The sequence below is a fragment of the Mytilus californianus genome, unplaced genomic scaffold, assembly GCF_021869535.1.
Source record: "Mytilus californianus isolate M0D057914Y unplaced genomic scaffold, xbMytCali1.0.p SCAF_3, whole genome shotgun sequence".
NCBI lineage: Eukaryota > Metazoa > Mollusca > Bivalvia > Mytilida > Mytilidae > Mytilus > Mytilus californianus.
In genome coordinates, this window is record NW_026262679.1 from 17,551,941 (window position 1) to 17,815,289 (window position 263,349).

A 263,349-nucleotide genomic window follows, 5' to 3' on the forward strand; every position below is an offset into this window, starting at 1 on the left:
GTCTAAAGTAAAGCAAACTTTATCAAAGCAAGCCTGAAAGAGTTTCAAACAATACGGACAGAATCAAATAACGATTTATCTTTAGAACAACGAAAAAAGCAGGACTTGTTGTGTTCGTAATAATTATTTCATAAAAGTCAATACGTATATTTTACAAAGAAGTTCACACGTATCGACGAATAAAAGTAATGTTAAATATATCATTGTATGATTATCCGTTTTACACAATTACTCGGTATAAATTAATACGTTATTGTTGTTTTTGGAATACAACTCGGATGACATCTTATCGGGAATTTATTAAACTAATATATGTTTTATATTATGATGTGGATAAGTTGATTAACGATAATTTATAAATAAATGTAGCCTTTAATCTTAATTTTGAATTGAGTAATGACGAGCTCCATAGAAAACAGTCATAAAAATTGTCCCAAGTGCGGATTAATATTGCATCGTGTCTAGTCACACGTCCTTTTTCACTCGAGTCTAGTCACACGTCCTTTTTCACTCGAGTCTAGTCACACGTACTTTTTCACTCGCGTCTAGTCACACGTCCTTTTTCACTCGAGTCTAGTCACACGTCCTTTTTCACTCGAGTCTAGTCACACGTCCTTTTTCAATCTGTTTTCCACCATTATGCTAATTATTCTTGATATTTCAAAACTACAAAAATGTTTTTAAAGGTTTTGGATACGACAGCAACCTATACAGCGAGCACGACCAAACATAATTTGTTTACACATCACACGCGCATTTAGATCTGATCTGTTACTTAAAAACCTATCAAAACCGGCTACAGAATGCAAAACTCTACCTATATCTAGAGGGTGGTGTGAATCAGATGTACATTCTGAAAAAAATCTCTTAGGAGTACAAAAATTGTATGTTTCTCTCCTCATGCAATCGATATAAAACATTCACTTCTCAGTCATGGTATTTTTCTCTCTAAACTTAAAGATAAATTTAAAAGAATAATTGAAACTTTGATATATGAAAATGAATAACCAACGTAGATACCGATATCTTGTTTAAGGTGGGGGCTTTTTTCTATTTTTATCAAAATTAAAACATACTTATGTGTGATATTTAAATCGTTCACCAAGCTGTGATATCAGTTTTGTGAAAATGCACGAAAATATCACGTTCACTTTACCAACAGGGTAACTGACATCACAACTTGAGGAGAAATTAAATAAATTACATCACACATACAAGGATGTAATATGGAAGTTACATTCTACTTTCAAGATGTTCATTAAAAATAGCATTTCACGCTCATGTTTTATTGCAATGTGATTCTAATAATCAAACAACGATTAAAACTGTCCTTCTATGCCACATCTATATGATTTCCCTGCTTCTTTTATGAAAGTTCTGAAATCATAAAAAAAACTTCCGCAATTTGTTTGTCCGAATCCCGTTCAAATTTGTTTCGAACAAAATAAAATTGAGAATGGAAATGGGGAATATGTCAAAGAGACAACAACCCGACCAAAGAGCAGACAACAGCCGAAGGCCACCAATGGGTCTTCAACGCAGCGAGAAAATCCCGCACCAAGAGTTGGTCCTCAGCTGGCCCCTAAATAAAATTGTGTACTAGTTCAGTGAAAATGGACGTCACACTAAACATCAAAACATATAAATGAACTAAAATTAAAAAAACATACAAGACTAACAAAGGACAGAGGCTCCTGACTTGGGACAGGCGCAAAAATGTGGCGGGGTTAAACATGTTTTGTGAGATCTCAACCCTCCCCCTATACCTCTAGCCAATGTAGAACAAAGAAACACATAGCAATACGCACAGTAAAACTCAGTTTAAAAGAAATCCGAGTTCGATGTCAGAATAGGTAACAAAAGAAACTAAGCAAAATGACAATGATACATAAATGAACAAAGGACTACTATCAGTTTCTGACATGCCAGCTCCAGACCTCAATTAAACTGATTGAAAGATTATGTCTTCATCATATGCAAATCAAGTACAATCCCTCCCGTTAGGTGTTTAGTATCATACCATCATAAAATATATGAGAAGAACATAACCCGTATCATGCCAACAACTGGTTTTAGAATACATTTGTTTATTTCCGATGCAAAGACCCTATGAGTGAATCAATATTAATACCAAAATATGCAATCCTTAATGACTTGACAACACTATCGTAAGTATATCCTTTCCGAATAAGTCTGTTTAAAGGTTTGGTTAGCTTTTGAGGTGAATGCCGACATTTTTGTGCTTTGTAAAGAATATTACCATAAAATATTGGATGTGAAATACCTAAACGTTTAAGATGTCTGCATGTTGATTTATATTTACGAATGATGTCCTTGTACCGATGATAAAATTTAGTAAATGTTTTGACTAGTTTGTGAAAACTGGTTTTTTTATATGTGAAACGGTTACGTAGTATTTCCTTGGCCATAGGAATAATTCATTTTCACCTGTATGTAAAATTATTTCATATATTTTTCTACACCTGATCATTAAAATTTTGCTTATTCATCCACCAGTTTTGGAAAATATGTTCAATAGATGCAGTATTTTTTTTAACAATCACAGTCTACAGATACATTGACCTGAGTAGAGTACACAAAAGAGCAATCTAGTACCCTGAAGTAAATACTACCGTTCCACCTTAACATAGACACTTTCATATTGCATAATACAGTTTAATAGCTCAAACCCACATGTGATTAATCTTAATGTAAATTGAATGTCAAAATGGAACGTCAACAATTTGTTTTAACAGTTCATTGCCGTGTGCATGACGTTGAGGGCAGTTATTGACAGAAAGCGATCCGATGTACTTCCAGTTATACCATTCGTTGACCTTTTCTATAAATAAAAAAACACATACATTTTTGCCTACAACTGTCGTCATAACCGATCCCTGTTTTAATTGTTCAACAAGCATGCATGTATTTTTCTTGGATAAATTATATGTACTTTTGCATAATCGCATCTGACAAGTCATTATAGTATTTGACTATGATGAAACCTCATATCCTTTTGTTTGTCTTTTGTCTGATGGAATTCAAAGAGTGTAGTGATAGCTTTTAATAGGCATGCTAGCCATAAAAGTGATAAAAGATTTTAAAAATATTTTTCTGCTTTAAGGAGTAAGAGGAGAGAGTGGTTCGCTCAAAGTTAGTCCTATAACATGTGAATTCGGGGCGATATTTCATGTTTTTATCGATAGGATAAAAATTTAATAGTTTTCAAATTCTATTAGAATTTTGAATTTGCATATCAAAGTGTTTATATCGTTTACTTAGATCACTTTTCGACATATTTCAATAACATATCGTAAATTAATGTTATTCAACGCTACATCTTGCTCTTTAAGGCATTGTGATGCAAAATTGCAAATGCTACTGGTTTTTTTTGTAAAATTTTAATATTTAATAATAACTTCTAATATTAAACAATTAAATTATCTAGAAAAATATATAATATTTATCCAAAAGACATATAGCTTTACTTCCAACATAAATTTAGCTTTGTTAGAATGCCCTTCCCATACAAAGTTTTGATAAATACTATAATGTTGCTCAATTTAGATGCTTCTGTGACTTTAAAAAAAAAATGAAACAATCATGGTATAATAATTTCCATAATGATTGATTTAAAGCCTTAAATTAGCGACTTTTTTCCATTTCAGATATGTAATGTGTGAAAATACTTATTTTTAGCTAATAACAGGATAACATGTCAGTAGGAAACAATGTCACACCCGCTTGACATTAACATTGCAATTTGGCCGTGGGAAGACGAAATGATTTACGATTAGAGTAATTGGAAGGCCTGCTACGAATTATTCCGACAATAGAAATAGGCGTGTTATACACCATTTTGTAGATAATCTAATGTAGATTTACGACAAGTGTCAGTGGGATGGACAACCGCAGAATAGAAATATAACGGAAGTTCATGACTGGGTTACAATACTCAAATATACGTGTTACTAGTACACATTTGTGTTTAGGGGCCAGCTGAAGCCCGCCTCCGGGTGCGGGATTTTCTTGCTTTATTGAAGACCCATTGGTGGCCTTGGGCTGTTTTCTGCTCTTTGGTCGGGTTGTTGTCTCTTTGACACATTCTCCAATTCCAGTCTCAATTTTATGTGTTAGGTACCTTGTGTTATATGAAAGTATATAGGTAAAACAAATTTAGAGACAAGTGCCTGTGATATGTGTAATAAGTTTCAAGTTGATGTGACCAACACTTCATGTTAAACTACCTCTTACTTAAACTTCAATCTGACGGCCGAACACATGCCCAGACCTGAAAACACAATGATCCTTACTATCGTAGTCGGGACATAAATAAAACAGGACACATCATTGGTAACTTTCATTATGTTTACGTTGACTTGGTATCGACAAGGAAATGATCCGGACAGTTGAATATCCTTCAATTTTTGCTTACATTGGCGTGATTTCGCAAAGGAACGGACGTGGATAATCGCTGGTATCATGCCAGCCTTCGTTTTCTGTAGGACGAAGAAAAATATACTCTTCCCCATTTAGATTTGGCTGTGGTCCGTTAGTACTCCAGTAGTTAAAGTTCATTCTTGTTTCATCATCAAAATACCAGTCTCCATTGTTGTAAAAACCTTGAATAGTCACATCTAGTGTCACCAACCATGTTTTTACTACTGCAAGTGAACATACATTGTCAATCATTTATCAACATGCATTTATTTATTGGAACATGCAGACAAATAGTTATGTACATGTAACAATTAAAGCCCCATTTTGTTTTTATTTATTTATTTACTTACTTATCGGGAAAAGTTTACTTTTATTTTCAGGTCCCTTCTGCCATATAACTCTTCACGTGACTCTGAACTTAAACATACTTGGCTTTACATTTTTTTTTAATTGAGCGTTGCAGATGAAGTTAAATCCAGAAAAGCGCTTCTGACGTATAAAATTAATTAAGTGTTATTTGCATTATCATATTTTATATATATGAATAAACCTAGCTATTTGAATCAAAAGGCAGTACCAAAAACCTAAGATGGAAACCACACATCTTCCTATAGTCACGTTCAAGGGAATGTTGTTATCTACATTTAAGCACACAAACGAGCCAGAAGTTTGACAACCATTTTATTCATAGCATAATCTGCCATGCTTTATTCAAGTTATATGCAACATATATGACGGGAAACTCGAATGTTGAGCCATGGAGTCAAGATTTGAGTAAAGAAACCTGGATATTTTTATAAACTAAAAGGAGACATTTGCTTATATATATATATATATATGTATGATCATTGAAAACATACAAAACACTAAAAGTAACAAATGATGGTCCTGGTCACATGTGCCCTCAGCTACTTCGAAATAATATAAACTGTAAATACAAATAAACGGTGAAACTTACGAAGCTGTGTAGCAAATATTTGTTTACTTAAGTTGTTAATTCTTGCCAGCTCACCACCATCCTGGTTACAGACGTTTGAAGCATTTGCGTAGGCTAAAAAGATGGGATAGTATTTCATACAGAGGCAAATCTCTACATTAAACACATACTCTTCTGATACACGACAGTTTGGCACAAGACATCCTATGATAAAAAAATATGGAGACATTAACTTAAGATTTCAACACAAATTCAAATTGAATATAATTGAAGAAAGAATTATAAAATTTCATCTATGGAACTGTTAATCAGTTTGTCCATATTTTTTGTATTTTACTATTTTTTGTGATTCGTGGATGTTTAATTCATTCATCTGCAATGCGAAATCAAGCATTCCGGTATATATATATGTGTTTATATCTTGATGCACCAGATGCGCTTTTCGACAAATAATGTATCTGAAATGTCTCCAAGCCAGTATAATACATATGGTTAAATACTTGAATCTTTCGAAACACCAACAAAAATAAATTTCTCTTCAAAAATGTTTTTAATAGCTTTGTTGTTTATCAAAAGTACTAGGATACCTTTCGTGTTGTTCAATCTTAAATTGTGAACTATAGTTACTGTGTTCGTCTTTTATCATGTGACCATCTAGATTGTTAATGTCTGTCTTTCTTTGATTTGAGGTTTTTTTATTGCCCCTCCCCCCTTTTGAAAATTCTCCCCATTTGTTTAAATTTACTCTAACATTCTAAAATGTAAGAATTCGTGTACGAACAAAAATTGAAATTTCTGTTCATCTTGTTGGAATAACCGTCTTTTAAAAGACAAACGGTACATTGTAATAAATTAAACAAATTAAACAATTATAAAAACAGGTGTAGACGATTACTTAATATATCGTGAACATTACAGAAAAAAACAACAAAGTAAAGATTCTAAATACCTTTTTGGACTGGGTAGTATGCAATATCTTGACTTACAACGGGATCGTTCGCCAAGGCTGCTTGTTCGCCTTGAAACAAAACCTGGGTAATTGACAGGAGTTGACAATTTCCCTTCGTTCCTCTTGTTCTGTTGAACATAAATCCGAGACATGTGTCTTCAAATATGCACATATTTGTACAGTCATAGATGGAAGTTGATTTTTCTTTCAAAATTTTCCAGCTGGTTATGTCAAAAAGTTTTAAAGTGTCATATCTTTGACCGAGACAGGTTCGCAAGGGTTGTACTGTATGTTTCCAGTTAGCAATAATCATAACATAAAACCAAAACATCTTCATGATAAATTGTATCTTAGAGGTAGAATCTTTCGTTGTTATATACGAATTAAATCATCTTATCTAGCATGTGAACTGATGTGATTCTGTAGTAATGGTTATAATGTTATAATGTTTATAATGAAAACTATCAAAAGCAAGCTTTTGTCCGATTGATTGCAATGAAATTCGATCATTTGATCACTTTCACATAATGTAATCTTTATTATATGATAGCCTTACGTTTTGACATAAATCGAAATCCAGAATCTCATTTTAACGAAAAATGTCCCATTGTTTTTGTTTAAAGTTTAAATATGCATATGTTTGATGACAATGACTTTCGTCTGGAAATAAACAAAAAGTATTTATGTAAATTTACATAATATTTCTCATAGAAACATACTACATTAGTTTTCTGTGATAAAATCTATATTTGTTGAACGATAATCAACAATCGGATGGAGTTTGATGTTCCTTCAATAGAAATGTTATCATTCAGTTTGATTGAACGCTATTAACATCTAAATCATGTACCACATTGAAGTAAGAATAAAGTTGCTGGTAAAGTTACCAAACACATCAAATCCATATCTCAATGTTTATATATATGATTAAATGATAATACTGAATTTGTATTGGCTCGTCGAACACCAATTTTATTTATAACTATTTTTGGTATGTTGAAAATTTTCATTTATTATCGTAATAATCACTTTCTGAAATATAACGAAAATGCATTTTTTTTCAAATAAGTTCAAAAATCACAGATCTTATCATTTGACAATTATCAAACAAGCATCTTACACGTCAACATGTATCGTTGCAAATTTGTACCACATCTAAAATTTCATATGGTATCCTCTTGTGATGAAAAATGAAAATTTGTTATCTTTGCGAACAAATATTCAAACAAATTCGTTTAAATTACGTAGAAATAGCCTTTTAAATGTAACAAATACTAGTTTTGTACAATTTTGTAAAATATTTGTTGCATTGTTATCCTTTTTTTGTAACTGTGCCAATGTTTACAGTCTTTATATCGTTTCCCTTTTGAAAACTTTGTTCTGAGAATAAAGGGTTATAATAATTCTGGATGCTAATAATACAGCGGGTTGAGCCGTTAAAATACAACTGAAATGCTGGAAACTGTTGTTGCTGGGTTCTGGCATCCCATTGTTAATTTTATTATTCTAGATTGATGCATCCAAGCCTGTCTTTATGAGGCTGGAGAACTGTCTGTATGCCAACAATCCAAATCTGAATTCTTTCATCTCTTGCGTCTCACTTTCTTTAAATTTTTAAAATTTCAGGTCTATGTTGGTGATGCCTCTAGATCTAATGGACGCTATAATGGAGCTATACATATTAATACGTTTACTACCAAACAGGAAGTAGAAAAAGCATTTTTTTTTATTGCTTTACATTTATTTATTTTAGTTTTATTGTTATTCTTTCTTTTAAAAAAAAATTTCCTATTGCTTCAGTTACTTATTGAGCTTGTATAATGTTGCCAAAATTATGCACAGATCAGCTTATATGCTACACATACTATGTTGCCTTGTTATTGGAGAAAATTCGCCGTTTTGCTTTTCTTAAGGATGTTCTCGCCTCTGTTTCAGAATAATAAGCTTTTAAAAAGACTGATATAAATTGATAGTATATAAATAAAGAAACTTGAAAAGCAGAATAAAAAGGTCCGTGTCATGATCAATTGAAAATTTGGCGGAAATGATTCTCTCTAGACTTTTCATACATTTAACATTTACACCCTTTTTCTTTCAAAAACTATAAAATAAAATAACAAGAACTTTATAAGATTTTCAAAAATGATTTTTAAAACTATATGTAATAAAATTATGAAAAGAAAAGTAGGGGTTAGCGGGCAAAAGTTTTATTGGCAGATGTTATTTAACGAGAGTAGTGAACATCCTTAAAACATATACTGCATTAATTTTTTTTTTATTTATCAGCTGAAAATTGCCTATTATAGTTTTTTGTTCACAAAAGTTGTATTAACAAAAGTAGCTGCGACATCAAAGTCATATCGTTTACATTCATCCTATTTTAAAGTTATTGATATGGGCATATTTTAAAAACAGAAACCATAGGTTTTTAGAAGTATGATTTCTTATCATTTGAATAACCAATTCTTTAATTCTTAGCCGATTTATACTTTCCCCGAATTGTTGATAATGTATAGCTCACCTGGGTCAAAGGGCCAAAGTGACCTTTTGCCATCACTTGACATCCGTCGACTGTCGTCTTCGTCCGTTAACTTTTACACAAATCTTCTCTTCTGAAACTACAAAGTTAACCAAACTTGGCAACAATCACCATTGGGATATCTTGTTTAAAGAATGTGTCGGATGATCCAGCCTGCCAACCAATGTAACCGACATGGATAAAAATAGAACAATGGGGTAACATGCAGAATACTGAGATCTACCTAATGTCTATTTACATCAAAACTGTCATTTACTTGTTATAGGAGTTATTGCCATTAAATGACACAATTTTACCATTGTTTTCATTTTGCCTATTATCTTGAAAATTATAATAGATAGATATTTGAAACAGCAAAAATGATCAGCAAACCCAGATCTTCAAATAAGTGATCACGACCGAAATCGTCATTGGACTGCGTATTGGAGTTATTGCCCTTTGATGTTAAATTTTACCAATTTTTTTCCGTTTTTGCCTATTATCTTAATAGATATAGATAGCAACTTTAAAAGACAAAAATATTCAACAAGACAAGATCTACAAATAAATCAATAATGCCGAAATCGTTATTCGACTCCTTGTAGGTCCTTGTAGGAGTCGATGCCCTTAAATGACGATATTTTTACCATGTTTTGGGTGTTATTGACTATTATTTTGAAACTATACTATATAGAGAGAAACATTGATTAGCAAAAATTATCCATCAAGCAAGATCTATAAATAAATCGATATTGCTGAAATCGTTGGTCAAATTATAGGAGTTAGTGCCCTTAACTGACATTTTTTACCATTTATTTGCGTTTTTGTCTATTGCCTTGAAAACTCTAATAGATAGATAGAAACTTTAAAAGCAAAAATGATCAGCAAGACCAGATCTGCAAATTAGTCAGCATAGATGAAATTGTCAGTTATCTTTAGAACTTACTGCCCTTAAATGACAATTTTTAGGTTTTTTTTTTTGGTTCGGAAAAACTATAGAAGATAGAGAGAAACCGTAAACAGAAATAAATAATCAGCAATACAAGTTCAACAAAACAGAGATTTTAATTATGAAATTTATTATACTCAACAATGTTGGAGAGAGTCTTTAGTGTCGGGGATAGCTACGTGAATAAGTTGTACACACATTTGGATAACTCTAGGGTAGAACAGTTTTTAACAGTTCTAACCTATAACAGTTTTCGAACAGTTCTACTCTACAACAGTTTATGGACATTTTTAAATTCAAACAGTTTTTGGACAGTTCTACCTTAAAACAGATTCTGATAGCTCTATCCTAGAACAGTTTTTTGACAATTCTTCCTTAAAACAGATTCTGACAGCTCTTACCCTACAACAGTTTAAGGCAGTCTATCCTAGAACACTTTTAGACATTCGTAACATTAAACAGATTCTGACAGTTCTATCCTAGAACAATTTTGGACAGTTCTACCCTAGAACAGTTTCGAACACTTCTACCCTTAAACAGATTTTGACAGTTCTAAAGTAGAACAGATTCTGACAGTACTACCCTAGAACTGTTTTTGATAGTTCTTCCCTAAAACTATTTTGGACAGTTCTACCCTTAAACTGATTCTGACAGTTTTATCGTAGAACAGTTTTGGATAGTTCTATCCTAAAAGACATTCTGACAGTTCTACCCTTGGTGAGTTTCAGACCATCCTGTCTGTAGAACAGTTTTGGAAAACTATGTTTATTTATCAATTTATTTCTTTATATTTATTCATTTATGTTTTTATTTTATTTACTTGTTCATTTATTCATTTATTCGAATTATATCTTTATTATTTCAAACAGAATATTCTAAGATATAGTTGTTATTACTTTTTAATTTTTATGATAATTTAGTTTTTACTTTGTTCATTTTTAAAAATTATTATTATTTTAACATGCAATTAGATAATACTAGTTAAACCTCAAACGTATCAAACCCTAAGATTTAACTGGGGTATAAAAATATAGTCATCCCTTGGTCTTCTTTCGACCGGCAGTAAAACTCTTGCCAAAGTGGAAAGTCCGTTCGGCTGTGCGGAATGTATAAATTCGTAGCCATGTCCGGTCAGAATGGGGACGTTAAATCCGATTCCCCGTGTAGAGAGAGGGCCAAGCTCTCTGCACATTAAAAACCTTTGCAATAACTATTTGAGGAGGTCCGTAGGTGACCTATTGCAAGGCTAAATTTATGTCCATTTCGGTTTACTCTCATTTTCCAAAGGCAGTCCAAATTGCCCATTCTTCATCCCGATCTATCCCATCTTGCATTGATAGTTAATTTGTTTCGTCCTGAACATGCACGAAATACTTGCAACTGGACGTAAAGCAAACAACAATTAATCAATCAACCGTATCATTACATAAGGTTGTACAGGTTTTAAATAATAAAACAACTCACATGGAGAATGTCATTGTGTAATCTAAATATATCTAACCTGTGCCATGGTATGGTCCCTTGTGGAGAGTTGTCTCATTGGCAATCATACCACATCTTCTTATTTTTATAAATAAAAACATATTAATTAATTAACAGTTTTCAACGGAGAAATAACAGAAGAAACATTCATCAAACAAAGTGAAGTCATCAATGATAACAACAACACTAACAAGATACAAGTCAAGTAGTACACATATATACTATTATTTCTCAATTTTTTTTAGAGTTCATGTTATACGGAAATCATATCATCCTGTCCTTAGATAGTTTCGATTGGCAGTTTGATTAGCTCGATCATATGAGACGGAAAGATTACAGCTAAGATAATATTGTACAGACATTTTTTATTCATGTACGCGTTTATCATTCAGTTTTATGATTTTCACGAAGATCAAACACTATTTGGAGTATCATTTCATATTTAGCAGATATCACGTCAAGAAAAAAAATGTATTTAATCCTTATAATTCTTAACCTAAGCATTTGCAATTTTTAATAAACACTTTTTTTTTCATTGCTCAGTACTATTTACGTTCAAATCTACAAATTAGAAGTGAGCCGCGATATTGACTTGTTGAAATCATTAAATGTTTGATTAATACAATAGAAATAAAAATGACACATCATCTAGCTCAAAAACTCCATTTAAATTAAATTTATCCGAATTTGAAGCGTTCAAGTAAAAATCGCGGAATTTTATTTTATTTTAATATTATACATTTTTCTCAGCTCTAGTGCATTATTTCTATTTGGTTTTGCTTTAGAGTAGAATAACTATTATGTGTAGTAGTTTTTTTTCAATTTGAATTTGCTCGGAACCCCTGGAATCTGCAAATGTATAGCGCATGAATATATCAAAGCGTTTACATAGGTTACACAAGTAGATACGGCATTGTCTATCGAATTGTAAACCAAATGAAAACATTATAACGATATTCAAGAATTTGTAGGTATGCTGCATATAATTAAAGAATTATATTGTAATTATTTTCTCAAGCTTGATGTGATGTCAAACATCCTTTAAGAAACGTTTTTTTATGGATTCACACTATCATATATCAATATTCAGTGACTATGAAAGATAAGATGCATAAGATCTCCTTGAGCATGGCATCAACTCTTTTTTAGGTTCACTCGAGGTCATTCCCTGTGTTTGGTGGGGTTCGTGTTGCTCAATTGCAATGTTTACCTTTCTGTGTTTTGTTGTGTAGACTGTTCTTTGTTTTTTCTTCGTTTTACTTTGGCCACGGTGATGTCTGAAAGGTCAATTGTTATCAAATTTTTTTTGGTTATTAATGTAATAACTATAGTAGATATAGAAAAATTATAATTAAACAAAAAATTATCAGAACAACAAGATCTATCTCCTATGTAATTTGAAGATAAATCTAAAAGGTTAATTGTTAGCAAATTTCATACTATAGTAGATAGACCAAAAATTGAAATATATGAAAAAATGACCAGAACAACAAGATCTTTAAATAATCGAATATGGCAGAAAACGTCAATTTACCCCTATAGATGTTGTTTTGTTCACCTTTTTTTTGCATTTTTTGCAAAATGTGTATCCTTATCAACAAACATGGACGCAGGTGCTAAAAAGTGAACGTTTATATCTCAATAATAAAAGCAGTTAGAGCAAAACTGACGTAGAAAAAAAATATCAACAGAAAAACTTCTAGCTCCAATCAAATTTTCAGAAAATGCTACAACCTATTTTAGAGTTATTGTCCCTGAAATACCATTTTTAAAGTTTTTGGCTAATATCTTAAAACTAAAACAGTAAGAGTCATACTGACGGGATAAAAATGTTCAGTAGTGCAAGATGTATCTCCTATGAAATTTTCCGATTAATCGGACAATCCATCTTGGAGTTATTGCCCTTGAAATGTTTAGCAAATTTCGAAGTTTTTGGTTATTGTAGCAATATTAGATAGAGATAATTTTTAATAAGTGAAAATGTTCAACAAAATAAAGTCTCCAAATAATTCAACATAGACGAATATTGGGGTAATACCCATTGACAGATGACAATTGTTGTCCCTGAATAACTATTTGCTGAAGTTAATCCCCCTCCCCAAACAATAATAAATAGCGAGAAACTGTAATAGCAAAATTGTCCAGAAAATTAGATTTAAAACCAAATGGTCGAGATCGTCATTGACGCCTTATAAGAGTTATGGTCCTTGAAAGATGGTTTTTGATCATTTTTGCAGACTATAATAGACAGAGAGAAACAGCGAATAGCAAAAATTTTCATCAAGATAAGGTCTACAATTTAGCCAACATTGCCGAATTCATCAATTGTCCCCGTATAGGAGGTATATCCTTTAAAATAAAGTTTTTATCTATTTTAAATTGTTTTTGCAGAAACCATTATTTATAGAAAAAAAATGTAGATCTAATATGTTAAACACAACAAGATTTACAAATAAGACAGTATTGCCAAAATTGTCAACGGATTCCTTATAGATGATTTTTGCCCTGAATAACTAGTTTACTCAATTTTTGTAGAAACGATAATAGATAGAAAACGAGGGTCAAAAGATACCAAAAGGGATATTCAAATTCATAAGTCGAAAACAAATTGATAATGCTCTGGCAAAATAAGTAAAACGACGAAAAGACTAAAAACAGTTCACAAAACACAACGTCTAAAACTAAAGACTGAGCAACATGGACCCACCAAAAACCGGAGGTGATATGCAGGCACCTTCGAATGTTGCTACATGTACTTAAAAATAGAAAGTTCAATTGGGAAGCTGTCGTAACATTTTGTTCTAAACATACCCTTATTGTCAATTTCTTGATGTAAGTTAGGATTTGAGGCAGACTTAACTGTATCTGTTGTGTCCTTTATTTCAACTTCGTGGTATAGAGGCAATCAACATAGTAACCAAACTTTTAATCATTCAGTGAAAGGACATAATCTATGCAGCGGAAAGTCGACAAGAGAAGCATAATTGGTTCCCATAGGAATGCCGATTGTTTGTTGAAAAAACATGTCCACCAAACGTAACAAATATATTATCAATCAACAAATCAAGTGTTTTGATAATGTCACGTCAGTTTTAGACAATTTTTTGCTCGAATCAGATTGATTGTTTACAAACTACGATTTATTACTCCCTTAGACAAGATATTTGTATCTACGTTGGTCATTCTTTTTTATGAACCCAGAAACTGTAAATAGCAAACAATTTAGAGCAAAATAAATTCACGAATCAGTCAATTGACCACTAGTAGGAGTTATTGCCTTTGAAAGATGGTTTTTAACCATTTATGCAATTTTTAAGGAACCGTGATAGAGAGAAATTGTAAATATCAAAGATGTTAAGCATAATCTACAAACCAATCAACATGGCCGAAATTGTCAACTGACTCCATATAGGAATAATTGCCCCTGAATAACCATTTTATGATTTTTTTTATTTTCGTAGACCTAGATCCTAGATAGAGTGTAACAATGTCCGGCGAAAATGTTCATCAAAATAAAATATGTAAATAAGTCAAAATGGTCGGAATTGTCAAATGACTCTTCAGAAGAATGATTGCATTAAAAAGATCATTTTTACCTATTTTTGTATTTTTTTAAATTTTTTTTTTGAAACTGAAATAGATAGACAAAGTAAATAGCAAAAATGTTTAGCACAATAACATCTACAAATAAGTCAACATGGCCGAAATTGTCAAGCGACTCTTTATTGGAGTTATTTCCCCTGAATGATAATTTTTAGCAAATTTTTTTTCATTTTTGTAATAAAAAACTATAAATATAAATCAACGTGCAGACATCTTATACATGTACGTTCAGGTATTTCACATCCCATCTTTCATGGTAATATTCTATACAAAAACACAAAAATGTCGTCATCAACCTCAAAAGCTAACCAAACCTTTAAACAGACTTATTCAGAAGGGATATAGTTACGATACTTTTGTCAGGTCTTTAAAGATGGCATTTTTTGGAATTAATATTGATTCATTCATAGGGTCTTTGCATCGGAAATAAACTCATTTATTCTAAAACCAGTTGTTGGCATGATACGGATTATGTTCTTCTCGTATATTTTATGATGGTATGATACTAAACCCCTAACGGGAGGGATTGTACTTGATATTCATGCGATGAAGACATAATCTTTCAATCAGTTTAATTGAGGTCTGAATCTGGAATGTCAGTAACTGCTAGTAGTCCTTTGTTAATTTATGTTGATTATTTTCATTTTCCTTAGTTTCTTCTGTTACATATTCTAACATCGGACTCGGACTTCTTTTGAACTGAGTTTCACTGTGCGTATTGCTTTGTGTTTGTTTATTCTACATTGGCTAGAGGTATAGGGGAGGGTTGAGATCTCACAAAACATGTTTTAACCCTCCGCAATTTTGCGCCTGTCCAAAGTCAGGAACCTCATACCTTTGTTAGTCTTGTATGTTTTTTTTTTATATTTTGGTACATTTATATGTCTCGGAGTTTAGTGTGACGTCCATTTCTCTGAACCAGTAAACATTTGTGTTTAGAGGCCAGCTAATGCCCGCCTCCGGGTGCGGGATTTTCTCGCTGTTTTAAAGACCCGTTGGTGGCCTTGGTCTGGTTATTTTTTTTGCTATTTGGTCGAGTTGTTGTCTCTTTGACAGATTCCCCGTTTCTATTCTCAATTTCATAGTATCTCAAAATCTTAAATAAATAGAAATCAACTGTAAACATTAAAATTTATCATCAAAACAAGATTTACAACAATATCCCTAAAGCAGATTTATAAAAAAGCAAACATAACTGATTGCAATAAAAATAAATATCAAAATGGCAAATTTTTACTAGGTGAACCATGTTCTGAAATCAATACATAACGCAGGTGCGTTACCATGTTGACCCTTTCAATCTTTTTATGGTTATTTTATGTTTTCATAGGAAAAGTATTATATATGTCGGCAGGAAATTGGTTGTGAATAAAGTCATTAAATAGAATTTCTATTTCAGCTTTTTAGTCTTCGTTTGGACAATGGAAATTCATATTTTTACATCAGTAATACTTTTTCAAACTAACATTTACATCAGCGATGGTATGACAGCTCCACGGAAAATAAACGTCGACCCATACAACCATAGTTGTAGTGAAAGAAGGATGACGACAAATTTATATGTGGACTGTTCAAAAAGAAATTTGACATCTATTCCGCCATTACCAAAATGGGCTACATCTGTAGATTTGTCAAACAATGAAATAAGTATCATTTTATTTAGAACTCAGTTTTAGGGAATGTCCGATTTACGGGAAATTTATCTATCTGATAATCCATTGGAATATGTTACTGTCAATTTATTTAAAGAATTGTTGAACTTCTCAAAACTGATAATAAAAAATTCCCTTTTATACAAGCAAAAAACGCTTGTATTAGATTCGTTACTAGCAGGGTTATATAATTTGAAAGAATTCGCCTTAACTTTTAAATTACCAAAGTATAAAAAATTCAGTCCTGTCCCGTGCTCTTTCAGGTACAAAAGTCAACCGTTTGAAAAAGTTGATGCTCTCCGATTTGCTGAAAGTTTAGAGATAGACGCAGCATTGTTAAAATGGCAAACGCATGAAACATAAAAAATGATTATATATCAAACTGAATCACTATACCTTTTAAACGGATTTGTGTGCTTTTACGGTACATTAACAAATCGGCAATTTTATTATATGCCTTTTCTTGAAATGATGATACTAGACAATATGTTTCTAACAAGTAAACTTACGGATGATTGTATTACCACACAGAAACATTTGCAACATCTTGCGATATATGGACAGAACATACCATATGGATACGCCATTGATCTAATATATAATGTAACGATTTCAATTTCTGATTTGTACAAATTAAATACACTTCTTTTAAACGGGATCTCAAATGGTATAAGACTGGAATTCCATTGAAGTATAGGATTAGATAATCTTACTGCACTGAATTCTCTGAAAACTGTATCAATGATTGGAAACAGTTTATCGTTCAATTCCACAGAAGAATGTGACAAATTTCCAAAATCTTCACAACATCTCAACTTACAGAATAACTGTTTCTCGAGTTACGATATAAATTTCAGTGTCCGTTTTTTCAATAAGCAAATCAAGACCCTAAATGCAAGCAACCAAAACAGATGCTCGTTTAAGTCTCATCATATGGAATGGAATATAGAACTGTTTCTTACACAACCTGCCATTAAAACAGCAAATGTGTATGCGTTAGAATGGTTTGTTTTGACAAATTCCAAAGAGTCATTGCATTTTGGAGATTCCAAGGATTTCTCACCGAACCTTACATACATGGATTTATCATCTAACAACAAAGTTAATAGCAAAATTCCTTCATTCTTTTCTTCATGCCGTCCTAGTATGAAATTTCTGAATATGTCAAACTGTGAAATCTCAGAAACTGAAGAGCATTCCTTTTCTAACCTCAGTAATTAGAAATACTTGATCTGTCATCCAATATGCTCGGTAGTATGGGTTGTGTCCTCAGTGATAGACTAAACAATCTGGTATCTTTAAGAGTACTAAATATTGCAGATAATCAAATAAATTGTTCCAACAATTACACAGTGAGGTCCATGAGAGATTTGCAAAGAATAAATATGTCCAATAATGAATTGCAAAGATTCGACACATCCCTTGAGTATAATTTAAATCTAGAACACATTGATCTCTGAAAAAATAGAATATCAGACCTTTCTGAAGACAATATGGGGGATTTAGATGCAATTGCTGTACAACAAAACGTAGAAGTAATCTTATCAGGAAACGTTTTGCAATGCACGTGTGAAACACTACATTTTCTGCAGTGGATGATGAAGACAAAAGTTAAATTAGTGAAGCGTTACGAGTATCAATGTTCTTACAGTAATGGAAGTATTACCACCCTGAAAGACATATCACACATTTAAAATAGCCTAAACAATGAATGTACGCATAAATCAACCTTGATTATTTTTATTAGTGTCATAATTGCTTGTTTTCTTGTAATGGTAAGTGGAATACTTTTATACAAATTCCGGTGGCAAAAACGGTATTTTTACTACAAAACTAAAATAAAGATTCCATACAAACCAACGTCCCGTGAATATTTGAATACGATGTGTTAATTTCATATGCATCTGAAGATTATGAAATAGCAAGAGCAGGGACTTTGAACGAACTAGAATCTAAACGTGGCTTACGTGCTTGCCTTCACGAAAGAGATTTTCAACCGGGAGAATCGATAGCTCTGAATATTTTGAAAGGAATCCGTAGTAGTAGGCGAACTATTTTATTTATATCTGGTAAATTTCTCAACAGTGAATGGTGTATGTATGAGTTAAATATAGCCCGGGTGGAATCACTGCATTCAAAACGTAAGCTTATATTATCTGTGATGATTGAGAAAATTTCGTATGCATCTATTCCAGTTGATGTATTAGATATCATAAACACTTACACGTACTTACAATATCCGGCAAACAAAAATGACAAGGATGTGAATGTGTTTTGGAACAAATGTGCTGAATTTGTACCTGAAAACTGAATAAGGAAATACATAATGTACATCTTAAACCATAAAAATGGAGAAAAGCCTTGCTTGAAGTTTTTAAGGTCAGGTCGGAGTAATTTATTTGCCATTTTTTATCAGTCATTCATCGTAATATGTGAGATGTGTAGGATGTTGAGATAACCATGAAAGGTACAATATCAATGCAAACTTTTTCAATATTTATACCGTGATCATTTAGGGGGGGGGGAATTGTTCCTTAAATTATTTTGTTTAATTGTTCTCTGAAGGCGTATAAACATTTTTTATAACATGTGTCAGTTTTCCATATAGGTTTGCACGCATTAATATAAATCTTTAATTTCAAAATTCAGAACGTTACAAAACAAACAATCAACCATTCATTTCGGTCTTTACTCATAAGCTAAACGTTGTTATGCAGCAACGTAGCAAGAATCTCAATAAGATTATAGTGGCATAGTTTTTCTTTCTGTTTAGCATTATTCATACTTTTGAAAAAGGTGTTCTTTCTTTGCGATTCTGCTTGTTCATTGTCCAGGAATATTTCGAATACTGAAATATTCAAACAATCTTCTCTTTAACGGTGCAAATGATTACTACATTTACATGGCGTGTTTCGTACGAACTGATCTCTTATTTGTTGTTTATGTTTGTACTGTAATGTTGTCATTTTAGCGGTATGTTTAACATTGCTATATAAGCGGGAGGTTTGGCTAGCCATTAAACCAGATTCAATCCACCATTTTTTCTTCTTAAAATGTCCTGTACCAAGTCAGGAATATGGCAGTTGTTATCAGACAGTCCTTTTCTATGTATGTTGGCGTTTGTTTTTGTTGTAGTTCAGTGTTTTTCTTGTTCCGTTGTTTTCCTCTTATAGTTGATGTGTTTCCCTCTGTTTTAGTTTGTTACCCGGATTTCTTTTTGCTTAATCGAATTATGACTATTGATCAGCGGTATACTTTTGTTGCCTTTACTTATGCACCCTTACATGGTTAATCACAGTGGAGTTTGCTTTGCAAATTGGATGTGATGCTCAATTTTGTAATTTTCAGGGATCAACTGTTTATTTAAACGTTTTCTCTTGATGGTTGCTTCTAGTGGGGTAAGATCTTCCAGATCATTGGATATCACGAAGGCTCATTTTGCTCATTCTTTAGGTTTATGTATAGTGTTTTGTTATCCTGTTTTCTTAGACTTGTAGTTTTTTTGTTGTCACTTTAGTATCGTCTTCCTCTCTTTGTTCAATCAAAAACTTTTACAAGATCGATGGTTGTCTCCTTTTTTTCCAAAACCTTAACATCAACTTTTTCAGTGACCAATAATAAATTAGTTAACTTAACTAAATTGTGTAACAGATCGTATGGAAGGAATGTTTTGCCATGGTGTTGTCAGTGTGTCTCTTTGACTTATGAGTTTTGAAAGTCCCCTTGGTATCTTCCGCCTCTTTTTTCGGATCAAGATGTGATGTCTGGTATAACTATATGAGACATCAACAAAACTACACAGTGTTTCAAAGGATTAAACAACTATAGTTGCTGTTTGTTCGCTTAATAGTTGTTTTCCATTCGTTAGATGTGTTTGAGCTTTTGATATTGTCATTTTATAAAGGACTTTCCGTTTTGAATTTCCCTTGGAGTTCGGTATTTTAATTATTTTACTTTTTAATACTTGTTAATGGAAAAGGATTGTCGTCATCATTCTATGCATGCATATTTAATTTCCTAATTATATTTTCCTCTGTGACATTCTTTTTTTTTCAGTTTAACTCACATTTTGCTTCGTATCGGATTCTTATTTCTCGGACATGGTAAGGTACCAGTTACGTGGTTAAACCTATCTTGTGAATCAAAACATTTTTTTTACTGTGAAATCAAGAAAAACTTGAAAACAATGTTTTCGATATGAAAAAAGTTTTGGATATTGTGGAAATTTATGAACAAGGTTTGGTAAATTACACAATGTTGTCATTAAGGTAAACCTGTTTCAGAATCCCATATCTGAATTTTATGTAAAATTGTACTACTTCATTGTTATAATTTTCATTAATAAATACTGTTTAAACTAAGGTAAGAGTAGCGGCTTATATTGATAAAAATATTTGATGAGTTTTTTCAAAAATACTTTCATAATGCTTTAGGCAATGTTGACCTTGGGTGGTTTGATTGTTCTTCAGGACCCCTTTTGATCATATAGTTTTTCAATTGTTTATGGAGATATACGTTTTTGTCTTTTAATTCTTGGGGTTCCTGATAAAGGTCAATCCAGAAAAGCGCTTCGGACGCAACTGATTTATAAAGTGTATTTTTCGCAACAGCATAAAAATAAGAAGATGTGGTTAGCCAGGTATGATTGACAATGATACAACTATCAACCAGACACTAAACCAAAGGACGTAGATTGTAAGCAACTATATGTCACTGTACGGCCTTCAACAATGACAAAAAACCATACCGTTTAATAAGCTATTAAATGTAAAGTAATTCAAGCGAGAAACCCAATAGTCAGATTTATGCACAGAACAATAAACGAAAAGTGAATATCATAGACAGCGAGCAACGACAATCACTGAATTTCTGAGACTTTCTGAGAAAAACATGACTTTGTGAAATATAAGTATCAACAAGATGTAGGACCACAGTTTACTGATGTTCAAAACTCATAAATCCATTTTGAATACACAGACTGAAATCAATTTAAGAAAAGCGATTCTACTGAACTATAAACGGAACGAGATCGATTGTGTTGACATAGTAAGTATCTTCTGCTATACATATATCACCCGCCATTTGAAACAGGGAATTGGTCGCGATATGGAATAGGATACAATCGATTACTTTGCAAATTCGGTATTCGTACCGGTCAACAATTGTGTGATGTTGACCGTAGAACGCCTGAAGTGTCAATTTTGACGACAGAGCAAAGTATGTTCAACTGAGACTTTGGAAGATGAAAATGTGAACACTGATGTCGTCACGTTTGTCATAGATCCTAGCTGAATTCGTCCATCTTTGTCAACTTTAAGAAGTAGATTTAGGTATGAAGCAGAACTTCTATTTTCGTTCGTATTCTCAATCCATTAAGCTCGACCAGTAAGCAGAATATCAAGAGTCAAGCATGTTCATGATATTGGCTTTGGTGTATTTGTAGGTTAAAATAATTTAGTTATTCACAAAGAAAGTATTTTCCTGACCTAGAACTAGAAATTTGCATTTATGATTCCCATGCTTGTAGAAAAACACAGTGATCATGGGGAATAGTAGTAAAGAGCGTGGAAGTCGAAAGTTCCTTGCGACAATCGTATTAGAGTTCTAGCTTTATATTTTTCAAAAAAGATTAAATTTCCTTTTCTAATAGCATAATTTCTTTGGAGAAAATTCGTACTTGACATGGGTTTGTGTTGCTCTTTCTTTACTTTTCAGTGCTGTACTTTGTGCCTGTAAATTTTCCAATGTCTGTGTTTTTCTACCAATAACAGTCTTGTCTATCCTTTGATTTGGAAAAACGCGTTTCAATTTCAAAATTTCACATTCGATCAAGTTTTAGGGTAAGAAAATTTACATCACCGATCGATGGTTTACGAATTTGGTGATGTCTTAGGGTTATATAAGAGTCAATTACCACCCGCTATTTCATTTGAATAAACATATAAACGTCTTTTATAGAAGTAAAACGGGTGTCCCATGTGGATCAGGATCTGCAAACCCTTCAGGAGCATCTGAGATCACTCATATTGCTTTGTGGACTTGTTTGTCTTATCGCCGTTTTTCGTTGTTGACATGGCGTTGTCAGTTTTTATAGTGGTTTCATTATTTTTCGTGGGATACACATTTTTGTGGATTTCGTTGGTAAAGGCAAACCGAATTTATACGTTCAACGTATTAAGTCTTAAGACTTGTAAGCAAACTTTGCGAAAACCACAAAATCAAATATACACGAACATACCATTTTTCTTCAATCAACGAAAATTGGTATCTACGAAAATAAAGTAATTCAAAATATTCGACTTATGAGTTTTGAATGACTCCTTGGTATCTATCACCTCTTTTTATGTCCTTTAAAAAGTTGGGCGTATATGTAAGTTAATAGCATGCAGTTTCTGGATCCTTTAGCCATGCATAAAGTAAGATTCTTTGTTCAATGGAGTTTGAAATAAAAGGATTCAAGTCTGATCTGGTCCATTGGCAATTGTGACATATAACCATATCTACATTTTCATTTATGATCCGGCAACTTTTTAAAAGATCTAATAGACGGGTCAAAGTCGAGAGCTGTTATTTGACACTCAATATTTCACCATCTTGCATTATGATAGGACACCAAATATTGCTATTTCCATTCTCCATTGTGCTTTTCTGACGTAAACATAATATTGTTGAACTTTTTGGTAATGTTTTATATTAACGTTAAAATCATGTATTATTGACGTGTTGTTTAATTGTCGTCCATTTTATCCTTTTGACACATTGTTTTCTGTGAAAAAAAGGAGATAGGGGTGTACGCCATGAGTTCTGTAAATAAAAGGAGATGTCAGGAATACGCGTTTTTAAAGTAAATGTGTGATATGCACCACGTCATAGATTGCTTAGTTGCATTCATAAACTATTTATTTCACAAACTGATTACTGATATAAAAAAAACGTTCTTTCAAAGTAATTCCCAGTGAAGACTAGTAAAGCCTTTTATTCTAAAATTTTCCAATAAATTTGCATCATTTTTTTCTTCTTCAATATTTAGTCTTTCAAAAATACTGAAAGGATAACAGATATGACGTTATGTGATCAACCTTTTAAAAAGCAACTTTTACGTGTTATTTTTATATAGAATTGCGTATTGCCATTGTAATCTATAGATTTTCGTCCCTAAATACTGTCAATTCCTTCTTCGGATCAAAATCAGTTTTTCTGTATTCCAAATTCTTGTTAGGTGTTTACTGGTCAAATATTTAAGTCGACATGTCAGATAATATTCTGACAAGAATGAGGAAGAAATATATCTTCATAATATGACGTTTCCTAACTGAATTCTTTTATCCGTTTAACTTTTGGAAAACATTATTTATTACCATTTTTTGTAATTAACTGTAACTTGTTGTAGGCCGGTATGTTGCTGCTCAAGAAAACCAAAACAAAATTTGTCGATTTATTTTTTATAATGCGGTAAATCATTCAAGGAGAACCCCTTAATAGATAGCTGTCCTTTATGGATACAAAACTAATGATTTTTACTTTCACGTGAATCAAGTGTGTGTTTGGTTAAATGCTTTATATTTCATAATCAAGGCTGCAAACTCATTTTGAATTAAAAAACAAGTATAACCTTTGAAACTATTGTTGTAGTCTTTGTTTGATTGTTTGTATCTTTGATTGTTTGAACATATTGTTGTATTGATTGAATTTGAAGTCCATTATATTCTTCATATTTTTATGATAAATTCGAAATGTTGAGGAATGAAAAAACTTTAAAGCTACAAAAAACCGGATCAGTTTGGGTTAAATCTGATATTTACTTTATGACAAGTCAATTTCTCGTTTTAAGAAGGTCCAAGAAGAGAACGATATCTTATAACAATAACAATGTGCATCTCCCCTTATAATGTATGTGTTCACCATCCCTTATAACGTGTATACACCTTTCATTATAACGTATATACACTATCCAATATAACGTATGTAAACCATATCTTTTAACGTATTGACACCATCCCTTATAACGTATGTACACCATCCCTTATAACGTTAATAAACCATCCGTTAAAACATATGTTCACCATCCTTTTTAACGTATGTACAGCATCATTTAAAACATATGTATACCATCACTTATAACGTATGTTTACCATCATTTATAACGTATGTATACCATCCCTTATAACGTATGTTTATCATCCTTTATAATGTATGTGCACCTCACTTATAACGTATGTATACTATTTCTTATAACATATGTTTACCATCCCATATAACGATTGTATACAATCACTTACAACGTATTTACCCCATCACTTATAACGTATGTACACCATCACTTATAACGTATGTACACCATCACTTATAACGTATGTATACCATCACTTATAATGTATGTACACCATCACTTATAACGTATGTATACCATCACTTATAATGTATGTACACTATCACTTATAACGTATGTATACCATCACTTATAATGTATGTACACTATCAGTTATAACGTATGTACAGCTTGTGAAGGACCTTTTTGTCAAGACAATCTCTTTATTCTTCTTACATTTTGATAGTCGTTCACTGCAATTAAACAAATAAGATATTGCAAATTAAAGTCATATTTTCTTATTATTTAAAGTTTGGTAACTTCTCCAAACATTTCATGAACGGTATAACAAACACATAGAATCTTTATACTGTTAGTACTGTTTGTTCATGTAGCGATTTCTTTCAATAAAAATTTGAGTTTTGAAAAAGAAAATCCAGAATAATGCTTCTTACCTTTAACATCCTGGATACGTTGTCGTTGGGTTTGTTCTGGACTAGATACTAAATGACTTCCATCTAAACGTGCAATGCGTCCTAGAATATTGTCTTCTGTAACGTTTTCTTGGTTATTAATCGGTAGTCTAGCGGTTGCGGAAACATGTGCTGGTACAAAAGGCCTTTCATCTAAAACAAAGTTGTGATAGTTGAAATTCAAACGAGACTGTAAGCCTTTCAAGCGCTAGTGCTAAGGATATTTTTTATATATTTCTATGAACACGAGTAATATCACATCATTTATTAAAACGGGACGGTAGAGATTGTTTAAAGAGGACGCCATACGCCTAAAGTTTTAGAACATTTACAGTTGTGCAGCATTGAAACTTAATTCTGCTCAATTTTTGCTTTTTCTGAAAAGTCTAAAATGAAAGAGAATGTTATTGTATGATTTAACATATTTATTGAGTTTGGTGGATAGATAATTTAACAGACAGTCGGTATTCCAATAGATTCTATTCAGTACCATTACTGACCGACTTGTTTTTGTACTCATATGAAGCAGAATTCATCCAGATCCTTCTCAAAGGCAAAAAAGCATCGTGCAAAGTTCTTTCATTTCACTTTCCGATATATTGATGATGTTCTATTACTCAATAACCCATATTTCAACGATTGCTTACATCTCATATGTTACTGTGAACATTAAGAATACTACCGAAAGTAGAAGGTCTGGATCATATATTGATCTTTAATTCGATATACCCACTGTTTAATCGTATGGCATTTACATGTCTTAGTTAATACGATACACTCTTCGTTGTTTACACTATATGGATATAATTAACAGGGACGTGCTTCTTACACAAAAACTACTTCAACAAAGTTATGAGGAAGAACGACTGAAATGGATACTACATAAATTTTATTGTCATCATCACACATTTATTGATTGATACGATGTGTCGGTGCCTCGACTCACTAGTGAAATGCTTTCGGTCTAAGATATTTAGATAAAGTATATTCGTCTGATCTGTAGTTTTCCTAATCCCTATTGTGAAATTTGAATGTATGGTGAGTGATGCATACAAAGCAGTAGACGCTTACCCTGTCGACGCACTTGTTTTTGCTCTTTTCAGAGTTTATCCGATTCACTCAGATTTTGTTTGTTAACTTGATTTGTCTCTTCCTAATCGATTTACGAGATTTAAACATTGATAAACTAATGTTGCCTTGATGTAAGACATGACTCAAGTACATGAATCTTCTCAGCAACGGGTCAAGGTTTTTTAAAGGATGAGGGACAACGGAGACTTAAGAATTTTTGTGGAGGAAAATGCCTTGCAATAATAATATGATATGAGTACCACAGAAACATTGTTCCACCTACAAAGAATCAGATCCCATGGATCCTGTTAATACACGCGTCTATGCGTAATATATTTCATAGAATAATCTGCCGTCAACATATTTGTAAATTTTGTTGCTAAAGAACTCCCAGTATCTATACGAGAATTCTAAAAGACATCAAAATCATCTGTATTGCTTTGTTTAAAGTAAATAGAGGTTAACTCTCCCTTTTCTTTATTCTTGGTCAAAAGTTATGAATTGATTTGTTGACTTGCATCACTAATATGTCTTAGGAATTGATGACAACATTTTTGGTTTTATCTGAAGTTTTTCGAAACTATTATGATAATGGAAAAGAAATTCCAGCTCTCAATAGAAATGTTTCTTTTAATTCGATTTGTTTCTCCTTCATAAGTGAATATTCACGGGGTTCGTGTTGCTCAGTCTTTTCCATGTTGTGTTTTGTATACTATTGTTTGTCTGTTTGTCTTTTTTTTTAAGCCATGGCGCTGTCAGTTTATTTTCGACATATGAGTTTGAACGTCCCTTTGGTATCTTTCGCCTCTCTATCACTACCTCGATGAAAATGTAGTGGATTAAAGAAGCTTATTAAATAATATAATATAATGAGATAATGTCCCGAATCTGCACATTGTTTTCATCATTTATAGAAAAAGAAAAAAAAGAAGAGATCATCCCGAGATAAAATTCAGGAAAACAAGAGCTTGAGCTTGCATAAAAAGTGCGATTAAAAAAAGTTTCATATTTTTTCCCAAAATGCAAAAAGAAATTCGTTATTTCAACCATATAACTGTTATTATAAGTAGTAAAATTAGTAGTAATATCCGTTGATTTTAAATAAATATCCTTTCCTTTTTTATTATTTCAGGTTGGTTTTTTTTTCTGTTTGTATCCTAAATTGAAGATGGAATAAATGTTTGCTAACGTTTGGTGAACACGATTTTCTTAAAGAGAGCAGCACAAACAAAAACTATTAGAAAATCACAAAACTATTTCAATATTCTGAATTTCTTTTAAATTACCTTTAGCAATACAGATGGTATCATGTAATTGTTAGGCCTTTAAAATGTAACGATTAAATTACAATGTTAGAAATAACACATTACATTACAGAATGCGACATTTTTTTAACTTATAGCGCTAGGAAACTTCTGTTGTCGCTGTATTTACCATATCATATTCTGCAACATTAAAGTGGAACAATTTTGCTATCAATGATATTATGTTTCCCATAAGTGACATACCAATGTGTAATTTAGTAAATTCAGGTATTTTATGCACAGTCAAAAGGCTGCTGTGGAAAAAAAAACCAGATCAAAAAATAAAAGAACTGTAAATAAATGTTTTTAGTGTTATAGTTCTTGCACATACATAACACTGATACGTCCTTTGTGCGTCTTTATTCCGTCTAAATACGATCAAAATCAAAATAACAAATTCGTAACACGTTTTGACACAGTTTTAAAATTTCTCAGCAGGTTCTTGATACGGTCTACTCGTTTTAGGTGCGTTCTTATGCAATTATTAACATGTATACCCATCTGCTGTACAATCAGACAAGGTTTGGTATAAAAAGAGGCCGTTTCCTCACTGGTTCACCATTTGGTTCTTATAGGCCCAGATATATGAATAACTTTGCAGCTGTGAATGGTATTGGGGGTACCTTCAGTTAACGTGATCACTGTTCTAGTTTGTATAGAGGGGAGACATTATTACATTCAATATTAACATATTCATTTGCATGATGTACTTCATCTTATAACATTGAAGACGAATATCACCATATCATCATAGGTATCAAACGGAATATCAGACAATCATACAGCATGTCACAATATGAAATATCATCATTAAAAAAAACATAAGTTATAGAATAACCGGCACAAATAAAAATTATATAAAAAGCAGCGGACAAGAGAGGACTGGCAGAAATGTGTTGGGTTTGTATAGCCATCAGGTCAGGACGTGATGATAATTACGTTCTGAACGAACTAGGGACGAGATGATGACGTAGTCAGAACACTCTTCAACAGTTAAACTGTCTGTGAACGAGGTGATCGAATAAGAACTAGTTAAATGGATTTCGACGAAGTAGAACTAATCACAAACCGGTTTAAACGGATTACAGAGAGGCTTGGACTGTTTGGAAACCGTGTCCCCATGAGGTAAACGGGCAATTTACCCGATCTTAACTGGATATAAACGGACTGCAAACGGAATAAAGACGAAATTAACGTATCGAGAAATGTTTAAGAACTAATTAGGGTCGTATGGTAGATATTGGCCGGCCAAAGATATACGTTATAGCCATACTACAACCCGTTTTACGAATTATAAGGGACGGATTCTGACGTTTTGAGAACTAGTTTGATGTGACTGAAGCTTCAGAGTCTATGATAATGATAATGAGGATGTTGAAATAAAACTACTTACAGTGTACGTCTTCTGTTGATAGCCCATTGTTAATAGAGAAATCATCAAATGTAGTTCTGTTCTGATCTGTGTGGTTCATATAACAATGATTGCTTAAATTTGTTTCCTGTAATTCCATGTACCTTGGAACACTTAATTCTACGGAGGCGTATGTGTGATTTGAAAGGTCATCTGTAGATATATTTGTTTCTGATTCTAGCTGATTCTGCCTTAAATAAAATTGTCAAAGAGTTTTTTGTAGTTCTTTAAACAAGTTTTAAAGGTAAACTTCCAAAATAAGATTCCGTCAGTATTGTTAAATCACTTTTGGATTATTCATGGAGCAAATCGACAGGCATTTAAACATTGTGTGTACAGTGGGAAATCAAGAGTCAAAATATTAACCCTGAACTTGATCTTTTCAATGCTTGTCCTGTTTTAGCAAGGACGCTACCAATTATATATACACGAGAAAACGTTTTGGTAAGTAAAAATAAAAATAAAATGTAATAAAAACACATTTCTATTTAATGCTATCATTTCCCTCCTTAAATAGCAAGCGAGAAGCATAACAGGCTATATGAGCGTGGTATAAAATTGGTTTTAAATGTTGCTTTGCGAATAAAATCCTGGAGTACCAACTTCGATTTATTTTTCCACTTGCTGCATACTTCTCTGGAACATGCTGATTATCCGTATATGTATGCAGCAAGATCAGAGAAGTTCAGGGAAAATATTTCTAAAGGAATCGATTGATATGCAGCAAAGATTAACACTTTTGAAATTATACTATTAAGCAAATTCAAACGGGCCTTATCCCGATGACAACGTTGAGTGTGAATTGATCGAGAAGACCGCAAACACATGTACAAAAATCGACACGACCTTTTCTTAAAATGTGAAAAGAAATAGTAAGGTCTTTTAACGAAAAACCTTCTTTATAAAAGATATTTATCTTTAATTTTTGAACCTGCACAGACAGACTTTTAAATTTTTATATGCACAAACAGACAATATTTTTATATTGAATGTTCACGTGATAAAAGCAGACCGATGTACTAGAAAAATCAAATTTATTTTTATCAATTTTTACATTTCAGTTTCCAAGCTTCTAATGCAATTATCTCGATAAATACTGACCATAAAACATCGTGTATTTGCATGTATATATCTAATAACACAGTTTATCAAATTAGCTCTTTAGAATGTACGATTGTTGTTTAGGAATAACTTTTGATCAGTATCGTCACCGGCATTGTTTTATTATTAATTTTCTCGACTTTTTATAATAAGAGTGATTTTTGTTTTATCTCAGTCAATAGATTTCCCACTGTGTACATGTACAATATTCCCATCACAATGAAGCATAGAGGAAGGATCTATTTCCCTATATTTGTTTCACCAACAATGTCGTCTAAACATTGATATTTCATAATTTGATTTTCAACATTCAACTTCTTTTACTTGTAACATAATGTATGCTCTATTTCTGAAAAATTCAATAAATGATATATGCCTTAAGATAGTTTAATAGATTATGAAAAATTTTACGCATTTATCTCAACAATGAAACGAATATTCAAACGCAAAATAATGTATCAAGCATAATTCTACAAACACGTGTTAATGATTATTGTTAAAAGGCGTGCAAAATATAAGTATTGACAGGAAATAGGACCACAAGTGTTCAAAATCGAATTGCACATAATACAATTTGAATGTTCATTGATTGATTGATTAATTCATTGATAGACGTCGAGTGGCAATTAGTTCTTTTATAATTATTCAGAATGATGCATCTTAAAACAATTGTCATTGCTATAAGGTACTTAATGGTATATCATACCTCACCGCTCTGTTTCTTTTTCTTCTTTCTTGAAAAAAAGACAAACAACTTCGAATTCAAAAAGGCAATTAAATAGTTTCTAAAAAAAAAACTGTCTTTAAAAACCAAATACGCGTTATTACAAAAAGCATCTACTTTTATTAATGCTTAAAGAAAGAACTATATGCGGAATCATTTGGCCAATTAACCCAAAGCATTTCAAATGAGTAAAAATGTATTCAGATTTGTACAGAATATGTGTATAACATTGCCGACCAATCTTTGCTTTTTCCCCGAAATGCCGCGTGCTTAGCGGAGAAGCTGCAAATACCAATTTTCTTTGGTTTGACCTGGTAGGGTTCAAAACCCGAGGCGAGCATGCTACCACGAGACCAACGAGGCGGTATATATAACATTGTAGATTATTTCTGCTTAAGCGTTAAAGATTTGTTTTTAAATTAAAGTTACAAAAGTATGCATGTCTAAAAATGAAATCAATACCACTTTGTTTCCGATTTGAAGACACGATTAACATAAGAGCCATTGTTTAAACAAAAAATACATTTACAACCAGCAAATGTTTAATGCAAAAAAGCATGTATACAAAATCTTTTCTGTAAGAATCTTGCTTTCCAGTTACATTTGTCGCCCAACTGCGAAACCAACCGTGGTTTAATAAACAAAGCAATTTTCATTTTCAGTGACAGCTTAAGTTTTTCAAATTAAAACAGGAAAACAATATGATGAGTTTTTCAGTTTAAAGAAAACCAACAAAGTGTAAGTCAAAGAGAGTAGGGCCAATTTCCCCTGTATTTGATTAACTATGGAATCAAAGTATAAAAGTTGTCAAATCCTACTGGAAATTGAATATTACAAAGTCTATATCATAGTGTTTTGCAATTTTACATATTGTCATTGAATCAAAAGTTATTCGGTGCTATATGTTGCTGTTTAATGCATATTTTACAAGATGGGAAAATTCACATGTTTTGTTAAATTTTGCATCCAAAGACATCGCTTAGCAAAGGTTAATTAATGTGTTGCCGAAAGACAACACCTAGCTGTATTATCAACATAATTTTGGTTTTGGTATGCGATGTCCTTCTTGTACATTTTAAAGACAATACCAAAAATGCCAAAATATCTAATCGTTGTGGTTTTCGTCATTCTTCAGGCTTCAAAACTGTCATAATTTGTTAAGAAATAACATTAAAGTACACATATTTGGCTGTGATACTTTAATTCATGTAAAAATTGAAAGACTGTATGATAATGCCCCTGGTGTGAAATATATTAAAGGGAAATTTGCCTTTCTTTTCATCACAGAAAAGACCTACGATGTGATCTGAATTTGTTTTTTTTTAATTTTAATTATAGAAATAACAAGTTTCATCCAGAACTTATTCGCATAACGGGGGAGGCACATATAATAGGAGACGACTTCCCTTTCGAATATGTTGGCTGTGTTCCGTTTAGAGTTCAAGCGATTTCCTCAGGTTGTTTTATTTTCTTGGAAAATATATTCCTATTGGATTCACGAGTTTACGACATTTAAAAACTACTGTCTCCTTTTTTTTCTTATTGAAAGGGCAAACAGCAACATGAAAATTATCATTAAGTAGTTGTCTTTTTTTGTTGGACGTCTTAAAGTCTTTTCTAAAATAGGTCAGTTTTTTTAATGTATTATTTATAAATTGAATACTTTATAAATGTTAACAGTCTTATAACTATGATTTGTTTTCAAACTGGAAGACGTTACCTCTTTTCTTGCAATGTACAATCACTGTGGTAAATGTAATAATAAGAACAAAAGTAGCGACACCAACAGTTATAAAGATATACAGGTTTTTCCCGATGTCTTTTCCTGCAAGTATATTTGAAATATTCACATGTGATAAACAAGTTAAAAGAATATTTCGCAATGAAATTTTATTTTGTAATGTGTGAACATAATATATAATAAGAATTAGGGCACAAAACTTTTCTGAAACATGTCTTTGTTGTTCTTCTATCTTAATGGTATGCTAAGTACAAAGCTATTCAATTTATAAGTCTTTATCAGACTTATGAGTGGGTATAAATACAAGAACCGGGATAGTCAGAGGTATCTAACAGATTAATATGAACTACATTGTCAAAGAGGGATTTTTTTTATTTAAACAAGCATGCGAATTTATTTAAATACACTTTCAATATGTAGAAAAGGATTTTAAATAAATCATATTGATTATATGATGTTCTGTCTTTCAATAACTAACATTTCAATTAGTGCTTACTTTTCATATATCCTAGTGAACTTGAGATTTATGATACTACCGAAAGTAGAAGGTCTGCTTCATATTTAGATTTTTTCCTCAATATTGACACAGATGGACGACTTAGATATATCTATCACAAACGTGATGATTTCAACTTCCAAATTATCAACTTTCCTTTTTTTCAGCTGTAACATACCCTCTGTAACATGGTATGCCGTTTACATATCTCATTTATTACAATAAATAAGCTTTGTATACGTACTTTCTTTTACGGGAATTGTTATGTCGTTATTCTTCTTTTTCTGGCAGAGTTGTTGTCCTGAAAACAGTTTTAATCCATTATGAATTCATAATTTCTTACATTATGGAAATCAAAACTTACATATATCTGTTTTAAGAGAACATTGTTAAATAACGGTCATTAGCACCAAATCCAAAGGCCTCAAACAAAACTTCCACACAATCTTAAGTCAACTTGGTCTCAGATGGTTGCAAATTTAAGTAAAATAATTCATAAACTGACAATTTGCAATCATACTGATTCGTGCCAATACTGAGATTAGCGACTCTGCAGACCATCCTCTCACAGACTTTAAGTCCATCAGAAGCGGAGCCAATGCCAGTGGTCGCAATATAAAACGTATATACCTGGTCCTAATAAATAAGTTTAGTTCAACATAAATTAAGGTGACAATAGTCAATTCACAAATCGATAAACGTATGTAAAGGAAAACCTAAAGTACTGATATTACTGAGGAAAGGGCTTTATTGAATTATTCAAAGTTGTGTCTTGATTGTCTCAACCTTTATCTTCTTTATATTGATATTGTCTGTTTACCTGGCGAACGTCTATGCTTGATTTGTATATTTTTTTTTATTAAACTACGACTACGCCTACCAGTTTCACTTTAGCACAAGTATATCAACTTTTACAAAACAGATGACAAAAGTCGATTGATCCTTAGTTATATAGCCATATATGTAATATTGAGGGTTTTAATTTTTGCTATTTTTTTATAAGGGGTTTACCCTTTAACACATGTAACAAGACGGATTTAAATTGTGGTATTGGAACAGTTAGCCCTTCTGGAACCCTTATGTTCACCCTCCTTTGTTTTGTTTTCATTATTTTAGGTTGGGTTTGTCTTATACGTATTGTTTTGTGAACTGGTTGTTGTCCTTTTATATAAATTAAAAAATTTTCCTAAAAATTCAAAGATCGAAAGATATTTAAAAAAGTTCCCTTATGTGAAATATATTCAGTGTAAATTGGTCCTACCGATGTGATTTAGTGTGACTTAAACATTAAAAAATGATCAAGTATTACTGACTTACGAATTCTGCAGCCTTCACACACAGTTGTTGAGCATTGGGTTACTTCTCCTGCTCTTCCCGTAACTTTTGCAGTATAGTTCCCGTAATCACTTGGCAGAAATGATACCGGGAAAACTAATACTGTATTAACATGTTGTATACATTCTGACGTTACCGGAACAACGAAATTGGCAGGAGTAGTCGTAAAGCCCTCATTTGGGTGAATCAAATCACCTTCATGGAACCATAGAATATTTAAGTTGTAAACAATCTGTGATGAACAAAATGTAAAAGTCAAATTGCAGCTGATGTCTTGTAAAAAGCTACACCTTTCTGATTGTTTTAACTGGCAACAGTTCGAAACTGAAATATATAATTATACTTATTGATAAAAGGTCAATTTAATATGGATCAATATAAATAGTCTTAACAAAAGAATTTCTATACGTTAGAAATTTTAAATGTTTTATTTACGTTCAGGTCAAAATAACCGTGCTAAAGTAAAAACGTCTCTTTGATTATTTTTTTAAAAATCACACATTTATAAATTTGTTGCGTCTGTTTTTCTGGATTTACCTTCGTCATGAACGTTTTTGGTTTTTTGTTTTTAAATAAAACAAAACTGTACGTCATCAACAATAAATACTTGAGGCTCTCTATTATAAAAACTACTTTATTGTAATTTCAAAAGATCAAATTGTACTGATAGTTTATGTTACAAAATAATGTGAAGATTGTAAGTCAATATCACAAATTTTGTCAAATTTGCAAAAAAAATCTTATTATTTTCTCGAATTCAAGTCACCCTTAATCAATATTCTAAATTCTAATTAATTTGCATTTTATTTTTACTACTGGTCACTGTACGACCTTCAATAGTGAGCAAACTTGTTCCTTAATGTAAGTTATATGAGGCCACAAAAAACTTAATGTGCAACAATATACAGAGAAAACAAATGAACTGATATAATCTAATTAACAATTAACGAAAGACAATCATGTTATGACAGTCGGAAAGCAACAACATCATCTATGATACAAGAAATAAAATATATAAAATTATCATAGTTTTTAAGGAGCGAAAAGTTTAAAAGCTGCAGTATGCATGACATATAGAGCAATCACTAATCGAAAGTTTGAAGGGGCATTGGCTACGAGATATAAAAAAATAAAATATGATTTGTTATTGTTCAATCATTAATGAAAGTGAAATAATTCGCTTTTAGTGGCCAGTTTGGTTCTATTTTGTCAAAATAAGCTAAGAAACATCGCTGATGAGTTATTCGCCTTCAAATAAATAATTCGACCTCATTGAATCCGTATTCATGGAAACCCTTTAGCTAGAGATGGGTTGGCATGAGCTAGGCGGGTTCAGCTATTAAAAGAAAAAGTTTCAACATTGAACAAGGGTAAACCATTTGGTTGACTGATTTGATCCGCAAAAACTCATTCTTATACAGGTAAAAAAGATGATTAACATATTTGTTTAACCCATCATATGAAATCAAACAGATCAAATTGCACGTGTTCGGTACCCATTTATATCTATATTTATGTTTATATAGGGTTATATGACCGTTGACAGTCTTCGGAGGTCACCTCGGTGGCTGATTAGATGTCGTCTAGACTAAAATAAACACGAAATGCGAATACATATTATTGATTTCATGTAGTGTTAATTGTTCATTTCAGACTTTTTGTAAGATGGTAGGTTATAAATCAAATATGAGAATTTCAGTCAAATCGGTGAACATGAATTTGACAGCTAATGCACCATTAAACTATTGATTTTCAATTTCTTCAGCAAAGCAAAATGAAAACATTCCTAGTGGCTATGAAGACATTACTAAAATAATTAAAACCAATGCAAAATGAAAACATATATACTAATGGTTTTGAAGACATTACTAAAATAATTAAAACCTAGGCAAAAATTATTTTGCAAAAAAACACAGAAAAACAATACCACATAACAAGAAGCATATCATTTTGAAGAATATGGAATTATGAATGGACTTATCCCGAAGGTAGATTAATAAATAAAAAAAATAATATTGACTACTTTAAGAAACAAGATTTCAAGATTTATATTAATTTGAGCGGGATTAATTAGCCAACTCGTTAAAAAAACTACTCGAGCCTATGACTTTTGGTAAAGCCGCTTAACTTAAAACTAGTTATTGGCTTGAGTATAATATAGTTCGTGTCTTGCAACCGGATTTGGGTATTGAACTATCATTGTTATGTTACAATTATTTCATCAAATAATCATTGTGAACAGATACACAGGAAAGACATCTACTTATCTTTCACCACAGAAAACAAGGCATCTTTTAATTTTAATTTTATAAACAAGGAAGTGAAGGCAAGTCATATACTTAAAAGGACTTCAGAATTTCAATTGGTTACGTTATTTCTATCACAATTTATACACACTTTTCTTATTCCATCTTTCATTGAATTAGTTGCTTCCATTTGAATTGTGTTCTCTTTAAGTATACGCCGATGTATGCTTGGAGTTTCTTCTACGTTTTTCTCAAAACAATATAAGACGATAATAAGAGGCAATGAAAAACTACTTGTTAAAGGGAGCTTGACACACCATGACAAGAGTAAAATAGACAAAAAAACAAACAACATTAAAAATACAATAGAAAGACTGAACACAAAACCCTACGAAAATGCGGAGACGAACTCTGGATCTCCAAAAAAGTAACATCAGTATGTGTTTACATTGATTCACAAAAATGTCTTGTATAGCTACTACTTATGATATATATCATAAAATATGTATGCAGTGCAATTTCTTTTTACCAGTTTTTTTATACATATTTTAACAGATTGAGGTACAAATTATCAAATTAAGATAGTTGTAAATGTTCAGATAATTGTAAGATTTTACAATATTTGAGAATAATATTGTTTTGCATTATGAGTATCTTCTCCTGGGTTACGAATATTCTCATAATAAGAGTATAAAAGATGCTACTGATACAGCAACAAAAAAATAAATATTTCAATTCCATTTACCAGTATCATAATGTTTATACAAATTACATATATTTACTTACACGACATGTCTGGATACTCCAATGCAAATATAATGGACATTATTAAAAATTTCTTCATTATGAGAGCTAAAATGTATAATATTCCAATAAATTGTATTGTTACGCAGAATAATAAGATATCAAGGCTAATTTGATGCCCCAAATGCGAATTGATTTTTTAATCTTGAATAAATTTGTTTTTGTCTAATTTCGTAAAATGGAAAAGAGAGGATATGCTGTATAAATACACGACTTCCAATAGAACATGATCTACACAGAATTATGATCTTAATGGTAACTATTTTAGCTCAAATAGTGGCACCCATCATATCGCTCGTGTTAAAATAAGATCCCAGAGCAAGCCATATGCGGCCATATAACAGGCCATGAACAAGGAGGCTTTGTTCAAATTTAATGTTTCATAACTATAGTTTTCTTTGATACAGATATTGATAGAGATATTAAGAGTAACGACCAAGCAACAGATCAATAATTATGTATGCATGTTAATAAGAGGTAACATTTGTTTTCAAATTTGGGCTTTGTTATATATACATCTGTGTTGAAAATGCATATTAGAGTGGGAAATACCAACACAAGAAACACATACATTTTAAACCCTGGAAGTCAAACTTGCCATGCAAGTTATATCTTTACAGAATTAAATTGTTATAATAATTGCCTCAAATTACACAATTGTTTATGCCGTTCAATCGCTTCCTAAAATCAGAAAATTTAACGTTCACCGAATTTTTATTGATACAATTGATCTTGGAAGTACAATTGAAACCACCAAGTCAAACAAGTCAATCTTTTAAAGGGGGCATTAGCTGTCAAATTCGTATTCACCGATTTTACTCAAATTCTCATATTTGATTTATTACATACTAAAACGTATATCCAAATTTTACAAAGTCTAAAATAAACAATTAACAATGCATGGACTCAATGATATTAACCATCGAGAGGACCTCCGAAGACTACCAACGGTCATAGAACCCGATATAAACATAGATATAAATATGAATAGATAGCGACCACGTGCAATTGGATTTTTCTAAGTCTTTCATTTCATATTGTAGGTTAAAAAGTATGTTTATCATCGTTTTAATCTGTATAAGAATGATTTTTTGTGGATCGAATCAGTCAACCAAATGGTTCATCCTTGTTTCATTTTCAATGTTTACATTCTTTTCCTTTTAATAGCTGAATACATGCGTAACCCATCTCAAGCTAAGGGATCAAATTGAAGGTCACATGAATACGAATTTAATGAGGTCGAATTATTCACTTGCCAGTGAATATTTCATAAGCGATATTTCTTAGCTTACTTTGACAAAATTTAACCAAACTGTTAATGATTGAACAAAAAACAAATCATATTTTATTTTTTTTTTTATATTTCGTAGCTAATGCCCCTTTACGGAACTTAAACGTGATCAATGTGCAATTGAATTGATTTGACTCCTCTGAAATCCCTAATTAAATAATGTAGCTGTATTTTGTTTTATTTAGAAAGCAATTGAGCCAATCGTACTTGAAAAAGATTAACATCCCTAGTCTAAGAAAGTAAATTTTATCAGTTTTCCATAGATCCTGTCAATCATAATAGTTGGTCTTCTGTTATGAATTGTTCACAATTTTGTCTTGACGGGGCCATTTGTAGCTTACTATACGGTATGAGTTGTAATCAGTTTTTTTTTTTACATCCTCGGCCTTTTGTTTCTAGTAAAAAGTCTCATCAGCAATCATACCACATCTCCTTATTTTATATAGGTTGAAATACCTTTATATTAACCCAAAACTTACTGCTTTCTTGTTTAATTAAATGTTGTACTTATTTATATTTTTTTAGGAAAGAAAGGATAATATAGTTACTGGCCTTCTTTGGCTCTAAAACGTCTACAACGATAATAAATTGTACTATCCAAATATCTAAACTCAATAGATTTCTGGTTGAGATAGTAAATTCTTGTTCGTTTGTATTTCCTTGTTCCATTGGTTTAATTGAAAGAATTGATTCGTACAATACAATTTATACAATTGACTCAAATGAACACTGCATGCGAAACTGGTTCACGTTTACTCCATCCGTTTATTCATAATGAAAAGAATTTTATTAATAGTGCTAGTTTTTGTCGGATTACAAATAGAAATTCTATCAAATATTAACTGAAATTCATTGCTTTAAGATAGTTTTTACATAATCTTCCAAAATTAACTTCAATATATCTAATCATGTTTTGTTTGTCGGATATTAAAGTTGAAAATTACACTTTATAAATTTCGTGCATCCGAATCGCTTTTCTGGATTAACATTTATCAAAAACACTCAGACCCTATTATTTGAGCATTTGAAAGCCAGGAATTTATGATTACTTAGAATAGTTTAGGTTCATATGACCTAAAGGACATCAAAAGAATAGCCAAATTAATGTAATTGTTTTTTATGATAGATTGATTTAAAAATGTGCTTAAAATGAAATTTATTAGTGTTGATGGAAAAAATATCAAATGTGAAAAATTGATAATACAATCTTACCCTGTTCAGCAGTTTTATATCGGAGAACTTGATTTGTTTTTACTATAGTGATACATGATACCTCCGGAAAGCCTATCAATAATAAAAACCTTTCTTCCGACTGTCTCTATATATGAAGCGTTATCAAACACGCTTATACATGACAAATCCAAAGAGCACACTTCACATATTTTAAAAATAAATATTATAGACACTTAAAGAAATAGGTTACTTGTATTTTACGTCAAAGATTATGGTTTCAAAACTATTTATGTTATAAAAATAATTTTTTTTTAGTCTATTAATAGTATGCAATTTTATATGATGCTGAATATAATACTATCATCGTTTTGGTTAATATACACATTGTTGAAAAAAATAATTCACTGTTTCTTTTTTGAATTAAGGAAGTTATAAATATTTGTAATTAAGGGGATAAAGTAGAATTTAGTTAAGACGGCTTATTGGGATCTACAAACATTAATAATGGTTAATTTTACTATTAATACCATTAAAATCGGCCACAATTTCAAATATTTGAATTTAGTACAATTGATTTCTTATATCATTTTTGCAAGCAGGAGGATTTTCTCTCTATTATCTTCATCATTTGTGAGCCCAATCGTCAGGAAATTGCATAACTCTAACTCTTCAATTCTAAATGTACTTACTGTCATTTCGTGCCATTATTACTTCCATAAAAGAAATATTTTATGCAAAATGTCAAGATAAAAATTTAGAAATATCTATATAACAATATATCCTTCAAACTGGTAGTTTATATTTTCTAAATTTGAAAATATCAAAGATAAAATGAATCACAAAAAATACTGGATAGTACAACAGACCAACATTTCAACTACCAATGCGTGTGTGATAACAATAGTAACCCAAATTCCTGTTTTCAGTTTGTCCCAGAAAAGAATAGTGCTAATGAGTTACACTTCCCTAAATTTTTGAAGTATATTTACTTCCAGTTAATCTTATCTATTGAACTTTTTCAAAGCTTGCTGTATGGTTTGAACAGTTATTTATCATTGAATATTTCAGAAGATAGCGATAAAGCGACCGATATCAAAAGTCGAAAAGGACAGACAACACCAATACCAAAAGATAAAATACGTAAAGACAAAATAGTAGTTGCACTTAAAACAATGAGCAAAAGTATCCCATTAAAACCCTGGAATGGAAAGCAGTTCTTGTTCATCGAGTGACACCTGCTGTGATAATCTTGCATATTGATGCATGCATATCAAAAGGCATCCTTTTGGAGTTTTTACAATTCCCTCAGTATTTGTTTGTTACCCTGATTTGTATCTTCTCAATTGACTTATGAGATTAAGGTAATGTTGCCTAATGTATTCGTGTCAAAATCTTAAAAATCAATATATATATATTGGTGAAAGATATTATACAGTGGCAACTGGTAAATGCATTTTGGCTCATCCGAAGACATTTACTTATATAAACAATAGATATATGTAAATTCTTTAACTGGTACACATTTTTATATGATATTTTGAGTTCAATCGTAGGTATTTAATTAGTTCATGTTATCTTGTCATAGTACTTGGTGTTGTATTTGTGACATTTTAGTTGTATGCCTGTAATGTTACTTTTGCAGTGGTCTTGTTGGTGTCATTAAAACAAGGAATGAGTTTTTGTGATTTAGATGTTTTGGAAATCTTACCCCTCTCTCCAGGCATTCGAGCATTGTTCTTGACAAGTAAAAAGTAAAATAACAAAAATATCGAACTCCAAGGGAAATTCAAAACGGAAAGTCCTTTATAAAATGGCAAAGTCAAAAGCTCAAACACATCTAACGAATGGAAAACAACTGTCATATTCCTGACTTGGTACAGGCATTTCCTTATGTAGTAAAAGATTATGACAAGTATCATTTCGTGTTATGTCATTGACGAGGACAAAATGAGTCATTTGTGGTATACCACAAATTTACTTATCCACGTCATATTGTTGACCTCTTAACGTAACTGTTTGATGATCGATTGCCTTCTGATTACCACACTTAATATCTCTTTTTATATTAATCATTATATGCCGCAACATATAAAGACTACATTTTGTATAATTTAATTGATATCTCTACTGTTGGACTTTAATTATTTCTGGTGTCATAAACTCAGTGCTTCCACACAAAAAGGAAAGACATTGGCTGAGCCATCACTTTGTTAGTAATTAAATGACTAAAACAGATAAGATACACAATACATAACACGGCTTCACTATATACATAAACTTACTCAAAGTCTTAAGGTTGCATTTATCAATGAAATAATATAAGTGCTCGGTTTATAGAGATAACTATAACATTGAAGTCCAAGAAAGGCCAAGAAACATCCGTGCTATTTTGAAATATAACTTTGGGGTATTATAATCATGTACCGATTTAACTGGTAGATGGTTACGTAACTCTATATCAAAAAAGGCAATAATGATAATAATATTCAAATGCAGTTGAGATGTTATAATAAACAAGAGGGCTAACATATAGATTGTAGTCTTCGTAGTGAATTGAATGATTTCCCAATATTGGTTATGATAAATTTTTAAATACTCTTACACATTAATATGGTAGGTCTTTGCTTGATTTATTTGATTAACCAATCTTTTTGTTTTTTTGTTTTGGTTCAAAAAGTTAGCTTGTCGTTAACAATATCCTATTTTTTTAAAGTTCTGTCTGATTTTTCGAAGATTACTTAAGTAGAACCTTCAAGTAAACTGATTATTTAATTCCTTAGTGTTGTTCACTCTGGCCCTCATTTTTTCTCCGAAAGTACCTACTCAAGCTCATTTCGTTTATAATGCATTAAAATAGACATGACAGTGGTGTATTTGAAGAGCATTGTTTATGAAGAGTTAACATACTCAATTAAGTATTTGAAGATCAAACTGTTATTCAGTATTGTTATCATTTACAATAATCTTCATTGAGCGCTAGAAACACTTTGTGCTGTATACATGTATATACATTGTGTTCTTGTTTCAGATTCGGACGAAAATACTCTTTGAAGATCCACACTGAAGTCAACAATAAATACATTGAAGTTGATATCATTAAAATGATGAAGATTTTCCATGCCGATTGATAATGTAAATGGATTCTAGACAAATCAAAAGTCTAAAGTTTTATTTGTTTAGAAAAAAGTGAAAAGAACACGTCCGAAGCATTTTTCTGAATTTACCTTCATTAGGAACGCTCAAAGCCGAATATTTTGCTTTTGATCTTAAATAAAATTAATGTTTAGTTTTCGATATGAATGCAAGGTGATGTGGAGTGTATGCCAATGAGACACCAACCAAGCGACAAAAGTATACAAAAGAACTTAAAAGGACAATATAACATCTTCAACGATAGACATATCTTTATACAATGTGTCACATTCTAAAACATCAAAATTTTATGAAAGCTGTAAATAAATCAAACAGAAATATTTTAAGACCTGTTATCAATAGTTGATTACCTCATTGGCCTGCAGTCTATAGCTGTTGATATTTTGATAGACCAACGGTCTAAAGCCGTTGATACTAATAATCTACATCAGTTGATACCCTCATGGGTAAACGACAAATGAGAGTTAATCCCATAATCGACCTGTAGTCCTCATAAGTTGATCCCCTCATCGACCTGAAGAATACATCAGTTGATCCCTCATCGACCTGTAGACTACATCAGTTGATCCCCTCATCGGCCTGTAGACTACATCAGTTGATCCCCTCATCGACCTGTAGACTACATCAGTTGATCCCCTTATCGACCTGTAGACTACATCAGTTAATCCCATCATCAACCTGTAGATGTTGATACCATCATTGATCAACGGCCCAAAGCAATTCATACCATTATAAAGAAATATTTTATTGCAGTTGATACCCTCACGGACCTGTAATCTTCAGCAAATGATACCAACATTGTCGAATAATTTACAAATGTTAATACCATAATTAACCAACAGTCCTCAACTGTTTATACCAACATTGATCGACGGATCAAAGCAATTGATACCATTATAAAGAAATATTCTACATCCAATAGCAGTTGATATCCTCATCAACCTGCAGTTTACAGTAATTGATACCTTTATGGACAAACAGCTCACATCAGTTGATATCCTCATCGACCTGCAGCTTACAGTAATTGATACCTTAATGGACAAACAGCTCACAACAGTTCATATCCTCATCGACCTGCACCTTACAGAAGATGATACCATTATACAGAAACTGTTCACATGAGTTTATAACCTGGGAACAGATGTTGGTACCCTCATTGACCTATAGTCCACAGCAGTAAATATCATAATGGAAAGACGATCATCAAAAGTTAATACCATTGTAGAGAGATAGTCCAATGCAGTTTATACTCTCTAGGACTGACGGTCCATTGAAGTTGAGATCGTTATTTAGAAACAGTCCACAACAGTGAATACCCTCATATACAAACCGACTACAGCTGTTGATAGCTTCATGAACCTATAGTTTACAGCAGTTGTTACCATACTAATTGTTTGTTCAGGAAGATATCAATTGGAGTGGACTGTTCCCACATAATGATATCAACTCCAGTGTGCCGACGATGCATGAAGATATCAACTGCTGTGAACTGTTTGTCCATAATGGAATCAACTGGTGTGGGCCGTGCGTCCATGAGGTTACTTACTCATGTGTTATTTTTGTCCATGAGGGTACTAACATATGTGTTATTTTTGTCCATGAGGGTACTATATCTCATGTGCTATTTTTGTCCATGAGAGTACTAACTCATGTGTCATTTTTGTCCATGAGGGTACTAAGTCATGTGTTATGTTTGTCCATGAGGGTAATAACTGTTGTTGACAATAGATTCGTGAGGGATAAACAGCTGTTTTAAGTTTCAGGTCTGCAGGTCTTCAGGTCTGTCGGTTTGAAGATGTATATAGAATAAGGCCGTGTTGTATTCGTTGTTAACTTTATTTGTACGTTTTTGTTTGGCGGAATCGGAAGGTGTTGGTTGGTATAGTCAACGTACTGTCCAATATTTTTGATAATTACTGTTATCCTTTACTTGTATTATACTCTTTCTCATAGTTTTGTCCTTGATGTGCGTTTCTCTTCGTGAGGAATTCTGATTCATATTTTTACTTTTGTTTTCACTTTTTATTAGAAACGTTCTATTTGTGAGTCAAAAATTAAAAACAAAAACAAAGCATTTGAAAACAAAAGGTTTATCTGAAACAGTGTAGTCTTGACAACAGTTTCATTATAATACTAATATTATTTGTCAGATTATTTTTTTCTAATTTCATTAATACTACAGGAAGGTTCCTTTAGAGTAAGCAATAAAATAGTACGAATAAGAAATAAATCTGTAAACTACGATTGATCAACATCAGTAACAATAAAATACTGACGAAATAAAAATTCAATTGACTTATAAGTCTACAACAAACAGTCAAATATGAACTAAAAAAGATAAATAACAACATTTACGAAAACATTAAATTAAATATATTAATGATTTACTTTGTCAAAACATATTGCGCTTCATATGTTTGTATAATAATGATAGTATTTTATATCATTGAATATTATATGGTCCATTAATCCGTTCTCTGTGCTCTTAAATATGACGCTTCTCTGACCTTCCTTCTTTAACTAACAAATCTCAGAAAATGTTTCAGGGCACAAAATGGAAGTGTGTTTTTACTTTTCTAGACGGTGTGACAGAATTTATGACGTCACAGTATCATGTAAGTCTCCTTGTTCTCTTGATATTCTGGTAATCATGTACTGAAACCAAAACATAAATGTTCTTGTCAATATCTTAAAAGGAAGACAGTAAAACACAGATAAAGATAGCACAAAAATGAAAAATACATTTTCAGATATTAGAATTCTTTATCGTCCTGAATAGAAAAAAACTTCTAATAAACCGGTTTTGGTGGGGTTCTTGTGGATTAATTCTTAGTTTTCTTTGTATGCTTTTGGGGACTTGTTTTCTTTGGATCATTGTATTCTGATTTGTTTTTTACCTTGTTGGTTTTCTTGACCCTTATTATTTTTTCCTCCTTTTACGTTGTACAAGCTAAAAATAAATCTGACTTTAAGAGTTCAATCTACTTTTTTGAATCAATATTGATATCCGTTTAAAGATAGTTTGCGTTTTTAGTTCGTTCAATCAAATAGTAAAATAACAAAAATACCGAACTCCAAGGAAAATTCAAAACGGAAAGTCCCTTATCAAATGGAAAAATCAAAAGCTCAAACACATCATACGAATGGTGCAGAATTCCGTGGATTTATAGGCACCTGTTAGTGTTTATTTTAGGTATTTTTGTCATATAGCTCTTATTTTCGGTTCCGATACTTGTACATCCTTGGATTTCAAATGTTTGGCTTTGAGCGTTCCTGATGAAGGTAAATCCAGAATAGCGCTTCGGACGCATGAAATTATTAAACGTGTTGTTTTCAATTTTTTACATCACTGGGTCGATCCCTCTGCTGCTGGACTATCAGTCCCCGAGTGTATCATCAGCTAAGTAGTCAGTACTTCGGTACTGACATGATTTAACAAACTTTTCTAAAATTGTCCGTTTTTAAATTTTGAAATTATTAAGAAACTAAGGTTTCAACTCCCTCAGGCAAAGTTGACTTTAGATGAATTTGGCTATTTATTTTAGGTATTTTTGCCATATAGCTCTTCAACGGTTTCGATACGTATACATCCTCGGATTTCAAATGTTTGGCTTTGAGCGTTCCTGATGAAGGTAAATCCAGAATAGCGCTTCGGACGCATGAAATTATTAAACGTGTTGTTTTCAATTTTTTACATCACTGGGTCGATCCCTCTGCTGGTGGACTATCAGTCCCCGAGGGTATCATTAGCTAAGTAGTCAGTACTTCGGTACTGACATGATTTAACAAACTTTTCTAAAATTGTCCGTTTTTTAAATTTTGAAATTATTAAGAAACTAAGGTTTCAACTCCCTCAGGCAAAGTTGACTTTAGATGAATTTGGCTATTTATTTTAGGTATTTTTGTCATATAGCTCTTCAACGGTTTCGATACTTATACATCCTCGGATTTCAAATGTTTGGCTTTGAGCGTTCCTGATGAAGGTAAATCCAGAAAAGCGCTTCGGACGCATGAAATTATTAAACGTGTTGTTTTCAATTTTTTAGTGTTGTTGAAGAGATTGATTATATTATTATGTAAAATGAATATCAAATCATACTTTATACACATAAGTCATTATTTTTGGTATGAAATGGTTGATAAAAATATGGTTCATATAAAATCATACCTATACCCCCCCCTTTTTTTGGTCGCCTTTTACAAGCTCCTATAAATGAATAATCGTTTCATTTTGCTTTTAAAAAACCAGTATGTATGAATATGTGAATAGTGAATTACATCTTTTATGTTATCGGTCATCAGGTTGATAATAGTTATTGCGACTGGCATATTATTGTAAATGTATGTCTCACACACTACACTTATCTAACAGTATTGGAACGATTGGTATGAATCATTTTTAATGTAATGTTACATATTTAGAAAAACCTTACCAACTAAATTAGGCAGACTCTGGTTAGTTTGAATTTCTTCTAATCTTGATACTAGTATATTGATTGGTAGGCGCGTCAGTTGTGGTTCCTCTGTTCTTTCTGTTTGTTGGTCTTCATTCTGGTCAGAACTTAATATAGTAAGTGTCGAAGCGAAAGCTGAATCTCCTGCACTCTCATCTACAATATTAAAATTTTCTGGTTATTCACAAGCTTAATGTAATCTGTAAAACTGTCAATAGAAACTTGAATAGTATCTCTACATAGGTGTTAAAAGCAAAAGGTAAATTGGACATCAAAAGGATGTAACAAAAAAAAATTATCAAAGGTACGAGTAAGACAATCAAATACTACCAAAAACAATGCACGATACAATATATCGCAAAAACAACAGATAACTCTGAGAATTAAAGTTTGAGATTTACCAACTCTCATTAAAGGGACGTAAAGTACGTGCTCAGGACAGTGGGTATTTTCTGTTCTGCAACTGGGACTAGTCTTAATGACTGTCGAGGGTCGAAATAAAGTCATCACAACCAACATAATGCATCATTATAACGACGTTGGGTAATAAGTCATCATCATGATCGTTATGTTCAAAGACAATGCTTCCATCTCCCACTTTACTTTTTCAGCTTTCAAGATCGAGAGTAATCACAAATTTAAAAGTCTCATCAACTTTTCCTTTCCTATTGTACATTTTTCTTCCTTGTCGGCGATGTTTCGTTGGACCCTTCTGGTGAACAAAAAAAAAACCAAAGACAGCAAGTGTAACCTTAAACTCAAAAGGACGGAAACACAATTGTAAATTGGAAAAACAAGAAAATACAAGAGAATACAATAGTCCAGAAATATATTACACAGAAACCTAAAGTTTCAGCAACATGGGACCAATCGTTAACATGGAAGATCTCGGAAGATCATTAACCATATGCAGTTCTCTGTCCTCTGGTTCAATATGCATGTATTTAAAGGGACAACACAATTGACCATTGATTTATTTTAGACATGAATACTTTACCAACACGGATATCATAAATTGGCCCAACAACTGAAATTCTTCAACAGCAGGATAAATATATCATAAAGTGGTTTTAATTTTTACCAAATGTAATCACAAAAGTATAATTATATTATTTCAGAATGAATTATTATATTTGCTTGAATTAATAAACAATCAGTTGTATTTCGCATCAGCTGTTTATAGTTATATTTATTAGTAAACAAACAAGTATAATTAGACTGTCCTTCACCAGCGAATAAGGATGTAAGGTTAGTGTGGCGAAACCCTTACAATTTCGAATTAAACGAAAACGTATTCGGACGAGTTTTATACTATCAAAATGATATTTTTTTCAGAGTTTAGGAGGGAGCATATCAATGCGCCTTTGTATGAATCCATGCCTACTTCACATTATGTGCGATAACATCATGATTATCTTTTGGCAATTTTTCTACATCTTACTCTTCCTGAATAAAATACCATTATTGTGATAAGTCACATTTTCTTAATCGTTAAAATCACCTTGAATATCTTGAAATGTTGGATTATTATAATGGTGTCGACTGACGTTTCTTGATAGCAACCCCTGGTATCTGCTGGGACCACTTAATTGGACAGAAGCATATGTATGATTTGATACGGCTGTTGATGCTTCATCAGATGATACATGGTCATCAGATATTGTGCTTGTAGGTCTGAAAAATGAATAAAAACAATTAGAAAGACGTAGTGGTAGTTTCCTTATATAAGATGATGATACTCGATCTTCTGATACTGGCTTGTCTAAAATACATATATTATTTTTTCTGAATTTGAATCCGACCGACAATTATCTTTTTGATATTTATTAATTACGCAGAGACCGACTTGTATGAAAATAAGTCAATGATAATCACCCATAGTTTTATATATATTTCAAAACAAAAGCATACCATACCTCGTAGGAGTTTGAATAGGTCTTCTCCTAGCTGTAAAAGAATAAAGGTTGAATATATGTATGTTAGTAAAAAATTGCAAAAATTATATCATTGAAATACACAAGTATTGAAATATTTGCTTAACATTAAATTTATCTTTGCATATTCAAAAGTTTTTCACGTGAAGTGAATCGCGAATCTCTTAAATGTGCAATCTACTATTACGTGCAGATATCATGTCAGAATATTTCAATATATGGACTCTTTCATTCAATCTTCGATACTGTTTTTTTTTATATTAGTTTACATGTAATTCCTCCTGTGTGTTTGTCGTCTATAATACTTAAATATACGAAACGAGCGTCTGGTGTACAAAATTTTTGTCCTGGTATCTATGATGAGTTCATAAATAACATAATCTTTTGAAGACCACATGTTGCCCTCAGTCTTTTGTTGTTTTACTGTGTTTTTCGGTTGGTGTCTCGTTGATGTTTAACCCCTTTTTCCATCTCTTTTAATTCGTATTTATCAAAGAACGACAACGTTTGCAAGTTTGCTATAGGTAGGCGATCAAATACAAGTTTTTTTTTTAATAACTCTCATCTGGTATGGTCGAAAACATTTATAGTCGTATATGTAAATAAAAAACGCATCAAAACCAGAGAGACCTTTACTGGGACTTGACTGTAAGTGTTGATCTCCACCTATTGCAACAGTGGCGAGCAACACTTACAGTCAGGTTACAATAACAAAAAATCCAAATTGAAGGAAAACTCAAACTATGTTAAACAATTACGTTTTACAACAAAGGTTGTAACTTTAAGACACTTAATTAACACTTAATCTTTATATAATAATTTTATATTTTACCTTTCTTCCTTACAAGTAACACAATCGCACAACTTATTATAACTGTCATCAAAATTGCAACAATACCAGTGACGATATAAATGTAGACATTTCTAGTTATATCTGTTAAAAAAGGAAAGAACGCTTAAGATAAATACTTTTTGCCTTGCTTAAGCTTTCCCTGTTGAATTTTGTTTTGTTTTAGTCTTTGATTTCAACGATATTTCAATATTTATTGGTCACGATTATACTTCTAGTTTTGATCTCAAACTTTCCCATTTTGGTAATGAAAAGTTTTAGATGGAATTATTAAAACAAAGGTAAATGTCAAAACAAATATATTAACTTCATCATAGAAGTTTCAATCAATTTTTGTCTACTTAATCAAACCTTTCAGTTCAAACGATAAGATGACGAAACATACTGTCATAGTGTCAGACAATAGTTAATTTGGTACATTCTACCATCATTTCTATGTGAATTGTTTCTCATAACGTATAGTTAGGTATATGACAAAATGTGATACAATTCTAACAAGAAAACCAACGGCCCGATTTATGACAAAACAATAAATAAACTAAATACGAATATTGCAGACAGCAAACAACGACAATCACTGACTTTGGACAGATAAAGAATTTTGCGAGGATAAACATGTTTGTGAGCGCTGAACCATCCCCTAACTTGGGACAGTGGTGTAACAGCATAACATAAGAACAAGCATTCATAATCAGTTGGAAATTAATTAACTCATTAGATAGGCACCAAGCACAAAACAACTAACATAAAAACAAAAGACACATGATACCGATCTAAGAATAATATCATTAGTTACATAGTGTGTTAGTGACCTAATACGATATATACCGGGTCAGTAAATTCCATATGGGGTGAGAGCGAAGGTTACTAGCACACTATGTAACGAATTTATCTTACCGACTATCTTTATTTGTTGAATTTAGACTAGAGTTGTCTCATTTGCAATCATACCACATCTTCTTATTTTTATATTAAAGTGTTCAAGTGTTCAATTTTAAGAACTTCTTCCATTGGTCTGCACAAAAAAAAATAATGTCAACAATAACAATTTAATATGAACAACCTTGGTATAACAATATTAAACAGAACTTTCAATACATTTAAATAATCAAATAGTGCAAAACTCCACTACTAACCGTGTATTGAAATAAGCCCCGCCTCCCTACTAACCTAATATGGAATATACACGGTCTACACGCGGACGCTTTTAACCAATCATATTCCTAGAAACGTATAGGAGGATATTGTAAAGTAGCATACTTGTAGTACAAAGCATTTATGTAAAATGTTACCACTGTGACATTATTTACAATTATAGTGTATGTGTTTAACATTATTTACAATTATAGTGTATGTGTTTAGTTTTTACTCTATGTTTCTAGAATAGGGCCATGTGATTTGCAGTACTACAGTTTAACCACTACATGTTAGTTACCAACCGTATATTTCACATATAATATATAATGTATGTACCCGTAGATACTGTCTGTTCTTCTTCCTCTTGCTGGTCATCTGAATAATAAATAATAGAAGGGAATAATGATATGCTGTATAGAATTTCAGAGTTTAATTCTTCAGTTTTTCAGAAGATGAGAGACCGAATTAAAGTATGATCGTCTAGCCGTCTTTGAACAAATTCAGAGTGATATCAAGATGTCGTTTGATTGATTGCCTTGTATTGTGTATTGTTTAACACATTTTAACGTTGACTTTTTGTGCACTTTTATACTAACTGCATTTTTATAATGAGAATACCATCTTCTGAATGTAAATATTATATCAGGAATAATATATCATTAGTTCATTTTATAATCCTAACTAATTAATGTTGTGTTTTGCAATCTTTTTCAGACACCCGAAATTCCTAAATTCCCATTAATTTTAAATCACGTGTTTAATGTAGAAAATGTAAAAGATAAATATGGATCTGAGAGGAGGTTCCAGAGACAGAATTCAGTATGAAGTTGTATCACAATTTTAAGTTAAATGTGCTACATGATTTGCTTATTAAAGATAGTACAAAAAACACAGTGTTATTTGTAGTACTGGGTGATTTCCGGAACGTCATGTGTCAATTTACTAGATTTTTACGTTGGTCCATAACTGGCTTGTAGAAAAGAGATACATGTAAGGATATGTCTGGTTTCGTGAAAATAAACTTAAGGTAAAATATTGAAAGAGACAATCGATTGTAGATTTTTTTTATTTTTGTCATTTTAATTGAGGTACATGTATAAATGATTTTTCAAACTTGCGAATTGAAAGCGTACAGTTTCAGTTCCAAATTCATTTATTTATTTTGTATATCTATATATAATTAAGCATATCGAAAGCATTGCAAGTCTAAATCACATACCCATTCTATTTATATAGCACGATTTCTAGGCAAGATCAAATGAATTGCAAAATAAGTAAAGGTTGAGTCAAGTTCATACGGTTCTTACGGAATTCTTCTCAAGTTCCCAAAATCACGTGAATCCACGCTTGCATGAAGCTTGCGTGACCTGTTGGTAGAATTTGTTGCTAACAATTTTTTTTTAGAACTCAAACATGGATAACAACGTTGAAAAATCGAGACGATCAAGCGTACATATTTTTTACGGTCATTGTGAGGTATGAATGATCTTTCAAGTTTGTGTAATAAAAGCATCTTTGCAAATTTTCAAAATCTTTTATTTATATATGATTTATCTATTTGCACATGTGGTTTAAGGAGAACTAAAGACAGAAGAAGAGCTGAAGCCTTTAATCTTTCAACAGCTTCTATTCTAATCCTGTCGAATCAAAAGCGATATTTAAAATTGTAAGGGCAAAAACACATAACCATCGGATTGCTATTCAGTGGATAAAAATATAGTAAAATTGTTGCACAAAAGGCGTTTTTATATAGTGAGATAGAAAGACTGACCTATGATACAATTTTTACACACATGTGTAGAACACAGCACTTGTTCCCTATCGTTGTACAGTTTTACTGTATACATTCCATAGGCTTCGGTAGTACGGGGTAATTTTAATGTAGCTTTCACTTCCTGTGCACAAACTGATCGAGGCATACAAGGGCCTTTGTACTCCACTTCTGTAAAATTACTATTTGTTTTGGTACCATTTATTCTCCAGTAAATAAGGTACTCTCCTTTAATAAGAGGTTGTGACAAATGGAAAGTAACATGTAAGGAACATTGGGTTAATGTATTACATCCAATCGATGGCCTCACTTTACAGGAATGTGGAACTACAAAAAGAATTGGAGATAATGTAAATGCATAAATAATTGAAAGCAAGCGTTAATATAAATGAAGGCAACAGAGATGCCTGTACAAAGTTAGGAATATGACAATTGTTTTCCATTCGTTTGATGTGTTTGAGCTTTTAATTTTGCCATTTGATAAGGGACTTTCCGATTTGAATTTTCCTTGGAGTTCGGTATTTTTGTTATTTTACTTTTTACCAATGTTCAAATCTCGATAATAAATAAAGAAGACAAAGAAAAGTAACCAAAAAAAACTAAAAAAAACTAAAGGAATCGCACAAACTCCAAAAAGAATCGATACCAGGTGCGTCGACTAAGTAAGCGTATCATGCTATGCATGCATCACCGGCCATGCAAATCCACATTCAGTTAAAATGTCACAATCGGTAATAAAATTCAATCGGTAATATTACAGATTAAACGACTATCGGTATTCTTGGATATAAAGCTCTCTTATACTGCAAAAACATGTTGCGAGTGAGTTTAGATACAGACATATCTGTCAACCGATTCGTGATGGTGACGGTAAACAATGTGTGGTGTCGATATCAGCCCTTGTATCGCATAACTCTGTTGGAGAAGATTAATATCCGATACCCTGTTACCGTCTTTATGCTACACAAAGGTTAAACTTTGAAGACGGTTTAATCTTGGAAAAGACGAATTGTCATTAAGTCCCTAAATAACCCACATAATTATTCGAAAAGTATTAATGTACAGATTTCATTGATTTATCTTATAATATAAATAAGCGGGATAAATGTTCTTGCATATATTACAATAGTTTACATTTTACAACATGCAGTCAATTAAAATGATTTTAGTCTACTTTACCTGTGCTGGGTTTGAGTATGCAAAAGTAGTAAATAACCTGCAAGGTGATAGGGCAGATTTGAATTGACTCTAATCGAAAATATAAGTACTTCTGTATGCATATACTGCAAGAAAGACACCTGATAGACATGCTAAATCTACACAGACATCGCGGTTTGATGTTTAAGGATTTCAGATCAAATTCATATTAAAATGGCTATTTCAGAAGTACTTTTTGCATTTAGAAATGACTCGATCTCTGAATTAATAGCATACCAACCATCGATGTCTCTAGTTAATGTATGTGGAGCTACATGTACATTTAAAAACAAATTGGCGGGACGGGACATGGTTAAAACATGTGTGGTTATCGTCAAACTGTATATAAATATATAAAAATTCATGATGCTGTTGAATCGTCTGCTTTTTTGAGGTATATTTTTTTTTTGTCTCTTTGTTTTTTGTTTGTTGTATTTTGAAGATGCTGTTAACAACTGTTAAGATGATGAACAGCACTAAGCGATGTACTTAATTTTCATTCTCTTCAGACTTTATTATCTCAGGAGTGTTATATACACCAGTCGTCTTTTTCGATTCAATTGAGCAATCGAATTTTATTTTTTTTTATTAGTTCTTTATTTCAAGTTGCATACATTTTTCTTGAAGCAAACTGTCACTCAGGTAGAAATTATACATTCAGGATATGAATTCACAATACATTTATAAACTGTATCTTGAACGTCAAGTGGCATATATTCACAATAGTCTATTTATATCAACAAGACACACACTCCGGAATGTGTGAGTAACATCATGTAATCTTCTACTTGAATAATTTTGTTTGTGATTTGACAATACATGTTGGTTATATGGGACTATTGTAAATAAAACTCCTGATAACGTCGATCAATATATTCATAAATAGGGTTTTCCTGAACATACATGACATATTTGCCACTGGACGTTAAGCAACCAACAATCAATCATTTATGAATAGGATCTGCTGTTTGGTTAAAAGGACAAAGTATGATAGTTTGACAACTGAGGGTTGGTTACAGTTATATATAAATGATGTTTGCCTTTATGGAATTTGGTGTTGAGTTCATATCTTTAATAGTCTGATTAACTTATTTCGATGGACTCGGTGTGATTAGAGCATGACATATTGTATAATCACGTGTATATTCTTGAAATCGTATGTTGACGTCTAGAGGTATTCTGTGTTCTTTTGTGATAATGGGCAGCTGTCAATAAATATATTCTCGGAAATGTATACACAAATCTCAGTAAAAAAAACTGCGCCATGATCACATATTGACATTCACATCTGGCATCAAATATATTTAGTTTTGGTCATGCGCCGTGATCACATATTGACATTCACATCTGGCATCAAATATATTTAGTTTTGGTCATGCGCCGTGACCACATATTGACATTCACATCTGGCATCAAATATATTTAGTTTTGGTCATGCGCCGTGATCACATATTGACATTCACATCTGGCATCAAATATATTTAGTTTTGGTCATGAACAGCTGATGTGTGGTATAATATTACTTTAAACGGATTTTTTTAAATTTTTTTCTGTAAATTTTATTCTTAATCTGATAGTCTGCTTATATCAAAAAGCTTGATATACGTCCAGAAATTATGCATTTCTCCCATCGTGCATTTGAGAGAAAAACTTGAATAAAAATAACTTACGAATTCTCGTTGTAACAATACATTCTAAAGCAAAGATGGTAAGCAACTGTAACAGTATCTTCATTATGCAATCTGAAAAACATTAGAAACAGTAAATTGTTACTAGTGTATAACAAATATTCACCTAGATATGAATATGGAATACGCCTTATTCTGTTAATTTCCCATTCCATAAAGTAGACTTTTTTTCATTCTTGAAACTTTAAGCCTTGAATAATTCTACTTAAGATTAGATCAGTTAAAGCGCTTAGAAATACCGCAACAAGTTTATTATAGTCCACTCTGACTCGTATACATGTGTCGATATCACTGCACGTGAAGTGCCAGTCACCAAGTGTATCATTGGAATTGAAGTCAGTCTAACAGAACTGTTTTTTAAACAAACAGCTTGATAAGTTGATACCTTTGGTAATTCTGCGTGTTATGTATGATTCCAGATCGAATACGGTCAAACTTTGTTTTGGTGTCTTATCTCTTGGCTGTATCCTCCTTTTGAATAAAAACTGTTCCAAAATTTATTTTACATCTCCGGCTTTCCAAAGTAGCAAACCGAAAAACTCTTCGATATTTTTTTATTCAATATGATAGTATTTTTACTGTTAAATCACCTTAATAATGAATTGTCTTACTGTTAGTTAACAGTATATTGTTTCCTTATTTGGATATAGTATATGGATAATTTAGGTCAATCACAATGATAATCAATGACATTTGAGTGAAATAAAATTATCACATACCAAATCTACTTAAATACTTGAAGAACTTACTGAGAAAAAGAACAATCGTATCTCAAAGATAATTTCCAACAATATGTAAATTAAATAGAAATGAATAGAAAAGATTTGAACACTTACCTTAAGTTTTATTAAGAAAATAATATTAGTAATTCAAAGTGTGAAGGTTAACTGATTTAACCGGAAAACCCATCGATATAGATGGGGTTATTTCTTCCGACTATCAACGAGTACATAAAGCTGTCGTAAGGATAGTTAACACTTAAAAAACAAAACATTGTTCTTTGTAGTTATAAGTTGTCCTTAAACTGTACCGATCTGTGATTCAGAATTTCCTGTTATAAATAAAATATTCATTTTTATATTAAAAGAAGTCTCTGTATTTTTCATTTAGATCTGACGTTTTTGTCGTCTTTAACTCCTTTGAACAAATAACAGAACATGCTTACTTTTCCAGATTTCGTGAAAAAAATATGGGACTATTTATATGCTCACTTCACAAAGTCATATTTTCCCAGTTTTATCGTGGAAACATGAATAAGGTCGTTCTCGTTTTCACCTTCGTTGGGGTTTGAAACCTTTTAGTACTTCTGTTTGAGGGTATATTTCCACAAAAGCAAATGTGTCTCCTATGTATAAAGAAATGAACAAGATTCCAAAGTGGCAAGAAAAAACTTCAAGCCCTTTTTCCTTCGTCGGACGTTTTATAAATTGAGAATGAGAGAGGTTTATTACGGTGTCATCCTGGTTTGCCCACTTTTAATTACATGCATATGTAAACATAGGGGTGATTGTTGTTTTAACAATTATAGTTTATTTCTGAATTATAGTCATATTTTTCACCTATATTTTACCTGTAAAATTTTAAAAATGATACAATATTCTGCTATTAAATCAAGGAAAATTTGCAAAAATATTTTATATTTGATATAGATTTTGGCAGGAATATGTATTGAATTTGACAAACCTGTAATTTTTTTTATGAAGATACTACATTCTGCTATTAAATCAATGAAATATGTGCAAAGATATTTTTTATTTGATATAATTTATGTAGGAAAATGTATTGAATTTGACAAATAGAAAAAAAAAAGACAAAAATGTGTACAAAAACATTTATTATTTTTACAACTTATCAACGAATAGTTTTAATTGTTGTTACATTCTGAAAAAAGTTAAATAACGATACATCGCTCAACAACTTCAGTAACAACTTCACCCAGAAACAGTATTTGCTGATTACGAGACCGCAACCAACAACGCAGCACAGACAGTGTTCCCAGGGGTAAGCGTGAAAGGCTGCTTCTTCCACTTTACCCAATGTATTTGGCGGAAGGCACAGAAATGTGGACAACAGTCTTTTTATAAAGAAAATGAAGACATCACTCGATTAAAAAGACGAGCAACAGTGTTACCTCTTGGTCCATCCCTACTTGTAGAGGAGTGCTTAAAACTTTATAAGACATTAATGAATGTTATATCATCCAGTATGCAACAGGATGAGCCTGTCCACCAAAAAGACGAAGATACATAGTCCCCAGACTCCAACTATTGAAAGACAGATCCTGACATGGGCTCATCAGCGTGACAGACTACTCTGACATAGCACCCCATTGTCTCCATTTCAATTGAACATTTTAGTGAAATACTGCAATTTGTGACTTTGAAAATAAAATGTTTTGTGACTTTTGAAATATATATATATAATTATATAATGTTCTATTTCTTATACAGTGCCCCATATTACTTATTTTACCGTAGTGCTTTATTTATTTCCTTGTGCAATGAATTAATAAACTTAATTTATATAAGATTATTATATAAATTATGTTTGCAATAAAAGAGAACTTGTATTGGAGTATTTATTTCATGAAAATCATTCAGAAACTAATGAATTGTTAAAAGACACTTGAATAACTGAATGTCATTGTTTCGTCTGTAGTCGTACATGTATGTTAAAGGAATAGATTGAATTGATATCAAATTATTGAGAGAAAAAATATTTGATTTATTTATTATTTTTTAGGAAAAAAATACCTGAATATAGAAAGAAACACTGATAAACTATATACCTAAGTTGGAACAGACTATACAATTGTATGCTTATTAAACCTTTTGTCTTTTTTGCTTTCTTTACTAATAGATAATTGATATAATTAAAAGTGGGCAAACCAGGAGTAAACCGTTTATTAACGTAACTACCTTTAACTGCCATTTTTTTTGTTAAGTGCTTTACAGTGAACTCACAATTTGCATTTCTGCAACTCACTGACCGGGCTTTATTTCTTCTTAGTTTCATTTGAAACCAGGTTATTATCAGCACAACTTTTGAAATAACATACACTCTCAAGCTGTGGGTTACTTAGTTGTTGAGTTGAATCAAATATTAAAACGTGTGACACTAATAAATATAACGGCAGGTCATGAAATTTAAAATATTATAAGTACTAATGCAGGAAAGATAACTCAAATACAATACAGTAAATTTGCACTATGAATGATATTTCATATATTAAATGACATTGTATAATTTACGCATGCCAATTGTTACTTTTATTCGCCTTTTTCTAGCTAATACATTCACATCAGATTACTAGTATCATTAAATGGAATGATCTATTCGGCTTAAATATAGACAGTTTGAACACCAGTAAATTTCTTTTCTCTATATAAGACACCAGTGCTTTCTTCTTTTTCTCAAAGCTTATTTTAGTTTATTAGTACTTCTTTGCATGAAGGAACTTTTATGAATGCTATCCTGGTGCATATCTCAAGGATTTTCAATCGTGTTATGATGGCTTTGGTCCTGTCATTTGACAGAGTAGTTATGTATTTGATAAGTATCACGTACCTCCCAAGCTCTTCACTCTAAGCGGGCTGTGTTGAAGACCCTCTGGATGATGTGTCTCACCAAATCGTCTTATCTAACTATTTTCTTTTGTTTTTCTTGTTTGCTACATACTGTTATTTCGATCCAAAAATTGGTGGATCCCAACATTATGTTTCAGCTAATTCTATTATTTGTTTCAGACCAAAGTGTTTGTCTTTGTGTCGCTCATTGTTGAAATGCTACTAGGATCTTTATAAACATACGTTGCATGTATATACTGTAATGTCCTCATCTATTCGAATCTATTGTTCGAATGAGCAATCTGAGAATCTATCTATCTTTATATTTCCGCACTCAGTCACAGCTTACTTTGACAATTACGCGCCGTTGCATGCGTGGCTTATTAGGCTTATGAACATTTAAAAAAGAAATGCATTTTCAGTAATATTACGTTACATTGGGGAACAGAAAAATACAATATATTACAGTGATTATTTTTTTTTAGTGGATTGTCATTCCAAATGACGTAGAAATTAGCAACTATATATATATATAGGTAAACGTACGGCCTTCTACAATGAGCAAAACCATGATTGTTTTTGAATTATTTGAATGTCTACCAGAACTCTTTAATTTCGTCGGTACCACTCCTCGGTAAATAAATGATCGGTTTTGATGCCGTTGCAGATGCATGTTTTCGATTTACCGCTCTCCAAAAGTGTCACATGTTTGATTTTTGTCTGCTGTGCACATCGAGTGTTCGTCAACAACTTATTTTCTTCTACACAACTAGCATTCAGGTTGGAAGATGATGCATTGTCAGTTCAATGGTTGTCGTGCAAGTTGAACCTAGCTGAATATGACATTTACAAACAAAAATACGTTAACATCTACACCTTAAATGATTTAATCTGATTTGTATGAGACTTATTACCTCTATCACGTCGGTGCTCGACAGGTAAAAAAAGGTAAATTGACACCTAATAGTGCTTGCTTTATCATTAGTGTACCAATACATATGTATATCTATAAACAACCAATATGAATATAAATCCATAAAAAGCAACATCAACTCCATCTGGGTGTGATAAAGAAAAAATTATTTATATACTAAAAATGTAAACAATGATATTAAAACAAAATATATAACATATGATATGTATGACTGGGACACACCTCCTACACAAAACCACATGTAAACTAAAACCCGGATATTTGTTTCAATGGGGAACAACTTCAATAGATGACGTTATCAATTACATGCAATGAGAGGTAACCTATTAATACAGTTTCGAGAAAGATACTTTATTGATAATGTAATAACATAGCAATATCAAACTCAGCAATAGTAAATAACAACAACGGACATATCAAAGGGTTTTAACCGACAAAAAACAAACATCTCAGACTCTCTAAAAAGTTTATACATAAAAGATAAAGGCAGGAGTTTACCATTGTCTATGTAGCAAAAACGGGGCATCCTTATACCAACCGGTATTAGAAAAAAGATGAATGAAAAGCTCTAATAGGACGCAACACAGGCTCTACTTAGCGACATAGAGAAATTTTATGTGTGTATCATGTTTATCATTAACAACAGTTGTTCCCCTTGAACAACTGTTCGCAGTTATTGGAAGTCGCAGTGCTACCAGAGAGTGTGACTGAAAATATGTATTTTTAGAATGTCTATGTTAATGGGTCTAGTGAAAACAGAATCTCCTAAAATGGTATCCCTACAACACGTAAGGCCCTGAATTTTTGGATACCAAGGGGGCAACCAAAAACGATAAATCGAATAATAATAGACAACACCATGAAGATATGACATAAGACAACCACTGATATGATGTTCCTGGTACATTTACGAGACGGTCACGTGAACATGAGACGGGGATACTGGTTGTTCTTTTTAAGTATCAAACTTTCAATTTTAATCTCGACCTGTGGACTAACAAAAAAAATACATATATAATTTTCCAATATAAATCAGTGAAGGACAACGTTTACCTCTATAATAACGGCATAAAAGATAACAAATACCCAAGTACAAACAAAACAATAATAAGTCATACTAAGCTCAATGTGACTAAAAGCAAGCTAAAAGTACTCAACATGCTTAAGGAATGACTGCAATATTTTTTTTTCTGTCTATGAAGAAATAACATAATTCCAAAAATGTGTACGCGGGTTTTTCAAAAGTGTGCACCACATTTTTGGGGTCATTTCGAATAGACAGAAAAAATATTACAGTCATTCCTTATAATTTAATTCTCAATTCCATTTTTAAGGAGTAAAATCTTGAAATAAAGGTTGATGACGTCACGGTCACATGACAAAATTATGTCTATGAGCTGATAGACTAACAACTGCCAGCCAAATAGAAGACGTGTTACATCCAAAACTAAATTATTGATCAATATTAAATTAATGGTCATCTTACACTACCTCTGATATATCACGGTGGTTTTACTCTCTGAGGTTTTACTTCATATATTTCATAGAACAACGTCATAAGCAGTACAGGAAGACTTGCTATTGTATTATGCCCATAAAAAAAAAGTAGTACATAATTTCAAGCAGAAAAACAAACGAAACAGTTAAGTCAAACTGTTTGCTTCGAACAATAAACTACTGAATTGAGGTTTGTTATATTCTAGCATGGGGCATATCTAGGTCTGTATTCATTCAAGACATATTTCAAACTCGTGCTAGAATATAACATGGTGTCAGATTAAAATACGAATGGATTAACTACCAAAATGGATCAACTGAAACCACCCATAGCCTTATTCTAGAGGGAAATGTATCCGAGAATTGGAGAAAATGGAAACAAAAATTCCAGTTTTACCTAGACGCTACTGAGTTCAACGAAAAAGCAGAAAAGTTGCAATGTTCGCTGTTACTTCGTTGTATTGGAGAAGATGCCGTAGAACTTGAGTTTTCAACACGTTTAATTTCGTAGAAGATGAAAAGGACAAAATTGCACCATTGCTAATGAAATTTGAACAATTTTGCAATCCAATAAGTGAAGGAGAAAACATAGACCACTATGCCACAGAACTAAAAAAACAGAGCCAAAACATGTGAATTTGGACAGTTATGCGACAGTTTTGTAAGAGACAGAATATAACAAGGTTCATCATTAAAAATACCAGATGCAATGACTGAACTGCAATTGTATAATTAAAACTTAAGTTTTATCGATAAGTCTTTTGAATTAAACACAAAAAGCAATATTTAAATGATAATTGCTTTATCAATACTACCGTATATAAGGCACCAAAAAGGTTGCTGTAAAATGCCACTTTTAATTAAATTCATACAGGTGGAAATATATTTCCACAATAAATTTCTACATTTTGGATAAACATATATTAAGAAAATGTCTTGACCGTTTTGTCACTATATCCCTGCTATAAAAGTTTTTTTTTTGTACTACTGAAATTATCATACCGTAAAAGGGAAAACCAACAATAGGGAAAAAAAAAAGGTTGTCCCAATTATCATAAATTTTAGTGATAAATTCTAACATCAAGGTACATAATTTAATAGTATAAAGTGTCATAGTAAGTAGTAAAGTTTTACTACTAGTTTGTATGTCAGATCAGAAAAATCTTGATTGTTTACAGAGAATAAATCTTCTTTGTCAGAGACACTGTCAATACATCTGCAGGAATTCTTAAACACATACATATCTATCAAGTGATGTGTTTTCGTTTTACTGAAAAACTTTAGTTTTCGATTATGAAGATATTTTGTCTGATATTTTTAATCGCACCTTTTAGTCAATATAATTGTTTTTCACCGTCATATAGAAATTTTGCACTAAGGCGGTTTAAGTGAAACACCAATGAATGAATGAATCAATCAATCAATGAATCAATCAATCAATTAAGGGGTTTTCGTTTTTAGTCAGTTTATGAAGTTTAGCAATACTCAGTGATTCGCATCTATTAAGTAATACATCAGTAATTGTTTATAAATTATTCGGTTAACAATTTATTTACTTCGGTTTAGTTTAAACATATTTTATTTGTTCAAGTACAAATTGGATAAGACACAAGTCAAACAGACTTATGAAGTCTTCTCCATTTAACATTTATAGCAATATACTAAAAAATATATGTATGAGCATGCATGTATAGAATGGTATATCTATTTAATATATATATATATATATATATATATATATATATATATATATATATGGATTTATGTCAAAAGACAGAAAAGTGAAGACAGAAGGAAAACAATAATACAGAAAAAATAAATATATAAATAAAAATAAATAAATGAATATTTAGAAAACAAAAACAAAAAATAAAATACAAATTAAACAAACAAACAAAAATATCAAAATAAAAAAGGAAGACTATTACTTAGATGATGATGTGTGAGCGATCATGGTTTGCTATCTAGACAATTAGATATCTTTCCGAACTTTTAATAAACTCGAAGACATTTTTGAAAAAGAAGAAGATAACTACCCGAGGTTAGTAGTTCTATGGTAATTTTACAATCATTTGGAAGCCAGCGCAGACTTTCAAACATTTTATTTCGTATGTCTGAATATAATATACAGTCATTTAAAAAAGAAATGATAGGAATCTTCACGATTAACACCACAGCGGCAAGAAGGGTCAGAAGTAATATTGACCCTATATAGATCATAGTTTAAGGATGATGCAAAACATCGAAGTTGGGTTAGAATAATATTCAGTTTTCGAATTCCAAACTCATATTGCTTCGGTACAAATATGTTACTCTGAGGGTAAATTTTTTTTTTTTTTTTTTTTTTTTTTGTCGTTTTAAATTTATTTATTGATTCCGCATCACGAGTTGGATCATCAAGATTATTCCAAAGACGTATGGTTGGTGGAATAAATGAATCATTGGTCAATGCTAGTCTGCAGAATGGAATAATGGTGTCATTTCCATTGCGTAGAGGATAGACCGTCATACTTTGGATTTTTGGGGGAATTAAATTTGTCAAATATTCTGGAACATTATTTTTTTGAATATTATAAAACATTTGAATTTTTTTTCTCTCTCTTCTTTCAGCTAATGTTTCCCATCCAAGTTCTTCATAAATAACCCTTGAGCTTATGAATATAGGTATTAAACCCCGTAACTATTCTAGCAGCTTGGAGCTGTAATTGCTCCAGTTTATTGATATAACCTACCCCAATATTATCCCAAACTTCACTGGCATACTCAAATAAAGGTCTTATAAAAACTAAATAGAGTTTTACTAATTTTTTTCTGCTCAGTTTATATTTCAACTTCCTTAGCATATTTATATGTTTAGATGTGCTTAAGATAATGTTATCAACGTGGACATTCCATTTAGCATCATTGCTAAATATAACCCCTAAATGTTTATGAATATTTGTAATAGGTATATTTTTATCATTGAATATAAAGTTCATTTCTGGGATTTCAACATTAGAAAATAACATAATTTCTGTTTTATCTGAATTAAAAGACACTAACCATTTTTTGGATCATTCGTTCAGCTTATCCAGATCATGGTTTATCACAGTTTCTATTTGCAAAAAGTAAAATCACAAAAATACTTAACTCCGAGGAAAATTCAAAAAGGAAAGTCCCCAATCAAATGGCAAAATCAAAGTTCAAACACATCAAACGAATGGATAACAACTGTCATATTCCTGACTTGGTACAGGCATTTTCTTATGTAGAAAATGGTGGATTGAACCTGGTTTTAAAGCTAGCTAAACTTCTCACTTGTATGACAGTCGCATCAAATATTCCATTATATATTGACAACGATGTGTGAACAAAACAAACAAAAACAACAGGTAAAAATGTCACAAATAGGGGTAAATAGCCTAATTCGGTAGGTCAATGCAATGCATCACGATCCGCACAGCTGAACGACGTGTCATCTGCAAAGAGTCTGCACAGAGAAATAAGTCTTTCTGCAATATCAGAAAGAATTATTTCTCTGTGCAGACTCTTTTACTTCGGTTCCTTATATCTTCTTCTTCTTCTGGAAGTCCACCCTATTTGCAGGGTCACCGCATTAAAAATATTATTATTTATATTTTTAAAAAATGCGTTACTTTAAAAAATTAATAGATTAAGATACTTTAACTATGTTAGGGTAAAATACAGTAAAATAATAAGGATAAAGAGGATAAAAGGTAAAACTTGTATATACACTGTACATAGCAGACTGACATAAGATTAAAACATTATATTTTAAAATGGATAAAAGTTTAATTGGTGTGTTAAACAGTGTCCAATAATTTAAAAGTAATTAATGTGATAAGGATTATTTTTGTCAATACTGATAAAAAGTTCAACAATCACATGGGGTTCCATACATTAAATATATTGTTAAAATTTAAAATCTTATCAAGGACCCAATTTATCGGTATCAATTAGTAAATGTTGTTGTTTATGTAAAATAGAATGCAGGGGTATTCATATATCATCATTGGAGTTCGCCAAAGGTTCAACACTTGGACCTTTATTGTTCCTTGTTTATATCAATGACTTACCATTAACTTTAGAATATACAGAATCTGATCTATATGCTGATGATACAAATTTGCATTTGTCATCTAAATCTATTGTAAATATAAATATATGTTTGAATAAAGACTTAGAAAATGTTATTAAATGGTGTAAAGAAAATGATATGACGATAAATAGCAAGAAATCAAAATGTATGCTTGTTGGATCAGACAGAAAACTGCAAAGCTGCAATGAATGTTTATGTGTTTTATCACAAGATAATATCGCTTTAGATAATGTTGAAGTTGAAAAACTTCTTGGAATTCATATTGATAAAAATCTATCATGATCAAATCAAATTGATAAAATATGTGAAACTATTTCAACCAGAATATACCTGTTAAAAAGTTTGAAACGTTATTTACCATTAAAGGGTCTTATTCTTTTTTACAATAGCTATATATTACCCATTATGACTACTGTTGTACATGTACAGTATGGGGTCTTACCACAAACTGTAATCTGGAAAGGATACATAATCTCCAAAAACGTGCTGTAAGATTAGTTTTATCTGTTTCTTTTGATTTTCCATCAACTTTAAAGTTTAAAAAGCTTGAATGGATGACTATATTTACGAGGATACAATATTTTCAAGCTGTGTTAATGTTTAAATGTATGAATGGTCTAGCACCTGATTATCTATCTATTAAATTTACTGCTTGTACTGATCTTTATAATTATTGTCTCAGGTCGACAACATCAGGACTTCTTCTTGTACCAAGACCTAATTCTAATTTTTTAAAAGAACATTTAAATATTCTGGTCTTATTACCTGGAATAATTTGCCAAATAATATATTACAGAATGAAAATAAATGAATCTAATGTATTTTTTTTTCTTTTATTGAATGCATATGTACTTATTCAACTTGTTAAGCTGCTTTATATATATATATATATATATTTATTCAAGATAAAAAGGCATGAATTTGACAGATACAAAATATTACAAAGACACAGATATAGCACTAGACATAGTTTATAGACACTAAAATGATATACATGTTTGATAAAAATTTTAATTTAAAAAATAAAATTATGAAAATGTTCATGATATTTTGATAATATGAATAGACTAGATTTAATAATGAGTGAAATTTAAATTGACTAGATTTTTCACTGTAGCCTAATATCTTAGGATGACCCACAAAAGTTATTAAAACTTATTTCCAGTGGGGTCCTTTTATAACGAGACTTCCAGTTTACACCAAGGGTTGACATATAGAAAATACAAGCACAAATCATTTAGAATTTATCACAGATATATGGTCAAAGCCCCAGTATAATTAATAGAAAACAAATTCACTATTAAAGATGGATTTAAATTTATCCATCAAAAACTTTTTCACTTGTACTTTAAAATTATATTTTTTAGAGCAACTTTTAATCATGTCTGGTAACGAATTCCAGTCTTTTATTCCATTATAAAAGAAAGTGGTGGATTCACACCCTTTAATTCCTGGTATATAAAAGTTTTTTACTACTAGATCTTGTATTGAAAGATGTTTCATTTTAACAAAATTAGTATGTAAATAATTTGGGCATATATTGTTAAAAATGTTGAAAACATGATTGAGTCTTAGTTGTTTGACTCTATTACTAATATCTAAAAAGCCCAATTTCTTAAATTCAATATATGTCACACTCTTTCTGGGATGTAATTGCAGAATAAATCTCACAATCTTATTTTGTGCCACTTGAAGTTTATTCTTCATTTGTTTTGATATACCTTCATACCAGCATGCACATGCATAGTCAAAATGACATTGAATCAGTGAAGAGCACAAAGTTTTCCTAGATTGAAAATTTAGACATTCTTTGTTTCTATATAAAAATTTAAGCCTTTTATTGACTTTTTTCACTATAGAGTTGGCAATAAAATCACCAGTTAAAAACTGATCAATTATTATTACCAAATATTTTACAAAAGTTTTGGATTCAATATTAATACCATTACAGGAGATAGCAAAATCACCCGGTATTAAAGACCGAAGTTTTCGACCAGGACCAAAAACTATACTCTCCGTCTTTCGCAAATGTAGGGACAATTTATTGTCAGTTAACCGCAATCATGGCATGATTCCAGCATTCTGGATAATTTATGCGAGATGACCCCAGGGTCTATATGGGAAAATAAAATTGCAGTATCATCTGCATATACCAAAACTTTACAGTCTGAGTCGATGCTAGTTTGAACATCATTGACATAGATCAAAAACAAAAGTGGACCCAGTAAGCTACCTTGAGGGACACCACATGTAATATTACACACTTCTGAAATCACCCCATTTACACTTAGAGTGGGTGGCTCATATTCGCCTTGGACACATTTTCGCCGTTTTGCTATTTTTTCTGTAAAATTTGTGTGCCTTTACCCAATACTTGCCTAAATAGATGGTAAAGGCTGTTTGTAATGTTACGACTGTTGATATTCCTCTTTACCCCTGAATTCCAAGGTTATTCGCACATACTGAGAAATACGCAGGTGTTTTTATATGATTTTGGCAATCATGTAAGATTTCATGATATGGCAATCATGCGCAGTCTTAAAGTAGATATTTGTGAGAAAAATCGTATAGGAATGATCTCTCAAGCTAATTCATGTAATTGCAAACATTCGTTTTTATAATATACCAGGATAATGAGGATGGTCATATCATACATTGCGGCGAAAATGTGTCCCCCATGATACACGAACAACTTGATTAACTCTTGAGTCTGTGTTCGTTTTTAGAACAAATAACCAATGTTTTAAAGATAATTTCTTTACAAAACATTTTTTTCATGTAGTTAAATTTCTGAAACCTTCATAAAAAGTTCCAAATATTCGAATGTAGGTCGGATGAAAGTAGAAATGAACGAATTATGCGGCGAATATGGGTCTCTCACTCTACAACCTGTTTTCTGTTTGTCAAATATGACTATTATTTATATAACGTATTATGTATTTTATTTTGTTTGTATTTTTTTTCCCTTTCTATTCAGTGTATTAATAGTTTTTGAAGGCCTCAGGGAAGATTAACATGTCATTGTTAAATGAGTTACCTTCGTTAAATAAAGAATTTTATTATTATTATTATATTTTAGAACTTGGAAAGAAACTGTTTGATTGTGCTGCAATCTTTGGTCGTCAGATTAGCTCCCCTGTTAAAATTGACCCATTATGGCGACGACTGAGGAGGAGTTTCGATGATTACATATTTACATGCTAAACATGTGATGTTAACTGAAAAGAAGTAGAAAAACATGAACCGACATCAGGTCCTAACGGGTGCATGTAATCCTGGTGATCAGTGCTACGCTGTAGGAAGCGTTGAAGGCATACATTTCACGGTAAATGTTTGTAAACATGACTTGTATCAGGAAGCGATCCTGATCACGATCAGACAGTGTCACCTGATTATAACATTTGACATTTTGTCGTTGTGTAAAATAAGTTTCTGTAAGCATTTCACAAGCTTATTAACCAAGAAAACAACAATAAAACGCTGTTCATTTGATTTAAATAGGCAATATTTCCTAACACCTGTTACATACAACATGTGTAATAAAAGACTGGATAAATAAATTAATATTTGGCCATCTAAATTTGGACCCCAATAATATCAAATTTTATATCAATATTAAGCAATTTAGGGCTATTGATCAGGCTCAACAACAACTAAATTGTTCAATCCTAAAACGTTAATAAGCTAAATTTATTTTGTAATTATTAAGTTGGAAACAGACCCCCAAACATCATGTACTTTGTAATCTAAAAGTGAAAGTAGGCAGCACATTTTTGTATCTTGAAACAGGGAAGTAATTCTTTGTTTTGTTTCATTCTGATTTCTCCATTCACGCTATTTCTGTCTGAATGCAACTTCTTACTAGTGCAATATTACTAAAGTCATTTGATATTTTTACTTAAATAGATATACAGTGGAACCCCTGTGTCTGCACGACTGGTGATATCGTGCATCACCTGATTTCATCATATCCACAATGTTACACAAGAAGAATTGTCCTTGTAATTGTTTTAGTCTTCTGAAGGGACAAAAAAGATTAAAATTGATAAGTCTGAGCATAGATTTATATTTGCAATCACATGATTAACCATATTTCGCCATTTTCCATTAAAAAAAAAATTCATCATCAAATAAAATTGGTTTCATTTTAAGTAAAATTTTTATCAAAATTAAAAAAATTTTGCTCCGCATCCTTGGCAGTCTGTTTTGTTCACACTGAACTAAATTTTGTAGTATAAAACCTTTCCTGTATTAAAAATTAGCTATTTTTAGAAGGCATGCTTGAAATCACCAGACATTTTAAGAACTGTCAAAACAGGGGATTCCTAATTGTGGACACACAGTACAAAAAATCTTAAGGGTGAAACCATGTACATAAAGAAAATTTCATGAAATTAAAGTATGTCATGATTATAGCAATCATTTTCAATAAAAATTGTTTGAATTTAAGACATGTTTTAAATGAGAAAGCTAAGCTTCACAGAGCTCCAGATAAGAATTTACAAATTGGGGTTTTTACCCACCATTTTTTATGTAATTGAGTGAAATAGTTTTTTCAATTGCATTATTAATTCTAATTCACCCCTCAAGCAAATATCAAATTGAGTTTTTCACCACCAAGCTCCTTAATGTATTGGGTTTTTTCATCAACAAGATTTAGGTATGTTATAATGAAATTACATCAAACGGAGATGTTCATCCATCTTAAATATGTTTCTTTCATTATATATATGTGATAGCTGTTTTATTTAGTTTATACCCTTACAAGCAATTGTTCGTTTAATTTGTGTCTAGTTTAAACCGTTTGGATTTTCTCTCAACTTGCATAAACTGGTGTCACTAGTGGGACAGTAACTAATTACTTTTCTAGAGCACATACTATCACCTGTCAGTTTATTTGGAGTAGGTGTGGCTAAGTTTTTAGACTTTTATGTAGTATTTGTGAACATTGTGTCCTGTAAGACAGTCTACCAGTCCTATCAACTGTTTGCCAGACCTACTTTTTCTTTAAATTATAAGTAGTTCCCATAATTGATTTAAGATACACCATAAAACCTTGACTAGAACTACCAGGTAAAGGATATGACCTGCGGGGGGGGGGGGGGGGGGGTAATGACTGAGACTACATTCAATTTAAATAATCCTGCAACATCAAATTAATAAATGACAATGTTGTACTGCATGCGCACTTGCCAATAAGACTACTATCTATAGCATAAGAACAATTAGACCAAAAACAAAGAAAGTGGCAAGCTACATTTACGTCAAAACGAATATGTGTGTTCACTCATCAACTAAAATGAAGAAGAAAAAAAAATACTCTTTTAAAACTAAAATAATACCCGGTACTTGAATGTTTTTGTTTAATTTTATTTACATAAATCTGGTCTTTAGTTGTCCCTTATTAGAACTTTTGGTTTCCATTGATTTTCAACTATATTAATTGATTTGGCCTTTAACTGTTCCGACTGATTTAGTTCTTGCACCACTGATTAGTCATATGGAGACCAAACCCGTGTTGTACTAACAGTAACAATTAATGTTCTCGTTCAGGCACGCATACTAGCCCTGGACGCGACATTGCACGAACCTGTGCGTCCGAGGGACGCTTCCTGATAACACTAGCTGAGTTTTGTTATCATCATAATTTTCCCTCAGCTATCAAAAAGAAGCTGAAATCATGCTCCTATTCAATATATTTACCGAAAATTTACTTTCGTTTTAATTCATTGCTATGTGCATTGATGTGTAACGATAAATCCCGATCAATACGCAAATAATTATGATCACATGACTTATGCTAATTGGATAAATGCAGAGAAGATCGAAATATGTGTTTATTTTTAGAATGAAAGGACATTTCCAATCATAAATATTACAAAAATAGATTTACGCGACGACAATGTAATAGATAAGGGTAAATAACGCACACGATAGCGACTAGAAGGGTTAAGAACGCATGGTTTTGACATATAATTGGGTTTTCCTTTGCATGAATTGGGTTTTTGAACGCTGCAATCGTCAATTGAATTGGGTTTTCAATTTTTTTTATTGCTTGCTCACGCAAATACGCAGCTAATCTGGAGCTCTGGCTTCACATCCTTGGCACTATGTGTGGTTCAAACTGATATTATTTCGTAGTATAACATGTATAAAATCTTTCCTTTATTTAATGATAACTTTTTCTGGAATGTATGCACAAATCATCACATATGTTATGTGAATTCGAAGACTCGAAGTACTAACAAACCAGGGATTTTCTTAATTTTGAACACAAATCTTAATTATGAAATCATACTTAACCAGTTTTATGTACACATACCACCTCAAACTCTCCCCCGCCCCCACCCCCTTTTTTATACGACCGCAAAAAATTTTTTGGGATCGTATAATGATATGATGTTGTCGTCGTCGTCGTCTGCATTGTCGTCCGAAGACACATTGGTTTCCGGACAATAACTTTAGTTTAAGTGAATGGATCTCTATGAAATTTTTTAAGAAGGTTCAATACCACAAAAGGAAGGTTGGGATTGATTTTGGGGATGATGGTGCCAATCATTTAGGAATTTAACTTGTGTATAAGTATTTCTTTTGCTCTGAAATTGTATGACAATGTTTAATACCACAAGTAGAAGGTTGGGCCATAAAAAAGAATAGGTTGGGTTGCCCTAACCCGACCGACCCATAAAAAAGCACCCAAGTCAAAATCTTTTTTTATTCAAAATTCGTGATGTTTTCGTATCAGTATCCGTCTTGAGTTTGTTGCATAGAATAACCTGATCCGATCTGACTGCGCTTTATCACAGGACAATTGGGGTTATGTATTAAAGCCTCCAATTGATATGGATGAAAAACAACATGTTACCGTCTAGTACAAATAAAGGTTGGATTAAAATCAAAACCCATAGTTTCCAACAAATTCTATCGTTTTGAAAACACAAAAACATGGAAAGAGGTGTTTGATAAAGTGTGTGATGACGATTTCATGCTACAGAAAACTGTTGAAATTTGTGTGACTGTTTCTGACCGATTGGGACACTCATTGAGCCCGACTTTGAGGAAGTTGTTCAGGAATTTGATTTGGCATTAAAATTTGATTAAAATGTTATTATTCTGACAGAAGTTCTGTCAACAGTGTTTTGTTCAAGTGCTTTGTATTTGAATTTTGTATTCAAATAAACTTCTTCTTCTTAGTATGAGCCTCCTTTAATTAGAACCTCCAAATATATATGGAGTTTTTCCTTAACTTTAAAATTTTAAAGAATAAAACAAAAAAGTTTCTTCCAACATATGTACAGCACATATAAATATAAAACAATAAAAGTATCATGCATGGCATATTTACAGGGACCTTTTTATTAATTCTTTAATTTCATTTTCATAGCTTTTAATATTTGTCCAGAGCTTCTTTACATTTCTTGCAATTGTTATATGACAGACTCTGTGTCGGTATATATATGTCACTTATGATAATCATGATAATCACTATTTTCATTTGTTTGTCATTTCCTCCATTTTGAGATATATATATATATATACGTATATGAAATATATCATATGTCTTGCTATTTGTTATCCATAATTTTCAATCTTTCTATATGCATTTGGAATAACATATTTCTGGTTTTGTTTTCAATATTTTCCTGGAATTTTTCACAGTTATCAAACAGCTCCTTATATTTTGAACAGTCTATAAGCAATTGTACTATTGCAGTTTTGTTCGTGAAGGTGCAGTTCCATCTTGTTGGTGTGATTTTATTAGTGATCTCTTTTCTTATTTCAGTGAAATATTTTTCTCTCGTAGTACTGAGTATAAACTCATTTAAAATGTTTGTCTGTATTTACAATGTAAACATTCAGAAAAAAGTGTGAACATTGAGGTGGAATGCTGAAAAAAAACTGTTTATAGAAAAGATCTTTATAGTACATATAGATCCTGGCATATATGTGTCTGACAATTTATACAAAACTCTATAATAGTCTTTCATTTTAAAAGTTGTTTACAAGGTAAAATAATTTTTCCCCTATTTTTCTCTAAAAGTATAAAAAAAAAAAATTTCCCTACCTACCTACCCACACCTGAGACTGGTGGGTAGGGTTTGGGCAAACAGAAATATTTTTAAGTCTGGCCTTGGTATTTATTTTAGGGGTTATGGGGCCAACAGTTTAGGAATTAAGGGCTAAAAAGGGGCCAATAACGAGCATTTTTCTAGTTTCCAGACAATAACTTGTGTGTAAGTGTATGAATCTCTCTGACATTGTACCACAAGGTTCCATATCACAAAGGGAAGGCTAGGATTGAGTTTGGGGTTAATTGCCCAAATATGTAGGAATTAGGGGCCAAAAAAAGGGCCAAAAACAAGCATTTTTCTAGTTTCCAGACAATAACTTGTGTTTAAGTGTATGGATCTCTCTGAAATTGTGCTACAAGGTTCCATACTACAAAGGAAAGGCTGGGATCGAGTTTTGGGGTTAATACTCCAAGGGGGGTTTCAAAAAGTTGGGGGGGGGATTTTTTTTCCAAAAATTTTCAAATTTTGAATTTTTGAAAAGTTTCAAGAAGAAATCTTATATTGCATGGTATTGGGCAATAGATTTGTAAGATCTTTGACCACATTTATTTTGTGTCAGAAATCTATATTATGTCAAAAATTTGATCACAATCCAAATTCAGACAGTATTGAGTATCAAGCTTGAATATTGTGTCCAAATTTGTACCAACTGTTCAGGGTTCGACCTCTGCGGTCGTATCAGGCTGCGCTCAGCGAAGCATTTTATTGTGTATATATCTAGACCATACATTTTGTATACCATAAAAAACTAAAGTGGCTACCAACAGGATGACCGCTAAATTAAACAAGGAAATATCAAATGGAACAAACTTAGACCTAGCTAAAGACTACCTGTATTGAGCTTCCAAATACTGTACTATGCAACCGTTTTTCAATCCACCCAACAGATTTCCCTTAATTTTTACTGTATTAAGGACTACCAGCTTAATGCCACCACATAGATTTGTTTAAATCGACCAGCTGCACTATTTTAAATGACAGTGCACATATATTATTTTGAAGGATCAACGATTATTGAAAACGCAAATTGTACCACTACTTTGATCACTGTTGATATTCTTCAAACTGAAAGTCAGCTATTTTTTCAATGAAGCTTTTGCAATTGTCTGGTTGATGTGCTCTCGCCACAACAGATCCTTGCTGATGTAAACGCCAAGTTACTTCCAACCTGGGACACTTTCAAGGGTATGACCATGAAGATGGTAGTCAAACTTGATCAGGTTGTGTTTCTTGCAGATATGTATGGCAGTACATTTCTGTGGATTGATTGCCATCTGCTAATCTTTTTCCCATTTCTCTAGTTGAGTTAAATCCTCTTGCAGCTTAATCTAATTATAGGCAGATAAATCAGGCAATCATCAGCAAACAATTTACACTGGATTTGACAGATTCTGGGAGGTCATTTATAAAGACGAGAAAAAGTATGGGTCCTATGGCTGTGCCCTGTGGCACTTCTGAAACTACCATGTTTCCAGAAAATTGATAAAAAGCAACGTGCATGACGTGCAACTGTTTTTTTCGTTCGTAAAATCACCATTTATTTTCCTGTTTTGCCGTGGACATACCCCACTTTTTACAAATTTATATGACAATGACATGCATTGTAAAAACATGAATTCTTGCTTCAATGACTTTGAGGTTTTCTACAGGTATATGTAATTTGAAATTTATGTTATTTAGCTCACTGGGCCCTATACCTGGGCAGCCCATAGGGCCAAGTGAGCTTTTCTCATCACTTGTCATCCTTTGTCATCATCATCCATTAACTTTTAACTTTTTCTTCTCTTCTGAAACTTCAGGGCCAAATTTAACCAGACTTGACCACAATCAATATTAGGGTATCTAGTTTAAACTATGTGTTCGATGACCCAACCTGCCAACCAAGATGGCAGACATGCCTGAAAATAGAACATAGTGGTAAAATGTGAGTTTTGTCTATTATTTTGAAAACCACTTTAAACAGAGAAAATGTGATGGAGACAGAAATGTTCAGAATGTTGTGCTCTGCCTATTATCCATGAACGTCAGAACTGTCAGACATATAGGAGTTATTGCCTTATAATGACGGAATTTTACCATTTTAAAAAATTTGCCTACTTGTCTACTAAGTTTAAATGCCGAAGTCATCAGACGACTTTTTATACGAGTTATTGCCCTTTAATGACGATTTAAACCATTTTTTTGCTGTTTTGCCTTATATCTTTAAAACTACAATAGATAGATAGAAACTTTTGACAGCAAAAATGATCAGCAAGACAAGATCTACAATTACCGGGTAAGTCTCCTCAGTCCTGGGGGAATTTGCAGTCGACTTGTTATTGAATATATATGATTTCTACCATTTTTTTTGTGTTTTTGCCTAATATCTTAAAAACAATAATACATAGATAGAAACTTGAAATAGCAAAAATGATCAGCAAGACAAGATCTTGATTCTTCAAACAAGTATGATTTTGCTGATATAGTTTGGAGATTCTTTATAGGAGTGATTGCCCTTTAATGACTTTTACCCTCATGTGTTTTGGGCAAAAACTAAAGCAGATAGAGAGAAACCAAACAGAAAAATGATCAGCAGTACAAGATCAACACAAAAAGAGATTTTTGTCCTGAATTCTATTCTAGTCCACAATGTTAGAGAGTGTCCATTGTTGAAGATGCACATAGACCTAGGTGAGCAAAACAGTCTCTTTAGAGCCTCTATTTTTTATATAAAGTATGTTTATAAAGAAGTACTTCTACTAGACCTTTGATATTTCTGAATATTAAAGAGATGTGGGGTAGATTAATTAGAAAGCAACCCTTACACAAAAGAAAGGGATATTTGGTATCCTCTTACATACATGTACACGAATATGAAATAAGGAGATGTGGTATGACTGCCAATGAGTCAACTGTCCACCAGTTTATATAAAAGTTTCATTCATAATTTAGATTCTTCTGCTTTAGTAAGGATAGTTTTCTTAGTTGTGAGTTATTTGATACAGTGGTGTGACAATGCATGATTTATGACAAAAGAAACCTTATACAGAAAAGAGTTAATGACCACACTGGAAAAGTGGTCTTTGAATCATTCTTTTTTTTCTAGAATTTTTAATTATCTCCAGACTGCACGAAATAATCTATGGCTATGATCATGATGATATTTTGTTTGCTGTAGTATAATCATAGTATTTTGTCATAGTTTTATAGGTTAGGATATAAATGTTTATTGACTCCATTAGTTAAGGAAGCTATAGAAATACTACATGGACCAATTAACTGATTAATAAAAGGCTCTGTTATATATATGTAGACATTGATTTATGATTAGACGCCTACAATCAGAATTCTCGTACAAAGACAAACATTACAGCCAACTGTTTTTTGGATAATGCCACTTGATTTAATGGAACTACATTCGAAAAACTTCTTTTTTTACCTTTGACATATTTTTTACAACCCTGTGTTATCTGGTTATGTTACATGTATATATGTATTTGAATTTGATTTCCGTATTATTTTAGAATTTCCTCATAATTTCACTTTATAATTAAGAGTTTTAAATCCCTTGTTTCTGTTCCAACCCCTCTGACATGTCTGATGTCTGAGAGAAATGTGAATTATAAAGAAACGTATACCAAATTGTCAGCTGACATGTTGATTTCTAGAATTAGTTAGAAATATGAGATGAATTTGACGGACATCTGATAGAAAGAAAAGAATTAATAATACAAGACAGGCAAAAGTAAATATCTTTATTGAATTTAACCAATAAATTATTTAAGAAAATGTCTTGTATTGTCAGACTGTTTTAAAGCCAGTCTTTTACTCTGTATGTTGATTGATTTCACCTGATCACAGTATAGGGATTTTTCTTCTTCTATAGAATTGATTATTGAATATTGAATATAGTCAGTTTAATATGTAAATATTTTATGAAAGTGTATAATTTTACAAAATTACAAAAATTAAGTGATACATCCTCATCAAGGTAAAGTTAAACCTTTATTAAACTTAAAGTTGAGTTAATTTGCTAGATTTTTCTATAGTCAGATTCTTAGTGCGGTACCACATGTATCTCAAATATTTGTTTGAGAATCTGTTCATATTCTTTGGCTTAAAGTTTTGAGTATATGTTCTGTCAAGTATTATTGTCTGTGTCAAGCTGTTCAGTCATGTTGTATTAATGCCAGTCTTTATTCCATGAAATCATTCAGTCTTTCTCCTGCAAATAATATTAAATTAGATTCTTTGGAAATGATGAGGTTATTCTAGAAATCCAGATGAGTCATGTTTTGAATCATGCAGTATTTCTAAGGCATTTGTTGCAATGTTTCTGACATACTTTGTTTCATCTGTTTATCATGTTTATGTTGTGTTTCTAAGTCATGATTTGTGTCATGTGTTTCTTTCTATGATTTCTGTCATGTTGTGTTTCTTTCCTTGATTTGTGTCATGTTGTGTTTCTTTTCCATGATTTGTGACATGTTGTGTTTCTTTTCCATGGTTTGTGTCATGTTGTGTTCCTTTCCTTGTTTTGTGTCATGTTTTGTTTATACTCCATGATTTGTGTCATGTTGTGTTTCTTTTCCATGATTTGTGTCATGTTGTGTTTCTTTTCCATGATTTGTGTCATGTTATGTTTCTTTTCCACGATTTGTGTCATATTTTGTTTCTTTTCCATGGTTTGTGTCATGTTGTGTTTCTTTTCCATGGTTTGTGTCATGTTGTGTTCCTTTCCTTGTTTTGTGTAATGTTGTGTTTCTTTTCCATGATTTGTGTCATGTTATGTTTCTTTTCCATGATTTGTGTCATGTTGTGTTTCTTTTCCATGATTTGTGTCATGTTATGTTTCTTTTCCATGATTTGTGTCATGTTGTGTTTCTTTTCAATGATTTGTGTCATATTTTGTTTCTTTTCCATGGTTTGCATGGTTTGTGTCATGTTGTGTTCATTTCCTTGTTTTTGTTCTATATATCTTTTTTGATTTGTAATAAAAGTGGGAAAAATGATATAATACATTATAGGACACAAAATTGATTTTGATTTTTAATATCGTTAATTTGTTCTCCTGAACATGCATGAAATATTTGCAATTGGGTGTTAAGCAACCAACAACCAATTGATTCTTAATCAAGTAACATTAGTGGTAGGATTAAACATTTGGTCTTTTTTTCTTAATTATGTACCAGTTATTAATTTGAGATTTGTGGTTATGAGAGACTTTTATGATAAAAGTGTATTTTACATTGACCTATGGTGAAATATTGATCATCAGTAATGGCTTAGATCAAATTCCTATTTTGTCATGTTTGTTCTTCGGTAAAGGAGACATTTGTTTTTGTTTTTGATGCAAAGCATTTAGAATGTTTAGGACTATTTATTTGTCAGTAATTGATTTCAATAATTTCTCTATTATCTGCTAATAAATTGTTTAGAAAGTAACATTTATAAAGATCAATCTTGTGATACATGTGATATATTGTCTATTGTTGATTGAAACCAATACAGTTGTATCAAATATTTTTCATTGATAGCAATTAAATTGCTAAGGTTCTAACTCTCATGCTACAAAAAAACTATTCCAGCCCTAGATATTTTGTATATATAAACAGTGAAATCTGTTTGGATTGTCTAATATGAACACCAATGTTTAATGGGGATTCCTATTGACAGGTTTCACTTTTCATTTTATACTCATAATTTTACTGCTTTGTAGACAAAAAGCACAAAACTGCATGTGAGAGAGCTTTATGTTGCCTCTAATTACAAATGATTTAAAGAGGCAAGGATTAAGCCTGATGACATAGAGTTGATAAGAAAAAAACAGGTCTTTATAATTTTGTTTCCCTTACCAATTTGGAACTTTCTCATTTAATTTAAGGTCATGAAGGTAGAATGGTTCTCTTGCCTTTCTGCTGTAAATTAAAAATATAATAGGTGCTTATTACGTTTATTTCTAGCGAATCTTGAACACCATCAACATAACAAGGTCAAATAATATAAAACATTTATAAATTAGTGGCATTTAGCAATGTGATTTATACACATGTTGTGATACACTATAACCATGATAACTGCCTCAAATAAAAAACTGAAGTTTTAATTTATTGCATTCCTTATCCTGATGCATTCTTTTGCAATTAATGAAATCTTTGTTGAAATTTCTAAATTGACAGTACTGGAAGCTCATTTCAAAGCACAAATCATATAGAATTCTCATGGCTACTAATTAAGTGCTTATTTTCTACAGCTGACCAGAAGTCATTTGTTAATCAATACTTTACTTCATTGTCACTTGTGTGTCATACAAAAAAATAGCCGTAGACTTAGTCAATACATTAATCCATTGATATACACATGAAAAAATATTATTTCAATGTCAGATACCTGGGAGGGGAGTATCGGTGGATATACACCCATTGGAAAAGTAGAACTGTTTAGCTCATAGACATCTTCTTGGGGTAATGACATAATTGAAAGATCTTGGGGAGGAGTGAACATATACATGATAACATTGAGAATGTAAATGGGGAATGTGTCAAAGAGACAACAACCTGACCAAAGAGAAGAAAACAGACGAAGGCCACCAATGTGTATTCAACACAGCGAGAAAATCCCGCACCCGGAGGCGGGCTTCAGCTGGCTCCTAAACAAAATGTGTACTTGTTCAATGAAAATGGATATACTCATTCAATCAGTAGACTATACTTAAGGCTACGGCTGACACTTTATTGGCATTTTTGTTTCACACTGGTTAAGCTTTTAAAACTTTTAAGAATAAGGAAATGTGGTATGATTTCCAATGAGACAACTATTCATCAAAGACAAAAGTGCAAGAATGTAAACAACTACTTGTCATCATATGACCTTCAACAATGAGCTAAAAAAACAATGAGCTGAACATGAAATAATAGTGCTACATTTGTACATTGAAATCTGTTTCTCTTAAAAAGTTAGCTATGCCAATATTTTCAATGTGCTGGTAACAAATCACTGTTCTATATGTCTTGATAAAAACAAGGGAATTCATTGGAAAAATCTTGACTTTATGACTGATTATCAAAACACTTATCAATAAATTTCAAACAAATATTTCTCATGAGTATACTTCATGATCAGTGCATGCATTTTATACTTCCCATTTTTATACGAGCGCAAAAAAATTTTGCGGTCGTATATTGGTATGATGTTGGTGTCGTCGTCCGGCGTCGTCGTTGTCCGAAGACACATTGGTTTTCGCACTCTAACTTTAGTTTAAGTGAATGGATCTCTATGAAATTTTGCCATAAGGTTCAATACCACAAAAGGAAGGTTGGGATTGATTTTGGGGGTTATGGTACTAACAGTTAAGGAATTAGGGGCCAAAAATAAGCATTTTTATAACTTCCAGACATAACTTGTGTGTTAGTGTATGGATCTCTCTGACATTGTACCACAAGGTTTCATATCACAAAGGGAATGCTGGATTTGATTTTGGGGGTAATTGCCTCAAAATTTTAGGAATTAGGGGCCAAAAAGGGGCAAAAAACAAGCATTTTTCTAGTTTCAGGACAATAACTTGTGTGTTAGTGAATGGATCTTTATGAAATTGTACTACAAGGTTCCACATCACAAAGGGAAAGCTGGGTTTGAATTTAGGGGTAATTGCCCTAAATGTTTAGGAATTTGGGGCAAAAAAACAAGCATTTTTCTAGTTTCCAGACAAAAAATTGTGTTCAAGTGTATGGATCTCTCTGAAATTGTACTGCAAGGTACCATACCACAAAGGGAAGGCTGGGATTGAGTTTGGGGGTGATGAATCATAAGGGGGTTCGAAAAATGGGGGGGGGGGGGGGGGTTCTTTTTTTTCCTTTTTTTTTCTTTAAAATTTTCCATTTTAAACTGGTTATTTCAGATTTATATATAAAAGCAAATAATAATGATATGGTTTGAATAGGTAAATTAAAAATTTTTAAGTTCTTAGACCACATTCATTCTGTGTCAGAAACCTATGTTGTGTCAAATATTTAATCACAATCCAAATTCAGTGCTGTATCAAGCTTGAATGTTGTGTCCATACTTGCCCCAACTGTTCAGGGTTCGACCTCTGCGGTCGTATCAAGCTGCGCCCAGCGGAGCATTTTATTTTCAGTGTTATAATAAGTTGCACAAAAAGACTATAGAACTGATGTATAAATGTTTTCTAAAGTTACAAGTTTATTTGTTCTGTAAAATTTTATCTCATATAAAACATGAAAAATCCTGACTTGGTGATATATCTGTTTTCTCTTTCTATTGCCTTTCACTGAACGAAAATTCCCATGGAACATTTATCTCAATTGTCAGAATAAGAAATGTTTAAATCATTGGAAGTTTTGAGTTTATTTTAATCTTTAGAGGTTTTGAGTTGACGTGTAATTTCCTGAATATTCATAAATGGATTTTGCAGCCTGAAACCGCACTTTTAAGTATAGTTATTGGGTATGTCTTGATTAAAATTGAGATCAATATGTTATTCAAAATTAAACAGCAATGAAGCTGAGAACAATTACAACATCCTTACACATCAATCATCTTCTTTACAGTATATTAGCGTTAAGTAATTAAACTAAAAACTGATAACCTTGGAGGTTTATACTGGATTAGGGCAATAATCTATTTATTTGATATTGGATAAGGGTTAAGGACTAATGATAGTAATGTTGGTTATGATACAAAACTGTTACTTTTATAACTCCAGAATGTAATTATAATGGAAAGAAAAGAGACCCATTGTGTCCACTAATTGTACAAAAAATGTATCTATTGCTTCACAAGCTTTTGATCAGAAACAGTCATGTGTACAGAAATATTAGTATCAAACATGTATTTAACTTTCAATATATGTATATGACACTGCTAAGGATACATAATTGTCATTTCACTTGGATCAAAATTATAATTGCGACTTAAGGTTTTATTTATAGTGTTCCGATGGTAACAAGAGTACTATACATGTAGATGAATTATTATTTATAAACTTTCAGGCCTATGCTGCTGGATGTGATATAGTTATACTCGCCAGTGATTTCCAGAGAGTACAGATAATTCCTGGTGTAACCCATGGCAACATAAAGGTCAACTGTATAGATTGTTCTACAGATTCAGGGAAGGTAAATATTTGCCACCAACATATATAGTAATTGTAGGGTTACCCATGGCAACTATATACAAATGGATTGTTATAAACATGGAGTGAAATAAATACATGTATGTATTAACAACCATAAACCAATTAGATCATAATAGGGTAATCATGATTTTATAAAAGGTCTTTATGCCATGCTTCTCAGTTTGAAAGCAGATTGTTTTTCACTTGTGCAACAAAAAATTTAATGAAATAAAACATTACATACATTTGTTGTTATCCATCATCATTATTTTTTTTAAATATAGTCACCTTTTTTTCACATCATTTTCGACCAAAGTTAGCCTGAATATTCATTGTTGTTAAGACAATAACAAAACAAAAAATATCTTGAGTAAAAAGAGAAGTCTACCGGTACTACTGTAAATATAAAAAAACATTAAAATAGATTTGTTTGGGAAGGACACCAGACAAAAGTACATATTAACCAGGCAATATTGTTGTTTATTTTGTAGATTGCAGCATCATATAAAAGTAAAGTGTACATTTTTGAACCAACACCATTATTACACCATGAAAGTACACATGTAAGTGTTCGATATTATATTATTTATATTGCTTGTACACATAAAACTTACATACATTTTATTTTTTGTCTGTTTGCATTATTTTCTTTTAATACCTTTGAGCTTTATCTTTATGTTAAATCATTTGTAGAATTTGATTTAGTTTCCTATATTCAAACCTGACTGCTCTAACATTCATTTAGATAATTTGTTGTATACATGTAAGAGGTAGATGGAAAATGATTGTTTTTGGTTTCTTGATTTTGTAGACTTTCGTCATATGTTCGTTGAAGCAAACTTTTAAATAAAAACAAGAAATTCTGTCTGGGAAACTAAACCAATTTTAATCTGTCAGAAAGTTCTTTGATGGTGTAAAGAAAGGGGCATCGAAAATTATTCTTGCTGCTCTTTGTTGGAGTTTTATTTATCTCTGGTGGTATTCTTCATTACAATTACCCATCAAACTATTTAAACCTGTGTGATTGATTTTCCAAAATAGTTTTAATTTGGGATTAACATATAAGAATACAGCTGAGGGCTTTTAATTATTTTCAAACTGGCTAAAAAAACAAATAAACATAAATAATATTTTGTTAAACTTTGTCAAAACAAAAAGTGTTCTCACATTTACATTTCAATTGTAGCCAGGAATCAAACTCATATTTTGAAAACAGCACCTCAAAAGGAACACTCAATGGTTGCCTCCTTTTTTGCATGTTGTAATGTTAGATTTAGGAAATAATGTTTTTAGAAAGAATTATGCCCCCATTTACATGATTTAATAGTTACTATCCATGTCAGTTTTTTGCGTCCTGTATATATATAAAAATAGGGTAAAATCATGCATCTTTATACATGTATGTATATCAATTATCTGTAAAACGAAACAGACAATCAAGTTCACGATTGCATTTCTTTTTTTTTAAGCAACTTTTTTCTGCTTTTAGTCATTTCTTATATTAATTTAGATGAAATGAATCCCACTCAATAATTTATTTGAGACCAAAGTCAAATTATTGTGTAAATACATGTATACTGAAGAATTTATTCACATCCATAAATCAAACATGTAACGTTAGTTGATTATTGGAAATCATTGTCAGACTTAGTCTAGCAGTAATTCTCTATTACATAATTCTTTATGAGAATTCGTCAGCTGATCCCTTTATTAGAAGTTCATGTAAATAAATTTACTTATCGTACATCATGTTCATAAACATTAATCAGTATTCATTCACAGATCCTTTTATGGATATTTTATGTAAATAAATTTGCATATACATGTAGATCATAAATATTCTGAGTTCATCTAATAATTAAATATTTTGAGTTGGATTCAGTATCAAACTGTCTTGTCTCTTTATATGTTCTTCTATCTTAGTACTAGCTTTACTGTTCAGTTGAAATGTACTTATATTTTAGGAAGAGGATGAGTGCACTATTCATCCACATGTAATTATGACTTCCTGATATTTTGATCACGTCCTAATATTTTACTAACAGAGTATTTGGCATGTCCACCCCGTATATATAATTAGATATGGTGTCGCTGTATACAGCCTCTTAATCTTAATGATATTGGTAATAGGTATAGTCAATAGTCCATGGTGGTATGAAGGTTTATGGCTTTAACATATATTCAGGTATCGGAGGTAAAATTAAGTCATTCCTGATTTGAAAGTTTTATAGAACTTTTATGTTTTGAGCATCTTTATTCAGGAATTGAAATAAGATAATTATCAATTTATGGTTTTTATACGACCGCAAAAAAATTTTTGTGGTCGTATATTGGTATGACGTTGGCGTCGTCGGCGTCGTTCGGCGTCGTCGTCCGAATACACATTAGTTTTCGCACTCTAACTTTAGTTTAAGTGAATGGATCTCATTGAAATTTTACCATAAGGTTCAATACCACAAAAGGAAGGTGGGGATTGATTTTGGGGGTTATGGTACTAACAGTTAAGGAATTAGGGGCCAAAAGGGGCCAAAAATAAGCATTTTTGTAACTTCCAGACATAACTTGTGTGTAAGTGTATGGATCTCTCTGACATTGTACCACAAGGTTCCATATCACAAAGGGAATGCTGGGATTGATTTTGGGGGTAATTGTCTCCAAATTTTAGGAATTAGGGGCCAAAAAGGGGCAAAAAACAAGCATTTTTCTAGTTTCATGACAATAACTTGTTTGTAAGTGTATGGATCTTTATGAAATTGTACTACAAGGTTCCATATCACAAAGGGAATACTGGGATTGATTTTTGGGGTAATTTCCTCCAAATATTAGGAATTAGGGGCCAAAAAGGGGCAAAAAACAAGCATTTTTCTAGTTTCATGACAATAACTTGTTTGTAAGTGTATGGATCTTTATGAAATTGTACTACAAGGTTCCATATCACAAAGGGAAGGCTGGGATTGATTTTGGGGGTTTTCCCTCAAAATTTTAGTAATTAGGGGCCATAAAAGGGCAAAAAAAAACATGCATTTTTCTAGTTTCAGGACAATAACTTGTGTGTAAGTGTATGGATCTTTATGAAATTGTACTGCAAGGTTCCATATCACAAAGGGAAAGCTGGAATTGAGTTTGGGGGTAATTGCCCTAAACGTTTAGGAATTTGGGGCCAAAAAGGGGCCAAAAAACAAGCATTTTTCTAGTTTCCAGACAATAACTTGTGTTCAAGTGTATGAATCTCTCTGAAATTGTACTGCAAGGTACCATACCACAAAGGGAAAGCTGGGATTGAGTTTGGGGGCGATAAATCATAAGGGGGTTCAAAAAATTGGGGGGGGGGATTTTTTTTTTCCTTTTTTTTCTTTAACATTTTCCATTTTAAATTGGTTATTTCTGATTTATATATAAAAGCAAATAATAATGATATGGTTTGAATAGGCATACATGTGAACCTCCCGACGGGAGTACAATAATCCCGTTTTCAGGGGTCTCCTCCCCCCCTCCGTTGAAAAAATCCTGTGTATGAAATTTTTCATGAATGGAAATTTTTCATGAATGAAAAATTTCTGCCCAACATAACATCTCAGGCATCTGGTGTAACTGACATTACCTGAAGTTATATTTTACCTGTAAATCAATTAACATGCATAATTATATGGCTTCACTTGTCAGCTTGGGTGTCAAACATACTGGTAAGCAACGATTTTTACCTCAGGCTAACTGCCGTTGTGTAACAAAAACTGTGTATTTATTGGGTTACTTCCCTTGATTTATCCTGTTTTAAGTTACTTTCCTTTTAATAATGAAAATTTATAAAAGAATATAAATAAAATATAAATTGAACAAATAATCATAAAAGGATGGTTATTAAATGATTTTAAATGTCTTAGGACAAATAAAAAAATAATAATTTGAAAATTATTTGAGGATTCTATACTTCCTTTTAAGGCTTAAATTGAAATTTTTATAATAACTATGACCCTAACTTTACAGATAGAATGAATTTCTGAGTTTGCAAATAAAAACTATTTGCAAGAGAAAAAAAAAAAAAATAAAAACTATTTGCAGACAGCTAAACAAATGTTCTGGTTGCAATGATTGTTTTATAGAATATGAAGTAAAAAATTTAAAGAACATACTGGAAAAAAACAATGTTAGATTGAACATGTAGAATATAAAGATGGAGAAACTTTATAAGTACAAGGGTACTATAAACATAATAAATTGGTTGGAAAGTTGAAGAAAACACACTTTAAAAGACCATTTTTACAGCACACGGTTACATTTACAACAAAATTAATGTCGATTAAAAACCTCCTGATCTGAGTCCTAATCTCCTGACCAAAATTTCCCAATCTCCTGATCTGAGTTTCACAGTCCATCACATGTATGAATAGGTAAATTGAAAATTTTTAAGTTCTTAGACCACTTTCATTCTGTGTCAGAAACCTATGCTGTGTCAAATATTTAATTACAATCCAAATTCAGTGCTGTATCAAGCTTGAATGTTGTGTCCATACTTGCCCCAACTGTTCAGGGTTCGACCTCTGCGGTCGTATCAAGCTGCGCCCCAGCGGATCATTTTATTACATTTCTGGAAGAAAAAAAATGCAAAAAAAAAAAGAATTTGAGGGATGAAGGTTTGATATCGATGCAATACACACAAGTCTGATTAAAGATCCTTACTTGTTCAAAGTGATAAATAGAAGCAAGGCTAAAAGAAATAAAAATTGTTCAGAAAACCTCTTTTTCTTAAGTCTAGCTGTCCCTATAACAAGTTGAATTTGGCTGATTTATGAAGGAATTTGTGCACTTAGACCTCCAACATGGTGACAAAAGGGTAGTAACTCTTGCTCAAATTGTGTCAATCAAAACATATCTATTGATTGAACGCTTTAACAATAATTGTTTAATTTAAGAATTAATTCCTGCCACTTTTGGCCAAATAAATGAGAACAGAGATTTTACAACTGAAAAAAAAACATTGTTTTATATTTCTGTAAATTTACTGGTTTTAAAATGTTGAATTATTCAAAACACTATTAATGTGTTTTTACCCCCGGTATAGATTGCCCTGGCCTTATTTAGCACAACTTTTTGGAATTTCTGTTTTTAATGCTTTCCATCCTTGTATTTGATTAGATTGTAACTAATGAGTCTTATCAAAGGTGTGTCTTGTATACAAAAGTATATGCCTTGTATCTTTGATTAGTCATTTTATATGAAGTATATCCACTATGTTATCAACTGAAAGTTGGAATGTAAATGCATTATTTTGATCAATTGAATAAACTTCAGGAAGGCCTGATTCATCTAGGTGCATGGTTGCATGAGCTTATGTTTTTATGCATATACATGTATATATCAATATAAAAAGTCAGTTTTGCATGATAATACTTTCAAAAGCAGTACAAGTGTATCATTTAGTCATTTACCCAGTTTAGTAGTGAATTTACATAAGTTTATTTTATATTATAAAATCATCAAAGGAAGCTCCTTTTATATAAAGATGTGATTATATTTATACAGAATCATCGTTTTGGAAAGGTTTGTAAATCACTGGCTAGACCATGCTTTGATTTTAGCTATGATGTCATAGCTATAAATTAGCTAGATTATGCTTTGATACTTAGCTATATTGGGCAAGAGTCAGTTTTGTCTTCTTTATTAATTCTTTGACTGAATACTGAATGCTTTACTTTAATAAATTTGCCTTACCATAAATCTGTATAAGACTAAGCTTTACATTCTTTGTTCGTCCCAACCATGCATGAAATAATTGCCACTGGACATAAAGCAAACAACAATCATTCATCTTTGTTATGAGTCATATTTGTCACGACCCTCTTCAGTTAGTTTCTGGATAAATTTAACCATGAATTTCTCTTACAGAAAAACTTCATCATACAAGAAAATTCTTACAGTGCTAGCATGCAGACAATGATTATTTTATACAAATCTCAGTTTTCCAAAATTAATTTGAATTTATTTCTGATTGAAATTTTTTTAATTGTCACTACTAAATTGAAAAATACTTGCAGAATTCATGTATTCAAATTTTGACATATTTTTGAATGGTTAGTATTGGATTTTAATTTTATTCTACTAATCTGCTTCCTCAACAAAAAGGAACCAAGGGCCAAAATAAAACATAATGGTACAAGACTGGTAATTGTTTAGTTTCTTGAAAACTATAATAGCTATAGAAAATCTGACCAGCAAAAATCTTCAGGTGACAAGCTCTACCAACTTACCATTTGTACCAAAATTATCAGACATTTGCTTATGGGAGTTATCACACTTAAATGACAATTTTAAAAACAAATCAACTTAAGTTTAATTGCATTTCTTCCAAGATTTTCAGATACGAATAGAAGTACTTCTAATATTTAGAAAAACTGGCAAAATATTCCTTACTATTTTCAATTTTTTTTAGTTATTCAAAACAAACGTTCACCAAGGGTTCTACAGTGATGCAAAGTCCTTAAGCTTTCATTTGATATAAAAATTACCCAAATATTATACATATTTTAAAATTACAGTTATTTGTAAGAAATATGTATCACTCTCTGGTGCATTGTTTGTCACTGGCTTCTTAACCGAATTACCCTATTAACTTAAAAATCTATTAAAGTTAGAAAAAACTTCCATTGTTAAAATTTTCAGAAATACCAGATCTTCAAAAATGCAAGTACCAATATGCCTGAAACTGTAAAAATTGACCCCTGATAGTAATGATTTGTTAGACTATTTTTTGTTTTTTTTTATGTATGCTATATATGCTACTCTCATAACAGTGAAATGTCTGCATAAGATTTCTTATGAATAAAAGGAGATACATAGTATACATTAGTGAATCAGCAACCCAATGACAAAAATAATCAAAAGACATCTAGAGGACAACATACAGTTTTAAACAATAAACAGGTGTCTTCACAATATACCAAGCTGTGTAATGATTTCTGTAAAGGATTGAAGAATTCTAAAATTATTTGTCTTTATTAACACCATATACTCTTCTTTAATTTTCATATGATTGAATGTCTTTGATATATAAATGCTAACCTGTTATTTCATAAATGAATCCAAAACTAGAAATAAATAATATATTATATGTATCTTATGTTTATCACTATGATTTCAAACAAGTTACATTAAAAAAACACCACAAAGTTGAGCCTTACATTATAAAGGTACAAGAATGATTGTTTAAGGATGTTTGCTCCTCTTGTTTTTGAATTTTTGTCAGATATTCGGAATCCTCTGATTTTATCCATGTATTGCCATTACAAAATTTGACCACTAAGCCCTACTTTTCTTTTCATAGTTTTATAACATATAGTTTAAAAAGCCATATTTTTAAAACTTGTAAAATCCTTGTTATTTTTTCATACTTTTTGAAAGAAAAAAGGTGCCAATGTTAATAGTATGGAAAATCTAGAGAGAATCATTTCCCTCCAAATTTTCAATGGCTTATATCTCAAAAACAAGCACACAGACCCTTCATTTTTTTCTGTTTTTTTTCAGTTCCATTATTTATATACTATCAGTCTAAATTTTAAAGAGTCTTTTAAAAAGCTTGTTATTTTGAAACAGAGTAGCGAACATCCTTAAAGATCTTAATCTCTGACATTGAATTATGTTCTCATAGCAATGCTTTGTTTATTAATTTAAAATGATAACATACAAAGTCAGATTTAAATATTGTTCAAATTATTAACCATGTATTGTACAAAATTTGATAATGAATACAACACTCGAGCAGCTCTATGGTACCTACAAGCCATATTAAATCATTCCATCCTTTTATGTATAACATTATTAGATTCAATTATGTTTTCAAATGGATGTTTTTATGCCCTCACCGTTGGGGAGTGGGCATTAAGTTTTACCCTTGTCAGTCCGTCCGTATGTACGTACGTACGTCCATACGTCCCAAAATTGGTTTCCGTTCTCTAACTTTAGTTTGCCTCAACCAAATGTTATTATACACAATGCTTATTACCACAAAACACAGATCAAGTTTGAATTTTGGTGGCGTCACTTTTACCGTTCTAGAGTTATATCCCTTTATAATGTTATATGCAAGTGGGGGCATCATCTGTGTCCCATGGACACATTCCCCATTTATTTTTATGGTGACCCTATTTATCTAGGATGCTGGCTTGTAATTTCATTCATCACAAAAGTACAATATGTTCACAAAACCTATGAGCATAATTACCAGACTAGACATTGTAGACTGTACATGTATTTTAAAGAAGTAGACTCTAACTTTTTTGGCACATTAAAAGTAAGATTTTTTTTAGATTAAGCATTTTTTCTTATAAACAGATGAATTTGTAAGTTTTTTTATATTGTAGTTTGTAACAGTTTGAAGTATGTTTTAAATTGTTTGTTTGTAGAAATTGGACTATCAGTGGTATCAGACAGCATTGTTTGAAGCAGAAAGTTTGATTAACTGTCTAAGCTGGAATCTTGAAGGTAAAGTGTTGAGATGTGAAGTGATGCAGTTAAAAATATTGTACCTGGTCCTCTTTTCAGTGCCTTTATTCAACAGTTTCATATGTAACCAAAAAGGTAAAGTCTGGTATGAAATTATATCTTTGAGATACAATGTAAATATTGCAGATGTACCTTCATATAAGAATGTATTTACAGTATGGTTCCATAATAAAAAAAAAGAAAAACTCAAAAGAGGGAAAATGTAAAATATAATATCCAAATCTGATAATGTTGGGTTTTTTTTTTGTGTGCAGGATCACGTCTTCTGACAGGAGGGGATGTTATCCAGATATGGCACCTGGATCATGAGCAACATGATGAAGAAAACAAGAGCGTAAAGTTTTCTGTAGGAGACCATGAGGAGGAGGGGAAGGTACACCATCCTTATGATGAGGATTCACTTCCAGTGTGGGACTGCATCTGGAGTATCAAGTAAGATTTTATCATCTTCATGTACTGATTTGGAGATTTCTTTGAATGATGCAGTAATGGGATAATTTTAAAGTAAGATTTTTTTATCTTGGTGAAATGATCTGGAGGTTTCCTAGAGTGTGTTAAGAGTATTTGGAAAATTATGTAAGATTTTGCCATCTTGGTGCACTGATTTGCAGGTTTCTTGGAATGTATTTGGAGAAATGAGTAAGATTTATTTTATTGATAATTTGCACATTTTCCCTTTGATCCTACTGCATAATATTTTTTTTAGATCATGGACAGGACTTGATACTCCAATGTTTAAGACAATGAAGTAATGTAACAGTGCAGCAAAATCAATTTCATGTCCATCTGTGTCAATTTATAAATGAAATGCATCGACTTCATTCATACAACTGAACAACCATCGCAAAGTTTTATACCCTTTAAAATAGTTTTGATAACTTTTATTATTTCATATATATTAAAAAAAAACCAAAAACATATTATTAAAACAAGTTGCTGATAAAAATAATAATGGCATTTTATTTTTTTATACTAACTATATCAGCTTAAATATCAGTTTGCCCTTCCCGGCTTTTAATATTCTTGCTGAAAAAGTCAGTTTCAAAAACAAAAATGTCATTATTCTATATATCTAGGTGTACTGATTTAGAGATTTCTAGGAATTTATGTGGAGAATTAAGTCAGATTCACTCATCTTGTTACTAACTTCTTTGAAATATTTTTGGAGTGGATCTTGATTAAGTAAGATTTTATCATCTGTTATACTGATTTGAAGGTTTCTTGAAGTGTATCTTGAGAAAGGAGATTTTGTATTCAGCTCATTCCTTTGAGGCACATTGAAAATGATTAGATAGTTATTAGGAACAGGATACCAACAAGGTATTCTCGCAATTAATGAACAGAGAAAAAACAATCACAGTATGTTTGGAGAATATTTACCCAGACACTAATTAAATGCAAATCTGGATCATCCTTTAAAATTGAGCCATCAAATCATCAAAATGTGAATTAGGATTACAGATTAAGGGGATTTCTATAATTACCCACTAGTCTCAATCTCATTAAAATCAGCTGTTAGTTTTCGCTACGATACTTTCCACCCGCAGCGTATCAATACATCAGATTTTAATCAGATTGCCACTAGTCTACAATGCATATGCTTAAATGATATAAATGTTTTCCACTATAAATTATGTTCAGTTAATCTAAAAAATTGACGTCTAAATTTGTTGTTGTATATTATTTTGACAGACCAGCTTCTCCTGTTTATTTCCTGAAGTACTCCCATGATGGACTGTTGTTTGCCTCTGCTGGACAGGTCAGTAGTACATTAAGTGGACAGTTCTTTACATACTATTTGAGAAAACAGTAAATTGGTGTGTCTATCTACTGGGCTGCACTTCAGCACAACTGTTTTCTTGATTAAGATGATTAAATATTTGCCAAGTTGGAGAAATTACATTGTATGGATAAAAACCAAGTCAGGGAGATAATGACTATTAGAACATCTTTTTTTCACAAATGTGCAGATGCATAGTATAGTGTTGTCATTATCTCATTACCCTGATTTGTTTTTTGCATCCATAAAATTACATGGCAGTAAAAACATAAACACAGTCCTGTAATATCTTCCATAAAAATCACCTGATTGTCGACAGATGGACAAGCTTCTGCTGCAAGTCCTAGCTTACCAGATATTAAAATGGTCCTTGTATTGTAAACTAAGAACTATGAAAGCTGTTCAGTATCTTGTCTTTTAAACCCTTACTTGAAGTCATCACTTAAAAATCTGATCTAGCTGCAGTTCACATGTCATTTAGCTTTCTAGGTCTTTTAATGTATTTACATCAAAGTTAATGCTTACAGAAGCATTTTAGAATTCATTAGGTAGCACACAATTGGTCACCTCTTTTGTGTCCTCAAAATGCGGGAAAATAAAGGATAAAACTATCTAGTAATAGAAGTAGTTTCTGTGAAGCATCTCGGATAGCAGTGGGTTATATTGATAAAAATAATTACTTTTTCAGAATGATCGTCTAGTGAAGATTTGGTATGAGGACAGAAAAAGTGAGTATTTTGTAGAGAGAAGAATATTTTTGTGCAGTTGACAATATGGCCTATCAGCAACATTGTGCACCTTACATCCTGTCATAAAACATAATGGAAATTATGGCCTGTCAGCAGGCATAGTGGACACTATGACCTGTCAGCAAAATTTTGGAAATATGGCCTGTCATTTATATGACCAAAATGCCAAAGATTTAACATCCCTAATACATGTATTCATACTTCTTGCACTGTTTTGATAATAAGTCTTAAGTGCCTTTTCAGCAAATGTGCATCAGTATTTGGCTGTTTCTTCCCTAAGCACACACAATTTTAGGAGTAAGAGCAAAGACTGGTCGGTTCAGAGTCAGAATATGTGTCTGTGATGGGTGACTTGTCTTGCATGCTGATTGTTACCTAGTTGGCTAGCATGCTAAATCTGGTTTATTGTATTGACCAGTCTAATACAAACAGGGTTCATATTGATATCAGATTAACATTTTCTTGTCCTGATATTATGTAATATTTGCCACTGGACACCAATCCATCATCCATCATCATTCATTTCAGCAAAGTTAAAAGAGAAGAGAAACAAATATTTTAGATAAACATTGATGATCAGTATTTAGCATAAATATTGAACATTACAAAAACTTATTCAATAACCTTAAAGATGCCTATTGTCTATTGATTTTATTACAGAAATTTTTTTAAAAAAGAAGTTATTTTTACATGTTAAAATACCGGACATGATTTATTGAATATATGCTTTTTTTACAGTATCTTTTCCATCAGCCTTATCAAGAGGGGACAGTTTAATAAGTCCTAAGAAAGAAGAGCTACATTATTCCTTTGTATATGTGGCACACCCTAGGACCGTTACAGGATTTTCTTGGAGAAAAACTAGCAAATTTATGCCGAGGTTTGTACATGCATTACTTGGTTCTGTTTATGATAATTACTGGTAGTGTGACAATTTTCCATGTATAAAATCAGTTTTTGATTGCCATTTAGCTTTTGTATCCTTTTTAAAAATAATCAGGATTGGCTTAGTGCTGGTCATTAGTTGGCATCTTTGTTTTGTTGATATGTTCCTACTTATTTAGCTCATCTAGCGGAAAGGCCAATTGAGCTTTTCTCATCACTTTGCGTCCGTCTTCCCTCATCGTCCATCGTCATCTGTTAACTTTTACAAAAATCTTCCTCCTTTGAAACTACTGGGCCAAATTTAACCAAACTTGGCCACAATCATCATTGGAGTATCTAGTTATAAAATGTGTCAGAAGACCCCTACAGCTAACCAAGATGGCCAACATTGCTAAAAATAGAACAAAGGGGTAAAATGCAAGTTTTACCTATTATTTTGAATAGAGAAATTCTGTCTGGAACAAAAATGTTCATTAAAACTGTCAGACTACTTCTAATAGGAGTTATTGCCCTTAAATGACGAATTTTACTTTTTAAAAATGTTTATGCCTCTGCCATCACTGGAGGGGGCATTAAGTGCTACCCTTGTCCGCCCGTACATCAACCGTACGTATGTCCCAAATACTTTAGTTTGCCTCAACCAAATGTCATGAAACTTATACAAAATGCTTATTACTACTAAATACAGATCAGGTTCGAATTTGGGTGGCGTCACTTTTATCGTTCTTGAGTTATGCTCCTTTATAACATTATATGCAAGCGGGGGCATCATCCGTTTTTCCTATTATTTCGAAAATTATAATTGGTAGACAGAAACTTTGACAAGCAAAAAAGATCAGCAAGACAAGATCTTCTAATAAGTCAACATGACTAAAAATGTCAGTTGACTCCTTATTAGAGTTATTGCCCTTTTTTGCCTAATATCTTAAAAACTATTATGGGTGGATAGATAGAAACAATACTAAGCAAAAATGATGAACAAGACAAGATCTACAAATGATGAATAAGTCACCATGAACAAAATCGTTAGTTGACTTCTTATTGAAGTTTAAAATTAGCCCTTTAATGACGATTTTTCCCATTATTGCCTATTATCTTAAAAACTGTAATAGATAGATAGAAACTTTATTAAAAAAGCACAAATGATCAGCAAGACAAGATCTACAAAAGAGCCATAATGGCAGAAATCTTCAGTCAACATGTTTTGGAGTTATTGCCCTTTGGTGTTAATTTTTTTACAGTTTTTTGCATTTTATGCCTATTATCTCGAAAACTACAATAGATAAATAGAAACTTTAAAAAGGAAAAAAATATCAGGTGGATAAGATCTGCAAATATGTCAACATTACTGAAATTGTCAGTAAACTCATGATAGAGTTGTTCCCCTTTAATGCTGATTTGTACTAAAAAGTGGCCATTGTTGAAGATGCAGGTGAGCAACACAGGCTCTTTAACAAAGTTGTCTGACCATATAGTTTTACCCTTATCCGTCATTCCGTCATTCCACAACGAACAGTTGGGTCAGTATGTGTAATTGATTTCCCAAAGGCGGTATGGATAATATTTTCTTCTGTAGCTCAGTCCATATCGTAAACTTGGATATGTATGATGGCTCGTTTCGAAGCTAAGACATTTTCCCATATGTGGTTAAATTTTTCGGGGTACAAAGTGGGATTCATTTTTCCGTAAATTAGCACCCCCGGAAAATCCTTTCGTGATGCGGCTCCTTGTATTAAAAAATCCCTTTTTTCTCACAATAAGTTTTTGGAAAATTTAATACTTTGCATACATTTTATAATAAATCCATAGTTTTTACACATTTATTCTATGGTCCTCTACTTTCCAAATCAACACAAATGGTTAAGCTCATTCACTTGTTAAAAATAGAAACATGTCCAATATCACTACACAGAGATTTTCTGTTTACGCACAACTTTTGTGTTCCTCAATTTGAGGCGCATTTGGGATATTGACCCAGTTATACAGACTCTTTTAAATACCTTCACATATTGAGCTGATTTTTAGTATGTGAGTCCACTATTATGAGTTACAGATTAAGTTTACATTTGGTTCTGCTCCGCTGATTTTTGCCGAAATTTCAGGCTTGGGACTTTGAAAACTTTTTTCATTGTAAAACATTGTGAAATGAATAAAAAAAGAAAAAAATGTCAATAAGATATTTTTGATAGAGATAATATAAGATGAACAAGTATGGAATATAGCAGAAAAGCCAAGTTTTATTTTTGTTCATACAACAATATTACATTTCAGGGGATCTGTAGCTAACATGCTAGTATCGTCTTGTGCTGACAACGTCTGTCGACTATGGATAGAGACAGTGCTCCCAGATGATGGATTAGTGGATTTAGAACAGTTTGATCCTAGTGCATCATTTGATCCTAAATATCATACACACAGACATAAGAAACGTTTCATGCAAAGATTGAAAACCATCAGGTGTGTATGTCCAAAAATTCATTTCATCTGTGAAATAAAACTCAGTGTAAGAAATGGACATTTAAAATGATTGAAGTGTATATTTTCATACAGATTGCATTATATGCGCTAACATGGTTTTAAGGATATTGAGTGTGCTGTTAATTTGCTTTATAATGCATTTAGCCAGGTAGTACAAAATTGGTTTATTAGGATATGTTGTTAATTTTAGCTGGGAAAGTTTTGCTTTGTAGCTCTAACAGTTTATTATATAGCTAATAACCTATAAAAACCATTGAGTTTGTGGTTTACTAACAAACTATTATATTATACATTCAGCTTTAGCACAGTTTACTAATATCCAGATATAAGACACTTGTTCCATTGTGTTGGATATTTGTGAGAGGCACATTTCTAAGTTTTAGTGTTAAATCAGTGACCTTCATTTGCATGTTTAAGTTTAGGATTGTTGTTATTTGTAGATTTGTTGTACTTTGTACCAGATCAAGGGCCTGAAAACAGTCATATTTGACAGTCATGTCCTAAACTGAAAGCTATTTGTCCTAAACGGCAGATTGGGATTTAGGACAAATTAATTTTTTTTACAGAACTAATTTCTGTCATTTCATTGAGATCAGGTTTCTTTATCGCCATTTTGCACTTGTTTTTGTTATGTAATCCCTTTCCTGTAATAAAACTGCCACTCCAGTATAGTATGATAATCCCGAGGGCCGTCCTAATAACCATATTAATTCCTACGGGAAATATTGGCTAATGATCACAAATCACTTTTTACCTGTGTTTTTAATTCACACCTGACATTGATCACAAGCTCAGAACTAATATTACAAAGAAATTAAAATTCAATGACAACTTTCTTCTTTATTCAATTTCTTTACAGCAAAGACAATCTACAATTCTGATTTAAAATTAAAACTTGATTTAATTTACACAGGAAAAGTAATTTTTCACGAGTCAAACGTGTGCTTTATTAACTATGTAATACGCATGTGTGAAATTGTCTTCACCTGATTAGACACTTAATTTGTAAAATGCTAAATTAAAGGAATGCAACTATTATATGTTATAATCAAACACATTTAAAGGTAATAAAATTTAAAATCCTGTGATTTCCTGTCAATATTTGATTTAATATAAATAGAATGAATTCCTGAAATGAATCTCGAATTACTCGTACTTTAGTATTGTCGTAAAACTTCGGGTTTTAATTTCGTCTTCAAAATTGAAAGAAATGTTAGCGATGTCTGAGAAATTTACCGTTTTTTAGTCATTAAAATCATTTCAATTTAAACTGTTGCATTCCATTAACTGTTCTTGAACGTTTTTAGAAAAGCGGTAAGAAAATTCATGAAGTAAATGCGATGAAACAGTCAACACAAGTTCGTCGATGCTATGAATCTAGTGTGAATAATTTCGACAGTTTGAAAATGAGGCCCAACTTTTATGTCCTCTCAAAATTACCGAAATTGTGTGAAAAAATTCCAGATCCTTGTACCAGATACAATATTTTTCAGAGATAATGGAAAAAAAAATGAATACATTTGTTTGGATTCATGTCAATTCTGTAAAATATCCTAATTTTTTGCATTATCCCTTGTACATGTTGTATGTTTTAAGGCATCTGACACTTATATTTGAAATCTTATTGACTTATTGCTATGCTTTGAAAAATGAAACTGAATATTTTAAAAGTTTTACTAATTGTTCATGAATGAATGTACTCAAGTATTTCATAACTGTGAACAGTCATTACAAGGTTCAAAATAAAGTCCAGAATATTTAGTAAAAAAATTAAAGACATGCAATTCATTTTATTTTAAAAACTTCTCCATATTGAATGATTATGTTTATTTAAATTGAATTTTATGATTTATTTTATCCACTAGTTTAGTTATTTAGCATGTTTTAATATGAAGGTAGGTTATTTTCTTTGTATGTCTGTTTATTACAGAAGCAGTTCAAAGTTAAAACTAAATAAAATTAAAGAGATAACAAAAAGTATCAAACCAGAAAAGAAAGCAGACATATCAACATTTGCTGAAATAATTTCCGACAGTGATAGTTATATCTGTATCTCTGAGCCTGATTCTTTAGACAGTGCAGATAATCAGTCTGTGTTAAGTGACACATCCACCACACCATTATCACCAATCAGTAAATCATCAATGGATTCACCGACTTCTCCTACTAAGATTACGTCAATAAACTCAGACTATGTTGTTCAACAAAATAAAGCTGACATTTCTGATTCCACAAAACTGTTTAGAATTAGACCTAAACAGAGGAGTTCCTCTGCTGACTCTAAAAATAGTTTATCAATTGACTCAAAGAGGAAGTCAGCTGACTTTTCTGATACCTTCACTCAAAAGACTAGGTCTCTAGGCAACAGGGCTAGGTTGTCGTTAGGAAATTTTGAACAAGGTGGCTCAATTACGACACAGTACTCAATGTCAGCCAGGAGCTTGTTCCTCAGTAAAACTGAAGCCACAATGTCAAGGTTTTAATTCTATTAATTGCTAGTTATTGCAACCTTCTTTTATTTTAGAATACTCTGACCAAATGCACTGCCCATATCCTGTATCACAACCTACAATTACCTATTGCCATGATATACCTATTTTGTGCTAATATAAGGTTTTTGAAGCTAGAGATTTTTTTTTACTTTAAGTAGCAAACCCTAAACTGAAAGGATTTATAATTTTAGATCTTAAAGACATTTACTATGATACTATGATCTTCTTATTTTTGTTAGAAGAGGAAAACAAATGCCATTTATAAAACTAGCCAAAATTAATCCAAAGTGCATTTGATTAGTAGAATGTCATTTTCTTTTGTTGTTGAGTATAGATCTAAAATTTAATCCATTAGCCTGTCATACATTTTGTGATCAGCTATTCCTCTTAAAAAAAGGTTATTCATAGGCCTCAGACACTATTTTCTTACCAATGACCACTGCCTTTCCAATCTGAAAAAATCATTACTCTACATTCTACAATCATGACAATACTTTGTCTTTTAATATAAGAGAAGGCCAGTCAGACTTTGTTGTATTATTGCTCTATCAGCTACAAAGTAAAATGAATACTATGCGATTAAGCAGAATGTTAAATTTAAATTCTGACATTTATGAAAAGACTCCTGTCATGTGAAAAACAATGCAATGATACAACAGACTTTGTCTGTAGTACGGGTGTGGGTGCACTGCTTTTACCCATTCTATTACCAGAGAATCTACCTATACCAGGATATTACCAGTTAAAAGTCAGCAATCATTTCAGCTAGAAATACAATTCTTCTGGATAGTGGCCAGATATACATGCTAGCAATAAAGCTATTTCTTACCTCACCACCTCAGTTTGGGTTATGACATAATTGTAAATCACTATGTTACTTTCACTTTCAGCAAAATATGTTTAAAAGTATTTATAGATTTTTTGTTGATGTTAAATTTAATGTAACAACCTTGTTGTTCTCTTTCAGCTAGAAATAATGTATAGTTATCATAATCAGAAAACATTAAAAAATTGTTCATCAAGTCAATTAAATACTCATTTGATATATGTTGAAATGGTGAATTTTCCTTTTTACAGGATCTTTTTTTGATGTGAAATTGTATTGGTATACAAATTTAAAGTATTTTGAATAAACTTTGATGTATAAATCAAACAATCTATTATCTTAGAAATAAACTGGTGTTAATCAGACAAGGGAGACAATCTGTTAAATACTGTTATTTTATGCATTTCCATTTAAAAGTAAATGTAAGATTAGCTTCTTACATCTTTTGATTTATATCACCTTAGTGTTAAAATCCTATCGTAGGAGTTTATAAAATAAAGTAGCTTTCTTTATAAAGTCGCTCTGGACAGGCTTAAAATGAATTAAACTAATGATGAAAAATTATATTATTTCAGACATGCGATTCACAAGAGAAGAAAGCACCATAAGTTTGGACCAGAAACAGTAATGAGTGTACCACATTTAGACAGTATGGGTACTTCTCTAAGTGTCCATGACTTTCATAAGTTTGCCATTCATCAGAATGGAGTATGTCCTACTCTTCATTTCCATTTGGCAGGCAGTATTAACCCAGAAACAGGTAAGCCTCACACACTCATCTAGTTAGTATTAATAGTTCTTTAAATTTCGTTGATACAAATTTCATGGATTGAGGGAAATTTGTAGTTTCGTGGATAATTGATTTCCTGGTTTTGCAGAAGTTTGTGTAAAAGCTTATAAAAAATTTATACTTTGTTGAACATTTAAATTCATGGTTTAAGTTTTCCCATGAAATTTACAATAATTATTGTCCATTATTAACAATGAGCAAAACCCATACCTTTTAGCAAGCTATAAAAGGCCCCAAAATGACATTTAAAAACAATTTATTACTATTGTACATTTAGATATACATGTACCACTTTTACCAGTTGTCATGGAAACTAATTATATTACTATTTCACCTTAAAATTCTCCACTTTTGCCAGTTGTCATGGAAACTAATTATATTACTATTTCACCTTAAAATTCTCCACTTTTGCCAGTTGTCATGGAAACTAATTATATGATTATTGTATTCTTAGATATACCACTTTTACCAGTAGTCAATACAGATGGTGATGTCCAACACAACTTTCAGCTTCACTGGTTGAACAACAAAGAATTGCAGTTTACTATGGAGGCTGAAACCATACTCCAGGAAATGCATAAAGGCACGATGTATGAGGGACAGATGGATAATCCTGACTTTAATATTGGATCAGATAGTGATCCTTATTCAGGTCATGACCTAGATGACCAGGTCGATATGGATGGTAAGTGTAAAGGTTTGACATTCTGATTATAATATAAGTCCTGATATGGTGACGATTTTGATAGAAACTTCAAAGCTAATCAATTCAGATGTAAGACCATTTTGACAAGCTTCTTTTGAAAACCTTAAATTCAAAGCAAAGTCAGGGAAAATAATTTTCCTTTGTTTTTAAACAGAATTAAAGCTGACTTTATAGTTGTTTTTTTTATCAAATTGATTTTGATAGTTTGGATATTGAAACCTAAAAGAATTTGTAATTTCTTCATCTTATAATCTTTAAAGGAGTAATGCTTTTCCTATCAAGGACATCTCCTATGCTTACTAACAGAAAATCAAGTTGGAGGCTTCAATTGAATAATATATTAGTGATATGAGAATTACAAGATTTTTAAAGTAGATTAAACAGAAAATCAATTTTCCTTAAAATTTTGAAAGATTTTACCAAAGGAAGACAAAATACAAAGGTATAAAGAAGCCATTACAAATACAACTATAGATATATCTCTACACATACAATTATATAATTACAAATTAAAGTTGTGTGAATGCATTTATTAATCTTTTTTTTTTTTGATATAGTTCATGCAAAGAAGAAAAAGAAAAAACATTCTAAAAAGAAACATAAACTGAGGAAGGAAGAATTAAAACTAGGAAATGATTGTGAGAGCCAAAGCAGTATACAGTCTAATGATGGCTCGGACGGAACAGGAAGTACTCCTACGTCACCTGAGGTATCAGTAAGTTTTATACTAAGCATGCAGGTAAGAGGTACTAACAACATGTTACTAAATATAGAAACAGGCAGTACTCCTACGTCATCTGAGGTATCAGTAAGTTTTATACTAAGCATGTAGGTAAGAGGTACTAACAACATGTTACTAAATATAGAAACAGGTAGTACTCCTACGTCATCTGAGGTATCAGTAAGTTTTATACTTAGCATGTAGGTAAGAGGTACTAACAACATGTTACTAAATATAGAAACAGGCAGTACTCCTACGTCATCTGAGGTATCAGTAAGTTTTATACTAAGCATGTAGGTAAGAGGTACTAACAACATGTTACTAAATATAGAAACAGGCAGTACTCCTACGTCATCTGAGGTATCAGTAAGTTTTATACTTAGGATGCAGGCAAGAGGTACTAACAACATGTTACTAAATATAGAAACAGAAAGTACCCCAACATCACCTGAGGTATCAGTAAGTCGTATTATAAGCATGCAGGTAAGAAGTACTAACGACATGTTACTAAATTTAGAAACATGAAGTATCCCTGCTTCACCTGAGGTATTAGTAAGTTTTATACTAAGCATGCTGGTAAGAGGTACTAAGAACATGTTACTAAATGTTGAAATTGGTTTGGAAGTATTCCTAAATCACCTGAGGTATACAACATGTTGCTACATCAACCAAGGTATCAATAAGGTTTTATACTTAGCACGGAGGTGTAAAAGGTACTAAAATAAAGTTACTTTATATAGAAATTGCAATACATCTTTTAAGGTAACTTAGCATGGAGTTTAGAGGTACATGTACTAACACTGATTGATCAAATATTTAGTATTTCTAACAAGTACAAAGTATTAACATTATATTTTTTAAATGAATGGGGCAGAGAAAGTTATGTTTGATTTTTAAAAAAGATAAACATTATAAATGTATGATGTTAAATAAGTTTAAATATTTTTGTTCATTGTTTAGAACTTTATAATTTATAGAATAAACTATTGTTATATATAAATGATGTAAATTACAGGGTTCAGTGATAGATGCTTTAGATAGGAAAATAGAAGGACTACTGAGAGACTGGCACCAAAGTCCTGATATGCTGTTTAGTATACATCCTATTGATGGTAGTTTTCTTGTTTGGTTAGTATATAAACTTATTGGGTTTTACCATTGTTGAAAGCTGTACAGTGACCTATAGTTGTTAATTTCAGTGTCTTTTGGTCTTTTCTGGAGAGTTGTCTCATAAGCAATCATACCAAATCTTCTTATTTTTATAATTAATGGTTCAATCTAGGGATTGCTGTAAGAATAGGGTATGGGGAAGTTTATCCAGTTATAAAGACATGCTCCAATGTTATGAGGTAGTTCATTTGATTCCCTAAAACTTTTTCTCTTGATTATTCAAAATGACTTTATGAATTTTTAACATTCAGTGAACTACTGTTATATACTTCAGATGTCTTATGACTTTTGTCATTGTTTATTTTGAGGGTAAGGATAAAAAAATTATACTTTGTGGCCTGGGATCCCTAACATAAAGGACTGAAATAACCAGTGAAACGTTTGTACAGACGTATGCAGGATTAATGAATGCATATACAAGAAATACTGTCCAGATGATTTTCATTTTTAATTTGCAAGATATTATGTTAATGTAAAACAATTATAATAGTTCAAATGTTTACACAGTGTGCCAAATGATATCAATTCCAAATATTCGATATTTTATCTGTAGTTATGAATGATTTTAGTTTGTTTCATTTCTTTTGTACATTATACCTTTATAATTACATTAGATGTATGTTTCATTATTATACGTTATTTTGATTGGCTAACAGCAATCTCGCGTCATTCTTCATTTCAAAATGAATTGCATGAATTGAAACATACATGATGACACACGTTTCCACAATAAAATGCACAGGTAAATAAAAGAAAAACTTGATAGTAATCGTGTTAATTCATGATCATTGCAAAAAAATGTAATTATAAGTATTGAATGCTTCTTTTGGTAATTTCATAGGGTTGTAAAAGCTTTGACCGTGCGTACATTTTTAGAATGAAGCGCTTCTGCGCTTCATACAAAATTTACTTTGGTCAACGCTTTTACACCCCAATGAATTTACAAAAAGAAGCATTCAATTTTTAAATGACATTACATGTGGAGCAGGTATAATGACATAAGGTATACTGTTATCAATCCATTTGTCAATCATAAACATGTCATAAACGTACTCAAGTGTGCATTGAGCAGTGGAGAGTTGTCTCATTTTTAATTTTACCACATCTTCTTAGCTGACTATGCGGTATGGGTTTTGCTTATTGTTGAAGGCTGTACAATGACCTATAGTGTGGTTAACTTCAATGTCATTTGGTCTCTGATGGAGAGTTGTCTCATTGACAATCATACCACATCTTCTTATTTTTATATTGAGCAATTTACTTCAAACTTTACCAAATTATTAATAATGGTTGTAAGAGATACTGGTCCGAGTACACAGTTATTTCGTAGTGCATTTCTTTTAGACAATAAATGAAAATAAAAAAAATCCCACCTGCGCTTTCTCAATAATATTTTTACAGTGTGTTGTACTACTTTTGGGACAAATTATATCAAAATTATAGAAAACTTCATCGGCTCTAACTCAAAATATGGACAATTCTATGTTAAGGGGGTCTTGAAATCTTTTGACAGCTTCCGAAGTGCTAATTTTTAACCTTTTTCAGCTGGACCAAATCACTACTTTACTTTACAATTCATGACCCAAATTTCTTTACAGTGTAATTTCATCCCCCTACTTGCTATTTGAGGCATAAAACATGAAGGAATACATTTGGAAGGGGTACTTAAAAAATTGGCAAGCAACACACTGTCCACACTAGGGACTTTATTTGTGGACAACGAAAATCAAAGGACGATAACTGTGTACTCGGACCTAATAGGATAGAAAAATTTGACCAATCTTAATAAAACTTGGTATGACAAAAGCTTAATAAATTATTAGACTGCTGACAAAGTTTCATGGCAATAGGATATATATTATAGACAATATGATAAATTCTATATTCAACTTCGCGTGTTAAATTTTGACGTTTAAATTGAAAAATTTCAACTATCAACATTTGGGGCTTTAAAAATTAAAATATTGCAAAAAATTACATTTTAAAGGCCTTAATATATGACATATTATGTATTTAAAGCAAAAGAATACTCATTTGATTTATCAGACTTATCACAATTATTTAAAAGTCAATTTTATATGAGCCTGTGCCAAAAAATGGAGGTTTTCCAATGAAGGGGGCCTTACATGAAGATGTATTATTTTCCAGCAATTTTAAATTTGTGGAGTTTTTTGGTTATAAATAATCCTTACATATGTATTAAATGTACTTTAAATGGAAAGAAAAATTACAAATAGCATACCATATTAGTATAAAAGGGTCTTAAGCCAAGTAAGACTGAAAATAATTTAGGGTCAATTTAGGCCGTAGCACATATTTACATTTAAAAATGCATACTGAAGCTATAGGAAATAAAAATTTGTGTCTTTTTTATAATTTCTATACTCAGGTTACATGATACAATAAATCTGAGCATAAAAGGACTCTTGCATTCAACTTTTTTTGCAGACAGTATGGTCTGATACAAAGATTTTTCACTTTTTAGTGAAAAACTTGCATGCAATTTTAGCCTCAGCAGGCTTATATTTGAACCACTTGCTATTTAACATAAGAAAAGAAAGATACTATGTGAAATGAAACAGGTACAAAAGACATTGTGAAGTGCTTTTAATACAAATTTAGTGAAATCTTTATTATGGACTTCAACTTTTATGTACCTAGGTCCTCACATTTAACTTGATCCAAACAGGCCGTTACACGAGGGTCATTTATACAACACATTTTTCACATATTGTCTGAGATAATCTTATTTTCTGTAGATTCAGAGTTCACAAATGAGTAATACAACTGGGTTAAAGCATAGAAACACAAATATTGACACAGGAAAACCTGTCACATAGAAAGTCAGAATGCCACTTATGCATCAAAATTGAAAAAGCTTTGAAATGCTTATTTTGACCATATAATGCCAAAATGGGTAATTTTTGCAGAATTTCTATCAAATAAAAGTTTAAATCCTTTAGTTTCATGCTATCTGACAAATTGACACCATTAAATCATTCAGGGAAGTTGCCAAAGTACAGATTCTATATTTACTGATTTCGCCTCTTAGGTCCGAGTACACAGTTATTTCGTAGTGCATTTCTTTTAGACAATAAATGAAAATAAAAAAATCCCACCTGCGCTTTCTCAATAATATTTTTACAGTGTGTTGTACTACTTTTGGGACAAATTATATCAAAATTATAGAAAACTTCATCGGCTCTAACTCAAAATATGGACAATTCTATGTTAAGGGGGTCTTGAAATCTTTTGACAGCTTCCTAAGTGCTAATTTTTAACCTTTTTCAGCTGGACCAAATCACTACTTTACAATTCATGACCCAAATTTTTTTACAGTGTAATTTCATCCCCCTACTTGCTATTTGAGGCATAAAACATGAAGGAATACATTTGGAAGGGGTACTAAAAAAATTGGCAAGCAACACACTGTCCACACTAGGGACTTTATTTGTGGACAACGAAAATCAAAGGACGATAACTGTGTACTCGGACCTACTGTTAAGTACACAGACTTGTGCCAAAAGTGAAAATGATTCCAAGATAGCTGCCACTCACAGTTGTCAAGTACCTGTCACTTTCAACCTTTGTGATTATATTAATAAAATCATCTATACTCACCTAACATTTAATGATGTTTCCTTTTGCCATAATCACTTGCCTCGAACATATCGGAACCGAGTCATAAAGTTTTCATATGAATTCTAAGGGTATATTTGTCCATATGTTACAAATTGTTGTCTCTATTTGAGCCTTTGTGGTGAAACTAAGTGCCTGTTTTTGCAGTTTAAGTTTACTTTTACCCCACATATTCTCAATTATATTAAGGTCTGGACTTTTGAACTGGGGCATTGTCATCTTGGTATATGAAATTGTCATCAGGAAAATGAAGAGCAATAACAGGCCAAACAAAATTGTGAACAATCTCATTATACTTTAAAGCATTAATATTACCAGTTCTAACAGTAATAGTACCAACACCGTCATAGGTAATGCAGCCCCAAAACATCAAACTCAAGCATGTCCCACAGATTGGATTTAAGCAGGAAGGTGTCCATTCTTCATCTCCAGACTAAAACATGATTATCCATTCCGATTTCCACCTTACATTCATCACCATAGATGACTCTTCTCCAAAAACCTTCCACATTTTTGTGCCTGTTCAATTTACACCATGCCAGCCTTTTTTGACATTTGTAGCACAGCTGCACGAATTCTAATGGATTTTTTTTACAACACACTTTTTATAACCCTCTTCATACAATTTCCTCTGAACAGTATGCTTAGACATGAGTTCTTCCTTCAATTCATTAAAAACAGCAGTTATTTCATGAAGTGGACGTTTTCTCTTTGATTTGACAGTGGTGCAAAGTTTGCGAGTATCCTGTGGTGTTATCAGATTTGGTCTACCCATGCTCTCCTTGTTTTCCAAACTCCCTCGATTGTTAAAACCATGTAGAACTCCATAAATGGTTGGAAGTGGATGTCCTGTTTGCCGTGCAATATCAGGTCCTTTCATACCAGCGTTATGCAATGCTGCACTGGCAATTTTCTCCAACAATGACAATTCCTTTTGTTTTAGGGCTATTTTAAAAACTATATGAAATGTTAACAAAGCACATGATTCCAAACTTGACTGACCTCATAACTTTCATTTTGTGCAATAAGAGAGATAACTCCCAACTTATTTACAGAGAAAACTGCTTTTGAAGTTGTCACTTCCAACCCACAATTGACATGACGTTGTTAAATTATCTTCACTTTTGGCACGATAGTGTACTTTACAATTTTCACTTTTGTTATTAATTTACCAAATTATCACTAGGCATTTGTTTAAAAATATCCATAAAATTGCAGATTGCCTGACTTAAATTATGATCCTTGGCTTTATATTACAGGTTAGTGGATTGGTTGGATGAATATAGTCCATATTGCTTTCGGCAGGCACAAGTCAGCTTTTCTTCTCGTTTACCACATGCTTTCCCTGTAGCTGATGCTCGAACAATGGCAACTAACTTGATGTTATATTGTAATTATAGTAAAATGGATATCAAATCAGCAATGAGGCTGACAGAGAGTAGGTTAAGTTCAGAGAAAATCCCTTCTCAACCTGCACCAGCCTCAGGAAAAAGCTCTCCTGGACAGAATGATAATATGCTGATTCCAAACGTTTTAATGATCTCAAAACATTCAAATGGAAGTCTTAACCAATGGCAAATTAGTTTTTCTGATACTTCTAAATTTTCTACTGTGGTTAGTGTGGCACATGCCTCTAGAGCATGTGGCCATAGATTTAGGACTAATAACGCTGCATGCCACCCTGTATTACCATTACTGTTGACAACATCCCATCACAATGTTCCAATCAAAGACAGTAGTGAGGATTTAGATACAACTGAGGAGGAGGATAAGAAAGGGGGCATTGAGTTTTGTAGTGAGTTAATATTGTGGAGAGTTGATCCTGTTGGGCCATTGTCAAAATCAGGTGGCATTGTTGAACTAGCCAGGATTAATGCCCCAGATATTTCTGCTTTTATAGATGTGGCCTGGGTGCCCACACTGCTTCCAAGCTCTACATTAGGTACATATAGTAATTCACCCAGTGCTTTGTTTGTGGCTTCAGATGGAGCTTCATTAAAGATGTACCAAGCTGTGATAGATGCCAGAACCCTACTGTTAGATTCACAATCTACAAAACGGGAGGTTAGTTTAATGTTGATATGATAATATCAGATAGATCCTCATAAAAAATGTTTAAAGTAAGAACCTGGAACTGCTCAAATCACCTTGGAATGTACCGAAGTCCTAATTATATAGTGCAAAACACGAAAGAAGTGATTAAAATACAATAATTTGGGTTAAATGTTGTTCTAACTGATCACAATACACATTACACCAGCCAGGGATGAGTTTTTAAAGGCAGTGCTTTAATGCCTTTCTAGTTGCCGTGTTAATCTTTCTTTCCGCGATATCCAACTTATCTACGTGGGGGGTCATTAGGCTCCAAGTAGATCCGGAAAATGTTGATTCTCTCCTCTTCTTATTGTGATATAAAATGTTTTTTGTTTCATTTCATTTACATTGGGAAATAGAGAAACGATCATTGTGTTTTGTTAGTTTTAAAAACTTTTGATATATTTGTATTTTACATTATAAGCAGTCAACCGATTGACAAACTAGAATTATTTGAATTCCGTGTGCAAAGAGGTCGGGTTAATTTCGAGTGTTATCTGCCATCTAGATGTTTATAAATAATTTCAGTCGTTCATATAATAATTAAAGGTCGACTGAACATGAATTATATTATACAATTTAAAGCGCATTTCTGTTTATGCACGCGAACCCGTCTAACGTAATTGTTATTTCGCGGTTATATAAAGTAGCAAATTATCGTTCCTGAATAGGTGGCGCCGTGGTAGCCGATCCTGTTATTCAACTTCCGGTTTCTGCACTGTGCAACTATTACAGGTGCATTTTTAATTAACGATGCCAAGTACATGTTGTTGTGTACCTGGATGACATTTAAGAGGAGGACATGCATTTCCAAATGACTTAAAAAGAAGGAAAAGTTGGATCAACGCCATGGCCCATACGCAGATTGGACGAGAACACGATGAAATCGTGGAGTCCATCTCAATCAGCTGTTGTTTGCAAGGCACATTTTACTGAAAAAGACTACGTGCAGGAAACTATTCATGGTAAAACTCTATTTTCTTTTTAAAATATATAGTTATATATGTAATCGCCATGCGAATAAACCAAAGTTTGTTTACAACCGCAGTTATCGTTTTAGAATAAAAGGGGGTGGTTAATTCAAGACGTCATAATTTTTTGGATTACGATTCAATGTGATCTGTTTGAGATTTTTTGGTGCTTGCTACAATTATAATGATTTCTTACAAGAGGTATATCATACTGAGAATTATTTTAGCAGTAATTATGCTTATGTAGTAATGACAGGAATGCATAAGCTATGCCTCATAGACTTTCTTGAAAAATATCAATGACAATGTTAAGAATCCGGGTCCGTTCGCGCCCAATCACGTTCGCCCCCATGCACGTTCGCCCCCCTTTCACTTTCGCACCCTACACGTTCGCACCCTACACGTTCGCGCCCAATTTTTATTGGTTTTGTGTTTAATAATTTGTAAACGAGTTTTGGTAAGTGTATTGCTATAAATATATATTTTTTCATTGTTTCTAAATAAAGTGAGATTCTGACAAGGTTTTTTTTGTGTCATGGTAAATGGTAAATGTATTGCTATTAACATTTTTTTATACGACCGCAAAAATTAAAAATTTTTTGGTCGTATATTGGTATGACGTTGGCGTCGTCGTCGTCGTCGTCGTCGTCGTCGTCCGAAGACACATTGGTTTTCGCACTCTAACTTTAGTTTAAGTGAATGGATCTCCATGAAATTTCACCATAAGGTTCAATACCACGAAAGGAAGGTTGGGATTGATTTTGGGGGTTATGGTACCAACAGTTAAGGAATTAGGGGCCAAAAATAAGCATTTTTGTAACTTTCAGACAATAACTTGTGTGTAAGCGTTTGGATATTTCTGAAATTGTACTACAAGGTTCCATATCACAAAGGGAAAGCTGGAATTGAGTTTGGGGGTAATTGCCCAAAACGTTTAGGAATTGGGGGCCAAAAAGGGGCCAAAAATAAGCATTTTTCTAGTTTCCAGACAATAACTTGTGTTCAAGTGTATGGATCTCTCTGAAATTGTACTGCAAGGTACCATACCACAAAGGGAAGGCTGGGATTGAGTTTGGGGGTGATGAATCATAAGGGGGTTCAAAAAATTGGGGGGGGGGGATTTTTTTTTTTTTTTTTTTCTTCTTTTTATTCCTTTTTTTTTTCTTTTAAAATTTTCCATTTTAAGTTGGTTATTTCTGATTTATATTTAAAAGCAAATAATAATGATATGGTAGGAGATACACACCAAACAGGATGTGTAAATTATTATATAAAAAGTATTGTGCAATAGCAAGAAATTTTCAATTGCACAGTATTGCACAATAGCAAGAAATCTTCAATTGCACAGGATTGCGCAATAGCAAGAAATCTTCAATTTAACAGTATTGCGCAATAGCAAGAAATATCCAATAGCACAATATTGCGCAATAGCAAGAAATTGTCAATTGTACAGTATTGCGCAATAGCAAGAAATATTCAATTGCACAGTATTGTGCAAAAGAAGATACTTCGTATAAATTGCTTATTTCTTGATCAATTTCAATGGGGTTTTATTCTTGAATTCTTGGGGTTCTTTAATATGCTGAATCTAACCGTGTATTAAGTTTTTGGATTTTGGGCCCCGTTTTTAAATTGGTCCACATTGAGGTCCAAAGGGTCCAAAATTTAACTTTGTTTGATTTCTTCAAAAATTGAATTATTGGGGTTCTTTGATATGCCGAATCTAACCGTGTATTTAGATTTTTAATTTTGGGTCCCGTTTTTTAAATTGGTCTACATTAAGGTCCAAAGGGTCCAAAATTAAACTTAGTTTGATTTTAACAAAAATTGAATTCTTAGGGTTCTTTGATATGCTGAATCTAAACATGTGTTTAGATTTTTGATTATGGGCCCAGTTTTCAAGTTGGTCCAAGTTGGGGTCCAAAATGAAACTTTGTTTGATTTCAACAAAAATTGAATATATGGGGTTCTTTGATATGCTGAATCTAAACATGTTTTTAGATTTTAGATTTTTGGCCCAGTTTTCAAGTTGGTCCAATTTGGGGTCCAAAATTAAACTTTGTTTGATTTCAACAAAAAATGAATATATAGGGTTCTTTGATATGCTGAATCTTACCATGTATTTAGATTTTTTATTTGTGGGCCCGCTATCAAATTGGTTCATATTGAGGTCAAAAGGGTCCACAATTAAACTTTGTTTGATTTCATCAAAAATTGAATTATTGGGGTTCTTTGATATGCCAAATCTAACCGTGTATTTAGATTTTTAATTTTGGGTCCTGTTTTTTAAATTGGTCTACATTAAGGTCCAAAGGGTCCAAAATTAAACTTAGTTTGATTTTAACAAAAATTGAATTTTTGGGGTTCTTTGATATGCTGAATCTAAACATGTGTTTAGATTTTTGATTATGGGACCAGTTTTCAAGTTGGTCCAAGTTGGGGTCCAAAATTAAACTTTGTTTGATTTCAACAAAAATTGAATATATGGGGTTCTTTGATATGCTGAATCTAAACATGTATTTAGATTTTAGATTTTTGGCCCAGTTTTCAAGTTGGTCCAAATTGGGGTCCAAAATTAAACTTTGTTTGATTTCAACAAAAATTGAATATATGGGGTTCTTTGATATGCTGAATCTTACCATGTATTTAGAATTTTTATTTGTGGGCCAGCTATCAAATTGGTTCATATTGAGGTCAAAAGGGTCCAAAATTAAACTTTGTTTGATTTCATCAAAAATTGAATTATTGGGGTTCTTTGATATGCCAAATCTAACCGTGTTTTTAGATTTTTAATTTTGGGTCCCGTTTTTTAAATTTGTCTACATTAAGGTCCAAAGGGTCCAAAATTAAACTTAGTTTGATTTTAACAAAAATTGAATTCTTCGGGTACTTTGATATGCTGAATCTAAACATGTGTTTAGATTTTTGATTATGGGACCAGTTTTCAAGTTTGTCCAAGTTGGGGTCCAAAATTAAACTTTGTTTGATTTCAACAAAAATTGAATATATGGGGTTCTTTGATATGCTGAATCTAACCATGTATTTTGATTTTGGACATTGGACCATAATAGGTAAATTAAAAAAATTGAAGTTCTTAGACCACATTCTTTCTGTGTCAGAAACCTATGCTGTGTCAAATATTTAATCACAATCCAAATTCAGAGCTGTATCAAGCTTGAATGTTGTGTCCATACTTGCCCCAACTGTTCAGGGTTCGACCTCTGCGGTCGTATCAAGCTGCGCCCAGCGAAGCATTTTATTTTCATTGTTTTTAAATTAAGTGATATTCTGACGACCAGTATTTTAGTTTTGTGTTGAATAATTTTTAATCATGTTTAGGTAAGTGTATTGCTCTATATATATCTATATATATACAAGTCTAAATTGAAAACAACGTTCAAACCTATGATTGCGTTGGATAAAAACCGTTGGCCGCAATTTTTATACGTGTGCATGTAAAACAAATATATATATATATATATAGATAAATAATTTTGTTTCATTGTTTCTAAATAAAGTGAGATTCTGACAACGTTTTTTTAGGTGTTGATAAAATCTTAATCATGTTTTGGTTAGTGTAGTGCTATAAATATTTCTTTTTTATTGTTCAAAAGGAAATGGGATTCTGACAACGTTTTTTTTTATATGTTGAATAATTCGTAATCATGTTTTGGATAGTGTATTGCTATAAATATTTTTTTTCATTGTTTATGAATAAAGTGAGATTCTGACACACATGAGATCAAAGGAGCCAAGCTGTTAAAAACAATTATCTTTCATGTTTTTTATTTAAAATCTTCAAAGTTTTACTCATACCAAGCTAAATACATGCAGTATTTACATTTAAAGCAAGTTAAAACAACCATGACAACAATCATGATTTTTAAACACCCAACAATAACATCATATTAGGCTGTGTATAAATACCAATTAGCAGTAATCATACAAATTAACATTTAATAATTAATCATCAAATCAATTTAAAACAATATTTCATTTAAAAATTCCCGAATTTTTATTTATGAAAATAAAAATATTTTACAAAACATCTAAAAATTTATCAGGTTTTTGAATAAAAAAAGGGGGCGAACGTGTGGGGTGCGAACGTGTAGGGTGCGAACGTGTATTGGGCGCGAACGGACCCGATACCCAATGTTAACAGGAACAAAACAATGACATGCTGTCATCTATATTATAGTTATTTAGATACAAACAATGTATGTTTGTTGCATATGTCTCTCATTGTTTGTCCTCATTAGAGCTTATGTTTGTATGTTTGTCAATATGCCGAATCAAAATAAAGTTTTACTTACTTACTTTGGATTTACATAACATACATTTTGATGTACATTGATTCAGGCTAACATAGTTTTATCCAGATTGTAATGAATAAATCTAGTTAATATTTTGCCAGGTAGTACAAAGTATGCATTGCTAATGGAAGTTCATTTAATTATCAAAAAACTAATGTTTTATAACCTTTTTCAGGGCGCAAACCCACCATACAGAGACTAAGGTCTACTGCCATTCCCAGCCTATTTTCCTGGATTAAGCAAGAGACTGAATCGTCCACAAAAAGAAAAATCAGGGCAGTTTCCTGTGAAAACAAAAGAACTAAACTTGATGAATATTGTAGTAGAAATCTAGAGGAAAGTTTTGATTGTAAAGTTGGTTTTCCTGAAGAAGTCATTCATACTGCAGACAGGATTTATGACTGTCCACCACCAACTGCCGAGCTAATGTTGAGCTTCACAGATGGAATTACGCAAACACCATCAATGCCTATATTTTCAGCAGAGAATTTTGAAATGAAGACACGTGACACAGCCATGCATTTTTATACCGGTTTAGAGTTGTATACTAAATTTTTATTTGTTTTCACCACACTTGGTCCAGCAGCACATTGTTTGAGATACATATATTTTCAAATTGATAGGGTGTCATTTGAAAATCAGTTTTTTTATGACTTTGATGAAATTGAGGCATTATACAACCAACTTTGAACTGTCTAGATTCTAGATTGAAACTAGTGTTAAGAATATTGTGTAAACATGGATTGTTTTTATGTCTAAACAGTGGCGTGAGGCTAACACTTGGCCATTAAGTGGTTTAGTCAGGTATTTTTCGCCATCCAACTTCAAATTAAAGTTTCCTATAACTTGAATTATTATTGACAGCACAGAATATCCCGTGATAAAACCTAAAGCTCCTAGAGCTCAGGCAACCTTTTCATCATATAAAAACAGAAACACTGAAAATACTTGTATGTTCGACACCTGGTGGTTTAGTCAACTATGTCTCTAATGCATATGTTGGTTGTACCAGTGACTGTGAAATAGTTGAAAGATGTAGAATAGTTCAATTATGTGATCCAGGTGACAGTGTGATGGCAGACAAAGGTATAAATGTGCAAGATTTGTTTGCTCACTTTTTCAAAAAAAGAAACAGAATTAGTTCCAAAACTCTTATACGGGATAGAAAAGTCTCCAATTAACATGTGCACATAGAGCTAATTATTGGACTTGGCAAAACATACAAAATTCTAATAAATCCTATGAATGGAACTGAAACAAAACTTTCATCTGAAATAACATTTAGTTGTTTTATGTTGTGTAATTTTAGAACTTGTATTGTGCCAAAGGATGCATAAATAAAAGTGACACAATGAAGTTTGTTCTGATATATATATATAAATATTATTAACAATTACATGCACATGTAAATTGTAATGCATATAAAAATAAGGAGATGTGGTATGATATTCAGTGAGTTTATCGAACCAAAGTGCATAAGAAATGGGTTAAGCAGTTACAGGTGTTACTGTCACCGTACAATCTCCAACAATTAGAAAAACTTGTACCGTGTAAAAAATTTCAGAGATCTTACAACTAAGTTTGACTTTGGTGAATTGTTTATATCTGTTGATGTAAATATAAAAAAGAAGATGTGGTATGATTGCCAATGAGACAACTCTCCACAAGAGACCAAATGACACAGAAATTAACAGCTATAGGTCACAGTACGGCCTTCAACAATGAGCAAAGCACATACAGCACAGTGAGCTATAAAAGGCCCCGAAATGACAATGTAAAACAATTCAAACAAGAAAACTAACGGCCTAATTTATGTACAAAAAATGAACGAATAACAAATATGCAACACATCAACAAACGACAACCACTGAATTACAGGCTCCTGACTTGGGACAGGCACATATGTGTACATACAGAATGTGGCGGGGTTAAACATGTTAGCGGGATACCAACCCACCCCCTAACCTGGGACAGTGGTGTAACAGTACAATATAAGAACGAACGATAAAAAATCAGTTGAAAGAGGCTTAACTCATCAGATGGATAAATACAAATACAAGTGGACGTGGCCGGGTAGTTGTACATCCAAACAACAAAAAGACACTAAGTACAGATCTGAGAGTACTCGCATTTACTGACAGCTAGTTCAAAGCCACTAACAACTGATAAAAAAATCTTGCATCTAAGACTAAATTATCAATCCGTAAGCTCCCTTTAGAACTTTATGAATTTTAGATTTTACATTTCTGAGTTATGGGGTTTTATTCATTGAAAAAGGGGGGATTTTCCAGTTTTTGGACAACAACTCAAAAATGCTTTAAGCAGTTCGCATGAAACTTTGGTGAATTATTTATAGCTATTGATGTAATCTCCCTATTGATTTTCCTAAATTTCAAATATGACATTGAGAAGAAATTGAACTTTATTTGTTTATAGTCTGGCAACAGATTTATTAAGTATTGCGCAACAGCACAGTGTATTGCACAACAGCAAGAAATCTTTAATTGAATATAAATTCAATTCATATAACCAATTTCAAGTTCTTTGACTACATTTATTCAGAAACTATAATATGTGAAATATTTAATTACAACCAAATTCAGACTTGTATCAAGCTTGAATATTGTGTCCATTTTTGCCCCAACTGTTCAGGGTTGGACCTCTGCAGGTGTATCCAGCTGCGCTCAGCGAATCAGTTTATTTCTTAATTAAGAACTCCTTTTTGTCGAGTCTGTGACTTTTAACGCAGAAAGCTCGACATAGGGATAGTGATCCGGCGGCGGCGTTAGCTAACTTCTTAAAAGCTTTATATTTTAGAAGGTGGAAGGTCTGGATGCTTCATACTTTGTATATGGATGCCTCATGTTACAAAGTTTCCGTCAGTCACATGTCCAATGTCCTTGACCTCATTTTCATGGTTCAGTGACTACTTGAAAAAAAAGTTGAGATTTTTTGTAATGTTAAATTCTCTCTTATTATAAGTAATAGGATAACTATATTTGGTATGTGCGTACCTTGCAAGGTCCTCATGCCCGTCAGACAGTTTTCACTTGACCTCGACCTCATTTCATGGATCAGTGAACAAGTTTAAGTTTTGGTGGTCAAGTCCATATCTCAGATACTATAAGCAATAGGTCTAGTATATTCGGTGTATGGAAGGACTGTTCAACTGGCAGGTGTTATCTGACCATGACCTCATTTTCATGTTAAGTTTTTGTGTTTTGGTCTGTTTTTCTTATACTGTATGCAATAGGTCTACTATATTTGGTGTATGGAATGATTGTAAGGTGTACATGTCTAACTGGCAGGTGTCATCTGACTTGACCTCATTTTCATGGTTCAGTGGTCTAGGTTAAGTTTTTGAGTTTTGGTCTTTTTTTTCTAATACTATATGCAATAGTTCAACTATATTTGGTGTATGGAAATATTTTATGATCTATTTGTCAGTCACGCAGGTTTTTTTTTACCTTGACCTCATTTTCAAGGTTCATTGCTCAGTTTTAAGTTTTTGTGTTTTGGTCTGTTTTTCTTAAACTATAAGCAATAGGTCAACTATATTTGTTGTATGGAAGAATTGTTAGCTGTACATGCCTGCCTAGCATGGTTTATCTGACCTTGACATCATTTTCTTGGTTCATTGGTCAATGTTTAGTTTACTTGGTTAATGCTAAGTTTATGTGACAGTTGTAATAAAGCTTTATATTTAGGACTATCAACATAATATCAATGATTAGTAAAGATGGCGAGACATTTCAGCGTGTGCACTCTTGTTTCATTCATTAATTACTTTATACTTGGAAATATAATTTTGCTTGGAGTTATAGTTTCTAAAAAAAGTATTGTCATTGAAAGAGTTGACATGTTGCAATGTACATTTATTCTACATAGTTCTATGGTACCAAATCAAAAGTTTATATAAAAGAAAGAAGTCAAAGGTTTCCCATCATAGTTTAGTTACATACATTTTTTTTGTACCTGAGGTCGTTGAATATAGATCATTTTATATAAATAAGGAGATGTGTTATGATTGCCAATGAAACAACTATCATCCATACATTGTACCTACCAGTAACAAACCACATTTGCGAAGTTGAATAAAATACAGTTGATAACATTTACTTATTACTAAAAAGAAAATGCCAAACTATTTCAAACAGTATTTGACTATAAACATAGATAAAAAAAGGTACAAAGTGGACATAATGCACTAGTTCATAAACAAGTGAGAACAATCGCCTTCATATAGTGCTCAGAATATGACATTCATAAAACTTGTTCAATATCATTAGTGAACTCTAAATCTTAAATACTGAAAGCCACCTCTGATAAGTACAATGTACTATGCAAGATAATGATATAACTGGACTAAAAATACACACAACCTGTAATTAACTGCCTTTACAGCGCTTTCGTGCTTTGATTCTAGTTATATCAGCAAGTAGATTTTAAACATGATATCTCTTTATTTCAGCCAGGGATGAGTTTCTCTAGTAATACCAGCTCAGGTTACAGTATAGAACCTCAGAGAGCCCCTGGAGAAATGTTTAACATCATCAGTCTTCAATCTTCAGCCAGACCAGGATGTATTATTGAACTAGAACCTTTAGCTGATGCAAAACAGGTTAGTTATAAAAGGTGTAGATAAACCAAGAAATCAAAGCTGAGGGACCAAAACATTGATGTCATTGTTAAAGTAATATTTAAAATTGGAGTCATCTCCCTTTGATCATAATTGTAGTTGAACCAACTACAATATTATCTCTTATTCATAGTATTGCCTTCCAATGCTGAATAATATGCAATGTTTAATTTTTAGTTCCCACTGCTAAATGAAAGAAATCTTGACCATCCAGTGCTTTCTTTTGTGAGAAAATTCAATAGTGCTCCCAAAAATAAAGTCTAACTCTCTGACTTAAATCATTGACTTATATCTGGTTGCTGTATATAACTGAATTATTCTTTCAGAACTGGCAGAAAACCCATCTTTTACATGTCTTCCAAGAGCAGTTACTGACAGGATCACCGAGTGGTTCTATTGGTAACCTGGAAGCCATTGTTGATCTCAGTAATTCGGGGAACTTCTCGGAGAATTTTTATTTGGTGGTTCTTCAAAAAGATGAAGAAAATCATGGATCAACACTTCATATGTGGAAAATAACCATTTCTTCTCAATTAGAATCACAAAATAGTATGGAAGGTTGGTATGAAACATGTACACGATCCATTTACTTTCAGTAAGGATGAAAAAATTATATAGTCTTCTCAGTTAAGTTTAAACTTAATCAACAAATATAACCTTTACTGGTTGGGGTTGTACTAAGTTCAAAACTATCTTCAAGTATACTAATTTTGGAATGGAGGGTGTGGAGAAGTGGGTACCTTATTTCTGTAAGTAACTTCTAAAGTTTGCAACTCAGAACCCTAAAACTTGAGAGAAAGAGTGCATGCATGTTGAAGTTGTGCACCTGCTATTATTGATTTTTTGGGGGGCATTTTCCCAGACTTTGGAACTTAGACATTTCTCAGCAAAGTTTACGCATGACTGTACCAGTTTTGTGTTATCAATTCCTATAGTTTTCAACCAATATTCCTTTAATTATTGCACATATATATATTGAAGTTGTGTACCTGTTATTACGGAATTGACTTAGGAATTTTTTCTCATTTTTCCAACATTGGAAACTTGGTAATTTTTCATCAAAGTTTACAAACCGCTATACCAATTTTGTGTACAGTAATCAACTCCTACAGTTTTCAGTCCAGATGGGTCAATATGTGCAATTGATTTCCCATAGGCGGTAATGGTAACGCTTTCTTCTGTACCTCAGTCCTTATCGTAAACTGGGATATGTATGATGGCTTGTTTCGAGGCTGAGACATTTTCACATATGTGGTTAAATTTTCGGGGTACGAAGTGAGATTCATTTTTCTGTAAATTAGCACACCCCGAAAATCCTTTCTTGATGCGGCTCCTGGTGGTAAAATATCCCTTTTTTCACACAATAAGTTTTTTGAAAATTTAATACTTTGAATACATTTAATAACTCCATAGTTTATTCTCCACAGCATACCTATGTCTCGCCTTGACGAGTCAAAAAGCGAGACATAGGTATGCTGTTTGCCGACCGTGGCATCTGCGGTGTCAACAATGTATTAGTTTGTGATTAGGTCTTGTTTATGGTGACTGATTGGAGATATATAGAAGTTTTTCACATCTTATTAGGAAATTGTTTTAATAATTTTTTACCATTTTTCCAGACTTTGGAACGTTAACTTAGTAATTTTTCAGCAAAAAATTTCAAAACATGGTAATGATTTTTATTCTTGACCCAGATCTTTGGAACTTTCAAGAGAGTTGGCAAACCTATTGGTTGTGAACCTTCCATTATGGAGTTGTTTGAAGATTTTATCCCATTTTCTATTTCTATATGCTTTAAAATGTTCTGTTATAGACCATTCTCGATTCTCTAAGTAAAATCTTAGCATCCCAGCCATTTGAGTCTTTGATCCATGTTTCTTAGGACTGTCAGTGTTTGTTACATACTAGAATGGAGGATCTAGAGAACAAAAGCTTTTTTTTTCAGAAATATAAATCAGTATGTGAGAGCATGAGTAGAACACAACATAACCTTAAGCAGTTAATATCACAATACTCATTACTTAATCATGTTCTCTTTACATAACAGGTGATCCCAAAAATGAGTTATGTACCTGATTATAGTTTTGTGGCTGATGATGTAATAAATCATGTCTTGTCTTTACTTAGCAGGTGATCCCAAAAGGAGTTATGTACCTGATTATAGTTATGTGGATGATAATGTAATAAATCATGTTCTCTTTACTTAGCAGGTGATCCCAAAAGGAGTTATGTACCTGATTATAGTTATGTGGATGATGATGGTTCTAATCCACCATCCAGAAGTTCCACTCCTGAACACTTCACATCCAAGCCCATGGCTGTTGTCAAATTGTGTTTCTCAACTGCAAAGGTAAGAATCAGTTTTCTATAGTTACTGTCTTTGGTGTGTTCCTCTCATAGAATACCTTACTTAATAGACAATTGACACAATTTGAGCAAGAGTTACTTCCCTTTTGTTGCCATGTTTGAGGCATATGTACCCAAATTTCTTCATAAGTCAGCCAAATTCAACTTGTTAAACTGACTGTCACACTTTTAAAAAAGTTGTTTTCTGAACAATGTTAAATTCTTTCGCCTTGCTTGATTCATTACTACGATCTAGTCAGGATCTGTTATAAGGCTTGGTTGTAAAGTGTGTTTCAATTTGGTCAGTCAAATAAAAAAATTAACCACTTACCCCTCCAAAATAGCTGCCAAGGGAAATAACTCAAATTACATATCGAAACCTATCTACATGAAAAAAAATGATATTCTGATTGTTCAATATGTAAACATGGATTTTTGGTAATTTCAGTGCATGAACTTTTTGAGGGTGTCATAACCTAGCATGGGGGATACTTTAGCGCATTAGATTAGAACTCCACAGAAAGCGAAATAAGCAAAAAATATTAACCCAGCACAACAAAAATTCAGATTTACAGTATATTATGGAACACTGAAGTATATTTCAGAAACTGCACTTTTTCTCATTCACAGATCAATTCAAAGGTTTTTTTTTCAATACATATTGATGAGTTCTGGACTCACTATTTGTATTTAGGATATCCATAATTTTCAATTAGAAGATTCTGATGGTGATAGAAATTTACATAATGACCATCTTTAACCAACAAAGTAAAATTTCTTCAAGTATCCCTGAATTCATAAGTACCTTTAAGTAGATCATCTCTTGATTTCTAGATTAAATGCTAAATTATATTTTGGTATCAGTTTCTCCCTTCCAAGACAGAAGTACTGGTTTGTTGCAATGCAGAGATTTGGTGTGAAAGAAAATAATAAGTTTGTTGTTACTTATATGTACAGTTTTTTCAAGCTGTACATTGTTAGAGTAAAAAAAAATATGACCTGACAATTAAAGGGAAATAAGTCTTGCCAATTATTGACACTTTATTGCAACAAACAATGGTTTATCCCCAGAAAGAGGAATTATTTATATTAATGAATTAAATTAGATTAGCAGTGAAGTTAAGATATGGAAATTGACATAAAAAAGAGCTACAGTGCTGGGTAAATGATATTTTGATTTAAAATTCCAATGAGTTTTAAAATAAAATGTAGAAAATTGTTTGTTATTGTATACAATAAGGAAAACACTTACAGACTGTAACATTAATATAATGACAGTGTATTCTGCAATTCTTTGTTTAGTCTGTTTATGTATATGTCCTACTAAAAATAACACTGGCAGAAATGGCATCTAAATTTGTATTAATGCAATTGGAAATTTAAAAGTGTCTAATAAAATTTAATTCATCTTTTTCATATTAATCTACATCATTCTGGATAATTTTTTCAAAAACATACACCACATTTTGTTTGTGATTGGTTAAAAACTTCCCAAACAATCAATACAACCAATAATGTGACATTATGTTATTTTTAGGGTTCAAACAAAGAAATTTTCCATATCCCTTTAAATTCTGAAACTGCAAATTAGTAAGGAGGATGGATATTTGCATAATTTAAACTTCCCATTTACTTTTATAGGTGTACACAAAAAAGCTACCATTACCAGATGATGTGGACATTGTCTCTGCAGAAATAGCAGCAGGGCACCTTAGTTCAGCTTCAATTTACCCAGCATGCTTAGCTCCATATCTCTTAGTAACAGCATGTTCAGATGGAACTCTTCGATTTTGGAGGTGTGATTTAACAACAATAGAGCCAGTATATTCTGGACAATCTTTGTCTCATACCAGTCACAGTGAACTAAATATGAGTACTGTTAGCTTTGAATATACAATGGAAGAATTTTGTCTTTCCAAGAAACCCTCCATTTCTACCTTCACAAGGTCAGAGGCTACTGATATCAGCTATAATTGGTGTGAATGGAAAATGATGACACAAGCTGATGATTCCAGTGCAGTGTATATACCAGGTATATTTTTTTTCTAGGAGTTGGTGACAATCACAAGGTCAAGGGTAATTTTTGAGGAATGATTATTTTTTCATTACTGTATGATTTTCATGGTTTTGACAAATTCTGCATGCAATTTTGTAGGAAACTTAATATTATTGAACACTGAAATTTGTGGTATATACTGAAGAAATCCACAGCATTAGTATGCCCAACATTATAATGAATCCACAGTATTATATGGTAAAAATTGATAACACAAGCTGATGATCTGTTTGGTGTCTTCATAAGAGGTCAAACTGAAGTCATAGTTTCACCTCAAGTTTTAAAGTCATTGATAAAGCCTTATCCAATATATCCATTTTGGTGTATAACATTAATCAATGTGTTGCATTAAACTAGCTATCATTTGTAAAATGAACTGAAATTCTAATGGACCAAGCAAGGAAGAGACAACATAACTAAAATAAAAAATAACAATGAACATAAAATATCAACATTAAGCAGTTTTAGTTCACCTGGCCCTGAGGGCCAAGTGAGCTTTTCTCATCACTTGGCGTCCGTCATCGTTGTCTGTTAACTTTTACAAAAATCTTCTCCTCTGAAACTACTGGGCCAAATTTAACCAAACTTGGCCTCAATCATCATCAGGAGCAGAAATGTTCAGAATGTTGAGCTCTACCAATTGTCCATATACATCAAAACTGTCAGACAACTTCTTATAGGAGTTATTGCCTTTAAATGCAAAATTTTACCTTTTTTTTTATTTTTGTCTATTATTTTGAAAATTAGAATAGATAGAGAAAAACTTTAAATTGCAAAAATGATCAGCAAGACAAGTTCTACAAATAAGTCTGCATGGTCAAAGTCGTCAGTTGACTCCTTATTAGTGTAAAAGATAGATAGAAAATTAAATAAGCAAAAATGATCAGCAAAACAAAATCCACTATTAAGACAATATGTTTGAAATCGTCCGACATCTCCTTATTGGAGTTATTGCCCTTTAATAATTTTTACCATTTTTTATGTGTTTTGCCTTATATGATATAAAAATTATAATAGATAAATAGACACTATAAAATGATTAGAAAGGCAAGATCTACAAACAAGTCAAATTTTGCCATTATAGTTAGTAGACTGTCACTCTTTATAGGAGTGATTGTCCTTAAATGAGGATTTTTTACCCTCTTTTGTGTTTTGAGCAAAAACTAAAGAAGATAGAGAGAAACTAAACTGACTAAATGATCAGCAATACAAGATCAACAAAACAGAGATTTTTGTCATGAATTCTATTCTCATCTATAATGTTGGAGTGTGTCCTTTGTTGAATATGCATATAGACTAAGGTGAGCGACACAGGCTCTTTAGAGCTTCTAGTTTTTATACGACCGCCAAAAATTTGTACTTTGAAATTGTACCACAAGGTTCCATTCCACAAAGGGAAGGTTTGGATTGACTTTGAAGGTTATGGCGCAAACTGTTCAGGAAAAAGGGGGAAAAAAAAGGTTTTTCTGGTTAATGGACAATTACTTAAGTAGTAGTCTAGGCCACATTTAAAAATATGTTTGTTTCCCCTCTCCCGACCCTGGATTTCACAGGAAGGTAGGTAGGTAGGTCAAAAGTTTTTTTTTTTTTCTCCAGCAGTAATAAATGTGTATTGTAAATTTCTATGAACACATACATTGTACAAATCCTTATATATACAACCAGGCTTCACGCTTAACCACAAGTCCTACGGCATTGGCTTGTAAAATTGCTCTCGGGCTTGTAAAATTCTTCTCTACAAGCCAACAGAATCCAACTAAAATTTAGAAAAATTGAGCGTCTGGCTTGTAGACTCAAACGTTAAGCGTGAAGGCTGTACAACAAGGTTTGATCTTCTATTTAAAGTCGAAAATTTGGTGTTTGACAGTACAATTCAAATAAAGAGGATTTTTAAATGCATGTATTCAACATGCAATATGATGTTATATCTTTTCAAACATAGAAATACCCCGGATAGCATTATTTTTTGTACATTTGTCTCCAAGCGATTCAAAAATTATCATCTGTGGTCATTGGGCCTTTCAACCCATTATCATAATCAACTCTTTTATGAAGCAAACAACATAAAATATACAACATGTCCATCACTGCCCTGAACCACATAATCATTTTTAAACAGCTGAATAGACTTGAAGAAGCGAGGGAAGTATCATGCTCAAGGTTTGTTTCCGGTGACAGGAGTCGAACCCACAACCCTTAAGTCACAAGTCCCATATCTTATGAATGGGTTGCATTCCTGTGTCAGAGTTGCCAAATAATGATTTGATATATGGTTTTATCTTTATGGTATTAATTAAGGAAGTACATAAAAAAGGTTTGCAAATAAATTTCAAAAAAATTTGAGCAGAAGTTCCCCACATTTTTAAGCTTTTTTCCACCAACCTCTAAACCTTTTCTCATCACTTGGCGTCCGTCGTACGTCGTCCGTAAACTTTTACAAAAATCTTCTCCTCTGAAACTACTGGGCCAAATTTGACCAAGCTTGGCCACAATCATCATTGGGGTATCTAGTTTAAAAAATGTGTCCGATGACCCGGCCAACCAACCAAGATGGCCACCATGGCTAAAAATGGAACATAGGGGTAAAATGTAGATTTTGGCTTATATCTCTGAAACCAAAGCATTTAGAGCAAATCTGACACTGGGTAAAATTGTTTATCAGGTCAAGATCTATCTGCCCTGAAATTTTCAGATGAATCTGAGAACCCGTTGTTGGGTTGCTGCCCCTGAATTGGTAATTTTAAGGAAATTTTGCCGTTTTTGGTTATTATCTTGAATATTATTATAGATAGAGATAAACTGTAAACAGCAATAATGTTCAGCAAAGTAAGATCTACAAATAAGTCAACTTGACCAAAATGGTCAGTTGACCCCTTAAATAGTTATTGCCCTTTATAGTCAATTTTTAACCAGTTTTCGTAAATTTTTGTAATCTTTTACAAAAATCTTCTCCTCTGAAACTACTAAGACAAATTTAACCAAACTTGTCCACAATCATCATTAGGGTATCTAGTTTAAAAAATGTGTCCGATGACCAAGCCTGCGAACCAAGATGGCCGACATGGCTAAAAAATAGTACATATGGTAAAATGCAGTTTTTGGCTCATATCTCTGAAACCAAAGCATTTAGAGCAAATCTGACAAGGATAAAATTGTTCATTATGTCAAGATATATCTGCCCTGAAATTTTCAGACCAATCAGGCAACACGTTGTTGGGTTGCTGCCCCTGAATTGGTAATTTTAAGAAAATTTTGCAGCTTTTGGTTATTATCTTGAATATTATTATAGATACTAAGAGATAAACTGTAAACAGCAATAATGTACAGCAAAGTAAGATCTACAAATAAGTCAACATGACCAAAATTGTCAATTGACCCCTTAAGGAGTTATTGCCCTTTATAGTCAATTTTTTACAATTTTCATAAGTTTTGTAAATTTTTGTAAATTTTTACAAAATATTTTCCACTGTAACGACTGGGCCAAGTTCATTATAGATAGAGATAATTGTAAGCAGCAAGAATGTTCAGTAAAGTAAGATCTACAAACACATCACACAATTTTGTCATGAATCCATCTGTGTCCTTTGTTTAATATGCACATAGACCAAGGTGAGCGACACAGGCTCTTTAGAGCCTCTAGTTTTTTTAGAATTACATTACTCTGATGTCCGACAGCTGTTTTGCTAGACAAGCTTTGTCTGGCAAAACAGCTGTCAGACGTCAGGGTAATATTGGAATACACACTGGGTTGGTCAAACCAACATCGTTGTCTCTGTTTGTAGTTACAACAAATGTAGGAAAAGTTACATGTTTAAATATTCTGTGAAATTCCTTTACGATTCTGATAGGTTCTTTCATATCAGACACACATGTATAAATAGTGTCAGTTTTGTCACAATGTGGAAAGTAAAGTCGTCTCCTTCCAAAGGCAAAACGTCATGAACTTGATGTCCAAGTACGTCGTTCCATGTCTCATGATCGTCATACTCGTACAGGTGATTTTTGAACACAAGTTATTGATGTCACTGTCACCTTTTGCAACCACTGATAAACACAGCGTAAATGTTTCGCCGCTCTTAAGTCTCTTTTCTCCCCGTGTAGACGACCTAGCAGACCTCCTCTAGGCTAATCGTATAGTTTCTTGACTTTTGATAGGATCCGATGAAAAATGGGAAACTTCCGGTCACCGAAAAATGACAGTCGGTACTGGAAACAACCCCGAAAAATTTCCGGAATTAAATTCGAAAAGAAAATACGGAATAAAAACTTTTGGGTCGGTGGGACTTTGTCTGAGTCGGTTGGGCGAGGGGAAACAAACCATATTTTTATTTTGGCCCTATGGATCTCTATGAAATTGAAAGACAAGGTTCCATACCACAAAGGGAAGGTTGGGTTTGACTTTAGGGGTTATGGCTCAAACCGTTCAGGAATAAAGGGAAAAAAAGGGGGGATGAACAAGGTTTTTCTGGTTTCCGGACAAATACTTAAGTATTATTCAATGAATCTCTATGAAATTGTACCACAAGGTTCCATACCACACACAGAAGGCTGGGGTCGATTTTGTGGGTTGTGGCTTTAATCGTTAAGAAACTAGAGGCCAAATATGGGCCAAAAACAAGACTTTTTTAATACTGGCTGAGCTAGTTCTAACATAAATTATTTCTGATCTATATAAAGAAACAACAAATACTGATATGGCAGGAGGTATTCACCAAATAGGGTGTGTAAATTTTTATATTTAGTTTGTAAACAAATTTACTAAGTATTGCACAACAGCAAAGTATTGCACAACAGCAAAAAATCTTCAATTGAAAATAAATACAAATCTTTTATCCAGTTTCAATGAGGATTAATTTAAAGTCTTGAATTGTTTGAGGTTTTTACCATGTATTACTATATTTGATAATCTGATATTTTGGACATTTTTAAATAGGTCTACGTTGAGGTCCAAATGGTCCAAAATTAGACTTTGTTTGATTTCATCTAAAACTGAATTCTTGTGGTTCTATGATATGCTGAATCTAACTGTGCATTCAGATTTTTAATTTTGGGCCCTGTTTTTAAATTAGTCCATATTAAGGTCCAAAGGGTCCAAAATTAAACTTTGTTTGAATTCCTGGTTTTTTTTTTTTTATATGCTGAATCTAACCATGGAATTAGATTTTGGATATTGGACCATTAAGTAGATTAAATGTCCCATTTCAAATTTTTAAGTTATCTGAACCACATTTACTCTGTGTCAGATATCTATAATGTGTCAAATATTTAATCACTATCCAAATTCAGAGCTGTATCAAGCTTGAATATTGTGTCCATACTTGCCCCAACTGTTCAGAGTTCGATTTCTGTGGTCGTATCCAGCTGCTTCAGGTGGAGCACATTTTTAAATCTGATTAGTATATAAGGTGATCTAAAACGGTAGGAATGTCCTGTATAGTACCAGACGTATAGATATAAGATTACATCAATAAAAAAATATGCCTTGTTAGATATCTTTCCTGATGACCCACACAATGGCCATGGAATAAATCTATCTGTCACCATTTTGTAAAAACTCATCAAAGATACCATGCAGGCCTTCAATGTGGTATGCCACACATGTGTTTTGTCAACATAAGACTTGTCAAAGATCCCATGCAGGCCACAATTTGGTATGCCACACATGTGTTTTGTCAACATAAGACTCATTAAAGATACCATGCAGGCCACAATTTGGTATGCCACACATGTGTTTTGTCAACATAAAACTCATTAAAGATACCATGCAGGCCACAATTTGGTATGCCACACTTGTGTTTTGTCAACATAAGACTCGTCAAAGACACCATGCAGGCCTTCAGTGTGGTATGCCACACATGTGTTTTGTCAACATAAGACTGGTCAAAGATAAAATGCAGGCCACAATTTGGTATGCCACACATGTGTTTTGTCAACATAAGACTCATTAAAGATACCATGCAGGCCACAATTTGGTATACCACACATGTGTTTTGTCAACATAAAACTCATTAAAGATACCATGCAGGCCACAATTTGGTATGCCACACATGTGTTTTGTCAACATAAAACTCATTAAAGATACCATGCAGGCCACAATTTGGTATGCCACACTTGTGTTTTGTCAACATAAGACTCGTCAAAGACACCATGCAGGCCTTCAGTGTGGTATGCCACACATCTGTTTTGTCAACATAAGACTTGTCTAAGATACCATGCAGGCCACAATTTGGTATGCCACACATGTGTTTTGTCAACATAAGACTTGTCAAAGATCCCATGCAGGCCACAATTTGGTATGCCACACATGTGTTTTGTCAACATAAGACTCATTAAAGATACCATGCAGGCCACAATTTGGTATGCCACACATGTGTTTTGTCAACATAAAACTCATTAAAGATACCATGCAGGCCACAATTTGGTATGCCACACTTGTGTTTTGTCAACATAAGTCTCGTCAAAGACACCATGCAGGCCTTCAGTGTGGTATGCCACACATGTGTTTTGTCAACATAAGACTGGTCAAAGATAAAATGCAGGCCACAATTTGGTATGCCACACATGTGTTTTGTCAACATAAGACTTGTCAAAGATCCCATGCAGGCCACAATTTGGTATGCCACACATGTGTTTTGTCAACATAAGACTCATTAAAGATACCATGCAGGCCACAATTTGGTATGCCACACATGTGTTTTGTCAACATAAGACTCATTAAAGATACCATGCAGGCCACAATTTGGTATGCCACACATGTGTTTTGTCAACATAAAACTCATTAAAGATACCATGCAGGCCACAATTTGGTATGCCACACTTGTGTTTTGTCAACATAAGACTCGTCAAAGACACCATGCAGGCCTTCAGTGTGGTATGCCACACATGTGTTTTGTCAACATAAGACTGGTCAAAGATAAAATGCAGGCCACTATTTGGTATGCCACACATGTGTTTTGTCAACATAAGACTTGTCAAAGATCCCATGCAGGCCACAATTTGGTATGCCACACATGTGTTTTGTCAACATAAAACGCATTAAAGATACCATGCAGGCCACAATTTGGTATGCCACACATGTGTTTTGTCAACATAAGACTCATTAAAGATACCATGCAGGCCACAATTTGGTATGCCACACATGTGTTTTGTCAACATAAAACTCATTAAAGATACCATGCAGGCCACAATTTGGTATGCCACACTTGTGTTTTGTCAACATAAGACTCGTCAAAGACACCATGCAGGCCTTCAGTGTGGTATGCCACACATGTGTTTTGTCAACATAAGACTGGTCAAAGATAAAATGCAGGCCACAATTTGGTATGCCACACATGTGTTTTGTCAACATAAGACTCGTCAAAGATACCATGCAGGCCACAATTTGGTATGCCAGACATGTGTTTTGTCAACATAAGACTTGTCAAAGATCCCATGCAGGCCACAATTTGGTATGCCACACATGTGTTTTGTTAACATAAGACTCGTCAAAGATCCCATGCAGGCCACAATTTGGTATGCCACACATGTGTTTTGTTAACATAAGACTCGTCAAAGATACCATGCAGGCCACAATTTGGTATGCCACACATGTGTTTTGTCAACATAAGACTTGTCAAAGATCCCATGCAGGCCACAATTTGGTATGCCACACATGTGTTTTGTTAACATAAGACTTGTCAAAGATCCCATGCAGGCCACAATTTGGTATGCCACACATGTGTTTTGTTAACATAAGACTCATCAAAGATCCCATGCAGGCCACAATTTGGTATGCCATACATGTGCTTTGTCAACATAAAACTCATCATTGACACTCTAATCAAAACAGTTGGAAAGCGGAAGCAAATTCTGAAAAGTTGTGCCAAATACAGATACGACAATATATATATATTGACCAAAAACCTTAGTGTTTTTACATTTGACATACATGTACAATTAACAATATCTAATGTTCATTTTTCTTAATTATATCAGGTAAACCAATAGCAGTAAGCTGTGCCTACAGTGGTAGATTGGCTATAGCCTATAGAATGGGAAGTGTCAAAACCAACACCGACAAGTCCAAAGGAAAAATTGTCAACTTGTATGTGGCAATATATGAATGTGAATCCACAGGTAAGATTTTCCTTACAATCACATATCTACTACAGCAGAATGGATTCAAAGAAAACTATGCCACCTATTAAATGTGTGTGCTGTACTTTTAAAATGATAGTTTTAATGTAAAATGAATCCTTTTTAAACAATGTATGATTTATATATTTTGGCATACAACATAAGATGTAAAGGGAGTTTATAAACATGACCTGATATATCCAATCTAGATAAAAGACATGGTAAATGTACATGAAAGAATTCAGTATAATAATGAAAATATGTGGTAGATATTATTGAAATAATAACTTACACAGTTTTAATATTGTCTAAATATCCAAATGATATAAGCATAAAATGTATGTGAGATAATTTATGATAAATATAACATATACAAATGTAAGGATGTGGTTGGTAAAGTAAATAAATATTTATATATAGCTTATACATGTACATAAAACTGAAAATGTTGTAGATAAACATGAACTTTGGGTCCTTAATGCTCTTCAACTTTGTACTTGTTTGGCTTTATAACTATTTTGATCTGAGCATCACTGATGAGTCTTATGTAGACGAAACGCGCGTCTGGCGTATTAAATTATAAGCATGGTACCTTTGATAACTAATTGCATACAATATAAAAACACAAGTAAATCTACATGACATGATATCTCAAAGAATGAAAAAAGAAATATTTTGAATATATGACAGTATCTTTTACAACATTCATTTCATTTATGTCATTTAAAGTAGAGAATACATAAAAGTATATATCATACAGTATAAAATTAGAAGTGACAACAATATGGTTGTTAAACATGAGACTTTTGATTTCTACTTTAAACAGAATTCAAAGAACAAAGGAAGTTTGAATTAAAAAACTGTCACTGGTTTTCAGATAGATTTTATGTCTTTGTAGGTGGATCAGAATGGCTTTTAGAAGATACAATAGAGCTTAAGAACATTAGTGTTCCAGAAAATAATCCTGAAATAGATTTAAACTGCATCTATACTCCAAACAGTCCTCCTGCAACCACCCTTGAAGTTAAGGAAGAGGACCAGAATAAAGGAATGTCCCCTTCTGCTTCACTTGTCAATATGAATCGGTTAACACATGTTCCTAGCATGAGTACTATATTCAGTGTTAAAAAGACATTATCCGCACAATGTAATAACCATGGTATCCTTCAACAGAAACAACTTGTACAGTTAGACTGGGTCTCAACTGAAGATGGATCACACATACTCACAGTGGGGGTTGGTTCTAAAATTCTCATGTATGGACAAGTGTCAAATGATATAGTTCAATCATGTCAGAAAGCTAAACAGAGAGAAAAGAAACAAGATGGTGGAGTTAAATCTAGTCACGGTTTCATGGATGCCTCATATCGACGGCAGAACTTTGTAAAGTCCAAATCTATAATGATTACTAATATACACGAGGATATACAATGGATGAAATTACGATCAATAGAACTTACAACAGCAGATGGATTACCTCCCCTGCCTATGCATTTGTCATGGGTACGAGGAGGTATTCTGGTTGTGGGCATGGACAATGAAATGCATGTGTATTCCCAATGGAGGAATTCGGCTAAGAATACTGATGTAAGTGAAGCTGATTTTGATAAGAGGACACTTGATGATGCTAGTTTGACAGTTTATAGTCTAAATAGTTTGCAATCCTCAAAATCTGTTGCTAAGCTAAAGCCATCTTATTCCATGCCAAGTTTTAAACATCTTAACAATCTGTCTCGTAAAAATTCTGATTCAAACTTATCTAAATTTAATCTGAGTAAATCTAAAAGTGAAAGTACAACTAGTCTCTCTGTGATACAAGAATTTGGTTTATTTGAGGCATATCGTATTGCTAATCCTGTTTTACCACAATACCATCCTAAATTACTTATGGAACTATTGAATTCTGGGAAGACAAGACGAGTAAAAGCTATTCTGTCTCATCTAGTGCGCTGTATTTCTGGTGGTGATATGTTATGTTACCTTGATTCGGAAGAGCATGATGAAAACCGTTTAACCAAACCGAGGACAGTTTCTGTCAGTGGTGGCAGTCCTGTAGAGGTACCAGTCATTCAGGAAGAAACACAGTTAGACTACAAAGAGATCTCGTCTATCCCAGCTCTTCCTATGTATGCATTGTTAGCTGCTGATGAAGATAACACTGTGGCCCAAGCTGAGATGATTAATGCTCCTGCAACAAATGTACCCAACCAAGATTATACTAATTTGTTTGACACAAATTTAAATGATGAAGAACTTAATGTAGATGTTTTTTCAACCAGTCCAGAGAATGCTACCACGAGAAAAAGGATTCCATCATCTTCACAAGGGTACCAGAAACCAACGTACTTTGGTGCTGGTCACTCACGATTATTAACCCAACACTTGACACATACACAGTTACCAGGTCTGACAAGTTTGGACCAAATGTACCTGTTAGCTCTGGCTGATACTGTAGCTCATACTAAAACAGACTTTGCTGACAGATTCGAAGCTGAAAGTAAATCAGGTAATTTCAAAACCAACTAATTCCATCTATAAATGTTTTCATACTACATGTATCTACATCCTAAAATTCTCTGCAAACTCATTGCAACCAAAATCTATTCTCCACTTTGACTTTTTGAAAATTTGTCCTTTTTATCAACTTGTAAATGTCGAGAATTGTGGTTTTATTTTTGGTATTGCTTCAAATTTTTTCTGTTTACACACAGCCCAGAATTTGTTCATTCTTACTCAATTAAAAAAAAATCTTCACAATTATTTGGTCCAAGATTTATTAAAGAAATAAGATTGAAATGTTGCATACTCCCTTTCTTTCCTAAATTTTGTGCTTACTTGACTCATTTTGGTGCCGTGCTAACTTTAAATATACAGAAAAGTTTTATTATTTTGAGCAATTTTTTTTTATAAATATCATTAAAGTGTTAATTGTGCTATTAAATTTGAAACCATCTTTTTATGAACTTTAATATAGCTGTAATATTTGAATAAAACCACAGTGTCATGTCATGGACAAATACAGGGCTGTACCACAAATGATTGCCTTTGGACTTTGGGATTGGGATAGGAAGTAAGATTGTACAATTTAATAGGAAGTGAAATAAAAATGAAAAGTTTTGTATTTTTTCTTAGATCTGCAGACAGCTGGAACAGCAGAGAGTATAGACGATTGTGGCCTGAGATTTCTTCTGGCTATTAGACACCATATCTATCTGATTAGAACTCTACCACCAGTACAGAGAGCCATGCTGCGTCAACAGGGACTTCGATCAGCTAGTCTGGTTTGGGCATACCATTCAGAATCAACAGAGGTATTAACTCAATAGCATACTCATTTAGGGGAAGATTACTTAATTTACACTTGATTACCTGGTAAGAAATCAAGTTTCTATCTCTCTTAGATAATTATTCCAAAGTTCTGTTTTTTAGTGTCAAAACTTGTTTTAACTTGATAATTTTTTACCAAGATTGTCTAATTTGAAAAAAATTATAATATTAACAAGTTTTCTCAATTATACCAATTATGGTAATAATGCTTGGAAAAGGGTCATTACAGAAAATTCTCCTGAGAGAAGATTTACATTTTTTTTAAATACAAGCAAGTAAGCAGATCACACAATAATCCAGTGAAGATCATCTCCCCTCCACACCCCCCTTCCTCCAAAAAGAAGCGAAAAAACAATTAGAAAAATAGTCAGTTTGTATATAGACTTTATAATTTGGAATATGTCTTGAAGTTGAGTACATCTGTTTCTTTCTTTTTATATGTTGACTGAACTGTAAGACTTTGTTCCTGGTATTTAAAATCTATTAGAGCTATTTTCCTAATGCTTGTAGTTTGGTTGGCTTGCTTACTTTTTTGGTATAAATGTTTGCTCAAGCATTGTATTTAAGATTGACATCTGCAATCAATAGATAGGCCGGGCTTCAGCTTGTATACATTTGCAGATGTCGATCTTAATTACAATGCTTGAGCAGACATTTGTACAAACAAAGCAAGCAAGCCAACCAAACCTTTAAATTACAGGCATTAGGAAAATAGCTCTAAATGTAATCTTTATATTTATAGGAGTTATTGTCATATATACCTAGTATGCAGAAAGGAGAGCCAGTATGGGCTGAACTGAAGGAATTTGGAGCTGGTTGGTGGATAAACAATATAAATATTTTGAAGAGAACTATGGAAAAGGTAGGAAGCTAATTGTTTGGTTGTCAGTTATATTTTTATTTAATTGCATATAGATCCTTGTCTGTCATTCCCTCATTCAAAGATTCACTTTATTCTGAATTATGTAAATGGCAAACCCAAGTTATATGTCCGGTTCAGGCTAGACACAACCAGACAAGAATATAATTTCTCAGACTTGTCAGGACAATACATCTGTTTAGGAAGCCCTGCCTTGAACTGTAAAATTAAATGATATTTAATTTAATTACAGTTAAAAGAGGTTAACCAAATGAATAAGATCTTTTTCCAGAATTATTGTGTCCAAAAAGGGAATGGGTGCAATCAATAGATAAATTCAGACAAATGCATTGTTATCTACAATGTTTGTATTAAATCTTTCAGGTAGCCAAAGCAGCATTCCAAGCCAACAAGGATCCTATGGATGCAGCTATATACTATCTAGCCATGAAGAAGAAAAGTGTCCTCTGGGGCTTATATAGGTATATCTATTAACTTTTAACTTCATAAAGAGCGAAAATATATTCTGGGTTTAATATAGTTATATATGCTTAGGCCATGAAGAATAAAAGATGACAGTTCATCACTTAAACACAATGACATTTGAATTCATAACTGCCAATTGCGTACTGTTTTAGGCATAATTGTTTTTATTCCAACAGGTATTTCTGCCTCTTTTGTACATGTTATCTATGGCAAAATCACACACACATACCTTTCTCATAAAGTACCATTAACATGAACTTGACTTTCAACTTTCATTATTTATCAATTTTCAATATTAGCAAATCTACTGTGAAATTAAAAACTTGAACCTTGAAAATTGAAATAACCTGGAGATATTTTGTTATCATTTTAATTTGTGGTTTGCTGACAACCAAAAAAAAACACCAGTATTGGTATAACACAAATAAAAATGAATTGACAGTTTAACTTATTATAATATTTTAGGTCATTGAGCAACAAGAAGATGGTAGAATTCTTCAAACAAGACTTTGATCAGGACAGATGGAGAAAAGCAGCATTGAAAAATGCATTTGACCTACTTGGAAAACAAAGATTTAGTCATGCTGCTGCATTCTTCTTGTTAGCTGGTTCTCTCAATGATGCCGTCGAGGTAAGTTGACTCATTGTCTTAAGCTACATAGGTGTAGCTTTTCTATTAACTAGCAAGTGCCCTTTGATGATGCTGTGTTACTAGTTGTCTACCTTGCTTTAAGAGTTAATTTTCTGCAGCTTTTTGCTTTAAAGTACATGTTGCTGGTGCCCTTTGTTATGCTTTGGGTGGATTGATTGATGAATTAATGGCTGCTTAATGTCCAGTGGCAATTACATGATAATAACATGTAAATATGATATAGACATGAAACCTTCTTTGTTCTAAATTGACATGCTGATAGTCAAAGCACAGAACAATAAGTTATCCATGACAGTTATCTACCCTTCTTTAGGTTACTTATGCCTTTAGTCATATGACCTTATATGTGAGATTCAGTTATAAACATCACAAATATCAATTTAGTACTAAACAGTTTGGTTTGTTTTTAAAATCCCAAAAATTTACAATTTATCCCTATAAATTGCATTTTGTATATATGGCTGCTTCACATACCGAAATGAAGACACATTAATGGTAAAAATGCTGTACAGCACCTATACTATGAATTTAACAACAAAACAGAAAGTTCATGTTAAACTTTCATTTAAATATACATGTATTAGGTTTTTTACCACTGAATATGTGATACAATCTATCTTTAAAAGAAATTGCATAACATATTTTCATACACTTTTATATATATGGTTTAGGGGTGGGATCTTCATGATTACTGTAATTGTTATATATGTAAAATATATTTTTTCTTCTAAGGTATGCCTGAACAACATGTATGACATCCAGTTAGCATTAGTGATTTGTCGATTGAATGGTGGGGATGATATATTACCAGACAGTGTTAAACAAATTCTCTACACTCAGATTCTCGGTTGTGATAAAAATGGTGATAATTATGACGTTGATAGAATGCTTACTGATCCATTCCTCAGGAGCATGTCATTATGGTCTATGAAAGATTTCAGAGGCTCACTAAACACTTTATTACAAGATGCAAGAAAACCAAGTAAACTTGTACGTAATGCTGATACAGATAGTGTTAATTCACTTCCTAGTGTGTTTAACTTTTACAATTATTTACGAACTCATCCATTACTGGTTAGACAGAGAATGGCCAATGCTGGAACTGAGATGAGAAAAAAAAGTGTTATTCCTGGATTTACTCGACAACAGACTGTTGTCCTTGATGACAGTTCTGTTGTTGTTGATAAAGTAACTCCATTAGAGAGACGTTTGTTTTTCACAACTGCTCATACTCATTATAAAAATGGCTGTCCATTGCTAGCTCTAGAAGTCTTATCAAAACTACCTCCAGTTATAGAGAATGCATCCTCAAAAACCTTAAGGGATTTTGCTCCAGTCTCTTCTTCTGCTGCCATAGAAACAGGAACAATAGACCCATTTATTCAAGAGAGTGAACCTATTAATAAATCAGACAGTCTTGATTGGGGTCAGCCTGTTACCAATGGTTACAAGGAAACTAAGAGTAGTGTTGACTGGAGTACACCAATAAGTAAAAAGGTTGATAGTTCTGATACTATCGACTGGGGAGCACCTTCTCTCAAGTTTGACTTGGAGGAACCTAAATTTAATCTGAGTTTTAGTTCAGAAGAATCTGATTCAGAGTTAGATTCTAAAGAACAGAATGGGGAGGACAAAATTATAAATGATGTACCATCTGTTGTGGTAGAGGATAAGACTGATTCTAAAGATCAAGGGGTCAAAGGTCATCAAAAGATTGATATTTTTGCTCAACAGTATGCTTTCATTGCATGTCTTAAAGTACTGATGGAAGAAATGCAGACTTTAGCCACTGGTTTTGAGGTGGATGGTGGACAGTTGAGATTTCAGTTGTACATCTGGCTTGAAAAAGAAGTAGAAGTTCTACAGTTTCTTAGTAACTATGGCAACAAAGATAAATCTGCCACTGAAATTGTATCACCTGTTACATCAAAACCACCAGAGAGTAAGTACATTATAAATGAAACAGAGACAACAAATCTTTTTAAACTGTGTTTTTTCTTTTTACCATACATGGGATCAATCGGCCAGTGTTAGCGGATGTCATTATCCACCATCTGTCATGCATTTATATCTAAATTATAAATATGTTCACAATTTGTTCTTCTAAATTTCACCAGAGAAGACCTCTCCAATAAGTAGCTGAGTGATTAGAACTTGAAACATGACATCATAGTTATGATATATTTTCAAATATACATGATATAGTTGTTCTTGCAGTGATCAAAAATATAAATTGTGGTCCTTGTTCTCTTGTTATTTGCTGTGGCTGGTTTATTTTGGTTGGACCTAGACATTTTTACTGTGAAAAATCATTTCATTTACGATAAATGTGTGTGCTCACTCTTTTATCCCTTTTTAAAGGCAGTGCTTTAATGCCTTTCTAGTTGCTGTGTTAATCTTTCTTTCCACGATATCCAACTTATCTACGTGGGGGGTCATTAGGCTCCAAGTAGATCCGGAAAATGTTGATTCTCTCCTCTTCTTATTGTGATATAAAATGTTTTTTGTTTCATTTCATTTACATTGGAAAATAGAGAAACGATCATTGTGTTTTGTTAGTTTTAAAAACTTTTGATATATTTGTATTTTACATTATAAGCAGTCAACCGATTGACAAACTAGAATTATTTGAATTCCGTGTGTAAAGAGGTCGGGTTAATTTCGAGTGTTATCTGCAATCTAGATGTTTATAAATCATTTCAGTCGTTGATATAATAATTAAAGGTCGACTGAACATGAATTATATTATACAATTTAAGGCGCATTTCTGTTTATGCACGTGAACCCATCTAATGTTATTGATTGTTATTTCGCAGTTATAGTTCAGTTCAGTTTCTTGTATATTCCTCCATTAATTGTGGAGCACTACCCATAGGGTATGATTTTAGCAACTATATACACCTTAGAACATAAGGAAACATTTAATTATGTACAGATGACTGAATTTAGGCAATAATAATTACTAAAAATTAATATTATAACTAATTCATAGGATTGTCATCATAAAATTTTATAAAAATAATATTTATAATGTGCTGAAGTGTTATATAAAGTAGCAAATTGTCGTTCCTGAATAGGTGGCGCCGTGGTAGCCGATCCTGTTCTTAAACTTCCGGTTTCTGCACTGTGCAACTATACAGTTGCATTTTTAATTAACGATGCCAAGTACTTGTTGTTGTGTACCTGGATGTCATTTAAGAGGAGGACATGCATTTCCAAATGACTTAAAAAGAAGGAAAAGTTGGATCAACGCCATGGCCCATACGCAGATTGGACGAGAACACGATGAAATCGTGGAGTCCATCTCAATCAGCTGTTGTTTGCAAGGCACATTTTACTGAAAAAGACTACGTGCAGGAAACTATTCATGGTAAAACTCTATTTTCTTTTTAAAATATATAGTTATATATGTAATCGCCATGCGAATAAACCAAAGTCTGTTTACAACCGCAATTATCGTTTTAGAATAAAAGGGGGTGGTTAATTCTCAAGACGTCATAATTTTTTGGATTACGATTCAATGTGATCTGTTTGAGATTTTTTGGTGCTTGCTACAATTATATGATTTCTTACAAGAGGTATATCATACTGAGAATTATTTTAGCAGTAATTATGCTAATGTAGTAATGACAGGAATGCATAAGCTATGCCTCATAGACTTTCTTGAAAAATATCAATAAAATGTTAACAGGAACAAAACAATGACATGCTCTCATCTATATTATAGTTATTTGGGTACAAACAATGTATGTTTGTTGCATACGTCTCTCATTGTTTGTCCTTTGGATTTACATAAAATACATTTTGATGTACATTGAATCAGGCTAACATAGTTTTATCCAGATTGTAATGAATAAATCTAGTTAATATTTTGCCAGGTAGTACAAAGTATGCATTGCTAATGGAAGTTCATTTAATTATCAAAAAACTAATGTTTTATAACCTTTTTCAGAGCGCAAACCCTCCATACAGAGACTTAAGTCTACTGCCATTCCCAGCCTATTTTCCTGGATCAAGCAAGAGACTGAATCGTCCGCAAAAAGAAAAGTCAGGGCAGTTTCCTGGGAAAACAAAAGAACTAAACTTGATGAATATTGTAGTAGAAATCTAGAGGAAAGTTTTGATTGTAAAGTTGGTTTTCCTGAAGAAGTCATTCATACTGCAGCCAGGATTTATGACTGTCCACCACCAACTGCCAAGTTAATGTTGAGCTTCACAGATGGAATTACGCAAACACCATCAATGCCTATATTTTCAGCAGAGAATTTTGAAATGAAGACATGTGACACAGCCATGCATTTTTATACCAGTTTAGAGTTGTATACTAAATTTTTATTTGTTTTGACCACACTTGGTCCAGCAGCACATTGTTTGAGATACATATATTTTCAAATTGATAGGGTGTCATTTGAAAATCATTTTTTTATGACTTTGATGAAATTGAGGCATTATACAACCAACTTTGAACTGTCTAGATTCTAGATTGAAACTAGTGTTAAGAATATTGTGTAAACATGGATTGTTTTTATGTCTAAACAGTGGCGTGAGGCTAACACTTGGCCATTTAGTGGTTTAGTCAGGTATTTTTCGCCATCCAACTTCAAATTAAAGTTTCCTACAACTTGGATTATTATTGACAGCACAGAATATCCCGTGATAAAACATAAAGCTCCTAGAGCTCAGGCAACCTTTTCATCATATAAAAACAGAAACACTGAAAATACTTGTATGTTCGACACCTGGTGGTTTAGTCAACTACAAAAATGTATGTCTCTAATGCATATGTTGGTTGTACCAGTGACTGTGAAATAGTTGAAAGATGTAGAATACATGTGTAGTTCAATTATGTGATCCAGGTGACAGTGTGATGACAAAGGTTTAAATGTGCAAGATTTGTTTCCTCACTTTTTTCAAAAAAAGAAACAGAATTAGTTCCAAAACTCTTATACGGGATAAAAAAGTCTCCAATTAACACATGCACATAGAGCTAATTATTGGACTTGGCAAAACGTACAAAATTCTAATAAATCCTATGAATGGAACTGAAACAAAACTTTCATCTGAAATAACATTTAGTTGTTTTATGTTGTGTAATTTTAGAACTTGTATTGTGCCAAAGGATGCATAAATAAAAGTGGCGCAATGAAGTTTGTTCTGATATATATATATAAATATTATTTACAATTACATGCACATGTAAATTGTAATGCATAAAAAAATAAGGAGATGTGGTATGATATTCAGTGAGTTTATCGAACCAAAGTGCATAAGAAATGGGTTAAGCAGTTATAGGTGTTACTGTCACCGTACAATCTCCCAACAATTAGAAAAACTTGTACCGTGTAAAAAATTTCAGAGATCTTACAACTAAGTTTGACTTTGGTGAATTGTTTATATCTGTTGATGTAAATATAAAAAAGAAGATGTGGTATGATTGCCAATGAGACAACTCTCCACAAGAGAACAAATGACACAGAAATTAACAGCTATAGGTCACAGTACGTCCTTCAACAATGAGCAAAGCACATACCGCACAGTGAGCTATAAAAGGCCCCAAAATGACAATGTAAAACAATTCAAACAAGAAAACTAACGGCCTAATTTATGTACAAAAAATGAACGAATAACAAATATGCAACACATAAACAAACGACAACCACTGAATTACAGGCTCCTGACTTGGGACAGGCACATACATGTACATACAGAATGTGGCGGGGTTAAACATGTTAGCGGGATCCCAACCCACCCCCTAACCTGGGACAGTGGTGTAACAGTACAATATAAGAACAAACTATAAAAATCAGTTGAAAGAGGCTTAACTCATCAGATGGATAAATACAAATACAAGTGGACGTGACCGGGTAGTTGTACATCAAAACAACTAAAAGACACTAAGTACAGATCTGAGAGTACTCGCATTTACTGACAGCTAGTTCAAAGCCACTAACAACTGATAAAAAAATCTTGCATCTAAGACTAAATTATCAATCCGTAAGCTCCCTTTAGAATTTTATAAATTTTAGATTTTACATTTCTGAGTTGTGGGGTTTTATTCATTAAAAAAGGGGGGATTTTCCAGTTTTTGGACAATAACTCAAAAATGCTTTAAGCAGTTCGCATGAAACTTTGGTGAATTATTTATAGCTATTGATGTAATCTCCCTATTGATTTTCATAAATTTCAAATATGACATTGAGAAGAAATTGAACTTTATTTGTTTATAGTCTGGCAACAGATTTATCAAGTATTGCGCAACAGCACAGTGTATTGCACAACAGCAAGAAATCTTTAATTGAATATAAATTCAATTCATATAACCGATTTCAAGTTCTTTGACTACATTTATTCAGAAACTATAATATGTCAAATATTTAATTACAATCCAAATTCAGACCTGTATCAAGCTTGAATATTGTGTCCATTTTTGCCCCAACTGTTCAGGGTTGGACCTCTGCAGGTGTATCCAGCGGCGCTCAGCGAATCAGTTTATTTCTTAATTAAGAACTCCTTTTTGTCGAGCCTGCGACTTTTGTCGCAGAAAGCTCAACATAGGGATAGTGATCCGGTGGCGGCGTTAGCTAACTTCTTTAAAGCTTTATATTTTAGAAGGTGGAAGGTCTGGATGCTTCATACTTTGTATATGGATGCCTCATGTTACGAAGTTTCCTTCAGTCACATGTCCAATGTCCTTGACCTCATTTTCATGGTTCAGTGACTACTTGAAAAAAAAGTTAAGATTTTTTGTAATGTTAAATTCTCTCTTATTATAAGTAATAGGATAACTATATTTGGTATGTGCGTACCTTGCAAGGTCCTCATGCCCGTCAGACAGTTTTCACTTGACCTCGACCTCATTTCATGGATCAGTGAACAAGTTTAAGTTTTGGTGGTCAAGTCCATATCTCAGATACTATAAGCAATAGGTCTAGTATATTCGGTGTATGGAAGGACTGTCCAACTGGCAGGTGTTATCTGACCTTGACCTCATTTTCATGGTTCAGTGGTTAAAGTTAAGTTTTTGTGTTTTGGTCTGTTTTTCTTATACTGTATGCAATAGGTCTACTATATTTGGTGTATGGAATGATTGTAAGGTGTACATGTCTAGCTGGCAGGTGTCATCTGACCTTGACCTCATTTTCATGGTTCAGTGGTCAAAGTTAAGTTTTTGAGTTTTGGTCTTTTTTTCTAATACTATATGCAATAGTTCAACTATATTTGGTGTATGGAAATATTTTATGATCTATTTGTCAGTCATGCAGGTTTTTTTTTACCTTGACCTCATTTAAAGGTTCATTGCTCAGTTTTAAGTTTTTTGTGTTTTGGTCTGTTTTTCTTAAACTATAAGCAATAGGTCAACTATATTTGTTGTATGGAAGAATTGTTAGCTGTACATGCCTGCCTAGCATGGTTCATCTGACCTTGACATCATTTTCTTGGTTCATTGGTCAATGTTTAGTTTACTTGTTTAATGTTAAGTTTATGTGACAGTTGTAATAAAGCTTTATATTTAGGACTATCAACATAATATCAATGATTAGTAAAGAAGGCGAGACATTTCAGCGTGTGCACTCTTGTTTCATTCATAAATTACTTTATACTTGGAAATATAATTTTGCTTGGAGTTATAGTTTCTAAAAAAAGTATTGTCATTGAAAGAGTTGACATGTTGCAATGTACATTTATTCTACATAGTTTAATGGTACCAAATCAAAAGTTTATATAAAAGAAAGAAGTCAAAGTTTTCCCATCATAGTTTAGTTACATACATTTTTTTTGTACCTGAGGTCGTTGAATATAGATCATTATATAAATAAGGAGATGTGTCATGATTGCCAATGAAACAACTATCACCCATACATTGTACTTACCAGTAACAAACCACATTTGCAAAGTCGAATAAAATACAGTTGATAACATTTACTTACTAAAAAGAAAATGCCAAACTATTTTTAACAGTATTTGACTATATATAAACATAGATAAAAAAGGTACAAACTGGACATAATGCACTAGTTCATAAACAAATGAGAACAATCGCCTTCATATAGTGCTCAGAATATGACATTCATAAAACTTGTTCAATATCATTAGAGAACTCTAAATCTTAAATACTGAAAGCCACCTCTGATAAGTACAATGTACTATGCAAGATAATGATATAACTGGACTAAAAATACACACAACCTGTAATTAACTGCCTTTACAGCGCTTTCGCGCTTTGATTGGATTCTGTGTCCGTAGCGATTTTCTGATTCGGCTGCCCTCAGAATCCCTTATCTTATTTTCAAAATTTTAAAGGATTCTGAAAGGCAAATTGGTCGTCTTTTCCATTTTTACCTGGTTAATATGTACAGAATGGTGATGTAAGCATAAAAGGCACCAGTTCGAGGTGAGGTAGTTTATAAAATCAGAATCAGAAAATAGCTTCAGACACAGAATCCCAAAAGGGATTATGCTCACTCAAGGAGGTCTATTATTGTTATATAAACCTTTTTGATAGTGTATAGCTATGTTTGACTATTGATTTGATGACCATTTTGTCCTTAATGCACATTCAGGACTCTTTGTGTCCATTTCTTGGTCATGTTGTATATATTTAAAAGTAATTCGCACTATGGATTATTAGGACCATCCGTTACTATATCTACTTATTAGGCCAGTAAGGTCAATTTCTTGTTTATATTACCAGTTTATCTAACTGGATTTGGGAACCAGTCCTCACTAGATATATCTAGCATGTCGCATGATTTAATTTACAGATTCCTCAAACAAATCCTTACTTTATGTACCTTCAAGGCCAGTGAAGCCTGTTTCTTGCTAACGGGGTAATCTTTACTTGTACCTCAGATAACTGATTTGATGCTAGTTCTCACCCAGTGTATCCAATAACACAATCATTGCCCTTTGATATTTGTGATGACAAAGGTTTAAATGTGCAAGATTTGTTTCCTCACTTTTTTCAAAAAAAGAAACAGAATTAGTTCCAAAACTCTTATACGGGATAAAAAAGTCTCCAATTAACACATGCACATAGAGCTAATTATTGGACTTGGCAAAACATACAAAATTCTAATAAATCCTATGAATGGAACTGAAACAAAACTTTCATCTGAAATAACATTTAGTTGTTTTATGTTGTGTAATTTTAGAACTTGTATTGTGCCAAAGGATGCATAAATAAAAGTGACGCAATGAAGTTTGTTCTGATATATATATATAAATATTATTTACAATTACATGCACATGTAAATTGTAATGCATAAAAAAATAAGGAGATGTGGTATGATATTCAGTGAGTTTATCGAACCAAAGTGCATAAGAAATGGGTTAAGCAGTTATAGGTGTTACTGTCACCGTACAATCTCCCAACAATTAGAAAAACTTGTACCGTGTAAAAAATTTCAGAGATCTTACAACTAAGTTTGACTTTGGTGAATTGTTTATATCTGTTGATGTAAATATAAAAAAGAAGATGTGGTATGATTGCCAATGAGACAACTCTCCACAAGAGACCAAATGACACAGAAATTAACAGCTATAGGTCACAGTACGTCCTTCAACAATGAGCAAAGCACATACCGCACAGTGAGCTATAAAAGGCCCCAAAATGACAATGTAAAACAATTCAAACAAGAAAACTAACAGCCTAATTTATGTACAAAAAATGAACGAATAACAAATATGCAACACATAAACAAACGACAACCACTGAATTACAGGCTCCTGACTTGGGACAGGCACATACATGTACATACAGAATGTGGCGGGGTTAAACATGTTAGCGGGATCCCAACCCACCCCCTAACCTGGGACAGTGGTGTAACAGTACAATATAAGAACAAACTATAAAAATCAGATGAAAGATAACTGATTTGATGCTAGTTCTCACCCAGTGTATCCAATAACACAATCATTGCCCTTTGATATTTGTTGTCAAATATAGTCCCTAGTATGGACAGTGTTTTACTTGCAAATATTTTTCATTCACCTTCCAAATTTATTTCTTCATGTTATATGCCTTAAGCAGCAAGAAGGGGGATGAAATGTCACGGTAAATAAATTTGGGTAATGAATTTTAAGGTAAAGCAGTGATTTGGTCCAGTTGCAAAAAGCAAAAAAATAGTAATAGTATGCCTAAAGATGTCAAACTGAATTCAAGACCCCCTCAACATAAAATTATCCATATTTTGTGTTGGAGCTGATGAAGTTTTCTTTAATTTTGATATAATTTGTCCCAAAAGTAGTACAACACACTAAACATGTTATTGAGACAGCACAGGTGCAATTTTTTTTAACTTGCAATATTGTTCAAAAGAAATGCACTACGAATTAGTTGTGTTATTGGGCCATACATTAGGCCAGCATGCCAGTGAGGTCACTTCTTTTTTATATTAGCAGGTACCCTCTTTTTATGTTCCATCCAGCCAGTGAGGTCCAATTCTATATATTTTTTTTTTGTATTTACAGGTCCTTCAGACTATGGGTTTGAGGACCAGCCCTCACTAGATATACCAACCAGGCCAACAAGGTCTATGTCTGTCAGATCTGATTCCTCATACAAACCAACATTGCATGAGGTCATCTTAGCAGAGAAGATGGACTTCCAGTCCAAGTTAGAGAGAATGGCAAACAGAAAACAGTGGTTAAAAACACACCAACAATTGTTACGAACCCTTGCTAGTTATTGTATGTTACAAGGGGCTGGTGGAGGAGGATTGGCCTCAGTTCAGATGGAATTACTGCTGCTATTACAGGTGAGAATTACTCCCTCATCAAGCACGGGTCTGACTGACTTCACTCTGTTGGTAAGACCCCATGGAAGAGGTCTGACCTCATCTCAAATGGAATTTCTGCTCCGATTAAGGCAGAATTTAATAGTCTTTGTTCTAAACAATCAACACATTCTTAACAATGATGAAAATAAGCCTCCTTTTGAAGACTTCATCTTTTTAGGCTTAAGAGTTATAGGACATATGTTATACAGGATTTTAGAAGCAAAACCACGCTTAATTATAGAACTGGAAATTTTTCTGTGTTCTAATGAAGGGGCATTTGATACTGTCAAAATAAAACTACTGATGTGAAATGTTTGTACTTGCAAAATTCTGATTACACATTTTTAAGCATAATTGTAAGAGGTTTTACTAAAACAACATCCTAGCTTAAAAAAAGAATTTTGAAATACAAGTTGTAGTCTTGTCAAGCCAGAATTATATTTAAACAATTATTTTTATTATCTTCTCTATCTTTTTGATGCATGTTTTAATACCATCATGATAATTCCTGTCCACTACATGATTATTTTTGGTGTGACCCAGATATAACTCACTCATCCTAGATTTTTCTAAAACTTACTGGTCATTAGATAACCTGTATCAGTATCTTACCCATTTCACCCATAGTCTAGTTCAATTAGACATTGTGTGTTAAAAATTATATATTTTTCTTTGAAATAATGTTTAAACTTGTTATCGGACAGCAAGTTCAACAAGTTGATCTTTAATATCTGTTTAAACTGGAAAAACAATATTTCTCCCCTCCACTGATTAAAAGGTGATAATTTACTAATATTTATATATCTATCTTAAAAAGGTGTCAAACTTCAAACCAGCCAACATTTCAAAATCTCCATGGGGGATTTTAAGTGCAACAGGACCTAATCCTCCTCTTATATTGTCACAAGTGTTTTAAATCTAATAGTATATTGTTTGAGTGAATATTCTTGTTCCTAAATACCCTTTTAACTAATTTGAATGCCTGTTTTGAGGGGTTCTGTTTATATAATAAAGAATTTCAAAATTTAAGTCAACACCACTCATCACACTCATTGGGGATATCCCCATAAATCGGGATAGTTGGCAGGTTTGAGCCAAGCCTGTCTTGAGGTGCTGAATAATGTCCATAATCCTACGAAAAAATACGTTAATAAACAATTTTATGCTTAAAGTACATAAGAATTAGTCAGAGAGATGCTTCAATCTGTATTAAATTATTTAATTTTTCTTTTTAATCGGTTAAACTGTAAACACTTGTAAATCAATGTGATTAACAGTTAAAATATATAGTAAGGCAGGCTACTCTAAATATAATCTTTATCTAATTAAATAGTGATATGAATCAAAAGGTGCACATAATACAACTGTGGTAATTCATTAATATTTATAAAACTATATCTTACAAAAGTGTCAAACTTCAAACCAGTTAATATAAAAATAAGAAGATATGGTATGATTGCCAATGAGACAACTCCCCAAGAGACCAAATGACCTGTCTTGAGGAGCTGAATAACTTATTGTCCATATTCCTATGAAAAAATACATTAAAGAACAATTTGAAGCTCAAAGTACATAAGAGTTGGTCAGAGAGATAACTCTAATCTGTATTGAACTATTGAATTTTTATTTTTATTTTTTATATTGTTAATAGGAATTCTAACTAATTATGCTAATTTTTATGCCACTATGCCTTCAGTAGTAGAGGGGTCATTATGTATTTTAGTCTGTGTTTGTTATTCCCTCCTGTTGGTTGAAGTAGTTTTCTATGAAGTTGTGGTCACGTCATCTTGAAGCTTAATACATATGCTTATTATGATGTGAACATTTTTAAAAATCATTTACCAAATTATAGTTTTTATGCTGATTTCATGATTTACTGGACACAGAAATGTGATAGTATGAAATAAGTACATTCTCAATTTAATAAATTTGGTTACGACATATAATAGTGTGAGCAAGGCATGGTGCCAACAGCAGTAGTTTCCCTTGACTTTTGCTTATAATTCCTCCGTCTTCAACAGGCATTGTAACAATGTACAAGAACACTTTTTTTTATGCCCCCACCCCAGTGGAGGTGGGATGGTGTGTTCCCATTTCGCCTTAGCTGCGAATTCCAGGTAAAAAAGGTAAACAAAATACTAAGGCGAGATGGGAATTGAACTAAGGCTAAATGTGAATTTAGTTAAAAAATTTAAATAAACAAATTAAACCGTTGTGTTTTTATAACAATTTAAACAACATGTAATGGGTGAATTGTTTCTCTTGAGTTGTTATTTTTATATTCAATTAACAAAATTGAATATTTCTATGATTTCAAAAGTTGTTAAATCAGAAAAAAATCTGCAATAAAAAGATTTGTCAGTAGGAATGTTGCTTCTCTTGAAATATTATTTGTTTCATTTAATAAAAGTTGCAATTTATGAATTTTATGCAATTAGAAAAATCTAAATAATTCAATTATCCTTTACATTATGCAACACATAAAGTCTAATAGAACAAAAAAAGACAAGTTTCCCCACAGACTTTTTTACATATATAACAGAAACTTTAATAAAAAAAATCAAAACAAAAATCTATAAAATTATGCTAATTATATATGATAATATTAGTATGCTAATTTAAAATTGTGCTTGTAATTCAGTGCTGATTCAGAAATTAAATATTTGTTATGATTGTATGATATTTTTCGTTATTTTATTCAGTAAAATATGAAATATTCTGTAACCTGTTGGTCATCTCTAATAAGAAACAAGAACAAAGACTTTATTCACAAAATATATCACATAAGTAAAAACTAGATATGGACAATGTCCCCCCCCCCCCTTTCTGCTCGAACAGTGATGTTGGCATATAACTTGAAATTGTTTCGCTGTCTGTGAGACACAAATGATGCCCCCGCCTGACCATAAATTTAACAGTATGTATTGTATGATCAGGGACTTTCTTTTCTATATAGTTAGTATAGACTGCCCTTGTTATGATGATGTAACTGTAGGAGGAGAAAGCCGGACGAACCATGATCTCTTTATGCAGCTAGTACAAGAAAAATGACATTTCATAAAAAGATGATGAGCTACTATAAAAAAATAATCAGAAAGACACCAAAAAAACATCTTCTTTTAAAAAGTATTTCATGGCAGATTTTGACAATAAAAGAACAAATATCCACTAATTGCAATACAAACAAAAAATAACTTATTTACATTGTTTACACATGTTCCCATTTCGCCTTAGTTAATTCTTTTTTACCTGAAAATTTGTACTAAGGCAAAATGGGATTAATTTTATGTAAAGATTTTGACAGCTAAGGCGAAATGAGAATAAGCCGGTGGGATTAAGTGTTATACATCGTACGTCTGTACGTCCGTACATACGTCCCGAAATTGGTTTCCATTCTCTTACTTTAATTTGCCTCAACCTAATGTTAGGAATCTTATACACAATGCTTATTACCACAAAACATAGATCAAGTTTGGAATTGAGTGGCATCACTTTTACCAGTCTTATGAAACTTATACACAACGCTTATTACCACAAAACATAGATCAAGTTTGGAATTGAGTGGCATCACTTTTACCAGTCTTATGAAACTTATACACAACGCTTATTACCACAAAACATAGATCAAGTTTGGAATTGAGTGGCATCACTTTTACCAGTCTTATGAAACTTATACACAACGCTTATTACCACAAAACTCAGGTCGAGTCCCATGGACACATTCTCCATTGATTTTTTGGATTAACAACAAGGAAAGACACATTAGACATGTTAGAGGTTTTACCCTTGCCTTTTTCTGTGGTATTTCTTCAGTGTTCCTTGGGCATTCATGATTGTGAAATTATACTAAAAATATTTTTTAATGGAAGACAACACAGAAGTTATTATCTACCTTCCCTGTTCATACAGTACTTCCTCTGTCTTCAGCATGCAATTTTATAATGTATTTTTCAGGAGAGCGCACAACAGCAGTAAATTCCCTTTCCTTGTCCTACAATATTTCCTCTGCAGGAGCACTTTTATAATGTACAAAAAACATTTCAGGGATTGCAACAAACAGAAAAAGATGCAGTATCAGTTATTATCTCATTTTCCATTCCCTACAAAAATTCTTCTGTTTTTAGCAGGCTTTTTTTAATAAATACATGAAAACAATATTTTTCAGGAATTGCAACAAGAGAAAACACAACAGCAGTTGTTATCTCCCTTGCCATTCCCTACAACACTTCCTTTATTGTCAGCAGCCATTGCTAGTTCTAAAACTGTGATAGCAGATCCCATACAGCACATACAGTGTATGACACAGGATCTTCTGCATTCCGTCATAGAGATAGTAGCTCCACCTGGTGCGGATAGTGCAATAAACACTATATTTACTATGAGAAATTTGAGTATAGCATTGTCATCATGTATATATCAATGTCTGTGTGATTGTGATAGTTTTGTTGTGTCGCTGAAGGAAAGTAATGATGCTAGTCTGGAAGGTTTTACTAGGTAAGTTTTAAAGAGATGTATTCAAAGTTAAACCTTGTTGCAGCCATATATCACCATGTTTCATAGAAGACAAAATACTTTTACACAATATCAAATGTTATAATAAATTTGTGACTGTATTAAGATTTATATGATTATTTTATTTTATTCATTTGAACAATATTTTTATTAACAAAGTCCATGCTTTATTTATTCAGTCATAATTTTACCAGTAGTCAGGCAGGTCATTTAATGGCCGGAGTGCAGAAGTATCGAAGACGATCTAATACAGGTGATGATATCATTAATACCTCACCTGTAAAGTGGCCAGGTAAGTCCTCTGTCATATCTCATACTGCACATCAATTTCAGTTATTTACATTGAGAGGCACATCAGACTCAGTGGTGAACTATCTCCTGAGAACTCATTTTGAAAAGTTCATTTTGACAAATAAAACATGAATCTATATATATACATATATTGAAATCATCCTAATTGATTTGTTCTTTGCTATGCATGTTCATTTTACATAAATTTAACTTAGTTTTAGCGCTATATTAAAAAAAAATGAGAGAATATAACCACTTAAACAATGTCATTTTGCAAGGTAAGGTGGTAAGCTCTTAAATTGTCTTTTCCTGTGATAGCTTGTGTAAAATAATGCTGTTAGGTGGGATTAAATAACTCATGTGAATAGATGTCAACTTTTTTGAGTCAATTGTAGCTGTTATAATCTATAGATATAAGAAGATGTGGTATGAGTGCAAATGAGACAACTCTCCATCCAAGTCACACTTTGTAAAAGTAAACCATTATAGGTCAAAGTATGGCCTTCAACACGGAGACTTGGCTCACACCGAACAGCAAGCTATAAAGGGCCCCAAAAATGACTAGTGTAAAACCATTGAAACAGGAAAACCAACGGTCTAATCTATATAAAAAACTAGAAACACTTATGAACCACATCAACAAACTACAACCACTGAACATCAGGTTCCTGACTTAGGACACGTGCAAACAAATGCAGCGGAAGTCCTTCTTTATTTCAGGTGTGACATCTCTAAGAGTGCTGTTAGCCAGAGAAAAAGATGAGGTAGCACCTAAGTTAAACATCCTCCTATGTGAGTCCATGATAGCTGTCTATATCAGCCTTCTAGTCAATGCCCTGGCAGCATATGATTGCCATATGTTGTACAGGCTGGTAGCACATAGATTCCACCAACAGTTATGGGCAGCTTTGTTTGGGGGAGGAGTTAAAACAGCTCTAAAACTGTCGTCAGGGACACCATTACCTCGTAAGTACTTTTAACATCAGGAGGGATAGAGAAAAGTACATTTTCTACAAGGATAACTTTACTTTGTGTATACACTTTAAGGGAGAACATATGATAAGGTCACCCTTAAAGTGTCCACATGGACATTGTGACCTCATAATACATAGTAAGGTTAGAAAAGTAGAACAGGTTTCAAGTTATCACTAATAGTACTTTTGCTCATGAAAATTACACTTTCTCTGATAGAATATTTTCTTAACCAAAAACTTCCATTTTCTAGTAGCTAAGGCATTAACTCTAACAGTCTTGAACATGTAGGAAAAACTCATTTTTACATGCCTTTATCAACAGGTAATACATTAACTAACTTGATGAAATTTACGCTAATAAACTTTATATGTTTTATTTGGATGAAATGCCATGTAAGTCAATTTATAGTCTTTATTACATCAAGTACACCTAATATATATAAGTGAGACGATGATGAGATGAAAAATAGGAGAATGGGGATATAGTTTGAAAAAGTATCCACATGTGTAAGACAGGCTTTTGTGCATGTCTGGTTTATATATATCTGAACATGTTTAAATTTTTTTTTTTTTTTTTAAAAGATGAGAAATTGTTATTGTCACCTTCTTGATTACCAGGCTTAATTTTTTTTAATGACCAATTATTTTTTTTTAAATTAGCATACCAAGATACTGTAAAGTGGTTAATTTTTTTTTGCGAGATTTAGTTTGAATTAGCTTCTGCGTAATTGTTATAATTACAGAAGACAAGAATCAGAGAAAACAAAATCTCGCAAGAAATCTTGAAATTCAACAGGGGAAAAAACCTCTTTAAAGTAACTACTGATAAAATTAAGTCAAAATGTTTTGAGTAAACCTTAGACCATGCTTATATTTCCTTCTATATTAAAGAACACACTGACATTGACTCATGTGATACAGGTGAGCCAATGGTTATGGGTTTTAATTTAAGACCTCTTTTTTGTTGTTATGAGTTTTAATTTAAGACCCCTTTCTGGTTGTCCCATTATGTTTTTGGGACAAGTTTTCTGTCCCTATGTCATCACAGCATATTTGCTAACTGCTTCAGAAATGCTGAATTTTGTATAATTGTCCTTATCCAGCAAGCTGAAAGGTTATTTACAGCTAATTGGACATTTTTGAACGTTTTTTCTTCTGAAACATTAAAAATATATGTAAAAAAGGCTAAAATTGATGAACGACAAAACAAAAAAATATAGTGCTTATTGAGTAAGTCTTAAATTGACTGATTTTGTTCATGTCTTTTGAAATGGATGTTTCAACTGTATGAAATGCCATATATATCGCCAATGTTTTTTTAGACTTTCATTGTGCACGTGGTATCTTCGTTCTCTTTTTTAATTCTTGATGGTGTTTCCTTTTGATAAAACTGTAGGAATATTATTAAGTTATCCCTGATATAGCCTGGGACCCTGGCTTACTGCTTATTGACGCGAAAAGGAGGTTGAACCAGGATGTCAGGGTATCACTGATATAGACTGATAACAGATCGATATATTGTAAGGAGGTTCAGTCTTTCCTGTATATAGATGTAAGAAGATGTGGTATGAGTGCCAATGAGACAACTCTCCATCCAAGTCACAATTTATAAAAGTAAACCATTATAGGTCAAAGTACGGTCTTCAACACGGAGCCTTGGCTCACACCGCACAGCAAGCTATTAAAGGCCCCAAAAATTACTAGTGTAAAACCATTCAAACGGGAAAACCAACAGTCTAATCTATATAAAAACGAGAAACGAGAAACACTTATGAACCACATCAACAAGCGACAACTACTGAACATCAGATTCCTTACTTAGGACAGGTGCAAACAATAATCTAGTTATTATATTCCATCCAGATCAGCAATCAGTAAACCAATTGTTGGGGAAATTTGATATTCCAGATCAATGCACTGAATCTGGAAATGCGGGTTTAACTGTCATTGGGGTTTTAGTCACTGCTCTTTGTCTGTGACATAAAGGTGCTTGCTAAATAAGTTACTGATCATTGTGTAAAATTGTGTCACGGATTGTAATGTTGTTATGTGGTTTAGGGGGTAAAAATGGCAGAATGTAGATAAAAAAAAATTGAACGAATGAGTAACACTTCCAAGCTTTGACCTTACCCGTTTTGGAAGAAAATATGTCAGCACTGGAACTCGTACATCGTGTCCTTTTGCCCAGGGTTCGTAAGCCAAGCAGAGTAAGTTCTTCCTCGTTATTGATATGAATACAGCATTTTTATTAAGTGGTATTTGGTTTTATACTTTTTTGTTAATAAAAGGCAATTGGATAATGGGAATTTAAAAAAAAAAACTGATTATAGTCTAGAGCTTTTTTGCATCATATTGGTATTAAATTAGAATTCTAATGGCTGATGGTTGACATATCTATGTACATTGCCAACTAGGTATTATTATGTGTTTCATCTCCATGATTGTTTTAATAACTGGCTTTGGTGGTTAAAATTTGAAGTAAACTAGTAAATACACTACAATATATTATTGATACATATAGATGTATAATAAACTATAATAATAAGTTGATGCCAGTCATAAATACTTTCATTCTGTTTATCAATATCCTGTCCTACAGCGATTACAGTGCTTTGATTTTTTATTTTTTTTTTTGCAGAGGATGATGAACTGTCAAGACAGAGACGGAGGTTACATAATAAAGTACTGGGTCCACATGTGCCAACAAAGGAAAAGACAACATTCAAAGAAACTTTTCTACCACCAGAACTCAGTATGATCACATTCTTCATGACAAAGGTATGTAGTATTCCTACACAAAAAACCTAAACAGAAAAATTAACATGTTGAAAATAAAAAATAAACATGTTCATTAATGATCATGATTACAGGAATTTCTACAGTGTCAGAATAAATAAATATTGATAACTTGATGAAAAGGTCCAGCAGAATTATATTGTATAATTTTGTTGGTAGTACAAGAAGTTTTACATTGAGCTGATATCTTGGTGTGGTTTGCCAATACACAGTAAAGTCCTCCAAGATGGCTGGAGTGTGTCCTGTTTTTACACAGGATCTGACTGATTATTTAAGGGCATATAATACAAGAGAGATCTAACATTAACTTTTCCTTGAAAATTTGATACAAAATCGGTTTGTTATACAATGTTGGAAATATGGATAAAAGAATATGCTTTCATGGCTGCCCTTTTCAGTTTTTTAGGCATTTTTGAGGTAAGAATAAAATAGATTTTTTACCCAATTTTTTTAGGTGTTCCTGCTGTTGAACATCTCAAAATTATTACAGTTATGGTACACATCAATATAGAATACAAAAGTTCATAAATAAGCAGTGCAAAAAACTACCACCATACAACAGAAGATTCCAATCATATGAAGACTGATGCCAAAATTGATTTAATTTTTGCTTTATTAATTGCACAACAAATGAAAATTTACCATTATTACACATAACAATTTGAAATAAGAGTTGTTTATTCAGTTTGATATTTTTCAGCCATTTACAACAGGATCTGGTTATGGAGAATTTAACTATGATTCAGAAGAGTCTTTGTCATCAGAAGAGGAAGATTTTGACAATGATGACGAGGAAAATGAAGATGATGATACATCAATGAGACCTGATACACTGTAAGTAAATCATTGTTTATAATCAAACAGACCTATCACATTGTTCTTAATCAAATAAAGCTATTTCATAATTTGTAATCAAACATACCAAATCACATTGTTCTTAATCAAATAAAGCTGTTTCATAGTTTGTAATCAAACATACCAAATCACATTGTATATGGTATTCAAACAGACCTAAAACATTGTTAGAAATAAAACAGACATTTCAACATGATCATGTTGTTTGTAATCAAACAGACATAAAAAGTAAAATAATAAAAATACCAAACTCCAAGAAATTCAAAACGGAAAGTCCTTTATCAAATGGCAAAATCAAAAACTTAAACACATCAAAAGAATGGAAAATAACTGTCATATTCCTGACTTGGTACAGACATTTCCTTATGTAGAAAATGGTGGATTAAACCTGGTTTTATAGCTAGCTAAACCTCTCACTTGTATGACAGTCACATAGAATTATAAAACATTGTTTGAATAAAACAGATCTATCACATTGTTTCACACACTAAACAAACCTTTGCAAACATACATACCTATATTCTACATACATGATAGACTATTTGATATAAATATACAAAACATAAGGGAAAACCAATATTTTGAAAGTATTAATTATTGTCATAGATAACCTGAAAATCACATCTGTTGTTATAAGTAAGACCTTTAAGGGAAACTTTTTATGCCCCCTAGCATATAGTACTATTTCTCTTGTACATGTATGTCATTCTGTCATCAGAAATTCAATAGTTGTCTGACTTTTTTTCATTTTGCCTACATGCCTTCTGTCATACCACAGGTATTCCTTCATACTTTGGTGGGGAGGGAGAGGGGGCATTACAATATTAAGTAACATTACTTTGTTTTCTTTTGTAGAAATTTTTCAGCTGTGCAACAACATACCGATCCAAATTCATATTCATGGTGCTTAATAAGATATACAATTGTTAAATTGGTGCTAAACAACCTGTTATCATTCCTTCCAGTGATTGGTATAGAATTACCAGGTAACTATCATTCCTTCCATTGATAGGTATAGAATTACCAGGTAACTATCATTCCTTCCATTGATTGGTATAGAACTAACAGGTAACTATCATTCCTTCCATTGATTGGTATAGAATTACCAGGTAATTAAACTTATTTTCATTGATTTTGATATTAAATTTACTGTCCTGTGAACACTTTTGCCTTTATTTGATACAGAATTAACTGAATGATTATGTAATTGTACTGTTGAATCACTCATTCAGAATTGCGAAATAGTCTTAGTCTGTCTTTATATCTGTATACCTATCTTTATTTCTATGTACTGATACAGTTTTTAAAAACATTAATAGCACCTATATAACTGCTGTCAACCAAGTGCTAGATATGAGTTCTAGACAATTTGGAACCAGGACAAATTGCCACCAGGACTTTTCGGCATCAAAGAAAGACAGTTGGGTATCAAGACAAATATATATAGGCACCTAGACAAATCAGCACTTCATAAAAACAAAAAAGCTACTTTGTTTATATCCTTTCAGACCTTATTATAAACAAATGTATGGCCTGATATTGATACATGTAGGTTTTCTAGATTTTATACATGTCCTGGATTTGGGAGTTCTGTGAAATTGAATTTGGGACTAGTTTGTTTTCAAAATTATAAAACCTTGTTTTTTTTTAATGATAATTTTTTTTTTACTTTCAGAATTACCAGTGTGTTCACCATTAATGCATGCTGTATTTAAAACATTAGAACAGTGGTTAGAAATGCTGCTGAGTAAATTAGACATGTTTTCTGGTCCTCCAGATGAGTTTTTGTCATCCACTGCATTAGACACAGTCCAGGGACAGCCACATTCCAAGTACCAAGCTCTACTTAATACCAACAATACACCATTTATGTAAGTTAGGCTGCATTATCTATTGACTTGTCTATATCTTAGATTCTGTTTGAGAACAACCAAATCCTATGTTCCACTTGATATATATCACTTTATTCACTCTAGGGACTGCCACATTCTATTGTGTACCTGACTTGCCTTACTCATCACTAGATGCGGTCCTTGCACTGCCACATTCTATAGGTAACCTGACTTGTGCTTAATATAACTAGATACAGTCAAGAGACCGGATTTTTGTGGTTAAGATTGCATTCATGCAATCAAAACCCTTGTGAGACTGGCTTCATAGTTTTCAGTTTTCCAGACTACTTTTGAGATAAACAAAACATGGTGCTTGTGCACAGCATTCTATACATCATATCAACAAACATTTCAAGAAATTTATCAATGAAATATGTACTCAGATATTCAAGTAACAAAATGATTTGTGTGTGTAAACCATACTTGTCAAGAAAATTATATAAATTGTGCATGGTGAATAAATCTAATAATAGTGATGATGTCATTGTTTAAAGTAGTATTAAAATTGGAGTTATCTTTCTTTGTTCATAATTTTAGTTGAACCAATTCATATTATTGCTTTCCAATGCTTAACATAATGCCATATTTAATTTTTTAGTACCCTTCAGTGCTCACAAGAACTTTGATTGGTCTATATCTCTAGACACAGTGGAGGAATAGCAGCTGTATTCTATTGATCATCTGACTAGATTGTCAGGAAATAGCTATTCTATACCCAACCTCACCTGTGCATATCACTAGATACAGCTAAATTCTGTTGTCCATATAAGAACATTTTTTGTTTTGTGTTATTAGGTTTTGTCTCATTGATATTTGTCTTACATATCTTTTTTATCTATATTTATATACAATGTTAAATGTTAGTTTCAGAATTTTGTTCTTGTTTTTCAGTGATAATAATTCAACATTAGCTATTAAAAGGTTATGGTTCCATTTAATAAGACAAGAATGTTTGAAAGAAATATTTCTCAGATATGTGTTTGGTAAACGAAAAATTCAGCACCATGATTCAAAAGTATGTATGCACAATATATATGTGAATTTCCTGTCTGGAGGGATCTTCTTTCCCAGGTTTTTGAAATTTTGTTATATAAAATAGGCTAAGAGTGAAGAATTGTTTTTATTGGTATTGAGGAAAATAGAATAAATTATTACACAAGGGAAATTTAAACGTTTACAGTATTTAATTAAGAACTCATTTCTCACTTAGGCTGATATAAAATGTTATCTCTGATGGTAGAGGATAGTTTCAAGTTGTGACATACTATATATATGAGTGTAATTTTTATTTCCTATACCGTTTTTTCTATCATCTATTGTAAAAATGAAATTTTGAAACAAATAACAATGAAAAAGAGTCTTAATGAAATAGAACTATCCCTTACATTGCTATTTCCCAATGCAACAGAATTACATAATAGGGATCCAGTAGAATTAAATACTTAACATTGCTCATCATATACTATATGTTACAGGGAGAACAAAGTCTACAAAGCGATTCATTAGACAGCAGAATAAAAGAACCAATGAAAATAATCCACAAAGAACAAGATATTATAACAGCCTTTGCGATCAATCAGGTAGGCCTAGACATTGACTATTGTTAAGCTAACAAAATAGATTGAATCCTAGTCCTGATTGCACCCCTGTCATGGCACACTCATTCTGTATATTATTCAAATTGTTCAGTCATATCATGCATGGTTGATCATTGCATCTAACACTTGTCCTAAAACTTGTTGGAATCAGCAATTCACTGCTCGGTGTACAATATATTTTGATATTTGACTTTTTTAGACCTACAGCCGTTCATATCACCATTAACTTTAATATAAACACTGTATTTGATACAGTTTCCTTAGGGCAAAGTTATTTTCAATAACAGAAGATGTGGGAAATCATCTGTAAGATGACAAAACATAAATTTAAATAGTTTAGCCCCAAAAATAGGAAAATTTGATGATTTATTTGTAAGAACATATTATTTACTTTACAATACAAATTCAGGGTCACAACATGGAGGTAAAAAGTCACTGCATTATTTTCAGCTTCTTTACTGACAAATTAATATATGTCAACTATTGCACTTTAATACCTTATTCACATGCATACAGGTATACTAAGGTTGTGAGGGAGAAATTTGTCCATGACAAAAATACTTACTTGTCAGTAGCATGTTAACAGTATTCTGTGGTAATATAAGTATTATAATATCATACAAGTATATAATATATAAAAAAAATATAAAGTTACTAGCATATTGTGATATAAGGGATTAGTAACTAAACATTGTAATTGGGAGTACATTTATTCGGTCTATATGCTGGATATGTTGTACAATGAAAACATTGTTGTCATATAATTTGACTCCAATCATCTCATGGGTGCATGTCTGATTTTTATACAGTTTGTCTTATGTTACCACCAACCACTTTCATGTCTGTTACTACTAAATTAGAACATGTGATAAAAAATCAATAAAAAGTCATTTAAAGGACCAATTGAAATGAAACTCTTGGGAAATGATTAATTTGTGAACCATTATCAGAATCAAGGTTCATAACCTCAACGCTGATCAAATAGGTCTACCACCAATACTTAATGGTTCTTGTTATTATTCTGGTAGCCATCTATGATATTTAGAAGTCATTAGACTCACACAGGCTCTCCATCCTTTAGTTGTTATGCAAGTGACTGATACATGATTCAGCATTTATGTATTTAGGAGTTTCCTTGTATTCTTATTATCAGTGTATCAAAATATGAATGAATTCAAATTTATTTTTGTTGAAGATACAAGGATCAGTAAGTTATCTGTGCTTCAAGTTTTTGTCTGTTGCTTTTTATGATTTATAATCAGGACAATGGATATTTTAGAACTAATTTCATCTAAAAATAAAAGTTATGTGATGTTTCAGGTCTTTTTTCATTTGATCAGCAGACATCTGGTCATGTGATTGTTTAATTGTTTGTCTTCATGTTTGTGCATTGAATACTTGTACATAATGTCTGGGAAAATCATATATGTTTGTTGACAATACCTGATCAACTATTTCACAAAGTTGGTGTTTACATTTAACAGTTGCCATCGGATTTTAAGGTACCGTTTTGAATATGAAAAAAAATATTTTGTTAGTTTAAGAGGGTATAAAGACTTGATTTACATAAATGAGGTTAAAGGCTATAAGTCAAATATGAATGAAGTTTATATGATGTTGATGTTTTAAAATTGCTTACAAGAGTATATACGGGGAGGTGAGTGGAGATATCTATGATTTGTGGGTTGCTTAGCTCTATTTCCTCAATCCTAACTTACATTTCAGATTTTGTATTTGTTATGGTTTATAATTAGGACAATTGATATTTTACAACTATTTTTCTCTAAAAATAAAAGTTATGTAATTTTTCAGATCTTTTTCCATTTGACATATGGACAAATTAAAGGCAACCAATATCTAATAAAACAAGTCAAGTTCAAAGGTTATTGTTAAACTGGATCACTCTGATACAAACCAGTTTGAACAAAGATTTCATTGTGACAAAACAATATAGATTTCACCAATTATGTGACATGAAATGGTGAACTACTGTGGATTCATTAATATTCGTTGGATACCAATTTTCGTGGATTACGTGGGTACAGGGGAACCACGAATTTAAATGTTCAACGAATTACAAATTTCCTAAAGGAAATATGCAGACTTTGCCGTAACCACGAAATTAAATATCCACGAAAATGCAAGTTTTCTTCAATCCACGAAAATTGGTACCCACGAAAATAAATGAATCCACAGTAATTTGATATAATGGTTAAACCCCTCTTTCTCTCTTGTCAGAATTTCATCCATTTTGAAATAGAAGATTTGAAAACAGTATGTAATCTGCACTGCACATTAATATTATTAACTAACATGTATAAGTATAACCTATTCACACTAACATCCTACCCAAAGTAGACCAGAGTATCTGTAACCATAGTAACATCAATTTTGTATATGTTTCCATATCTGAAATAAAAGTTGATGCAAAGAATTCAATTATTTCAATTAAAACAAATATTTGAACCCTGCTTGAATTAAGAGGATAACAAGGAATACCCAGCTTATAATTTGTTTTTGTAAAATTGAAAGACTCACACTTATGGTTGATAGGTCAGTCGCCACATCCATCAGTTTTGCTGTTTGGAAGACAGTCAAGGAAACTTAGCTTTTGTCAGCTCCCGGCAAATTTATTAACAGGATATTGTATTTCTAATAGCTTCAAGTCACCATATATTGACCATATTCCTATTTATTCAATTTATGTTCAATCATAATGTTTTATCAGACAAATTATCAATCAAAACCTCTTTAATTTTATCTCTAGAACTTATGGCATGATGACTGTGTTTTTCCCAATCCAGAGTTTTTTTTTCATTGATGGCAAAGTAAAGAACTATGATTTGATATGATGTCAGGACTGACAAATCATATATTTGTACTAATATTGTCCAGTTAAATCAACAGAAACGGTTTATTGCTAATGACCAGTTCAGCATTGCTGTCATCTGTATCTGAACAGTGTTTTAAAATGAAAACTAACTAAGATAACCAGATGTATATTGTTACTTTGTTTGATGAGCTTTCTATTATTTCCCTGATGAAATAATTCAGCTAATATTTTATAGCAAATAATACAACTTTTATCTACTTAAAACCTTGGTTCTGTATAGAAAGTTATACTTTTGGAAAAACTATCTAAGGATTTTTACATTAATTGATTGACTGTTGGTTGCTTAACATGCAGTGGTTTTCACATTAATATTTGTTCGAGTAGTTTAGTTTTTTTAATGGCTGGATGTTATTTACATACATGCATGTTAGAATGTAATGATTTAGAAATTATTTAATAACCATGTTTTTGAGAAAAGAGGACCTATACTACTAATCCAAGTAGTTACAAGGCTCTCACAGCAAAAGTTTTGTGCTTTATATTGTAGTAAATTATCATTCTTTCATGAAATGCTAAATTACTTTGGTCTCTTTTTTTATACTATAAGCAAAAGGTTAGCTTTATTTGGTGCATGGAATGATTGTAAGGTGTAGATGTCTGTCTGGATTAGTTCATCTTACCTCTACCTCATTTTCATGGATCATTGATAATGTTAAGTTTATCTTACCTTTACCTCATTTTCATGGATCATTGATAATGTTATCGGTAAGTTTATCTTACCTCTAACTCATTTGCATGGATCATTGATAATGTTACCGGTAAGTTTATCTTACCTCTACCTCATATTCATGGATCATTGATAATGTTAAGTTTATCTTACCTCTACCTCATTTTCATGGATCATTGATAATGTTACTGGTAAGTTTATCTTACCTCTATCTCATTTTCATGGATCATTGATAATGTTAAGTTTATGTGATACCTGTAGTAAAACTTCTACTGTAGTAATCTTTTAAACTATAATCATGATAATAGATGTACAGAAACTGTTCTCAGCAAACATTATCTTCAAGGCCAAATATACAAATAATTCACAAGACACAAAAAATGTTGACTGTCTTTCTTGTCCAAAAAAATTGTAGTGAAATAAGAGGGAAGAGAAATTGTAGTGAAGGACAACTAGTTCTATTTGCAGACCATTTTACCAATTGTGAATGCATGTCACACATTTTGTTCCTAACTAGTTGGATTAGGGGAGGGGAAGTGTAGTTGTATTATATAACATTGTGTATAACATCTTACAGACATGTTACCCAGTGGTTTATGTAAGTGAGCCAATTTGTTTCTGGATGGTTTGATGGTTTATTTTTTGGTAAGGGTGGATTATGTAAGCTGAAAAAATATAGACAAAAATACAAAATTGAAGAATAAAAAAAGCACTAGTCTAGTTTATTTTATGTTAATTGATGAACGAACATCAGATACTATCTTTTATTTATATTTGCATGTACTATATTTTGCATGTTCTATAATTGGATTTTAATTAATTATAATTTACTTGGTTTTTCTTTGATTCTATACAAAATGGAGAAACAAAAAATGATTTATGACAAAATTTGTGTCAACACACTTATCTGCTTAAACAAGTAAAGATGTTTAGAATTTGAGAACAGCCCTTGCATATTTTATTTCTCTTTGCAATTATATATGTTGTAACATATATTTTTTGCCTAGAATATAAAGTGTAAAAATTTGAAGTGTAATGTTGAGAAGACCTTTCATTAAAGATTATTATTATAGTATAGACATCTCAAATATTTTTACTTGCCATTTATTTAATATGATTGATGGTTGCAGCTTTGTCTAAATATATTTTTTATTAATGTGATATTGAAACAAACGCTTTATTACCTATGTTAAACATTCACTTTATCATGTTTATACCAATAGCTATCTTAAATTAATCTGAGTGCACTGCATTTAGGTAATTGTTAAGGTTTGATTTTTGTTTTTGTTTTTATTCATTTCATGATTAAAAGTCTTGTAGCCACAAGATTGATTGATTGATTGGTGATTGCTTTACGTCGAATCATTGTAGCCACAAGAAGTAATCAATACTAGGACTCTAGGAGGAAAAACAGCAATAAAAAACCCAACTTAGATATATCTCATTCATTGTTGACAATTCATAATTTCATTGGTTAGGCTTCAGTATCAGAAATTTAAGATATAAAAGAACAATGAAATACTTAAAGAAGTCATGCTTAATTCATTCATTAAGATAAGATTTAAACTAAAAGGGGCTTTAGGTACTCTCTAAAAACTTCACCAATTTACATTAAACTATGAATGATTCTTTACCAGATTTTGGTTTTTCATATGTTTATTAATGCTAAATATCTCATTTCATATTGATTGTGGAATAACTTGCATTACAGGCTAATTCCAATTGTCTAGCATTATCTACACAAAAAGAAATCATAGAGTTGGACGTTGGTCCAGTGATTAACCCACCAGTCTGGTTAGAAGATGAAAATGAGATGGATATTGAACAATTTAAAAAGTAAGTATAATATGGTACATCTTTGGTTGTAATGTAAAAAATGTTTGGTAACTTTGACCTACATTGTATGTATGAATGATTCTAGTTATTTTCAAACTCCAGAAAAAAAAGTTATAATGAAACTATATTGTCAATGGACTATATTTTGGAAGGAATGATTGCTTATTCAAAAGTGGGACAAATACCTTTATAATTTCACAACCTTTTTGAATGCTGCTTTAAGGCCCCAATCTAAGCAACTATTAAAGAAACATGATGTATGTTATTTGATTGATATTACAGCCAAGATCAGGTTGTGATAACCAGATGACCACACCTTATAAATGGATAGGGTCGGTCCATGAAAACTCTAGTCCCAAAATCATTGTTATATATTTTATTTGACAGTCCAGATCAGGGTACAACTGGAGAGATTGTAGACTTCTATGTAGTCCAGACTCATTCAGATGGTCAGTCTCAAGGAAACTCAAGTCCTCAAACAGGAGCATCAACTCCTACATCGGGTGTTCAGTCAACCATGACAGGGAGATCAACAAACATGGTTAGTAGACAAGTTGTAACTGTAAATATTGTGTACTTTGTAACAAAAAAGTCTCCAGGAGTCACAACACGGTATAACTTTGTAACAACATGGGAAATATATTTGTTTTCAAGTGTTATTTGAAAGTATAGATATTATAAAAAGGAGATGTGATATTATTGCCAAGGAGACTATTCACCAGAGTATTCCATTTATATTCTTCAACTCATTTTAGATGACCACCCTCTCTTTTTGTTAGTAGATATTACATTTCTCCATTTTTGTTATTTAAGAAGACATGGATGGGTTTTTCATTTGATTTGAAAAAACCTTTTTGGGGGTTTGAGAAGTAAAATATTTCAATAATATCAAGCCTCTATATCAGAAATTGGCATTATATGTTCTTTTTTAAGAATTACTTTTCAAAGAATTCTGCTCTTCAAATTGAACCCTCTTGCATCTGATTGTTGAAAACTTGTTCAAGAAAAATGTTTGAAACAAAATAATATTTTTTTAAGTTTATGAAAATTAGCTTTGTGAGGAGAAGATGGTGCCTTGTTGCTATTATATGATGTTTTGTACTATGGGTAAAATTGAGGCTGATATAAATTATTAATAGATAGGTGGGCATTAAACCCTTTCAAATGGTTTCATAAATTAACAGAAAGGAGACCAAGGCACAGCTGAAAATGAGTTTGTTAATTGAAGTACATTAATATTTCTTGATGTTTAGTTTGGGTAGAACACTGATTCAGAATAATGTGGAGGAGTAAGCAAGTAAATACATAAATGATATTTCTGGCATAAGTGTAAATAAACAATTATCAGATTCATATGTTATACAGTATAATGAACCAAAGGCTTCCATTGTTTTGGTCAAATTTATTTATATTTTATGATAATTTTGAAATTTCAAACCATGAAAATAAAAATCTTATTTATACCAATAGAACAAATCTATAGTGAGTATTTAAGTGATAGATATGTACTCCTTCTGTAAGCTAGTATTTGTAGTAGTGCAGCTTTGCTCCAAGTCCATCAGTAATATCAGTCCATGCTATATGCTCTCTAGTCAGGCAATACCCAAGATCTCTATGTAGTCTGGCATTGCTCAAAATCCAGTATTATATGTCATACATAGGTGTCAGCTTTTCAAGCCTCCAAATTTGAAGATATTTCTGAGGATAATTAATTAGTTCATGTAGTTGTAGTTTTGTCAAAAAATTTCTTTCATGTTGGTTTTAAAGACATTTTATCTTACTTACTTTCAATATTGAATTGGATCCTTTCATTCATGAATTAATTTGCTAAAACAGAGTGGTGACCTATAGTTGTTAATTTCTGTGTCATTTGGTCTCTTGTGGAGAGTTGTCTCATTGGCAATCATACCACATCTTCTTTTTTATATTGGTTCATGTCTGTCATATTTGTTTTTCGTAAATTGGTTTGTTATAAATTAGGCCGTTAGTTTTCTCAGTTGAATTGTTTCGTATATTTTTGATGTAAGGGCCTTTTATAGCTGACCATACGGTATGGGTTTTTCTCATTGTTGAAGGCCGTACAGTCTCATTGGCAATCATACCACATCTCCTTATTTTTATATTAGGTAGCTTGGCTCTCCAATATTTTTCAAATGAAGAAATGTTTTGATAATAATTTGACGATTTTTACATGGCAAATTACTGTGTAAAATAAAATAGTGGGAAAAGATGGTTTGATTGGTTGATTATTCCCTCAGAGTGGGAATTGTATGTTAGCAGACTGGTCTCCATAGATAGATCTACTCATTTTTTTATTAAGGCTGCCACTGATACATTAAGAGAAAGAAAGGAAGATAAGACACTTGTCCTGGGTAATTTTTTTATGAGAAAATTGAAAGTTTCAAGTGATGTTCATGTATAAGCTCAGTGTATAACATAATGCATCATTATTTCCATAAAGCTTATTGTTAGATAAGCACATCACCAAGAACCAATTCATCATAGGAAGAAATAATGCATGGCTTCAATAGCTTTAGTGTTTTATGGCAAACCTGTTTTTCTTTAATCAATCCATGCTGTAATGTTTAATGTAAATAAACAAACAATTCAATTAGATAAAAGAGGGAAAGAAGTAACTTTTTTGTGCTTCAATATGTAGCATATGGATGCTTATCCTGCTGAAGCTATTACATAACTTATTTGTATTCATCTTTCTATTTCCTGATGGGAGAAGTGTATAGTATTTTTATGCTCTGAAGTTTCTTTATCTTATTTTCATGGTTCAACTGTAAAAAGTTTCTAGGCCTTTTTATTCCATATTTTTCACTTACTATAGTGGGTTAAAGTTCTACTACATTTGGTCTATAGAATCTTTGTAAAGTATACATGTTCGTTTAGACAGGGTTCATTTGACCTTGACTTAATATTATGGTTCTGTGCTTAATGTTTAGTTTGCAAGATCATGTAAGGTGAACATTTTTTTTTTTCACAGTGGTCAATTATGTTTTCTTAATTCCTGTATCTGAAAGAGTAACAGCATATTAATCAGTTGTGACCAAATAAGGTGGTTAGACATATCAGAGTGTGTATGATTTTCATATTGTATTGAGACTTGTATTCTGTGGCCAACATTTTCTGTCTCACATCTCCTATGCCATTCTTCCAGTGTCTGTGTTGCACATATCCTCTGAAACCAGACTGACAGTGCTGTGAAACATATCTGCTCTGAAACCACTCTACCAATGTTTGTCTAGCATATTTTCTCTGAAACCTCTACCATCAATCATCTGTTGACATGATTGAGCACATTCTTTGAAACCTACTGACTAGTTTGTCTAGTATATCTTCTCTGAAACCACTCTACAATCATCTGTCTAGCACATATCCTTTGAAAATATGCTGGATTGTTTGTCTATCATATCTCCTCTGAAACCACTCGATACGTTTTCACAGTCTAGCACATATCCATTGAAACCATATGGATTTTGTGTCTAGCATATCCCCTCTGAAACACTCTACTTGTGTCTGTCTAGCAGAAATCGTATGTAACCAAAGTGGCAATGTGTGTAGCATATCGTCTCTGAAACCAGTCTAACTGTCTATGTCTATAACTTATCTGAAACCACTCTACAATCATCTGTCTAGCACATATCCTTTGAAAATATGCTGGATTGTTTGTCTATCATATCTCCTCTGAAACCACTCGATACGTTTTCACAGTCTAGCACATATCCATTGAAACCATATGGATTTTGTGTCTAGCATATCCCCTCTGAAACACTCTACTTGTGTCTGTCTAGCAGAAATCGTATGTAACCAAAGTGGCAATGTGTGTAGCATATCGTCTCTGAAACCAGTCTAACTGTCTATGTCTATAACTTGGTTTCTAGCCTAATTCTTCTGAAAAGACTAGTTGATAGTGTCTGTGTAGCATATATCCTCCAAAAGTTTTTGACTGTGTGTCTAGTATTTCTCACCTGAAACCACTCTGCTAATATCTGTCCAGCATATATCCATTGTAACCATAATGACGGTGTCTAGCATATATCCTTTGAAACCATACTGACTGTGTATGTAGCACATCTCTGAAACCACTCTTCTAATGTCTGTCTCAATTATATCCTCTGATACAATTATGTCCTCTGATACCATTCTGTTGGAATCTTTACAGCATACCTGCTCTGGAATACTCTGTACCAGTTTCCCCTTACAAACTTAACAAAGTTTTATAAATCTGTTCAAATTCTATTTTTATATCTTATGAAATCTTTCATCTCATTGAGTACTTAAAAAAAATATGCTTTTTTCAATATTATACAAAAAAACTGACTATTTGATGGATTGTTCTTTGTTAAACATCCACTGGCAAATATTATATGCATATCTAGACCATGAAACAAGTATAGAATAAATCAACAAGGTTGGAATTTTTCATGGGATATATATGTATCATGGATATATGATCTGCTGATAGTACTGGAGAAAAATGATGAAATTGGTCCCTTTTGAAGTTCTAAACAATTGCCACTGTAGAGCATATTGAAAAAAGGACCAGTGTGAAGAATGTGTCAGGTTTTTACTATATCATTAATTGTGATTGTCTGTATAATACATTGATAACTTATTTTTGTGATACATACTCCATGTAGCTGTCAGTTTCATTGTTACTTAATCATTAAAATGTTCGTTGGCTATTTAGGGTAAAAGTATACACATACCAGGGATAACCAATCCACATTTCTCTCAAAAAATTTTGGACCGAAGTCGTCGTCTGCTTAAAACGGTAAATTCTGTTGTATTGTGGTAGTTCATTGTTGTCAGTGTTAGCTTAAAAATGTTGTACAAATTTTCAATTTATCACATTTGTTTTACTTTAATTAAAATAGTTTTATTTTGTGTTACATGTTTGTTGTATCTTATATCTCAGTTTTCAATTTTGGATGAATCAGTAAATTATAAAATTGATACCTGACAACTGACACAATTTTTGCAGATCAAACCCCAAAAATTAAACACTCATCCAATGTTTAATCTGTCAGGTCATTCAATCAACCATGATTTTGGTATATGATCTGTTTTTACAAGTATTGCAATCTTATGGGACTTTCAATCTGATTAAAATGAGTTATCACTTTTTTGATAAATTTTGCTTTGATGTTTTTGTGCTATAATTTTCTATATCAAGCTACTAGTACTAAAGGATGAATGGTTTTTCTCAGTCGAGTTGAGTGAAAACATGATGACATCATATGCCAACGTCATGCATGCCTAGGAAAATAGCAATAAACATATTATCTATGGTCTTTCAACACTATAGAGGAAGTTTCTCAGCTACATCTCATCTCATTGCCATCGCCCTTCAATGAGATTGTAGCCGAGAAACTCCCCCTCATTTCAAAACCTTTGATCATCTATAAATCATTTAACTCTATAGTAGTTTCCGTTAATTATATGCTTCTAAAACATCAAAAAAGCAAATTAAAGTTAATTATAGTAATACGGTGAGAGGTTATAAGATGTCAATAGATATATTTAATGACTTGCCAATACATGTACATGTCTATGTAAAAAAAATATGCATTCAGTTATTGATATATTATAAATGACTAATAAATATAAATTTCTATGGAGTTGAATTAGAAAGGAAATTAAATGAAATAAAATCATAAGTGAATTTTTGTTGCTTTTATGAATTATAAAAGAACACCACAAATTTAAATGTGCTTTCTGAATATTTAAATTCAGACCAAAATAGTTTGTATTCATTATGACCAGACAGTTTTCACTCATGTCCTTGACCTTTTGTCCATACATAGAAACTGTAGGAGGATAGGTGAAGGAAAAATTTGAAGGATTTTTCAGGTTAAACAAAACAATAAAGAACATCTTATTTACTAAGTTTAGAACATTTTCAATTAACACGTAGAATCTATTTGAGGAACATGAAATCTATTTGAGGAACATAGAATCTATTTTAGGATAAGTCAAGGAATTTATTCACTTTTCTCCATCTAAATAAATATAATTAATATTTATTCAGTTTGTGTCAAACTTTAGGTTAGCCTGTTGTTTACAAAAGTTGAAATTTTTTTTATGCCCCAGCTATAGCGTTGGGGCATTAAGTTTTACCCTTGTCCGTCTGTACGTACATACATCCCAAAATTGGTTTCCGTTCTCTAACTTGAGTTTGCCTCAACCAAATGTTATGAAACTTATACACAATGCTTATTACCACAAAACACAGATCAAGATTGAAATTTGGTGGTGTCACTTAAAGCGTTCTAGAGTTATGACCCTTTATAAATCGAAAAATTGCAAATTTTTAGTTTCCATTCTCTAACTTAAGTTTGCCTCAACCAAATGTTATGAAACTTATACACAATGCTTATTACCACAAAACACAGATCAAGTTTGAATTTTGGTGGTGTCACTTTAAGCGTTCTAGAGTTATGACCCTTTATAAATCGAAAAAATTCCAAAATTTTTAGTTTCCATTCTCTAACTTAAGTTTGCCTCAACCAAATGTTATGAAACTTATACACAATGCTTATTACCTCAAAACACAGATCAAGTTTGAATTTTGGTGGCGTCACTTTAACCGTTCTAGAGTTATAACCCTTTATAAATGGAAAAATTGCAAAATATTTATTTTCTAATAAATATCAAGTAATTTTTAAAATTGGAGTTATCTTCCTTTGTCCATGATTATAGTTGAATCAACTACAATCAATGCTTTATACAATGCAATGTTTAATTTTGACTTCCACTGATAAAAAACAGATCACGTTGAATATGGATAGTGTCACTTAAACCATTATTGAGTTATGCCCCTTTATAAATCAAAAGATTGCAAAATTTTTAGTTTCCATTCTGTAACTTTAGTTTGCCCCAACCAAACATTATGAAACCTATACACAATATTCATTACCACAAAACTAAGATCAAGTACAAATTTTTTTGTTTCCGTTTTCTAACTTTTGTTTGCCTCAACCAAATGTTATGAAACTTATACACAATGCTTATTACTACATAATTCAGATTAAGTACGAAATTTGGTGGCGACACTTTTACCATTCTTGAGTTATGTCCCTTTATAAACATAAAAATTGCTGCGTTCTCTAACTTTAGTTTGTCTCAACCAAATGTTATAAAACTTATACACAACCGTTCTAGAGTTATGCGTGTTTACAAATAGAAAAATTGCTGAATTTTTAGTTTCTGTTCTCTACTTAAGTTAGGCTCAACCAAATGTTATGAGACTTACACACAATGCTTATTACCACAAAACTCAGATCAAGTTCAAAATTGGGTAGCCTCACTTTTACCGTTCTTCAGTTATGTCCCTTTATAACTATATGATATGCAAGCGGGGGCATCATCTGTGTCCACATGTGGACACTATCCACATTTATTTTGTTTACAATATGCAGTGAGATCAGTTTAATTAACTGTCATGACAAAGAATTTAACTAAGCATATATTTAAAAAATATTGTTAAACAAATACTTTTAAAATATTTATTTACAAAATGACATAACAGAATTATAATATCCTTAGTAGTTAAGTTTGAATCGATCTAAAGTGAATCGGTCTTATTTTAAATGTGAATGCAGAGATTGATCTAAACTAATAAGATTGAATCAAAAAATAATTTGTATTCATGTATGGAATCAAAACTACACTTGCAATTTATTACAAAATGGATGACCAACATAAAACGTCTGATACATGGACTCACGAGGAAACAGTCCTTCTGATCAAGTTAGGAGGAGATGAAAGGGAACATAACAAACTTTTGAAATCTGTGTCTTCTTTTCTTCTGTTGTTTTTGTCTCTTTAAGAATCAAAGAATTTCACAATGTTGTAACTTCCTTGCTAATTTTATTTTATTTTGAAAATTAACGAAAACTGTAGAACAGTAGTAGCATCATTTGAAATTAAAGTGAAACAATAACTTCATTCATTATTCTTTTGCTAGGGTGTGTATCAACACATTAATTTGATTAAACATTTTTATTTATACACAGTGTTTACAGTTCTAGGGTTAATTAGATCAGATCAGTTACATGTTTACTTGTAGTGTGAAGTTGTGAACCTAGTGGTTCAGATTAGACCTATAGAGATCGTTAGGATTAAAGTAATGTGAACACTAACTGTTTTTTGTCTCGCATTGACGGAGTAAAAAAGCGAGACAAAGGTATGCTGTTTCCAGCAGCAGCGACAGCGTCAACAATATATTAGTTTGTGATTAGGTCTAGTTTATGGTGAACCACTAGTGGTAGGTCAATGATATTTGGTATGCCATTGTATTAGCATTGGCACATCTCATTTCCATGGAGATTATTTAGCCCTGTCTCCTCAGTCATGGTCTATTGACTTTGAAACTTTGGCTTAGTTTAAATGTATTAGTTTGTGATTAGGTCAGTTTATGGGGAACCACTAGTGGTAGGTCAATGTTAATTGGTATGCAGTTGTATAAGCATTAGCACATCTCATTTCCATGGAGAATATTTGGCCCTGCCCCCTCAGTCATTGTCTATTGACTTTGAAACTTTTGCTTAGTTTACATGTATTAGTTTGAATTAGATCAGTTTAAGATGAACTGCTAATTTTAAGTCAATGATATTTGGTATGTAAATGTATTGGCATTTGCAAGTCTCGTTTCCATGGAGATTATATAGCCCCACCCCCTCATCCTGGTTCATTCAGTCAGGAAAATGGCCATTGTTATATTATAGTTCGTTTCTCTGTGTGTTACATTTTAATGTTGTGTTTTTGTTGTGTCGTTGTTCTCCTCTTATATTTGATGCGTTTCCCTCAGTTTTAGTTTGTAACCCGGATTTGTTTTTATCTCTATCGATTTATGAGTTTCGAACAGCGGTATACTACTGTTGCCTTTATTTATTGACTTTGAAACTTTTATATATAAAAAAGAAGATGTGGTATGATTGCCAATGAGACAACTCTCCATAAGAGACCAAATGACACAGAAATCAACAACTATAGGTCACTGTACGCCCTTCAACAATGAGCAAAGCCAATACCGTACAGTCAGCTATAAAAGGCCCCGAAATGACAATGTAAAACAATTCAAACGAGAAAACTAACAACCTAATTTATGTACAAAAAATTAACAAATAACAAATATGTAACACATAAACAAACGACAACCACTGAATTACAGGCTCCTGACTTGGGACAGGCACATACATACAGAATGTGGCGGGGTTAAACATGTTAGCGGGATCCCAACCCTCCCCCTAACCTGGGACAGTTGTGTAACAGTACAACATAAGAACAAACTATAAAAATCAGTTGAAAGAGGCTTAACTCATCAGATGGATAAAAATACAAATACTACAAATACAAGTGGATGTGGCCGGGTACTTGTACATCCAAACAACAAAAAGACATTAAGTACAGATCTGAGAGTACTCGCAGTTACTGACAGCTAGTTCAAAGCCACTAACAACTAATAAAAAAAATCATGTATCTAAGACTAAAGTTTACAAGTTAATGTTTGTGTTTAGGTTTGTTTAAAGGGAATGACTTATGATAAGTCAATGGTATTTGGTATGCAGTTGTATTAGCACTGGCACATCTCATTTCCATGAAGATTGTTTAGCCATGTACCTTCAGTCATAGTTCATTGACTTAGAATATTTGCATAACTTACATGTTAAAGTATTGCTATTTTAATTTCAAAATTTGCATTATCAAAATTACAAAAAAGGCGAGACATATCTCTGTGTTAACAGTTTATATTTTAGATCAATTCAAATTTAAATCGATTAAAAAAATGAACGGGGTCTAAGATTACAAACCATCAATCAACTTTGTCCATAGTTATTTTATGGTAAACTTGATCATACCCAGAGTTAAACTTTTGTTTGTCTGTTTCATAAAAGTTTGTCTTGTCTTACATTACAGGTTTTATTTTTATGTCCCACTTACAACACTAAGAGCTATTAAATTTTCAGCTCTGTGTATCTGTAATTCCTGTATCAGTTAAAAAATTTTAATGCCAGATTTTGCAGTTCATGGAACATAGAAATGTGATTGTGTGAGCAGAGCATGGAGTCCTATTGGCACATATTATTGTTATGTTCTAAAACTTACAACAAAGCTTTTCTTGGTGTAAGTTATATAGTTCATAAATAGATTACAACTTATTCAACAAAGTTTGTCTTTGAGTATATTTCTGTTATAAATCTTTTTACAAAATGTTGAATTGGCCTAAGTTATCAGTTGTATATTTAGATATCAAACCATTACCCAGAACCATTGGTTGTGAGTACATTTAAATTATCAATATATTAACATGACTAATTGGTAGTGTAACTATGCTAACAAAACACAATAACATAAAACTCAATATTAACGTAAAAACATTACACAATAACATAAAACATTACACAATAACATAAAACAATACGCAATAACATAAAACATTACAAAATAACATAAAACAATACGCATGTACAATAACATAAAACATTACACAATAACATAAAACAATACACAATAACTTTAAACATTACACAATCACATAAAACATTTCACAATCACATAAAACATTACACAATAACATAAAACATTCCACAATCACATAAAACATTACACAATAACATAAAACAATACACAATAACTTTAAACATTACACAATCACATAAAACATTACACAATAACATAAAACATTACACAATCACATAAAACATTACACAATCACATAAAACATTACACAATCACATAAAACATTACACAATAACATAATGACTTACAAGATTTGATTGGGTAAAGTTGATTCTTACTAAACAGATCTCTTGTTACAGAACACAAAAGGAAAATTCTTTATTAATATAAAGTTTACTTGTATAAATCGAGTCCCTGTCTTATAGAAAGGTTTAATAGAAAAAAATTGAATCCCTATGTGTCCTGTTTAGAAAGATCTGGTTATAACTAAAAAAAATTGTCTAAATTTATTGTCCTTGAAGGACACATATTTCTGTAGTGATACAATAAGACATGTTATTTATCTGTTTTCTCCTTTAATAATCTGTCTCCTAGTATATAATTGAACAAACTTATTTTCAAACCATTGAAGGTTGTATACTAATAATGTAATAATACTTATTATTCTTCGTTTACAATTGTTGCTTAATTTATTTATTTTTTAATAATGTTTTTGTTATGCACAGATTCATTATAGCTATAACTGTTGTTCTTCCAAGAAATGTGTAAAATGAAATCAATCTGTAATCTATTACATATACATTGTACTCTCAACTTTTAAAAGAGGATATAGTGGATATATTAAAAGGGTTACAACATTTTAATTATATCATATACATGTATATATTAAACAAATAATTCAATGCATTCTCTCAAACTAATTGGTTAATCTAAGGTAAACATTTTATTGAACGTCTTTTGTAGACTTGAAATATGTTGTACTATCTGATGAGAAACAGTCACAACTTCTGTAATTTCAAAAAAGTAACCTATTCTATTTAAATATTTCTTTAAAGGCTAAAATCACAATTTTTAGGATTAGTTAAGGAACATGTTCAGTATATATTTAAGTCTTATACAATTTTTCATCATACCGTAAGCTTTTTATAATGTTGTTTGTTATTTTTATTGTAAAGACAGAACATGAAACCCCATGTGACGAAAAATCATGAACTTTAATCGTCTCACTGACATCATATCTCCTTGAAATCATAGACACCACATCCCCTTGAAGTCATGTTTACAGTATACAGAATCAAAAGTACAAAAGTCCAATACATCTTGAAGGTCATCAGAAACATGCTTATTTATGCTAGAGTTATTGTAGGCAAGAAGAAAGTATTTAATTTTAAAGTTAAACTGAAATCAGAGGTGGTTGCAATACAATAATATATACTAGGATTAAGTAATCAACGGCAAATCAATCAATTAGTTAAGACCAGTATGGCAATATGTTTTGAAAAGGGGAAAAAATATAAAAAAACTCAAGGACGATAAAACAGTTTGTCATGTTTTTATAAATTGGTTTATATGGGCATTACGTCTGCATGGGGTAGAGTTATTTTGATATAGCTCATTGCAGGAAATCACAGTTTTATCTCCAAACATCCCTGAAAATTCACTACATGAGACCAAAACATTTTTTAATATTTACAATCAGACCTTAACATTTGTGCAGATTCACACTTTAGACACAAACATTCTTATATTCACAGCATCAGCCCGAAACAGTCCCAAATATTAATAACAGCAGTCCCAAACATCCCCAGACATTTCAATTTCAATTTAATTATAATGAATCTTCCTGAATATATATGAAACATTTACCCCTAGACGATAATGGGCCAACAATCAAGCATTATTTATAATACCTCATGCAACAAAGTTGTGCAGGGTATACTGTTTTTGACCTATCATTCTGTGTCAGTCTGTTTATCATCTTTTTGTAGTGGTCAGAATGGCACTTTCATTTTTCATTACATCCTTTTCAAATTTGGAATCCAGAATAAGTTACAATTTATTTAGATCCTTTTTAAATTTGAATGAATGTTTCCACTCATTAAAACCTTGTATTATTTCAATAATCAGGAATTGTTTAAATTGGGGACTATTTTTCAGGAGGAGTATTATTAGAAATACATTGTAATGGTTTCATATTATAGTTTTAAATAGTGACATTAGTTTTTAGGAATAGCTTTTTTAAACTAGTAATAAAACATCTAATGTTAGTAAGTCATTTATATGTTGAAGTTTAAACTATTGGTTAAAAGTAATACAATTTCACAGGATAACAGTAGTCCAAAGTTATGTCAAATTAAATATAATCTTTTAATTGTATTCAACTCTAATAATCCAGTAGCTATATAGTGCTTACTAACAATCACTTTATAATCTTGGGAGGACACTGACTAATAAAGAGCACTGAAATTATTTGAGTTACCACGGTAGATAATATTGAGAAAATCATTAGAAAATATTGGTCAGCCTATTTTTGAACAACAGTTTTTTATTAGATTTTCAGATTTTTGTTTACCCTCTTTTTCTCAGGTACTGCATGTCTATAATAGTAAAACAAGGTTTAGACAACATTTCAATCAGGTTTTTGTATGGTATTAAGTTTTCAAAAGGTTTACAGTTATTATATCTTATGTTAATTTCTGTTATACTGACTATGTTTTTGGCTTCAGAATTGAAGTCAGAAACAAACTATATTATGTAATTTTCAGACATTTGTTAATTTCAAATAACGAAATTCTACCTCCCCTGAAAACCTAATGCATGTAGTATGGTAAAGTATGAAAAATATTCAATTCTTATACAACTACAGACAACATTATAATCTGTATAGATACTTATATTGTTTTATATCTATTTGACAGATTCTGAGAAGACCTGTAGCAGGTGTACGAAGGATAGGATCTCATCCAAATCTACCTCACTGTAGGTTTATAATATGATGTGATGGTGAAAGTTTGTTGTTAGTTAAGGCTGTTTGGTGTCATTTAAAGTTTAATATGACAAACCACAGAAAAGTACAAAATGTGCTCCACAATTCTATCAAACAAATAGAAATATATGTATTGCTTTATAGAACTATCATAACTGTAGAATTCAGAAATTGGTTTTATGTTTTTGTTGATGAGAAAAAATATATAGGTTTAACATTGCAGAAATTACAATGAACAAATGATTCCAAGCTCAGTGAACATGCATTAAAAGTTTTGGTATGATTTCAAATGAGACAACTATCCATCAGGACCTAAGGACAAAGATGTGAACAATTACAGGTTCTTTTACAGCCTTCAATAATGAGCAAAACTCATACTGTATAGTAAGCAATAAAAAGGTCATGTTATGACAAAATGTGATTTTCTTTCATCATAGTAACCTTGTGCATATATATATTTGTCAGGTTGGGTCCTTTTTTTAAATACCTTTTTCAAATCTTCAGTAGAACACAGCGTCTGTTTGATTATGTCATCATGCTTTACAGTTAACCAATTTTACATGTATTAAAACTGTCCAAAAGAAAATCATATCAGAATATTAAAAGTGTTTTACTCAATAAAATAATTTTTTTTTCTTTGTTCTTTAACAGTTAATCTAACCTGAAGCACTGATTATACTAGCAAACTGGCAGTAGTCAAGAACTATATAGTTTCCTTTATTTTTGCTGATTTTAATATCTTTTTATGGTAGACATATATTTGTATTAACAGATCTAACAGGCAGTACAGATGGGAGTGTTAGATTGTATGAATGGGGTCATATTCAGCCATTAGCCATGCTTAGACAGCCAGGAACTTTCCCTAAAGTCACTAAAGTTATGTTTAGCAGTCAAGGAAACAAGGTAGGACTAATGTTGTCAATGAAAGAAGGAAATCCCTTTTATGACAGACTATAAATTAATGTTGAATAGTTAAAAAAAGAAGGTAAAAAGACCTTTTATTGCCAACATATTTTATCTGTTTTAAAAGAAGTACAGTATATGTTCTGCTTATTAAAGAATAGCTAAATTTTTCATAAAAAATAGTAATTTTAGTGCAGATGTTTCTTGATGTCACTGTAAAGTCATGAAGTAGCCAAACTTTTTAAATGGTTAATGACCAAAGCTCACTGGAAACTCTAAAGATAAAGCATTGAACGGAGACAAAATTATGCCATGCATTAAGTAAATCATTCATTTGATCAAACATTAACCATCTTTTCACATCAATCTATCAAACATTGGCCATATTCTTACTTCGATCTATCAAACATTGCCATATTCTTACTTTAATCTATCAGACATTGGCCATATTTTTACTTCCATCTATCAAACATTGGCCATATTTTTACTTTCATCTATTAAACATTGGCCATATTCTTACTTTGATCTATCAGACATTGGCCATATTTTTACTTCCATCTATCAACATTGGCCATATTCTTACTTTGATTTATCAAACATTGGCCATATTTTTTCTTCGATCTATCAAACATTGGCCATATTTTTACTTCGATCTATCAAACATTGCCATGTTTTTATTTGGATCTATCAAACATTGGCCGTCCTTTCATTGATAAATTTTAGGAAAGAATTAATTGTATGTTCCATTTAATTTAAGTGTTGTGTAAGTGACAGCGAAGGAGATGTATGCCTCTGGCAGGTTGGACTTGGAAGTAACTTTAACAAGCCAATCATGGTAAGATTTATTACAAGATCATTTCAACAGACATTTTATTGAAAATTTACCAGCATAAAATATAAATGAATATTTTGTTGTTAAATTCATCAAAAAATAACTTTGACAAGCAAAAACCAGTACAGTTATGATGGAAGTAGCACCTATTGTAATATTCACCAAGATGCAATTTAAATAAATTTGTGGCAACATTTCAAGAGAAAATTTATTATTCAATGTTAATGATCTATTGACAATTATTACATACATACTTCAGATGTTCTTTTTATGCCATTCAAAAATAGGTTTAACTTTTTTCTTGTAATGCGGCTAGCTAAGATGAAAGAATCTAGTATACAATTGAACTACAGAGTTGCTGTATTATGATTATTTTCTAAGAGGAAAACATAAATTTCTACTGTTAACATGGTTAATATTGTTATTTCAGAGCTTGAAGTGCCACAACAAAACAACAAGTGATGTGGCCTTTGTTGGATCTTCCAGTTTGATAGCCACTGGTGGCCACTCATCTGAGAGTAGGAATGTGTGTCTATGGGATACACTGTTACCACCAAGAAGTTCTTGTGTCCATGGTATGTTTGAAATATTTATATTTTCTAGGAAGAATCCTGATTAAACTTTCCTTATTATCATACCATTTAAATAATTATTTGACACCACAATTGTAGACAGTCCATAATAAGGATAAATAGTTGATCATGATATATCGTATTGTTTTTATCTCTCCTGTAACGTGTAACAAAATTTTTTTTTGTCATTAAGAACACTAAAGGTGTTTCTTTTCTACTTTTTTATGCCCCCGCCGTAGCGGAGGGGGCATGAAGTTTTACCCTTGTCCGTCTGTACGTCCCAAAATTGGTTTCCGTTCTTTAACTTTAGTTTGCCTCAACCAAATGTAATGAAACTTATACACAATGCTTATTACCACAAAACACAGATCAAGTTTGAATTTTGGTGGTGTCACTTTTACTGTTCTAGAGTTATGCCCTTTACAAATGGAAAAATTGCTGAATTTTTTGTTTCCGATCTATAACTTTAGTTTGCCTCAACCAAATAATATGAAACTTATACACAATGCTATTCACCACAAAACACAGATCAAGTTTGAATTTTAGTGGCATCACTCTTACCATTCTAGAGATATGCCCCTTTAAAAATGGAAAAATTGCTGAATTTTTGGTTTCCGTTCTCTAACTTTAGTTTGCCTCTACCAGATGTAATGAAACTTATACACAATGCTAGTTACCACAAAACACAGATCAAGTTCGAATTTTGGTGGTGTCACTTTTACTGTTCTAGAACTATGCACCTTTACAAATGGAAAAATTGCTGAATTTTTTGTTTCTGTTCTCTAACTTAAGTTTGCCCCAACTAATTGTTATGAAACTTATAAACAATGCTCATTACCACAAAACTCAGATCAAGTACAAATTTGGGTAGCGTCACTTTTACAGTTCTTGAGTAATATCCCTTAATAAAGTTACATTCAAGCGGGGGCATCCATTCCCCATTTATTTCTTAATTACCTCAAGAAAAATGAATTTTAAGAAACAAGAAATAGTTCGACCATATTAAACCCTTTTTTCAGCTTTCACTTGTCATGAACATGGCTGTCCTGCCCTTGTATATGCACCTCATCACCAACTGCTGATCAGTGGTGGAAGGAAAGGAGAGATTTGTATCTTTGATATTCGTCAACGACAGTTACGCCATACATTCCAGGCCCATGATGCATCAATAAGATGTCTAGCAATAGATTTAGAAGAGGATTACTTTGTGACAGGGTCATCAGAGGGAGATGTCAAAGTAAGTAATCGAGGGGGTGGAGTTAGGTTTTATCTTTGTGACAGGGTCATCAGAGGGAGATGTTAAAGTAAGTAACAAAGGGGTGGAGTTTGGTTTAACTTGTGACAGGGTCATCAGAGGGAGATGTCAAAGTAAGTAACCAAGGGGATGGAGTTTGGTTTAACTTTGTGACAGGGTCATCAGAGGTAGATGTCAAAGTAAGTAACCAAGGGGGTGGAGTTTGGTTTAACTTTGTGACAGGGTCATCAGAGGGAGATGTCAAAGTAAGTAACCAAGGGGATGGAGTTTGGTTTAACTTTGTGACAGGGTCATCAGAGGGAGATGTCAAAGTAAGTAACCAAGGGGATGGAGTTTGGTTTAACTTTGTGACAGGGTCATCAGAGGGAGATGTCAAAGTAAGTAACCAAGGGGATGGAGTTTGGTTTAACTTTGTGACAGGGTCATCAGAGGTAGATGTCAAAGTAAGTAACCAAGGGGTGGAGTTTGGTTTAACTTTGTGACAGGGTCATCAGAGGGAGATGTCAAAGTAAGTAACCAAGGGGTTGGAGTTTGGTTTAACTTTGTGACAGGGTCATCAGAGGGAGATGTCAAAGTAAGTAACAAAGGGGTGGAGTTAGGTTTTATCTTTGTGACAGGGTCATCAGAGGGAGATGTTAAAGTAAGTAACAAAGGGGTGGAGTTTGGTTTAACTTGTGACAGGGTCATCAGAGGTAGATGTCAAAGTAAGTAACCAAGGGGGTGGAGTTTGGTTTAACTTTGTGACAGGGTCATCAGAGGTAGATGTCAAAGTAAGTAACCAAGGGGATGGAGTTTGGTTTAACTTTGTGACAGGGTCATCAGAGGTAGATGTCAAAGTAAGTAACCAAGGGGTGGAGTTTGGTTTAACTTTGTGACAGGGTCATCAGAGGGAGATGTCAAAGTAAGTAACCAAGGGGTTGGAGTTTGGTTTAACTTTGTGACAGGGTCATCAGAGGGAGATGTCAAAGTAAGTAACAAAGGGGTGGAGTTTGGTTTAACTTTGTGACAGGGTCATCAGAGGGAGATGTCAAAGTAAGTTACCAAAGGGGTGGAGTTTGGTTTAACTTTGTGACAGGGTCATCAGAGGGAGAAGTCAAAGTAAGTTACCAAAGGGGTGGAGTTTGGTTAAACTTTGTGACAGGGTCATCAGAGGGAGAAGTCAAAGTAAGTAACTAAGGGGTGGAGTTTAGTTTAACTTTGTGACAGGGTCACCAGAGGGAGATGTCAAAGTAAGTAACCAAGGGGGTGGAGTTTTGTTTATCTTTGTGACAGGGTCACCAGAGGGAGATGTCAAAGTAAGTAACCAAGGGGGTGGAGTTTTGTTTATCTTTGTGACAGGGTCATCAGAGGGAGATGTCAAAGTAAGTAACAAAGGGGTGGAGTTTGGTTTAACTTTGTGACAGGGTCATCAGAGGTAGTTGTCAAAGTAAGTAACCAAGGGGTTGGAGTTTTGTTTATCTTTGTGACAGGGTCACCAGAGGTAGATGTCAAAGTAAGTAACCAAGGGGGTGGAGTTTTGTTTATCTTTGTGACAGGGTCACCAGAGGGAGATGTCAAAGTAAGTAACCAAGGGGGTGGAGTTTTGTTTATCTTTGTGACAGGGTCACCAGAGGGAGATGTCAAAGTAAGTAACCAAGGGGGTGGAGATTTGTTTATCTTTGTGACAGGGTCATCAGAGGGAGATGTCAAAGTAAGTAACAAAGGGGTGGAGTTAGGTTTTATCTTTGTGACAGGGTCATCAGAGGGAGATGTCAAAGTAAGTTACCAAGGGCATGGAGTTTTGTTTATCTTTGTGACGGTTTTCAGAAGGCTGCATCAAGTATTAACTGAGGAGGCAGTATCCCTGGAGTAAACTGGACAAGTCAAAATAACAGTGCAAAGTTATATTTTTCTATTAGCAAGAATGAAGTCGGGCACTCCAAATTCCTCCACCAATAAAAACTGATCGCCACAAAAAAGCACAATAGTGCTGAAATTGGCGTTAAACACTTATCTATCAATCAATTAATGTTGTACCCTTTATATTTCCTGATATCAAAGTCCCTTATGTATGTAATATCTGTAATCTATTGTTATTTTGTTTTTGTTGGAAACAGTTTTACTTCCTGTTAATAGAACTTAATGCAGTTTATGAACCACTGTCTGGTAAACATATTTATGTGAAAATAGTTTTTATGCTCTCCTCTCAAGTTTATCACATGTCAAACTACTAATGTTACTAAAAATAACCTCAGCATGTGTTCTCTGTCCTGAATATTTGTCCTTCATATGACAAATAAACAAATATATTATTGTGATGTGCACAACACAATGTTTTGAAACAACCTTTATAGTTATGAAGAAAAAGTAATGTAACAACCAACCCATTGTCAAAAATATTCAAATGACATCTAGAGGGCAACATACAGTCTTCAACAATAGACAGATTTACAATGAGGTATACACACATGAAATATAAAACTTTGGAGACCACTTAAACCAAGAGATTCTTAACAGAAAAGTTAGAATCATCTAAGGTCAACTTTTCCTCATGGAGTTGCAACCTTGGCTTTTGTCCATTTCATAGTTTTATGAACTTGACATTTACAGACAAAACCCATTATTTGAAACTGTCGACATCTGATACCCTTAGGCATTTATAGTCAGAAGGAGCAGCAGAAGCAACCCAGTAGTTGTAAAATCTGTTTGATATGATATGTGTGTGCACACCCTAGGTTTCTGGAATAATCTTCATTCCTTAAACTCAAAACCTACTTCAAGCCAATCATTTTGTTTTGAGGATATGAGTTCTATAATAGTACTCTTTAAATTTGGTCATGAAGTAGGTCTATGGACAAAGTATATGGATAAATTATCCTTAAAAATGAAAAAAAGCCACTATAATACTATTTTTGATGCTTCATTCAAAATTATCCATGATATTTGTAAAGGGTTTTAGAAAATGCTGTAATTCTAATCATCATGCAGAGACATTTGATATACATTCTGAATGTTTTTATACCCCACTCCAAAGGAAGGGTATACTGTTTTACCTCTGTCTGGCCGGCCATCCCATGTTGCATTTTACTCAAGAACTACAAATCAGATCTTCCTGAAATTTGTTATCAGTCTTCATGTGAACATGCTTTACCTTGTGATGTGGTTTCAGATCCATCCTCAACTTCCTGTTAACAAATTACTTGTATATTCTAACGCATATAACAGCCTTGTATGAAATTTTTTGCCTAATTTTTCTAGGGAACTACAAATAAGAACTTCCAGAAATTTATTATCAGGCTTCATGTGAACATGTTTTACAAGTAATGTGTTCTCAGATTTATGGCTTATCAACTTCCTGTTTTCCGATTATTTGTATTTTCTAACACATAATGGTCCTGTATGAAATATTCATCACGTTTTTCTAGGAAAAGTGACTGTTTTGCCACTTGCATTTATTTTCTCTTCCCAACAGCTGTGGGCAACTGCAGCTGAGTTTTTCGGGACTGGTTTGGGCAGTAGGTATAAGTTGACTGTAAAAGGCTGTTCTTTACACATAGTTTACATAGCCCACATTCTTTAACAGGTTCGTTAATTTGAGTCTTGTATTTACAATGTGTTAATCGTAGGAAATAACATCAGCCACTTTTAAACATTAGTTGATACTCTAAATTTTACTCTAAAATAATTGAACTTTTGGAGCAGATTAGACATTATAAAGGGCTGTGAACTTTCAACCAGAAGTCAAGGTAAAATGGAACTTGTCAGGTGGACAATGCATGATTGAATTATCTTCAGAACTATTTTTGACCTGCATACAGACCTAATAAAATAACTAGGTAAAATCTTTGACCGAGGGAGTTTTCTAATAATTTCTCAATTTATCGAGGGAGAAGTTAAAAAAAGATGTTATATAAATCAGGTCAGTAATGAGTATTGAAGCCCAGATTAGTACCAACCCAGTGCTAATAAATAGAGAATATGATATGGCTTTTTTATATCACACTTGTATCAACCTGAGACATCAATATAATTCCAAGAGCTCTGCTCAGGGTAATATTAGTTGACGGTTGATAGGGTGTATTATATTGGAAAATCCATATCATACCCTTTATTATATACATGTACCTCAAGAACAACTAATTTAGATGTTTTTACAAGACACGACCTAATACATATTAAGAGTTTGATAAAGCCTTTGTAACCAGGATGACTGATATTGATTACATGACATCATACAGAATAGGGATTTGATATAACCTTTGTAACCATGACTGATATTAATTACATGACATCATACAGAATAGGGATTTGATATAGCCTTTGTAACCAGGATGACTGATATTAATTACATGACATCATACAGATTAGGGATTTAATATAGCCTTTGTAACCATGACTGATATTAATTACATGACATCATACATATTAGGGGTTTGATATAGCCTTTGTAACCATGACTGATATTAATTACATGACATCATACAGATTAGGGGTTTGATATAGCCATTGTAACCATGACTGATATTAATTACATGATATCATACAGATTAGGGGTTTGATATAACCTTTGTAACCATGACTGATATTAATTACATGACATCATACATATTAGGGGTTTGATATAGCCTTTGTAACCATGACTGATATTAATTACATGACATCATACAGATTAGGGGTTTGATATAGCCTTTGTAACCATGACTGATATCAATTACATGACATCATACAGATTAGGGGTTTGATATAGCCTTTGTAACCATGACTGATATTAATTACATGACATCATACAGATTAGGGGTTTGATATAGCCTTTGTAACCATGACTGATATTAATTACATGACAACATACAGATTAGGGGTTTGATATAGCCATTGTAACCATGACTGATATTAATTACATGACATCATACAGATTAGGGGTTTGATATAGCCATTGTAACCATGACTGATATTAATATCATCACAGATGTCTGATACAGCATGATTGTCATTGATTGTATTACACATACAATTAACTTGTATTTTAACACTACTAAGTATATAATAAATAAAAATAACACCTTATAAAACTTATCTACAAGATGTATTGTAATGTTTTGACAAACATTTCAATTCCTATTAATTGAACTTTAGGTAGTACTTCAATTCTGTAAACATATTTATGTGGAACCAAACTGTTTTTCAAACTACAAATGTTACTTAAAATAAACTCAGCAGGGATTTATAAACTTCATCCTGAAAAAAATATTATTTGTAAAACTATATCCTAATTATCATAACACTTTCTTTATGAGATTGAACTGTTTTGTGTGTCTCTATGACATTATTAAAATTGCACGTGACCATCTCCAGCCTGAATTGATTTCAATGAAAGTGGATGTTTTTTGTTGTCATTTGTTAAACTAACGTGTTGATGCTGTTTCACAAGCAGACATTTGATTATTGAATAAAAAGTACATATTTTTCTTCTTCGTTGCATTTGGTACAGGAAACAAAACAATTTATTCCACATTGAATAACACCCAATGTAATACAGATAAGTTGCCTGCATTAACTATCCCTCTCTATGTGACAATTGAATATCTTATGGACTTTTATGTCATTGGGTTGCTTGTCTAACTGATGTATATCTAACATCTCCTTTCATTCATATTTACATGAGATATTGTTTAATTAGTTACTAATAGGTAAAACATTGATAAGTCTGGCATTTCCCATACCTTTAGTTGGTTGGATATATTTTATTATAAAACAGTTAATTATTAGATATAAGAAGATGTGGTATGAGTGCCAATGAGACAACTCTCCATCCAAGTAAAAATTTATAAACGTAAACCATTATAGGTCACAGTACGGTCTTCAACACGGAGCCTTGGCTCACACCGAACAGTAAGCTATAAAGGGCCCCAAAAAATTACTAGTGTAAAATCATTCAAACGGGAAAACCAACGGTCTAATCTATATAAAAAACGAGAAACACTTATGAACCACATCAACAAACGACAACTACTGAACATCAGATTCCTGACTTAGGACAGGTGCAAACAAATGCAGCGGGTTTAAACGTTTTAATGGTACCAAACCTTCACCCTTTTATTGTCCATTTTTGGAAAATGTCCGAATCTGTTATTTTCTATGTTGTCCCAAAGTTTGATATTGAAAATGGAAAAATTTATGAAACAGACAAAAGTTTCCATTCTGTGTTTATTTTGTAGATGTATCCTTATTTACTATATAGTTCCACAAAATTAATTTTGAATCCATATTGAATGAGATTCTGTATTGAGGAGTTCCTAAATTGCATCCATGCTTATATTCACATCTGTAAGAATCGAATAACTAATGTTTTGATTTATTTTTCCACATTTTTAGAACAATTTGACAATAGTCCATGCTTACTATGCATTTTATAAGAAATGGTTGCCTGTGACAAATTTTTATTCTTCATTTTTAAAAGAAGACTTTTTGTGGACGTCGCATTCTACGTTTCCATAGATTTTGCTTTTTTTCTCAATGGATACTTCATCTGGTGATATGTATTTAATGTGACTGTTTTGTGTACATTTAAATGTACTTAGCTACTGTAAATTCAGAAATTATTGCGATGTTTTTATTATTGCGAAAAATGCGACAGGGTTATAATCGCAATAATTTAAACTCGCATTTTGAAATTTTTTATATGAATTCAACAGGATTTTTCTCAATATCGCAAAAATTATAATCGCATTTTAGTCAAAAATGACAAAATCGCAATAATAAATGCACGCAATAATTTCTGAATTTACAGTATGTTGAAAGACGTGCATAATGACAAATTATGAAAATATAAATTTTTTAGTCTATAAGAAAACCTGTAAGATTTCAGCTGCTTTTTAGGGGAAATGGGTGGCAATTGGGTACTCGGTACAATTCAGGTACTGTTACGTTAACTATATTTTAACCTTTTGACAATTTTCACTTTTGTCCCTTCAAAGTTTTGCCAAAGATTCAGACAAACGTTAAACAGTAAATAAGATCAGCAACATAAGATCTACAAATATGTCATATGATTGATATAAAAATGTACTTTGTTGCCCCTAAATCACAATTTAAAACCACTATGTTTATTTTTGCCTATTATCTTGAAAATTATAATGGATAGATGAACAAATTTTGTCTACAAGAAATGATTAGTAAGATGAGATTTTGACCCATACAGTTTTTATTCAGTACAATTCATCTATTATATGCACATATACCAGTTGAGCCATACAGTCTCCTTGGATCATCAAGACTTACTTGTGCTATTTCTGGTGGTGTCAGTGTATTTATAGTTTGTGATAAGGTCAGTTTAAGGGAAACCACTGTAAGTCAATGATATTTGGTATGGATTTATCTTAATCATGCCCAAACCTTTGAAATCAAATAATTAATAACCAAAAGGGACGTAAAAATAATCGTCAAATCCACTCAAGCTAACCTTTCACTGAGGGAGTTGGAACTTTAGTTTCCTAATAATTTCTAAATTTATCAAGGATGATTCAAGAAAAGTTCGTTTTAAATCAGATAACTACAGAAGCACTGACAACTAAGCTTATGAAACCCTCCTCCACTATTTGCCCACCAGCAACAACATTAACCCAGTGCTAATAAATGAAAATTACACTTTATAACCGTGATCTACAACATGTAATATAGTGTTGATGTACAAACAGTTTACTTCCTATTAATTGAACTTTATGTAGTACCACTGTAAACATATTTATGTAGAAACTAACTGCTTTTTTCAGTATATCACACAATAGCTACCAAACTGCAAATATTACTAAAAATAAACTCAGCATGATTCGGAATTATCCTGAAAAATATTATTTGTATAATAACCTTTTGACGATTTTCACTTTTGTCCTTCCAGAGTTTTGGGACTTCAATAGGGAAAAACAAGAATTTTTTTTAATGTCTCAAAATAACTAGAGTGTAATTCAAGAAACATTTAAATTTTTATGCCCCCGCCGTAGCGGAGGGGGCATTAAGCTTTACCATTGTCCGTCTATACGTCCGTCTGTCCATCCATCTGACCGTATGTACGTCCATACGTCCCAAAATTGGTTTTCGTTCTCTTACTTTAGTTTGCCTCAACCAAATGTTATGAAACTTATACACAATGCTCATTACTACAAAATACAGATTAAGATTGAATTTTGGTGGCGTCACTTTTACCGTTTAAGAGTTATGCCCCTTTACAAATAGAAAAATTGCTGAATTTTTCGTTTCCGTTCTCTTACTTTAGTTTTCCTCAACAAAATATTATGAATCTTATACACAATGAATATTACTACAAAACACAGATCAATTTAGAATTTTGATGGCGTCACGTGTATCGTTCTAGAGTTATGCCCCTTTACAAATAGAAAAATAGCTGAATTTTTCGTTTCCGTTCTCTAACTTTAGTTTGCCTCAACAAAATGTTATGAAACTTATACACAATGCTTATTATCACAAAACATTTGAAATTTGGTGGCGTCACTATTACCGTACTAGAGTTATGCCCCTTTATAATTTGACAAAATGCTGAATTTTTCCTTTCTGTTCTCCTACGTAAGTTTGCCTCAACCAAATGTTTTGAAACTTATACACAATGCATATTACCGGGTAGCACAAAACTCAGATCAAGTACAAATTTGGGTAGCATTACTTCTATGGTTCTTTAGTTATGTCCCTTTATAACGTTATTTGCAAGCGGGGCATTATCTGTGTCCCATGGACACATTCCCCATTTATTTTACAATTATTTGATCATTCAATTAATACACGTATTAAATCTTCATACAACATATACAGTCTTTAACAATAGACATGTGTCCATACAGAATGTCAAACTCTAAAGTTATGAGTCTATAGATTAAGTTAAAGAGATACAATTAAAGATCTTCCATTAATACTCAATTCTCCAAATAATAGAAAATATAAAGATATTACATTCTACTATTACTGACTTGTGACAGGCCCATGAAATGTAGCGGGGTCAAACTTGTTATTTAAGATCTCAACCTTCTCCTTTTTTTTAAATTTCAATGAGATTTACAAACCTTACACAAAATAACATAAATACTGGTACGTGAAAAGCACTCAACTTTAAAATAATGGTATGGAAACTTATTTCCAAATGAACAACAAGTTATACTGTATTAAACAATGCTCTCAGTTACTGAAGACAATCTCAAAGGATTTAACCTGCTGATTAGTACAGGAAAACTTGATCTCTTGCAATACCAACAGCAAACTAGACAGAAAAATGAAAGAAATATTTAATTTTTGCTTCAAACCATAAATAAGCAAATCTTTATTCATCCCAAATATACCTGACAGTGACCAGCAGTATAATTATAATCCTATTAGTATGTCGATTAAGTCAAGGAGACACATTTGAAGGACATTTTTAATTTTTTTTAGCTTCATTAGCATCATTACCATAAAAAGATGGATACTAAAACCACTTTTGATTAAATTCCTGCAATCAGACTTCCTCAGTAAATCTCTATATTTGTAAGGAAAAAAATTAATATAAAACCAACAGAGAAATGTACATGTCATAAGATAAAGCCTACAAACCTTCACGATCAATGAAGGACAGGTTGCCACATTTATTATAAATTTGGTATGGAAATTACCTTGTGAAATTCTAATATCAAGGTTAAAAAAGGATGTCGGTCACCATTAAAGTTAGATTGAATAAGAATTGAGTTCAGATGGATTTATTTCATTTTTAGCTCAGAGGGGCCCTTTGGACCCCATGTGAGCTTATGCCATCACTTGGCGTCCATCGTCATCCGTCGTCTGTCGTCGATGTCTGTCGTCGTAAACTATTTCAAAAATCTTCTCCTCTGAAACTACTGGGCCAAATACCTTCAAACTTTAACTAAATGTTCCTTAGGGTATCTAGTTTATAAATTGTATCCGAAGTTTTGATCCATCGACAAACATGGCCGCCATGGCTAAAAATAGAACATAGGGGTCAAATGAAGTTTTTGGCTTATATCTCAAAAACTAAATCTTTTAGAGCAAATGTGACATGGGGTAAAATTGTTTAATTGGTCAAGATCTATGGGCCCTGAAATTATCAGACTATTGGAACAACCCATTGTTGGGTTGCTGCCGCCGAATTGGTGGTTTTAACAAAATTTTGCAGTTTTTTGTTATTATTTTGAATATTATGATATATATAAAATGTAAGCAGCAATAATGTTCAGCAAAGTAAGATCTACAAAAAAGTGAATATGACCAAAACTGTCAATTGACCCCTTAAGGAGTTATTGCCCTTTAAAGACAATTTTACACAATTGTTCATCAAGTTTGCTAACATTTAAAAATCTTCTCCTCTGAAAATACAGGTGAGCGATTCAGGCTCTTGAGAGCCTCTTGTTTATTTAGAAAAGTCTTGATTGTTTACGGAGAATATATCATCTTGATATCAGCTTGTATAATTGTTGAAAATATCTATAAAGTGCTGTCTATATGAAGCTTTGCCATAAATTTGGATTCATATAAACAGTTAAGAAATAAATCTGCAATAAGAGGTGCACAGTTAGTATCCCTCAGTGTACTTTATCTACTGAACGAACATGAATATTATCAAGCAAAATATAAATGGCTTCCATCATTTTTTTGCAAGTCCAATTTGGTTTTTTTTCAAAGTTAATACTAAACAGGAGTTGTAAAGACTATGACAGATGTAGACCCAGATTTATCAGAAGATCATATTTAACCTGTAAAAATGGAACACCTGTCTAATGTGAACAAGTTCTTCAGCGCCAGAGTAGTTCTGGTTTATAATAATAATAATAATAAATTCTTTATTTAAAGAGGGTAAACTCAGTTAGTTACAATAAACTAATCTTCCCTGAGGCCCTCACATACAAATTACAATACAATCAAAAACAGATATTTACACAAAGTTAATTTACAGTCAATTAGTTCAATGTAATATTACTAACATGATAAGATATAAGGCTGTTCAAGATGTACATGTACTCAAAAAATCAAATACAAATATAAATAAAAGAAATATACAAATACATTGTAGAAAATATAATCTTATCAGGACTGTGTTAAGTACTTCTTGATACTTTGTTTAAAAGTATAAGTGTTTTGAGCTTTACGCATTTTGTGTGGTAGTCCATTCCATAACACTGATCCAGAATAAACAAAAGATTTCTTAAATAGCTCAGCTTTTGGCTTAGGAACTATCAGATTACCTTGAGTGACGCCTCTCAGGGAGTAAGGATTATTATCTGATTTCAGTTTAAACTTTTGAACTAGGTACATTGGTGCTTCCATACGCATACATTTATATAGAAGTAAATATTTGTGGTATTTTATTCTATTGTCAACTGTCATCCACCCAAGTTTTTTAAATAAGGGGGCTGAGGGGGATAAAGGATCTGCATCTAGAATTAATCTTGCTGCCCTTTTTTGGAGTTTTAAAATTCTTGCTATCCCTTCATTTTTACATTCACCCCAAATTGATTGATTGGTTACAACTTCGTTCTTTATTTGGCCTTTTTAACTTTTTTTTACTTGAGCGTGACTGATGAGTCTTTTGTAGACGAAACGCGCGTCTGGCGTTCACAATTTCAATCCTGGTATCTTTGATGACTTTATTTACTTTCTTTGCATGAAAACTTGATATCATGTTAGTGGATCGTGTGGTGTTTTTTTGGAATTTTTCCTTGACTGGAGAATTTAGTCAGAGCACAGTTATAGATTTTAATGCATACAGAATTTATTAGGCCATTAGAAATGCGGAAATCTTCTATTTGTTAGAATTTGACACTGGAAATTAATATGAAACCCCATTGAGACCTATATGGTTACTTTTTTCAATGTCTATATATACATTAGTCAATGCTGAAAATAGCCAAAGTTTTATTTTTAAAGCAGTAAAGGTCAAAGATTTAAGCAATAATTGTTATAGGTTATTGGTTTAAGATTTAAATTTGTTTGTCACATAAACATGTTTATAGACAACATTACTGAACAGTATGTAACAAATACAATTTCCTATAGCTAGCTGACTTTAAAAACAAATTTGTTTACTCTGTGGTATCGATAGTGTCATTAACATTCTCATTTATAAAATCTAAACTGTTAAAACTAAAAACTCTCATGCAAAGAAAAAAAATTAAACAAATTTAAGAGTTATTTGTGAGTTCATACCGGTACTTTGTTATTTTTTCTATGTAGACTGCAGGTGCATTGTGTGTTATTTTTTCTATGTAGACTGCAGGTGCATTGTGTATCTGTCTATATGTCTGTAAGAAATACTTATGGTTCAAAGCATCCACTGTATTTTTGCAGTAAATATATTTATCTGAGATTATACAATGTCCTGAATAGACTACCAGAACTTTAAAGCTGTTTTATCATCCATGCAGATAAAACCAGTTATACATTTCAGTGAAATAGTGAAACTTAAATAGGTTTTCACATCACAAAAAAAAAGTTCCTCTTGATTGTAGAATTAGTAACAGACATGTAAAAAATTAAAAGTAAGAATATATATCAATCATAACTTATACCTTCCGCTATATAGATGATGTTCTCTCACTCTACGTTCCGCTATATAGATGATGTTCTCTCACTAAATAATACAAAATTTGGTGACTATATTGAACAAATCTATCCCATCGAACTAGAGATAAAGGATACTACAGATACAGTTAAGTCTGCCTCATATCTTGACTTACATCTAGAAATTGACAATGAGGGTAGGTTGAAAACAAAACTTTACGACAAAAGAGATGATTTTAGCTTCCCAATTGTGAACTTTCCATTTCTATGTAGCAACATTCCAGCAGCGCCTGCATACGGAGTATATATCTCCCAATTGATACGATATTCCCAGGCTTGTGTTTCCTATCATGATTTCCTTGATAGAGGATTGCTGCTCACAAGGAAGCTATTAAACCAAGAGTTCCAAATGGTGAAGTTGAAATCATCCCTTCGTAAATTTTACGGACGCCATCACGAGTTGGTTGACCGTTATGGAATAACCATTTCACAGATGATATCGGATATGTTCCTTATGTCATAACTACAATACCCTTCCCTTTTCACGAATGTGACTTACCGAATTAGACTATTTACCGGATTTGTAATAACATAAGCAACACGACGGGTGCCACATGTGGAGCAGGATCTGCTTACCCTTCCGGAGCACCTGAGATCACCCCCAGTTTTTGGTGGGGTTCGTGTTGCTTAGTCTTTAGTTTTCTATGTTGTGTCATCTGTACTATTATTTGTCTGTTTGTCTTTTTATTTTTGGCCATGGCGTTGTCAGTTTGTTTTCGATCTATGAGTTTGACTGTCCCTCTGGTATCTTTCGTCCCTCTTTTATAAAACTACCTCAGATATTGGACTGGTTTGACTTCAGAAAGAACCAATCTGGTTGCTTACATGTCCCAAGAGTTAAATTAGTGAATGTTATCATGTAATGTTTCTTAGTTGATTTTCCAATTCTTGTTTTGAGGAATGAATTTGTTCATGTAATTTACTCTGTGTAATACTTCTCTTTGTTACTGCAAAGAAGAAAAAAATTAAAATGCGGTTTCATGAAGGTTTCTCAAGGTACACCTTATGACACATTCCCATCTACTTCATTTATACAGAACACTAAGATATACAATGTAGACATAAATCCTAAATCTCATTTTATTTATTGATTGATGAATTGATGTTTGCTTATTTAAAGTGGGGGGGGGGGGGGGGGAGTTCTGTGTTAATCCTTTACCAGCACAACTGAAATGTCTCTAGATTTAAAAAGGGACAATGGTTCGTTCTCTTCCATACATGTGTACATTGAAGTAACCATTGATATGTATTGTTTATTTTTAGATTTGGGCATTAGATGCACATCAATTGATTTTATCATTCCAAGGAGAACATAGCAAAAGTACATTCTTCAGAAACATGGGGTCAGCATCAGGAGTGACGCAGGTGGCTGTTAGTCCAGGACATCATCTCTTCTCATGTGGTGTTGATGGATCAATGAAGTTTAGAGCCCTTCCAGAAAGAGATTCCATTGTTAGATATTGGACATCTTAGCATATAATAGATCACTGATATTCAGAGCTTTCTAGTCTTCAGTATATATACTGAATATATTTGCTTATCTTCATCAAACAAGACTTCATAATAAGAAATATGCATTGTGGCATATCTTTAGAAGCTTCTCAATTTTTCAGGCATAATACAAATTAAAACTATTTCTGACTTTCTTATGGAAATGACCCAAGGTTCGCACCTTTTTGACTTAACATCACAATTGTGTAATTCATAATTTGAAAGACTATCTGAATATTTATTAGACCTAAATGGTGTACATGTATATTTAGAGCATTTTGTAATCAAAAACCAAACATTGCTGTTTAAATGTCCCAGTAAAATATTTAAATTATGAGAACAATTAGATGTCAAAGATAATACTTATTGATTGTGTGGCTCTTAGCATCACCTAAGCATATGATGGCAATAGTGTCCTTGCAGACCATAGGTGTTTTCCAAAAACATATATTTACTCTGCCTTCTAGAGGAAGCCAGGGATTGGTTTTGAATGGTAGCCCGGAAAACAAAAAGTTTATTAGTCCCCTATCGACGAAGTCGAAGGGGACTTTAGGTTTGCACTCCATCTGTCTGTCCGTCTGTTCATCTGTCCGTCTGTCCATCCGTCAGTCCGGTAAATCAGCTTTCCACACTTTTTTTCTTCGTTCTTGAAGATATTGATTTGATATGTGGTATATAGTTTTATCATGACAAGTTATAGATCAAGTTCGAATTTTGTTTCGTTTTGATGATTTAGTCCAGAGTTATGGACCATAACTCTGGACCATATCTAATGTAAGAGTACTATGTTAAACCATATTTCTGTACAAAGGGAGATAACTCATTTTTTTAAAGACATTCTCTGTTTAATTACTTGAAGAATTTTTTGGCAGGTTTGTTTGTTATTTATTATAAACTAATTTTCTGAATGCTATATATATAAAACAAAATTATGAAGAGAAATCCTTTAATTAGATAATAATCTATTTTTATTAATGTATATATTTCAATACATTACATTGTGTAGATAAAAGTTGTTGACATTTTATAGATAAGTTACAAATCTATATTATTTGTGACAAATGAAAGAAAAAATATTTGGAACTATTAATTATATTTGATTATAATTTGAAAATAGATATACACTGTATTACATCATATCTAATTTTAGAGAACTATTAATCATATCTAATGTTTTTTTCACTCATATAATCAGTTTTCCACACTGTTTTTAGTCATGCTTGAAGATATTGACATGATATTTACTTTTTGTTTACACCATGACAAGTTATAGAACAAGTTAGCATTTTGTTCCAGTAAAATGAATTTTTACCTGGTAGGGGACTATGTATTGCCATGCAATACTCTCAGAATGCTTGTTGAAAATACTCTGTACTGGTATATCTATCTCCCATTCTGTCCATGAGTCATGTTCCAATGTCGTGAAAGAGAGAAGATACTTCTTGATGGTGAATTAGAGGGTACCAGTTTTCATTCAGGTTACTTCTATTCTTTTATATTGACTCTCAATAAGACAGGCCTAGGATTTAATGGACAAATGTCACTGTTGTGAACGTTCAAATTCAACTCTGACAGTAAATACTATATATATCATTTCTAAACTTCGCACAATGAGGAAAAAACTATAGGTGATGTGATTATTAATATGTACTTATTACTGTTACTGTTATTATTACGGATTTGCTTGATCTTTTGTTCTATAAATGTTAAATATAATTTTATGTAAAGGATAAAATCGAAAATCTTTTGTTGGCATTGTAACAAGTCCTTTTTAACAATTGCGTGTGGAGAAATCAAAGGTTTAATATAGCTGGAACCATTACCCCACGGTACAGAAAGAGTATATATAGCTATTATAATGTCGATATTATGATATACACGTAATTATGATAACTATTATATTTGTATGTATCAGAAAATTTTGAATTAATGCATTGTGTATGTGTTGTCCTATATAGCTACTTTGAAACATTTAAAATAAATTCTTCAACAATGGTTAGATGCAGTATGGTTTCAATAGATCAGTTCTTCAAATGAATCAATGAAATTAATTACATTTCTGTCCTTCCCTACATCAATTCTTGCATGAATAAGCAGCTTTCCCAAAAACCTTGTAAATAGAGCCATGGTTTACAGGTTGGGAGTGGAAGATAAAATTGTACAGAAGTGTAAATATTGTTTTAATTTATTTCATTGTCATTTTATGTATGAATGACTTATGTTGTATTATTGTTTGAAAGGGTAACTTAGTACATGATATTAAATATCATTTTTTGAATCTACTGTCTTTAGAATGACTGTGTGATAATTTGTTCAATATAAATCTTTTAAATTCAAAAAATTTTAATTCAGATTTGAAATGTTTCCAATATATTTATATTATATGTGTTTATTGTCAAATTCGTTGTGAGAAAATTCTCAAATTTCATATTTGTATTAATGAGTTACCCATTCTTTACTTGCATATATAACAGCAAATTTATTCTGATGCATTAACAAGTTACCCATGCTGAACTATATATATCAGAAAGTTTATTCTGATACATTAACAAGTTACCCATTCTGAACTATATATATCAGCAGGTTTATTCTGATGCATTAACAAGTTACCCATGCTGAACTATATATATCAGCAGGTTTATTCTGATGCATTAACAAGTTACCCATGCTGAACTATATATATCAGCAGGTTTATTCTGATGCATTAACAAGTTACCCATGCTGAACTATATATAACAGCAAGTTTATCATGTGGTCATCATATAACTAGTAATTTGTACTGAAAAATAAACTTTATTAAACAAGAAAGAGGGATAACTAAATAAATACATACGGTTTTGGTTATTGCATAAATATTGGTGCATATTGTCCTAAGTAAAGTATTCTATTTCAGTAAGTGACAAGTGCAGTCAATTTTTGACCAGTGATATTATTTACCAAAATTCATCCAATAACCCTTTTATTGTATGGAAAAACTTTAAAATGGCATGATGATTACGAAGATGTCAACTCTTAATATAAAATGTGATGTTTTACTGCATGCAATAACAGTGATAATTGCAGCCGAACTTATGTTCTACAGGGATTTAAGTTTGCTCTACAATAATATCTCCAAATCTATAAATGTATCCAGTATTTTGTGCAAAGCTAAAAGTATTTCATACCTCTAAAATTAAAACCTGCTTTATCGCTCTAGATTTGAACAATAGTTTCCATAACCTTAGTCATAAGAAAATCCAACTTTATATCTACATTTGTGATATCTGTTGTGTTGGTGATAAACCTATTTGTTATGTCCATGCTGTTCTTACATAGCTGTTTTTCCATGCTATCATATAGCTCTCCATAAGGTTATTACATAGCTGTTTTTCCATGCTATCATATAGCTCTCCATAAGGTTATTACATAGCTGTATATTCATACTGTTATATATTAGATTTGTTTTGTTTTGTCCTTGCTGTTATTGTGTATCTGTGTTAGATTTTAAAAGGAATTCCATAACTTATAGAAATAATTGATTTATCTTGATGGATTAGTGCACAAATATATGTAGTGATATTTTATTGAATGTGTATGAATATAATTTAATTTAATTTAAAATTCAGCAATAAAATGAAAACTTGATTTACGTCTTTAATTCCTGCTAACTTATAGCTTAATATTTAAGATTTGAAAAGATTTGAATGCAGGGAAATAGGGATGAGAAAATAGCCAATAGAAAAAACAGAAAGAGAGGCTTCTAGAGGTCAATGTATGAAGTCCAAACAGTTATGAAATAGAAAGACAAAAGATAGTTCTTGTCTACATTGAATCAGTCAAAGGAAATAACAATAAAATTGACAAGTCTGTTTCCCTACCATTTCATATTGTGCAAATGGTGTTGATGTCTTCTATAAAATACACTTTTGTGTTTCTCATGTTAGAATGCATTGCTGGTATGCATTAGTCAAGTTATTACTTGAGAAGCTGGAAGTTAATATATATAGGGCATTACTTGTTTGTATTTGTAATGTTATCACTTGAGAAGCTAGAAACTGATATGATATGGCATTGCTGGTATATATTTGTCATGTTATCATTTGAGAAGGTAGAAACTGATATGATATGGCATTGCTGGTATATATTTGTCATGTTATCACTTGAGAAGGTAGAAACTGATATGATATGGCATTGCTGGTATATATTTGTCATGTTATAAGCTAGAAACTGATATGATATGGCATTGCTGGTATATATTTGTCAAACATAAGGGAAACAAGATGAGGTAGAAACCAAAGGAAGAATTGAAACTGATCAGTTGAAAAGAGACAGACAAAATCATGTAAAAATTGGAAAAACGATGAAAAGTCTACACAGCACTTCATTAAAATCCAAAGACAACAACTTAAAACCTAGGGTGATCACATGTGCTCTGGAAGGGTAAGCAGATCCTGCTCCAAATGTGGTACCATTGTGTTCCTCATGATAAGTACAAATTCGAGAAAAAGAGTACGAGAGAAAGACGTACGATAGTTCTAAAAACTTTAGAAAAGGGGGGCGAAAGATACCAAAGGGACATTCAAACTCATAAGTCGAAAATAAACTTGCAACTCAGAAGGGATGACTAAACCTTACCAAGATATATTCTATTCTTCAATTCAATTATAGACTTAATTTAACAAAATCTCGGATTCAACCTTCATGCTGGTCTGAAAATATTTAACTTTTTTACTATTTATTTTGTGTCATTCCAGTGTTTTATCTTTTAAAAGCTGCAATTTTTGACATAATGCACATTAGCTCAAGTATGCCTTGATTGACTTACTTCAAAATGTACCAAATTATAAAGAATATTGGTTTATGGAAGTATTGTAACGTTGATGTGACAAATAGTTAACTTCCTATTAATTGAACTTAATGTTTTACCACAATTCTATAAACAAATGTATGTGGAAACAAACTGTTTTTAAGTTCATCACACAATAGCTTCCCAACTAAAAATGTTATTAAAAATAAACTCAGCATGAATTCATAAACTTCTTCCTGAAAAAAATATTTGTATAATTACATAATAACTTTTCGACGATTTTCACTTTTGTCCTTCTAGAGTTTATGGAATTCAGTTGTCAAAAACTAGGCAGTTTTTTAAATGTCTCAACTCCAGTGCGCTTCAAGAATAATTTTTTTTAATTTTTAACCGGATTTCCAAAGGAAAATATCGGTTATTAATTTGGTGATATACGGCGGGCGGGAGGGCTATCGGCTTCCAAACAGTGTCCATGCAATAACTTGAAAACGCTTTGACGAAATCGTTTCAAGTTTAGATAAATTTTTATGCTGTTTCCTGAGACTCAATGAAGGTCAAGGATCGATTTTCACGATTTTAGCTTTTATCGTTGTTGAGTTGAGACACCTTTAAGTAGCGAAAAGTAATACCTAGAGCGTTGTCCGTGCAATAACTTGAAATCTTTTCAAATTAAGATGTGTTGGCCTTTCCTTTTCTCAACCCTACAAAATTCATTTATTTTTTAAATGTAATTTTATGCAGGAAAATCCGGTTTGCTGTCAATCTGGCAGCCTCTTGTTATAAATTTTTAATCATTCAATTACATATATTTAATCTACAGACAACATACAGTCTTTAACAATAGACATGTGTCCGTACAGTATGTCATTTTTTTAATTTATGAGTCTTCTAGTAATACTCAATTCTCCAAATAATGAAAGATATAAAGATATTACATTCTACAACTACTGACAGGATTCCTGACATGGTCCGAGAACACAGTTATTTCGTTGTGCATTTCTTTTAGACAAAAAACGCAAATTAAAAAAATCGCAACTGCTCTATTCAAAAAAGATTTTTAGTGTAGAGTACTACTTTTGGGACAAATTATATCAAAATTATAGAAAAGTCTATTGGCTCTAACTCAAAATATGGACAATTTTATGTTAAAGAGGTCTGTAATTCAGTTTGACAGCTTCAGACATACTAATTTTTAACTTTTCAAACTGGACCAAATCACTACTTTACCTAAAAATTCATGACCCAAATTTTTTTTACATGTAATTTCACTCCCGTACCTACTATTTTTTGCATAAAATATAAAGAAATAAATTTGGAAGGTATATGAAAAAAGTTTGCAAGTTATTCACTGTCCACACTAGGGACTATTTGCAGACAACGAAAATCAAAGAACGATAAGTGTGTCCCCGGACATAATAGGATTGAAAGACTTTACCAATTTTAATAAAACTTGGCATGATCTAAGATTAGGGAATTATAAGACAGTTTACCAAGTTTCATGTCAATAGAATCTTATTAAAGACCATATGGTCATTCTTTAATTTGAACTTTGGGTGTTTATTTTTGACGTTTAAATCAAACAATTTCAACAATCAAGATTTGGGCCTACAAAATTTAAATATTGCAAAAAATTTCAAATGCCTTAATATATAGTGGACAGGAGCATGTCTTTAAAGCAGCTAAACACTCATTTGGTGTATCATATTTATAACAATTCTTCAAAAGTCAAATTTATATGAGCCTAAAAAGGTGTCTTATGAAAGGAAACAGTTACAACAATCGTTGCAAAGTGCTTTAAGTACAGACTTAGTGAACTCTTTATGATAGATCTACATAGCTCCTTACATTTCACTTCCTTCAAACAGGCCGTTAGACCAGGACCATAAATACAACACATTTTGCACATTTTTTCTGTGATAATCTACTTTTCTCTAGATTCAGGGTTCACAAATGATTATAGAAACTTGAATTAAGCCTAGAAACACAAATATCAAAACATGAAAACCTGTCAGATAAAAATTCAGCTTTCCCCTCAGGCATAAAACTTGAAATGGCTTTAAAATGCTCATTTCAGCCATATAATACTAAAATTGGACATTTTTACAGAATTTCTATTAAATAAAGATGAAAATCCTTTTCTTTCATTCAGTTTGACAAGTTGATACCCTCAAATCATTCGGGGAAGTTGCCAAAGTACAGAATCTACATTTACTGAATTCATCTCTTAGGCCCGAGAACACAGTTATTTCTTTTAGACAAAAAACGCAAATTAAAAAAAATCGCACCTGCTCTATCCAAAAAGGATTTTTACAGTGTAGTGTACTACTTTTGAGACAAATTATATCAAAATTATAGAAAAGTCTATTGGCTCTTACTCAAAATATGGACAATTTTATATTAAGGGGTCTGTAATTAAGTTTGACAGCTTCAGACATACTAATATTTGGCCTTTTCAAACTGGACCAAATTTTTTTTTACATGTAATTTCACCCCCTACTTACTTTTTTTTGCATAACATAATAAGAAATAAATTTGGAAGGTATATGAAAAAAAAATTGCAAGTTATACATTTTCCACACTAGGGACTCTATTTGTAGACAACGAAAATCAAAGGACGATAACTGTGTCACCGGACCACTTGGGACAGGTACATGAAATGAAGCGGGGGGAAACTAACTTTTTGACATCTCAACCCTCTCCCTTTTTTAGATCTCAGTGAGAAGATTAACAAACCTTACATAGAATAACGTAAATAAATACTAGTGCATGAAAAGCACTTAACTTTAAAATAGTGGTGTGTAAAACAAACGCATTATACTGTATTACAGAATGCTCTCAGTTACTGAAGGCAAGCTCAAAGGATTTAACCTGCTGATTACATTATTTTTTGCAATACCAACAACAAACTAGGCAGAAAAAAACGAAAGGAATATTTCATTATAATATAAATTAGGAAATCTTTCTTCATCCCTAAAAATACATGACAGTGACCAGCAGTATAATTATAACCGTATCAGTAAGTCTACTAAGCCAAGGAGACATATTTAAAGGACATTTATTAAATTTGTTAGCTTGATTACCACCATTACCATACAAATATGGATGATACAAACCTCTTTTGATTAAATACCTGCAATCATACTTTCTCAATAAATCTCTATATTTGTAAAGTTCACACTAATCTATGATATTTATATCCCCTATCAAAAAGTTATTTTCATTGAAATTTGAGACGACAGATATAGACCCAGATTTATCAGAAGATCATATTGAACCTGTTTAAACTGAACACCTGTCTAATGTTTACAAATTCGTCAGCGCCAGAGTAGTAATGGTTGAGATTTTACCTTCATTGTATGAAAACTTGGAACCATGTTGGAAGATTGTGTAGTGTTTTATTGGAATTTTCCCTTAAAATGGAGAATTAAGTCGGAGCTCATTTATAGATTTTAATGCATACAGAATTAATGAGGCCATTAGAAAAGCAGATATCTTCTATTTGTTAGAATTTGAAACTGGAAATTAATATGAAACTCCATTGAGGCCTATATGGTTATTTTTTTCAATGTCTATATATAAATTAGTCTATGCTGAAAATAGCCAATGTTTTATTTTTAGATCAGAAAAGGTCAAAGATTTAAGCAATAATTGTGTTATAGGTTATTGGTTTAGAATATATAAATTTGTTTGTCACATAAACATGTTTATAGATAATATATCTGAACAATATGTAACGAATACAATTTCCTATAGCTAGCCGACTTTAAAAACAAATATGTTTACTCTATTGTGATAGTGTCATTAACATTCTCATTAATAAAATCTAAACTGTAAAACTAAAAACTCTCATGCAAAGAAACAAATTTAAACAAATTTAAGAGTTATTTGTGAGTTCATACCGGTCCTTTGCTATTTTTACTACATAGACAGGTGCATTGTGTGTAAGAAACACTTATGGTTAAAAGCATTCACTGAATTTGTGCATTATAAAACATCCTGAACAGACTACCAGAACTTTGAAAGCTGGTAAATCATCAATGCAGAACAAACCTTTCAAACAGTTCAGTGAAGTGATGTGACATATAAAAAGGTTTTCAAATTCCACCATAAAAAGTTTCTCTGGGTGGAGCATTAGTAACAGATATGTAAAAAGTTAAAAAGTAAGACTATATATACATGTAGCTCATAACTTGTAAATCTACCGCAAGATATTTGGCTGGTTTGACTTCAGCAAAACCAATCTGGTTTCTTACTTGTCTCAGGGGTTAAATCAACGTGAATGTTAATTATTTAGTGTTTCTTAGTAGATTTTCTACTGACTTATTGTTTTGTGGAATACATTGGTTCGTGTATTTACTCTCAAAAAGTAAAATAACAAAAATACCGAACTCTAAGAAAAATTCAAAACGAAAAGTCCCTTAACAAATGACAAAATCAAAAGTTCAAACACATCAAACGAAAGGAAAATAACTGTCATATTCCTGACTTGGTACAGGCATTTCCTTATGTAGAAAATGGTGGATTGAACCTAGTTTTCATGTTTTATTGTAATGCATATAGATGAAAAATGTCAAATACTTCTCTGTGTTACTACAAAGAAAAATATTCAAATTTGTTGGTTTCATCAAAGTTTCTCATGGTACATCCTGTGACGTATTCCCATCTACTTTATATATGCAGAACAATAAGGTATACAATGTAGAGACATGCCTTAAACCTCCGTCTGTTTATTGATTTATAAATTGTTTTCATGCATATTCAGGACGGCCTTCAATAATCAAATTTATTATACCTCAGTATGTTTTTTTTTTTATTATAAAAAGAATGAAATATTTGTGCTATTTCATTCCACAAACTATTTGCCAGTCACTAGTTTCAAAGACTATTACCCCGGTCAATAGTTTTATAAACATATTTCCCGTACTTTTTCATATTTTATTTTTCATTGGACAACAATGACGTCATTGACTATTCTGCTTTGATTTGTGCGCTTGGCAACGTTTAACACTGAAATATCATAAAAGGTATAATCTGTATGTGTCTGTCGTCGTAATTTCAAATTAATATATTACTTACCAGAAGCAATTAAAAAAGAAAAGAAATTCTATTTGACATATTTTAAGAACTAAAACATAACAAATGTATGGTATGGGTTTGTCGTCGGCTTCATAATTTGGGATTGCTTTGGCGTACGGTAATATATTTTAGCTAGCGTTTATAATATGCACGGGAATTTTTACACAAGGATTCCTGGTCTTGATTACAGTAAATAAAATATTGACAAATACCACACGGGGAAAAAAAATCTGATAGTTCATCTAATGCATATTTATGTCACTTTTTGTGTTTTTTTTTCCGAGTGGTGTATGTAGTCTTTTTAGACTGTTGTTGTGTTCGGTATAATAAAACACTTAATGACTGGTTATGAGTGTAATAGCAAGTTTTTTGTCCCTTCGAAACTAAATATTACCCTCGGCTTCGCCTCGAGCAATAGTTGGTATCTCAGGGACCACAAACTTGCTATTACCCTCATAACCAGTCAATAGGTGTATAGAATTTCATGTATATCAAATGTAATGCTTGTGAGGAAATGGGTTCTTTTAAGTCTTTAACCAGCACAGCTGTAATGCCTCTATTTTTATCAGAAAACAATGGTTAGTTCTATTCCATACATGTGTACATTGAATTCACCATTGCAATGCATTGTTTATTTTTAAATTTGGGCATTAGATGCACATCAATTGATTTTATCATTACAAGGAGAACATAGCAAAAGTAAATTCTTCAGAAACATGGGGTCAGCATCGGGAGGGATGCAGGTGGCTGTTTGTCCAGGACATCATCTATTTTCATGTGGAATTGATGGATCAATGAAATTTAGAGCCCTTTTTAAAAGAGATTCGATTGTCAGATATTGGGCATCTTAGTGTATAATTGATCACTGATATTAAGAGCTTTCTAGTCTTTAATATATATACTAAATATATTTGCTTATCTTCATCAACCATGATTTCATAATAAGATATATGCATTATGGCGTTTCTTTGGAAGCTTCTGATTTTCCGGCATAATACAGAAATAAAACTAGTTCTGACCTCTTCATGGGAATGATCTGAGTGTCACACTTTTTTGACATTACAGTACATTTGTGTCATTTACATTTGAAAGACCATCTAAATATCTATTAGAACTTAATGGTGTTTTGCTTTTTCCTTACATGTATAATTAGAACAATTTCTAATAAAAAAAATTATTGTTTTAATGGCCCGGTAAAATATTTAAATCATGAGAATTATTAAAGGTCAAAGATAATACTTAATGATTGTGTGGCTCTTAGCATCACCTAAGCATATGATGGCAACAGTGTGTCATGTAGTATTCTGCGTTTTAATGAACTTGTCCTTGCGGACGATGGGTGTTTTCCAAAATAATATTTTTACCCTGCCTTTTGAAATGGAAGAGGCCAGGAATTAGTTTTAAATAGCCCCGAAACCAAAGTTCTTGAAAATACTCTGTTCCGGTATATCTATCTCCCATTCTGTCCTGGAACATATTCTAATGACTTAAAAGAAAGAATATACTTCTAGAAGGTGAATTAGAGGGGATAGTTTTCATTCTGGTTACCTCTATTTTTTATTCTGACTCTCAATAAGACAGAATTCAATGGACAAGTGTCACTATTGTGAACCTTCTATTTCAGCTCATTTAAAATTTCGCTCAACGAGGAAAAAACTATATGTGATGTGATTACTTATATGTAAAATTGGTACCGTCATCATTATTATAACGGATTTGTTTCATCTTTTGTTCTATAAATGTTAATACAGTTTTATGCAAATGATAAAACCAAAATCGTTTGTTGTCATGGTAACAAGTACTTTTTAGCAATTGAATTAGGTTGGAAATTAAAGGTTTGATATAGCTGGAATCTTGACTACACAGCCCATTTGAACTTTATATCTATTAATGATATTAAATATCATTCTTTGAATCTACTGTCTTTAGAATGGCTGTGTGAAATATGATAATTTGTTCAACATAAATCTTTTAAATTCCAACAAATTTTAATTCAGATTTGAAATGTTTCCAATATATTTATGTTTATCTATATTTGTATATTTTCAAATCCGCTGTGATTTAAAGAAAATTCTCAAATTTCATGTTTGTATCAATGAGTTACCCATTCTTAACTATATATAACAGTAAGTGTATTCTTTGATGCTTATCTAACCAGTAATTTGTATTGAATAAATAAATAAAATACCTTGAATAGGGAAGAAGGTTAACTAAGTAAATTTTTGGTTATTGCATGAATATTAATGAATATTTCCTAAATAAAATACTGTATTGCAGTAGATTGCTAGTGCAATAAGTTTCTGATGAAGAAAATTAATTACCAAAATTCATGCATTGACACTTTTATTGTATGGAAAAACTTTTAAAATGTCATGATGTTTACCAAAAGAAGACGCCAACTGTATTAAAATATAATGTGATGTGTTACTGCATGCAATATTCACGAATACTGCAACTTACTATTAATGATGTTCTATATAATTGCATAGGGTATTTCCCCAAAAGCTTATAATATTTCATGCTCTAAAATAACAGCCTGTTTTAACCACCCTTAGATTTGAACCCTTAGTCATAAGAAAAATCCAACTTTATATCTAAATTAGTGATATCTGTTGTGTTGGTGATATACCTATTTGTTATTTCCAAGCTGTAATTACATAGCTGTATGTCCATGCTATTATCACATAGCTGTCCGTACTGTCATCACATAGCTGTATGTTCATACTGTTACATATAAGATTTGTTTTGTTTTGTCCTTGCTTTTATTTTGTATCTGTGTTAGATTTTAACAGGAATTCCATAACTTATAGAAATAATTGATTGATGGATTTGTGCACAAATATATGTAATGATATTTTGTTGAATGTATATGAATATAATTTAATTCAATTTAAAACTGAGCAATAAAATGAAAACTTGAATTTACGTCTATAATTTCTGCTTCCTTATAGCTTAGTATTTAAATTAAAAAAAAAAACAAAAAGATTGGATGCAGGTAAATATTGATGAGACAATAACCAATAGAAAAAAAAATAAAAAGAGGCATCTAGAGGTTGCACTTTGTAAATACAGCTGTTTCACAAACCATGCCTCTTTTGGGGAGATATATAATATTCATAGATATTTTGTTTTGTTTCCGTCCTGGTTCCAAGATATGATCTCTGTGTTTCATCTCATAGAGACATAACTGGGGAATGTTACCAGTATAAATACACATGGATAGCGGCGAAATTGAATTATGAGGAAGACCCAAAGAGAAGGGAGGGGTAGTACAGAATTTAAGTATAAGTTTAAACTCTTAGAAGTTCGAAGCATATAAATGTTGAAAATATGCCGCACAGCCCTATGTTTTGACCTTTGAAAAAAAATTAGTAGTGCATTTGAAAACTTCCAATTCTAGGCTATAATTTTTTACGACACCTCATAGTAAAAGTGGCACAGTTCTATAAAATACACTGAAATACACAATCACATGTTTCTCATATTATAATGCATTGCTGGTATATATTTGTCAAACTTGGAAGAAAAAAATCGGTAGAATCAAAACTTACCAATCGAAAAGAGACGGACAACAAATTCGAAAATAAAACGACGAAAAGAGAGTCTACAAAAATATTTATCTTAAAAATCTAAAGACAGAAACTCAAATCCCGCAAAAAAAACCTAGGGTGATCACATGTTCTCTGGAAGGATTAGCAGATCCTGCTCCACATGTTGCACCCGTCGTGTTGATCATGATAAGTACAAATTCGAGAAAAAGACTACGAGAGAAAGACTACGGTAGTTCGAAAAACTTTCAAAACCTTACTTCTGAAAGTCCATGGTTCAATAACTTCCCGAAAGCAGCGACCCTCTATCATGGAAATCATGGAAATTGGGAGTTCACAATTTAAAAGCTGGTATTTCTTGTCGTTCGAAACCGAGCCTCATTGTCAATGTATATGTGTTGGTCAAGAAATGAGGTTGTATTTAAGTTTAAAATGAGGAATACTAGTGTAAATGGTACAGAAGTCAAATGGTTTATACTATTGCAAGAGGAAAGGAACTTTGATTTTACTTGTACTAACATATCTTTTCTTTGGATTTCTTTAGTATCTACTTTTGATTCAGACTGGCCCTAAAGTAGGCAGTTTCACAATAGCTCTAATTTTGATTGATAGGCTTTGATTGCTGATAAATTAGATCCTAATAATTTGGGAAGGGTCGTCGTGGAGTATTTGGCATACCAAGCTATATAACGTTCTTTATAGAGTTTGTCATGGAGGTAGGGCAGGTGTTTAGCAACATTGAATCATTGGAGATAGATGTAGCATGGGTGTTCATAGACCCATTATTTTTTTTAAAATTCAAATTTGAATCAACGACTTCACAGCCTTAATCCATCTGTACATTTAGAATGGGGATATTTCTAGCTGTTAAACGATATTGCCACAGATGGGCGACCTCAAACTAGAATCTATTACAAACGTGATTATTCAGCTTTCTAATTGTCGACTTCCCATTTCTCAGTATTTCATCGTATGGCGTTTACATATCTCAGATAATACGTTACAATCGTGTAAGTTCACACTTTACGGATTTCACTTACAGTGGTGTGTTCCTTACACAAAATCTGCTCCTACAGAGTTATGAAAAGAAGAACGACTGAAATCGATACTACTTAAGTTTTAGGGTCACCATCACGAATTGGTTGACCAAAACACCGATACGATGTGTTTGTTTTTCAACGAATTTGGTGTCGTGCATATTTAGATACAAGTATAGTCGTTTGATCTGTAATTTTACCGATTGTGTCATATTCCCGATTGTAATATTTTGACTGAATGTGAAGTCGTATGCCAGGTGATGGATGCATATCAGGAAAGGTTATCCCGTCGACGCACCCTCTTTCGCTCCTTTTCATTTATGCAAATCCTTCAGTTTTTGTTTGTTATGATGATTTGTTTCTTCCTTATCGATTTGCAAACCTGTCAACTGACCCGTATTTTGCGGATGTGACCCGTGAATTTACCAGCTTACCCTAGATTTATCAATACCCGTCCGGGTGATCAAATAACCCGAGAATTCATCAAATGACCCGTTTTCTAGTGTCATGAGACTTCCAATGTCTACAAAGCTCAATTTTCCACTGAAAAACGGCAAATTCGAAATTCTTCCTAGACATGAAGTTAGATAATTTGCTCTCAATTGAATGATTTACAGCTATCAAAACATAATTTTGACACTCTTGATTGAAAGGTAATAACTATTTGCTAATTATCTCGTTAATTGTTCCCCAGAAAGAGCAATGCAGGTCTTGGTGTTGTTGTCAGATTTGTGGATGCACATTCAAGCTGGAATCTGATTTGATATGGAATTGATGGTATACATTTGTAATGTTATCACTTCAGAAGCTGAATCAAAAAGTAAAATAACAAAATTACCGAACTCCAAGTAAAATTCAAAACGGAAAGTCCTTTATCAAATGGCAAAATCAAAAGCTCAGACGAATCGAAAACATTCCTGACTTGGTACAGGAATTTCCTTATATAGCTAACTAAAACCTCTCACTTTTATGATAGTCGCATATAATTCCATTATATTGACAAGAATGTGTGAGCAAAACAAACAGACATAATAGGTAAAGCTTACATACTGATTATCAACTAATATGAAAAGCTTACATTCTATTTATCAACTACATTTTGCGAGTATTTTATATATGCAAAATGGGTCCGTTTATCAGATGCTTGAAGTAATAATTCAACTATGTTTGGTGCAGAGGTGTACATCGCCGTCTGGCAGGGATCATCTGACAATGACATCCTTTTTTATGGTTTTCTATTCGTTTTGTTGGTTGATAAAGTGTAACGTTTGATTTTGTCATTTTTGGTTTTTACCTTGGAGTTCGGTATTTTTGTTATACTTTTTCATTAGTCAACTGAATGTTTCGGTTATTTGATCCATAAAATGGATGCTTGCATAAACTTTTTTTACGTTTCGCTGGATAGATGATGTCGTCTCATTAAACAATTCATAGATTGACCTGTCTTTAGTTTTCTATGCTGTGTTTTGCATACTGTTTTTTTTTTTTTTTTTTTTTTTGTCTTTTTCTTGTTTCTTTTTTTTTTTTTTTTGTCATGGCGTTGTCAATTTATTTTCGACTTATGAGTTTGAACGTCCCATTGGTATCTTTGCCTCTCTTGGTGATTATGTTTAGTTTAAACATATTTTATTTGCTAAATATCAGCAAAATGGATGAGACACAAGTAAATCATACTTATGAAGTCTTCTCCATATTACAATACAAGTATATATACAATAATAACATTATGAGCATGCATGTAAAGCTAACAAATTCATTAAATATTATACGAACTATAAATAAAAAGAAAAAAAGAACAAGAAGAATGGAAAAGGAGGAAAAGAAAACGAAGCAAATTATATTTTCTGTGATGTTGACTTAGGTTTGATGGTGATGATCATCCGTGCCGGTAGCAATAATATTTTATGAAGGTACTAGAAATCTGTTAGGCCTTTTAATAAAATCTTGAACATGTTTGAAAATTATGAGATTTTGTTCATTCGAAAGTTCAAGATCTCCGCAAGTTAATAGTTTAGTATCAATAATAAAGTTTTCAGTAAGCCAATTAAGATTGTTAAGTAAAATTTCTCTACATGTAGTGTATTTTAGGCAAACTAAAAGAAAATGATGAACATCCTCAATACCCACACTGACACGAAGGATCAAGTATAATGTTAGCTTTGAAAAGGTCAGAGTTCAAAAATGAAGCGGAACATCGCAATTGAGTTAAAATAATATTCAGTTTCCTCGGACCGTACATATAATACGGCGCAACTCTACTCTTAACACTTTCATTTTTCAATTCTCTCTTAGATTTAGATATAGAGTCGGTGTTTCGAATTTTTAAGTCAAGCTAATTCCATTCTCGTATTGTGGATGGAATAAAAGATTCAGTGGTAAGGGAAAGTCTACAAAATGGAACAATGATATTTTGACCGTTTCGCAACGGATAGTTGGTTGTACTTTGTATACATGGGGGGACAAGATTACACAGATACTGAGGTGCATGTTTTTTATTTATATTATAAAACATCTGTAATTTTCTTCTTCTTCGTCTTTCATATAAAGATTCCCAGCCAACCTCAGAGTACAGAGTATCAGTTTTAGTGAAGATTGGTAGACCTGTTACAATTCTTGCGGCTTCCAATTGCAAATTTTCTAATTTATTTGAATAACATATCCCACAATTATCCCACACATCCGTGGCATATTCAAAAATGGGTCTAATAAAAACTAGATAAAGTTTTTCTAAATTATTACGAGACAGTCGATATTTAAGTTTACGCAGAACATTAAGGTGTTTCTTTACACTTGTAATTATACTTTCAATATGATTGTTCCATTTTGCGTCACAACTAAAGGTAACTCTCAGGTGCTTATGCGATGTATTTATAGGGATAGTTTTATCATTTAATGAAAAGTTGAGATCTGGTATCTCAATATTTGAAAATATCATAATTTCTGTTTTATCAGGATTAAATGACATAAGCCATTTAGATGACCATTTAGTGATTATGTTGATAGCGTCTATCCCATTAAACTGAAAAAATGTTACCAGGGATAAAGTTGAATCTGCTTACATCTAGACATTATCAATGAAGATAGTTAAAGAAATAAAATTTACGACAAAAGAGATGTTTTCAATTTTCCAAATGTGAATTTTCCATTTCTGTAAAGCAACATTCTAACAACATTTGCAGATGGAATATAAATCTCCCATTTGATAGTAAATTCCAGGTCTTGCGTTTCCTATCACGATGTCCTTAATAGGGGATAGAAAGGAAGATATTCATCCAACGGTTTTAAATGATATTATTTCATAGGTTTTATAGACACTTTCATGATTTGGTTGATCGGTATCGTATAATTAAATTTTATTTACCACGGATATGCTCCACTTGTAGTAGCCACATTCCCATCATATTTTTCCTCAATATTAAAATCACCGACTGCGACTTATCACATAATTTTACTTTTGATGAGAATCCCGACGCGGGCAATTAGTAGAGCAGTAGGACTTCCGTTCCACATGGTTTTCTATGTTCTTTGTTATTTAGTTAATCTTTTGGAGGGCATGGTTAGGTGTATTTTTATTGGATTAACCTTATTTTTCTTGTTCATCTTCATTTTCATAGATCTTTGGAAATCGTTATATTTTCGTGATAAGACACATTTCTCTGATACAATATAGCAATACGTGTCGTTCAACTACTAGTACCTAAGGTGTATATGTCCATCAGACAGATTCGTCTGACCTTGACCTCCTTTTTATGGTTCGTTGTTCAATGCACAGTTTTTAAGAGTAGGTGCGTAGGTAAGTATATAGTTCAACTCTATTGAGTGTATTTAATGATTTGTTCATGTCTGTCTGATATGGGGTTTCTGGTATCTTTTCATGGTTCATTGGTCAACGTTAAGTTGTCTTGGTAATGTGGTTTCTCGGATACATATATAATTGGTAACATATGTTCGGTATATACAATTATTATAAGGTGAACATGGCCTTCTGATAGGGTTCAACTGTCATTTATATTATTTGGAGGATCATATTTTATTTATGTTATACTAAACTAAGTGTTATGGCCATTCTCTTAAAGACCTTTGACAAAAAATTCAATCATAATCAGTTGAGCAGGCGAGACATTTCAGCGTGTGCTTTCTTATCTAATTTTATCACGTGTTACCTTCGATTTCAGTTCTCAGATACTACTTGACATACAACCATATACTTCGATGTAATGATGGATCTTTGAGAGTATAGTAGCCTAGCTTGGAATAGGTAAATCTAATTTTTATTTTAGGCTTACTGCCTTGAATAACTTAACCATTTGATTTATTATTACCTGCGTCACCAGCGAGTCCGACATTCTTAACGCAGAGAGGGTTCTACTTTTTGTTATCCGTAACGGTAAAAAGTATTCTTTAACATTATTCAAGCTTTGCACAAAAAAATCACAAATATGTGCACCATCCATTTTGGACAGATTTAAATGATTTTTTTCTCAGACAGGTTTTTTTTGCTTAGAAAATAATATTTTGATTTCATTGAAGCTAAAGAGGGTACATTGTTTGTGTCATTCGTTACTATAAAGAAATGTATTCACAATTATTCAAACTTTGCTAAAAAAAAATGCACATTTTGAATTTCTACACCTTCTAGCCTGGACAGATTTAAATCATTTTTCTCGGGTATCCCAAGTATGGAACTTTGTTCACTGACAGCTGAAGAAGATACTAAAGTATCATCATCTGTTTCTGCAGTTTTCCATCAATTTTATTAAAATATATAGTGATGGCACACATATTGAAGAAGGGCTCTTACATTCTTACAACCTAGGAAATAAAAATGAATTATGAGGAACCTAACAACCTCCTTCACAAATATACATGATATAGTTCAGGCTTCTTTGGCAAATGTTATTTTCCCCTAATCATGGTTCATTTTAGTTTTTGTGATTAGGTCCGTTTCTAAGATACCATTAGTAATATGTTATCTTATTGTGATAGATAGAATGATTGTAAGGCATCCATGCCCATCGGACCTTACCCTTCGTTTTCATGGTTCAGTCGTTGGCGTTATGGTTTCGTGAGTAGGTTAGCTCCTCAGATACAATGAGTAATGGGTCGATTATATAATTTGTTGTAAGGTGTTCATGTCCTCATGATAGGGTTCATCCTGTCTTGACTTCATTTCATGGTTCATTTGTCAACGTTAAGGTTTCTTGGTATTGTAGTTTCTCAGATACTATTAGTAATAGGTCAGTTATATTTTGAGTATTGGATCGCTACAATCTTAAGACAGGGTGTAAGAATGCATCGAGGGAAGTAATGCAGTATGTCACTGTGACGATTTGTTTTTTGCTGCAATACATTGACATAAAACAAATCTAACTTTAAAGTTCAAATCTCAGATACTAAATGACTTGCAGTCATATAATTTCTTGCGAGGTTTCATATTGAGGGTTAAGAGGCCTTCTACAAAACGTAGGTCTGTTCACTATGACAAATTAACTTTTCAAATAAATTTTGACTTTAGATATCAGACAAACGACTGATTTACAAATAGCTTGCAGATGAAATCGTCTCACATCTCATATTGGCTTTGCCTCGATTGACAATGTTTTCTCGGGGGAAACAATCTGATCTACCACCCTCTCAGCTATGTGTTATTTATATAATGTTTTTCGTTATTTGGAGAACTGGGTGTTACATGCAGTTCTTTGATTGTTTATGCTAAAGTTAATTACAACTATTACAGACTCGGGACGATTTAGAGCATATTGACATATTGTGTGGACACCTGTATGTTGTTGAGACTATATTGCTCTCTAGATCTATTTTTGTCATTTGTGTCGACGAGTTGCTGTCTCATTGATGTTTAGTATAGTCATACGTACGTAAATGGACGATCTCATGGATTTGTTTCTAATGAAATTTTGCATTCAGCTATAGCATGAGAACCTGCAACTATCAAAACTAATGATATGATTATGTAACTAAGTTATTTTCCAAAACATTGCAAACTGAATATATGGAAAGTATTATCTAAAAATGTTCAGCAAGCAATTTTTTCTTACAATTATTATTCCTCGAAACTTAAAATTTTTTTCTTTCAAAATAATGTAATTGTCACTAAAAATTCCGTTTTATTGATACACAATTGGTAAAAGGTTCACCGAATTCGATCTTGTATGAGTCTTCGGCAATTCAGCGTGAAAAGATAACGTCGAAAAGGATAAAGTGTGTGTAATGTTGTGACTGCATTTTGCATCGAATATTTTCTTTTGCCACGTTTTTAGAATACATACAATTGAAATGAACATATTCTATATTCACATGCAAGTACCAGATGAGACAACTCTCCACCATAGACCAAACGACGTACTTAACAACTATATATATATATATATATAGGCCTTCATCAATGAGCAAAACCCATACCGCATAGTAAGCTATAAAAGTGACAAAAATAATGCTGTCTCATTGTCAATCATACCATATCTTCTTATTCTTATATTTACAAATTTAAGCTACGTTTGTAATTACTACAATTTCAGTTAAAACGTTGAAACCCGCTGCATTTGGTTGCACCTGTCCTAAGTCAGGAACCTGTTTCAGTGGTTGTCGTTTGTTGATGTGGTTCTTTTAAAAGTGTTTCTCGTCTCTAGTTTTTTACATAGATTAGACCGTTTGTTTTCCTGTTTGAATTGTTTTACACTAGTCATTTTGGGGCCCTATATAGCTTGCTGTTCGGTGTGAGCCAAGGCTCCGTGTTGAAGGCCGTACTTAGACCTATAATGGTTTACTTTTTACACTTTGTGACTTGGATGGAGAGTTGTCTCATTGGCACTCATACCACATCTTCTTTTTTCTATCACAATTTAATATACATTTTTATTTTTATTTTTGCCACGTCTATTGTGTTCAACAATCACAATAATAAGTGAACACAACGATTTATAAAATTGTAAGTCAATTAAACAAAAGCAATAACAAAAATCTGCTGTCAACCTAAAATTCTCGAAATAAGAAAAACACAGTGAGATGATAAGTTTTTTTTCCCACCCGTTTATCATAGAAAGGTGGAATTCTGTTCAATACGTGTTCAAGTGTAAAAAAGGAGGCGCGTATTAAAAATGTACGCATTCACTATATATTTTTTCCCCCAGGATTTGTGCAAATGGCGTGACCACTGGTGCTATTAACTTTAATTTGCACTGAATATTTTCACCACAACCTCCAATATCTCATAGAACTAATGGACAAGGCTTTTTTGGAGTTTTGTCACAAACTACTACCTAAAATTATAACAATTTTTTCAAAGTATATAACTGGATTGAGTAGCCTCCCTAAGATTACTATAGGCATTACTTTAGATTTGTAAACTGACATCCCACATGTACAAATGAACTGTAAGGTAAGACCATTAGATGGCGGAAGCATTATGCAGAATCTCCAATCACTGGTCAGAATAACTAACTTTAGGTATGATTTACCGTAATATAGACTGTTAAAAGGCAATTTAAGATTTTAGTCTAGCCTTAAGCAAGAAGCAGGCCTGATGTTTCCCGCGGCGTCGTCAACAATATATTAGTTTGTGATTAGGTCAGTGTAAGGGGACCCATTAGTGACAGGTCAATGATATTTGGTATGCAGTTGTGTTAGAATTGGCACATATCACCTCATAATGGGTATTATTTGGCCTGCCCCTCAGTCATAGTTCAATGACTTTGAAACTTTTGCTTAGTTTACATGTGTTAGTTTGTGATTAGATCAGTTTAAGGGGACAATTTAGTAGTATGTTAATGATATTTGGTATGCAGATGAATTAGCATTAGCGCATCTCATTTCATGGAGATTATTTGGCTCCGCCCCCTCAGTCATAGCTATTGATTTTGAATGTTTTGCATATTTTACATGTTAAAGTTTTTGATAAGATCAGTCTAAGATGAATTTCGTATGTTAAGTGACTTTGATACTTTTGCATAGTTAACAAGTTAAAGTTTGTGTTAAGGTTAGGTTATAGGGAACCACTTATTATAAGTCAATAGTATTTGGTATGCAGTTTTATAAGCATGGCATTTCTCATTTCTGCTGAGGTTTATTGGTCCTGTACCGTCAGTCATGGTTCATTGACTGATTGTTTTGCATAGTTTACATGTTTAAATTTCAAACTCAACATTTGCATTACATGTATACTATCATTATTAAAAAAATCGAGAAATATCTCTGTGTCAAAAGTTTATTATTTCTATTTGAATCAGAAAAATATCTGCTAGATCCAAATATCAATAAACCTGAAAACTGAAAACTGCTATTAAACTGTGATGCGTTTCTATGTGTGTCACTTTTTTATTATCCATCTATACTGCCTTCTGAAGAGTCCCAAGTACAAATGGCACAAGGCGTATGTGAGGCGTCATGTCGGGGCCTTTTATAGCCGACTATACGGTATGGGTTTTTCTCATTGTTGAAGGCCGTACGGTTGCCTATAATTGCTTACATCCACTTCATTCAAACTTTAATGGATAGTTGTTTCATTGGCAATCAAGCCACATCTCCTTATTTTTATATCAACAGACGAAGAGATTTATCATACATTGTTGAACATTAAAATTATTTGGTAAAATACAAATTTTGTGTTATAAAAATAACAACACTGATCTATTTTTATAAAAATAAATTCAACAGTTGCATACTCCCATTTTCATTATTCAACACTTTCATTCAAAAAAAATATTGTTATCTATAAACCATGTGGATTACAAACTTTTTGAATGAAAGTGTAAATGAAAATAGGAGAGTAAATGTTGACTTTTTGTATAAAAATAGATCAGTGTTATTCGTTTAACTTCAACAAAAAAATTCTGCACTACCTTTTTCATTCTAAATTCAGTAAAATTATCATATTTCTTTTAGTCAACACAATTTATCTTACTTGACTTCTAGAAATAAAAAAATCATGAACATATAAAACGTATTTACCATTTTGTTACACATAATTTTTTAGATATGCAATATTTTCTTTTACATATTGTCTAGCAAGCCTAATGTGTCTAGGCAGAAAACATGTTCGAAGATGGTACAAAAATGACACAAGAATCGATTGTTGTGTGAGGTATTGTCGTCAATTTGATTCCATCATAATTAGTGAATCCACACATATTGTAACATTTTCTTTTGCAAAACATAATTTACCAATTGGAGCCAAACTTTGCAGTCATCTTGATTTGAAGATACTTCACAGTTTTTAAGATTTTTTGAAGTTCATCAGAAATTCAAAATACATGTTGGAGCCAAAAATTTGCCTGACATTACAAAGATTTCTTAATGAATCTCTTGGCATTGTGAATTTGGATTTTGAGGTGTTTGTCCCAATCCAAATCAAAGAGAGTTGGCACCAAGAATCAGAGTTTATGCAACCCTTTCAAAAATACATAAACATAGCTTTTCTCAGAAACCATCTCCAAAATTTAAGCAAAATCGTGCACTAAAGATGCTAGGATGATCATATACTAATAAGTATTATTATAATTTATAAGTTTCTTTTTTGCCAAACCAAAATAAATATTAAATGACCACAATGTTGCAACATATAATAAAACCAAATGGGAAAACATACTAACAGCTTATAAAAAACATCTCAAACATTAAAACGAGATGATGCACAAATGCACTAAGGCTTGCTCCTCTTCTAATTTTGAGCTTTTGCTGCTTGTCTAATAAAATCAAAGATAGATACCACTGGGGATAATATTCTAATGTAGAACAAGCTGTGTAGAACCATATTGGTAATGCATACAAATAGCAATTGCTTTAAAATTGTCTAAAAGATTTAACAAAATCTTGAATAAGTGATACAAGGGTGATCATAATTATACAAATTTGAGTATTTGGTGCCAATCTAAATAAAAAATGGCTGTTACCAATGGAAACAGTTTAACTTAGAACCTAACGAGAGAGACATACAAACCAAAGAATGCACAAATGCTACTAGGGTGGTGAACACCATACTAAACATACATTGTAGTTTAGCCCACAAGTTCAATTAAATAATACCTGTAAGTTCTGCTCAAAAAGGGAAGAAATATAGTAATACCTCCATAATATTACTATTTGTATCATGCATATCATGCAAAATTCAGTATGAATGTCGTAAATTACTAGGACTCAAACCGAACTATTACTACCCACACTGATCTGTGTCCACACTTGTTAAGATTATAAAGATAAATAAAAACAAAAGTTTATGTGGATGAAAACACAATCATTAGCTATAACTAGATATCATAGATGTGATAGTTTGACGTTTTGCACTAATCTTTCGCATCATAGGGGGTCTCATTGGGGGGTTCTGATCCCGGATCCCGCTTACTGTTTTGTCAGATTCCCGTATCCCGCTTACATTATGTACGTATAAAGCAATTCTCATTTTTTTGTAATTTCCCGTATCCCGCTAGACTTCATTTCCCGTTTCACGGCACAATAATTTGACTTTCACGTGTCACGCTTACAAAAAATCGGCAATCCCGCGTCACGCTTAGACCCCAATGAGACCCACATCATACAGTTTATTTGGTTAATTATCTTTCGGTTGTCTTAAAAGACTCGTTAAAAATAATACTAGCAAACTATTTTCAATATAAGAAGAAAAAACATTTAATTTTCTGATAACTAACTTTAATAAATAAATTAACAGCTTGCCCTTTTTTAATTACTCTCAAACTGAGACTCAAGCAAGCATAGACATTGTCCATACTTGCAAAGAAGATTAAATATATTTTCATTGTAACAGCTCCTTCTTTAAACCACGTTTGATATTATGACATCACTATCTGAAGAAGTTTATGACTATTCATATGTCTAAATCAAGATACCTATTGAGAAGATCCAATAATAACGATTAGGACTGCCTCGTGTGTAAAGGCAAGTGGAAGTGGTAGCACATTTCCAAAAATGTTTAAACGGTGTTTATGTCATCGTGACGACTGAATGATCGGTGAATGAACTTAAAAAACAGTTTTCCTCAAATGTAAAGATATCACAAACTTTAGCACTTAGTGTGAAGATCTGTCTGCAATCTGTTAAATGTATCCTGCCATGACGGAATCATCTGATCTATGTTGTTCGGAATGCCTTGTACACTTACGTTTACGTTGACATTAACTGTAGATGGATGAACGAAAGTCTGATGATCGTTAGTTTGCATAAATCCTTGACAGTTTGACTGAACAAATATTTCATTATTCCCTTGATAAGAATTTTGATACATTTCATTCGTGGTATTGGTTTCTTCTGAGCTATTGTTTCGACAAAAGTACCGGATTCGTTCCTCTGGAGATAGAATTGCTTCTACACTAAACATTGCAGTCAGGTGATCCGTTGGAGCCCACGTGCTTGTCATCGGAACGTATGCATTTTGTGGAACAATAGTACAGTATGGTTCGTCGACAACAGAACTTTTATTATCGTCCTCGTCGTCTTCACACGAAACCAGCTTCTGAAGTTCTTCGTCACATTTCCTTACACGGCGACGTGCTCTTCTCCTGCGGAAGTCGCCGTTTGCAAAATCGTCAATGTTAGCTGGGTGTATTGACCAGTAGTTTCCTTTGCCGTTCTCACATCTCCCACTTTTTACAAAACATTCGTTTAAAGATAGGTTATGTCTTATACTATTCCGCCAACTTCTTTCTTCCATTTTGTAATACGGATAGTTTTCTGTGATCCAGTGATATATTTCAGACAACAGCATTTTCCTTGGTGGAGAACTTTGTATGGCCAACGAAATCAAAGCTATATAAGACATACCTGGTTTTGGACTTGGACAGTTTTTCTCTCCTGTCTGAACCTTGTCTTTCAAAGTATCAACTTGATCACAATTTTCTATTTCCATTTTAACAGACCCCCTTTCCAACTTGCTGACATTAAAATTATATTTGTATTGAAACGAGATCTTATATATATCACCGGGGTTACCTAGTTCGGACAAGTTTGAAAGGATATATCTAACATTCATTTTGTAAAAATAAATTGAATTTCCCAAGATATTTCTATAATGCCAAGAAGTTGTTCACATATATATCATATGTAATTATATTTACTGATTTTACTAATCATTTTCTATAGTCTATATATCAAAAATATTACTTGTTATTAGAATAACTGCGAGAAACAATCGACAACATAATAACTGATCAATTCGAATTTATCGCGATTTTAACGACTATAGCAAGTCAGAAACGGTATGATATACATCTACAACAGTCGTTCCCAAACTTGGATACATTTTTATTTCAAAAACTTGAAAAGAAGTCATCTTTTTTTTCTTATAATGATTAGTTTATCAAAAAATTATATTTTAAGTATTTTTCACGATGTTATACATTTGCATATTGTTTTTAAGATATGAAATGATTGCGTTAAATTAATTGCTTGAAAAAGTTTCAAAACATTTCAAACAAATCTCGAAAAAACATTCAATAAATCGGAACATTTTGTTTGTTATGAAGGCACACAAGAGTTGATTGTTGTTTTTCCAGTTTTCCCTGTGGGGTTAGTTTTCTTTGGTGGATACTTTCTTCCTCTGTTAACTATTTAAACATCGTTAAACTACACCCTAAATTCCTTTTACCCTCTCTATTAGAAATATGCATTGTTATGCAGTGAATGAATCGCTATAAATAATATCCTATTTCTAATGTTTCCTTAATAATGTGACTTGAATTATATAGTTGACGAGGTATAAACGGAACTATTTCATATAAAATATATCAGTGAATCTCGGTTCGAACACAGTTGTAGTTCTTTTAACCATGATCTATATTTTAGACTCATTTATATGCCGAATGATGCTGATACTGAAGTATGTTCAAAAATCATGTCCAGGAACAAACAATTGAACCCTAGAAAATCAAACGGATTGAGCCTGAAGTGCAGGGTTAAAACCTCCTGCTATTATATCGCTAGCATGTATAACTTTTGAAATGATTGCTTCATTTGGCTTTTTTTCTTCTTCTTCTGATACATACGGAATAGTTTTTGAGTTAATAGTGCACCTGTAATTGTGAAATCGTAAAAAGAATCATTCTTTGAAATATATAACCTATTCGCTTCTGATCTCTCATCAAATCTGTCAGAATCTGTCAGAATCTGTCAGGAGAACTGTTCTAGGACAGTATGTAGAACTGTCATCCTGACACCTTTTAGACAGTTCTAGCTAGAACAGTTCTAACCTAGAACTGATTTAGACAGTTCTACCTAGAACTGATCCTGACAGTTCAACCCTAAAACAGTTTTAGACAGTTCTACCTAGAACTGACCAAATCTTTGGTCAGTTCTACGACTAGAACAGTTCTACGGCTAGAACAGTTCTACGACTAGAACAGTTCTACGATTAGAACTGATTTGGTCAGTTCTACGGCTAGAATTGATTTAGTCAGTTCTATCCATAGAACAGTTTTAAGAACTCTTTGTCTTCAGTGACGTCATTCAGAACTGTTCTACAATCCTGACAGGTTTGGTCAGTTCTACGGCTAGAACAGTTTTAGATAGTTCTGCTGACAGTTCTACGGTTAGAACTGATTTAGTCAGTTCTGCTGACAGTTATACGACTAGAACAGTTTTAGACAGTTCTAACCTAGAACTGATCCTGACAGTTCTACCTAGAACTGATTTGGTCAGTTCTACCTAGAACTGATTCTGACAGTTCTACTTAGAACAGTTCTAGGGTAGAACTGTTCTAGGTAGAACTGTTCTAGGACAGTTTAGAACAGTTCTATGACAGATTATTCTGGCAGTTCTAATGAGAGGTTAGAAGTGATCTCCACTGTACATTTTGTAGTTCTAACTTTCGTAAGCATAGAACAAAGCATTGAACAATATCATCTTCCTGCTACAAACATGCGATATATAGTTTGTTCCTGTATCAAAAGTGCGACTTATAGTTTGTTGCCATTACAAACATTACAAAATTGATCTTCAAAGTACTAGTAAGTCAAGGCCTTTGAGTCTGACGAATATATTGTTTTATAGTATATTTTGTTTCTATTACAAATTTACATGCTAAATATATCTCTTTTGCAAACATTTTTTTGTGATATGTTATGTTTCTGTAGCACAGGTTTTAATATATTTAACATGTATGTAATCCAATAGTGCGGTGATTTAAAATAGATGATTCCTCTGCGAAGTGTGAAAAACGCCCAACAGGGAAACAAAACTAAGCGTGACGTCGGTCGTGACTGCACATTGATGCATCATATTTTGATATACTTAAATGACTTATACAAAAAAGAAAGAACTCTTGAATGAATTATACAGCGAAAATAATTCGAATTTAGAAAAAGCAATGTCGGATCAAATTATTTAATATTGTTTGCGACATTTACGTGCATCCTATACATTTGTACGTCTCTTTGCAGGATAACCAATTTGCTTCATCTCGGAAAGTATGACAGTTACTTACAATTTTTATTGTATACTCATATGCAGTATTGGATGTCCTATTTTGTTGCAAAATGTCAAAGACATTTGTGAAATTGTTCGTTTACGCTCCTGTTTTACTAAACTAACAGTAAACTAATATATAAATCTAACGAAAAAAAGAACACATTTTTATAATTATATCTGTTACTTTTTTCTACAATTTATCAAATCGGTGCACATCATACAACATGAAATGTATGTCCCTTCTTTTACCGATACTAGATCAACCGTGAAATTATTTCTCCCTTTGAATTTCAAATATGTTGCGATGATTTCAAAGGCCGTGCACCATCTTAAAAATTGGCAAATTGCACACGGCATGTTCCTTGCATATCAGTGTAGTAAATTTAATTAAAATTAACCGCATATGTTACCAATTACGATTGGAAATTAATTGATTAAAACAATTTTATATTTACAAAAAGCGCGATACCATTTTGGAAACCAAGACCACATACGAACAAAAAAGGGTATCAGATGTTTACAACAGCCTTCATAAATATAGACATTTGTCTATCCTATTGCTATCGATGAAATAGCAGGATAAGCTAGACTTGTATGAAACTTCTTCAAATAGTTTATAAGATTGTTTATTGGTTTTGTGTTAAAAAGAAAGAGAAAAAGGAACTATGACAAGAGCCTGTTGTTCAGTGGTTGTCGTTTGTTGGTGTGCATGGTTCATAAGCGTTTCTCGTTTCTCGTTTCTCGTTTTTTATATAGATTAGACCGTCGGTTTTCCTGGTTGAATCTTTTACACTAGTGTTTATGGGGCCCGTTATAGCTTGTGTTCGGTGCATGTGAGCCAATTCTCCGTGTTGAAGGCCGTACTTTGACCTATAATTGTTTACTTTTTACACATTGTGACTTTGATGGATATAGTTGTCTCATTGGCACTAATACCACATCTTCTTATTTATATGAATATAATTGAATATGTATCTTAGACATACATTTCTGGTGGTTTTTTAAGACCTTTAAGAGACAAATTTTAGAGCTATTTTTCGCAACAACAACACGGCAAATTTATCGATGCATAAAAATAAACTACTATAGACAGAAGTTTCTCTCCTTGAAAACTACTTGATTGTTTATGAAAAACTGGCTTTTTAAATGTTATCTATACCTTTACTAAATGAGCGAAATTCCTTCTGAAATTAGTAACAGGATAGACAAAATATTTTATTTACTAGTTCTATGTTATGTTGGATTCAAACATGTTTGGGAAAATCAAAATCCATTTAGTAAAAATCGTTTAACTTTTGCTATATTTAAAAAGCTGAAAAACGATTTCATAAATTTTTGGGACCATTCCATTTCAAAAAGTGCTATTGATAAATGAGGAAACAAATTAAGAACCTACAAGGATTTGAAGACGCATTTGATATGGAGAACTTTTTAAAATTAGATATAGACAGAGCTGATATTTCAAATTTTGTAAGAATAAGGATAAGTAATAGTATCCTTATGATTGAAAAAGGCAGACATAAAAAGATTGCTTAAGAAAACAGATTATGCCCCCCCCCCCCCCCCCCCTAATGTAAATTTGAAGTTGAAGATGAATTCCACTTTACCATAAAATGTTCCAAACTCAATGATTTGAGGAATAATTTTTTCAGAATATTTCAGATATTTTACCATCTTTCAATAATCTTTAGTAAAAATCGTTTAACTTTTGCTATACATAAAAAACTGAAAGATGATTTCATAAATTTTTATGTTTGTTATGATTAATGTTTGTTCTTTGTTTGTGTGTTGATGACAATCCAGATTTTGGATTTTATATCAATAAGATCTTTGACTTGGACTTTGATTGTTATTTCATTATTAACCAAAACACATATTGTTACGTCAAATTATCGATAAAAGAATAATGGTATTTTATTTTTTGATACTGTCTTCTTCAGCTATAAACTGAGCTCGTCATTATGGCCTCGCTTGCTATTCTTGCTGATAAAGTCAGTATCAGAAACAAAATAGCCATTATTCTATATACATACACCAGTCTGTGTTTTATATCTCTCACATAGTTGCTTTTATACTTCCCTGAGTGTTCTAGGCTTAGGGGACAAGATAACTTCAACTTAGTATTTGATTTTATTTCACGGAAGTTTGAATTAAAAAAGTTTTAGTTTTTAAGTTATCCTGCTTGTTGTTACGGTCGTTATTTGCTGTTTATTAGCGTATCAAATGGAAAAATATATTGCTGACTCTTACTTTCTTTGTTTATATTTCAGATTGAAAAAAAAAATGTAAATAAAAATTGTAAAGTTGTGAGCCCCGCAGCAACGTCGTCACTACTTCATGTGTATCAATGTCGTATCTGTTTACCGGACGCCAATATTATGTCGTCACTGTTTCCAGTATATTAATGTTGTCACTGCCTCGTGCACAGCAATGACGTCATTGATTGATGTCACCAGTGAATTACACATCAATGTCGTCACTGTTTACAGAACAATCGTCAATGATTTATTCCGAGGAATGTCGTCATAGTGCCACATGCTGTTTTCATTTTTTCTTTCCAACGCTAATTTTTTTATGTCGAACATTAATGTCAAACATGGATTTTTCTCATTGTTGAAAGCCGTACGGTGACCTATAGTTGTTAAATTCTACGTCATTTTTGGTCTCATTGGCAATTATACCACATCTTCTTAATTTTATATACCAAAAGAACAGTACAAAAAAAAAATAGTGTTAACATATTATCACTGACACCTTTCTGATTTCCTGCAACAAAAGCGACGTTGTCGCTGCAGAGTTTGAATTGAAGATCACTTATCCAAAAGTTTGTCCATAGATAGATAGCAAGAACAGTGAGATGTTTGAGTAATGAAAAATACATATTTTTCGAAAAGTAATGCATCAATGTAAAAACTTCCCCTAACCAAAACATTTGAATACACTGCACTTTCAACCTTCATTGCATCGGCAGTATACCACGAAGGACGTGTACTAAACAACGTTGTTTCACATTACCGGTGGATGTTTGTTTGGTTTGGTTTGTTTCTTTTCTTTTCGTTTTGATTCTTTGTTTGAATTGTGTTGATGTTTTGTATTTCTTTTTTAATTTTGACTTTTCTGCTTTTTTTCACGGCACGCGCCTCAATCCTTAATCGTTTTGTTTTTATCTATGTTAACGACAGTGGGTCTTCCCCAGAATGTACATATTCAATTAGAGTGCTATGAGTTATGATCAAGGAATTGTTTTATCATATTGATATCCGCGATATATGATTTTTCTTTTTGTCTTTAAACTTCAATATTTGTACAGAGTTGTGTTGTGTTTTCAACACTCCCTAGCATTGGACAAAAGTGTTTGTGGCACCAACTGTGAAAAACACTAATAAATATTTATAATTAACTAATATAGAATTAACAGCTCAACATCAATTCAATCATTTTGAATGATATTAAATCCATCTTATGAATGCTCAATTGTTATGCAGTTTTATCAAGGAACCATTTATAGTAGGTTATATATTGCTTTTATCGATTGTAAAAAAAGATAAATGAATAAAAGTAAATGTGGGGTATTCTTCGATGAGACAGTAACCAAACAACATAAACAAATAACGGTTGGTTTTATCAATATGATGATAATGATGGGTAACTGTTTAACGTCCAGCGGCAAATACCAATATCAATATAAAAAAGACTGCTGTCTTAATGGAAAATATACAAAACAATTTTACCAGTATGGCATTTGATCCCATTTTTTCGTGTTTAAGGTAATTTCGACGTTTAATAGCAAGTGTGTAAATCTTGGGGAGTAAAATATTATTTTGTTTGTTTGCATAGTAGGATAATTTCAGCAATGTTCACCACTAGTATTTCAATTTTGTCTAGTTTTTACATTAACTGTCGTGAGAGGTGTTAACCACACACTGACAGGTGATACATTCGCTGTGTGTGTCCCGGTGAGTCACTGAATGGACTTCTTTATGACATTTCCTTTTTACGCGCGTGGACAATCATCACAAATCTTGACATGTCTTGTGATAATTATCTTCTTAACGGTACCACGTAATTGCTGATATTTCAATACAACTCAGCACTATGCTTAAACTTAACGCAAGTTATTTCTAAAATCAATGTGCCAAATACACTTAACATGTACACATGTAAATTTGGCAAATCAGCGCGAACTCTCCAATTACTATTGAAGAGTATAAGCCAATTAGTTATATACTGGAAATAAAATTGAAATTTTTTCATAGTAAATGCTTAAATATAGACTTTAACACTGAATTTTAACTTTTACAAATCTTTAAAGAAAAAAAAGCGACTTTTTAAAATACAACAAATGTCAACCTATAAAAACTTACACTTAATTTAACACCATCAATCATTAAACTCGATTTAATTTCTTTAGAAAAATTGTCAACTTCGAAAAAACGAGTGTCCATCCTATTTTCTTTTTGTCCTTATTATACTTCTGTAATTGAGATATATTATAAACCATATAAAAGTTCTTTTAAAATGCTGCGATTCAAAAAGTATTAGGAAGTAGGATAAAAGCTGGTGTCAAGACAACCGTAAAGGTTACAAAATAGAGAGGGAGACATACCGTACGTGATATTATGCACCAAGGTTACGAGAATTTAGCACCACAGAATTTTCTAAATATGATAAAATTCCTGTGTAACATCAGCGCGTGTTGGATTTTTTTGTTAAACCATACGGGATATCATTCAGTGATGAAAATTGCCACAGAAATAGGGGATAACAAATCACTTAACATTCTTTTTAAATTTGTATATGTGCTGGCAGTAGTAATGTCCAAGTGATACCAAGACCACAACCAAAACTCGTAATATCTTCCTTGTAATATCATATACTAACAGCGTAAACCGTGTCACTAGAGGTCATGATAGTGTATAAACAAAATAATGACTCCTAGAAAAAAAGTCATCAATTAGTTTCTTCCTTTGTAAAACAATTATTTATTATAATAATGTCATGAACAAAACTTGGTTTCAGCGTTGTGCATGAGGCTGTGGTATATAGTCATGCAAATAAGGCATTGGTGAAAATAATCAGACAGTTTGCTTGTATCAGGGACTAGCAAATTAATGATAACTTGTACAGAGTTACAAGATGTACACAACATATATATTTACGTTTAATTCTGTTTAAGAAAATTTCTGAGAAACATTTAGCATATTGAAACAAAAAGATCTAACTTTACTATTGTTATATATACATTTGTTTACCATTTATTTGTCATATGTGTATTAAAACACTGATTTAAGGTTTAAAGTAAATATGTTAATTGAAATTCGAATAAAATTTTCCATCCATTTTTCGTCATTATGTGTTTTAGTAATTTCAATTACTCTAAATGACAACTAGGACACACTTTTTCTGAACTATGACCCCCGCAGCTGATAAAGACCTGCCAAACACCTAGTTCTGGTGTTGACAATTAAATTACAACAAATTGACCGATAAGTATACGCTAAGGAAACATGGAAGTGCTAATTATCAATCTTTTAAAAGATGATAAAGACATTTGTCCAATTCTCTACAAATCATTAGTGAAAGATTAATTTAAATACTTTAAAATTTAGAAATACCTGTTCTATGACCACAATACGTTCAAGTTATGTGTTATATGGTGACAGTTACAAAAAATACATCTTGGTAATTCGTAAAAATCTTCTAAAGCCTTTGAAATATTATGACCTATAAACAGATTCTGAACTGTGTATATACCCACAATTATATTAAAGTCTGGCCATTCTAAAAGTCCTATCATGTATCTACTGTTTGGTTATGAACTTGACCTTATAAACGAATTGTTGTCTTCAATGTATATACGTGTACCTCCATGCTTTGATAGTTCTGTCTTACACTTAAGAAATCCTAGCAGAAGTATAATAACTTTTAATTACACATATATATATTCCGACATTGATATTCAAATCAAAACCTTTACAGTTCATGAAATTGTGAAAATTCAAGGTTTATACGAGATCGTTGTAACCATGCTGTTACATGAAACTTTAATATTGTCCAGAAATGAGATGTCAAGAGACCTTAACTTTGTCCAGGAATGAGATGTTAAAACTTTTGTTAAAAGGGGACAAACTATCGATAATACGAAATCAGAGACCCTTCTCTTCCTACCGCAAATCATTCAGCGAAAAACAGAAAAGAAATGCTTTCTCAAAATATTTGAATTTGGTTGATAATGGTACTAATTGATTCGAAACTATCTTTATATGACATCGATTTCTTAAAACAATAAAAGTACTGAAAAAACCCGTGTTAAATACTAACTCTCTCTTCATCTTGAAAATGCATGAAATACTTGCCACTGGACACTGAAGAAACAAAAATATGTTAATCTATTAAATACCCGAAAAACCGTTTTATGGTTGAACCGGAGGTTACCAATATTGGTGTGCATTAGGTAAGCTGTAAGTCCATTGCCTGACGGTCTTTTTAAGGATTTTCTTGGACTGTGGCACTTCAAAGTCGGGTAATATAGAAAACATGAACATTGTAGCATAAAAGAAAGGTGTTTTCCATTAACTCTCCATTTTGAGGGAAGAACGTTCGTAGTCTCTAATACATTGCGATCTTGCGTTATTTTGACTCAGCACTTGTAATCATCGGAGCTAATTTATACAAAAATGTTGTAATGTGCTGCGTTTGCAAACAAAACATATGATGAAAAGGTAAATCTTGTTTATATATGCTGGTGTGGATCATAAGCATAAATTTAGGCCAAAATTCATTGCACACGAATAGAAATAACGCAGTCATGTGACAACATTTCAAAGTTCAAGGACATTGAACAAATGGTGGCTGAGGGGAATAAAGCTTTTGTGTGTGGTAATCGGTGAACAGAAAGTTCATATTGGTGGAGAAAATGAATAAGAAAGCGAATGATGTCTAGGTCTGGCAATTCCATGTCTTCTGTTTTTTTTATTTTGAAATATTTGCTACTGACCTTTGAGCAAACAACAAACAATTAATCTGTTATCCATATGTTTTGAGTTCTACAAAATCTTTGTATGCATCTTGGTACTGTGTACTTTAGTGCCTTATCAAATACAATGTAGCTTCTTAAAACACAAAGCAGACAATGGTCCTGGAGAGCTAGTCGATACTAAGCATGTGAATGACTGCTTTCTAAATGATCTTTTCCTTTGCTATGATTTACCAGTCACAGATGTATGATATGACATGTCGTTTTTCCGTCCTTAATTTAGTGTTGATTTTTCAAATTAACCTTTGAGAAATTTATTATCAGGTATACTAAATCTTAACAGCAGCACAGCGGATTACGTAAACTAGGCTGCGCGGTGACATATAGCTGCTAACATCTTCGTCACTTGGTCTCTGTTGGAAAGTTGTCTCATTGACAATCATACCGCATCTCCTTGTTTTATAAACATCTACAGGAGGTAATTTGTCATAAAACAGGTACAAGTGCATATGTACCATATTACTACAGCTATCTAAACGATTGTATGTTCTATTTCCTAAGATATATCGAAATTAGTTATTCACTTCGAAACTTAATATTGGATGACATGCTATATATCTATTCTTTTAAATTTAACGACAAAATGTCATTCCCTCATCTAATATATTCCATAACAATTAATGTTAAACATATTAATCCGTGAGTAGAAACATTAGTTTATGTTATGCATTAAGAAATGTAAAGTACCCAGAAAAATATTTTTCGCAAGACTGTGAAATCTCTTTAACTAAAATGGCACGTTTTTATACTTCTAGTAAAATGTAGAAGTCAGTGGGAAAATGTATATAACAATACAGAACACTTCCTTTATGCTACCCCCTTTTTTTGTAATTTGATATTTGTATCTATAAGGACATTAAACGAAAATTCTGATAGAAGAAAGGGGACATGCACATATCCGTTTAGAGGTAGTTTTCTGTGCACATATCAGTGTAGAGGAGTTTTCACGGCATATATCCGTGCAAAGGAGTTTTCTCGGCACATATCCATGTAAGGGAGTTTCATGGCATGCACATATCCGTGTTAGCGAGTTTTCACGGCATGCAAATATCCGTGTAAGGCAGTTTCCTCGGCACACATTCGTTTAAAGGAGTTTTCACGGCATCCACATATCCGTGTAATGCATTTTTCTCGGCACATAACCGTGTAAGGCAGTTTTCTCGGCACATATCCGTGTAAGGCAGTTTTCTCGGCACATATCCGTGTAAGGCAGTTTTCTCGGCACATATCCGTGTAAGGCAGTTTTCTCGGCACATATCCGTGTAAGGCAGTTTTCACGGCACATATCCGTGTAAGGCAGTTTTCTCGGCACATATCCATGTAAGGCAGTTTTCTCGGCACATATCCGTTTTCCCGACCTGATCAGTAATACCACCAATTTGAACCAATTAATTTGATAAATAATGTCAGCATTTCATTCTTTAGTTTATAAACTGCATTAGTGTGTAAATCTGAAGATAATGATTATATTTATAGTACAATCAATTTCACATGCAGTAAAACGACAATTGCAAAATCAGACGAAACTTTGCAAAAATATTATACAAAATGCTGGAATATTTTTTGTTGAAATCATGTACATTTTATTTGATAGCAACTGCTAGACAATCTGAACAAACGAAAAGCGGACTGGACCGAGCCCCTGTTATGTCAAGATAAACGAACGAAAAGTGAACCGAGCCCATTTCATGCTATGGTGAACGAATGAGAAATGGACCAAGCCCGGTCCAAGATTATAGGAGTGGTCGAATTGTATATTACACAAAATACAACACACTTGAAACAAAAGGTCAAACGAGAAAAAATAGCGTTAATTCAAAAGCAAGGTTAGGTTGATGTAATAATATCCCAATGGCGTAGGAGCTTGGGGAGGACAAGGGACGAATTCCACCTCACCTTTTGGTCAAAAAAATTTATCAAAAATAAAAATAAGTAAAAAAAATTAAAGCGGATACTGACTTACTTCTATACTATTAGGAATCATTTTCTTTTTTTGGTGGGGGGTGGGGGGAGGGACTTCCAGAAGTTTGCCTCCAACACACTTTTCAGCCTACTAATTCACCACACTATGTCATCCCCACCCCTACATAACCCCATGCCATGCTTTTCTTAATTTAATTTTATTTAATTTTATTACTTTATTTTTGTTATAAGACGTAATATTTTCATCGTTAAACCATTATACCGTTAACTTGCTTTTAATGGCTCCCGGATCAAAGATTCGAAGTCAAAGAGTGTGCAATGCTTATTTTTTATCGTACCAGTTGTAACAACGCTCACTGAATTTTCTTTTATAAATTCATAACAAAATTATATACAAAAAAATCTTATAACACCTTATTTCACTATATATAACGTTCTTAATATTGTTTAATGGACATTGTTATAAATATATAAATATCAAATATATATTTATAGAATTCAAAAACTTATAACTATTACTATTATTATCGTGTTGACTATGATAAATCACTTCCAGATTACAGAATTATTATTTTCCAGCTTTTCTTAAATGTTATTTCATCAAAAATAGTTCTTGCTTTATTAAAAATACACGAAATGAATAAAATTGTCAGTTTTCCTTGATTTTATAGTTCGCACTTTATTTTCAACATTACAATAATCAGTTTTGCACCTGTCAAAATATTTTTGAATAATGAAATGTCATTTAACAATATGAACCGTTATCTCATTAGAGATGGCATTGAAATCAGACCACGTGATTAAGAACTGTGAACAACTCAGCAAGTGAACTGGACTGTCAACAAGTTGTCGGGTATATAAACTGATTCGCTAACATAACAAGTTATTCTTTATTATTTCTTCGATAAGCTTGTTCCTTTTGGATATTAGAAATCATGATTAATTCACAGTTCAGCATCGATTATTTGACCAGAGTCGACTCGGAAACAGTCCAAAGAGATTCTATCTCGAGCGAGGGCGATAGAGTCGAGACACCATCTCCATGTACAAGTGAAAGTGAAAGTAGCTGCAGTGACAGTGCCGAATCTATTGCACAGGTATGTTGTCTCATTTAGTTCAAATTTTTAATTGGTAGAGGGGACATTTTTTGGAAGAGGCACACTGACGATCACTCGTAATATGCCGGGGATTTTGCATCTAGTATAGGTTTGCAAACGATTCCTAGTTCAATATATTGAATCATGCAAATTTTTTCCTTAACTTATCTATATAAGCTTAATGAAAGCAACCATAACAGTGCATATATCTAATAAAACAAATGCATTTAATTGAAAGTATAAATGTGCATAACAGTCAACAGAAATTTCAAAAGTAGGAAACACAGGAGGGCTGATCCATTCCCTGGAACCATTTGATTACTGTTGTGTGTTGTCTTAATCAGAGTAATCATAAAACCATATAAACTTCAATTTAATTGCAATTGCCGTAATGCTCCAGGGCTTTGAAACTGGCCCCTACAATTCTCTCTATAAACACAGTTAGAGTTAGGAAAACAATAAGTTAAATATTCTGGCCGTCATCCGTTCTGCATTTTATAAAAAAAAACTTTGGGGAATCGCTTCTTCTAATTAAGATATAATATACTATACTACTTACAAATTTACCGATTCCTTAATTCGACAGCAGCTAATTAAAACTAGTCAAACTAACCAGTAGGTGGTAGATATACAACATATACACAAACAGTATCCCTTTTTTTATGCAAAAACTTCTTATTTGTTGTTGATCAATGTTATTGTTTTATTTACTGATCAATTTCTGTTTTATTATGATGTTGTTTCATTTAATAACATTCACAAGTATCACAAGTATTAGCCAACAACACGTAATAACATTTCCGCGATCTCAACAAACAGAAAATAAATATTAGCAACAAACATGAATATGACATATAAAAAAAAAACACAATGAATAAATATTATTCCAATATGATAAGTTTATTTTCTTTGGTGTTATAAATAATAATAATAATAATAATAATAATAATAACAATAAAAATTAAAACAAATTTTATTGGCTTCTGTGTAATCATAGATTGGAATTATCCCCGAAAAAAAACAAAATATAAATAAATCACAACGGTATGTGAGAGTACTGCGTCTTATGAAATTGAATCCTTGCCCAATGTAAGAGATCATTTTCATTTCAACACCCCCCCCCCCCCCCCCTCCACCTTCCTACTCTAGGTAACCAATTTAATTGTAAATTTCTATTCTTAAAATATAATGGAGCCGTGTTCGTTTATATAACAAAAAATGAAATAAACAATAGACAACAAACCAACAACATAACTAACAAAAATGCATACTTGAAAATTCAAATTGAAATTTATACGAGCATTTTAACAACTGATGCCATTCAAGAATATTGAAAAAGAGGGAAAATATAAGAAAACAGTTTACGTTTATTTACCATAAACAAGTGTAATGCAGATTTGAATCTGCAATTTGTAGATAATTGCAAGCATGCTACAGCTGTTTTAAAGTAATTCTGTTTTTTAGATGCTTATCTTTTGTTTTATTTTCTATAATATTTATTTGATTTTTTACAGGTTCTGTTATCATTAGACAGATCGATCAAGAATGGCTTATGTTCCAGTGATCCCAACGAAAAGCCACCGCACTCTTACATCGCAATGATTTCCATGGCAATACTCAGTAAACTGGACAAAAAAATCTTACTGAATGATATTTATCAATACATCATGGAAAATTTCCCGTTCTACAACAACAAGGAAAAGGCATGGAGAAACAGCATACGTCATAATCTTTCCCTGAACGAGTGCTTCATAAAGAATGGCAGGTCCGATAACGGCAAAGGCAACTATTGGTCCATTCATCCAGCATGTATCGATGATTTTTCGAAAGGAGATTTTAGGCGGCGACAAGCAAGACGGAGGGCAAGGAAAAGTACAGTAAAATCTGTCAATGGATCTCCTAATGAAAACGACATCCGGTACAACTTGGGATATGTACCTATGACATCGTCACAAATTGGATTCCACCCATACTCAATGAAAGGATCTCCAATGCATTCAAACCCGCAAAACCCATATCAGATTTTCCCGTCTCCTGGATCTACATTCGGAATTTCAAGAAAGCCTTTCCCGGCAGCCATGCAGTCGTTTGGAAGTGATTCATTATTTCCCGTTGCACCTTTAGCGTCAGTGGGACGATCATTTAATGTACCATCCACATACTGTACATCGTCATCTTTCAGCCCGAGCACGAATCCAGCCTTTTATTCTTCTTGTCAAATACAGAAAGGGTTTTCTGATTGGTAAAAAAACGTATCCCACGTTTTACAATGTGTGACTTTAAATTTTAACGATCTTTGAAAAAAGAAAAGCTTCATGTGCAATGAAAACCGATTTTTATACGGTACTGGACAATTTTTTATTGTCGTCTGCAGGTTGGACATGCAGGATTGTTTTTGGGAAACTCGGAGCAATTTATTGAACAATTATACAAGTAGAATAGCATTGTCTGTAATACACAGATTGGACTATAGTAACGTTTTTTTTTGTATTGCGTTTGAAGTCGGCTGGTTTTGTAAGTATTTCTCAGGAAATTAAGAAGGACAAAGTGGCAGAAAAATATAAAATTGCGTGGTCAACTGAACATTAACATTTGAATTTTTAGTTGTTGATGTTGATTTTATTGAAAATAAAATCATTCATAGTTCAGCAAATGTCAGAATATATATCGGACTGTATTTATTTATCTTTTCTGTAAATATCAACATACTAAGAGATGATAGTGCTAAAATTTTAACGATTATTGTAAATAAATATATATAAAAAGGTGCAATAAAATTATTTTTCTATTATTTGTAGTGTTATATAAAATAATATTTTCAGATGAAAATTAACAAGAAACTGATATTGGCAAAATAATTCAAACCCTCTTTTTATAAATCCTTCATCTTTCACTTCCTGGACAATTGATCAATTTAGACCTCTAGTTCAGCGGAATTAGTATTTTTGTCTCGCCTTGACGGATTCAAAAAGCAAGACCTAGGTATGCTGTAGTCGGTGGCGGCGGCGGCGGCGTCAACACTGTATTAGTTTATAATAAGGTCAGTTTATGCAGAACCACTAGTGGTTGGTCACAATGATATTTGGTATACAGTTGTTTTAGCATTGGCACATTTCATTTCCATGGAGATTATTTGGTCCCGCCCCCTCAGTCATGTTCTATTGACTTTGAAACTTTTGCTTAGTTTACATGTTTTGGTTAGTGATTAGGTAAGTTTATGGGGAACCACTAGTAGTAGGTCAATGATATTTGGTATGCAGTTGTATTAGCATTGGCACATTACATTTCTATGGAGATAGTTTGACCCTGTACCTTCAGTCATGGTTATTGACGTTAAATATTTTGCATAACTTATAGGTTTAAGTATTGCTATTTTAATTTCAACATTTGCATTCTACTATCAATTTAACAAAAAGATGAGACATAGCTATGTGTTAACAGTTTTTTTTTTTTTGGTTTGTTGTTTTTCATATCTTTCATGTTAGAGGTCGCCAAAAGTAAACGTGTAATATTCCACAGGCGTCCTCGTCAATTGAGTTGAAATGGTGGTGTGCATGACGAATGTTACACATCATAAAAAAACTTGACACGTCTTGTTAACAAGGTTGGGCGGTAAATAAAAAAATACCCGGCTTATAATTTTGTACGTCAAACGCGCATTTCGTATACAAAAGACTCATCAGTGACGCTCAAATCAATAAAGTACGAAGTTGAAGAGCAATGAGGACCCAAAATTCCGAAAGGTTTTTCCAAATACTACTAAGGTAATCTATTCCTGGAGTAGAATACGTGACTTTCTTTCCTGTGACTGTATCTGTCCATTTGCCCAGTAATTGACCTGGTAGGGACGGGTTTTTATAGTAATGTACACTCAATATTTCAATTGACAAGTTTTTACCAGTGTTAGTATTTCCCGGCATTTACCGCCGGCCTGGTCAATATGAGTATTGATCGTTTTTTTGCCAATCTTACTTGTTAATCATCATTAAAAAGAAATAACAAAAATGCTTCAAAAACAAAAACAAAACAACGAAACTATCACTTACACAAACACAAGCCGACTAAAGCATCAAGCAAACAAAACAAACAGAAAAAAAAAAGAAAAAAGAAAAACAACCAGAAAGATGACAAAACTCTATGGAAATTAAAATAAAACAGCAAAATTCAGAAACAAGGTACTTTTCAAAGAAATACTCAATACAAAGGCTATGTCTGTATGAAAGTAACCAACTCCCCATAAGAAAGGAAATTTTAATCATGTTTCCCCCTATATAGGGGTTTAAAAAACGAAGCTGTGAGCATTGGGCTACAAGAAGTCTTAACAATTTTATTTTCGTGTAAGAAAAGAAAAGACATGAAACATGGTTATGACATTCAATCACAAAAGGAACATTGAACAATTAAACTTACATGGAATGATTACCATTATTCATCTTATAAGACTGGAAAGGGTCTTCAACGACTCGCACCTAACTTTCAATTAGGATGACTGCTAGCACTGTTTTAAACGAATATTATGGAACGCCATAGCTGTCTTATGTGTCTTTTTTATTGCTTTTCTATTATACGAAGGTGCTTTTCTATTATACGATGGTGGTTTTTTATTATACGAAGGTGGTTTTCTATTATACGAAGGTGCTTTTCTATTATACGATGGTGCTTTTCTATTATACGAAGGTGCTTTTCTATTATACGATGGTGGTTTTCTATTATACGAAGGTGCTTTTCTATTATACGAAGGTGGTTTTCTATTATACGAAGGTGCTTTTCTATTATACGATGTTGGTTTTCTATTATACGAAGGTGGTTTTCTATTATACGAAGGTGCTTTTCTATTATACGATGGTGCTTTTCTATTATACGATGGTGCTTTTGTATTATACGAAGGGGCTTTTCTATTATACGATGGTGCTTTTTTATTATAATAAGGTGCTTTTTTATTATGTGATGGTGGTTCCCGTGATTAACCGGAAGCGTGGCGTGTATTTGAATCTCACCGAACCAACATGGCGGCCATGGCTGTGAATACTTAAATGTTAAACGTTTTACAGAAATTAAACTTGCAGCAAGCATTTCCAAACTTTGAGAGAGAGAAAATCACTCCATAAAATTGTATGTAGGCTTTCGACACATGAAATGGAAATATTAGGTGTATCTAGTAGGGCAGATATGAAGTTAAGAACTGAATGTGTAAAATATGGAACGTCTGCCCCTAATAAAATAAACTCTGAATGCGGCCCTCCGAAATTTGATATTCCAAAGTCTGTTCTAAAAAATGTTCTGGAAAATGGATTTAAAATATCCGACATTTCTAAATTGTTGTCCGTGTCTGAAAGCACCATTTACCGAAGAATGTCACAGTTCGGATTAAGCAAAATGAATTGTACACAAATTGATGACAGTGATTTAGACTTGACACTTGGACAAATAATGAAAGAGTTTCCATTGTGTGGCGAAACACTATTGCAACAGATGCTTCTATTAAAAGGCATAATAGTACAGAGATGGAGACTGAGGGAGTGTATGCATCGATTAGATACCGCCGGTGTACAGGCGAGACGTACTTGTAGGCTTCATAGGCGTGTTTACAATGTAATGGGTCCAAATCACCTCTGGCACATAGATACAAATCATAAACTTGTCCGGTGGAGATTTGTTATTGTAGGTGGCATTGACGGGTTTAGTCGATTGATAACATTTTTAAAATGTACCGACAACAACACATCAAGAACAGTTTTGGATTGTTTCTTCTCCGGTGTTGCAAAGTATGGGATACCCAATAAAGTTAGGTCTGACAAAGGATTGGAAAATGTTTCTGTGGCAGACTACATGTTGATTCAAAAAGGCCCAAACAGTATGGTAACGGGAAAAAGCACTCATAATCAACGGATTGAGAAACTATGGAGAGATGTGTATGAAGGTGTGCTTAGATACTTTTACAACTTGTTTTATTTCATGGAAGATGAATGTTATCTATACCCACTAAAACTGACAAACTTAGCTGCTCTCCACTTTGTTTTCATGGACGAAATAAACGGGAAGCTGCAATTTTGGGCAGAGGCATAGGCTGGTCATGGACTACGCACTGTTAATTCATCTCCATTGAGCTTGTGGACTTCAGGTCAACTTCAAAATGCCGTAGGAATTACCGAAAGAGAAGCAAATTTGCAAGATTATGGAATTGAAGGCTATGTGGATCAAAATGATGTAGAAGAGGGCGAGAGACCAATATTTGGACCCCTTGCACACATGATAAGTGATCAATGCAGGCTGGATTTAACTCGACAATTGAAAAGAAGCAATACTAACTTTGGAATAGATTATTATCTTGAATGTTTGGAAGTCATTGAAAGCAATAACTAAACTGGTTATTAAAACTTATTTGTAATTTACTAAATTGCCTTAATATCTTGAACGTAAATGGATAACTGCATAACTTCTTTATATACTTAATCTTATAAAACCCCATGACTTTTCAACAACTTCAAGCTTTAAATGGTATATTGGTTATATGTAACTGTATCATTTTGTGTAGAGGTAGTACATGTACAATGTACAGATCTGTGTATCCTCTAACTATTTTAGTATTTATTATAACCAATTTTTCTAACTTATATGGACGCTGAGTTGGCAATTGTATTGTGCAAGTCTTTTTGCTGCGCGTCTTTCGAATCTTGATAGGAAGTCGAGTAGATTGAGGGGCAAGGTTAGTGTACCCATAAACATGGTTCAACCCTACCACTCTGCCAAGTTTTGCCAGAGTGCCTGTACCAAGTCGGGACTTCTCTCTACCTTCTGTACATTTTCCTTTTTGTGTTGTCGCTGTATGTCTCTATTTTGATGGCTTGATTGGTGGTGTTGGTGCTGTTTGATGTTTTATATCGAATTATTGCCATTCCCTGTTTTATCTTTATTTTTTATATATAAAGGTTGGCTACATGGTTCAGCTAAATGAAATTCTTCGGTAATGCTTTCAATGAAAACTTATGTAACTGTGACTTTTACATGCATTAAAAGAATTTGGCCGATAATGAACAGATATTTAAATGTTTGTGTTTGAACTGAAAATCATTAATTGTGTCCTGAATATTAAGTCATTGGTCTTACAATTTGCCAAATTAAAAAGTACTTCAACCAGAGACATATAATACTAGAGATAAGCAACTTTGTGAAATCTCGAGAAATATCGCAGCCACATGCTTTGATAAGAATATAACATGTATAAGAGTCATATATAAAGAAAGAAAGTAGTTAAGTTTTCAGAAATATTCCTTAATTTTTCAAAAACTTAACAAGATATCAAAATATACCGATGACAGAAGTTGTAAAAGAAGTATCAAAAATCAACACATGCCCCTCAATACATTGTTATTTAGTAAGTTTCAAAATATTGTCATGATAATATGAAAACTTCATTTTGTCATAAAATGTTCCAGACCGAAACCTCTTCAATTTTCTATTGTATAATTTTCTAAGAGGGTCTGGAGGGCATGCTCCCCCCTCCCCCACCCCCAGATACCTTTTTAAAACTTAGAGTCATGGTATGAAGATATCAAACACAGAAAATTCAAATTAAATAGATTTTTTTCTACTGAAATTCCTCCAGTCAGGTTTACTAAAATAAATAAACTGTTATTATAGAGATATGTCTCCCTTTTTGGTAATTTTTATAATGCATATGTTGAAATTAAAATAGCAACACTTTAACATGCTAGTTTTGCAAATATTCAAAGTCAATGAACCATGACTGAAGGTACATGGCTAAACAATCTCCAAGGAAATGAGATGTGCCAATGCTAATACCAAATACCATTGACTTATCATAATTCCCTTTAAAACTTAAACACAAACTAATACATGTAAACTAAGCAAAATTTCAGAGTCAATAAACCATAACTGAGGGGGCAAGGTCAAATAATCGTTGTGGTAATGAGGTGTACAAATGTTATGACAACTGCATACCAAATATCATTGACCTACCACTAGTGGTTCCCGATAAACCAACCTTATCACAAACTAATGCATGAAAACTAAGCAAAAGTTTAAGTCAATAGACCATGACTGAGGGGCGGGGCCAAATAATCTCCATGGAAATGACATATGCCAATGCTTATACAACTGCATACCAATTGTCATTAACTTACCACTAGTGGTTCCCGATAAACTGACATAATCACAAACAAATACATTGAAATTAAGCAAACAATTCAAAGTCAATAGACCATGACTGAGGGGGCGGGGCCAAATAATCTCTATGGAAATGACATATGCCAATGCTTATACAACTGCATACCTATTATCATTAACTTACCATTAGTGGTTCCCCATAAACTGACCTAATCACAAACTAATACATGACAAGAGTGCACACACTGAAATGTCTCGCCTTCTTTACTAAACATTGATAATATGTTGATAGTCCTAAATAGAAAGCCTAACTATCACATAAACATGAGTATAAAAATCAGGTCAAGGTAATATAAACCAAACAAGAAATACATGTACACCTTACAATTATTCCATACACTAATAAAATTGAGAATGGAAATGGGGAATGTGTCAAAGAGACAACAACCCGACCATAGAGCAGACAAAACCCTAAATATAGTTGACCTATTGCTTATAGTATAAGAAAAAATAACCAAAACACAAAAGCTTAACTATAACCACTGAACCATGAAAATGAGGTCAAGGTCAGATGACACCTGCCAGATGGACATGTACACCTTACAATCATTCCATACGCCAAAAATACTGGACCTACTGCTTAAAGTATCTGTGATAAAGACTTCACCACCAAAACTTAACCTTGTTCACTGATCCATGAAATGAGGTTGAGGTCAAGTGAAAACTGTCTGACTGGCATGAAGACCTGACAAGGTACGCACATACCAAATAAAGTTATCATATTACTCATAATAAGAGAGAAATTAACATTACAAAAAATCATAACTTTTTTTTCAAGCAGTCACTGAACCATGAAAATGGGGTCAAGGACATTGGCCATGTGACAGACGGAAACTTAGTATCATTGAGCATCTATATACAAAGTATGAACAATCCAGGTCTTCCACCTAAAATATAAAGCTTTTAAGAAGTTAGCTAACGCCACCGGATCACTATCCATGTGTCGAGCTTTCTGTGACAAAAGTCGCAGGCTCCATAAAAACTTAACAAAAAATTCAGTCAATAGACAATGACTGAGGGGACGGGCCAAATAATCTCCACGGAAATAAGATATGCCAATGCTTATACAACTGCTTACCAAGTATCACTAACTTACCACTATTGGTTCCCCAATAATTGACCTAATCACAAACTAAAACATGATTCTTAGGAATAATTTCAGAGTCAATAGACCATAACTGAGGGGGCATGGCCAATACTCTCCATGGTAATGAGATGTGTCAATACTAATACAAGTGCATACCAAATATCTTTAACCTATCACTAGTGCTTCACCATAAACTAGACCTAATCACAAACTAATACATTGTTGACGCCTCCGGAAACAGCATACCTATGTCTCGCTTTTTGACTCCATTAAGCGATACAAAATCTACTTAAAATGTTGAACTAACTATTTCATTTTAATATTTGAACAACATATTTTTTAATACAACAAGTAGCTCTTGTTCAACTGTCATTAACTCTAATCAAACTCTGATGCAATGAAAGTAATTACAATACAAACAAAGTGCTGATACGAGCTCAGAGGTCAATCCCTGGACACAATAATAAAGATTGACATAACGCAGGTTTTTGACACAAATCAATGTTATTTGAGGTAAAATATCTTTATAGAAAATTGAAATGGTACATTGAATTTCCATAGTATAGCCTGATATCCAAAATCTAACAACATGGTCACATTTAGCATACTAGTATATAAAAAAAACACCAAAAAAATTAATAGCAGATTTTTTGATATTGTGCAATAACATGCTGGTGCACAATATTTAGTTAATCTGTTATATATATTAATCTACACATGCTGTTTGGTGTGTTTCTCCTTCCATATTAGTTTTTGTTGCTTTTATATATAAATTAGAAAAAATCAATGGAAAATTTTTAGAGAAAAAAAAACCTAGGAGTAATAACCTCCAAACTAAACCCAGCTTTCCCCTTGCGGTATGGCACTGCATGTGGATTCATTTATTTTCCTGGGTACCAATTTTCGTGGGTAAAGGACGAAAATTGGTATTTAACGAATAATTATGAATCCACAGTCCATTTTTTCAAATAAACTCCACACTTCTCGCTTAATCACGGGAACCACCATCACATAATAAGAAAGCACCTTATTATAATAAAAAAGCACCATCGTATAATAGAAAAGCACCTTCGTATAATACAAAAGCACCATCGTATAATAGAAAAGCACCATCGTATAATAGAAAAGCACCTTCGTATAATAGAAAACCACCTTCGTATAATAGAAAACCACCATCGTATAATAGAAAAGCACCTTCGTATAATAGAAAAGCACCTCCGTATAATAGAAAATCACCTTCGTATAATAGAAAACCACCATCGTATAATAGAAAAGCACCTTCGTATAATAGAAAAGCACCATCGTATAATAGAAAAGCACCTTCGTATAATAGAAAACCACCATCGTATAATAGAAAAGCACCTTCGTATAATAGAAAAGCAATAAAAAGACACATAAGACAGCTATGGCGTTCCATAGAATATCATTGTTGTTGTCAAATATATAACTTATTTATTTTGTTGTCTTTTGCCGCCATGGGATTACCCCCATCTAATACCCAAAGCTTTGTGTATGATGGTAGTGGATTTATTCTATATACATTTTGGTATGAATTTGATTCATTACATTATCTCGTTAAAATAATTCATCTTATACATTTAATATACTATTAAATGGAAAACAATCAACACATTGTAGCTTAAAATATGATATATAGATTGCACAAAATTAGCATTATTTATTGAATTAATACACTTCTAAGGGGGGCTACTCTACGGGTTTGTTCTAAATGAGGAAGAAGATACCAAAGCGGAAATAAAAAATCAGTACACAAAAAACTAAACAACACGATCCTCAGGGGTATACTTAGGTGCCCCGGCAGGGTCAACTGTTCCTTCTCCATCAATGACACCGCGGTGTTACTCCATCTAATAATGGTATCCTATGATTAGGCATCACACAATAGCAAATTGGTAAATGTCTCTATCTAAGCCGAAGAAGACATTGCCATAATCATAAATCGTCAGTCAAGTGAATTCTCAAACCCTATAATCTTGATCGAATGGGAATTTATAGACTTTAACAGATAGAAATAAAATAGACATTGAAAAATAAAATAGCTCTGATTACGATACTGAAAAAAAGAAACACAAAGTTTAGCTTTCTAAAAAGCTTTGGAGTGCTTCACATACCATACGTTTAAGTAAGATGTGGTATATGTGGTTGTTTAAGCATGGGAAACGTGTTATTTATATCCTTTGTTCATTAACTCATAAATGAGGTAGAATAAGCACGTCTTAGATAGAACGTATGATTGTTCATTATACTTCACGTTAAAATGCCAGATTTTGATTGGATAATACAAGGGAGACAGTGTACTCTTTACCATGGCTCCGCGGGAGATATATATTTAATATAACCCACTCGTGCAGACCAATCAAAAATCGATAATTTAAAGAACAAATTGATCGTTCGATCTCTACTTGGTCATACACGAGTACACATCACAACTACAAGGTTCTATAAAAGGGTGTGCATATCTGATTAACACTCATAACTTGCTTCCGCAAAAAAATATATTGTCACTGTTTTTTTTTAAAACTGTACAAAAGATTAACTCCACAAAAATTCCTCCATGTACAGTACTTGGCTGTACTTTTACAAGGAGGGTTAACATTTTAAAAGAGAGGCAAAAGATACCAAAGGAACTATCAAACCCTAAGGCCGAAAACATACCGACACATTCATGACGAAAAACGACAAAACAAACAGCTGTCCACATAACACAACATAGAAAACTAAAAACTTAGCAACACGAAACCCAGCAAAAAACTGGGATAATCTCAGGTACTCTGGAAGGGTAAGCAGATCCTGCACTACACGTTTCACCCGTAGTATTGCTTAACATAATTACCAATCCGGTGACAAGTCTCATTTTGTGGTGTTATTTTCAGGAAAAGAGCAATACATTTTATAAACAGAAAATACAAACAGTTAAAATTATTATTATCATTATTATTATTTTGAGGATTTCTTTAACTCATAGGACCTCCTTATAAACTTGCAATCAAGAAACTAATTTTTTAAAACGCAGAAAAAAGGCAACACACATACCAAAGCTAAAGTTCAAGTTTAAACAATACAAAACATAATTACCTTTATTTTAAAACAATTTTGTCAATTTTATAACACATGAGAATAAAAATAAAATAACTACATCAGCGGTTTTACGGTGAAACTAGAAGTAACTCTATAATAACACTGGTGAACTAAATCATACTCTCTTGCCACTCAAGTGAACCTGCTGGTTAATTGAAATAGTGCTTAAGATAGTCTCTTTGACGGACCCCAGCGGATGTCACAGCATTCCTTCCACAGGTATGATCAGTATCTGCCATCTGCCTTCCCTGACGCCATTCACCAGGTTGTAGTTGATTGTGCTTATCCTCATGGTCGATGGAATGGCGAACGATAGAAGTATTCTGAATTCTCTGAAGATTATGCAGTGTAATACATGCAAGAATGGTGGAATCAATGGTCTCTGGAGACTGACGCAAGAATTAAGTCAAGCAAGCATTGAAACCTCATGGCAAGGATACCAAATGCTTTTTCCACCACTCACCTTGCACGGGAAAGTCTGCAAAGTAAAAATATACAATGTGTAATTTTACAAAATGTATTCAAATGCAAGACTATAAAAGATTAATAACAATGAAACAATTAAAATTACGTTGTTATATTAAACTAAAAGAATCCATTCTCTTTTGCATTTCATCAGTACCGGTAGAGGTTAAAAAGGATGAAAAATTGTTTTGAAAAAAATGAAAAAATTGATATCCTCAAACAGCAAAAGATATAAGGTAGCCTTCTGATATTTTATAACTAATTTAATTTTGTTAAAGGTAGTTCATAACTTTGTTATTAAAGACTAACCTGTAATTGAATATGCGCTTTTCGTCGGTTAGGTTACGTCTGAAGTATGGCTTCATCATCCAAGTTCTCAATGGGAATGCCTCATATCCAATTATGAAGTATGGGATGTTCTTGTCATCGACGGGCAGTGGGTCAGGTGACGGCATACCGAGGATACTTTCCTCAATCACACACCTTAGTTTAGAATGGGTGAAGTGCTGGGCGTCGGAGCCACTTCCATTAGCACCAACACTGATCCATATGTACTTGAAGTCTGCGACGACGAGGGCCAGTAGTATGCTTGAGAAAAATCCTTTGTAGTTGTAGTACAGTGTACCAGAGTTTTTTGTGCACTTTATCCTCATGTGCTTGCCGTCCAGCGCTCCATATGCATGAGGAAAGTTCCACTTGGCTTGGAAGTCATCGGAAATTTGTTGCCACTGTTTGAATGTGACGACGACTGGCATTACCTCTTCCGAGTACTCATGTATTACAGCTTCCAATACTTTCGGAAAGAACGAGCTAATGGTGTTTTTAGCCACTCAGAATGAATACAAGAGCTCTGCATAAGAAGCCATTTGCGAGATTGCGAAGGGTGACAGCCAATTTCAGTCCAGACTCTAAGGCTTCTCTGAAATATAAAAAAGATGAAACAATTATGAATGTCATTCCTGCAATGATAATATAATTTTACCTCGCTTTCATTCGGATGAAATTATCAATGCATAAGCATGTCAACTTACCTAAAATTGGTGTTCTGTTTTTCTATTTTGTGTGATATACGGTTTAAAAACTCCCCAAACATATCAGCATCAACTATGAGGAAGTTTTTATAACCTTTGGGGGTCCTCTCTGTTGAGCTCCTGCAACAGTCTCTCATATTGCCTATACAGTGGTCGCCGTGTCAGCCACTGCCTCAACCAGATTTCTCGTCGCCGTTGCTGTATACGCCTTCTTGTTCGTCTTCTATGCTCCTCTTTAAGCTCCGTCACAGCTATATACCTATACAGTGTGAACCTAGTCTAAGCCAGTAAAGGCAAAAATATTTATTGATCGGGTATTGGATCGGATCTTGAATAGATATTATAAGATGTGGTATAAGTGCCAATGACACAACTCTCCATCCAAGTCACAATTTGTAAAAGTTAACCATTATAGGTCAAAGTACGGCCTTCAACTCGGAGCCCTGGCTCACACCGAACATCAAGCTATAAAGGGCCCCAAAGATGACTAGTGTAAAACCATTCAAACAGGAAAACCAACGGTCTAATCTATATAAAAAACGAGAAACGAGAAACACGTATGAACCACATCAACAAACGACAACCACTGAACATCAGGTTCCTGAATTAGGACAGGTGCAAACAAACGCTGCGGGTTTTAACGTTTTAATAGGCGCCAACCTTCACCCTAACCTGAAACAACACTGTAACATCACAACATAGAAAGACAAACTAGAATATTGAAATGGTTTAACTCAATCAAAAGACATATTACCAAAAACAAGTGAACATACACTGAACGAATAAATTTGATCTATGACACAATGTAAATACAAAATTAATAAAACAAGGGGGTTAGATGTAAATCAATATCAGAAAGACAACCATAACCTTGGACAAAATGCCGCGAAATAAAATAACGTACACAGGTAAATAAAAAAAATAATTTTGAATACCCATATTGTAATTTTGTCCGTATTCAATATCTTCTCCTGTCCGGGACATGTTCAACCATTGATTTGATAAATTCCTTGTGAGCAGCAACCCTTATTTGAAAGAAAACCCGATTGTAAACGTAAGCATTGACATAAAATATTACCTAGGAGATATAAAATCCATAAGCAGGCGCTGCTGGAAAGTTGCTATACACAAAAATCGAATGTTCAAAATGGGAAAATTGTATTAATGATATCATCTCTTTTGTAGTAAAGTTTAATTCTTTTTTGACCGTCATTGTCAATTTCTAGATGTAAGTCAAGATATGAATCAGACTTTAACTGTATCTGTGGTATTCATTGTTTCAAGTTAAATGGGATAGATGAGGTCAACACATTAATCATATAAAGTAAAAAGGACATCTTTTTTACATATAGCGGAACATGAAATTAAAGGTTAATACTAAACTCCTGAATGAAGTCTGGATCATAAGAATAAAAGAATAGACAAATTTATTCAATCTGTCTTTTTGAATACCATTTCGCGTTTTCGTCATTTTCACGGTTTTGCTTTTTCCTTTTTGCAAACAATTATACCAATTTAGAAAATTTTATGATGACATTTTGACTGACTGTGGATTTGCATGACGGGCGATTCCTCAGTACGTTGTTAATACACTCAAACCAATAATTATATTGTTCCCGATCGCGATTTCATTGGTACTACACGCAAGGCAATGTTTACTCGAATATGGAATGTTCTCCCATATTTGAACCTCAATCGATAACGTGAAGTTAAGAATCTGAATCGACAAAGGATGTTACGATATGAATGTTGTAACGCAGCTTAGTATTTTCTTAGATTGAAATCAAGTTTAAAGAAATTAAGTAAAATCTGTCTCTCGGCGAATGTTCCATTTCGGGTTCTTGAGGAGAAACAGTGTTTTATTTCACTAGCTTTAAAAGAAAAAAAAAAGGTTTTACATACATGTAGTACTGTTAAACAGTGTAAATTTCCAATGCAAATGTGTAAAATGTTGATATGATGTACTAATTTTTGCACCTTTTGTTTGCGGTATACCATCATTTCCGTAAGTTTGTTGTTTTCTGTTTGGTATTAAATTAGTAGTTAAGATGCATTTTGTGACATCTGGTTATCCGTTTATTTGGCAATCGCCAATGGCAGTCAGCAGGGTTTAAGAACATCCGTTGGTCGACCTGCTAGTCAAATGCGTTTTGTTTAAATATACTTTTTCACTGTTTTGGTCCTTTGGAAAATGTTGTTTGTGCTGTATTTAGACCCCTCTACCAAGACATTTGTTTTGCATGCACACGTATAAAAAATGCGGTTTTTATCCAACGCAAATATAGTTTTGAACGTTGTTTTCACTTTAGACTTGTTTATAGTTCTTCGTTTGGGCTTGTATTATATTTGCCTTCGGGTTTATATGATCCGTTTATCCTATTTCGACACTTCCAAATTCAAGAGTCTATCCTAAATTGAGGTAAATTATATAACCTTCCAAATACCGTTTCGATTCCTAACACCACTGAAGAGACATTAATTGTCGAAATCCGAATATGGTGTACTAATTTTTGCACCTTTTGTTTGCGGTATACCATCTTTTCCGCAAGTTTATTGTTTTCTGTTTGGTATTAAATTAATAGTTAAGATGCATTTTGTTACATCTGGTGATCCGTTTATTTGGCTATCGCCAATGGCAGTAAGCAGGGTTTATGAACATCCGTTATTCGACCTGCTAGTCAAAGGCGTTTTGTTAAAATATACTTTTTCACTGTTTTGGTCTTTCGGAAAATGTTGGAAATCAGCAGGGATTAAGAACATCCGTTGTTTGACCTGCTAGTCAAATGCGTTTTGTTATTAAGATATACTTTTTTACTGTTTTGGTCTTTTGGAAAATGTTGTTTGTGCTGTATTTAGACCCCTCTACCAAGAAATTTGTTTTGCATGCACACGTATACAAATTGCAGTTTTCATCCAACGCAAATATAGTTTTGAACGTTGTTTTCACTTTAGACATGTTTATATTTCTTCGTTTGGGCTTGTATTATATTTGCCTTCGGGTTGATATGATCCGTTCATCCTATTTCGACTCTTTAAATTCAAGAGTCTATCCAAATAAAGGCAACAGTAGTATACCGCTGTTCGAAACTCATAAATCGATAGAGATAAAAACAAATCCGGGTTACAAACTAAAACTGAGGGAAACGCATCAAATATAAGAGGAGAACAACGACACAACAAAAACACAACATTTAAATGTAACACACACAAAATTGAGGTAAATTATATGGCCTTCCAAATTCCGTTTCGATTCCTTACATCACTGAAGAGACATTAATTGTCGAAATCCGGATATGGTGTACTAATTTGTGCACCATTTGATTGTGGTATACCATCTTTTCCGCAAGTTTATTGTTTTCTGTTTGGTATTAAATTAATAGTTAAGATGCATTTTGTTTCATTTGGTGATCCGTTTATTTGGCAAGCGCCAATGGCAGTCATCAGGGTTTAAGAACATCCGTCGTTCGACCTGCTAGTCAAATGCGTTTTGTTAAAATATACTTTTTCATTGTTTTGGTTTTTTGGAAAATGTTTTTAGACCCCTTTACCAAGAAATTTGTTATACATGCACACGTATAAAAATTGCGGTTTTTATCCAACGCAAATATAGGTTTGAACGTTGTTTTCAATTTAGACTTGTATATATATATATATTTGCGGTATACAATCTTTTCCGCAAGTTTATTGTTTTCTGTTTGGTATTATATTAATAATTAAGATCCATTTGTTGCATCTGGTGATCCGTTTATTTCGCAATCGCCAATGGCAGTCAGCAGGGTTTAAAAAAATCAGTTGTTCGACCTGTTAGTCAAATGCGTTTTGTTTAAATTTACTTTTCCACTGTTTTGGTCTTTTGGAAAATGTTGTTTGTGCTGTATTTAGACCCCTCTACCAAGAAATTTGTTTTGCATGCACACGTATAAAAATTGGGGTTTTTATCCAACGCAATCATAGGTTTGAACGTTGTTTTCAATTTAGACTTGTATATATACATATATATTGTGTCTTAAAAGTCTCTCATAAATCTTTTTAAGATTGGTTCATAAATTGCAAATGTTTTAACTGTTTTATGTGTTATTCTGTGAATCTTATTTTATGTTTGTATGCGGTGAGATTCTTATAAAATATTGAATATAAATCTTCTAATTTTCGATAAAATTAACCAACTTACGTTGCACATCACAGTTTTATAGCATCGGAGCTGACTGTCAACTGACTACACCATACATAGCTAAATACCTATTAGTTAATCAAGTATGTAGCTTTTCACACAAGACAACCATTAACATTGTACACCATTTGTTTGTTGCCAGTTAAACAACCGGTCTTTCTCTTAATATACCATATAACAAGGTGTCGCGCTAAAATTCAATATTTTCTTGAAAATAATAAGTAGACTTTCCCAATAAGTGCAATATTTTCAAAATAAAAAAAAAATAATTAAGGAGATGTGGTATGATTGCCAGTGAGACATCTATTCAAAAAGACAAACGGGCAGAGGTGTGAATAATAACAGGTCGCCGTAAGACCTTCAATAATGTGCAAAACACACACCGTATATTAAGATGTAAATGTAAAACAATCCAAAAGAGAAAGCAAACGGCCTGGTTTATTCTAATTAAAAATCCCCAAAATAAAAAAAAAACCTGCTGGCAACAACAAAAGACAAAAACTGGACAGGTTCCTGGCAAAAAACACCACTATTGATACCAGCACTCAGATGGCAAGGCAAAGGCACATACATAATGTGGCGTGGTTAAGCATGTTTGTGAGGGCTGATTCTAGTGTTACTCAAGATAATTACAATTCGATGTTTAGTATCATTCCCTGAAGTCAGGAAGATTTGGTTTCAGTATTCGTGATGATGGTAATTAGAGAAAGCGCTTCGTATGCACGAAATTTTTAAGTTTTATTTTTGTTTATTTCAAGTTCTATAGAATATATGAGTCACCAAAGTTTACAAAATTTAATGAGATGAAATAATCTTTATAGCGGAACGTGAAACGAAAGGATATTGTTAGCTCTTTTCATATTCCCTGAGATTATCATTTATGAAGTCCAGTTCATCTGAATTAAGGAACAAGTCGACACGACGAGGAACACAGTTAGTTCTCATATGAACACCGATTTTTTGTTGAAAAATACACGTCCCAAAAACGTAACATATATATTGTCGATAAAAAACCAAGCAGCCATGCTTTCGGTCCCTTTCCTCGATATGACATTACAGAATTCTGAATTGCAATTGCAAATAGCAACATTGCTGGTGAAACTATGGAAGCAGGAACTGGTTACCTTTCGGAGTACATGATTTCATCCGGGGTATGCTCAATCTTAAGTTTGATGTGAATTTTATTACGATTTGTTATTTGTTCTTTTGGCGATTATCTTTCGACCTAAGAGTGTTCTGTATTTGAATGTATTTCGTCGACTTTTATTGTTTGATTGCCACTTGATATCATCTTGTCCTCGTTTAGACATATGATAAACAAACAAATACGTTGTTGACCTAAAGTAAGTATAAAATATTAAAAAAAAACGAATTATTTGTTTATTACAATAATTATTACATCCTTCTTTAAAATAACTTTAGTATTGCTGCATATGTGTTTTTGGTTGTATTTATATACGTTTCACGTCTGAAATATAGCAACACAATGTGCGAATCTAACAAAAGCTCTCGAGACATACACATTAACACTGTTTAACTATGCTGTTTAGACCCTTCTAGTTTTGACTATTCTCTTTAGACCCTTCTGGTTTTAACTCTTCTGTTAAAACCGTTAATGTTTTGACTTTTCTGTTCTGTTTAGACCGTTCTGGTTTTGACTTTTCTGTTAAGACCCTTTGGTTTTGACTATTTTGTTTAACCTGTCTGGTTTTGACTTTGCTGTTTAGACCCGTCTGTTTTGACTATTCTCTTTCGACCTTTCTTGTTTTGACTAGACTCTTCTGTCTTTACCCTTATGGTTTAGACTGTTCTGTTTGGACCCTTCTGGTCTTTGTGTGCCTTAACGTTTTATATTTTTGGCCATCGAACATGTTAGTCTCGAGCTTACCTCATGAATAACGTTATTGTAGAAAAACATGTTAAGTACACGGAAATAACTTCATACATTTTATACTACCACTGGATCAGTACAATAGGAATACTAGTCCCCTATGATACTAACAATCAAACATCAAATGATGATTTTTCTATGTAAATTTTCAAATAAAATATGTTGAGCACCTGAGATCACCCCCAGGTTTTGGTGGGGTTCGTTGTGATCATTTATTAGTTTTCTATGTTGTGTTTTGTATACTGTTGTTTGTGTTTTGTTTAGTTTTTGTTTTTTTGCTATGGCGTTGTCAGTTTGTTTTCGACTTCAGAGATTGAATGTCCTTTTGGTATCTTTCACCTCTTTTTTCACATGAGACGATTTTGGATTTTGTACTCGATATTTTAACCTTTTTATCAAAACATTGCAATGAGAAATATTTCGTACAGTAGCAAGGCTTCCGTGTGATTAATCATACTTGTAAAAAGTAAAATAACAAAAATGCCAAACTGCAAGTAAAATTCAAAACGGAAAGTCCCTTATCAAATGGCAAAATCAAAAGCTTAAACACATCAAACGAATGGAAAACAACTGCGATATTCCTGACTTGGTACAGTCATTTCCTTATGTAGAAAATGGTGAAATAAACCTGGTTTTATAGCTTTGTAACCCAATTGAATGATTTCTGAACGTTTGTTAACTTGGAGGTTTAATGCAAATTGATTTTAGTAAGTTGACGCCAAATTTCACTATCATGACTCAGAGTTGGTATCTATTTAACTATAAGTAACAGGATTATTTCTTCAAGTGAAAAAATTAGTATGCGTTTAAGGAAGTCAGAATTTAGACAAACATAGACCACATTTCACACTTCATCGAATATGCATAAATTTTACTGCTTAATACTAATCGGTAACCATTGTATTATACATCAACATGAAATTGAGTAGTCCAAAATAAAATCCATCATACACAAAACTTTCTATAACTTCAGATTCAATACAAAAACGTGAACATCTTATTTGTGATCTTCAAACCCAACATGTATTAAACTTAAGCAACACCGCCGTAATGAAAAAATTTAAAGACTAATAATAAGATAATAAATCTGATGAACTTTTTAAAACTTGATTATTGTTTGCATTTCTTTTCAATTACAAAACTAAGACATATAACAATTTTAACTGTTCATCAACAATAAATCATTTTACTACGGACACATAATCAGTACTTTAATCAATAACAAAGGATTGGTATTTAAGTTCAGTCAAAAACAAGGCACAAAACTTTATTACAACATAGTTAATTCTGAAAAAAACCCACAAATATTGTTATATCAACATCAACTGGCTGTCCTCTAAAATGTCAGTTGTATAAATCAAGCTCAATGATAATGCATTAAAACGTCTTATGTTGTAGAAAGCTTCTTACCTAACCCACAAGTAGACCATTGGCGCTGAGTAAAGTGTGAAGACTGCATGCTATAAACACGGATGGTATCCAATTGGAGATGTCTTCATAGGTATGAACCATGTATTGTTTCGAGGAGATCCACTGACTATTTCCATCTTTTTCCTTCGCCTTGCCTGCCGTCCTTGAAAGTCCCCTTTAGTAAAAACATTAATACATGCAGGATGGATAGACCAAAAATGGCCTTTTTCTGTTACTACATCTACCATTTTTAACGAAACTCTGATTAAGGGACAGGTTGTGACGTATGCCGTTTCTCCATGCTTTCTCCTCGTTATTGTAGAAGGTGTCTGTTATATACTGACAATAGCTTTCTTGTCCTTTCTGCTTAAGATTTCCTTTAATATCATATCAACAAAACCATCGGTTTATTGTTCTGACTTCTTCCTGAACTGGGCTTTTAAAATTCTCTGATAACAGTCCTACAGATCAGAAAAAATACAATATAAAATAGAGTTGTTGCTGTCTTCAAATAATGGAAATTATTCCATATTGGTTTTATTTTAGTACGTTTTCTCTTTATGAATTAGATTTTGAATAGAAAAGCATATACACCTGGAGAAAAGTAATATTCACCGCGCTGAACGTCACGCGCTTTCACATTTAACGTTATGGTAAAATGTTTGATATACAATTGGTTTTGGTAAATATTTGACATCAAATACATTGTTTTCTCTCGGAAAATGGAATAAAACAATAACTGTCTTTTGTTTCTGTTAATTTGTGGTTTTATTGACTTTTGAAAAACTGATATTCACTGAGGCCGACATTTTTCCTCATCAAAAGACAGTAATTGTATAACATTTCTTAGGTTTTTAAAGGGTCAGTGAACAGTAATATAAAATAAATTATATAACAATATATATTGATAAAGGTTGCGCAGAAATCGAGAGGTGGGTTGTACTAATTCATTATTTCACATATGTGAAAATGTGCATTGACAGTTACAATAGCAAACCAAATTTAGAAGGGACTGTAAAACAAAACATAGGCTATCGCCCATTCCAGAAAACTGTTATCAATTAATCAATTATTCACATCTATATATGTAATTCCAATATATGTCAGTATACGTGGTATGCAGCAGTTGTTTGAAAAAATACATGGACATTTATTTAGATATGTGTAAAACACGGATGTATAAAAAATATTCCTTGCTGACTTTTTTTATATAAGTTCTTGATATTTTACGGCCGTAATGTTATATGTAATTAGTGCATAATCGTTCGGATGAAAGGCAGCAAACGCAACTTTTTCATATAATTTTATCTAAAGTCACCATGCAGTCTTATGTTGCTTCTAAAAATCCGTATTTCATTGTCGCTTATGAGGTTAAGCTTTGATATGTGTGGATATTTATGGAATAATTACTAGTTTTTAAACGGGATTGTGTCGGAAAAAAACAGTAAAATACTTTTGCTAAAGATGCATGGGTATGATTTGAAAACTATATATTGAAATTAACACTTTCTAAATGTTGTACTTTCGAGGCGTTTTTCTGGATTCATCTGCAACAGGAATCCTCAAACCAGTAAAGTAGGGAGGTATCAATACTTAAGGAGCTTTACGACGAAACGAACCCTAAAAAAAATAGCCACAACAATGTAAAGTTAATCTTGCCTGAGACCATTGCGACCTTAGTTTCCTCATAATTTGTATAAATACCAAAGGAATATTTAGATATGGATGGTATAAATCATTTTAGTGGTGATAAGAAAACATGTCCGTGACGTAGAGGGTCTTGCTTACGGATCTTTGGTGGAGAATTACAAAAATTACACTATTTTTATGAAATAATTAAACTGCTTGTAACATTAAACGAAACAGTATTCACGTGTACGAGATACTCATTCTAATCTTCAATGTTAATAAAGGCTGAGTACGGACGTGTCGTTGGACAACTAGCTCCATGTCCAGTTTTGGTAATTACATCACTATTTCTTACAGGTGGTGTCATAATGAACTCAACCCAGAGTGATAAAAAAATCATATTTTTAATCTTATGTGACTGATTTCAAAATGTAAGTTATAATAATGATGAAGTCGTTATATACATGACAGCTGTTGATATTTTTAGAAAGTCATGTGACACAGATTGCTGTTGATTGTTCTTCATTACTTTGTAACACCTTAAACAATATGTTGATGAATAGTATTGAACAACAATTTTAAAAATTTGCGTGAAGGCTGTAGAATGACCTATAGTTGCTTACTTTTACGTTATTTGGTCTATGGTGGAGAGTTGTCATTGATAGTCATACCACATCTTCTTACTTTTATATTGGCATGGTTAAGAGTTAAAGGGTACGAAATATGCCTTATTGTTTGATGGTTTTCAAGAAATAGTAAATATATCACATAGTTTTATTAAAAGTTGAAAGTGGTTAAATCCCTCATCTCTAACTTTCTTCCTTTTCTTCTATAAATACAATCTTTTCATAAGATTCATTCGAACCTAATTGGTTTTATGTGCAAACTCATTGACATAGATTAGTTATCAATGCCTCCCGAATTCTTCGCTTAATAAAGGTAAATAAACTTTTAATGGCATCACAAAAAGTTTCCTTTTTAAATTTTAACCATATAGTAACTGATTATAGTTGCAGAAGATTTTCTCCAAATTTGGCCCATATCAGTTTATATATATATAAACGAGTTTAAATTGAAAACAACGTTCAAACCTATGATTGCGTTGGATAAAAACCGCAATTTTTATACGTGTGCATGTAAAACAAATTTCTTGCTAGATGGGTCTAAATACAGCACAAACAAAATTTTCCAAAAGACCAAAAAAGTGAAAAGTATATTTTAACAAAACGCATTTGACTAACAGGTCGAACAACGGATGTTCTTAAACCCTGCTGACTGCCATTGACGATTGCCAAATGAATTGATCACCAGATGTAACATGGATCTTATATTTAATTTAATACCAAACAGAAAACAATAAACTTGCGGAGAAGATGGTATATCGCAAACATGAGGTGCAAAAATTTGTGCACCATATCCGGATTTCGACAATCAATGTCTCTTCAGTGATGTTAGGGATCGAAACGGTATTTGGAAGGCCATATAATTTACCTCAATTTAGGATAGACTCTTGAATTTTGAAGAGCCGAAATAGGATGAACGGATCATATAAACCCGAAGGAAAATATAATACAAGCCCAAACGAAAAACTATAAACGAGTCTAAATTGAAAACAACGTTCAAACCTATGATTGCGTTGGATAAAAACCATAATTTTTATACGTGTGCATGTTAAACAATATTTCTCATGTTCTTAATACCAAACTGCGTGCTTTAAGATGTGAAATGCTGAAAACGTGACTTATAGTCAATAAGCCAAACACTATCGGAAGTTCAAGTTGTTTTCCATTAACAGATGGACTACTTCAAAAGAATGAGCTGGACATCACGTTATTTTAGTCATTATAGCCCATTTTATAAATCTTATATTATCATAATTCCTTTTGATCATTATATATGATACTATATTGTAATAGGAGATATATCATTTTCATGATTAACACTAACTATAGGTGAGTGTCACTGTAACTATATATCATTATGGACTGGACAATGTGCATTATAACTAGTTTTGATCATTAGACCTATATAGTTACAGAAGCTAATTCATTTTTAATAACTTATTATAATAAAAGTTGTATATGACAATATATACATTTATTGGTACATTATTGGCACAACTTTCCCCAATTTTTGCTTTTAATACTTTTCAACTTTGTTATTGATTTGGGCTTCCAACTGGTTTGACTTGATTTTCACTGATGTGTCCTATGTAGACTAAACACACATCTGACATATCAAATTATAAGCTCTCCTGAGTTCCCTTTTTATACCAGTAAACCTGTCCATTGAACAATATATTAGACTAAAATATCTGTACCGTCTACTTAGCCTGTGGTGTTAGCGATAGTCTATTGTCTAAGACAAATGTACACACCTGTACACAAATGTTATCGGTTAACAAGTGTGAATGGGACATAAAACTTCCCTCTTCCCAAGTTACAAATGACCTCTATTGACTTACAGTAAGTTGGAAACAACTCTTTGAATAGTCTTTTTATACATCTATATGTAGACAATTAAATAGCTATCGATAGAATTTGCCAAAATGTATTCATTTCATGCTTTAAAAAAAATAAATAATAAAAGTATGGGTCACGAGGCTCTTTTTTAAGTTACAGAATGTGCAAAAATTGTCAGATTTTGTATAGATAATACATTGAAAATTCATTTTGGTGTGATAGAACGGAAACCAAACGACAGAACCTTTATACAAAATAAGAGAAGATAGCTTTTCTAATGTGCTTTCAGAAAATAAAAAAAGCAAAGTTAGGGTCACGGGACTCGTTCTTTTGGTACAAAACAAAATAGGTAAATCCATAACACATTTACAAAAGTAACATTGTCTGGGTTATCTCCCCTTATATGACAAAGTTTTAAATTTTTTGATTAAACACCAGATATTCTGTATTTGTAAAAAACAGTCGTAAAAGTATGATTTATTTTCTTCATTTAAATGGAAAGTCTTGCAAATGAATTACATTCTCCCCTTATAATTTGCGCATTTTATTTAAGATCTAGACCGACTCTTTTCTGCTATTTTACCATCTAAGATATCCACAGACATCCAATCTTCGTTAACACGGAAGTATAATAAACTCATCATAGATACCAGGAGTAATATTCCAACTTTAAGAATTTAATGAAAAGTGAAATTTTGCCTCCAAAATTTTACTACAATATTATTTACAAACG

At 32.4% G+C, this 263,349-nt stretch overlaps 4 protein-coding genes, 1 long non-coding RNA gene and 1 pseudogene across 6 annotated transcripts; 4 read left to right on the top strand and 2 right to left on the bottom strand.

Moving 5' to 3' along the window:
• Positions 1-23,611: 23,611 nt before the first annotated feature.
• On the bottom strand, positions 23,612-44,546 carry LOC127733394 (uncharacterized). The gene is made up of 8 exons (XM_052242759.1): positions 44,492-44,546; positions 34,477-34,818; positions 33,404-33,460; positions 32,643-32,747; positions 30,905-30,932; positions 29,080-29,288; positions 25,294-25,464; positions 23,612-25,092 (listed from the first exon to the last, which is right to left on the bottom strand). The coding sequence occupies exons 1-8, from the start codon at positions 44,544-44,546 to the stop codon at positions 25,049-25,051; spliced, it is 1,011 nt and encodes a 336-aa protein (XP_052098719.1). The 3' UTR covers positions 23,612-25,048.
• A 689-nt stretch (positions 44,547-45,235) lies between these two features.
• LOC127734035 (uncharacterized) lies at positions 45,236-57,139 on the bottom strand. Its single transcript, XM_052243593.1, has 9 exons — positions 57,029-57,139; positions 56,175-56,246; positions 53,308-53,634; positions 51,873-51,911; positions 50,382-50,483; positions 49,532-49,562; positions 49,117-49,289; positions 47,595-47,771; positions 45,236-45,816 (listed from the first exon to the last, which is right to left on the bottom strand). The coding sequence occupies exons 2-9, from the start codon at positions 56,236-56,238 to the stop codon at positions 45,773-45,775; spliced, it is 957 nt and encodes a 318-aa protein (XP_052099553.1). The 5' UTR covers positions 56,239-56,246; positions 57,029-57,139; the 3' UTR covers positions 45,236-45,772.
• A 12,297-nt stretch (positions 57,140-69,436) lies between these two features.
• Positions 69,437-201,878, top strand: LOC127734032 (dmX-like protein 2). 2 transcript variants are annotated; one of them, XM_052243591.1, is made up of 49 exons: positions 69,437-69,613; positions 83,348-83,473; positions 83,964-84,035; positions 85,437-85,466; positions 91,869-91,947; positions 92,223-92,400; positions 93,661-93,727; positions 94,437-94,476; positions 95,236-95,377; positions 97,654-97,839; positions 101,754-101,938; positions 102,423-102,653; positions 103,232-103,389; positions 104,411-104,523; positions 109,464-110,268; positions 120,054-120,203; positions 120,548-120,779; positions 122,429-122,571; positions 124,209-124,599; positions 132,598-132,738; positions 133,637-135,244; positions 135,871-136,049; positions 136,808-136,927; positions 137,309-137,406; positions 137,876-138,041; positions 138,795-140,004; positions 148,533-148,819; positions 153,006-153,334; positions 153,532-153,644; positions 154,364-154,609; positions 157,256-157,395; positions 158,114-158,247; positions 159,124-159,254; positions 159,944-160,139; positions 161,052-161,175; positions 161,636-161,740; positions 162,168-162,182; positions 163,997-164,032; positions 167,030-167,154; positions 167,542-167,695; positions 177,415-177,444; positions 180,546-180,606; positions 181,386-181,516; positions 182,274-182,351; positions 182,779-182,923; positions 183,940-184,606; positions 184,868-184,999; positions 185,459-185,799; positions 198,027-201,878. In XM_052243591.1, the coding sequence occupies exons 1-46, from the start codon at positions 69,527-69,529 to the stop codon at positions 184,221-184,223; spliced, it is 9,801 nt and encodes a 3,266-aa protein (XP_052099551.1). In that variant the 5' UTR covers positions 69,437-69,526; the 3' UTR covers positions 184,224-184,606; positions 184,868-184,999; positions 185,459-185,799; positions 198,027-201,878. The 2 variants fall into 2 exon arrangements, with proteins under 2 accessions (XP_052099551.1, XP_052099550.1); XM_052243590.1 differs by lacking the exons at positions 85,437-85,466; positions 177,415-177,444 and adding an exon at positions 171,854-171,937.
• Positions 110,474-116,938, top strand: LOC127734034 (uncharacterized; annotated as a pseudogene).
• LOC127734037 (uncharacterized) lies at positions 141,112-143,209 on the top strand. Its single transcript, XR_007997362.1, has 2 exons — positions 141,112-141,432; positions 142,015-143,209. It is a non-coding gene; the product is annotated as an uncharacterized LOC127734037 (long non-coding RNA).
• A 35,054-nt stretch (positions 201,879-236,932) lies between the features above and the next one.
• On the top strand, positions 236,933-239,975 carry LOC127733440 (forkhead box protein unc-130-like). Its single transcript, XM_052242801.1, has 2 exons — positions 236,933-237,184; positions 238,699-239,975. Exons 1-2 carry the CDS (start codon positions 237,023-237,025, stop codon positions 239,428-239,430), a joined length of 894 nt encoding a protein of 297 aa, XP_052098761.1. The 5' UTR covers positions 236,933-237,022; the 3' UTR covers positions 239,431-239,975.
• The last annotated feature ends 23,374 nt before the right edge of the window (positions 239,976-263,349 follow it).

Excerpts from the sequence above, each read along its gene's own strand:
- LOC127734035 (XM_052243593.1), bottom strand. The coding sequence starts at position 56,238 with ATGAAGATACTGTTACAGTTGCTTACCATCTTTGCTTTAGAATGTATT. Across the intron at positions 49,290-49,531 it reads CCTATTCAAACTCCTACGAG|ACCTACAAGCACAATATCTG; the intron begins GTATGGTATGCT and ends TTCATTTTTCAG. Across the intron at positions 45,817-47,594 it reads GAGTCTGCCTAATTTAGTTG|TACATGATTACCAGAATATC; the intron begins GTAAGGTTTTTC and ends TTTTGGTTTCAG.
- LOC127734032 (XM_052243590.1), top strand. The coding sequence starts at position 69,527 with ATGAACCGACATCAGGTCCTAACGGGTGCATGTAATCCTGGTGATCAG. Across the intron at positions 122,572-124,208 it reads TGTGTTTCTCAACTGCAAAG|GTGTACACAAAAAAGCTACC; the intron begins GTAAGAATCAGT and ends TTACTTTTATAG. Across the intron at positions 159,255-159,943 it reads GATTGGTATAGAATTACCAG|AATTACCAGTGTGTTCACCA; the intron begins GTAACTATCATT and ends TTTTACTTTCAG.
- LOC127733440 (XM_052242801.1), top strand. The coding sequence starts at position 237,023 with ATGATTAATTCACAGTTCAGCATCGATTATTTGACCAGAGTCGACTCG. Across the intron at positions 237,185-238,698 it reads GTGCCGAATCTATTGCACAG|GTTCTGTTATCATTAGACAG; the intron begins GTATGTTGTCTC and ends GATTTTTTACAG.
- LOC127733394 (XM_052242759.1), bottom strand. The coding sequence starts at position 44,546 with ATGGTAACAACTGCTGTAAACTATAGGTTCATGAAGCTATCAACAGCT. Across the intron at positions 33,461-34,476 it reads GTGTGAAGGCTGCAGAATTC|GACAACAACTCTGCCAGAAA; the intron begins GTAAGTCAGTAA and ends AACTGTTTTCAG. Across the intron at positions 25,093-25,293 it reads ACGTATCCAGGATGTTAAAG|TGAACGACTATCAAAATGTA; the intron begins GTAAGAAGCATT and ends GTTTAATTGCAG.